At 37.4% G+C, this 288,358-nt stretch overlaps 1 protein-coding gene across 2 annotated transcripts; it reads left to right on the forward strand.

The window, feature by feature from the left end:
• The first annotated feature begins 20,937 nt into the window (after window positions 1–20,937).
• Window positions 20,938–198,180, forward strand: LOC131039425 (tryptophan synthase alpha chain). Of its 2 annotated transcripts, none has more exons than XM_057972187.2 (9): window positions 20,938–21,438; window positions 35,576–35,722; window positions 35,809–35,874; window positions 36,289–36,400; window positions 84,651–84,727; window positions 115,682–115,759; window positions 120,369–120,446; window positions 165,379–165,438; window positions 197,700–198,180. In XM_057972187.2, exons 1-9 carry the CDS (start codon window positions 21,214–21,216, stop codon window positions 197,832–197,834), a joined length of 978 nt encoding a protein of 325 aa, XP_057828170.2. In that variant the 5' UTR covers window positions 20,938–21,213; the 3' UTR covers window positions 197,835–198,180. The 2 variants fall into 2 exon arrangements, with proteins under 2 accessions (XP_057828170.2, XP_057828172.2); XM_057972189.2 differs by having other exon boundaries at window positions 20,939–21,438; window positions 36,292–36,400.
• Window positions 198,181–288,358: the final 90,178 nt, after the last annotated feature.

Here is a 288,358-nt window from a genome sequence, read left to right on the forward strand (position 1 = left end):
CTTTTCATTATTTAATTGCATAAAAATAAATAATTATTTTTAATTTGTAATTCTTATTTAATTTAAACATAATAATTTATCAAATTTAATATGATATTAAACACTCTTTCTAAACAACCCACAACATTGCCTCATTAAAACATTTAATTTCTCCTTCATCCCAACCTATCTATACTTCCTTTTGATTAGTATCTTCATACTAGTATTATCTTTGTAAACATTTTCCCCTTCAAATATCTCAAGTGTTATAACTATTATAACCTCTTATATTTATATGTCTACTATCTATGATAATAAAATCCAAAATAGATTAGTAGCAATATACATTTTTAAAATTCCCTCAATTATCTTGTCCTAATGTCTAACTTCCTTCCCTATTCATATCTTGTTTATCCTTTTCTTGTCCACTTTCCATTTACATTATAATTAGCTTTTCTTATTTTTTCAATGATAAGTAAGTAGTTATTTTTCATACCCATGTTATATTGATCACATGAATGTTCTCAATCTTTTCATTATATCTAACTTTCAATTTTCTAAGGATTAACCCGGTACACTGTAGAAACCAAGGGTTAGATGTAACATAATCTTTAACTTCCTCTTTTCTCTTGACCAAGCTCGTAAGAGTATTTTTACTGTAGACCTAAACAACAAATGAAATAGGGTATTTTGTGCTCCCATTCAAGGCTTTTCACCCATTGAACCAATGATCCTATAATCAAGGTTCCCTTACTTCACAATTTATCTAAGAGGACGAGGATCAAATGCTTTAGTTTGATTGTCCCTCCTACCATTACTTGGTATTATTAATAGTCAAATATGACATTTACAGTATATATATATATATATATATATATATATATATATATATATATATATATATATATATATATATATATATATATATATATTGTTGCATTTGTTGAAATGTTAATTAGTATACAACATTTGGACACCAAAGATCATAAAGTCTTCATCTATACACTATAGTGTACAACCTCCACATAGCACAATTCAAATATAGTTGTTAATGTGCTATTCACCAAATATTTTATAATTATAGCCACATTAATGTTGCACTAAGAGAAGTCCTCATGTCACACAACAATGATCTAAAGTGGCCCAAACTTTGCATGTACTATGATAGAGTTTATAATAGACATAAAAAGTACAACTCGTGCATCTAATAGTAAAACTATTGGATGCTTGCACCATATAAACGCTATAGGACTTCTACGATTTGTAAAATAATCACTAATATATACCTACTCCCTAACAAAATGACATTAAACAACCAAATATTTGATCCTCACATAGCAAGAAGGTTATCTACCAAAAAAATTGTAATTTATCATAGTCCAACACTATATTAGTTATAAAATTAATAAAAAAATTCAATAACTATAACAAAAATTACTATTTCAACTACAAATCAAGAGGCAAGTACTCGCCACTATGTGGCACTTGTTAGTTCTTGTTGTTAGGCTAGTACTATTGCAATCTGTTGCACTCATTTTTGTTAACTCGTGATTATTCAATTGCTTTTCCATCAATTAGAACAAATAATATTTTCTTTTGATATATTTTTTTATTTTTAAAAAGTTAAGATGCAAGATTTTTAAATTTCTAAATTACAAAAGTTGTTTTTCTTCAATTTGATTGGCTCAAATAATTTGCATCTTATTACTATTTGTGTTTAGCTATACTATTGCAATGAATTTCATCTTTTTCCCATTATTAAAAAAGTTATTTTTGAACTAATTACAATTAATATTTTTATTTTATTTTAATATTTTTTATTTTTCTAAAGTATACATGCAAAAATTTTAATTTATAAATTGTCAAAATTATTTCTTTTTACATTAATTGCTAATAAATCTATATAATATAATAATAAATCTATTATTAAAAATTATATATATATTTTAATTTAATAAGTATTAATTGAGATTAAGATTATTATTATTAATTTTAAAGTTATAATTTAAATAAATGATTATAACTTAATTTATAATTTTTAATTATATTATAATGTTAATCTTATTTCTTATTAGTTCTTGCCCATGACAGGAATACTTATGCATCCACCATGTTCTTAAATAGCTATTAGTCATTGTCCTTGGTAACCAATCAGTGTTTAAAAATTTTCAAACTAAAATAAATTTTTGTTTTTTCAAAAGTTGACATGCACAATTTTTAACAAAAAATATTTGAAAACATGATTTATTTCTCATCTAATTGGTCTACATTAATTTCAGTAGGCATTAAATTTTATTGTTATCAACAAAAAATATAGAATTTCCCTATAATTATTACTACTGACATCATTGCTCTGATAAAGTAATATTAGTTTGCTGCCTACCAATAATAAATATTCCGAATAAAATACTGATGTAAGAACATACAAAATTCCTTGTTAAAAGATGAAATGACACAAACTACTCACGTGCCTACCTTTTTGATATTGATCCCTAAATCTGTTCGCTCTCCATTTATTTTGCCCTTGTTTTTTTCTTGGATTTTTACCACATTGTTATTTTTCTTTATCATTGTCTCATAAGACCATTTGCATAATAAAAACTCTTGGTTGATTCGTTTAATGTGAATTTATTATCAGGTTATTTTCATGACAAGTTAAATACTTTTCTAAACTCATTTAACTTAATCTTCGATGATCCTTACAAGTTCAAAATCTTATTCACTTTCAAATTATCTTGACATGTTTTCACCATTAACAATGACATGTCATAAGATTTTAAATAAGTTTGTATAGTTTGTAGGCGCCACACCCCTTAAAAGTTTGGATCTTAATTTATGGTTAATTTAATCACTCTTAAAAAATTGGTAGAAATAAAATGGTATACAACAAATGCTAAAAGATTTATATTTATGTAGTAATTTTTATAATTTACATTAAATTAAATAATATAATTTAATTATGAAATAAGTTGTTTGGAAGATGTTAAGGAGATTTTATTATAGATATCTAGATAAGTTTATTAAATAGTAAGCAATATATAATTATTTTAGATAATATAATTGAGATACATAGTATATAATAAAATTGATAAAGAGGTTAAAAAATAATAATTTCATGTGATTAAAAAGATTTTTTTAAACTTATCATGTGATCTAATATTAAATTCTACTATTTATCTTGGAATTTTGAAACTTTGTTAGTTGATATTATTATTATTATTATTACTTTTGAATCAATCAAAAAATATATATCTTGTTTTCATATTTAATGTTAAGATAAAATAGTATATTTAAATAATAATACACTAAAGATATGTATGCTTTGACTTTTTATAATTGTGTTAAAGTTACTATGACCTTTAAACCTAGAATTTAATATTATATTCTTTATTTGTACATAATAATTATTTTATTGTACAATAATTAAGCTAATAGTAGTGCATTAAAGATGAAAACAACAAAAAGAGTAATGATATATATGCATGCATGCATGTATGTATGTATGAACTAACTTAATATTAAAAAAATGTTAAATTTTTTAATGTAAAATTTATTTATATGTCAAAATATTTTATTTATTAGTAAATTATAATATTGATTTGTATGTCAAATTTGGATGTTGACAAATATTCTATACTAATAAAAGGTAAGGTCATATATTATATCATGGGTTTTACTAAGCAAGAGATTTAAAATGAACAGATTGTGCCTAAACTCATGACATTGGTGTTACACTATCAAATGTCTTTAAAAAAGTCAAACATTGCTGAATTACAACATTAGTGTTCTTATAACAACTATTGCATCAACGTCAATGTAAAAAATAAATAAATTTACTTGCATATAATTGTATACATTAACAAGTCAAACTTGTTTGTAAAATTGAAAATGCTTCAAAATTAATGTATTATTTTATTGTACATGAAGTTCAAATTTAATACAATATGTCTACAATTCATGATATTGATATTGCCACATAATTGAATAACAAGATTAGTGTTCCTATAACATCATATATACTTGTTAATTATAAAATCATTATAATTATGATAAGGATTAAAATTAGGTTTATAATAAGAGACATGTTAGAATAAGGGTTAAAGTTAAGCTTAAAATAAGGTCTAAATTATTTCTAAATTAAGATTAAAGTTAGGCTTAGATTTAGATTTTGAACTAAGATTAGAATCAAGGAAAAATTAAGATCAGGGTTGTATTTAATGTTAGATTTAGAGTTAGAATTAGATTAAAAATTTGAATTAAGGTACATATTATGTTAAGGTTAGAATTAGGGTTATTGTTTTTTATAATAAAAGCAGCCAAAAACGAGGGGGCTGACCCATGGGTACAATTAGGAGATCAATGGGAGGACCATTGTCCGCAAACAATCAGCACAGAAGCAGCCTTTTACCTCTATCAAAAACAAAAACCATCATACGAGAGTTTATCAGCAATAAAATATTACCAGTCAGCGTATACTTCCAGTGCCACGCAGGGCTATAAGCATTAAAATAAAAACATAAGCTGAAACTAGACCTATCTAGCTTACTACACTGCATAGACAAAAAATTCCTCCACATGCAGATAGTTAATTCTTTTTCCCACGGCTCTTCTTCGGGAGTAGCTTCTTTGCCCATTCCTTAGTGAGGAACTTGAACAGGCCTTTAAAGTCCTCGTCCTCCTTGGCTTTTCCTTTGTCTGCGCTATCCTGCAAAAGGCATAGAGTAGTGGCCGAGAATCTCATGACATTCGGAGCGAATTTAGACACATCATGCATCTTGGACTCCATTGCCTCCAGTCTGCTAGTAATCACCTGCATGGTGTCAGAGAGGGCTTCTATCTTTTTCCTGAGCTCTACCAGGTTGGGGTCTTCTTCCTTCACACTGCTGGCCTCTTCAACAACCATCATTTTCTCAATCCTAAAGGTCGGGGATGGGTAATTGGCAGGCTCCGGGCTCAAAGAGGCGGTCGGACTATCAGAAACATGGGTTGAGCTCACAGAAAGGGGGGAATATTTGAGCTGGGCCTGGGGGGTTTTATCAGTCGGAATGGAGTTGCCCGTGTTGTGCGAGGAGGAGGGGTCTCTTAGGGATTTATTAGAGGGTTTAGAGGCCAATCTGGTAGAGCGGCGAGGCGTGTTGGCATCTTCGGTAAAGTCCGGGTCTGAATCAATTTCTTGGATTTTAACTTTTTTAGGGGTTCTGACCTCCTCCAGGGAGTGATTCTTGGTTTTCTTATTGGAGGAGCTAGGTTCCATGCCACGGGGGCTTGAATCATTAATGGCCAGAGGTTGGGTCGAGGGGCCGACATTCTACACAGAAATGGAACGGGGCGAGCAGAGGGCGAGGTGGAAGTTGAATAAGCAGATCATAAGGCCCTGGTGTAGGATAGGAAAGTCTTTTCCTTTCTTTTTGGCTTCAGCTATATCTTTAACGTTAGCATCCATCGAGTGCAACAAAAAGAATGGAATGGAAATGAGGTCTTTGTTCCTCAAATGGTTCAGGAAGGGGAGGTGGTAATAGTAATAAATGCCATACCTGCCTTCGAGCGTAAAGTACTTCATCACAATGTAGCAAACTTCATCCCAAGGGTGCGGGAGTTCCTCTCTGTTAAAGCCTCCGACCCACTTGACAAGATTCTCGTCATGGCGAAAAAACTGGTTCAAGCTGGTAGAGTTCGCAATGCAGCTCTTTTTTTTCCATTTTCTGCCCTCCAGAGAGAGGCTCGTAGCCTGGGCTATGACCTCTTTGTTAATTTCAAAGGAGATTCCTCCCACAGTCACCCTTCTGTCCTCCCAGGAGGACACGAATTGTTTAGAGAGTCTCTCATCGTTGCCCTTCATGTTCTCCATAAATTTGTCAATGCCTCCTTCGGTGCACATGAACCAGGCCGCAGGTTTGGCTTTGAACTCCTCAACTTTGTTGGGTTCCAGCCTGAGCCTGTCCCCATCATTTTAGAATCCTCCAGCTTCACAGTTTGAAAATAACAGAAAACCAGAACGCAAAGCCGAAGCAAACTCAAGACGAAATGGTTAGGAAAAATGTGCCAGACTTGGGTTAAACAGTTGTAATAATCATAGTGATTATTAACCTTTAAGGTCTCGTAGATATCACTAGCTTGAAATCTACTTGGAGCATGTGAGCTATCACTCTGGCCAATGTGAGTTGATAGCTCGTTGCTCGGGCCAATGTGAGTTGACAGCTCCTCAGCGTCGCCTTTGCCATTGCCAGTTGGCACCATCCGAGTCATAAATGAATGGTAATCATTCCCGATGTTAGTCCTTTCTTTATAAATTCGTCCCCTGTGGTAGTGATGACTCCACATATCTCTGCTACATGTCCTTTTTTGGTAGAAATTGGTGGGATCTCCGCGCCAATTTGAAAAAATAAACATATTTTCCTTCATCATTGGGCGAAAGGGTTAGTCCTTTCCTGGCATAAGGCTTTTTCCTTATCCAGGATTTCCTTAACTATTATTGGCAGCGTATTGGGGTTCCTCCAGCATCGTAAGCCCATCTGCAGCCTTCCTTCAGCCGCCATGGAATCCGCCACTCTATTTCCTTCTCTGAAGATGTGGTCTATGGTGAAGTCCTCCATTTTGACCAACAACTGCCTAATATCCCTCAGAATGGGTTCCACTTTCCATCCAGCTGAAGCCTTCCCTTTGATAGAGTCAATAATAACTTTAGAGTCTCCTTCAATTTCCAGATGCTTTATTCCTATGTCGTTAGCCATTTTCAGCCCCCAGAGGAGGGCCATTCCCTCAATTTGGGTGACTGAGCTTTCACTGAGGTTGCCAGCATAGGCTGCAATCATGTCCCCTAGATGATCCCTAATGACTCCACCACCAGCCTGACTGTTGCATTGAGCAGAGCCATCAAAATTCAATTTAAACTAGTGAATTTTGGAGGGAGACCACCTAGTCATCTGTCTCTTTTTCTTGGTGCTGTTGTTGAAACGGTCGAATCCAGGGGGGAGCTTCCAACCTCGAGTGATCTTCTTATCTGTCTCATCAGGAGGATAAGGCGGGATTTTCCATTTTGTAGCTTCTAGATTCTCTGATATCAACTTGAAGTAGGTGAGGGCAACGGAATCCGGAGGGGTCTCAGTGTCTTTGAAAATTCTATTGTTTCTCTCCTTCCACAAAGCCCAGCAGATGTGAGGAGGAATTTATTTCCAAAGTTGAATGATGAGGGGATGATGGGAAGGGGGGGTCCAATCAAACACAAAGTTTTTTATATTCTTGTGGAAGACCCAATACATACCACATTTCTGAAGCGTGACAGACCAAATGTGAGTCGCAAAGGGACAAAGAATAAAAAGGTGCTCAATAGATTCCTCATCCTTTTTACATAAGCTGCATCTATTGGGGAGATGGAATCCCCTCTTTTTCAAATTATCAAGCGCGAGGGTTTTGCCATGCATGAGGGACCACCAAAAGAAATTAATTTTGGGAATTAACTGAGGGTTCCAGACTTTCTTCCAAGCTTCCGCATCCGTAGTGGGTTTTAGGAGCTGATAGTATGCAGATTTGACTGAGAACTGGCCTGATTGAGTCTCTTTCCAGATGAAGCTGTCTTCGTTTGTGGTCATGGGAATTCTAGTTTTCAGTAATAAAAGTTGCAATTCCTGAGCCAGGGGGACCAGGTTCGGTTGATTGTTGCAAATGGGGACTAAGTCCTTCCAACCACTTCCTGTGATCAAATAATCCACAGAATAATCCCCCAAGGTAGCCTTGAAATGGTTCCTAATTTGATGGAAGTGAGTGTTGATTAACAGTCTGTCCTCAGTCCAAAAGTTCTCCCAGAATCTCACCTTTTTGCCATCTCCAAGCTGCCACTTAAGACCATCTTTGATCATCATTCTGTTTTTTAGGATGTTGTTCCATAATTTGGAACCTTGGGGGAGGTCAAAAGAGTTGAGATTATAAAAGAAATGCTCCCAGTCCAAATACTTAGCTTTGATGATGTTGCACCAGTCCGCCTCCCCTTTAGCCAAGGTCCATCCCACCTTGGCAATTAGCGCCTTATTGAGGGCATTAATCTTTCGTATACCCAAACCTCCTAGAGATTTGGGTAGACACATAGTATCCCAGTTGACCAGAGCTAGGCGTTTCTTTTCCTCTAAGCCAGTCCATAAAAATTTTATTTGAATTTTTTCAAGTTTCTCACCCATGGTCCCTGATATTTTGAACATGGAGAGGAAGTAGACCGGAATTCCCTGTAGGGAGGCTGCGAGGAGCTGGAGCTTCCCTGCGCTACTGAGAAATTTCCCTTTCCATCCCGCAAGCTTTTTCTGCATTCTTTCCAAGATAGAGTTCCAAAAGGTGGGGGTGACTTCCTTGATGGTGAGAGGGAGTCCCAGGTAGGTCCCTGGGAGAGTAGTCATTTTGCATCCAAGGATGGAGAGGATTCTGAGTTGGAGGTCATTTGGAGTGTTGAAGAAGTAGAGATTACTCTTCTCGTAGTTGATGCATTGTCTCGACGCCTTGGCATAGTCCTCCAGAAGGGTCTTCCAGCCTTTAGCCTCCATGATAGAAGTTCTGCCAAAAAGGAAAGTGTCATCCACGAACTACTGGATATTAGTAGGGGGGAGCGTGGAGGCCGCTTTGAATCCTTGGAGCCTACCATTGGTGACTAGATGAGTCACATTTCTGTTTAGGACTTCAGCTATCATGATAAAAATATAAGAGGATAAGGGGTCACCCTGCCAGATACCCTTCTCAGCTTTGAAGCCTCCCCTAGGAGTCCCATTTATCAGGACTAAGAATTGGACCCCGGTAACACATTCACGAATCATACTCACCATTTTTTTATTGAATCCAAGTTTTAGGAGCACTTTGAAAAGAAATTCCCAATTAACCTTGTCATAAGCTTTTGATATATCAAGTTTAAAGGCCATACCTAGTAATTTGCTCCTATCCATGGAATGGATTATCTCATGAGTAGTAATGGCGGCATCCAGAATTTGTCATCCCGGGACGAAGCCTTTCTGAGACGAACTGATAAATTTTTCCAGGAAAGCTTTGATTCTGTTTACAAGAACCTTAGAGAGGATCTTGTAGATAGTGTTGCAGAGGCTTATGGGTTGATACTCCTTCAGGCAGCTGGGAGTGGTGGTCTTGGGGATGAGGACAATGAAAGTGTTGTTGATCTTTTTAAGCAATCTCCCCGTTTTGAAGAAATCTTGGACAACTTTAGTAACATCATAGCTAACAATATCCCAATAGTCCTGGAAGAAGGTCGGGGGGAAACCATCCTGGCCCAGTGTTTTATAAGCTCCCATCGCAAAGGCCACCCTGTGAACTTCCTTAGAAGAGATGGGGGACAGGAGTTGCCGGTTGTCGTCTTCCTCAATGGCCATCGACAATTTACTAATGAGGCAGTCCTGGAGCGGCGAGGCCGTTCCACTGTCCGCATATAGACTGCTGAAAAAGTCCACCACGTTCTGTCCAATCAGAGAGTCATCAGAAATCTCCTAGCCAGTTTCATCCTTAATACTTTTGATGTAGTTCCTCCTCTTGTGGTTAGAAGTCGATCTATGGAAGAAGGCAGTATTTTTGTCCCCTTCGTTCAACCACTAGATCCTAGATCTTTGTTTCCAATACACTTCCTCCTTGGCAAGGATATTTTCCAACTTTTGCGACAATCTTCCTCCTCCTTCAAAATGGGGTCTGGGGGGTTACCAGTAGCCATTAGAATTTGAAGTTGTTCCAGTCTGGATCCCAAGTCCTTTTTTCTTTTAAAGATGTCACCAAAGGTGTTCCTGTTCCACCCTTTGACTTCCCTGTTGATTCTTTTTAGTTTCTCCATTATTCTGAACATGGCAGTCCCTTGGATTGGGGTGGACCACCAGCCTCTAACCAAGTCCCTGAACTCAGGATGGGAGGCCCACATGATTTCATAGCGGAAGGGGGGGGGGACCCTGGTAGGGTCTATCTTTCCAGTGGAGAAGAAGGGGGTTGTGGTCAGACACCGTCCTTGGGAGGGATTTTAGGAAGGAACTCGTTACCAAATCCCAATTGGTGGAGATCAGGAATCTATCCAGTCTGACTTGGATGAGGTTTTTGCCTTTCCTGTTATTCGACCAAGTGAAAGGGGCACCCTGAAGGTCAATATCCACTAGGTTTGAAGCATTGATGAAGGTGGCAAGGTCGCTCATGCTGTCAGAGAAATCCTCCAGGCCACCACACTTCTCAGAAGGGTAGAGAAGGGAATTGAAATCCCCAGCAAGCATCATCCTATCCTTCTGATTAGTCATATTGATCTTAGAAATTTCCTCTCGCAGGTTTTGTCTTCCCGCTCTAGAGTTGGGGGCATAGATGTTGAACATCTGCCAGCAGAGATCACCATAGTGGAGAGAAACCGCTAGGAAATATTGGGAGCTAGCAAATAGCTTGCCTTTTATTTTCATGGGATTCCACGGGGTAGCAATACCTCCAGACGCACCCAAGGCGTCAACATACAGGTAGTCTGCTCTAGGCCATAGTTTACCAGCAATTGCAGCGAAGGTTTGGGAAGGCATCTTAACTTCTTGAATCAGATAGATGCTGATTTTCATCTCAAGAATGAGTTGTTATTATGGCGAACTGCTTCTAGGGGTTGTTCAGACCCCTTATGTTTCAAGAGAGGAACTTCATTTCTTACTTTTGCTAAGCCCGTCCAGGGTCAGTTGTCTGCCCTTTGCAATGTCCCTTGCCATCACCTTGTGTCTCAGGACTCTTACTGTAGGTCTCCCAACTTTGCTTTTGTTTCCCCCCACATCAGCTTTCTTGGCTTTGACTTTCTTCTTCTGGGTTATTCATTCTTCGCTATCCGTCCACGGAGAACATGGGGGGGATACTTTCAACGGAGTTGCCAGTGAGTTTCCAGAGAACTCCTCTCCATCCCTAGTTGTAGGGGAGGAAGGGGTTGGAGTGGTGGGTAAGGAACTTCCAATCTTGAGAGGTTTAACCACAACTGGGGAGGGGTCTGGGAGGGCTTGGGGTGGGGGGGAGGCAGAAGGGAGAGGGATGGGGGACATGGTGAGGGAGACTGCCTATGGAATTTCCCCTCTTACAGGGTGTAGTTAGGGTTTTTGACTGGGTCCACTGGGGCTTTTAAGATCTCAAGGCTCTTGTCAGTGTGTTGTAAAACTTCAGGAATAACATTCTCAGTAGTCTGCTCAGGAGGGGTCGAGGAAGACGGTTCACCAGGGTTGATGGGTTCAGCCCAGATGGCTTTATTCTTAATCTTGGGTTCTGCTACCACAGGGGCTTTACAATCCGTATAGGAATGCCCCTAAGTGTTACACTTCTGGCAGTACAGAGTAGCATTTTCTTACACAATGGCCTGGGTCCATTTTCCCCATTTGGACTTTAGGGAGATAAAGTTCGGTAGGGCTTTGTTAATCGTAACATTGACACAAAAGTGAGCATACACCAACCTGGACTTGTTGAGAGTGACCGAGTCCACTGCAACAAAGTAACTAAACGAGTTTCCTATCCATCAGAAGATTTGTTCATCCCAAAATTCCAGAGGGAGTCTGGGTAGCCTAACCCACACTGGGGCCATGTGGTTTAGTTTTGCAGAGGGGTCAAAACCAGGTTTCCATTTAGCCATGGTTAAGAAGTGCTTTCCATAAGCCCAGGACCCCGACAGGACATAAATCAGATCCTCCTCGGTAATAAATTTGAATAGAAAGAGTCCCCCCAGCATGGCTGACACCTCCAGGCTTCCTTTAGGTTTCCAGTGAGATTTTGCCCAATGCCTGACCATGTCGATAGAAGGTCGGAAGGAGAAGAAGCGACCAACTATTGCTAGCTGAAGGGAGGTGGCAATTCTGTCCATTAGGTTGTCTGGGAGTTTGATTTCCGTTCCGTCTTCCGTTTGGGAGAAGGAGGCCACAACATCAAGAGGGAGTGAATTTGTTGACCCAAGGAGGGCGTTCTTCTAGCTAGACTTGGGATTCACCTCCCCAGTATCCTTATCCTTCTGACCGGCAGAAGTTTTCGGTCCGGGATGGGGCATATTCCTTTCCTCCTCTTTCAATCCAGAATCAGTCAGACTTGGGGGAGTGGAAAGGGTGTGGAAACTGTCATTTTCTTCCGTATGGTCCACAAAACATGGGGACCCCGCAACCGTCCCAGAGGCATGTGCATCGACCATGGAATCGAGCATTGGGTCCAGCAGGGGAGGGGGGGCCTCCCCAGGGGGGGCGGACATCCAAGCACACAGAATCTCAAAACGGGCGGGAGAGTTGCAGAGCAAAAATTCAAGGCGTCTTTTAGGGTTATTGTTAAGGTTTGGATTTGTTATAGATATTATTGTAAGTTTATACCTATATTAAGATTGTGAGCACTCTCCATTATATTATTACAAGAATATATTATCTCAAACTATTATCCAGCCTAACTCTAAACAAAAAAACTTATTATTATTTCAATACTAAAAAGGCAAGTACTGACCACTATGTGGCACTTGTTGAGTTTTAAAATCTTTTCTCCATATCTAATCGACTAGTTAATGTTTCTTAGTGACTTGCTCAATATTAATGACTATGTTTTACCAAAAACATGCAATGTGTGACTGTCAATTGCCACCACTGAGACATTAGGCTAGAACACTTCAATATCTTCACTAATCTCAAAATACATGGCTTCTGATGATGGTCTATAATTCATGTGAGATCAAAGATATATTTATGCACAATTACAATCCTCCACAACTCATATAAACCACTATATAGATCATACAAATTGGTTTACTTTGTTTTGATTCAACTAGTCAGACATTGTACAACTTGATTTAAAGTCCACACAAATTTCAACTATTTCGAATGCCATATAAATTGGTTGCTCACCGCAATCTGATCATAGGTCATTATAATTAGATTTTTAAATGGATTTTTCATCAAAATTGTATTCAAGCGTTGCTTTGCCTATCCACCTCTTCATTCCTTCTGTGTGTTCAATCTCAATGTCATCACATTTGGCATGTAGACTCACACCAGTAGTAACCATGAAAATATCCGATTGAAAATATTAGTGTTCTAGGACCAAATTGAGTTTGTGGAATTTGGTTTTACACCTGCCAAATGCGTTTGTTTGAGAGTTTCTAAGACCTTATTGAAAAGGTGTGACTAGTGAAGCCACCCCTCCTCCTATATTTAAGGAGGTTCTCTCTCATTTGAGAGTTGTGTGAATTTGGAGATTTGTGGTGAGTTACATCACTATGCACAAGAGGTATTATTGGCTATGTGGAAGTATTGGAGGAGTATCCCTAGGTTCATGTCTATTTTATGATAGACTATATTTGTAAGTGTTTTGATTAAATCATGCTTTATGGGTTTTTTTGCCCGAAAGGGTTTTCCCCATGTATATCTTGTGTAATGTGTACATTTATGCATGTATGTTTTACATTTCATTTACTTTATGATCTTGTTTATGATGATTAGTATCCTAAGATCCTAATTTCTAACACATCACCACTCAACCTTACCCTCTACATTGATTGCATCAACCATGATGTACAATCAATCTCAAGGATCGAGAACAAGATCTTGAAAATCTTGAATAACACATTCCCCTGCCTCATCATTAAATGAGGTTGACCATTTGGAAAGGATATCTTCCACTTCATTCCTTGATTGCACTACATGCAAGATTTAGAAATCCTCAAAGGTAGAAATAATTTTCTTGGCAATGGAGATATGTTTATTTAAATGCATGCATTGATTTTGCCTTTTTTAATAGCATTTATTATAATTAAAGAGTCTCCTTCAAGCTAGATTTTTGACAACCCCAACTATTTGCCCACTTTTAGAGCTTGAATAGTTGCCTTGGCTTCAACTTTATTATTTGTACCATTTGGTAGTTTAGATGCACCAAAAGCATGTATATTGGCCTCCCAATCCTAAGCCACCCATTCTACTCGTGATGGGCATGGGTTGCCCTTTAACACACCATCAAATTTTATTTTGTACCAGTCTTCCAACAACATAGACCAGTCCACCATCTTTCCCTTCCCACGTCTCGAGTGAACTCAAGTAGGCCCATTAACAAGTTGATATTTGATATCCGACCATGCTTGCTGGATCCAACTATCCTTCTTCGTGAAATGAATTTTCCTCTACTCACATTGTGAGGCCACCACACTTGCCAATTCACCTATAGATAAGTCAACTCTCTCACATAATCTATGAATGGGTTCACTTTTCTCTTGGAAAATCTTCTTATTCCTCTCTTTCCAAATATCCCATATAATTACTAATGGACATACCTGCCAAACACTATAAAAAGTCATTTTCCTACCTTCTTTATACCATCCTTGAAATAACTACTTCAAAATCTCTGTAAAGGGACATTGCCATCCCAATTTCTGAGTCACCCACCTCCAACATTGATTTGCTACCTCATAATGCTATAATAGGTGGTCAACATTTTCTTCTTCATGTTCACACATTACACACTTAGAGGGACCATTGAATCCAATCCTTTTCAACCATTCACCAGTTAATATCCTCCCTCTAATGGCCAACCATGCGAAAGCTTCTGCTTTTGGGAGGTAATTTTTACCTTAACATAGGCGTGTTGCACTACAATTATATAGTCTAGAAGCTAATATCCTAATTTCACTAAGTAGTTTCCATCCTTTTCTCCACACCAAACAACTTTATCTTCAATCAATATTTTCCTATCCTTGAATGTGCCTTGCACTGTTACTTTTTGTTCCTCATTTGAACCCAATCCTTCCATAGAATTCCACCTCCATATCATTATTTCTTATATGATCTCTCTCTCCATATAATTGACCTCTTGTAACCCACTTTTGTTTCAAGACTTTCTGCAAATACTCCAGTCTTCCGTTTTCCCCTAACATTTGGAAGTTGACCCAAAAATCCTCCCAAAACTTTGTAGATTCTCCATTGTCCAACTGCCAAATTAAATGATCTATGATCATTGACCTACAAGACACAATAAAGTTCTATATCATCAATCCCTTTGGAGGGTTCTAAAATGTGAAAATTATTTCATTTGCATTATTACCAAGATACTTTTCTTTTAAAATTTCCACCCATGATTAATTTGGGTTAGAGTACATACTCCAAATCAATTTTACTCCCATTGCTCCATTCATAATTTGCTAGTTTTGCCAACCAGCCCCTCGAACCTTCTTTGGATCTCAAATCTTTTCCCATGCTAAAAGAGGGATTTTTTCTTGATCCCTCGCTCTATTTTGAAATAATTTTCACATCTTTTGCTTGACCACTTTGATGACTTTATGTAGAATCTTTAGGCACATCGTTGATTAGATAGGAATAGTAGAAATTATTGTCTTAAGCATCATAAATCTACCTGCAGAAGAAAGCCATTTTCCTTTCCAACCATCCATTATATTCAAACAACCATCTACAAGGTCTTCCCAAAATTTTATTTTGATGGATCCACCAAAGAGGGGGATCCCAAGACACTTACCCGAGAGACAACCCATCTTCATTTCGAGAATCTTTGAATTCTCCCTTTGTCTGTGAGCGACTATATTAAAAAAGAAAATTTCAGACTTTCTCACATTGTCTAGATATTATGTTGTATTTGTTAATCATCACCTTCATAATTAGAGCCTTTCGTAGAGATGCTTCTTCCAAGAGAAGGGTATCATCTACAAATTAGAGGTGGGAAATCGAGTTCAGGCCCTGAGGAACTTTAATTCCTTTCCACACTTCGTGTAGTCTCTTTATTGATATAAACCTCCCTATAAACTCCGCCATGATTATGAAAAGGAAAGGGGAAATAGGGCCTCCCTATCCCATTCCTTTAGATGAATCAAAAAATCCTTGCGGGTTGCCATTAACAAGGACCAAAAACCTCAGAGTCCAAATGCAACTTTTTATCTAGCCCACCCATTCAGAGCAATAGCCAAACTTTTCCAACACTTTCAAAAGAAAATTCCTACTCACTTCATCATAAGCCTTCTTGATGTCAAGTTTGACCATCATTCATTCAGTACCATCCAAAAACATCGAGTGGAGGGGCTTCATGGTCAACAATAATTCCTTCCATAATGGACCTTTTTGGAGAGAAGCCACTTTGCTCATCTGAGATCACCAATTTAAGGGTTCTCTTTAGCCTATTGGCAATGACTTTAGAAACTATCTTATAAATTGTATTACACAACGATATTGGTTTGAAATGATCAAAGGTAACTGCTTCATCCTTTTATGAAACCAAGACAATAAAAGTATTATTCAAATCTTTTAAAATAAAACCACCTCTTCTAGAAACTTTCACCAAAGTCCATATATCATTTGCAAAGATCTCCTAGAATTTTTGGAAGAAAATTACAGGAAATCCATCATGACCCAAGGCTTTTTCTCCACCCATTAAAAATAAAGCCATTTTATCCTCTTCCAAATTGACTAGCTCCATAAGCATCTTATTTTGATCTTCAAAAATATATTTTAGGATCACCTCCCATATATCATCCTCAAACCTACTATCAACATTCCCCTTGTCCAACAAATTACAAAAGTACCTCACAACCTCATTGTTAATGTCTTCCTATTCTCTTACTACTTGTCTTGCATCGTTTTTAATTGAAAAGATTTTACTACTCAATCTCCTTGCCTTAATCGAGTTATGGAAGAACTTTGTGTTGCTATCTCCCTCTTTCAGCCAAGTATCTTTGGATTTCTATCACTAGTAAATCTCCTCCCTAGAAAGAATCTCTAAATAATCTTGATTCAACCTCTTTTCTTCAAGAAAATCAAATTCCTCCATGCCATCGTGGATCACTTTTGAATGAAGACTCTCCAATTTCTCCTTTAATAATTTTTTCTTAGAAAAGAGATTTTTAAACCACTCCCTATTCCATTTCTTAAGGCATCCTTTTAAATATTGTGATTTCTTGAAAAAGATAAATGCCATGTTATCATACCTTATTAGCCCCAAGCTCCACCAATTGACAATAAACTCCTTGAAGCCATCAACTCACATGCACATTTTTTCAAACTTAAAAGGGCATCTAGTAGGAGCCATATCTTCATGAATTGTCAAACTAATAGGGTAATGATCTGAACTAGAAATTGGAAGAATCTTAGCCTCAAAGACCCATTACAGATCCGCCCAGCTGCCAGCGACAAAGAATCGATCTAATTTTTTTGCAAGATTCAAAAAACCTTGCCTACGATTGGTCTAAGTATAGTCTCCTACTTTGAATTACATTTCCAATGGTCCATTATCATTTACAAAGTGATTGAAGTCTTTTTGAGTAGTACCAAGCCAATCAACCCCACCCTTTTTATCAGAGGGGAGAAGGGTGGCATTGAAGTTCCCTCCCAATATATATAATGCTTCTTCATCATCCCAGATCAATTTTGACAGTTGTTGCCATTAAAATTTCTTGCTAGTAGTGCTTGTAGGTCCATATATGTTTAAAAGAAAAAAATATTTATTAAGTGATTTTGAGAAAACTCTTACCATTTGCCAATATTTCTTCTGCTTCACCAATTAAGAAAGAATAGTCGAGTCATTCCATATCCCCCAAACCACTAGAAGCACCCTTTGCTTCCACGAAAATCTCGTTCCACACATACATTTTTTTCTCAAAAGTATCAATATCATTCCCCTTTAGTTTTGTCTCTTGTAATATAACTACATCTTGGCATGACCGATAAAGGCTCCTCTTAATCAATCATCATTTATCAGGGGCATTGTAGCATCTGACATTCCACGAGAGGACCTTCATTGCTCTTGAGAAAAGGTGTAGCCTTTTCTTGGTCTTAGTTTGCTTTGTCCTTTTGCACTCCCAACCATTTCTAGCTGCATCTTAATGGTATTTGACCATTTCCCTCTTTTCTCTCCTATCTTGGCTTTGTCCACATCAGTCTTTGATTAAATCAACAAATGCTTTTCTAAAATCCCTTCCTCTGCCTGAAGACCCAATAAATCTTCCTCCTGATTCTTTTTCAAATATTCAAGATTATCTATGCATCCTTTTGGTGGAGAGCTAGAAACCCTTTCTTCCTCCAAAGAGCTCTCCAAATTTCTAATAGGATAAATTTGAATATCTTTGAAGTGAATATCATTCATTGATTCATTAATTCTTTGCCTCTCAATATCCAATATTATACTGCAATGAATTCTGTCTTTTTCTCACTCCCCTTGATAGGGGCTACCCCTTCGATTAATTTCAATCTTTTGTTGGCAGTCACCCACCTCTTCTCAATCTAAAGTTTCTTCAATTCTTGGAACATTCATCTAATCCTCCAACATTTCCTTGCCTCTACTACTAAATGAGATTTTGTCCAATGATCCTTTCTGAGTAACAAAAAGGCCTAGAGTGTTACATCACTATATTGAAGAGGAACAAAAGATTTGGGCTCCTTGATGCATCTCCAAGGCAACCCCCCATTCATCGACCCTTTTTCTTGCCTTCAAAATACCCTCCTTTTGCATCCAAAAATCATTGGGAATGCATTTTGTTGGTCTCTCAACTGACCCCGAATCGCTAGGAGATGTGACCTTGTTCAAGAGGTTTACAACTGGGGATCTTTTTACCTCAACGTTTTCATTTGAATCTCTTTCCATTTGAGAAAACACATCACCTTTGATAGATGCCCATGCCTCCCCCAGCTCAAACAAGGTATCTATTGCTTTCTTTTGTGCTTTAGGCCCTACATCTTTCCTCCTCTCATGATTTTTAAACCCTAATTGTTTTGTTAATTAAGTTCCAACACACATTTCTTGGCATTTATATTGGAGCTGATCCTATTCCAACTCTTTACCCTTTTTATCAACAATGCGGTCCTTTGTCTAATGCCTTGTTCTTTTGCATTTCTTACAATTCTTTACAACTTCTTCACCCTCAATTTATTGTACCCAAGCTCCTTCCGACGTACAAATTTCAATAGCCTTTGACAAAGGCAGATGAGGCCTCCAATAGATACAAATGCTAGAATAGATACTAAACTCCTTTTTTTTCCACCGCTTCATCTGCACATATAAACCTCCCTAACTTGTTCCCAATCATTTTTAGAGTTTCAGGGTTCAAATATTCATTTAGAAGATTGTATAATCTAATCCAAATGGGTATTTCTTCCATTGTATCTTTCAATTGATCAATGTTTGGGGACTATTCTCTAATATACAAGCCCATTCCCCTCATCATGAAAGGTCCACTGTTGAGAAGCCACGCCTTTTCAAAAGCTTTCCCACACACCACCAAGTAGAACCCATTTGGGAGTGTGTTTAGGAAAAATAATTTCCCCATTGTTCATCACACCACTTACAAACTTTGCTATATGTAGGTCACTCCCTCACCCATTTCATAAAGAAAGCCTTTTCTCTTAACATTTCTACAACTTCCTTCCATTCTTTGTTTTCTACATGCAAAGACAGAGTACAAGACTAGGATGTTTCAATACTAACCTTCTTCGTCTTTTTCATTTCGCTATGCCCTTTGACCCTCCCAAATCTGTGTTCAATGTCCTTAAAGTTTCCTGACTATTGATGTTGAATCCTTGAAAAACCATTGTTTCTCTGCACATCATTCCGCTCAATCAAATGTTGGGAACACTTTTCAAGGAGCCTCATGGACTTTCCATGAGATCCATCCTCTCAAGCCTTTCTTGGAGAGTGCCAAGCTTTATTCATGTAGCTTGGCCTTCGACCTTGAGCCTGCCCATCTCGACCACCATTTTTCCTACGAAATGTAAAATTAAATTGAAATTAAAGGGAAGTAAAGTTAACTTGAATTGGAAGGGCAATTGAAATTTATTTGAAATGCGATTAAATAAAATTGGAAATTCATTTAATCAAGAGGACTTTGTTAGCTAATTAAAAATTTGATTTAATCATGAGAAGATAGAGTTCAAATTTAATTAAATAATAAAAATTATTTAATTAAAGTGACGTGATGAAATAATTAATTAAATAATAAAATTATTTAATTAATGTTTGAGGAAAATTAGATAATAGATTACTTAAAAATGATCTAATTATGAGAAAAGGGGGAAATTTCAAAGTTTGAATTTGAATCAAAAGAATGCAGTTAAATTAGAAGAATGATGCTAAATTAATTAAACAATAAAATTATTTAATTAAAGAGGAAAAATTCGTAAACTCAACGCTTGCATGCATGGTACAATTTTTAGTGTTTATAACATCACAACTCTTATTATTGCAGTCAAATTATTATTACCTTAAATATTATTCGAGATTTTAAGGAAATACGTCTCTTGCAATTGATTAGTAGAATTAGGTGTTCCCTAACTCATAAAGAATAACATAAGGGGACATTACAAGTGGTATCATAGCATTGTCTTTTATGATTATATTGCATTGTTCCTTAAACAAGACATTACAAGATATTCATAGAGTATTGAGAATGAGATATTTAGAGCTTACATAGAGTTAACCTGGAATGTAACCAACACAACCAATGCAAACCCAAATGCAATATTCCTTAAAGCACTATATTCAAATACAATAAGCTTGCTTTTGGTTTGAGATTTCCTTTTGACCAATTGTGGGTATCTTCCATTTGCTTCACATTGAGCCAAAACACTTTATCTTGAAAGATTAATGTATTTGTAGACTTTGTAATAATAGACTTAAATTACAAGAACATTTTGCATATAAAGTTCAAAGTATTATGAGGTCTATAATAGGTTCTACTATCTCTTTAGAGAAAGTCAACTCTTTATAAGATTTTATTTTTTTATGAAAATCAAATACATGTTATTCATAAAAAAACAAACCAACACAAAATTTCCATTCTTATGAATCTACAATACTTTTTATTTTAATATTCATCTTTTAATTTCTTTCTTCAACCTGAATTTAGAAAACAAACAAACCTATTATAGATTACAATTTTATCTTTCCCTTTCTCTACAGTAAAAAAATAATTTTAAAAATTCATTAATTACTAAACAGTAATATACAGATTTCAAACTTTAAATTTGAAAATCAACAAACTAGATGTAATAACCCACGATTCTCCCCACTAATAAAATGAGTCAAAGAAACTGCAGGGTTCGCAACCAAAAATCGAACAAATGCTGAGCAAATCTATGATACAAATGAAAATCTCGAGTCAGACAAGAAGCTGGCAGCGAGAAGAGTGAAGAATCTCAAATCCTCTTAACAGTTGAGGTCTCCCTCTCCTTTGACACAATATTTTTAAGATTAAAATATTTCTCGTCCCGCACGTTATATGAGGAGGAGCTTAGCAACCGGGGAATTTGCAAGGGTTTAGTGATGACAATGGAGATGATGTTGGTGGGAGAAAAATGGGCTCAGGCTACTTCCAGAGTGGGGTCGGGCTCTTGTTCACTGCGGCGAATACCCAAATCTTTCATTTCAAGAAAGGGAAACATAAATCTCATTTGCAGGGCGGTAGCAGCGGGGGATTCCACGGTAGCTATCCAAAGCCAAAGCCTCTCTATTTCTCAAACATTTGCCAATCTCAAGAGCCGGGGAAAGGTATATTTTATTATTTATCACTATTTGTTAGCTTTGAAGATTAACTTTCTCTTTGTTCTATTGCTTCACAAGACCTGGTTGAATGCTCCTGTCGACACTCATTGTATCAACTGATGTTTACTCGAGTGAAGCACTGAAACTGAAGCCAGAGAGATTATGTTTTTTCTAGTTGATTGGCAAAATTGATTTTTAGTGACAATGCATTTCAGAATGCTACAAGTTCACTATTACTGGTTTTGTCTATAAATAATAAAGTAGGTTTAGTGGATCTTACACAGTGTGGTTGGATGGGCCAGATTTAATCAGCTTTTTTAATCGATTATTTAATAACGTTTTGTTAGTTACGGGCGTCACATTCTCAACTTTCTAACTTTGGCAATTTCAGAACCAGCTAACAAGGTTAAATAGATTTACAGTAACAAGGTTAAGTGGATGCAAATAGATTTACAATAACAAGGTTAAGTGGATGCAAATTCCATTTAACTGGGCATTGACATGTCAACGTGTCTAAGTTGTGTGCAGTTAGTGAATAGAACATGGCATGGACATCTTATTCAGTTTAACTGAGATGCAATTACTGAAATTGAGTGAACTGGAATTCTCCTTAGTTAGTCTAGCAGTTAACTTTCAGTTAGTGCAGCTCCAGCAAATCGGGCCAAATGTCCATGTGATCCATAAAAGGATATAGTTCATTGTTGAGTTCAACTACTGTTTGGATTGGATAGACACGGTTTTGGCTTCATAGTGTTAATTTTAAACGAGCAGAGAAAACATATAAAGAACAAATAAACTAAAACAGAAACAAACAAAAAATAAACACATAACACAGGAGATTACGTGGTTCACCATTAAAGGCTACATCCACTTGAAAGTAGGGAACTATCTTGCAGTAACCAATATACAATACACCATACCTGGACTGTACACATCCATTTATACAATCATATGCAGCTATCAAATGAAGAGTTGTGAGAAGGCGAATGGTCATCTGACCGTTGGACTTCACATTCCCAACAATCTCCCACCTGAAGTCCAACCAGCACAGCCATGCATTGTGACATTCCCTGCATTTCCACTTCTAATCTCACATTGCAAACCATCGAAGATCTTAATTTTGCCAAAGACTGTTCAAGGAAACTTTGAATGAGTCTTCTCCAAATTCTCTCATAGTCAATAAAATCTAATATTTGAACATATTCTCTTACTACTTTACCAGGCACAAATTCACCCATTAATTCACAATCAGAAATAAATTCACCTCTTAGTCCCAGATTTTCTGTTATGTCTTCCAGGAGATTAGCTTCACCTACAATGCTCTCGGTCACTCCCAATATAGTAACATCTGACTCAAATTCACTTCTAATAACAAGATCATGAATCTGCCTACCGTGCTCTAGACTAGCACAGGTGCTTAAAATACCAACAAAAGTAACATTGTTCATTTCAATGACACCTTCTTCCCATGCCCATTCTGTGCGTATTCTCCTACCATTACATTTCGTTTAGGCATTTTGTCAAAAAACTGTTGAGCATCCTCTACACACCAGTATTTGGCATACACATCAACAAGAGCACTTTCTACAAAAACATCCGACATGAATCCAATATTAATAGTAAAAAAATGGATTCTATTCCCCTGTTCCAAATCCATTCTCACCCGCATACGATGCCCCTGTCGTTGTAGCACTTGAATTGCCTTGTCTTTTGCCCCTCCACCAGGACATTGACGGATTGATCCCATAATGGGATGCTCTGTACTTACCAAATGACTCCTCATACCATTTTGATTTCGCCCCAATTTTTGTAAAACTTTGATTTCTCTCAAATCCACAATGTCGTGTAGGACAACGTCAACAGCAAGGGGAGCCAAAAGGGTAGAATGCTGACTTACAACCTTACTGTTCAGAGAAGTGCTAGCATATTTCACCAAAGAGTCACGGTCCGTCAATTTGATAGGAATAGCCATGGCTGTCAAAACCTTAACGGCCTTTTCAAGTTCAACTCGCCATGTTTCATACAGCACGTTCCTTGCATCGTCCTCAACCATCTCTATTTTTACATCTTCCATCGATCAAGTGTGGCAAAGGGCCTTTGCTCTATTTTGGGAAACCTTGCCGGTTCCATGCTTGAACCTCTTCTCCCAACACACCATCATTTTTCTGTCGAGTCTAAATTGCCAAGAAATTCTTCAATGACTGAATCGGCTTCATCATCTGAAACTGCAAATTCAGTTAGACCCATTAAAACATATTTGAAGTATGGAGAGGCAAGAACGTAAAACCATTATCCAGTGCCCAAACTTCATCTTCTTCCATCTCAGCTCAATCTAACCAAGCTCTAATATCAATTGTTAATTTTAAACGAGCAGAAAAAACATATAAAGAACAACTAAACTAAAACGGAAACAATTAGAAAATAAACAACACATCAGATTACGTGGTTCACCATTAAAGGCTACATCCATGGGAAAGCAGGGAACTATCTTGTTTTAACCAATATCCAATACACCATACATGGACTGTACACATCCATTTATACAATCATATACAGCTATCAAATGAAGAGTCACGAGAAGGTGAATGGTAATGTGATTGTTGGACTTCACATTTCCAACACATAGATGTGGTTGTGTTTCAAGACCAAAAAGAGCACTTTGTTGGCAGTTGAATATTTTTACATATTCATGCTCCTCTAGAAAAGTTGTGCACTTTAAAAAAATGGTACATAGTTTTTGAGTCTGTATACAGAAGCATGGGATGTAGTATTACTATGGACACTTTCCAACTTTTGTAAGCATGCATATCATTTCATGGAAATGTTGTCATTGTAGCTTGTAATTTGGTCCACTTGTTGTATGGTATAGAAGGGGAACTAGCATTACTTGTTGCGTGTAGCAAGTAGGGTGAACGGAACAGGGCATTCCTCAAGAGGAAGCTTCAAATAGCATGAGCTTGGGAATCCACTTCTAGCAAGGAAAAGAGCATCACATTGATGGATCGTATGACCACTGATATCGCATTTTGCACAAATTATCATTACAACTTTAGCATGTGTATAGTTGTACTATGAGGATTCATATGATCTCGGTTGTTGTAGCATGCCTAGTAGCACTTCAAAAAGGTTCTGAATATTTATCATAATATATGGCCTTCATTGTAAGATTTGTTTTGGTGGAAAGGAAAATCATGCATGACAACTAGTTACATGAATGTAAGGAAACTATCATAGTAAATTGCTATGATACTATTTCCAATCCATAGCAAGGGCACCAATTTTTGATGGATACAGGTTTCAAAGTGTGATAGATCACCACCATCGAAACCTTGAAGCACCTTAATGTAGAGCATCGATGTATAGGGAGATACAAGGGAGTCTTGTTATAGACACATGTGCATAGTACTTTCAGAGGTAGAGGGAGAAATTCTTCTATATTTCAAGGGTAAGATTTTGTGGGACCAAAAGCCTTCAAAATATGGGTGTGTGATTTGTAAATGGATATAATTTATCACCAAGTTTAGCTGTTTGAGTTCAATGACTATTTGGAGTGAATGAACATTGGCCTCATAGATGTGGTTGTCTTTCAGGATCAAAAAGTCGTGTATTTAAATGTTAGCCTGTTTTGAGTCTGTATGCAAAAATTATAGATGGTAGAAGATAAAAGGCCAAATGAACAATGAAATGGGAGTCATAAAATCAAAGGGGTGGTTTAGCAATCTTAGGTCTAAATTAAGTGGTGGTCTATAAACTGCTAGGGTGATTTTGAAACTACCAAATTACATAAAGGGGCAGTTTTGTCATGTCAACAGGAACTAGAGTCTGAACAATCAGAAATTTGAATCTAGAGACTTGTAAGCACAAGAAGGATCCTTCAACATCTATTTAAGAAATGTATGGGGTTGGATTGGATCATCTGGAATCATTCCATAGTAAATGCACCATCAATTGGAGGATTAGGAACACTCTACCAAGGACCATAGTTGAACTACTTGCCAAGGCCCGAAAAAAAGAACTTGGGGAAAACTCGGCAACTTATTGCTTAAATTTAATTAGAAATGCATTTTTTTTGCAAAATTCAATGAGGAGATGCATCCAATGAGTCAATAAACGAGTACACAAAAGAAACAAGCTGAGTCTAGATATATTTGATTGATTTAAATGCAAGTTGGGTACAAAATGGCATCCTCTTGTGGAATGTTGATGGCTGATAGACTGAAACAAAAAGAAATAGCAAATCGTTTTTGTAAAACTAAAAGTTAATACTACATCAAAACATTTTACATCTTCCTCTTCACAGCTCTAGTGAAAACCAGGGGAGAGATAGATCTAGAGGGTCTAGTCCTAGGAATCCGATGTGGCTCGTCCACCTCACCAAAATGAGGTTGCGAGTAGCACCCTTCCTAGGGGTCTGAGGGTGAGAGAGTGAGGGGTAGAGAGATAGGTTTGTTGAATTTCCGGGCTGTGCTTGTTCACCGCAGGCAAACATCAGATTGTTGCCTTCCCAACCATAGACGATAAGGTCTTATTGTCACCCCCAAGCACAAGTTCGCTTACTGTGAATTTCATATATTCATTGTGTGTGAAAGACTACAAGACAATTCAATATATATGAGGTAAGACTACCTAAAAGACCTCAAGTCCGCCTTACTGATTTGACGCCAAGAATAGGGTCAGTCCTATTTAATTACAAGTTACTTATTTAGGGCCAGACCAATACCTTTGTATTAAACATATAAGCTGCGCATTTTATAATTGCTAAGGCCGAAAGGCCAATTAGCAATTCCAAGACTAGGTCGGCCCTCGCTAGGGATCCGACCTAGCTACATGTCAACACTCCCTCTTAGCTAGGGAGGATACTTCCAAATAAGCAAGTCACATCATGGCTTCTCTCATGAAAACCAAATGATGTTCTACATCATGAAATGATATGCATCATGTAATCCACATCTATGATATTCATCAAGCATACCTGAATCAGAAAAATACATCATGGACTTCTTCCATGCTATCCATCTTGCATTGCCCGCAGAGGATGGATCCAAAATCTTACTATGCACACCTGCAAAAAATGAGTATACATACAAATATATAAATACACATCATGGACTTCTTCCATGATATCCATCTTGCATTGCCCGTAGAGGATGGATCCACCTTGAATTGCTCGCAGAGGGTGGAAGAGATCTTTCAACCTTCTCCCTGAGAAGGATAACTACCATCTTGCATTGCCCGCAGAGGATGGCTCCACCTTGCATTGCCCACAGAGGGTGGAAGAGGATTTTCACCTCAATCTTCTCTTTAGAGAAGAATACAACACCACCTTGCATTGCCCGCAGAGGTGGAAGATACAACTAAATGTTTCACTGGGATTGATACTCCCTCTCAACCAAAGCTGTTTTTTCCACAACACCAAGAGTATCTCCGAAATATTCAAACTTCACTCTAACAAGAGGCATGTTCATCTGTGCTGATGTGTACCATATCTTGAATGAGTCTCCACATGCTTTGACCTGTCATAAAACACTGGATTGACAGACATCTTCATACAACTCTGATTGTCACAATGAATGACTGTGGGTTCCCAAGGTTGTCCAAACAAATCAGCAAGAAGTTTATGAAGCCACACTGCTTCTCTAGCGGCAACACTTGCTGCAATATACTCAGCTTCAGCAGTACTCAATGCAACTGAGTACTGTTTTCTGCAAGCCCAAGAGATCACTGTGGATCCCAAACTGAAACAAAATTCCTGAAGTGCTCTTCCTGACTGTGACACTTCCTACCCAATCCGAATTAGAGTAACCTTCCAAGGTGATGATAGTATTGAGTGAATACTTCAGCCCATAACCAACAGTGCCTTGCAAATGTCTCTCAGATTGGAATAAATTTTAGTGTCTCAGACCAGCAATCAGACTTTCAGTATTTAATTTCAGAATAACATTAAGTAAATGATAAGCAAGTAAACAAAAGAAAGAAAACAAGTGCACAAGAGACCAACTCAATTACCTTGGGAAAACCTCCAAAACTGCACACTTGAATGAATCAGATCTGCCCCTTTTAATACACCAGGTCTGCACTTCTATATTCACCAGGTCTGCTCTTTCATTACAACTGACTCTGCACTTTCAAGTTTGCTTCAGGTCTGCAAGAATGAGTCTCTCAGGTCTGCACTTTAATGCACCATCTAACAGCAATAAGGAGCACCAAAATTCGCTATATCTTCCTTGGATAAATTCGCCAAGTTCATTGATTATTTTCGCACACCAAGAGGCAGATGAATTTCGCTAAGAGCATGAATGAATGATTGTGTTTAAACTTGCCAAATAGCCTTTATTTATATGGTGCATATACCCTTTTAAGTCGGCTTATTTGAATATATATTTTGACGCCAATTTGATTTGAGTGTGGCGTGTTCATTATAGGGCTGGCCCTATTTAGGAACACGCTATCTTCTTTGGCGTGAAGGCTCCAGCTCTACACGTTACCCTTTGGCAAAAGGGCCCAGTCCTTTAGGGATTCGGATGTTGCCTTAGGCAATCCGAATCCCCCTTTTTCTTAGCCTAGTTACAAACAACACTCCCTCTTAACTAGTGAAGAAAATGAATACATAATCAGAACCTTTAGAGTTCCATCTAGCACACAAGCGTAGAATTACATCTTCCACCTAGCACACAAGCATAGGATGGTTCTAGCACACAAGCATAGAAAGTGTAATATACAAGTGGGTCTTTACATAATTACAATTTTCCATCTAGCACACAAGCATAGAATGGAACCTTCCATTCTTGCACACAAGCGAAGAATGGACATTGGCTGAGAGCACTCACTGCATAACAGGTGTCAGGTCTGGTGTTAACTAGATACATCAAGGATCCAATCAACTGTCTGTACTCAAATGGATCTGCTAAATCAGAGTTAGCCGCAAACATACTCAACCTTTCAAGTTAGTTTCCATAGGAGTAGTCATAGATTTGCAATCCATCATTCTAAATCTTTTCAAAAAATTAATTGATTTAGTTAGATCTTTGTCATACTTCTAATCCTAGAAGGAAATGCATTAGACCTAGTTCCTTCATTTCAAATTCTGCTGCTAATTCTTACAAAATCCTAAGCTTACCGAATATTGTCAATTCTTCCATCTAGAATTTACTGAGGATTGTAGGGAATGTAGGACTCCCTCTTAATCCTTGAAATGAGATACATAATATAAGAATCCTATTAGGGAAAACAATCATAGGATTTTCATAAATCAGAAGAATGCTAAATTTCCTTTTCCTTTACTTTTACTTTCTACGAAGGGATCCATAGCATAATGACATATCGTCAGTCATCTCTTTAAGTAAGGAAATGAGCTGATAACTTGTATAGGCTCTCATGCCTATTCCAATCTCCCTCTGAAGCATAATAGTTTAAGACTTATTGACATCACAATTAGAATCAAACATGATGAACATGATACAAGCATATATAAAACTTCTCTTTTACCCGCGTCCTTAAGTTGTTTCATGAATCTCTGGTGGCTGAGCGGCCTTTGGATCTTGCCCTCTACCTTCAGCTTAGTGACGATGCTCAAAATGTTGGCATAACAACCAAAGTTGTTGATGGTCAAACAATGTGCATGACAGTGAATTTTCTGAATAGCCTACACCCCTTGACCCTGAGAATTACCTCAAAACATGAAGCTGAAATGTCAATACTGAAATCATATATGATTTAACAAAATTTATTCAACCATATGAATACTTATCTCTTTCTAGGTTGGTCTTCTACCAACGTTCTGCTCCGTATTGGAGCTTCCAGCCATACTGAAGTATCTAGCGAAGATGGCTGTGTGGCCTTCGGCCCTCGCCATTGCTCATCGTCTATCTCCATCTTGGTGGTGTCAACATGCCAAGCCACCAAACACTTTCACTGTAATCGACAAACGATCAAGAATGTCGACTATGCATTGTGATCATATTCTGCGATTGCCAATTTCTTATATTGCGACCCATTCAAATGCCAATACAACGAACTCCTTTCGTGGCTATTGCGCATACAAACACCGTGAATATGACGAGGCAAATACTGCGGACATACCCCTGTGATCATACACGGATACACCCTACGATCAATGAGATCACCGTGAGTAACCTGCGGTCACCACCTTCTGTGATCTCAGTGTATCGAGATGAGTCTCCATACGCCCCCTCGATGCACTGTGATTATTGATATCACCTTACGGTAGATGCGGCCTCCATGTGTGAATATGCCTGCTACGATCACCAATGCGACCTTGATGCCTCCACGACTCCTGGCAAACACAATAACTCCATCACGACCCAAATCTGGTTCGAGCTTCCACCTTGTCGCGATTAAATGATCAGCTTAGTGATAAAAATGTGAATATTCTCATGGTGATCACGATGCGGATTATAAACATGTCCGTGGACACCTCCCTGTTGCGCAACTATAACCATCCATGGCTCACACACAATGCATACACTTTTGCGATTCATTTTGAACATGGCGAATACAAAACTTGAAATGCGATCATGATTATGCGATAATGTGAGCACACTGCGGATGCAAATGCGAATACACCGCGAACATCACTAACACGGTCACTGCGATGATCCCGCGATGATTTGGATATACCCCAATGTCCATTGCGAATACTTCGTGAATACTCTGCAACGAACACGGGGCTGCGAAGCCACGACCACCATGCGGATAATGCAAATGCAATCCATAGCGACTGTGAGTACCTTGCGACTGTGATCACTAAGCTCGAAATGTGATTTACCCTTGACTATACAGTGATTGCCAAGCGAACATTGAGATTGTCACACTGCAACTGCAACTCTCTCAGGCCGCATCCGACTAAATCTGCAATTTAGGAAAGTCGTAGCTCTGATACCATGTTGAATTTCCGGGCTGTGCTTGTTCACCACAGGTAAACATCAGATTGTTGCCTTCCCAACCATAGACGATAAGGTCTTATCGTCACCCCCAAGCACAAGTTCGCTTACTGCGAATTTCATATATTCATTGTGTGTGAAAGACTACAAGACAATTCAATATATATGAGGTAAGACTACCTAAAAGACCTCAAGTCCGCCTTACTGATTTGACGCCAAGAATAGGGTCAGTCCTATTTAATTACAAGTTACTTATTTAGGGCCATACCAATACCTTTGTATTAAACAGATAAGCTGCGCATTTTATGGAGAATTGCTAAGGCCGAAAGGCCAATTAGCAATTCCAAGATTAGGTCGGTCCTCGCTAGGGATCCGACCTAGCTACATGTCAACAAGGTCTAGATCTTGGGGGAGAGAGGAGAGAGTGAGATGGAGAGTGGTAGAGAGAGGGGATAGAGGAGGAGTGATAGGGACATAGATAGGTCTAAAATTTGGGGTAGATAAAGTGAGTGAGATAGAGAGATCGAGAGAATGCTGATAGGAGCCTACTTATTACTGAAATTTGACTAAGTCTAAAAATTTAAAAGATTTTCTAAAACCTAGAATTTGCATTATAACTCCCAGAGATCTGAAACCACTCTCAAACATCCTGTCAATATATACATGAAATATAACTTAAAGTATAAGTCACATTTCAATATGTCTTATACTTAAATGTTATATTTCATGTATATATTCTGATGAAGAGAATGAGATTGACTTGAAAAAAAAAATTAGATAATTTTCTGACGTGTTTGGGCCTCAAATTTTTATGCAGCCGAGTTTTTGTTAGAGACTCGCTGATTTTTTTGTGAAAAACTCACCAAAAACTCGGCGAGTTTTTCCCAAAAACTCAATGAGTTAATGGTGTAAATACTCGCCGAGCAAAAACACTTACGAGTTTTTCAAAACTCGCCGAGTATTCCATAGATTACACAACTTCTGTGGTTGAAGTATTTGAAGGTAGAGACTACCAAGAAGACAGGAATGGAGTGAGTTTCTCACACTTGTAATTGTTTTTATTCCAAGGAATTGCTTGAAAGATGTGCAATTGCCACTTCCAGTTGGTTTTCCTCATCTAGATGTTTCTAGGATAAAAACTTGTTTCTCTATGGTGTTGATTATTTCTGGATTATCTTTGCATTTTGATTGCATAGTTTAACACTAGAATGGGTAGAATTCCACTATTTGAATGGAAAATCAGGTAACATTGTATGTATTATAATTTTTTGACTGCTAATTAGCACAAGCATAGTTTTCTAGTCAACTATGTTTTGACACATGAACAATTTATAATGACAATGATATACAAGAAAGGAGATGGCTACCAGAGGGATTCTCATTATGAGATGTTTGTTATAGAGTGGATTAACAGAATGGAAGAGATGAGATGTCTTTGAGACTTGTATTGATATTATTGAATTTGAGAAATGAGTGATAAACTTTATAGAAATAAGTAGGTGTGTAGTAAGAAGAACCCTAGCAAGATTGATCATTACAAGGACATACCTGATAATATGGACTGAGGTAGTACCGATATGGACTGGACTTCCAAAACAGCTGCAAAATTTTTGAAAGAGAATTTTTTTACAAGGTTTGGATTCCCAAGAAGTATCATAACTGACCAAGGGAAACATTTTGTGAATTAAATAATTGAAGAATTGATGAAGTTCGTCTTGATACATCAAAATAGGATTGGGGCTCTCATTTGGATTATTCAGAGAAGTGCACATAACAGGATGCTATTGAAATGAATAGAGAAGTTCTTCTAGGGATTGATTGAGGATGAAAACTCTCATCCAATTACTAGTTTCGGTGGTGAAGATTCCTCCCTTGCTGGTTAGAGTGATTTCATAGAGGAATCGCCTTTCGTTTCTCAGCTCTTGCAGTTTTGGGGTTTCAAGAAGATGAAAATATTTAGGGTTTTTTGATTGTTAATTTTCTGGGTTTGTACTAGGTTAATGTGTAGAGATTTTGTTGGTTTACTTGAAGGAGGTTTGCAAAGTATTCTTGTTGGGCCATACTTTGTGTCTCCAGGCGATGCCCTAGTTGTTAGTTCCTCATATTTGGTGTTGAACAAAGTTGAAACAGGAGTAGATTTCATTGGAGATCTGAGCATATTGTTCCCAAGGGCAAGGCATACTCGTTAGTGAAGAAAATACAGATGTTGAAGGCTGGAAATTATTTCCTTGGCAGGCCGTACATAATATGCCTAGCTGGGCGTCAGATTCCAGGGCTGATTCACTGAGTATTTAAAGGTTATTTTTTGCTGGTAAGTCACTTAAATTTTATAGAAAGGGATTTAAAACAGTTTGGGGGTATTTATTGGTGAATTTGGCTGTGATGTTGGTGCCGTACAGCTCAATCCATCTGCTGATTTGACTAATGTTGGCCATGTTCAGACCTGCAACTCATTTTGACATGGCTATGATGCATTGGGAAAGATAGTTGAAGTGCCTTCAGAAGTATAGTTGCCTATATCAGAGTTGGGTGTGTTGATCATTGAGTGGGTGGGCTAATTGGGTGATTTTCTTTGCTGTTTGCCTGTGACAGCAAGTTATTTGTCCACTCTCCAACCTGCAACAGTCATTCTTAACCCTGATTTGTGGTTACTACGCATTGTTTGGTAAGTTTGGAGCATATCCATTAGTCTTCCATCAATATTTGACACAGCTGGGTGGTCTGGAGACATTTGCAGGTGTTCAGTGTGTGTTGAATGGCTTGAATGAGTGTTGTACAGGTCAAGGAGGTGGTTGCCAGTGTTATTACTGACCCACTGTATGGTCAGAAAATACAAATCAGATCCATCCACTTGCATATTATTGTTTCAGACCCTTGTGGTTCATCCTTTGGCATCAATATCAAGATATTTCAAGTTGTATTTCTTATACTATCCATGTTATAATGAATCATCTATTTGAAAGTGTATACATCAAGGAAAATTGTATTAGCAGTCATTTGCATGTTGAACAATGACATATCAGACTTATGACAGTAGCAAAATATCAAATACATGTTTATGTTGCTAAGCTTATATTCCAATTTTTTAATAAAAAATAGGGGTATTCTTTACATAAATTTGGGTAGCATGTCCAACCTATGCAATTAGAAAGTAAATTATAGATATATCCTTTTTGATTAAGGTGATATGATTACAGTTTAATGTGATTATTGTTGATAGGTCTAAATGTCAATTTAGGATAGATGTGCTATGTAGGACCAACATGGAAAGCTTCAAACTTCAAAGATGTGGGACAAATCTGAGTCAAGATTTGAGATTGTAAGGCCGTCTCCTTATCTAATATTACGGCTACCTAAGCCTTCTGTGGGTGGGGTGTAAAAGGAAAGAGAAACAAAAACAAAGAAGACAAAAGAAAGGCTTACACCAATTAGATGACCTCTTTTCAATCAAAGCAGAGCTTAACAACACATAATGTACAAGTTGACAAATAACATTAGAAAAACTATCTCGTTTTAGACAACCCCTACACATTGATAGGTTAGAACTTCCAGAGCAACTTCTTTTATTAACACTTTTAAGAATCATGAACAACTACACATAATGCTATATAAATAATTGTAGACACATACCTAGAGCTTCCCTTGTATAATTACAATAGAAGTGAGACAAAGTTCATACATTAGGCTCAAAGCCCAGCTATATCTAAAAGATTCCAAATCTTAGGGTGGAATGTAGGCCCATATTTATAACACAATGACGCATTCCACAAGTGACATTTTTCCCCAAAAGTTTGAATTTCATATGTAGGATTGGCGGGATTAAGGATGCTTGCCCTATAAGTTTGGTGACTTCAGAATGGCTTTGCTGGTGGTTGAGATGCTTCAGAAAGAGTAGGAGGTGCTTGGACTAATGAATTTTGCTGCTAAGTACTTCATTGGTTTTCTTTGGGTAGGTGAATTTCCCATCTTAAGCATGGAGAGGATGGGCTGTTGGAATTGAATATCAAAATGTACCTGTGGGGGGAGGATTTTCAATCTCATGATTTGTGTTACCTTGCTCGATTCATTCCTTGATGTAATCCTTGAAGATATTGTGGAAGATTTGCAGGCATGAAAAGTAGGTTGTTGGGAGGTATTGTAGCAGGGAAATTTCGAAGAATGATTGTGTTTGATAGTTTGCTGGATGAAGCTTATGCTTTTAGATAGGACGACTTGCGCTGTCTTGAGGAAAGACTATTACTTCCTTTTCTAAACAATATTGGCAACCTACCACGTGGCATTTGATTGGAAGCCTAGTGGCTGAACATAAAGAGCAAAAGAAAAGGTGGGCTCTATCATTAGTATGCATATTATTGTCAATAGTTTGAATAAGAGAGGGCTTTTTGGATCCTGTGGCCTAATGGCAGGATTTGATAGCAAAAGGTCTTTCATTGCATTGTAAAGCCCCAAACACTGCTAGATTAGATTCACTATGGTGTCATCCAATGATGTGCTCTTGTTGAATCTTAGGAAGTGTTTAGCATTGTTTGGTCAACCACAAAACTCAATTGAAGGGGAATCTGATCTGCTTAAGCTTTGAGCTATGATTATGATTTACTTAAGGTAGAAGGATTTTGCTGCCGTAGTGAAGAATTCACTAAATTAACCCGACTAATTATGTTTTGAAATGAAGTTTGACCACACATTAATTGTTGAAATATGATCTTAGTGATGTCCACTCAAAATGAAGCAAATAATTCTGACATCAGAGCTATTGTTCAATTATGTAGTTTTTAGTCTTTTGAGAATACATCATGTATGTTTATTTTTCAATAATGCACTTAAGTTAGGTGTTCATTTGAATGCCAGCAACATAATGAATGCTAGTATGATGAAACAAACACACACACACAAAACTTGTAGCATATTTAGGGCTAATTATAGTTTATTTAGTTGTTAGTGGTTATCACCATAGGCATAGCGTCTATTGATAACCTTTTATTAGTATTGATCTGAACACCATGCAAGTACTCAAATAATCTTCGTGTGGCAATTCATTGCTCTCTTGTACGTTCATATCAGATTTACATTAGCATTGTATATCTGCTGTTAGTATGAATGCTGAAAACATCTTATAAATTTAAAACAACATGTTAAGACTTGATGTTTGTTATCACACGTTTGAACTGTTTTAAATGTTACCTGATAAGCAGAAGTTTGATATGGTACATATTTTGAGGTTCTGACCACAATGATGCATCCAGGTGGCTTTTATTCCTTATATAACTGCAGGGGATCCTGATTTGTTTACAACAGCCAAAGCACTGAAAATGTTGGATTCTTGTGGTGCTGATATAATAGAGCTGGGAGTGCCATACTCTGACCCTCTTGCTGATGGCCCCGTCATTCAGGTTCTCATGCCCTTTCTTTTGTCATTGTCTTAGCTTTTGTGAACCCTTTTCAGGTTGGATGAGGGTGTGATTTTTTATTGTTGTAGGCAGCTGCTACAAGAGCTCTGCAAAAGGGCACCAATTTTGATGCAGTTATTTCCATGCTCAGAGAGGTATAACTCCTTGAAATTTTTTGGATGTGAGCTTGGTATGCAGTCTTTGTGTACATATTATTATCATTTCTTGAGTTGACACGGAATATATTTGTTCTTTCTATATTAGTTTTATAATTAGGTATATATTCTTCAGTGCATATGTATGGCAATTTTCAGCTTGTTCTCATTAACATAGGATGAATACTATTTCAAATATATGTTATAATCTACGTCGTTTGCTTTTTGAAGCAGCACATTTTCATTTTTGAGAATAGGGGTTTTACTTGCTGTTAAGAGTTATTAGCGTGTCTTGTTAGGTTTTCATAGGGTCATTGATCAGTAATTCTTAGTTGAAGATGGTTATAGAGTTTTATTATGGGATCAGTGTGCAAATTATTTTTTAAATTTAACTCTGAAATGTTATTGATGTAGCAGGTGATTCCCCATTTGGCTTCCCCACTTGTGTTATTTACTTATTACAATCCAATACTGAAACACGGCCTTGAAAACTTCATGCACATCATCAGTTCTATAGGGATTCGTGGTATGTTCTATGTACCATTTTCTTTTTTGGAAATTGCTTGTAAACATGATAGTTTATTAGGTTTTTCTCAATTTCTACTAGAATGAATTTTGTTTTGTTATTGAGCTTATGTGTTGTGTTGGGTGGTCCTATTTTCTGATGTCAAGTCTATTTGCAAAGACAAGGTTTTAGGTTTTATTATTTGGTTGCCATTTTAATAATAGCTTAGTTACCGGGTTCACCGGTTTTGGGCTCCAAACGCGAACTGGGTCTGCGTGGGTCTGGGTCCGCGTTGGGTTCGCCTTGGGTCTGGCCAGGGTTCGCCCAGCGAACCCAGGGCGAACCCACAGTCAAAATGGTGAACCCTAGCCGGACCCGGGCGAACCCAGGTGCGGACCCAGGCAAACCCACTGGGCTGGGTCAGTCAAGTCACCAAAAAGTGACTTTTTTATATTAAAAATCTAATTTTTTTTTGCCTTTTTGAGGCCAAAAACCCTAATCCGCATTTGGCATCGATCAATGATGAAGTAGCATACTATTAAATGTATTTAGATTTGTAATTTTGTATATTTCTTTAAATTTTTGTTTTATATATATATATATATATATTTGTACGGACGAACCCGAAAGGCAAAAAAAAATTTCCCCGAACCTGAACCAGTAACTTAGAATAATAGGCTTGCTTTTCAGCTTACACTCTATTTATAATATTAATAAAACAAGTTAGTGGCTTTGTGATTGATTGTTCTAACGATTTCTATGCTTCTAAATTTTTACCATCTTTAAAGTTTCCTTAGTAGGTGACTTTGCTATCTTCCATTATTCCATAGAATGCAAAAAATATTATTAGGAAACATAAACTGCAGTACAAATTTTATTTTTATCTGCAAAGTACATTCTTAAACACAAAAATAAAATATAATAAGGCTCATAACCAATGGAATTTTTTAATTGCAATAGATATGTATGTGTGCAAATGTAACCGTTTTCTAAATCTAAGTCTCTGAGGAACTATATATCACTATATTTCAGAGGTTATTTATTAGATAATCCTATACTTAATTAATCTGAAAACTAAATTCACAAGCATCAACAGTTTTGCAGGATTAAGCATTTATTTATAGAAGATTGTGAAAGAATGCCCTTGTGGAATATTGAGTACTGTAAGATGAGAATAAATTTTCTTGTGTAAATATTTCTATCTATATCTTTGTAAGAAATCATATTGGTGTATGTGTTCCTATATGAACAATTTGAAAGAAAAAAGAATGGTCAATTTGGATTTCATATTGTCATGATTGTTATGAATTGAACATCTTATACGCTTTTACAGGTATATTTTTAACTATATGAGTCTTTCGTGATTGCTATGTACCCTTTAGTTCTTCCAAGAAAAAAGTTGCCGTTCTTGGTGGGAAGAGATATTCTAAGTTTTTATTTATTGGCATGGATTGGTTTGTAAAAGTTTCTGGATTATTTTTATTGCAAGGAAGAATGAGATTTTGTGTTTGTAGATGACTGATATTGGTCAATGAACTATTGAATATCAACACACAATATTACATTAATGTAAACATTAAAAGTGTCTTACGACTCATTTCTTTGGTACCAGGGGTTTTCATTTCCTACTTAGGTTTTTGTAGTTTTTCCGCTATTTGTTGTTATGAGTTGAATATATATTATTGTGAATCATGTAATCTTTTTGATTCATTGTTTGGCTTATGTTATGTCATAGTCAGTTTTAGATATCTCTTAACATATGCATAGATTACTAGGTTGAGCTGGTGAGTCATGCAGTCTTTATCTAGTGAACAAAATCATTTTTTTAGTGAATGATATTTTTGTACATGACTAATATCATTCTGCACGGTGACCCAGAGCCTAAATTTAATGGCCATATTGCTGTATTTAGGCATTTTTACTGTAAAGACAACCAAAATTTAAAAAAGACTGTATATATATTTACTTTATATATAATTTTATTTGTACTGATGTATGTCATAGTATTTCAAGGGAATCTTCAAATAGATAACCATCATAAAGCAATTGCTTGACACTCAGGGTTAACTGTAAAATTTAGGCCCTTTAATATTATGTTCCCCTTGTAATATTCTATTTATACTCGAGAGATCCAGTGACATTTGTTTTTTTCATCTCAATTTGTTTTTATTTTATCAAGCATATTACACTGCCAAAATTTGGGGAGATCTAGAGGACCAAATCTTTTTTAGGTGGAACTCGCAGCCATTCTCACACCAATCATTATCTTTATGAATATTATTATTGGATGCATAATTTCAATTGCCTTTTTTATATAGCTTCTGTAGTGTAAACCTTCACTTTATCAATGCAAATGTCATCTTTAGGTTTGAAAGAATGTTCCACTAAAGCCAATTTCTCAATCCTATCATATTCAATATTCCTGTCATGTTAATTAATTCTTGTCTAATTTGATGTATTTGTTTCACAAATTTATGGTCCTGCACGGACATTTTTATCATGTGTATCCTTTGCTTTGCTTGGGATTACATTTGTTATTAATTGATCTCAACTTGTTCTCCAGGAAGTTGTTAAGTAAGACAGTTGTTTTAATGCCTTTCATTTCCAGACGTCTCAATATCTTATCAATTGTGTTTCTAATGTAAGGTAAAAAGTTGTTTCGTTTATGTTGAAATTTATCTTTTTTCATATGCATTTGTTTGTCGATGTGTGTCAGTTATATTTTGAATGCTTTGCTTGTTTGTTTGTTTTCGTAGTTATTATCCTTAGAACTGTTTTCAAGTATGCCCTTTCTTTATAGAAATGGTCTGATGTCAGTTTTTACAGTACATCAGCTGTTTTTTTGGGTGATGATGGGAATTTGCTTGTAGGCACACATCTGTGTATTTTCTTTTGAACAGACTTGGTGGATAAAAGTTTTACCTTCTTTCCTTCTTAGAAAACAAGAAGAAATGCAATTGATCCATTAACCTCCAATTATGAATTTTATATGTTTTTAAATATTATTGAGATGAGAAGAAGTCTAAAATGTTGTCTTCTCCAAGATGCCAATATTGATTTGCATTTTTGTGATCTCACTGTGACATGGCTAATGATTGCATGAGCTTGCATCAATTGGGACCTTGGTAAAGTAACAACATCAAATCTAATAGCCATTCTTAATTTTCTACCTTTTTATCCTTGATGAACTTGACAAAAAGTTGGACCTTTATGTTCAAAGAGGCATGTCTTACCAATGTTTTCAATTTTTCAACAAGGAAAGCAGCGTACTACTATAAAGGGGAAACACAGCAGGCAAGGAATGATCAACTAGGTCGTTAACACAATTAATGATTTTTTATGGGAACTGCACATTGTTTTAGTGTGTTATAACTTTTATCACTTTTCTAAAAGCATGGTTGGATAGTTGTTATGTTTAGCTCATGATGGAGGCAAAGTTGCTCATTGAAGGACAGAGAAAGGAAAAGGGCAATATAAAAATGCTTATGGTATAATTATGTTTTCTATTAAAATACAAAAAAGCTTCAGTATTGATAACAATACTACGTTGAGCTTTCTGGAATCCTGCATAATGATTGGAAACTCAAAATAAACCTTCAATGATGGAGATCATCCTTAACTAATTGAAAAATAATTATAAATGGAGTAAATTAAATATTAAGGATATGTTGGGATGATAATAATGATAAGTGCCTTGATTGGGAAGAGAAACTTTAACATATGGGATCACATGTGAATCGTAAGCTTCAATTAACAAGTGCAATAGTATGTAGCTTTATCTGTGGTTCTGTGGCTTCATCTTGTTATTCTTGTAGACTTGTTGAAAATAATTTTGAAGGGTAAATGTACCTTTTTTTGGAAAGATTGGATGGAAAGCAAGAACAATTGTTGAATTCATGTAAAGAATTGAAGCTTTTGTTGATAATTTAGTTCTCTGAGATTCCCATGCATATCCATGTCTGCATATCAAGCATTAAGGGTTCACATGTACTGGGTGTGGTATCATCTAAATTAAGTGCTTTTCCTTTACATACATGCTTACAATAGATGAAACTTCCACTGAGATATTGTTCAATGTCTATCTCTAGATGTTCTTGGTCTCACTTCATACAATGAAGACAAAAGTGATGGCTGACATGTGACTTCCTCTTATTCCACTCTGTAACACTAACTTTAAGATTGACTTTATCCCTTAATAAACTTTACTCTCATACTCACGTTCACCTTGTTGCTTGGTGCCATAATATCATAGATCTTTTTTATTTAGTAATATCTAGTCCTAACAGAGTTCCATGATCTCCCTAGAGAAGAATTTGATGTTTTCAAGAGAAGATGAAACTTGCAATTATCAATGTCTATCCAGGAAGAAACAAAGTTGTGGATCAGCATCCTCGGAAAACTTAGAAACACATAGTTACCAGAGTAAAAGGTGAGCCATGAGGCTTGATACAATGATAAATATTGTGGAACTCAAGATTAGTTAGATGTGAATTCTTGGCCTTGGGAATAAATCTGTTTGGACGCAATATCTAATAGTATCAATAGAAGGTAATTATCAATGTTTATGCTCCTAATTGGATTTGAAAAGGGTGTGCTGGTGTAGAAATTAGAAGGTATGCAAACATAGGAATGGAGGGACTAAGCTATAACAAGGCCGGTTTGGATGTGTATGTATAGAATTTAATATGTCAATATATATGTGTGTGTGTGTGTGTGTGTGTGTGTATACATATACATTTTTTATATGTAATTTATGATTTTTATTAATTAGAAAATAAGCAGCACATTTTAGAAAATAAGCAGCACATTTGAGAACATAGGAAATATCAGATCCAAACCACAAGCCTACTACAATGGCTATCAAAAAAAGCCATCATTGTCCCCAGCTCCTTCATACATATTACAAAGCACCATTTCTACGTATTACAACCACCATATCTATAGACCATAAACCAAAATGGTCTCCAAGACTAAACTATCCCTTTGAACAATACCAGACCCTGTTTCAATTTTTTCATACAAATACAAAAATTACAGATACTTTAAAAATGTGGGCAGAGACACCCACTCCCGAACCCCTATTTAAATATTAACATTAAAATATCAAAAAACTAATAGAGCTGCAAAATTGTGGACAAAGCCACGCAAAAAACCCAACCCAACCGACCACTTGAGACTACTTGGGTCCTTGTTGCCGAGACTTCCCAGGCCCATTGTTCCAATAGTCTTCTGGGCTAAAACTTGGACCTTCACCACTTTGTTTTCTTTTCTCCTCCCTGAGCCGACGCCCTTCAATCTCCTTTTCTTGAACAAATTCCTTTAGCCCTTCATAGTTGATAAGGCCCTCCTCCCGCCGCTTGTCTTCATTCATCCCATCCTTCCAAAGAAAGAAGGGTTTGAATTCTTCCGTCTCCTCTCCAATGGAGATACCCTCGCTCACCTGCAGTCATAGATCCTTCCCTAGAGCAGCCCTCGCCAACAGAGATTTCAGTCCAAAGAGGTAAATTTCCAGGACATACGCCCACAATACCCACTCCACCTTTTCCTTGGTGCCCAATTCCAATCCCCAAGCCGCCACCATGGACACCACATCCACATTTGTTCGGAACCTAAATTCCAACTTCCTATAATCCTCCTCTAGTAACAAGTCCAAAATCTATCACTCCCATATGAGCTTCGGCGTACTATTCTCCCCATGCGACAACTTAGTGCCTTGAAAATTTTCCCAAATCTCCCTCCCTTGCATTCCATTTAATGATGCCCCCACATTTGACATGTCCGCCATTGTATTGCCCTCTCGCATAATATTAGATATCTGAATATTTTTGAATTCATTTAATTCTTTGGATAATATTTCTATTAACTTATTTAGTTTCCATGATGATGCTTCTTTTTTAATGATGGCGTTGACAATGATCAACAAATCTTCCTCAAGGTGCAAATTTGACACCTTCAATCTTTTGGCCATCCGCACATTGCATAAAGCTGCTTGGGCCTCTGCTTCATTATTGGTCTCCTCTGGAAGCCATCTTGCACCAAGGGCCAGAATGTACCTCTTCCAGTTATGTGCAACACATCCCTCACTAGAAAGACCCGAATTCCACTTTGACGCACTGTCAAAATTTATTTTTATCCATCCTTGATCCGGTTTAAGCCATTTCACTTTACTTCTATCTTGTTCTGTTAGATCAACCTGAGAAAGCCCATTAAAGGGCCTATATATATATGAGGGTGCCCATACGCTATGATACTTTATGAAACATGATAATTAAACAATGGGTTTAGATGTGTATATAGTTATACCACATCCAATAGACATATCAGATGAGTTGACTTGGCACATATCCAAAGTATGCTGACCTAAATAAGTCACTTAGCCTAAAATTCATAAAATAAAGTATTGGAAGGTCCTAGACAAGATTGCAAACATCAACATCTACCTTTAAGTTTGACTAGGGAGCTGGATAATTGAGATTATTTTGTATTGTCTGAAATATCCCTAGCCAATTTTTTTAAAATTTTTGATCAGCTTAATTACAACAACTATATGAGTGATCAATTAGTTCTGAGAAAAAGTATTTGATTTGCTGAAGCAACCCTAACCAGAATGGCACCGTGTGGATGAGCATTGGTCAGAGGATCTTAGTTGCTTATGCAAAGAACTCTAACCAGTATGGCGCCGGGATGGCGAGCATTGGTCAGAGGGTCCCTGAAATCTAGAACTGGAAGGAACTCAACGCCAAGTATGTGCTACCCACTCCAGACGGATAGGGGCTACCATATGACGGAGTGAAACTTAAATGCTTGAATTTAATTGATTGCAGAAACTGAAAAGACACTCGACATCCAGGATGTGCTTTCAATCCCAACAGGGAGAGGAGCTACCATAGGATGGAGGTAGATAAGATAAGTTTGGTTAGCTTGACAATTACAACCAAGATCACAGTTCAAGACTGCCAGTACTACTGGTCAGATTACAATCAAAAGAAATTCTTTCACAACTCCCCTTTTAGAAGAGAGTTTCTGATTCAACATAAATCTGCACATTCAACCGCGAACCCATGGATCATTGCCAACAGCTCATTTCTTCCTCGTACAATCTTCTTTCCTCCGGAAACTAGTTGCAAAATGCCTTGGTGACGTGGAAACCTGCGAAAGACTCAAACAACACTGCAAAACCCTCACAATGAAGAGTGGCACGATTTCCAATGCATTTAAAATGGTACGGCTGGCTGCAAAATACGATTTGTCATTAAAAATAAATGCATGAACCAAACTTGCCGAAACCCTAGGAAATGCAACGCCTAGGTGAGGCAAATGCAAAGAACTAATACCCACAATGCAATTTTTTTGTATTTTCTGGTTGTGAACAAAACATGAAATTAGTCGCGGGAATTCTAGATGCAGAAAACTGAATGAACTATAAGCCTAAATGATTACAATGAAAACTCTGATGATAAACTACGGCTAAATGCAATTACATAGAGAATATAATCACCCTAGTTGCTATCTTTCAAGCAAGAAGAGATGCCTATGCTAGAAGGCTTCCATTCCTTGAAGCATGTCCAGAGCCAGACGGCTGCCCAAATACAAATTCCACCAAAAGATCCCTTCAATCCTCCCAAGACTCCAATAAATAGCTTCACTTGCCTCCTCAAAACCCTAATTCGATTTCCAAGGCAAACCCTAATCCCCTCCTCAACATGGCGCCATCACACCTAGCCAAAAAGTCAATGAAATAATATAAAAATATCACCTTGGTAAGTTTCGCCATGTTTTGACTTTGGCCAAGGATAAAATATTAATTAAATCCTCCATGAGGGCGCCACCCATAAAGTCCCCCTTTTAAGTGATGTTTTTAAGTTGTTGGACTAGGCCAAGGGGGGATAAGCAACTTTATAATTATAATGATTATTTAATTAAAATAAAGTTACTTGACCACACAACTCCAAAATCTGAAGCTAGAACCTGACCATGCTCCTGGAGTTAACTGAACAGGATGTAGAGATTGCCCGATGCCACGCGAGCCCTGCCAAAAATAGAACTTACTAAAAATAGTAAATTCTGAAAACTGCTCCAAAAACTGAGATGAAGACATCGTTGCGAAGCCCTCTGAACCATCAGAAAAAGCCGACGATGAACCCATCCAAAAAGACCTCCTCAAAAATAGGAAACCCTAATTTTACCCTCCGACTGGCCTCCGAGCTTCCTAGAAAGAGACCAACGGTTGTAGAAAGGATCAGGTTTGAGAAGGGGACATTACATTGTCTCCCCTTGAAGGAGACTGTTAAATGGTGATCAAAGATTGAAGATGAAGAAAGAAGCTCTTGGTAAACTTCTTAGTGAAAATGTCTACCAATTGTGCCTTTGAGGACACTTGCCGGAATGATGTTTATCTTCTTTTTGGGAAATTCCACTAGCAACAAGTTGTGGCTTACACTTATTAATAGAACCATATACTGTAGAATTTGACTTGGAGACCCATTTACAACGAGCAATTTTTACTCTGTTGGGATGAAGAACAAGCTCCCTAGTATTGTTTTTCACGAGAGCCTCATAATTGAATTTCATAGCATCCTCTCAATGTGGATTCCGTTGGGCTTGTTTGTAGGAGGTGGGATTGCTGAGCTTAGCAATAAATGCTTGAAGAAAGTCAGAAAAGTCTTGGGTGATCTTTATCCCCAAGAAATAATGAAGTCTTGCATTGGACATCTCAAAGAGGCATGAAGCCTAGCCTTCATGTTCTAGATAAGGGATGTCATGTCTCCAAATATAATCATGTCATAAATGAGGGATCTCATCTCTCCTAATAGAGGAGATAGAGATTGTAATCAATCTCCTTTGCACCATACAAAGCCTTTTGAAATGAAGAACTGTTGTATCTTTTCATACCTTGCACCATTGGCTTGCTTAAATTGATAGAGTGATCTTCGATGCAAAGTCTCAAGTGGATGATCAGATGCTTTTTGAAAAACAAGAGGCTGTTCCATGTAGATCTTTTCTTGCAAATCTCCATGAAGAAATGTGTTCTTAATATCTATTTAATAAATCTTCCACTTTAAGGAGGCTACTGAAGAGAGAAGCATCAAACTCTTATCAATGAGTGCAATTGGAGCAAATGTCTCACTCTAGGCGATCTGGTCGTTGTACAGTAGATCATTAATGGTATTACTTGCAATATTTCGAAGAGAGCATGTTGGATTATGAAAATAAGTTGCCTTTGACCAAAAATTTGACTAGATTATTTTAGAATGAGGTTGGCCCAAAATATGGACATTCAAAGAACATACCCCAGATGAATTTTCTTGAGCTTTCAGAAAGTGCAAAGTGATAAGATAAAGTCCAGATATTGTGGCTTGAAGAGAATTTTTTCGAAAAACCTTAAGGCACAATAACTTGATAAAAACAATCATTGAAAGCTGAAATTTGGATTGAAGCTGCCTTATGTTGATCCCGAATTGCCTTGAAAAAATCATGAAAATTTGAAATGATTTGCAAGATATGCACGTTTCTTAGAAATTAAGGTCTTTGGAAAAACTCTTTAAATTGACATGCATTCAAAGAAAATCCAACCTGGCTTTGATACCATGTAGAACTTAGGAAGTATGCACCCATGGAAATGAAAACACTAAGCTTTAAAAAGACAAGAACAATTTGTAAAAGGAAACAAAAATATATGATGGTGCCCATAGGCTATAACACTTTCTAAAACCTATGATAAAACAGTGGTTTGGATTGTATATATACACATCCAATATACATACCAAAGAAGGCCAACCTGGAATATCCAACAGATCTTAGATAAGATTACAAACTCCAACAATTGCAAGGACATTCATGTACTTGGGATTTGATCAAGATATTCTCCTTAGGGAGGTCTAATTAATGGCAGCCTTTCCTTGCATCCATTTCCCCAATTCTCCTTGTCGACCCAAAGCAACACATAATACGTTTAAATAATATGCAACATCATTCTAGATGTTATCCAAACATTAAGATTTAAGACAAGACTTTTGCAAAAATAGAACATACTACAAGCAAATTTTTATGACAACCACTGTTTTCCCCCAAAGGAACCTTCTCTCTCCCTAAAAGGGAGTCGTGTTATCATTGAAAAACCAATTTAAAGTTTGGTCTCCTCAGCACACTGCCTTTTTGCATTTGGGTTGGTTCTTTGCATTCTTTTACTTCTTGGTTTGAAACTATTGCAATGTTTCAAAAACCCTAGTAATGACGTAATTATTGTATTTGCCAAGAATTGGAACTATAGTAATGACTTGCCAGTGCTCTAATGCCAAAAAAAATAAAAAAATAGCTGCTTCTTTCCAAGCAATGCCACTTGTTATTCTTGTCCATACCCTCCTCATGTTCCTTGTTCATCAATAAAATATACTCCTCTTCCACTTGGACTTTCATGTTTTGCTTCTTAGATTGGGAAAGCTGGCTTTGAAGATTGTGAGAAGTATCTGTTTGTAATGTTCCACCCCTGAACTTTTTGAAAGTGTCTTTTGCAGATTGTTTAAATTAAGTAGTTTGTTGTTGTTTACTTTTTCAGTTTGCATACAGTTAAGCTAATCAACAAATAGCATGATCAAAACAAAGAAATAGCAGAGCTGTTCATGTTAGGACTTCAATTAAACTTCAAAGGATGAATTCATACATTACAAATCAGTTTTCTAATCAGTATGGCAGACCTGGTCCAATCTTCAAAACACAAATAGAATGCTCAGAATCATTCCCAACGTACAACCAGCAACACAAGTGTCAAGAGCAATTGGTTTGAATGAACTTCTGGTCTTCAAATGCCTTGGAAACTGCTCCAGATCTTTCTAATTTTCACCAGCAATAATTAATGCCCAAGAGAGAAGGAATTCAACCAACAATATGCAGGTTTCTTCAGATCTGTCATAACCATCAAAGAATGAAAGAATTCGGCAGAAATAAGAATGAATATCAATCAAGTCAAATCTGAAAAACAAAAAGGAAAATTAAGATACAAAGGTAGAAATATTATCTTCAGCAATAAAATATTGTGAGATAAGTTAAAGAATATAAATAGATTATAAATATATAGATGCATAGATATACCTTGCAGAAATTAAGTAATTGCTCAGAGTAACCTAATTGCATTTACTTTTAAGAATAACATAACAGATTCATATATCTAATTGGATTTGAATTTATTAGAAATGGCTTGCAAATAGGAAGGATGACCTGGCCTTTTGAGTTCATGAGAGGTGAAGGATTGACCATTCCCTTATCAAGTACGTGTTGTGACCATTTCACAACATCACCCCATCAAAATGGGGACCCCCTCTTTGCTTCGAGCTTTTGAGTCTTGTAGCATTCCATCTCTTGCAAATTTGAGTGAATAAGGTTAATTTGTGGTCATCAACCTGATTGATCAAAGCCTATGGTGGCGAAAGATTGAATGGAAGAGGTCCAGTGATGTCAATTTGAACAAAAAAGGCGAGGAGGTTTGATAGGTGAATCCCTTGGATGAAATTTCACTAAGTATAGAGAGATTTCCTTTGCCATCCAAGAGGGTTGATTGCACCTTCATTGGGAAGCGAGTCGCATGGGCAAAATTTGGCTAAGTATAGAAAAATTTCCTTCGCCCTCTTAGAGGAGCGACCTGACTTCCTTTTCCCTCTTAGAGGAGCGGTCTGACTTCCTTTGCCCTCTTAGAGGAGCGACCTCACTTCCTTTGCTACTTGAGAGGAGCGACATGACTTCCTTTGCCTTCTAAGAGGTCCGAGATGTCTTTGCTCTTCATGAATTATGGTTTAGTGCCTTTGTTGAGTAACGATTTTGATCTTCTAACCAGCAATCAGGCCTAGTAGACATTTTTTGGTTTAGTGCCTTTGTTGAGTAATGATTTTGATCTTCTAACCAGTGATCAGGCCTAGTAGACATTTTTTTCTTATCATCCTAAGAGGTTTGATGTATATGCAAGGCGTTCTTTGAAGGAGAGTTGATAAGCTTAGGCGAATGGAGGAAGAAACCTTAAGCATTTCTTATGCTTCACCTTGAATACCACCTTGCCTTTTCTCATTGACATGGGATAAACAAGTGAAGGGATCAAGTTGATGGATAAGTTGATGGAGATGGCGATTTTATCTCACTTCCATTGCCCCCTTGGAGGAGCGGCATCATTTCCTTTGCTCTCTTGAAGGAGCGACATCACTTCCATTGCCCTTTAGGAGGAGCGGGCATATTTCCTTTGCTCCCTTGAAGGAGCGACATTACTTCCGTTGCCCCCTTGGAGGAGCGAACTTCCTTCCTTTGCTCATTAAAATGTCCAAATTCCTATTGATGATCACACCAAGCAGCGGCATGAATAAATATTCTGGCGCCAAGGATCCAAAATTAAAAAGAAAATGTTTAAATTGCAACTAAGTCGGCCCCCTTGAAAGTGATATTAATTTTATTTAAAGCCTTAAGAAGTCGGCCTATAACTGAAAAGACACACCTATTCCCTTGCATACCTATAAATGCCAAGTCAAATTTAATCATTTGATCACCAAAACAAAGCAAATTCCCTCTCTAAAAGAAGCAGAAAAGCGAATTTAATCTTAAGAGCAGCGAATTTCATCATTAGTGCAGCGAATTTAGTGATAAGTTCTATGAATTAAATCAGGTGTAAAGAAAATTTGTTCACCTCCCTTTAGCATCAGCGAGCTTCCTAAGCATTATCAGTCACATCTCTTGATTAGGTGCATCAATTCAGGGTTAGAATCGTCCAGATCAGAGGTAAGTATGATGTGCAGATTCGTAAAAAGTTATATGCAGGTCTGATTTGTGTTAAAATTTTGATCATTTTTATTAAAATTAGACCCTCTTGATGTCATAAATTTAGAAGGAAATTGCAGATAGCATACTGAAAATAAGGAATTAATGATAATTAAACATATTTTCAGATTTGCTTAAGCTTGGGGTAGATCTCAGTCAATGTTATAACCATTTATTGTCATTTCTAAGGTCGCATAGGCATTGAATCAGTAGTTTAGGTGCTCTTCACACATAACCCTAACTTAGACAACTCTCTTAGGTGAAGAATGGCAGTGCGAAAGAGTAGTGGAGCTGGCACACGTCAGGCCCTCATCAAAGAAGATTCAAGGGGTGAAGTGCTGGAGACGAAGATCACTTCCTATTGGAGCAACGTGGGAGATACCAATCTTGGTAAGTTTGACGTCAAGAAATTCCGAAGCTCGCTATACACAAGCAAGCCTACAACAACAACCAAGAAGATGATCAAAAGTGGAATCATCAAGGCGTCTGATTTTCCTCCTGCCGTTCAATGTTATGAATTGATAGTCGAATGCGCCAAGCACTATGATTCCCATACAAGGACTATAGTGGCACCTGATGGAAGGACACTTGCCTATCTGTTGGAAGCGGCTATTAGTGAAGCTTTCCACCTACCTGAGCCAAAAGATATGCTTTATAGAAGTATGAAAGGAGCTAAGGCATTCTATGATGATGACATAGAGACATGTTTAGGAATCATCAATAAGTATTGGTTATTGAAGACTAGACCCGACAAGAGCAGGATACCCGACAGACTACATAGAGTGGATTTCAAGGATGAATTCAGGGACTTGATCACCTTACTCAACCGAATCATAGGTGCTCCTCAAGCATTCTACTTTGAGAATTGGATGTTCTTCTTCACAGAAACAGTCACCCATGGGAAGGGTACAATCAATTGGGCAAGGATTATCAGCAATAGCCTAGATGTACAATTGAGTAGGCTCATCTGCCCTAAGACATTCTATATGAGCTCCTATATCATATATTCTTTTGCCAAAAACTATGAGTATGCTGGATTGGTGTATAGAGGTGTAGTTGGAAGAGGACCTACAGAAATAAGAGCTTGTGAATCATACACGCAGTTACACCATCCGACTAAGAAACATTATAGAAGAGTCAATGATGCCTTCATGCATATCACAAGAATCCTCCAAGGTGGAATTCATCAAAGGTTATCCTCGGAAGCACATAAATTGGTCACGCAATATGGTGCCTGGTTCATTCAGTTCCCAAAGTTTACATACAGAAGGATTCAAGGATGCCCTTCCCTTGCTTACATGTTACCACGCTATCCGACAGATAGGGTATTGTTACTTGAAGTGATAAGGCAGTTGGTGGCATATGTCAAGGCGCAAAGGCACAAATACAGGGTCGACATTGCTTTCCCCATTTCACTTGGAGATGCTATAGAAGTTTGCCCCTCTCTACAAGCAACTGATAATGTCGAAGAAGAATTGTCTCTCTACTCACTCACACCATTTGTTCCTATAGATAACTTTGATCCTTATGACAACATGAGGAGAGTTGTTGGGAAGAAACACAAACATATATGGCAATTGGGAAGAAACACAAACATATATGGCGATTGGAGGACTTTTGGATGAATGCTCAAGATGATTTTGAAGTGAGAAGAAAGATGCACTCCAGGCTACCCATTGATTTCATTCGGAGATGTAAAGTCTTTGGTGTTGCTGATCAAGCGCAAGATAGCGGCAAATGTCTCCAACCAACCTACGAAAAAGAGAAAGACAAGGAAGTAAAGATCAATTGGGTCGAGATGGAAGTCACAGATTTGAAAGACTTGATGAAGCAAGTCTTGGCCTATACACACAAGTGGGTAGATGTCTAGGATCAAAAGTTGAAAGAACAAAATGTGCAATGAACATTTGACTTAGAAAGAAGAGTAGAACTGTCAGAAGATAATGAAGAAGATGCAAGTGCAAGTGGAAGCATCACTTGATCAGCCCATTCCAAAGGTTCCAAGAGAAAAGAAAATCATGGAGAAAGATAATCATCATGAGGTGAATGAATCCATGGAATCAACAGTTTAGAATGACAGAAGTGAAAGGCGAGACAAAGGAAAGCCATCACAAGATCAAGAAGATCCCGTTCCCCATATTCAAGTGAGTGATGAAGATGAAGGAGAAGATAGCGATGAGACAACTTTGCCTCCTAGAGATGATCAATTGCCCGAAGAAACACAAGTAGGAGAAGGAAGATCATCTATCCTTGCATGGCTTAAAGAGAGGCTTGCCAAAGAAGTAATAGCAGTGGATGAAGAACCATTGAGTGACTTGGATAGTCTCCTGAGCCGAACTCAAGAGATCACTGAAAGGAAGAAGGCAACAAAGATGTCTAAGGTGATAAGGGATGATACAGGTTCTTGAATGATGCAAATCGCCACTCCAATGCTTGATAAATTTGAAGGTGATATCACAACAGAAGAATATGATGTGGAAACTATTGATTTGGGTCCACCTACTACCGAGCAAGCCTTGGATGATATGGATGATTAAGTGAAAACCATAGTTTTAATACTCGGACTCGCCACAGACTCGGGAAACCAAAAATTGGACTCGGACTCGGACTCGTGAAAGACTCGCGAAAGGACTCGGCAAAAAATAAAACCATAGTTTTACAAAAAAAACATAAATAAATTAATGCATTTAGAGAACATAAGAGCCATAATTGAAACATTACACATGTCATATGATCTCCAAACACTCTATTTGAAATTTCATCATTCATACTCATAGTTTCAAACTCTAATATGTATCATAGTAGCATAAGTTTATAAATGTTTACAAAATTACATATAATGATATTTCCAAATGTGAAAAACAACAATGAACAAACTAGAGAGAAGACTACATCTTCCTCTTGGCACTTCTCCTAATATAGCTCAATTTTTCAAACCTTGAGCTCAATTTAATCTTGTTTCCTCTCCTCCTTCAAACCCTACAAACCTGTTTTGACCAAGAAACAAACCCAAATGAATGAAAAAAGTTAAAAGAAAACACTTTATTAGCTTGCTGGAAAGGTGTTTTCTAGGTCGTGCGAGTCCGGTCAAAAGACTTGCGAGTCCGAGCAAAAGACTCGCACGAGTCCATTTGAAAGACTCGCGAGTCCTTGGGAAGGACTTGCTAGGACTCGGCTCGCGAGTCCTTGGCGAGTCGACTCAGACCGCCAAAGGACTCGCGAGTTCGTGGCGAGTCCACAAGTTTTAAAACTATGGTGAAAACAGTTCACGGCATGCTCAGAATGGAAGTAGAAAAGAATAAGAAACTGGAAAGAGAAGTTTGTGCATGGAGAACTTAATTCCAGCAATTCAAGGAGCCATTGAGGCAACATGATCCATCGGTTACACCACCTCCACTGCTTCCTTCAGAATCAATGGATCGTATGGAGAAAATAAGGAATTCAACACAACTAATGGATTCTTGGGTAGATAAATTCTTCGAGAAGGCTCATATATTTATAAGAGATATAATGAAGATACTAGATAGAGCTATAAAAGTTCTTGAAAGAACTCAAGCTCTCGTGGCTGCATTCGACACTTTTGCCTACACTAGAGACATCACTATTCTTGTCTTGCAAGTATTGAGGAAGATGCTTAAGCAGATCTTGGTGAAGGAAGGGATATTGAAAGATGGACAATCACCTAGCTTTTTGCAATGGGGGAGCTTGCTTCGCATAAGAAAGATTATCTTTGAGGATATCAATAATGGATGCAATCAGGTTGATGAAGCAATCCACTTGATTCATAACAAGGTTGTAGAAGTGCTGCAAATTATTCTTGAAAAGGAGATAGAGGCTGGAATGAACATAGATATCAGTGAGTTGGAAGAAAGAATAAAAGTCATTTTCCATAGAATCGATGGGTTGATCACAGAAAAATAGCTAGATGATATACATGCACTCGTGGTGCTGATTAGTAAAACAAGGGATTTCAAACTTGGATGGGATACTACTTTCGCCTCGGCCTTTGGAGAAGTTATCTATCTAGAAGAGCATTTGAAGAATATTGTAGCAGCCCCAATAACTGAAATTGAATGCATGACGACCAGGTTCATTGAATTTGCTAGAAGAGAGAAAGAAAAAGGGAACAAAATTATAGACAACAACCTCTTGTGATCGTATGTGGTGATTCATTTTCTTATTGGAGGATTCTTCCTCATTATTTGTGCCATGTTCTCATTGTCTGATGTTTTTTTGATAATGTTTATCTAGATAGGTTTTGATTGTATTAAACCCTAATTAGGGTTTAGGTGGCGAAATCTTGGCCCTTGATCTTCATTCAATCTAGGCCATTCGTCATATTTGGGAGTACTATATGAACCCCACTAATTTTCATTTGTAGGATAAGAGGAGAGACTTGGATTAATAAGGACATTGAATTGTGGTGTTTTCTATTCAATCCTTGAAGCATTTGCATGATTGTTCATCTTCTCAAATCAAGTTTTAAAATTAGTCAAGTATTTAAGTTGGATGATAGAATGTTGTACATGATTTATGGTGAAACTCCTAATCCATACCACTGGCAATTTGTTGATTGCAAATTCGCCTTGTGTGGTCAACTGGAAACCTTGAAAGTGGTTTAGTTCAATTGTTATTCAATCATTGATATGCATTGAATTAATGGTGTCTATATTTGGTAATGATTTGAGAATCATCTAAATCCCTTAGAAGATTGCATTAGCCTTTGCATAGATGTTCTTGCATGTCGAAGCATAGACTAATAGAGTTTCACTAGAAGTCATCCTTCATCCTTGCATTTGTAGGTGTAGTTTAGCATCTCTCAACCCTTAACCTTTTTGCACTTTCTTTATCAAACCGGTAAAAGTAGTAGTAAGTAGAAGAGCTTTATTGCACATCATTCAAAAGCATTCCTTGAAGTTTAGACATTTGTCTATTGCTTAAGAAGTACGTAAGGCCCCTTGGAGTAACAACAATCACAACGACCAACTGTGCTTATCCACAAGTTGTGACCCAACATTAGAAACCTCAGAGTCTTCCAATTGATCACATAGTTTAGCATTTGGGAAGATTTTGCTCAAGAGAGGATGTAAAGTCCCTGCTAGTTAGAGATCACTATCCTGCAACACAGATTGTTAGAATACAACAAATATATATATATATATATATATATATATATATATATATATATATATATATATATATATATATATATATATATATATATATATATCTAATCTAATTAGCAATTTAACTTAAATTACTTAATTAACACTAATCACAATTCTTATCTAATAAAAAGGATACGAATGTCGTATGGAAATATGTCCTTAGGCGGCTGTGAGGCTCGCCTTCTTGGAACCCATCTTGGTTCCAAGCCATCCAAGAAATCGAAGGTTAATTCGATTCCTGTCTTGGATGTAACTTCTTACACCCAAGCCATCCAGGAAATCGAAGGTTAATTCGATTCCTGTCTTGGATGTAGCTTCTTACACCCAAGCCATCCAAGAAATCGAAGGTTAATTCGATTCCTCTCTTGGATGTTACTTCTTACACCCAAGCCATCCAATTTGATCAATTCCTTGCCTTGGATGATGCATCCCATCATCCAAGTCTACCAGAGAGGACCGGCCAGATCCGTCTCTTCTTGGATGAATTTTGTCAACCAAGCCATACATATATGCATATAGATATTCAGTATATACTGCCTACCAGGGATTATCATAATCCCTCCATTAGGCTAAGGGAATTTCCTCCCTATAGCCTCCATCATACAATCACATTTATATTACATTTTACAATTTATTATTATTTTCCATTCCATAATCTACATTTACATGTTCCTAAATTAACATGTATTCCATAACATATATTCAGAAAACATCCATTATCATATACTCACATTTATTTATTAACGTATATTCCTAACTATTCGTTAATATATTTTCACATATTCATTAACATATGTTTACATATTCCTTAACATCTAAAAACCCTTCATTAACATATATATTGAAAATATCCATTACTCATATTCATTACATATATATCAAATATGCTTTAATTATATTCATTAACATATATATATTAAAATATTCATTCATTAACATATATATTAAATTATTCATTTAATTATATTTATTAACATATATATATTAAAATATTCATTCATTAACATATATATTAAAATATGCATTTAATTATATTCATTAACATATATAGTAAAACATTCATTCATTGCTTACCTGTTCGTAACCCGCAGTTCCTATCTCTTCCCTTGCTGTTCGCAGACTGATCTTTTTCCACGAACACCTTCCAATCTCCTTCCAACCAGACTGCCAAAGGCAATGATCGCTCAAGAGAGCAGATCTGTTAGGATACCAATAAAAGACAAGACCCGATCCCTCCCATTTCTGATTGAGTATGGATTAATTAAATATCTCATAAAGTAGATCGGTGGCATTACTTCACTTGGAATAGACATATCCTTTCTTTGTTCGTGGCTCCTCATGAATGTTAATCGCATTCCTTTATGTGTTTCTAAGTCATTAATCGGATGAGGATTTGTTAAGACCTTAACTCTAAAATTCCATCGGATCCTCCTTAGTCTTAAATTAATTTAAATTGATCATTAAATTAATTTAGTGGATTAATATTTAGGTGTGGGGATATTACAGATATTATTGTTTCATTAATGATTGTTTTATTAATATCATTAATTTATTAATATGTAATATTCCTTCATAATATTTTCAAATGATTATAATATAATATTAATTTATTTGATTTGAATATTTCAAGAATATTAGTATTTTATTTAAATAAATATTAATTAAATAATAATATTTAATAAATAAATAAATAGTTAATAATTCCAAATAATCATTCATTGGTAATTATTAAAATAATTAATAATAATTTCTTCATTTAGGGTCTCTCTCTTTCTCTCCGTATATATATATCGATCCAGGAGGGGACACGACAGAGGATAAGATACTTTTGGGTATTTTATTTTGTGTTTGATTGTGCCTAAAAAACACATCAACAGTATGCCACCCCAATATGCAGCACTTGTGGGCCAAGAGGCATATAAGTGCTCCTGGGCTTGGTAATGAAGGCAATCTTCATGCTTCTTATCAAGCATGCCACCTTGAGATGATTGGATTGAAGATCCTACCATTCTTGTGGGCTGGTTGGCAAATGAGTGCTCTTGGGCTTGATCGAGGACGATGGTGCACCTCCAAAGTGGATTGGGGGATGGAGTGGACCGAGATTTTGTCATATTTGTGGGCCAGGAGTCAAATGAGTGCTCCTAGGCTTGAGGGACTTTCATTATGCCACCTCGAGATGCGGTGCTCGTGGGCTGGAGGTGTATGAGTGCTCTTGGGCTTGAGGGTCTTCCTAAGTATTCTACCCTGAGATGGATGGACAAGGATCCACCCATGCTCTTGCTATGCAAGGACAACCATCCTTGAGATTGGTTTGCAAACATATCTAAGAAATTCCTAATATGGTTATTTGTTACTATAGGAATGTGCATTGGAATAATTTTTAATTCTATTAATGTATTTTGAATTAAATATGAATATTGTTTATATGAATGCATATGTTATCATAAAATATTGATATTTATGTTAATGCTTTTATAATATGTTCTTATTTCTTAATGATTATTAATATTGTTGTAGGACCTAAAGCAGGACTAACTTAAATGGTGTATTATATTTGACTATATTTTTATTAAAGTTATGCATATAAATGAATAATTCTTGGAAATTTCTATTCTAGGGAAAAAATCAGGAAGATCCCAAGAAGGGACATTATAGGTGGGTGTTCCTAGAGTTAATTTTTTACCAGATTTAACTACAACTGATTATATTACACAATGAACAAACTGTAGTACAATGCAGATGTATTCTTTGACCCCAAATTTTGTTACTGGATTGCTATAACCTCTATTAGGTTGATATGGGTATGCAGGACAAGATTAACCAAGATAAAAATTAGTAAGGCTCACTAAAGATATTTCTTTGGATATAACATTGAGTCATGAAGTGTATATGTACCTACTTCCTAATCCTACACTATTGGTGAATGATTTTCTTCATTTTAAAGTGCTTCGAGGGTCAAACACTTTCAAGATCGATGCCTTATAATGGGATAAAGAGTCAATAATATCCATAAGAGACAACACACAAAAATGACATTAGAGATACAATATTTAATAATTGGGATAATCCCTCTCCAAACTTTCAAAAATCCATATGCAATAAGAAAGAGACCATTAGAAATGCCAATCTGCAATGCATTAGAGTGCTGCGACACTTATCAAGTTCTTATTACATTCACACCATAAAATTTGGTGAGAGAAATGCCTAAGCTAGGAAGAACTTGTCACTCTTCTTGACTTAGAAATCTTCTTGAAGATCTACAATTGGCCAAGTAGACATCCAATTGAAAACATCTACTACAAACTAGTTACTTTGTGATTTGCAAAGTGGGTTGCTCTAACGGCGATTAGACATGTAGAAATTGATATCCTAGATCTTGCTTGACATTGTAGTTGCATCAAAATGGAGAAATGACTGATCTTTGTTGTGGAAAATGAACTGATATATATAGCGCTGTATTTGGTCGAACGATCCTCAGGAAATTGGCTTAGGATCATATGCCATTAATGTTCCACGTGGAACAATCTAGGATTTCATGAAATCCACTAAAATGGCAGCGTGGAGTTAATGTGATAATTATTCATGTCAGAAATACAACTATCTAATTAATGAAGGCATGGTGCTTTAGTCCTCCACTATTTGAAATTTGTGAACTCGAGATAGACAACTATTTTAGGCGAGAAAAGACCTTGGGAGTAGTTATGGCATGAAATCTGGTTATTAGTGGTGACCTTAGATGTGCAAGTAGGTAGGTGGGGGTGAATAGTGTAAAATGTGGGAGCTTTGGAGTTTCAGGGGTTGGGGTTTGAGGATTCCTCGTAACCAATATTATTGTCAAGGTGTTGGGGATTGGGAGTAGGCCATGCTTCATACCAAGTGTAGGTGTAATGGTAGGAAATAGGATTCACAAATTTATGCATGCAAACTAGGAATTAAACCTATTTCTAACAATTACATTTGGAAGGAGAATGGATTCAATTGGCTGAATCTCAAATCTGATTGAAACGGATTGAGCGCAAGGTGAATTTAGTTCTCCTTGGGGTTAAGTTGAAAATGAGCTATGGAAATTATGTAAATTGAATGCAAGAACTAGGGTTGATGATGCAAAATTGACAATTTCAGAACAAATATGCAAGCATGAAGCATAGATTTGGAAATGGGAAGCAGAGACGAAATTGTGGTTGAAATTGGGCTTTGTGAATCTAGGACAATGATGCTAGCCATCCCTGTCCAAGACTGTTAGATGCAGATAAATGGAATATTTTCGGAATCAGGATGTCGCTTTGAGTATCTCTTTGAAAATTTGTCGGTAAAGTGTTGGACACTGTTCGCCGATTGCTAGTCTCCAAGGTTTTTTGGTTCTTTAAAATCAGGTCTTGTGCATCTTAGTTTGCTCTTCTTAGATCTATAATTGTTGTCTTCAAATCCTATCACCTGCAAACACAAGAGGGAAAAATGTTGTTGGGTTGATAGGGGTTTTCCTAGGTCAAAACTTGGGGTTGGAATTAACCCTATGATGAATTGAAATGAAATTGAAAGTGTGCCCTGAAAAGGGTAGAGGCTAGATCTAAAATTGAAATGCTGAATTGGAAATGTTATACCTTTATGAATCATGCTTTGAAGTCTTCATGAAAAGGTTGATGTTGTCATGTAGGAATTCATGGATGTCTTCATAAGAACTGAGCATGGATACCATCTTGAATGCTTGAAATCAGAATACTTGACCTCTCCTTCATTGCTCTAATGATGCTTGATTACTTGCTCACTTGAAGTTGCTTGATAGGAATTGAACTCGAAATTGAGGGATGATTTGAGAGATGTTTTAAATGGGGATAAGAATTCCTTTTGTACCTCACCTCGTGATATGTGTTTGAAATAATGAAGAATGCCAACATGAGAAATATATTCCTGCCTAAATTTTTCCAACTGTTAGAGGGTCCAAAATTGGGCCCTTTTGGTTTGGACAAGAGTGCTAGGCAACCCTTTCTAGGAGTACAAGGGTGCCTAGGTGCCTTTGTCTAGTCCATCAGGGTTGAAGAAATGACTAGAATGCAAAGAAAGAAATTAGGATTGAGGATATGATGTTGGTGTGAGCAGAATCACGCAGGATCAGGGCATAGAAGGCAAAAATGGCAAAGTGAGGCCCAAGTGAAAATAAAAAGTATAATTTTTTTTCAAAAAATCGGGAAAAAATCGGATTTACAAAAAAAGGTAAAAAATTGCAGAAAAACAATCAAAAACTACTTTTTTTTGATATTTTAGGGCATTTCCATAGCATAGAGATATTGTAGGCAAATAAAATAGACACTTGAACACATGAATTGCAGGAAATAGATTTTCTATGTTTATATTCATATCATTGATTACATTGCACAAAATATACCACACCATAAATAATATCTAGATGGTGATAGATGTCAAAATGTCAATTACAATATAGTTTGACTTTGAACAAAGTCAACCTGTAAACTAAGTACAAAATTCCAAAATATCAAATGTAGGCAATGACATGTAGAGAACAGGAGACCCTGATGATGAAGCTCCTGGGTGAGAGCCTATCCTAGCTCGTTCAACCCATTCAGGATCCCAGTTGGCTTCCCTCATTAGATTAAAATCTTCAGTTTGAAGCGGAGCATCATCATCAAGATCATCATCATCATCATCATCATCATCATCATCATCAGCAGCAGCAGCAATCAACTCACACTTTGGATATATCTCATCGAGGTCAATTGGCAAGCCTTCCTCAATAGTTCCTGATTTTGCCCATGTAGAAATTAGTGTTTGCCTTACAAGTGAAAAACACAATGAATAGTGAATACAGTTTTAAAAACTGCAACTATATAGTAATATTCTCACCTTGAGCTTTCCTTATCTTCAAGCGGAGGTTGTGGTGAACAAATACCAAGTCATTCATCCGTTGTTGTGATAGGCGGTTGCATTTCTTGGAATGTATGTGTTAAAAAACACTCCAATTACGCTCACAAGCTAATGAGCTGCATGGTTGGCTCAAAATGCGCACTGCCATCCACCTTAAATTTGGTATTTCGTCTCCAAAAGAAGCCCACCATGCAGCTGAAAAACACATTTTATGGAGATGATATTGTAAGACTAAGAATATCTTATAATCTTAACAAACTTAATGAGCATGTTGGCAAAATAAAGAGATTGTCAAAAGTTTATAGAGTCTACCTGGTTGAATGGTCTGCTTTGTATAGCAGCCCTAGAAGAGAGAAAACCCTTAGCATGCTTGTACACTTCCAACTCTATCGTAGCCACATCAAATTTTTCCAAGTTAGGAAACATTTTTTCCATGCACTTGAAGAAGCCTTGTTTGATCTCAGCATCAATTTCCATGAAGTCAGTCTTATAGAATAACAAAGGATTGAGCAAGTATCCCGCAACAAGGAGAGGAGTGTGCATTTGTCCATCCCATCTCCTATCAATTATGTCCCACAATGGCATAGACCTATCCCTGTTATTTTCCAGCTTACTCCCTATCACCTCCTTGGCCCTATCCATGGCCTCATACAGATATCCCATGGGGGGTTTTTCCCCATCCACTAGTCTCAAGACTTTTACTAAAGGCTCTGAAAATTCTACAATTTGTTCAATCGATTCCCAAAAGGTGGTAGAATACATATACTCTGCCACTGCTATGCCATTTTCTTGAGTCGTGAAGCCAGACTCCATCCACTCAGTTGGAACAAACATTCGCCTCAAATTACCTTTTTGTTCACATAATGTTTGTAATGCAAGGAAATATGTTGCAAATCTTGTCACCCTTGGTCGAACTAGCTCCTTGCCTCATGTGAAAGAGCGCATTATAGCCAAAACCCTCGTGTGATTATAAACAAATTTGGTAACCTTGTGAGCCTCCTGAAATGCCGCCTTAATGCATTCAATTTTTCCAATGTCCTCTAGGGTTAGATCAAGGCAATGTGCTGCACATGGTGTAAAAAACATGGAAGGGTATTTATCTGTCAGAAGTCTCCCTGTAGCAACACAAGCAACATCATTGCCTGTGATAAATTGAACCACATTTTGTGGCCCTACATCCGTAACAACCATGTCATACATCTCAAACAATGCATTTGTGGATTTCATCATATTAGCTGCATCCACAGATTTCAAAAAAATAGTGCCAATCTCACAAGAGACAAGGAAGTTAATGAGAGTTCGGTTCCTTCTATCTGTCCAACCATCTGACATGATGCTGCAACCAGTTCTAGCCCACTGTAAGCGATGTGTTTAACAACATCTTGAACATCCTCTACTGCATCTTTCAGCATACCAACCCTCAATGACTCATAAGATGGGGCTTGAATCCCAGGTCCTATAGCTGCAATAGCATCTACCATGGGTTGCCAATATGAATTTTTGGAAGCATGGAATGCTGTGTGAGAGGAGTACCAATAATTACCAATTGCCTTCTTTGCTTGTTCAGCGACAGTTTTCCTCCATCTTGTACTCTCCAAAGTGGTTTGTGATCCTAGTGTAGTACAAGGTTGGAAGAAAGTATTAATGTTTCCTCCACCTGTGTTTGGTCCACGTGCTATAAAATTAGGTGTTGACTCACATTCCCTGAAACTCCCATCTTCGCCATCCTCCTCACCCAAATGGTTCCTCCTGGGATCTGTAGAACTAGAACCTAGTTCAACCCCAATTCTTGCCTTTTTAACCTTACTCTCAGCAATCCCGTCAAGAGATTGCTTTGCTTGATACAAGACATCTGCAGGGCATATTTTGCATATCTCGGTGTTATTTCCTCTTTCTTTTGACAAATGCCATTTGAAACGATAAATTCCACTACTGATATCCTCTAGACACCAATTGCACTTGACCTTCGTGCTACCTGGAACTGCTGTGCAGTGTGTCCACACAAAGTCTTTTTGACATGGCATTGTGATCAAGAATTAGTTCTGCAAAGACATTACACTCAGTCTTTCAACATTTCAATAGATAGTTTTAAAGGTACGAGTTTTTATGACTGCAATCAAATGTTTTGAGTGGACCAAAAAGACATTTGTGAAGGCTTTTATACTGCATAAAAAAGGAAAGTTTCAAATACTTATGTTTCTTGTAAGCATATTGTTAGTCATTATCGAACAAGTGCAAATTTTGCAAACAAATCAGAACTTGTGATGCAGAAATCTAGTCCCTGAACTAAAAGAAATCTAGATAACCAAAACATCATTAAAGTAGGGTGGATTGACGAGAATCTTATTCTCTGGTTGAGGGTTATATTTCAGACCCTACTCTTGGTGTATCAAACACTTGAAGGAAGGCATTAGTGCTATAAGGCTGGGTGTGAGTTCATTTAATGGACAGCTAAGGCAGCTAAAATCCCTCATATCAGGTCACCTTCTATTCCTCTTGCTGGGTGTGACCATTTCCTTCCTGCAGAGACATATTGCTCAGTTCATAAGTATAGAAATTCTCTTGTTGCTGATCGACTAATGATATATGATTGGTCTGTGGATTTTCAAGAATATCTTACGCATTTTCTGATCAAACAGAGTTTGCGAAGGGTGCATAGTGGCTGCAAGAGTTCTAAAATCATTTCTCCAGCCTGAGTGTGAATTTGTAAGCACAAACTCAGTCCTAGCTCGTGTGATTGTTAAGCACTGTTCTCTGATTTTGTTGTAATCACTGTCCATTTGGCATAAAAGTCTGTATCTACTAAGGACAGCCTACTATTATTTTTCCTAAGTTATCTAGAGAATTCAATTTCCTCTACCCACTATCATCTAACATTTTGACTTTGAGGATAAAGATTATATAATTATCTAAAACGGATTAGAAGTCCTAATAAATTGCATCAAATCTCAGTAAGAACACATTTGTTAAATAGTCTATCAGGCTGTGAGTAAGATTCTTGGTTTGTATAAATCTAAATGTCTGAATATTTTCACCTACAAAGTTTAATACTGCACTGATGTCTTGTGAAACCCAGTAACAAACTCCCTAAGAAAACGAATAAGCTTTAAAGTCATAAGTAAATTGAAAGGGCGTACAACAACTAAAAATTATGGAATTTAAACAACTAAAACAAAAAGTTAAAGCACACAACAAATACACTACCAAGCTTCACCTGTTCTCGAATGCATTCTACCTTAAAATAGAATATTAACAAAAGCTTAACTTCTTCCATCCAATCAGATGACAAAAGATGTATTTAGAAGAAACAAATGGATGCACAGAAAATATACCCTAGATGCGTTATTGTGTTTACAATTAGCTTGATAGATAACTTTTAATCATCCATTCTACAATTATAGAGTTTTCTTCTCAAAATACTTATTGTTTAGACGTAAGTACTAGTTACAACAGCTAAGCATTTAAATAGCAAAGAGATATATAATTATAAAGGAGGAATTTCAGATGATGCAGTTGCAAATGTCCAAGCCGACAGTTTATATATTCCGAACTGTAAGTAAAGAGATATTGACTCCTTAAATATCTCCTTACTAACAGTTCGGAATAACTGTAAATATAGAGAAACCTTAAATATTCCTACTCGGCAAACAACTATCTTGGCAAAAAATTATAACCAGTGTAGAAAAATTATTCGATTGATATGCATTCTGTAATGATTTTAATAAACAAAAATTCCCACGCAAAAAAAAAACCCGTCAATCGCTGCTCCTGCGTCGCGACACTTGCAGATGCTCCCGCGACGAATTGCAGATGCTCCCGCGTCAAATTGGTGATTTCAAAGAAGTTTCCCGTTGGCTTTAAAGAAAAATATCGCAATATTTCGCGCCATTCAGGGTTTTTTTTTTCTCGCTATTTTTTCGCTTTTTTTTTCCACGATTAATTGGGTTTTAAACGCGATTTTTTGGCGATTTTCAACGAAAAAATCGTTGACTCCGACTCCTGATTAATCAAGTATAATCGCGAATTTTTCGCGATGTTTGCGTCTTTGTGAAATTGTATGAGGATACAATTTAGGACGCTACAACAAGTAAATAAGGGCATCCCCGACTCATTGACTCCAAGAGGATACATAAAGGAAATAGTTGGGGAATCGGAGGTAATCGAGAATACATGCATGAAGGCATGGAAATAAGAAGTCTACACCAATAATCTTGATGAGATGCATAGTGAAAATTGTTGGGAATTGAGGTTTGAGAATGCCATGAAAATGTGTTAGAACATAATGTTATTAGGGATCACATCCTATTAATATTTATATATAATGTTCTAATATAAGGTTATAAAATCTTATGTATCATATGCTTTATAAGCATATCCCATTTGAAATAATTATAATCTAATAACTATTAGATTATTGATTATTTATGAGTGGGGTCTATTGAAAAGGTGTGACTAGTGAAGCCACCCTTCCTCCTATGTTTAAGGAGGTTCTCTCTCATTTGGGAGTGGTGAGAATTTGGAGCTTTATGGTGAGTTGTATCACTATGCATATGAGGTATTATTGGCCATGTGGAAGTATTGGAGGAGTGTCCCCAGGTTCGAGTCTATTTTATGATACACTATATTTGTAAGTGTTTTAATAAAATGATGCTTTATGGGGTTTTTTACCCGAAAGGGTTTTCCCCATGTATATGTTGTGTAATGTGTACATTTATGCATGTATGATTCTCATTTCATTTATTTTATGATCTTGTTTATAATGATTAGTATCCTAAGATCCTAATTTCTTACATGGTATCAGAGCAGTTTAGGCTAGTACTAATCATTTTTACAAGTTATACTAGAAGACATATAAAACTTGATGGAAAAATTATTTATGCTAAATCAACACACGTGCAAGGCCATTTGTGCTATATATTTAGTGTGCCTTCTCTATTGATTTAAAATCAATTTATCAAGGTCAAGTAAGGAAATTCTAACTATTCCTTTTTATAATTGTGATATTTTCAATAATATTTCATTTTTTTAGCTTTGGTTTGTGAGGGTCAAATATTTGATTATTAAGTGAAGTATAACAGATATATTTTTAATAACATTAAATTTCATAATCTTATTAACTCAAAATTAGTCCATTATAAGAGAAGTACATAGTCACAAAACCCTTTTTAGTACCAATTGTATAGAAAGTTGTGCTTTAGTTACTAGATCAAGTCCTTTAGAAAGTTGGATGTTGTTTCTCTTTAGAGAGATATGTGAGATTAGCAATTATTTAAAAAATAGCCTGATATGAGGCTTATAAACTTGAGGTGTTTAACCTTAAAATTGAATTCATGAAGTCTTTTATGAAATTTGATGTCTTTATAAAAGTCAAAAAACTTGTTTTTCAACTTATCAAAGGAAAATAAAATTCATAGCTCTTGAACATGACATTTCAATCAAACACCATTTTACTTGTAATTTGATCATAATTGATAAAAGATAATGACATTTTCTTTTATGAAATAATATGAAAAATACATTACAACATTCAATCAACATTTTAATTTATCCATATATTTAAGTTTGTTAAGTATAAACTTAATCAAACCATTATTTAAATAGGAGTTGTTAAATGAAATCTTCAAAGAAATTGAATCACTTATTGAAGCCTTCATCTATGTCGAATTTCTTATCTTCATGTAATTCTTCATACAAGTTTGTCTACTTATATTATTGAAGGAAATAGCACTTATCCTTATAAAAGTCAAAAAGGGCTTTCTTTGCAACCGATTGAAGGTAAATGAGTCGCAACCTTTACTAATTCATTTTTGTCAGGTGGCTATCTTCCCAACCGACATCTCCTTTCTCACACTCCCTATATAGGGAAATCAAATTCATTTATTTTGTATCTATCCAACTATCATCATAGTCAATGAGATATAATCTATTTGAGGAATTCTTTCAAACAGTTCGCTTACCTTCTGCATAACGTTGACAAATGTGGATTTAACATTTGCACTAATGAAGCATTTCCATAAATATATTTTAGTCAAACCATGCGATTAGATGTCATTGAAGAATTATGTCAAACACTTTAATTGCCCTACAAATTCAAACCTATATTTATATCAGTCGACTTCCACTAATTAATGCTTGCCTCTGTCGAAGTCTTCTGTCCGAGAAACACCCCGACCATGCTCTCTATGTCCTCCTTCACGCTACCATTTTCCCGAAGGCTATTATTGTTTATGGTGAATGACTATCTCTTACAGTTTTATGATAATCCTAGAAGCACCAAGCAATGCACACATATACTGGGTAGGAAACTTCATTTATTTGTCAATCTGCATGAGTATGGATTTACACTTTTTTGATAGTACAATGTGTAGTGTTAAAAAAGGTTATTGCATAGATATTCTTATCCATGCACACTTATTTCAAATTTTGTGCTCTTCCACGCTTTGTCGCTCAAGAATCTTATCGAGCCACCATTAACTAATATAAAAAAGTTCTACATTTTGGGTGCTAATAACCTTTATTAAGCCTTTGTTCATCCTGTTTCAAGAGAAACACATTCCTTTCAGATCGAATGGTAACACTGTCTATATAAAAAATCAGAGTTATGGAAAAGTTGTTGCCTATGAAAATACAAATAAAGTTGAAATAATTCAATGATTTATGCCTCGACCATGTCGTAATCAAGAACAATTCGTGTTAAGATGGCAGGGTATGTCTCATTTTGAATCCTTCCCCAATTGTATGCCTCTCTGTTAGTAGCCTAAGTGGTTCAGGTGGTAGCATAGGGAACATCAATATACAATGTACAACACCAGAGCATAGTAATTCATTAGCATGGAACCAATAACACACAACACAGTGTACCAAGATAGATTCATGTAACACAGATGTATATCATATTTCTCTCCAATCCCATGTCTCCAAAATGTGCTACAAGTTTACAATATAAAGAGTGCATGGTTGGTTAGGCCACCAACCGTCAGGCAACTAACTACCCGCAGATATAACTTAATACTATTGTTTTCTCTTAAAGCATTAAAAAGCCTTATTTACTAATTAACTGGCTTACATCATCCCACCCCAGAACTTGTTCGCCTTCCAGACGAACACCATAGCAAAATAACAAGAAATATCTACTTAGAGGGACAAGAGGACGTCCCTGTTCTCGTAGTGGTCCGTTCTCGGAGTATCTTCAGGTCCTTCTCAGCAAGAAGTTGCTTCTCTCAAGTGGCTTTCAGAAGCCTGAGTGCATCCATTCGGTCCTTCTCAGAGGTAGCCAACTTCTGTTCTAATTCACGTCGCGTGGTTCTCTCTTGAACCATTTCTTGCTCCATAGCCTGAATCGTTTCTTTCAGCTCACTCTCTCGCTGTACGGCTAAGGTATGGACTCCGTCCATTCTGTTCACTTTCCAGGTCATCCTTTGGAGCTGTAAGAATGTAGTGCGGAAAGTCTGTTCTATGGAAGTGAGAGCTCTCATTACTTCCTGATTACCTCCTGTGTGCCCACTAAGGATCTGTGGTACTCCCCATTTTGCTACTATCTCCGGAGTTTCCGTGTTGGGCCAACCTTGGTTCCTAATTTTCTCTGAGAACTCCCTCTTGCAGCCTTCTGTCATAAACGCCAGTAGTGCTTCCGTTGCTCTTACTATAGCAGGCATATTAGATCCTCGAGAATGGTCTATCATCCTCTCCGTGGCTGCCCTCATTGCTTCCAACTCGGAAAGAAAATGCTGCGCAACCGGTTCCCACTCTTGGATCCCCTTTGCTGGTGAGGACGTACTGTGCCCTTTCCCGATTTCTTCAATCCTCAGGCTATCCTCTTGCTGATCAGTCCCCAGCGATGGTGAAGGAGGTGGAACCTCTATGTCCATCTGGAATCTCGCTAGCAGGCTGTCTGCTTCTGTCTCCATGTCTGTTTCCTCAGTCCCCTTTCCTTTGTCTCCCTCTGGCTCTTCACAGTGTATTCCCCCTTCGGTATTTCCTACCTCCATGGTTGCAAGTGGATCAGTTATTGGTGCTACTACTAATGCAACAGCTCTAGCCGCTTCTACGCCCCTGGTTGTGCTTATATGGAGGGTGTGGGCCCCAGCGTGTCCCCTCAAGTCTACTAACTGAGATGGGGTCCTTGTGACCCCAGTTACCAATTGTGTCGTGATGGGAATCTGTGCTGGTTCGAAAAGTACCTTTTTCCTTACTCCCCATCCTGGTACGGCTGGTATGCCCCCCATACGGCTTTCTGTCCCTACTTGCCGCAACCCTCCTACGTGTCCTCCCTCCTGTTCCATGCTCATTGGCTCCATCCTGAATTCTCCTTCATCTTCTTCTGAAGATGATATGTATGTTTCTTCTTCCCCTGACCCTACCTCTTCCTCAGAATTGTTGTCTTCTTCTCCTCCATCTTCTATGCTCCCTGCCAGTTCTTGCCTTAATTTTTTCCTCGGTGTTGTCTCTGTGGTTACTGTAAAAGTGTCCAGGTGTAGCCAATAATGCATGGCTGGCTTGTAGGGCTCCACTCGACTTGAGGCCACAAAACCTCCTCTATTTTCCAACGCCACTTGAGTTCTCAATGCTTCCAAGAAGAGGGCAATGAGGTGATGGGGCACGTATAGGGTCTTGTGTTTGAGGAGCATGGCTTCCTTCACCCGGCTAGAAAGGACGTGGCCCTAGTTATAAATTTTGCCATTACTCAATCTGTGCATGAGGCGTAGCATCCATATTGCAACATCGGATGCTCGGCTTGCTGCTGTTAGCTTACTCTTTATGATATCCAGGACGCATCTTCATTCTGGTGAGGTGAGATAAGATTTCTTCAGGCCCCTTCTATTGCTATTCTGCCATCAACTGTTCCATTGCTCTTCTGTGAGTGCATCGCCGCAGATGTGTTCCAGGAGCCACTTCTTTTCTTTTGTAGGCATTCTTGCTGACGGTTTCATAGCTGAATCGCCGCTACTGGGAATGCTGAAGACCTTGTTGAATTCTTTGGGTGCATAAGAAATGACCACTGTCTGTCCCAAATAGTCAATTACTGATCTATGCCTGTCCTGCTCATACCCATGGACCATGGCACGCAATATAGGCTCAAATTCTTTTAGGTTGAAGATGGGCATGAAAATGATTTTATCAACTTCTGCTTTCTTCAATGAACTCTTTAGGGGGTGGTCCTCCTCATTGTTTTCCCACCACTTCCTGCACTTGCTTCCAAGCACTCCTTCAAACGTGATATTCTCTACATTCACCTGTTTCGATGCCCTCTCTTGGCTTTTCTTGCTGGTTCCTGGCATGGCCATTGCTTGCTTGTTAGAAGTACTAGCTTTGTAATTTATATCCTAACTTCCCCTTCTAGGGTTGCCGTGACTCCCTTTCACCATCTTGTGCATGTATGGTGCTGTACCCGAGGGCTGTGGGCCTATGCTCTGTGGCTGAGGCTGAGGCTGAGGTTTTGTGTATTTTAGGTGCCGCGTGATCGGTAGCCTATTTCCCGGGGGCTGCGTACGTCGTAGCCGAATTCCGCGACCCCTCCGTCTGCTGATTGTGTACGTTGGTGGTTGCGTGCTTTTCTCCCTGCGTGCCGCCCCCTTTGCGCTGCTGCTCTATGTTGTGCCGCTGGTGTTGTGTCCCCGTCCCACGCCACAGCTCCCTTCCGCGCTGCGTACGCTTACCTTCACACTGCGTACGCCCTCCTCCACACTGCGTATGCTTGCCTCCCCTCTGTGTACGCCCTCCTCAATGCTACGTACACTGGCCTCCACTCCTTGTACGCCCTCCTCCCTGCTACGTACACACACCTCCCCGTTGCGTATGCTCTCCCTCCTGCTGCGTACGCTCTTCCTTCTGCTGCGTACGCTCCCCTTCACTTCGCTGCGTGCTCTCTCCTCCTCGCTATGTACTCTCTCTTCCACCTCGCGTACACCCACCCCGCGTACGCCCACTGTGCGTGCAATGTGTCTCTCGTGCGTGGCCTTCGTTGCTCTGCTTCCTGCCCACGTCCTTTTCCCCTTCCTTCCCTTGGTTGTGCGTACGGTGGTATGAGTGATGTGCCTTTTCTCCTTGCTTTCCTTCTTATGTTTTTCTCTTGCTATCATTTTTAATGTTTTGGTTTTATTTTTTGATATTTTGCCTTGGTCTTTTATTTTTAAATATTTTTGCCTTGCGTTTTTTCTTATTCTTTTTCTCTCTCCGTCCTCTTCTCTCTTTATTTTTTCTTTGTTCCACTTTATTTCTATTTGGAAATTGGCTATTTTATTTTTTTCAATCACCATCATTTTGTCCTTGTGGCCCCCAATGGGTTCCACCATTTTAATGGCCACCATATTAATGGCTATGGACTCCCTTTCTTTGTAGATTTTTAGTTTTGATCCATTTACTGGATCTTTGATGGGGCTGTCATCCAGGTTGGACAATTTAATAGCTCCATTTTTTCCCACCTCCCTTACTTTGTATGGCCCTAGCCATCGAAGTCGAAATTTACCTGGTCGGAGTTCATTCCGGCCATTGTACTTGAGTACCAGCTGTCCTGGCAAGAACTTCATCCGCCTTAGATGTTTATCATGCCAAGCTTTTCTTCTGTTCTGAGCCACTTCTATGGCCCATTGTGCCATTAGGCGGCGCTCATCTAATTTTTGCAAGGTCATAAGTCGTTCCTTTAGGCTTTCCTCATCCCCCCATTTGTTCTGCACTGCTATCCGCAAGGTTGGCACAGTGTATTCTACTGGCATCACTGCCTCTTGTCCATACATAAGTTGAAAGGGAGTGTGTGTGGTTGTCGCTCTGTACGTTGTCCGGTAGGCCCACAATACTGCTGATAATCGCTCTTCCCAATCTCCTTGCTCTACTCCACACGTCTTGTAGAGAATAGATACCAGTACTTTGTTGGTGGACTCCACTTGGCCATTCGCCCTGAGATAGTACGGACTAGACAATGTGTGGAAAATCTTGAATTCTGTTGTCATATTGCGTATCACTTGATTGACAAAGTGTACCCCCCTATCACTCGTGAGTTGCGGGGGTATCCCGAACCGGGTCACAATGTGTTCATAGAGAAACTTGGCGGTGCTCAAGGCTGTGTTGTCGGGTAAAGCTCTAGCCTCGACCCACTTAGTGAGGTATTCTGTAGCCACCACAGTGTAGTGGCATCTATGCACCTTGCTCGTCCTCAGAGGTCCTACGAAATCCAGTCCCGATATTTCGAACAATTCCTGTGGTTGGGACGGGAACAGGGGCATGAAGTCTCGTTTGAGTGGCTTACCTGCCCTTTGGCATGTGTCGCAGCTAGTCACCCATTCCCTCGCATCTGCATAAAGTGTAGGCCACCAGAGCCCTGCTAGCAAAATTTTCCGTGTCGTGGTATCCGGCCCCATATGTCCTCCCGCTAGTCCTTCGTGAGATTCTCTTAGGACTCCAGGAATTTCTTCCTCTATGACACATCTTCGCAGGATACCGTCCGGCCCTAGTTTATATAGGAGCCCTTGGATCAATTGAAACGTGGTACTTTTTAGTGTGAGCTTCCTTCTCTCGCTTGGGCTCATGTCGCCTGGAAATGTTGCTGTAGAAAGATACTGCCCGAGTTTCTCGTACCAGGAAGGTAACACGACTATCTTGAATAAATGGCCATCGGGGAAATCTTCGCTCACTCCTCCTTCCCCTGGCTCCTCGGATTTTATTCTAGACAGGTGATCAGCCATTACATGACTTTTCCCTGGTTGCACCACGACATTGAAAGTGAATTCCTGAAGCAAGATCAACCATCGGCTTACCCGTCCTTGAATAACCGGTTTGTTCACCAGGTACATGAGTGCTTGGTGATCCACGAAAAATGTGAATGGTGTGGCTAAATGATAATGGCGGAACTTTTGTACTGCATATACCATTCCCAAGGCTTCCCTTTCCGTTGTGCTATAATTTCTTTCTGCCTTTGACAGTAACCTACTAGCAAAATATATTGGGTGGTCTAAGCCTAAGGATCCAGGTTGCGTTAAGATGGCTCCAATTGCAAAGTTAGAAGCGTCCACATGTACATGAAATTTTTTCTCCCAATTTGGGTATGCCAAAATAGGTGCACTTACCAATCTGGTTTTGAGTTCTTGGAAGGCTTCGTTCTGCTCCTTGTCCCATACAAATGGTTCCCCTTTCCTTGTTAGGCGTTCAAGTGGAAGGGACACTCCTGCAAATCCTTTAATGAACCGTCGGTAGTACCCAACATGGCCAAGGAAGGATTTGATCCCTGTAACATCTGTTGGGCTATCCATGTCGAGAATAACTCTGATCTTATCTGGGTCTGTTTTTAACCCTGCCTTACAGACTATGTGGCCAAGTAATCTCCCCTGTGGCACTAGGAATCTACATTTCTTGGGATTGAGTGCAAGTCTTGCTCGTCGACACCGGTCCATGCATTCCCCCAGTATCCTCAAATGGTTTTCCTTATCACTATATACTGACCAGTCGTCCAGAAAGGCCTTGAAGTTCCCAGTGGCCATTTTGTCAAAGATGTGGAGTATGATCCTCTGGAAAGTGGCTGGGGCGTTGCATAGCCCAAATGGCATACGGTTGTACGCAAAAACTCCATCTTCCACAATAAATGTGGTTTTGAGTTTGTCCTCCTCCGCGATGCTGATCTGGTTATAGCTGGAAAAGCCGTCCATGAAGGAGTAAATCTCATGCCCTGCTACCTCTTCGAGGATACTATCAGTAAACGGTATCGGAAACGGGTCCTTAATGGTTACAGCATTTAAGCTTCTGAAGTCCATGCAAATGCGGATCTGGTTTCCTTCCTTTTTCAGGGAAATAACAATGGGGGAAACCCATTCACTAGTTTGCACTCGGAAAATGATCCCAGTGTCTAGCATTTTTTCTATTTCTTCTTGTACCTTGGCCGCATAGTTCTTATTCATGTGATAGGGGCGTTTCCACATAGGCCTTGCCCCCTCCATCAAAGGTATTCGATGTATGCATAGTTTGGGGGGTACTCCCTTCAGATCTTTATAAGTCCAGGCGAACACACTTTATACTCCAAGAATATCTTAAATGCCACCGCCTTTAGTACAGGGTCCCAATCATCTCCAACCATTATTACTCTTGGGTCCTTTTCATCTCCCAGGTTGGTGCTCTGAACCTTTGGTTCCTCGTATTGTACCACTTCTTTCTCAAATTGGTGTGCCAGTGTGCTGTCTACTTCTGCCCCTCCTTCCTCGTATTCCGCAAAATGTGGCGGGTAGGTGTCATCGTTTCCTAACTCGAGGATTTCCAATACATTGCACTCTGGCTGGAAGATCTCATAGTCTTCCATCTGCCAGTGGAATAGTCCACTGAGAGAACTCGTTTCATCTTTTGAGCAATTACCGAGGCGAAGCACCCCTTCTCCATTCGGCTCTATCTCGCCTTTTTCCCTCACGGTATCCTCCTCCGAGTCAGAATTTGAGGCCATTTCTTGACTCACCTACTGGTTCCGCAGGTCAATGACATATTTGTTTCCCTCACTTTCAATGGAAAGGGTATTTTTCTTCCAGTTGTGGTTTGCTTTGGCCGTGACAAGCCATCCTCTTCCCAAAAGTGCATCATATCCCTTCCGCTCCAATGATATGACCATGAAATCTAGAAAGAAGTGTTGTGTCCCGATAGTTACCTTTTGGCCCATAAGCGTGCCCAATGGTTTGATGCCATGTTGATCGGCTCCTACGAGGTGGAAGGCAGGCGGCCAGAGTGTCGGCTTCCCCAAGGTTTTCCATGTCTCTTTAGGTAGCACATTTACAGCAGACCCACCGTCTACGATGGTGTTAGTAAGCCTGAACCCGAGAATCTCCATTTCTACTATGGCTGGTGTCCTGCCTACCCCTACTGTCATCAACATAGGGTCATTAGTCTCCTTTGAGTGGTTCCTTTCTTCCATTTCCTCCTTGTGGTTTGACGTCTTCCCCTCCTTCCTGGTCTCCTCCACTTGGTTTATAGCTATCCGTAGTTGCGGTAGTGTTTGCAACTGATCCACTACGTGGACCGGCACGGTGGTTTGCAGTAGCTGTTTCATTATGGTTGTTTCGGAGTCGGTTCGTAGGGTGTTGGTGGTTTTGTGGGATGCTGGCTTTCTCCATTCCTCACTCATTTCCCTTTCTACTTCCCTCTGTGCCTCCTTTAGTCTTCCCTTCTCTGTGCCTGGGTCAGGGTATATTAGTTTCCTTGTATGAGATCGGGTAATGGCTAGTACTTCTGGGCACAGTACGTCTGGTTCTGGCCGTACTACTTCCAACATGTTCACGCCTTTCTGCCTTGGACATCCCGTATCTTCGTGATTGCCCGGCCCACACCATTTGCAGAGTAGCCCTCCTTGCCCAACACCACTCTGGCAGTCGCGTGCAAAATGGCCCCATTCGTTACATCGTCGACATTGTATCATTGGTGTTCCTTTTGCATCGTATTGGATGCGACCCCGTGGTGTATTATTATTACTGTTGTTGTTACTCCCCCTCCGATTGTTCCTATAGCCACCTGGTGACACATCTGAGTTTGTGTTCTTGGTGGGTGGTGTTGCCTTTTCTTGAGTATATAGTACCTGGGCACTCCTTGCCTTCAAGTTGTAGGGGCATTCCTTAATAGCATGCCCCAGCACTTGGCAGATGTCACAAAAAGCTTTCTTTGGACAATTGGTTTTTGTGTGTCCCTCCAGCTTGCACTCTGTGCACCAGAGGTCTCTGCCCTCCCTACTTTCTTCCTTTTGCGTCTGCATTTCCCGCATCATCCGTCTCATATCCTTCTAGAGTGCTTGTATCGTACATGACTCCTCCTCGCTTTCCTGATCACTACTATCTTCATCGCTTGTGCGCTTCTTGCCCTTTGATGTCTTGTTCTCGCTTTCAATATCCATGGCTCTATTGTATGCCTCCATGAAAGTAGATGGGGGTACTACCTTCATCTTTTTCCACAGTGATGGTTGCAGACCCTCAATAAACCATCGCTTCTTTAACCCGTCGGCGGGGGTATTATCCATTTTGCCAATTAATTCTTTTAGTTTGCGGTAGTAGGACCGTACCGTCTCACTCTTGCTGTGTTTGGTGTTGTATATTTCTGCGACGATCTCATCATCGTCCCGCAGTAGCCGAAACTCCTCCTCAAATGCCTTAGCAAGTCTTTTCCAGGTATCCTTCGAAGTGGTGGGTAGGTCCGTGTACCAATCAATGGCAATACCACGGAGGGTGGTTGGAAATGCTTTCAGCCAGTTATCCTCATCATCCTCGCCATTGGCCTGCCATATGGTGACACAAGTTTTATAGTGGCGGGCGGGATCCTCCGATCCTAGTCCATTGAATCTGGGGAGTTTCTGTTTTTCGGAGTTATGTGCCATCTTCCTCGTACTCCCTGAGTTATCCTGGGAATTGTTGAATGACTTGGTTGGCGCGGTTGTTTGTTCCCAATTCTCACTACTGCCTAGTGCCTCTGGGCTATTGTGACTCCTGTCCCACGCTTGTGTATGTTGTCGAGAACCTTCTGCCAGGCTCCCTCTTTCTTCCACTATCTTGTAGAGTTTCAGGCGCCTCTCGATTTGCTCTTGGATACATAGGGATCTTCTTACTATGTCTTCTTGGTTCCCTTCTTGTTCCTCCGAGGCTTCTCGGCTTCGATCTTTGTTGAGTGTATTTGGCATTAATTATTGGAATTGCGGTGGTTTCGTCGTTGTGTGTAGTTCCTCTGCTCTTCTTCCCTTTGATTCCGTTTTTGATACTGTTGGAGCACTTGCTGCTTGCGTTGCTCCCTTCGTGTGTTCTCTCGTTCCTCTTCACGTTCCACGAGTACACGTGCCAACAACCTTGGAAGGCTACCCAGGAGATCATGTACCGCCTGGTTCATGTTGAGTTCCGCCCGTACCGTATCAGCCGAGACAGTGCTCAGTTCCGCTTCTTGTTGTACGTACCGGTCCACGGAAACGTCCCACGCGTGAATCAGGTCCTGTGTCAACTGATCCTCCCTGGTTACTTCCGTGTTATCTTCTATGTCACTGTCTGTCACTAGGATATTTTGGTCGAATGGACGACCCATTATACTTCCATCCCGCCAGCTTTCCCTCCTCAGACCTTCAGATTCGATTTAGGCAACGACGCCAAAATGTTAGTAGCCTAAGTGGTTCAAGTGGTAGCATAGGGAACATCAATATATAATGTACAACACCAGAGCATGGTAATTCATTAGCATGGAACCAATAACACACAACACAGTGTACCAAGATAGATTCGTGTAACATAGATGTATATCATATTTCTCTCCAATTCCATGTCTCCAAAATGTGCTACAAGTTTACAATATAAAGAGTGTGCGGTTGGTTAGGCCACCAACCGTCAGGCAACTAACTTCCCGCAGATATAACTTAATACTATTGTTTTCTCTTAAAGCATTAAAAAGCCTTATTTACTAATTAACTGGCTTACACTCTCTAACGTGACCATATTGCTATTTTAATATTTTGAATAAATCACCACTGTTGAAGCAATAGAAATGATTCCTAAGACTAGGGAGCTAAAGACAACCAACCCATCCATAAACAACAAAACTTTTGATCATTACCTTCCTAAAATATTAGATAAGATCAATTTATTGGTTGAGTAATATCTAGTTTAAAATGTGTATTAGACCTTTGGCTGGCAAGGGATCATTTTTCTACAACTGTTTTTTGGAGAAGCACGAGGACAAGGGTGGCAATAATGACCACAGTGGCCATGTGGCAATGGATAGCATGGATGGGTAATATATTGAGATCATTCTTGCACTCTCACCATGTCAAAATAATTTCTCATCTTTGATAGCTAGTCATGTACCTCCTTAATGAGAAGTGACAATATTTTTCATTTCAAAATTTTATAAATCTTTTTATAGTTTTTTAACTTCATGTTCAATAAAATATTGGTCTACACTCCTAATCATGATATATGAACATGTGAGGTTACTTGGTAATTTTAATTGGAGCATGATCTTAGATAGCACCTACAAGAGAATGTTTACAATATGGATTATATAAACATAGTTGGTAATAAACATTAAGTTCCAACTTCATGCTATTAAATATAATTGTAAATTATTTTCAAGGAACTAGTATTCTTGTGTGTGCAAGCCTTAAGAAGTATCTATTTCTATATAGTAAATATGAAATTCTTGCAATATGTGGGTAAAAGGCACTTTAATCACATCGATTTTGCCCCATGAATCTAGAGAAAATTGCACTATTGATGACGATCACATACCTAATAAGGCAAGGCTTATGGTCAATATATGGGAAATAAGAAGAGGCCCAATTGCATGAGAAAGTCTCTAAATCTTACAATTTAAAAATCCATGAAATATTCTTCCAAAGGAAAAAGTTAAGACTTAAGCTTTTCCCCATTTTACTATTGGAGTGTGAAAGTTTCTGAAAATTTGTAACCACATTAAATAAAAAGATAGCATGATATCTCATTAATTGTTAATTGACTATAAGATTAAACATGATGAGGGGTAAAATATTTACCTATATTTCACATTTTTTTTATAATATCATGTATTGAAAAAACCCTCTAATACTTCTTGAGTTTAATGGACCTTGTTATAATGGGTGGCTATCGCCCTTATAAACTATCTGAGGAGCAAACCTAGAAAGGAAAGCTCACCCATTGCCTAATTTTTTTATGGATCATTACTATATGTAGTAGTATGTCTATTTTTTAAACAAGACAACTAATTATTCATTCTTATTCTCATAAAATATATGTTGATCTCCTTGCTACGAATTATTGGACTATATTTTACATTTAAGAGGAATATTATATGATCTTTGGTAAATGACAAAAGAATAATATTATGTTCTCTCTTTGCACCAAAAATGAAGCTGATTGCTATGTTACTAACTATATTGTTTCTTCTATGGCGAGCTTATGCCTTCAAAACATATGGTGCAAGTGCTATTACATGGATGGTGCAATACTTTAATAAGAAGACTATCTTCTATGTGTCTTTGAATCAAATGGGCAAAACATGAATGTAGCTCTTAAAGAATCAATATGGCCTTGAAGATTTATGGAAGATTTCCATTTGGATACATATGAAAGTACCGTATTACTTGAAGTTACTTTACTCTTTCTAGAGAATATCATTTCTAAACATCAAAATGAACATTGAAGATCATGGGCACCTCACTCAAGTGAAAGCATTCTATAATAAAGGCACCTTGAAGATCATGGGCACCTCACTCAAGTGAAATCATTCTATAATAAAGACACTTTGAAGATTATGGGCACATGCTATATATTGAAAATTTAGCCATCACTTTGAAATCCTCTATGCAGTGATTGGCTTTAGGTGATGCCATTAAGGGGGAGTGTACATGACACCACCTAGTGGCTAAATCCTAGATGTAAGATCTAATAGGCATAAGACCTTTAGGCATTATATGCTCCAAATTCAAATAATGCTTGGCCTTAGGTGATGCCATTGAGGGGGAGTGTGCATGTCAATGACACCACCTAGTGGCTAAATCCTAGTTTTTAAATCCTACGGGTAGGCATATGTCCTAATAGGTATGAAATAAGACCTATATAGGAATTAGTAAGTCCTTTAAGCTTGTAGATAGGCATATGTAAGTCCTTTTTTATTTCAAATACTGCAGGTAGGCATTAGTAAGTCCTATAGGCACATTTGTGTTTAAGTCCTACGGGCATATTGTAAATTCTTCTCCTTGTAAATCTTCCACTTGTGAAAGCATTGTGTTAAGTCCTATGGGCACTATGTAATGAACCTAGGGAGAGGCTAATTTGAGGAGACCGCGGCTCCAATATAATTTTTGTAGACCTCATAGCATCATTTTTAAAACATCGGGATCATAAATTATGACAAGATGACTTTCATGTAGTCCGGAATGCATGATCTTCATGTTGGCATATATTTGTGTCCCTATTTATCACTGTCAAAGAAGACCTACATTACTGGAGTACTTCATTTTTTCTTTTATAGAAATTGACATGTGATCCCCTATTAACATTAAAGGGGAGCGCTAGAACATAATGTTATTAGGGATCACATCCTTATAATATTTATATATAATGTTCTAATATAAGGTTATAAAATCTTATATATTATATGCTTATAAAACATATTCCATTTGAAATAATTATAATCTAATAACTATTAGATTATTGATTATTTATGAGTGGGGGCTATTGAAAAGGTGTGACTAGTGAAGCCACCCTTCCTCCTATATTTAAGGAGGTTCTCTCTCATTTGGGAGTGGTGAGAATTTGGAGCTTTATGGTGAGTTGTATCACTATGCATATGAGGTATTATTGGCCATGTGGAAGTATTGGAGGAGTGTCCCCAAGTTCGAGTCTATTTTATGATAGACTATATTTGTAAGTGTTTTAATAAAATGATGCTTTATGGGCTTTTTTACCCGAAAGGGTTTTCCCCATGTATATCTTGTGTAATGTGTACATTTATGCATGTATGTGTAATGTCCCCTTCCTTGTGATGATGCATTCAATGGTCCATTGGCCTATTCCGGAGACCCGTAGGCTATGTGGCTATGTGGAAAGGTTAATTAGGGTTTCCATGTTCTTTGGAGTTCCGACCAAGTTTGTCAGGGGTGGAATGTGAACTTACTATTTTTAGTAAGTTGGGGTTTGGCTGTCGGGATGGTGCAGAGTTGCTAAGCTCGCCAAGCTCTTTCTCTGGTTGCGAAGATCACGATTTTCAGAGCATTATTTCATGACTTACTATTTTTAGTAAGTGGCAGTTTGGGCATTCTATTTTTGGCAGTCCTGGATTTGGTCCTGATCCAACACAGTTCAGTGATCCTCATTGCTCAACCTCGTCCGGATTTTGTTGATAATCAGTATTGGAGCTATAAGAAATTTAATTAAATATTATTCCTTATCCAAAGGTTATTATTTAATTATTTAATTATTTAATTATTTAATTATTTAATTATTTAATTATTGATTGATGTTATGGGGAATTGTGCAAAATATGATATTTTTCCTAACTCATGCCTGGGCGAATTATTTGAAGATTAAAAGGAGACTTTATTTTTTATACTTCAAACTTTTATTATGCCAAAATTGCGGTCCTCTCTCCTAGGTGCGAATTTTGACTTGGGAAGTGGGTGCCATTTTTGGGTCCACCACATGAAATGAAATGCAGTTTGAATGAGAGAATTTGGAGGCAATTTCATTTGAATTCCAGACTTGAAAAGCCATATAAATAGGAGTTTGGCTCCTCATTTGTTTACCCAGAGAAAATATATTGTTATGCTGTCGGAATGACTCTAGACTTCTTCGAGGGTGAATACCTCTTAGATCTTTCTTTCCAATTTCGAGTGTGAGACATCACTCGTAGCTGTGGTTCGAAGTTGTGAGCTATTTGGTGATTTTTGGGTGTGTTGGTGAAGAGTTGTGTGCTGCTGCGTTTTTTTGGTGTTGCTGGTGTGTGTTGGCTGGAAGTGTATTTTGTTCATAGCTATCTGCGTGTTGGGTGCATTGTTCTGGGTGAAGGCTCGTTGGAAGTGTATCGGAGAGACAATCATTCTCCTACATTGGTGTGTCATTTGGAGAACTCTCCAATTTACAGTTGCAAATCGAAATATTCAGCCAAAATGCCATTCCCAGAATTGCCTTGGGTTGCGTGCATCACCTTTTCTGCTCTCCAGTTGCATTTTCAAGGTATTGAACTGATCGCTTATGTTATACTCATCATTTGTATTTGGTTTGGCATGATTTCATTCAGTTTTGAGAAAGTTATGAGCATTTTAGTGGATTTTGGGGTGGCTGGTTCTGCGTTTCATTGTCTCTGATTTCAGAACAGCAAGTGGTGTTCTGTGGTGAGAATTTGTTATTGAATACTTGAGATATGTACTTAATTCTATCTTCTCTCACATCTCTATCTTTGTAAGATTGCTACAGTAGTATTGACCAATCATTTTAAGTTGCATTTCCCACTGAACAAGTGGAAGAGGATGGCTTAGCCGCCTTCATGTTTTGTAATTCAGCTTTGTCCTCCCACTGAGCAAGTGGTTGAGTGATATTGTCCTCCCGCTGAAATATGCAGTTGAGTGATAGTTTTATGTAAAAGCCCTCCCGCTTCATAAGCGGTAGAGTGATTTGGTTCTGTTATGCTCTTGTTACCTTGGCTGGTTGACCACCAAGTTCTTGTTCTTCATCCCACTGAAAAGTGGAAGGGGCTAGCTTGCCGCCCAGTATTGTACTTGCATTGTAATTTCCAGCGGATTAGTGAGCTAACGAATCCCTTATCACCATATGCTCTCACCTTCTCACATTGGGCTCTTGGTGATCAGAAAGTAGAAGGGTTACTTTCAGTAGTATTGGGATTATATTTCCTAACTTTAACGGGTGCATTGTAATATTTGTTGTGCTCAAAAACCAAAAAAATTAGTGGGAATATTACAGCATGATTCTCATTTGATTTATTTTATGATCTTGTTTATAATGATTAGTATCCTAAGATCCTAATTTCTAACAAAAAGGTACCTTGAGTAAGGGATGGTTGAAACTTTGGCTTCGAAAGGTAATTTAGTTTAAGGATCAAGATTCAAGATTTGAAGGTAACACATGTTGGTAAGGAAAAGTGCAAAACACTAACAAAGGCAAGGGAAAAGGAAGATGGTGAAAACTGTTGGGAATTGAGATTTGAGAATACCATGAAAAAGGTACCTTGAGTAAGGGATGGTTGAAACTTTGGCTTTGAAAGGTAATTTATTTTAAGAACCAGGATTCAAGATTTCAAGGTAAAACATGTTGGTATGGAAAAGTGCAAAACACTAACAAAGGCAAGGGAAAAAATGCTAGGGAGGATGACTTTTGAATCTCGATAGGAAAGGGGATAGCTGCTTGGAGTAGGGGATGGTTGGAACTCTAGCTCTGAAAGGTAACTTAGTATAAGAATAGTGTAGTTGGGCTCAAAGAGAAAGCATGTTGGTATAGAAAAGTGTGAAACATCGACAAGGCAAGGGAAAACAGAGGTGAAGGGAAAGAGATGACTTCAAAATCCCAATAGGAAAGGTGAGCAGAGGTGGGGATACAGATGAAAAGTATGATTGGATGAGAAAGTTTGATATCTCGATATGAATAAAGGAAAAGGCAAAATTGGGAGGAAATGCATACCAAGAAAGGGAAATAAAAAAATTTGACATCGGCATAGTCCTTAGAAAGTTGAACATAAAGCACTTCACACAAAACTTTCTGGAACTTTTTCAACTCCCAGCACATGATAGGCACATGGGGGATGACAAAGAACAACACTTACAAAAATTTGACAAATGGAGATCCATACAAAGATTCTTTAGATTGGTTATATGTGATGTGTAAATGAGGCCTAAGTGCACAAAGGAGCTCGAGCAAAATTTGGCACTATTAGATTGAGTCCCAACAACATGGACTTCACAAGGTTCTTCACAACATTTATTACAAATATAGTTGGGATAAACAAATAATATATACTAGACATATTAATTGCATTGATCATAATATATTTAAGATGAATGTAAACGAGCATCCACCGATGCAAGTTGTTATGTGACTTTTTCCCCAAGAGAAGAGAAGGTTATGAAATAACGTTTTATAATTGAAAGGGAGATATATAAGTAAATGATATTGTGATCCTTTTGTTAAATAGAGATTAGTAAAGAATATTTATAAAAAGCGCCTCTTAAAAAGGGAGGAATAAATGTTGTTATCAAATAATTATTGTAGTCCGCATAAAATGCCTATCGTTATGTTTGATAATATTTGTTATCTGCCAATGTATTAATGTTTGTATTAAGTGGGTTGTCACTCTCGGGTAGTTAATGTTTCGGTTGGTTGACGGTTGTTTACCTCTCGGCAACCATGGGGTCCTTTAAATATGTTGTGTACTGCCAAGGAAGGTAGTACAATATAGTTAGGTGAATTGTAATCCTTGGCCGACCATCTTTGGTCGTCTTCTCTGTAATAATTGCATGTGTGAATAAAAATATATTTTACTGTTGTGTTTGGTATGCATTGTCATGTACATTATTATTTCATGTATTTAATTTGTCAGATATACCAGCAAACAATTATTAAAAGGCAAGCTTTGTGAAAGGGTGTGTTAGTTTAGAAACCACCACTTAAAAGGTTATATAAAGCATTCATGTGAGACTCGGAAAGGGGATGGAGATTAGTCAAGGAAGAAGAAGGTGGTTTGGTGGGGTATGGGCATGGGAGAAAGGGTACTTAGAGTGTGTCCCATAGATGAAAAATGTGATGGTTATTCACGTAAATCATTGGTATTCGTGTGCCAAAACCGGTGGTGGGCATGCAAACTCACAGTGATTTTTTGCAGAAAACTCATCTAAAATGCATGATTTTTTTCTCAAAAATCTGTGAAAAACTTGTCCAAATGAAGATAAAAACAAAATCATGTTGAGTAGTAAATGTTTTAAAGTGGTTTGGGTAATTTTGTGGCATGATTTACAAACGCAAAGCAACTAAGTAAGACAAGCACTCTACACAAATGACACAAACACGTGTACAACCTTATTTGAAAATGTCATGCTCGTTCCTACATGGCTAAATGCAACCAAAGATTACGCTTGGAAAGATTTATAATTTTTAATGATACTGAAACTTGAAATTAATATGTATTCAGAGGTTGAACTTGTTTTTTTGGTCTATGATATGTATTAAACTCAAATTTTGATTTATATATGGTGGAAATTGGTAATATATTGTACAAATTCAGTATATGTGTGTTTTCAAAGAATATTTTAAAAAATTATGTATTTTCAAATGTTCGATAAATTTGTCGAGTTATTACCTAGTTTTTCCCTGAGTTTTTGCTGAGTCTCGAGTTTTTAAAATATTTGGGCCTGCCAAGTTATTGCCAAGTTCAATTTTTTCAACTATGATGTGTCCAACTCAGGGTACAGAGTACATCTGGGATTTTTCTGGCCAGGGCTGATGCTTGGGAAGCATGTGTGTTGGTTTTGGATAAGAATTGGTTCCTCCTGGATGTGCCTTATTTATGAGGGCCATGACCACTTAATTCTTCCTAGGGTGAGAATGACCATTCCAAGTGCTTTGATTCATATAAGTATTGGAAACCCTTGATACTAAAATATATTGGGAATATTATATATATAATTTTGATGTTAATTTGATTAAATCATATGGATGTGCTACTCAAATTACTATGTTAATTATTTTTTTTAGAATTCTTACCAAATTATCACATGTATAGTTTACATTGGTTATTTTACATTAGTTTCACATCTGTTTTAATAACTTTACATCTTGTAAATTGCCTTAATTCTAATATCCAAACTATTAAATCCTCTGCAAGTACGTAAGCAATTCTGGGAGAAAAGTGGCTTTACACAAGTAGGGTATCAAGTAAGATGGTATATATGTGTTCATCTGTATCAAATTACTATGCTAATCAGAAGTGAATATTCCTTGTAGGTCTTGTTGTCCCAGATGTTCCATTGGAAGAGACACAGACACTACGAGACAGTTGTGCATCAAATAAAATTGAACTTGTAAGTCTGGTACTTCAGTTATTAATATTCTGGCTGGGTTTAAGTGTTATCCATCACCATATTTTTTTGTATAAAGCTTTATGAACAATAATAAAGGTCCGAGAAATTTTGATTCAAAGGGTGTGTATATGTAGATTTGATTTCCAGGACTTTTGCAAGGACGCTGGAAATTGTGTCACAATTACTTTCTAACTCCTGAATTCTAAAAACAATTTTTGAGGGTTCATGTTTTTTTTTCATATCAGGAAAATATTGTATGATTTGAATTGCATATACTGAATACCTGGTATGCTGAGGAATGGCTGTGCAGAGGTATCTCAAGGTTTGGAGTTAAGGTGGTATTAATTTCCGAATATGTTCATCTGGATACAGGGTGCAGGAAAATCTAAAGGTTCTCAAGTGGACTTACAGATTAATAGATGCATAGATTGTGTTTTGCATACACAGTTGGAAATATGGACAAATCCAACACAATTGGAGCATATTTGCTGTTCCATACTTTGGTTCTAGTGTCTTTGAGTTCCTAAAGATTGAGTTTAAGTTGTTGGTTTGTGTACAGGGTTGAGTATGGGCCCAGAGTTCTTTGTTCACTGGTATTGCCACTGTTTTCCAATGGCTAGGTATGGCTGGGTCTGGCCATATAATAACCATATATAATATAAAAAAAAAATTGGAAAGAAATAAAAATAAAAATATATGAGGTGCCCCATGACTTACCCCAAAATTTTTAATACTAACTGTTTGGGAAAGAAAAGAAGAGGGAGCCACATGAGCAAATTGGAGCAAATTGGAGCAAAAAGGTGGAATCAACTGCAGAAAAGAAAATGAAGGATTCAAATAAAGATCAAAGGAATTTTGCAACCTGCATCGTGAAGTACATATATCTAATGAAAAGACAGGGAGATGGAGGGAGAAAAATCCGCAACAAAAAATAAGTGGTATCTGCATGGTAGAAGCTGAAACAAAAGAGAAAATAAGGTCAGAAGCAGGGGAAGAAGGCTTAGGTAAAATTAAATAAGAATTCAAAATAGAAGCATTGATATCTCTAGAAGCCATAGTGCAGATTTGAATGAATACCCTAAAGCCAAGTATCTTAAGAAATACTATTGCATCATCCAAAAAGAGGTGTTTGTGGAAATTGCAGGAATGGCTTTGGGATTTCAAAAGAGAGCATTGCCTTTGGGGCTAACAAGATATCACTTGGCAAAAGACTTGTTGCTTGAAGAATTAAAGGAACCCTAGTAGATAAACAGGGAAAAAATATTGGTATCAAAAACAAAAGATTGGAAGCAAGAATGGAAGAATTAGTAGATATGATGCTTATAGGCCATTTTTTTGGCATTTGGCTAACAAGAAAACAAATAGAAAGATGGATTAAAGAAAATTGGGGTGAATGTCTATGTACAAAATTCCCACCAAACGGTGTCGGAATATGATTTAGCAAGATAACTCTGTACATGGAGGCCCATGGAAGTTAGATGCCACAGGATTATTCATAAAAAGATGGTTTCCAAATTTTGATCCCATAACATAAGCGAAAATGGAGATCCTAGTTTAGATTAGACTTTATAATCTCCTAGATGAATATTGGGGTGTAGAAACGCTAAAGGAAATATGAGATAGTTTTGGACAGTGCTTCTTCTTAGATAGAAATTTTGATTATTGATTCAAGAATTAAGGCAAGGATCTGCATTTCTAATTCCAAGTAGGTATTGAAATTCAATTTGTTGGAAATAATGCATGGCGTTTGGAGACAAGAATTGAAGAGAAAATTGAAAAGAAATATTGCATGGTTTGAAGTTGTAGGAATCACCTTAAGAAGGATTGTTGTAGCTTGCCTCCTCCCAAGAAAACAAGGAAATAGGTTGGAAAATTACAACTACAAGAAGACAAAGCAATCAACAAGACAAGCACAGTTGGTTAAAGCTTGGGGAGCAGCCCCCCACCCTGCCGACAACTTGCCTTTAGTCTAATATGCCCCAAACAATTCCAAATTCACAATATATCGACCATGTCTTCGAAGCAGTGACGGCAATGATATAAAACCATGGCTAGGTTCCTCATAGCCAGAAGGAGTGCCGAGGGATTGAAATGATCACAAATTTGTCAAAGGCCATCGCTCCATATGAGGGAAAGGTGACCCCTAGAAGAAGACAATAGAAAAGATATAGAATGTTAGAATATAGGATAAGAAGAGGAGTTGGATAGGTGGGAGATCTCAGATTTGAGAAAGAGGATGAATTGATTAGTGTGGAACAATGATACATCAAACAAACAACCTCAAGAATTAGGAGAGTCAAAATTGCTATATCCAAAAGGAAGGTTAGAAAATGAACAAGAAAAAGCACGAAGAACTGCAAAGTAGTGAACATCCAACTCTTCACAATTACAGTCTATTGTGTAGGACCAAGGCTGCACAAATCAAGCAAGAGTGAAAGTCATCTCATGATAAGGGGGCTAAACTCCACCTCAATAAGGCGCTTCTTCAAGCTTCGTCCTGGAAACATAAGAGCAAATATTGCTAGAAGACCAAGTTGAAGAAAGAGGAAGCATGGAATTTCCTAAACGATCGTTGTAGCTGGAATGGGCTATTTGTGGAAGTGGTATGGGCTTCAAGAGGATTGATGATTCTCTGGTCTTCCAACTCTCTATCAGTTCACAAAAAAATTCAGAGAATTGATAGGTCAACAAAGTGTCAAGCCTCCTATCAAAGTGGAATGTTTTCAAATTTAATGTTGTTAAGTTTAGTCAAATTCTGTGATCGATATAGTTTCAATCAAAATTCAGAGTTCTAACTCCAACAATCTAATTCTAATGATTATTGTTTCAGATATTCCTTATGCTGATCAAGAGGATAGAAGAGATGAAGATATAATCTGAAATTAAATTCAAACTGCTGTAGTGTGAATGAAGGGAAGGATGCACAACACTTATCGATTGCTGTATTGTTTTTCCTCCTCACCGTATGAATGTTATATATGTGAATAAGAGGGTACATAATGAAGATATATGTCTTCCCATGTGGGAAGACACATCTCTTCCCTACGTACCACTCATGATAACACAACACTTAACAAACGCTAAGATCAGATCGCTTGCTTGACTGATCGTAAGGAATGCGATTTACCATGAATCGCTAATCAGAGCCTTTGTTAACTCGTTAACATGAAATGGTGCGATTGGTGGCAAATACCATAACTCATATTTGATTTATCTATCATTTAATTTTAATGTATATAATAATAGATAATCTATTATTATATATGTTAACATTCAAATTTCATGTAATCAATTATCATGCATCGGAATTATGAAATTGTACGACTAACGCTACAAGAATTAACACTCCCTCTTAGCTAGGGAGGAAAAATTTCATGTTAGAGAAAACATCACAATTCATCCATTGATTGTGAAAGGAAGAGATATCACACCATAGTGATATTCAGAGATATGGTTCAACAATGAGTATCAAGTCTCATGATACTCACCATAACTCATAGTTATCAAATAAGGTATGTGCACTGGCATCAAGTCAAATGATGTCTACCATACTGATAACGATTCATGGCATGTCCATGAATATTATGTCCATAATACTCACCATGAAGATCTCTATCATAATTATGGTTTATTTAATGATATCAACCAACTGATATCTACCATAATGTCTCAGAGATATATACTATCATGACATGTCCACATATATCAAGTCACATGATATCCATCAAGATAGATAAATTGATAATTGTAAAATCGACACGTTACAGTATCAATTTGATACAAGTGTTCATTATTGAAAAGTCGTCACCCTTCAATAATGTTCACAGGGGGCCCATGAAGTCATGGAGTCACACACATGACAAATAGAAGAGTTTACACATTAAACATCTTAAATATATTAGTATATCAGAATAAATGAGACTATCTCTCAAAATTAAATTACATTTTCAACCATACCAAGTTTATCTCTAAAGTGTTCAATCTTGATCCTGGAGAGAGGCTTGGTAAGAATGTCTGCAATCTGATCACCTGAACTAATATAATCCAGTCGGATCACATTCCTTTCCACCATATCTCGAACATAGTGATAAGGAATCTCAATGTGTTTAGACCTATCATGAAATATCGGATTCATTGAAAGCTTGATGCAACTCTGATTGTCGCAATAGATGACACTAGGGTTTAAGGGCTGACCAAACAGTTCTACAAGCAATTTCCGGAGCCATACTGCTTCTCTTGCTCCCATAGAGGTTGCAATGTATTCAGCTTCTGTAGAACTTTGAGCAACTGAAGACTGTTTTCTACATCTCCATGAGATCATTGCTGATCCTAAACTGAAGCAACATCTTGATGTGCTTTTCCTGTCAACTACACTTTCAGCCCAATCAGAATCAGTGAATCCATGTAGGTCAAGGTTTACATGTTTATATTTCAGACCAAAACCAATAGTTCCTCGGAGATATCTCAGAAAATGCTTTGCAGCAACAAGATGTATTTCCCTAGGTTCACAAATGAACTGATTTAGTGTATTAATAACATAACATATATCAGGTCTTGTGTTTACCAAATACATCGGAGATCCAATAATATGTCTGTAGAGGGTAGGATCTGCAAACTCTAATTCTGCAGCTGCTTCCTTTAGCTTGTGCAGATTTGTCTCCATAGGTGTGGTCATGGATCTACAATCCATCATTCCAAATCTCTTGAGTATATCAATGGTGTATTTTCCTTGGTTAAGGATTATACTATCTGCTTGCTGCCAAACTTCCAATCCAAGGAAGTAGTGAAGAATTCCTAAATCCTTCATATCAAACTCAGAGGCTAATTCTTTCTTACACCGAGAAATACGATTATCCTCTCCTGAGATTAGTAGATCATCAACATAAAGAATAAGAATTAATAATTCACCATTGATTACCTTGTAGTAGAGATTTAGATCTGCTTCATTCTTGGAAAACCCTAATCCGAAGAGATAGTGATCAATTCTTTCATACCATGCTCTAGGGGCCTGTTTCAGTCCATATAGGGCTTTCTTTAATCTGTAGACATGTGATTCAGCCTTATGAATCACAAAACCTTCACGTTGCTGCAAATAAACTTCTTCTTCAATCTTACCATTCAGAAAAGCAGTCTTAACATCCATTTGATGGACTTTCCATCCTTTAGATGCTGCAATAGCCAAAACTGCTCGGACAGAAGTGTATCTGGCAACAGGAGCAAATGTTGCTTCATAGTCAATACCTTCTTTCTGTGAGAAACCTCTGGCAACAAACCTTGCTTTGTGCTTCTCAATGCTGCCATTTGCTGCATGTTTGATTTTGAAGAGCCATTTAGAAGATACCACAGATTTTCCTTTAGGCCTAGGCACAATATCCCAAACATCATGTTTCAGAATTGACTGATACTCTTCTAACATAGCATCTTTCCAAATTTGATGCTTGATAGCATCTTTCCAAACTTGATGCTTGAGAGCATCTCCAACACATGAAGGTTTTGCATCAATGATCTCACTCATCAAGGCAACATAATTGGAAAATGTGTTAGGTCTCTTACTTTCTCTGAAGGTCCCCTTTGGAGCAGCATAATTTTCAGCTTCTTGAAGCATCTTTCTAGCCTAAAGTGGTCTCTTCCTATTTTCGGGATAAGTTTCTTCTAAAGTTAAGTCTTGAACTTCATGCTCAACGTTTTCAGGGGTCTCCCTCTGAATCTCAGGGGTGGGATGCTCATCCATGCTTGTAGGAGGATCTTGGTGTTCTAATTCATTAGAGCTTTTGGACCTCTGGAATGCTATGTCTTCTTCAAAGATGACATCTCTGCTTAGTTCAATTTGCCTTTGTCCAGGTATGTATACTTTGTAAGCCTTAGATGTTTCACTGTACCCAACAAATACCCCTTTCTTTCCAGAAGGTTCTAGCTTTGATCTCTTTTCTTTGGGAACATGAATATAGACTGGGCACCCAAAGATCCGGAGATGACTTATGTCAGGTTTGTGATCAGTAAAGGCTTCTTCAGGAGTTTTATTATCAAGAAGAGAATGAGGACATCTATTTTGAATGTACACAACTGTCCTAGATGCTTTAGCCCAAAATGAGGTTTCTATATTTTGGTCAAACAACATAGCCCTAGCAGCTTCTACCATAGTCCTATTCTTTCTTTCAGCTACCCCATTTTGTTGTGGGTTATAAGGTACAGTTAACTCCCTCTTAATCCCAACATTTATACAATAATCTTTAAACATATCAGAAGGGTATTCCCCCCCATTGTCTGTTCTTAAGGTTATGATTTTCTTACCTGTCATGTTTTCTGCAAGAGCTTTGAATTCCTTAAATTTAGAAAGGATTTCTTCAGACTCTTTGTACCTCAGAAAATATATCCAGGTCTTCCTAGAATAATCATCTACAGATATTACATAATATAAAAATCCCCCAAAGGAGGGTACATACATGGGTCCACATAAATCAGAATGAACTAATTCTAATATAGTTTTGGATTTACTATTGCTAGAATTGAAAGACCCTTTAGTATTCTTTCCCAAGGCACACCCCTCGCAGGCTCCTTTAGAACTGTGACTTAGCTTGGGTAAGCCAATCACCATCTTCTCTATCTTAGGTAGGGCATGGAAATGAAGGTGCCCTAATCTTCTGTGCCAAAGTTCATTCGAATCTGGAGTCTCATGAATCAAGGCTTGAGATGGAGTGGTGCAAAGTCTGTAGAGGCTCCCTTGTCTTACTCCAATGGTGTGGGCTTTCTTGATGGTGGATTTCTTTGGCCAAGCAAGTACCTTTCCTTCCACAAAGGTTAATTTGTAACTCTTATCTTCAAGTGCATAAACTAAAACAAGCTTTCTCTTTATACCAGGTACAAATAGAACTCCAGTCAGCTGTAGGGATATGCTTGACTTTAGGTTGATATTGTAGGTTCCTATTCCCATAACTGGATAATTTGAGTCATCACCAATTGTCACCTCTTCATTTGAATTTTCCACAAGTGTATCTAGGTGCTCACGAAATCCAGTGATGTGTCGAGATGCTCTGCTGTCAATCACCCATGTGTTGGAACTGGAGGCGACTTCACTAGAGAGGGCTGAGTAGAAGACTAGTTTCTTGGAATCACTCCCTTTCTTAACTTCTACCATTGAAGCATGTTGCTTGATCATGTCTTGACACTTCATTGCATAGTGCCCATATTGGTCACATCTGAAACATTGTACTTCAGAAATGTCTCTCTTCTTCTTTGAAGACCCCTTTCCATTTGAGCCTTTGTCCCTCTTTCTATTAAAGTTCTTCTTTCCTTTCTTGCGGGAATTAGAATTTAGAACTTGAATGTCCTCATTACCATTGTTTTGTTTTACTCCTCTTGTGACAAGCCGAGATTCCTCTTGAATGCAATCGGTTTTCAATCTATCAAACTTAGGAAATTTAGAACGAGCTCTGATTCCTTGAATGAACGATTCCCATAACGTAGGAAGTCCATTTAGGGCCATCATAGCAAGTTCTTTGTTGTCTACTAGATGTCCAACAGTGGATAGTTGATCCCTAAGCTCAGTGATCCTCAAGAAATAGGATGCAACTGTCTCTCCTTTATTCATCTTTATATGGTGTAGTTGATTCTTCATGGTGAGAGCCCTGCTAGTGTTGTTGATTTCATAAATATCAGCTAGGGCTTTGAACATCTGAAACGCCATCTCATATTTAGAAATAACTGGTACAATGTGATCTCTCACTGAATCCACAATTATCTTAAGAGCCTTTTCACTGTCCTTGCTCCACTGAATTTTCTCCGTATCATCAGAGGGTTCAAGAATTTCACTTTTGACATGGGAGTCAATTTTATTTTCTTTCAAAACAAGCATGATCCTGAATTTCCAAGATACAAAATTGGATGCTCCATCTAGTCGATCTTCAAACCTAATTGCGGTTGCCATTAGGATTATAGGAATGTGATCTCCTAAGAGCCGGGTGAAAGTCTATATTATTGTTACAGAATTTAATGTGATCTTCCTTAACTTAGCTTTGATACCATGTTAAGTTTAGTCAAATTCTGTGATCAATATAGTTTCAATCAAGATTCAGAGTTCTAACTCCAACAATCTAATTCTAATGATTATTGTTTCAGGTATTCCTTATGCTGATCAAGAGGATAGAAGAGATGAAGATATAATCTGAAATTAAATTCAAACTGCTGTAGTGTGAAGGGAAGGATGCACAACACTTATCGATTGCTGTATTGTTTTTCCTCCTCACCGTATGAATGTTATATATTTGAATATGAGGGTACGCAGTGAAGAGATATGTCTTCCCTCGTGGGAAGACACATCTCTTCTCTACGTACCACTCATGATAACACAACACTTAACAAACACTAAGATCAGATCGCTTGCTTGATTGATCGTAAGGAATGCGATTTACCATGAATTGCTAATCACAACCTTTGTTAACTCGTTAACATGAAATGGTGCGATCGGTGGCAAATACCATAACTCATATTTGATTTAGCTATCATTTAATGTTAGCGTATATAATAATATGATATATATGTTAACATTCGGATTTCATGTAATCAATTATCATGCATCAGAATTATGAAATTGTACGACCGACGCTACAAGAATTAACAAATGTTTATGGCCTCACTAGACCAATTTAGAAAGTAGGAAAATGGAATCAAATTGTGGAAAACTTGAGAAAGATGGAAAATGATGTGATCTGATGGGAGGGGATTTTAATGCAATCTTAAGCAGCAAAGGTAAGAGGGAGAGTTATTCATCTAACTGGATCATAGATAGATTTCACAAAGTTTGTAAATGACATTGGTTTGATAGGTGTGGTTCCTAAACATGGATTGTACACTTGAAGTAATAGTATGCTGACCTTCACCTATATAGTAGAGAGATTCGATAGATTTTTATTCAACGATAATGGCTTCAATTAGAAAACATCATGAAGCAGAAATTATAACTATGCTGGGTTCATATGACCATCCCATATCTCTTCACATCATAGAGGACTGCCCACTTAATGACAACCTCTTGAAAATTGAAAAAAGCGGTTTCGAGAGGCAAATTTTGTTGAAAATATCATGTCATTGGAATGAAGCAAAAGTACAATGTGGAATAAAAATATTTTAATTTGCAAAAAAATTGGTATTCATTAAAGGTCACATCAAACAATAGAACAATAAAACTCTAAGGAACATCTTTGATGAAAAAGCAAGTGTAGAGGAGCAATTGGAGGTGCTGATTGAGAAAGTATTGAAAGATAGGATGCATCAAGAGGATTACATAAAAGAAAAATCACTGTTGGCTCAACATGAAGAGCTTCTTGCTTAAAAATAAATATTTTGGAGATTAAAATTGAGGGAAATGTGGTTAGAAGAAAATTGTGGAATAAGTAGTTGACTTTTCTCAAAAATTGTTGTGTTGCAATGCAAGAATAGATCTTCATAACCAAGAAGAGTTGGTAAGAAACAAACATACAGTTATGCATCAATAATGAGATGAACAAAGGTTTAATGAGTGGCATTGCAAAGTATGAAGTTAAGATGGCACTATTATAGTTACATTTAGATGAAGCCCTAGGCTTGAATGGATTGTCTATAGGGTTCTTTAGGGATTTTGGAATTTTGCGGATGAAGACATCTCAAAGGTTGTAGAGGACTCGCGAAAATCTAGGAAAATTTTGAAAGACTTCAGCACTACTTTTGTAGCTATTACACCAAAATGCCAAGCCCTATTATTTTTCGTGAGTATAGACTAATTTCCTTGTGCGATACAATTTATAAAATCCTATGCTCCACCAAGTTTCGGGGATGGGGAACGACGGGACATGTTTATAGTATGCTGGTACTTATGTGCCATTTTTTAGGGGACAATAGGGGATGGCTATTAAATTTAAGGGAAAATTTTAAAGATATAGAGAAAATATAGAGAAATTTCAAATATTCATAACATAAATTTGATAAAGCATTCATCATAGACATTGTAGAAACTTAATACATAAAATTAGACTTGAATTGAGATTTCACATGAGAATTGACGAACAAATTAACAAAATTCAAATGCTTTCATTGTCAATGTGCATACGATTTCACATGAGAATCGACAAACAAATTAACAAAATTCAAATGCTTTCGTTGTCAATGTGCATACATTTTTTGAAATCTAAATCCTCTCTTTAATCTTGTAAATTTTGGGCTATTTTTAATGTGGTTTGGAGAAGTATTGGATGGCCATTCTTGTGTGGGGATAGAATTGGGCAGTATCATGTGGGGTTTTCTTGGATCATATTTTAAACTCTTAAGCATCGGTCATGTTTAATTGTATACCATGTTTATTACATTATACATCATAATCGTTCCATATCTCTGTGGAGATTATGAGCCACAATAATTTAAAACTTGGTCACTGTTATGGTGTCCTTTATCAACATTATGCAGCAACCTATTGGACTTTTTTAATGGGTGAAGTAGGGAGTAAGGGTCCCTCACCCATTATATTAAACTTTCCAATATTTTTGTGTAACATTTTCATAAAGTCTGTTTTTCCAAGATACAGAGTTGGTAAAAGATTAACAAAACCAACCTATTAAGCTATCCAAAAAGAACATTCAATAGCAGACTGAAAGTTGAAACAAAAGCATGAAAAAGCATTACAGTGGAGGGACTATCCAGATCCAGAAGGCTTGCTTCCAGAATAACCAGCTCCACTAGCTGCTGCTCTATTTGATTGAACCCCCTCTTCCACTCCAGCCACATGCAGCAGAAGACAAATGATGCCACAAGGCTTGTTGGTTTATTCTTTCTCTGCATAAGGTGATATAGCTGCAGTTGATTGTCTCAAATAGGAGAAGTGGGTAAATTGTCTTGACTAAGAGCTACAATGGAAAAATCACAAAGTTGCTCCCCCTGAGCTACGAGAACATTAAATCTTTGTTCAAGTTCTTGAAAGGAAGCCACAAAAACTGATCTTCTAAACCCTACTCACATGACATGTAATAATAGAATTGGATTCTCTTAAAATGTAAATGAAAATGTGTAATATATGTCCCTGACTTTTGAAAATTTCGCGAGTATTTGGAAACTTAGTGTTTGCTGATTGCTGGAAATACACTTTTGATGAGATTTCTAATCTTGAACAGCAGGTCGACCAGCAACATAAGTTTGCTCCAAACCACCAAAATGCATAAAATCTACCTCCAACTCATTCCAAACTTCTTCCAGCTGCTAGGACTCTCCTCCAAACTCTAACACCTTAGAAGGAAGGGAAGCAAACACCAAAAAATGCATGTTAATAACCTCCAGAAATCAAATGTGCCACGGTGGGAAGTGGCACCTAGGCCTAGAGGGGTGATTTGGATTTGAAATTCATATCTTCTCAAAATATAGCAAATGACATGTTAAATTTAGTCGCCTAGATGCTAGGAAAATAAATCTTCAATACCCAAGACTATATAAAATTCACCTAGTGAGTTATGAGCCAAAACATGAATTCTTGTATCTTTGAACAAAGAAAATGAAGATCAACACTCAGAAAATGCATTCAAACACATCCAAACTTGAGCAACACTCCCAAAATGATCCCACCACACCAAAAACTTGAAATCCACATCAAAATACTTTGAAAACCTTCATTATTATCTAAGTTACCGGGTTTGGCTATATAGGCCCCTGTATTGCCTAAATATGGTTCGGCTACGTGGTTCGGATTCGGTTCGATTGTGGGTTCGCTCAGGGTTCCTCCGTTTGCTTTTGTTGCATTAGGGTTTCGAACAATTCCGCAACTGTTGTAGCGTTTCACTCTGCTTGGCTGCAATAGTATTCAAATTCATTAGTGGCCTATATTATTTCATTTGCAGCGATCGAAGGCATTTGATGAGGTCTTATGACTCTTAACCAGTTTGGTCGAGTGGCCTATATTATTTCATTTGCAACGGCGGAAGGCATTTTCCTTTGCCGCAACCTCTATTCATTGTTGTTAGAAGCCCATTCATACTTGTAGGCTTCAAATACTATAAATGTTTTTGTATGCAATCATTCTCGGTCAAATGTAAGTAATCCTATAATATATAATAACTATTAATATATAATATATAATAGAATATATTATTACAATATATATAGTTTTTGTACTAAAGAACCAAAACTCCTTTTCAAAATTTTGTCGTACTAGCGAACCGGGTTCTCAAACCCGAACCGGTGCCTAATCCTGAACCGACAACTTAGACTATTATCAAACCCATATCATCAACTGCAAGCCCAAATCATTGAAAATTAAATCTGAATACGCCAACCAGCTAGGGTGGATATTTCACCACCAAAAGCAACACCATTGAAGAGGGTTTTCGTCTTCAACCAGCAACAAGAAAACTTTTCGAGTTCATTCCAACATGATCTCCTTAAGTTGTCAATTTCAGAATGTTGAAATGAGAGCCACAACTCATATTTATAGTGTGGAGGGAAGAATTAGGGCAACCAATTTGAATTAGAATGATACTCTCCTAATTTAGGGAAGGCTCCCCCTATCTACAAACTAAACTAATTTAATATGGATGGGACAACAGTCTTTCATCTTCTTTCAAGAAAAACTATACTCTTTTCTCTTCACAAAAAAGTAATAGCAATTGGAAATGAATAACCACAAATATAGAAATGAGACTTTTTTGTATGATTTTTGGAACATAAAGGGAAGCAAAGTTTCCATGAAAGCACAAAGACCTCCGTCACTTCCCCGGGACGAGAAAACAGAAAGAAAGCTCAAAGTCTTCAACTATCTATATTCTCCTATCAACCTTTTTAGATGATTTTCTGCTAACCAAACACAATATGTAGCAGCTCAAAGTCTAACTACATGATGCACTTCACCTTATATGCACAAGTCTTAAAAATAGAAGCATCATAAAGTCTACAAGCTATCTTCCCTCTTGAGCTTTCAACACTAGCTTCAAATATGATAAGTAGCCCAAAGTCTGCAAGACCAAATCTGAAAACCAAACATATAACTCTAAATACAATTAGCAACTCAAAGGCTGCAAGATTGAATTTAAATCTCTCTTGAACAATAGAACAAAAATCACAATCAACTCCAAAAAATGTCGTCACATAACAACTTGAATTGGCACAAAGTCTCAACACAACTTGCCTCTTTTATTCAAAGCAATTTGATTCACATCTAAGCTCAAAGTCTTAGAGTGCACATACAAACTGATAGAATTTTGTTGCACTGCCAAAAGATAAAAATTACAATAGATCCCCTCAAGTATTTATAGGAGAGGAGCCTTGAGAAAAAGGTGGGAGGATCCTAACTAACTTGAGAAGTTCTCTCAACCACCATGACTTATTCCAACTACAGTCCTAATTGAACTCAACTTGTAGTTGCTTTACATGTAATTACAAAAGTGCAAGTGATGAGTTAACTTGCAATTACAAAGTTATCTTTTTACATGTAACTTGTCAAAACAAAATTACAAATGCATAATTAAAACTATTCTATGTGTCCAAAGACACGACTCTAACTGCTTCATCCTTTGTTTGTGATGATCTTCATGCTGCTTCAGGATGCTAGAACTTGAAGTATTCTGGATAAGTGAAGACATCTTGAACTGGAATGGGAACTTGCATCCTTAATGATCTTTGTGTCCTTGGCCAACGAATTTCAACCTTATCTTCTTGCTTGGGGTAGTACTGGCTTTTTAGGAGGGAAAGGGCTGCCTTCGTCTTTTCATGTCATGACCATCTCTGTCTTGAAAGCATTCTATGCTTTCAGCCATGAATTGCTGTTGTATCTCTCTTTGTATCATCCTCCAATCTTGAAATCTGCTTGCAAAATAAGGCCCATGCCTTAATCCATTGATTTGGTAGGTCGTTTGTGCAAACCGGATTGAGAAGGGAAAGTATAAATTGATACCAAATTGGGCTCACAAGTGAATTTCGGGTTTTGGAAGCTGTATTACATATGTGGAAAAAACAAGAGTATTAACTTGCAATTGTGGAGAACAAACGTGCAACTTCATATGTGTAATGGGTAAACACAAGTTTGCACTTGTAATTGGACCTTTAAGACTCATTTTCAAGTGTTTTTTTGAGTGCATTTTGGACCAATTTCAGGTTCTGGATGGTTGATTGCAAGTATGGAAATGGGAAAGACATAATTGCAATCGGGTTTTTAAATTTCGATTGCAAGTGGGTAATCTTCATAATAATTCTCAATATTGCAATTTTGGAAAAAGAAAGTTAACCCTTTTCAACCAAAGGGGAAAACTATAATGTCCCTACTAGTTAGAGATCATTATCCTGCAAAACAGATTGTTAGAATACAACATATAAATATATAAATAAACCATTTTAAAATTTGCAATCTATTTTTAATAGTTAATTAACATAATCATAATTTTTATCTAATAAAAAGGATACGGACGCCATATGGCGATATATTCTTAGGCTGCCCTGAAGCTCGCCTTCTTGGAACCCATCTTGGTTCCAAGCCCTCCAGGAAGTCGAAGGTGAACTTCGACTCCTGTCTTGGATGTAATTTCTTACATCCAAGCCATCCAGGAACCAAGGTTTTAATTTGATTCCTGTCTTGAGTGTAATTTCTTACACCCAAGCCATCCAGGAAATCGAAGGTTAATTTGATTCCTGTTTTGGATGTAATTTCTTACATCCAAGCCATCCAGGAACCAAGGTTTTAATTTGATTCCTGTCTTGAGTGTAATTTCTTACACCCAAGCCATCCAAGGCAGACCATAAGTCAATTCCTTGCCTTGGGTGATGTTCCTCATCACCCAAGTCCATTAGAGGGGACCGGCCAGATCCGACTCTTCTTGGATGAACATGTCAACCAAGCCATTCATATATGCATATAGATCATCAGTATATATATATATATATATATATATACTGCCAACCAGGGATTCGTGTATCCCTCCATTAGGCATCGGGGAGTTTCCCCCCCTATGCCTTCATTATTTAATCCTATTTATATTGTATTTGCCAATTTATTATTATCTCCATTTCGTATTTCACATTATTAATATATATTCTTAACAATGTATTTGTTAACATATATTTTAAATATACCTAACTATCAACATATTGTTATTAATCTCCTTAATTAAATCTATATTAACATGTTCATTCCCTAACATGTTAATCTGTATCTTGTATTCATTAAATAAGTAAATAACATTACATGCTAATTACCTACATTCCTTGTTATTAACACATTACTTATATTCATTAATTAAATACTGCAAATTGTCATAGCTTACTAACCCTATATTCTATTTACATATATTAACATATTAATAACCTTACATGAAAAGCATACCACACATACCTGTTCATACGCAGCCACTCTCTCTTCTTCCTTTCCCACCCGCTTGCTACCCCTTCCTTTTCCTTTCCCCCGTATTTATTAGTCTCCCGTGAGGGGTTATACCCCTTCATGGTGCCCTTCCGTATGGCACCTCTTGTGCGGAGGTGATCGGGTGTGGGGGGAATTAAATATGTAATTGTTTATTATTTGTTTTGTTTATTATGTATTATTTTATTATTATTTTTATTTTATTATTATTTTTATTTTATTTTTATTATTATTATTTTTTTATTATTTTTTTTTAATTTTTATTTATTACAAAGATCTATTTAAATAGTTCTCTTTTGTCCTATTAAATATCTGATTGATATTTACTATATGTTTAAATATATTTTATTAGTTTAATCATTAATTTATTTATTTAATTAATCTATAAATATATTTATGCAAACACTTTTACATTATGTGATACCTTTAGGGGTTATCACAGTCCCTCGGTCTCAATTTTGCTTGTCCTCAAGCATCTTAAGATCTTCCTCTTTTTCCCAAGTGGCATCCTCATGGGGAAGATTCTTCCATTTAATCAGGTGTTCGGTAATGGTCCGGTTCCTTAGTGCCTTCTTCCGTGTATCCAGAATGACCTCAGGGTACAAGGTGAGTTTCCCTTCATCATCTAAGGGTGGTAGTTCATTGCACGAAATCAAGTGTTGTCCGAGAACCTTTTTGAGGCGGGAGACGTGGAACACATTATGTATTTTACTGTCTTTTGGAAGTTCTATTTCATAAGCTACTTCCCCAATCCTTTGAGTTACTTTATAGGGTCCGTAGAATCGGGGTTTTAATTTTTCAGCCCCATTCTTCTTGAGGGAAGATTGCTTGTATGGTTGTAGTCTTAAAAACACCAGATCTCCAACCTCAAACGTCCTTTCTGTACGCTTTCTGTCTGCATAGATCTTTTGTTGATTTTGGGCTTGTTGTAGATTCTCTTTCAAGGTCTTCATGATATCCTTACTCTGTTGAACAAAATCTTGTGCTCTTGGTACTTTACTTTCCTGGTTTATTAGTTCTCCAAAGCTTGTGGCCTCATAGCCGTACAAGGCTTGGAAGGGGCTTATCCTGATTGACATGTGGTGTGTCATGTTGTAACAATGTTCTCCTAGGTGTAACCATTTTACCCATGCCGCTTGTTGCCCTGTAACATAATTCCTTAGGTAGCCTTCTATCCACTTGTTTACTATTTCGGTTTGCCCGTCTGTTTGGGGATGGTAACTGATACTAGGGGTCAAGATTGTTCCTGCCATTCTGAAGAGTTCCTGCCAGAATTGGCTAATAAACTTGCTATCTCTGTCGCTGACAATATTCAGAGGCAGTCCATGGAGTCTGAAAATTTCCCTGAAGAACAAATCGACTATTTGATAGGCTTTGTATTCAGTGGAGACTGCCAGGAAATGGGCATACTTCGTGAGTCTGTCTACCACCACAAAAATGCTGTCTTTCCCTTGTGTTTTTGGTAACCCTGTTATGAAGTCCATCAAAATGCTCTCCCACTTCTGATTGGGAATAGGTAATGGTTGAAGCAATCCAGCTGGGTAAGTGAGTTCGATTTTATTTCTTTGACAAGTTAGACACTCTTGTCCGTATGTCTGGACATCTCTTTTTTGGTCTTTCCATGCATACTTTTCTCTTATGTGTTTATAGGTTTTATAGTATCCTTGATGACCTGCCAGGGGATTATCTTGGAATTCTTTTAGGAGCTTGTGCTTGAATTTGGTTTGAGGGGTCAAGTATACCCTTCCTTTGTACAAGATGAGGCCTCCCCTAACTTTAAAGTCTTCATTGGGAAGGTTTCCCTCCAAGATTTCCTTGGTTTGCGGATCTTGGTTATATTCCTTTAGGATTTCCTCCTTGCAGTCCTTCGAGAGGCTGGTAAGGGCATTGAGGTGTGCCCTTCGGGATAATGCATCCGCTGCCCTGTTATTCACCCCTTTAACATATTCTATATCAAAGTCATAGGCTTGTATTTTGCTCACCCATTTTTGTTGCCTGTCATTTAGGTCCCTTTGGCTCAAGAAGAAGCGTAGACTGTTATGATTGGTTTTCACACCAAACTTCCCACAGACGAGGTATTGGCGAAATTTGGCCAAGGCATGCATTATGGCTAGCATTTCTTTATCATAGATGGAATAGAGTCTTTCTGCTTGGGTAAGTTTGCGGCTCTCAAAGGCTATGGGGTGTTTCTTTTGCATGAGGACTGCCCCAATTCCCTCCCCCGATGCATCACATTGCAGTTCAAAAGGTATAGAGAAGTCAGGAATGGCTAATACTGGGCACGAGCTCATGGTTATTTTCAATTGTCCAAAGGTTTGTTGGGCTTGGTCATTCCATGTGAAAGCTCCTTTCTTGGTTAGGTCGGTGAGGGGTGCTGCTATTTTGGAAAATCCTTTTACAAAATGTCTATAGTAGCTGCATAGTCCCACAAACCCTCTTAGTTGTGTTAATGTTCTAGGGGTAGGCCATTCCTTGATGGCCTTAATTTTTTCCTCATCCACGCTTACCCCTGCCTCATTAATTTTGTGTCCTAGGTAGATGATTTCCCTCATCCCAAACTCGCATTTGGAGGCTTTAGCATATAAGGATTCAGATTCAAGGATATTCAATACCTCCTCAATGTGCAGGAGATGTTCTTCCCAAGTCTTGCTGTAAATGAGTATATCATCAAAGAATATTAGAAGGGATTTCCGTAATTGTTGCTTGAATGTATGATTCATGCATGACTGAAAGGTGGCCGGGGCGTGTGAGGCCGAATGGTAGAACCAAAAACTCGAAATGTCCATAGTGACATCTGAATGCTGTTTTGGGTACATCCCCCTCTCTCATCCTAATTTGATGATATCCCGACCTCAGATCGATTTTAAGAAGAAAATCGCGACATTTCAAGAAACACGTGTTTGCTGTTTGAAGGTAATCTGCAAAACGTCTTCCAAATGGTATGAAAGGAGTTGAAAGATGCATGGAAATAGCAAGGAAACCTAATCGCCTTCTTCCTCCTTGAATCTCTCCACAAAAATTGTTGGAAATTTTCAACAAAATCCACCTCTATAGCTGGTCGGGTTGTTGAGGAAGGGCAACAAGTTTAAAATTGCAAAGAACATATGAAATCGGGTTTCTAAAACCCATTTGCAAGTTTAAAAATGTCACTTTTCATGCATTAAGGCAAAATCAGGTTTGTGAGAGAAAATAACAAGTTTAAAATACTTGTAAAAGGGAAATAAAACTCCCTTTACAAGTTTTAAACAACTCAACAAAAGACTAGTAAAGGGAAAATAAAATTCCTGTTACAAGTCACAAAAACAACTTAAAAATAAAACTTGTAATAGGGAAATAAAATCCCTATTACAACTTAAAGTGACTTTAAAGCTTGTAATGGAGGAGAAAAACCCCTACCATAACTTAGAATCAGTCAAGTGAAACTTTTTTTAAAAGAATTACAAGTTTTATTTTGACTTTACAACTTAAAGTTCACTTGTAATATGCTCAAAAAGTTCCTACAATGACTAAGAAGACAAAAAGCAACAAGGGGGAAATAAAAAGTAAGTTACAAGTTTAAAAATTACATAAAGTGCACTTGTAATTGACTTAAAATTTCCCTACAACTCTAAAACAAGAGAAAAATAAAACTTGCAACTTAAGGAAAATTTTCCCACCTGCAGTTAGGGAAAAAAACCCGAAATTGAAGGAAAAACATAGCAAACGAACTCGAAAAGCGATGAAATTTGAAACGTGGATCGAGGATTAAGTCAGTCCAAGGGCGAAGCAAATTTTTTTTACCTCGGGAAGCGTGTCTTAGATTTTTTTTTTCTCCATTTTTTGACAAAAAATTCTATGTAATTGTCCATATTTTTGAAAACAAAAATGAGGACAATAATCTTTTAATAAACATTTTAATTTCTCCTCTCACATTCGTGTCCACTTTTTAAGGGCCATAAAATATGCTTTTTACAGCTTAAGTTTTAACTCCCTTCCTTAGGCGTAGCTTTTGGGGTCGCTTTAGAATACTGTATCACTTTAGTTATAAAGTTACCTTTTAAAACACTTAAGTGAAAAAGTAAAATATTATTCATTCAACCCTAGAAACTCACCAAGGCATTGAAATTGAAAATACTTCATGTTGAAGCTAAGAGGAAACAAAGGTTGAGACCAAGTGCCCAAAATGGCACTTACTAAAAATAACATATAATAAAAATAGAAACATTGCTGAAACACACGAAAATCACTTGCTTGAGGTCCCCACAGGACACTAAGTCCCCTAACCAACTCCACTTAGCCTACGGGAACTCGAGAATAGGGTAATGGAAAGCCAAACTAACTAGGTGGAAGAAGGGGACATTACAAAATGGAAACCAACATGGAGGTAATCTTTGAGTTAATTGTACTACACATGTCCATTTCCAAACTATTGAGCCTGAAACCTCTAAAACGGTCATTTCCCCCTCCATAGCAGAGAGGAAAAATACAAGGATTCCCCCACCCCTTCAAACAAAAATCAAAACATTGTTGGGCCATAAGGGACGACTAGCCTTCCCTGAGACAACCAAGGGATGCATGACCATCCCTTGGCCATCTTGGGACATCCTTGTTTTTTGGCACTAATTGGTGATAGGGGGTTTTTCAAGGTGTTCTTGAGTTGTCAAAACGTTTTGGGATGGGGATGAGGCTAAAAATACAGGGAGACGTCCTTGGGAAGCACTGATAAAATCATGTCAAGGTAATGGCAGATAGATTGAAGGCCTTGCTCCCAAATATCATATGAGGACAAATCGACTTCATCCTAGGAAGAACTATTGTAGATGGTATAATAATATTGGAAGACACCATCCCCTTAATAGAAAAATACAAGCTAAAGAGTATGATTTCTAAATTGGACGTAAGCACACCATATAACAAAGTCAATTGGAGATTCTTAATGGAAGAATTGAGATTCAATGTACATTGAAGGGAATAGATCCTTAGTTGTATACTAGGGAAAGATTCTCCATTTTTGTCAATAGTTACTTGCATGGGATTTTTGAGCGCACAACAGCACTATGAATGGAGGGTCCATTGTCCCCATTTCTCTTTATTATTCTAGTAGAGGCATGGGAGGATTAGTAAAAATAGTAGTAGAAATGGTGAATGGAAAGGGATTAGGGTGGCAAGGGGTTTGGACTCCATCATTCATTTACTATTCTTGCTTTTAACAATGCTATTTCTCTTGGCTACTGAAGAAGAAGATGGCAGTATCAAGAAGACTCTCAATAAATATGCTCTACTGATTTGAGGTAAATTATCATTGAAAACAAATTGAACATCTTCTATACAAAGTCCACAAATTAGAAAGATATTGTAGAAAAGTTGGGTTTGAAATAAGCTCCCTCACTTGCAAAAATCTTAGAGCTACTTTACTCAAAGGGGCAAGGAGATCAAGGGATTGGACATAAATTGTGGACTCTTGCAAACTAAAAGTCGAATATGGGAAAGGGATATGGTTATTTCTATTTGGATGCGTCACTATGCTCAAGGTGTTCACAATTGGCATCCCAATATACTTAATGTTGTAGTTGCAAACTTGGAAGAATATTAGGGTTTTATAAGGCATAATGAATAATTATAATGGCAGGGTCAAGAGGAGAAAAATGGGATCCCTCTAATTGGTTGGAGGTAGATGTGCACACCAAAATTTAATGGCAGCATTGGAATGCATTCTAAGGAAATACAAAACAAAGCAATCAAGACAAATTTGGTGTCAAAGATGTATAACAATCCTCATGCCAAATGGTGTAGACTGTGGTTAAAGAAATACATGGACCTAGACTATCCATTTTGCATCCTCACTGTGGGGGATCCTCCAAGAGGATCATGCATATGGAATATCATGATAGCTTGCAAGGCCATTATCATGGATCGCATATCATGGGAAATTAGAGAAGATAGACATGTAGACTTCTAGGAGGATTTGTTGTATGGTTACCCACCTCTTTTTGAGTGAGAGGACCTTGAGGTGGTCAAATACATGCTAATATAGGTATGGAGGGATAAAGTAAGGGATTATTTAAGACCTTCATTATATAATGATTCTGAATAGAAAATTACTCAATATTGATGGAATAGGTACCACTTGGTCTCAAAGTTTAATGTAGCAATTGAATGGAAGAAACGTCTTCATTAATGGTAAGGATAGACTCATTTGAGTGTAATGCCCCTTTATTTGGGTTCTCTTCCATTGTAGTTGGTGTTGACTTTTTGGGTTGATGTCAGCTCAATTAGAGGGGTAATTTGATATCACCAATGAATTCAGATGCATTAGCGAAGTTGTATGACGCTTTCAAATGTTATTTCCGGCTTCTGGTTTGGTTTGTAAGATTTTCAGAGGGTGTTTATTTTTATAAGTCACCTGGTTGGCTCCGTTTATCGTCTTTCATCATCAGGATCACTCCTATGCAACCAATTTTTGATTTCGATGCATTTCAACCATTGTCACTAATTGGGTGTAATTTAGAGTTATATTTAATTAATTTCACTAATGTTGCCATTTTAATTAAAATAATTTATCAGGCACCTTAGTATTATAGCTCATTGGAAAGAAAACAAAAATATCTAAATGTTGAGTCACAAAATAGTGACTTGCCAGAAGTGTTTTAAAAGTATAGTAAATCACTTTTTGGTGTTATAAAGCTTATTAAATTAATTAAGTGATTTTATAATGGAGTTTGTGGAAAGTTCCCAAAAATCTTATAAATAAGAGGTTTGAGAGCTCTTCTGGTATGTTGAAGATTATTCGTTTCTTTGATTGAGACCCTTGTGGTTCTGGAGATTGGACTTGGTTCATCTCAGCCATCGTGAGGATGAAAACGTCTTAGAGAAGATTGTCTTTGGTGGTGAAAGATCTACCCTAGCTAATGATTTGGTAGAGTCACTTAGATTTCATAGTGGATTTCAACAATTGAAGGTTTTGGGAAAATTTGGGAAGTCTTTGTACAAGGACAAACTTGACATATGTTTCAGGTAACAAGTTATTGAGCATTAATTGATATCTTTCTTGTTGGGCGATTTGATACTTGTTCATTGGATGATTTAATACTTTCTGGAGAGACTAGCTGGACATGGCGTGGATATTACTAGCTGAGTCATGATTCACATTATGTAATGTCCCCACTTTGAAATACAATTTAATGATAAATGATAATAATAAAATAAAAATAAAAATATAAAATAATATAATTAAATATAATTAAATTTTAATTAAGTTAATGAATGATCAAAAGCATGAAATGAAAAGTTGCGACTCCCTCAAACATGAGATATAAAAGGGAGAAGAGAACCTCATTTGAGGGGGATAATATGGGAATCAGAAGTGTAGATCTGATTTAAATAAGAAGTGCAGATCTGATTGTGAAAGGTTCTGTTTCAAAGGGTACTACTGGTGAAAGGGTGTGTCTTTTGCCAAAGGGCATACATGTTGAAGGGGTGTGACCTCTCCCTCATTTGAGGATATAGAAAGGAGAAAGTCTCAATTGAGGAGGACGTCCAAGGGAGATCAATTTGGAGAATAATTTATTATTCTCAAAGGGCAGCAATGAAGAGTGATGACTCATTTCTTATGAAGAGGTGTGACTTCCCACAAATGAAGATATAAAGAAGAGATTAATTCAATTGAGAAGGGGGAATTGGAGGAATCATTCATAAGATCAAAGAAGACAAGAAAGTCAATGGATCAATATCTAATATCAGAATTAATAAGGGCGAAAATTAACAAACTTTGATATTTACAAGGGCAGGATTTAGGGAATTCCCAAAAGGGGACATTATACTTTAGAGAAATTATGAGCCTGCACATTGTGTATGCCACGAGTTTATGGGGTAAAAACATTGTCGAATAATGGAATATGCCAAATGCAGAAGGACGTGGTCACCACTAAGATATTATTCTTGGTCATCTTTCAATCTTATCTCATTTACATAAGCTGCAGCTGTCTCATCTGGTCGAATATGGGTTTGGATTGTTTGCTAGGTTTAAGAATATCAGTGCCCCAGGCATGGGGTTTATTTCATTGCTGGGGCATGAAGTTTCCTGAGGTTTTGTGCTGACTGCAGCTGTTGTTGAATAATTGCTGGTCGATTTATCATTTGTTGAAGGCAAGTAAGAGCTGCATGTTCTGGGATTCCTTTTTGGAGTTTCCAGAATTATTTACCTCTTTTCATATGCTTTTTGTTTCCTTGGCTGGGTGTGGACTCCATCCTGAGCTGAGTGAATAAATTAATGGATGAATGAATAGGCATTTGCTGGTTATGGGAGATTGTGTTCTCCTTTAGGCGTGTGGATTCTATTTATGCTAGGATGTCCATTTTTTGGCAGTTCTGATGAGGAGATATTGCTTTTAGTGTGGGTTTCCTTGCCATTATAATATCACCCCTGCAATTTCTCACAGGTCAGATTTATGTATGAAATCACTAGTTTATTTCTGCCATCCATTTCAGTCCATAGAAGTCATTAGATTAAGTTATTTGTGACACAAATTGGGTGAATATTTGTGTACTCAAAGTGCTGTTATTACTTACTGTTGTAATGAAGGTCACAATTCTGTGTCGTGATTTATTTTTTATCAGCAATATGATACATTTAATGACATGTATTTGAATACTCTTATCTGCTGTATCCTGATGTTGCAATATAAGTGAATGAAAATCCTCAAATCTGAAACACACATATTGCAAATCAAATACCATTATACACAACAATGTGCAAACTGTTTGACAAAATAACTCAGTGTGAAAAGGTAAAAAGAATGGGCAAGGATCAGGGGTAGCATCTTACAGTGGTATCAGAACACAGAATTTCCTGCCAGCTTGCTGGGTATCTCCAAGGTTTGATTTTTAGATTGAAGAATGGCATCAAAAGACAAAAAATGGCTAGCCAAATTACTCTTTAAAACAGGTAGTAAACTCAGTGATCAATATCAACCAAGGGATGCTATTTTCACACTATGGAATGATTAAAAGGATGTTTTATTATTGTGGAGCGGTCATCCTCTGAGTTGTGGCATTAACTCTAGTTCCTACAGTGACTTCCTTAAGCCAGTACAGGTGGTTGAGACACACAGACAATGAGATAAGACTGATGGTTACTTCATGTTTGAGCAGATTACAAGAATTTTTTAGCAGCTCAATAACCTTATGATGACAACATAATGAAAGGGGTACTTCAACTGTTGGTGGATAGTTTTCAGGATCTTGGTAATATCCAAAGTCCTCACTTTTCTAGAAGGGTTACCATACTTAAAATATTCTAAAAATCAGATTGAGTAACCTTATGCTGGATTTGGGATTGCATGTTTACAGCATGTCTTATCGTTTCTTAGCTACAGTCAGGAAAGAACATGATGATGATGTTATTGTAGCAATGCAAACTATTATGGTTTTGACTGCTAATGAGCGTGATGATGTGCGCGAGTCTCTGTTTTCTATCCTATCGACTAACAGGGAAAAAGGGAAACATGGATTCCTATCTGCTAAACAGAGATTAGCTGGAAGTGTGTTTAATTGGTGTATTAAGAAGCTGAAACTTTTCTTGGATATTGAGGAGACTATTGCAGAAAAAAAAGATGGAGAGAGTGCCTTGAAGCATGAGAAATTTGTAACAGAGCTTCAGGATGATTCTTTGGTCATGCATGCAACTACATGGATGAGGTTGTGCATGAAGGAAAGGACAAAATAACAGCCTTGGATCCTAATTTGGATTTATCTGGTGATGACTCTAAGTCTACTGACTTCCTTGTTGATTCTTGTGGAGCAGATGATTGTGTTGAGTTCATTAATGTTCTTTCAGATGTTGGGCATGGAGAAAGCAAAAAATATGATGTCTTCAAATTAGTTTCTGATGGATCCTTATCTCATTCTAGTGAATACAACACAAGTGGCTTTTGGTTTGACTTCCAAACCAAGCTTATGGAGAGGGATGTTTATGATGATTTCAATACTACCAAATGGAGGTGTGACTTATTTAGAGAGACAACCACTTTTGAGGAGTACAATGAACACACTTTTTCTGAACAAAGCAATCAGCCCTTTAGCACTTCGGATCCGGCCGTATTGGCACCTAAGTATGATGAGGATCCTGTTTGGGATGAATTTCCTTTTGACTATGATGCCCTTCGAACTCAATCTCATTATGTATGGAGCATGGTGTTGAATTTGTTGATAATCTTGAAACCAAATCAGATCTACCTTTGCATGGAGCTGATTCTAAGCAAAGGCTGCGTGAGATTGTTGATTTAGATCCACATCCTATAGTTGAGCATCTTCATCAAGTTGATAATAGAGAGGTACAAGTGATTTGGGACAGCCATGGAGACTTTGATGATATGTATGTAAGTTTTGATTTTGGCATGCAACATAATAGCAGTTGACCATCTTGCGTGTTCATGGTTGGGAAAATCAATTCTTGGTGTCTGCTGAAAATGAAGTGCAAGTTTTAACTAGACTAGATAGCACACATAGGCATGTGGAAAACATAATTCAAACTGCACCAAGAGGTCAAAATGAGCTTAATATTCCTTTTGCTGATCTGCAAACAATAAGGAACACTATGGAAGAAGTTAAAACAGCCTTCTTGCGAATGATCCGTGACAAAGATATGGCTACCAAGATTGCAGATGAGGCCTTAGATTTATACAAGTAAACAAAGGCTAAGGTTGTTGAGCTTACATTTGAGCTTAGAACAACTAAGGATTCCTTGAAGGATGTTTAAATGACCCTACAAGAAACAGAAAATCAGATTGTTGTTACTAATCAATTTAGGGAGCAGAAGAACAAAGAAAGGATCGAGGAGATCGAGAAAGTGATTAAGGAATTTGACAGGATACAAAACATCTATGATCTAATCCATTGTCCCAAGAAATAAAAAACTAGGAGTTTGGACCAACAGAGGGATTGGTTTGAGTTTGGAGTTGAGGATAATCTTCAGTTTGTTGACAATCCCTTGTTTGAGGTGGATCCTGATTTGACTTATGATAATCCACTCTTTGAGTTGGATGATGGAACTCTTTTAGATTCCAGTGATGAGATTGGACTTGATCACAGGATTTGGGATCTAGGTGCAGTTTTTGGTAGCGAGGTGCTATCTAAAGATTGGAGTTGTGAGAAAAATTTCAGAGATGTTATTGCTGTCCACTTTCCAATCAGCTTACACATAATTTTTGTTTCCTGGCATGCAAATGAACTAGTTAGTTCTTTCAGACCAACAATTGAGTACTCTATGGTTGAGAATGATTGGTAGAGATGATCAATCGTAGGAGATGACTCTTCAACTATTTCCATAGTCATATCTCCTATGTATTTAGTGAGATTTCAGATTGCTTACCATTGCCCTTGCTCTTCCATGTTGTTCATGGTGATTTCAGTCTATTGGTAGATAGATTTTGAGCTCTTACAAGCTATAGTGCCGTTGGTTGTGGGAGATCTTTTGGGTATAGTTTAGTTAATTTCCACTTCCACTTAAGAGAGTATTGGTCATTGCAGTCGTTTCTTGATGTTTGTATTGATGAATCCAGGGGATGCTATGATTGTTTGTATTGCTTCTGGATTTGATTGTGTAAGTGGAAATCTATAGAGGCAATAGAGATAGCTTCTTGGATTGTGGAAATCTACTAACATTGATGCGACAATGATTGCAGTGTGTTGGAGTACTTGGGGTTCTCCCTTCGACACTTGGAGATTAAGCGTTGATGATATGATTTCAGCTGGTGACCGAAGAGCCATTCCCTGATTACCTAATTTTTGAGTTGGTTTGGCTGACATCTTCTATACTGGAAGACTAAAAGCGAGCTACCATTTTATGACCGCAGAGAATGAGCAACCTTCACACAACTTTTGAACCTCCTTGAAAGCTCATTTAGCACACCCATGTGATGGCCCAACCTAAATGCTGTGGTGGTGCGGATTCCCTTTGGGCATGTACCCAGGGCTGGGACCCACCCACGATCGAGCAGCCACGTGTCCACGAGGGGGCTGGCCTGCACTGGCACTCTAGTGGGACGAAAACCCCACTCTTAACGCCACTAGGCGCCATTCACCACTAGTCCGCGCTTTTGGTGTAATGGTGGCCTTGCTTGGTATCAGAGTCGAGGTCTCAAGGTCAAGCCCCGCAGAGCGTGGTGGGTTGTGATTTCCCAGCCTAAATGCTTCAGTGGTGCGGATTCTCGCTGGGCGTGTACCCAGGGCTGGGAGCCACCCATGATCGAGCAGCCATGTGTCCACGAGGGGGCTGGCCTGCATTGGCACTTTGGTGGGATGGAAACCCCACTCTTAACGCCATTGGGCGCCATTCACCACTAGTCCGGGCTTTTGGTGTAGTGGTGGCCTTGCTCTGAGAGATCCCCAACTCAATTCTAACCAAATCTGATCCAAGCCAACTGTTTGTTTTGCTGATAAAGTCTTTGGCCAGCGTATGTTAAATGGGGGTTTGACTGATTTCTTTGTTTTGTTTGGGTTTTTGAGAGTTTTTGAACAATGTTTTGAATGCTAAGTGAAAGAAATAGCTGATACAATATAGAATAATGCATATCACATTAAGAAGGCAATTAAGATAACTTAGACCGATGTACATACCTTTAACTGAGCATAAAAGTCTGAAACAAATTTCCCGCAGACAAAATATAAGAAATCAGCTCTAATATTAGCTACAACTCCAAATACACCCTAGGGTTTGATACCCTTATTTCCAAAATGGAGTGGTTGGCTAAGAATAAGCTAGAAAAGACCGGTGATGACCTCTAGAAGGCCTGCCCAACAATTAAATGATGGAAACCTGCCCTCAAACTGATAAATCTGCACTAAAATCCTCAATGAAGGCTGCCAAATGCACACTGAAGCTAAATACTGATGTAACCTGTCACCAGGAGAGATGGGTTTTCATCGAAATCTCTAAATTCTTCTAGAAGTTTGCGTTCCTGGAAGCTCCAAGCTGCTGAAACCCTCAAGCAAGCTGCTGATTAGAAAATTGGAAGCATAAGAATGAATCCAAATGATATGCAAAATGTCTTTTTATCTATTTTGGGGTTACTATTTGGCCTTAAAATCATAAAATATCCTTGAGGGTGTAATTTCTCATTGTGAACTTGGCCCCCTTTTAAAAACAATTTAAGTTACTAGGATGGGGGGCACTTTTCACTATTCCTCTTATGTTTCTCTGTTACCATTCACTTTTTACTATTCTCTTAAGGCCAACTTTAATATTTCAATTTTAATCATGGATTCGACCCTAGAACTCCAATATGATAGGCTTGTAAAGCTCCCCGCTGAGCTCCATAACCCCCGGTTGGGTCCCCTCTCCATTCCACTGGCCTACGGGAACCCAAGGATAGGCCAATCCTTGCTCAACTGCCTATCACCTCGGAAGGGGACATTACAACCCATCTATAATAGATGGTAAGAATTAGTTCCTAGCACATTAAACTCCTCAAACTGCCAATAGTGAATGAGTCTTCAAGTCTATTTTTGCTCAGAAAATGTAATGGGAAGTCAACACCCCTTTGTGCTAGAGGAGGGGCGATTTACCAAAGGCACCACAACAGCTTCAAACTCTTAATTATCAGTCCCAATCACTTGCAAACCCTATTAAGAGGCTAGACACCACTCATCAAGGTGAATCTCTTCTAGAAACCCCAATCACTTGCCTCAAAATGTGTCACGGTAGCCCTTAGTATAGTACGGCCAACCAAGAAATGGATTGACTTAGTCAAAATAAATTATATCTGTAGAACACAATTTCAAACATGTCCTAGATTGGTCACTTCGACTGAGAGGAACAAACCTAGGAAAGATTTGTGGATTCATGAGCAATATCAATGCATTTTCTTCAAACTAGTTGTTTAGCCATCCCTGGGCAACAAAATCAGCCAGATAAATCTGCTTGCAAACTCGTGCCAAAAGCCAACAAAGATCACTGCATTCAAATTAGGAAGCGATCTCAAAAATTGAAATCAAAACACCTTGTAAATCCTCATTTCTAGAAACCCTGAAATTCCAAAATCTCATGAAAATCTGTGTTTCCTGTGTTAAAATACTAAACCAGCTAGGATTGATCTTTTACTATAGAAACCAGTGGATATTGACGAGGGTTTTTGTCCTTAATCAACCTTGGAAGAACTTCTTTGTTCACTCCAATAGCATCTCGGTATGTGTGCAACTCTAAATAAAGAAAAAGAGAGCCAAAACCGTTTATATAGAGTTGGAGAGAATTGGGGCAATTTATAATTTAGAATTGTTTCATTTTCCCTTGAGAAGGCCCCTTTAACATTTTAAAATAACTTAAGTCCCCTTTTTCCGTTTCCGTAGGCGTCCAATTTTGGGACATAACATCACTTTATAAAATTAAACACTAAAGTGAATATTAAAATTTTACTGTATAACTTGGTGCAAATAATTAAATAATCCAAACTACCTCGTGTAAAGCGCTGCCAGGACATCGAAAATTAAAACTGAACACACCAAGAAGGAGCTGATGTTAGGTGCCAAAATGGGCACTTACTAAGAATAGTAATGTCTTCCAAGAATTGTGGAGAACGACCCAAAATGCCCAAGATGCTATAGAGAGCATCACCGCAAACCTCAAAGCCACTTGAACTCCAAACCTCCATTGGATGCGAAGAAAACCCTAAACTGAGATCTCGAAGAATGTTGGAACTCTACCTGCTCAGCTTGTTACTTTTGGAAAACTCTGAACACTAGCCAACACACAAAAAAATATGGTGTAAAAATGGGGACATTACACTTCTTTTATATTTAGTGTATATTGTAATAAATAAAGATACCATCTAAGATGAGCTATTATACGCAAACACCATATATTGTGGGAGAATGAGTCTATATTAGTTGTGTAGTGAAATATATTATGACTAGCTTCTTAATTCTGACATCTCTAAGATAGATAATTCATAGGTAATTTGGTGCTGTAAATCCTTTGGGAGGAATATTGTTTGCATTGCTATTTTAAAGTCCTTAATTATTTAACATTGACAATTAATTTGATTTCTTGTCAATGATATGCACAGGTTTCAAACATGCTTACTGATGATATGTGATGGGAATATCCTGCCTTTAAATACTATTTGCTGATATTATCTTCAATGAAATCTTAATCATCAAATTTAATGGATTGTAGTAGTAATCAGCTGCTTCCGGAGTAGATTGTAGATGATCATCTTGATGGGTTCCAATGTGGAATGCTTTTATCCTTGAATGATTTAATGACTGCAGATATTTATCCTCCAAGCATTTGTGTTTTACTTTGGAGTTTAGTTACTTTCATGTTGAATGGTGTTTACTGAGGAGTTACTTGCTTTGACTTTTGCAGTAAGTTACTGTATTTTTTATGACTAATTTCTGCTTATATTTGGCACTCACATTATTTGGATGGTTCTGTAGTAACTGACGCAGTTTATACAATTTGAGCAAGGATTGAGTCATAATGTATGAAGTTAACATTCTTAATTTTATCTTTTCTGACCATTTAATAACATGTTTCTTTGCAACTACACGATGAAAAATCCTGCTAGTGTAAATTTCTTTGGATATATGACAATTGTTTCTTGTTGGTTGGATTTGTCAAGGTGCTCCTAACAACTCCAACAACTCCAACAGAGAGGATGAAAAAAATTGTTGATGTATCAGAAGGCTTCGTGTATCTTGTAAGTTTGTTTTTCTTGTGTATTAGTTACTTGTCTGATCTATTGCTTCTTTTACCTTAGTATGTTTCTATTGTAACTGGTTGTACTATTGCGTTCCATTATCTGACTTTGTTCATCTGTGGACATTAATATAATTTCTTTCTCTCATTCTCTGAAATCCAATCATGGATATTCTGTTCATAATTCTGTACAGAAAAGACCAGATTATTCTGTCATAGGCCTTGCTCACATCTATTTTGATTTTGTCTCTTCATCTTTCTGATTATTTACCGAGTTTTTTTTTTCACAAGTAATCAATTATTATTGATTACATTCAGAATTTGCGTCCCCTTAACAAAGCTGTGTTACTCATGAAAAATAATTGTTGAAAGAGTAATTTTGAGTTTGTTGCCCATATCTTTGAAATTGTCTTGCATAATGCATTACATAAAGCAACTTTACGGAAACCATCATGAACTAAGATTTCTCCTTTTTGGAAAGGTAGTAAAGAAGTTACCATTAAGCTTTTTCATAACGAGTTTGCCAGCCTCTTTACAAAGCATCATTTCTTCTGTTCATCTCTAGCTGATTTTCTATAATCCTTGTTTGATTCAATATTCTTGGATTGTAATCTCTGGTGGATTTAAACTTTTTCTTTTTTAGACATTTTAATACATTATAAATCTGTGTATCTGTGTGGAACTTTTTGAGTACCCTTTTGCATTTTGTTTTTGTAGTATTGCATGTCTTTTCTGATTTTAATCAAGGTCCTCATGCCGTTGAATGACATACCCGTTGATGTCTTTTTATGCACTTCATACACAGAATAAAATACCAAGATATCTTATCCTCTCTTGAACAAAATCTCCCTGAACTTAAGTGATCACTTGAGGTGACTCCAAGGTTCCAACTTTGAGGCCTTGACGTGTGGATAAGCTCAATGGTTGATGTGATATTGTTGGAATCACAAGGGCGACTTACGTTGTACATGAACTCTTGCTTGAATGCGGCTGGAACTTGAGATCTAATTGACTTGAAAAAATATTAAAAGGATAAGGGTTTAGAGAGACTAATCTATTCCTAGAATGTAAGAGACTATTAATGACTTAGTGACACTCTACTAGACTTTGCTTTGCCATGGAAAGAACAACTCCACAAAGCTAGTGAGATCTTCTAAGGTAATCTTATGATGTTCAAATCACCACCAACAACATAGACACCATCAATGGGTGAATAGCAATCGAAGTTGAGCTTATATAAAGAGTTCGGTCGAGCATGCAAAGTATTTAACAATCAGCAAAATACAAGTAGTATGAACATTCAAATTTCACCATTAATCATCCACAATAACTTCCATCCATCTAATCAACATAAAACAAATGAGAAGTAGAGACCATTCAAAATATTGAATCAACACATGAAATTCACCATATCTTCAATGAAAATAATATCCTTCTTGCAACAATCTCCTTTTCTCTTACTGTACTCTAGCTATCTGCCATCAACTATTCTATTAACTATTGTCTATTGATTAACTACTAACCTTTACAAATGAGGAGAGTAAGCCTTTTATAGACCTTGCTTTACAAATGAATGGCCTGGATCAAATTGAAATCAATGGCCAAGATTGAAAGATAGAAACCCTAATTAGGGTTTGTTCCACCCATTACATAATATTTAGTGCTTGACTAACAATAAAATTACAATAAATAGGACACATGTCCTTCCTCTAATGTTGACCAATGAATGATGAGGTTAGGTACATCGAACTTAGTGCCTCCACATGTGGTAGTTATCCTCGTTGGATGAGTCAAGTGCTTTGAATCTGGATGCTTTGACTTGGAATGATGTGATTGGGTTGAAGATGACTTCAACACAACCTCAACATACTCCTTGTAACTCATCACAAGTGTTTGTGATTCGGGCAATATCTCTTGATACTCAACATTTCCAAGCTCGTGATATGATGATGGTGGGAGATATTCCCAAATTGCATTGTCCTCTTTGACCTGATCACTTTTGCATTCTCTTTCTCTTGTGTGGGAACTCCCTCCTTATGACGTCTAGATATTGTTCTTGCATTACTCTCTGTCTTGAATCTGCTATCTTAGGTTACTTCCTTATCCTAACGAGTATTCTTGTATTTGCAAAGGAAATTCAAGATAGTCATTTGTTCCTTCCTTGATGTGCTGTAGAGCCTCTCATCCTTAATGCTGATTCTTCCCTTTCCATGCTGATGAATCTTGGGAGTGTTCTTCATTAAGAGCAATCAGCTTCCTTGCTTAGCTCGATATCTTCCATTGTGAAGTTCTCTCTCTTGCATCATTCAATCCTCCTGGCCCTGCTGAAGTGTTGTGGAGAGCTTTCATTCTTTGTTGCAATGTTTCCTTGAAATGCTTGCAGCTAGTTCCTTCATCCTATTTCCTTAGTTGCCTGCAAAACAAAGAATGAAAGCATCAAACAGCTATTATATAGACATATTTCACACATTTTCCAAACTTTCTAATCTGATATGCATTCCTAATGGGGTGAAATGATGTTCTAATTTCTGATCTCATGTCTGATTATGTAATGCCTTAAGGTCTGATCTGATTTGAATTTCTGATTTTACCCTGATCCGTCTTTGGTTGTGGATCTTGACCAGTCAAGGAAGACTGTTGTGGATTTTAGCATGCAAAGAAAGGATCGTTCCTTGGCTAGGGTTTTGGGGCAATGAGGGAAGTATACTAAGGATGTCCGGGGATTTTGGGAGCAAGTGAAATTTGGCTAGGAAGTCCGTGGATTTTGAGGGGAAGTGGAATTTTGCAAGGAAATTTGGGGTTTGGGAGATATGAAGGAAGTGTTTCATTATGGTTGTGGATTTGAGGGTGAAGTGGAAGTGGAAGGATGGAAGGCTGTGGATTTGGGGGTGAAGTGGGAGTGGAAGGTCGTAGATTTGAGTTTGAAGTGGAAGTGGAAGGATGGAAGACCGTGGATTTGAGGGTGCCAAGGAAAAGTTCCTTACTTCCACCTTGAGTTGATCACTTCCTTGCCTAAGTTGATTTCGCCAAGTTTGGGTAAGTTGTTCGTGGGTTTGACTTGGTGTATTTGTTCTCTTCCATCATTACTTAGTGCTTGATTGGTCTTCATCAATCGCCTCATCTTAGATCGATCATCTCCTCTTTGATCGTTTGTCATCTCCATGTTCTATTCTAAGGCAGTAGACCTGTTCACTCGACTGCCTATCACACCATAAACTCATCCCTTGACCCGACCTAGAGGTTGCATTGTGAAGCATCACCTAAAGACTACCTTGACTATATTTGTTGTTTGAAAATTTTGTACACCTGGGGAGGCATGCAAAATTGTGGTTTCAGCCACAACGTGTGAGGTAAAAACTCTCCTAATTCGAAGGCTCCCCCTTTCGTACTATTAGAAATTAATTATAACATATAAACACTAATCTAACTTGTGTGGGACAACATCGTTTTCTATTTTCTTCGAAAAGAAACTGGAACTAGAGTAAAACATATAGAAACTTGAGAAATTCCAACAACTACAAAGATGTTTATATAAAAGGAAGCAAAGTTTCCATGAAAGCAAAAAGTCTTGTCACTTCGCCCATAGGCCCATATCATGTTATTGAACTAATGGCATTCTATTCTTAGTCTTTTGTCTGCCATTTCCAGGTGATTATGAAATTTAAAAAAATTAATCTTCTTATATGACGATGATGATTATAAATGTTGATATATGTATAAACTATAAATACATGCTTTCACTGACATCCATTTGAATACATTAAAAATGTTATTTTTTCTATCTTTTTACATTTTTGCATTTTATATTCTATTAAGTTGCATATTTGTTTTACGATTATATTTTTCTTAATTTGAAATTATAGATAAATACATAATTTTCTTGCCATATGCAAATTCCTGGCGGTTAACTGTTTTTTGAAAATGACTTACTGGTACCTGTGCTTGTCTCTCGTACCAGTCCCTGTCTCCTTGTAAGTACGGTCTTTTGTCTTTGTATACTGCAGTGATTCTAAACTTTTAAATTGAGGTTTGAATAAGCTTTCTGTTTAATCTTATATTGTCTAAATGATGCTTAATTTTTTTGTTTGGCATTATATTGATGCTTGAGTAAGTTGGCTGCCCGAAAACTACATTTTCCTAACTGATATGTTATAATAGCGTGAGAGACCTAAAAGTTACGGGACAATTTAGATGGGATTGCGCAAAACTCAAAACATTAATCCATGTTCTTCATTTGTATAATTAGTTTGCATCTCTGTTCACTTACTTCTTGCTACATGGTTCCTTTGAGAATATAAACTCTTCCAACTCGTAGACAAAGCTAGCATATGCAAAATACAGGTGTTACATCTAAATGAGAACAAATATAACTGATTCAACATTTAGGTGAGCACTAAAGTTGTAAAAATACCTCTTTCAACTTGTAAAATGGGTAGCATTTGCAAAAGAGAGGTAATATACTAAAATATAATACACAACTTATAATTGATAATTTGATTCAAATATTACATTTCTTCTCTGAAAGAACTAAAATTGCTTTTTATGTTAATGTTTTACTAGAACACAATTTTATTAGACAATTTCACCTAACTGTGATCATCTGTTTGTAGGTAAGCATAACTGGTGTGACTGGTGCCCGTGCTTCCGTTGCATCACGTGTGGAATTTCTTCTTCATGACATAAAACAGGTTTTTGCTTTGTTTTTTTTTTCCAGCAATGTATTTGTTGTTTAGAATCTTAATTGTTTGATTGACTTGTCATCAACTAGATCAAGTGTCTTTTCAGTGATGAACAACACAACTGTAATATTGTCTGAAACATTGCAAGGGTTTTCTCAAGGGTTAGGAATTAGTTCAACAGCAGCCATGCTTGCCATTGGCAAATGTCAATTATTAATAATCGTTTCTGAGGAAAAGAGGTTAATTGGCCTATAGACAGTGGCTATCCCGAACATCGTATTTTTGATATGTTGAGTAAGAATTATTCTATGGTATATTATAGAGAGAGGAAATAGATTTTTATATACAAAAGATTTGGCAGGGAAATATCTCGTGTGTTTGAGATATTTCCATTGGCTACTGATTGCAATTATGTTTTGTGTAATAGGGCTTCATAATAAATCTAGATATTCTTACCATTTTGCAAATTACTTGTATCGCGGGATCTTGATAGACAAGATAAACCTTTTCTAGCTGTAGTACTAAGTTACAGGTCTTGGTAATGGTTTGTGGGTTTGGTTCACGGGTTCGACCAAATCATTTTTTGGGTTGGGTTTGTTTTGGGTTTGCCCATACAAAAATATATAAAATTCAGAAATATGTACATATTTGCAGCAGTAATTAAGTTCAAAATGTATCATATATTGTATAATAAACAAAACCACAAAAAATAATAAATATTACAATGTCAATTAGTCAAACTTGAATGTCATTGTATGCATTAAAATTGAAAAATAATAATGTCTAGTGTCAACAGTCAGCCATCATTGATCAAGCGTCATCATCATTATCCATATTAGATGATGGAGGTATTGGTATTTAGAATAAGCACAAACAGTGCTATTGGTGTTGGCACTCACACTAGCACTAGCACTAGCACTAGCACTAGCACTCTCATGCTTGCTAGCTGGCTGATCGTCAACATCGTGTCGCAAAGCGGGAAGTGGAAGCATGCAAGTCAATATGCTCTAGCTCGATATGTGTCCCCTTCTTTGAAGCCACTTCTTTTGTGTGAAAGGAGCTGCAACTTTGGATGTGTTGGTTAACATATATGCTAACTTGTAAGATTGATTTAATTTGGACACGCCCAATGGGATATGGTGACAAACTGTACACAACAGTTGGAGAGATCTCTGATGGTATGGTGATCTTCCTTTGTATTTGAGGGGCAGCTCCCTTGTATGATTTAATTGGGGATTTTTCAGGTATGCTTTTAACTAAAAAGAAGTAAAAACACACTCCCAAACACTTGCATACAGATTTCCATCGATTCTTGCCAATTCCAAGCAGCTTTGAAGCAGATTTGAGGTGGTTTTTGAAGAAAAATCAAATTCCCAGGTAGTTTTTCTGATTTTTTTCCCTATGTTTTTCTAAAACATTCTATTTATTTTTTGTTGCATCTAGATAGATAAAGTTAAGATAAAATTATTAATGTCTAACAAGTGACCAAAAACGGGTCAAAGGGAGTGGAGATTACAAACAAGGAGGGCTACCACCAACAGGGACACCAAACGGTGACCACAGAGAAACAAAAAGCAACAGTAGGACAAAAAAACCAAAAACAGCCGGAGTCGAGGAGAACGAGAGAAGCAAGGAGGCGAGAAGGTCTAACAGGGGACACAGGGGCCCCATCAAGCCAACTCCTAAGAAGCCAGATTTGTGGAGAAGAACCTCAAGACTGAAGGGTAATATGTAGGATGATGTCAGTGGGAAACCTGAGTACGACTGGAGGAAGGAGGCCGATGAGTGTGCTCTCTGTGGGGCTTCACAAACCTGGGAAGACTGGGAGAGGAATCCAATTGTTTTGGTGCCACGCGTAGTGTGAGGTCCAGAGAAGAGAGAGGTGATGAGCTAGAAAAACTGAGGGTGCGAGGGGCGCTGTAACTAATGATCTCAGAGTGTTATGGCCTCCTGTAAATAGAGAGCAAGGCATCTCTGGTCCATGAACTTGAAGAAAATAGAGAGACTCTAGGTCTCCCTAAAAAGATAGTAGAACCGCCCTTTGACCTCATAGTAAATAGAACAACGAAAGATAAAGTGTTCCTCAGTCTTGGTTTCACAGATGTTGCAAAGCTAGCAAACTCTATCCCTTCTGTCCAACTGGTGATCAGTCTCAACTCGGAGCCGATGAGATCCCACCTTGAAAGATCCAAGGGGGATCCAGAGGAAGTCGGACCAATGGCGGGAGATATAAGAGGGACGAACAATGAGCCCGCCCGACAACTCAAGAAAGTGCTCTGCATAGAAGGTGATCTTGGGGTGGAGGCTCCCATGGGGGTTGACCCAGGTGGTATGAATGAATTGTCTGTAGATGAATAGAATATCATTCCTAAGTAGTCAAAAATGATTTAGAGTCATTGGAACAAGATTTAACACTATTTTTGACAAGTTTTGTTGAATTTATCCCTATTTTTTTGAAGAATCTCTAGATTTTCAAAAAATATCAAACCCTAATAGTTTTTCTTAATTTTTAAACTTTGAATGATGTCTATAATTATTTAAACTAATTTAGATAGTTTGCTAAATTGTGTAAATAAAAGATTAACTTTGTCTTTTCACTTTGTATGTGTAGGTTAATAGCAGAGTTCCGAGACTCGCGGTGAGTCACGCGAGTCGCGCGAGTCTGCGGGCCGGGTGACCTCTGCCAGGTCACGGCGACCCTGACCCGGGCCCGGACGAGTCACAGGGTGTGACTCGCCTGACTCGCCGAGTCAGCGAGTCACCCTCTGACTCGCCGAGTCCGAGGGTCGTGACCTGGCCGGCGCTGCTTGCAAAAAGTGGACGCAAAATTAAAAAAAACACAACACAATTTTATTATGTTTTGTGCCATTTGCATTTATTATGAGGGCATGGATAGGGCCAAGGAGGCCATTAGATCCATATATGCTGGAGTTGAGGATAAGTATAGGCCCATTTGGGACATAATTGATAGAAGATGGCATAACCAACTTCATAGGCCCATCCATGCAGCAACTTATTACCTCAATCCATCATTTCGTTTCCGTGCTGATTTCAAAGCGGATGAGGAGGTTCTTAGCGGGCTATATTCAGTAGTACAACGGATGGTCACTGATACCACAGCTACACTTCTTGAGATGGATGCATTTAATAATGCATCAGGGGCAATCTTTGCCAGCCAATTGTGTAAAGAAGGTCGGACAAAATTGCAGCCAGGTAGAAAATTCTAAAGTTTATGACATGCATTTTAATTTTTCATTTTATAATCTACCTTTAAAGTTGGAAATGAGACTAATGTTTTTTTCTTTTCCTTATCTCAGATAGATGGTGGCAAATGTTTGGGCCTTCAACCCCAAACCTTCAAAAAATTGCCATCCGCATATTGAGCCAGCCGTGCAGCGCTTCTGGATGTGAGCGCAACTGGAGCATGTTTGAGCACATCCACTCGAAGAGGCGAAATAGATTGTCTGTGGAGAGGTTGAATGATCTAGTCTTTGTTCATTACAACCTCCGTCTCAGGACCAGACAGATTTTGGACGATGACTCCTCTCCGATCACTCTAGAGGAAGTCGACCCCGAGTCCGATTGGCTCACTGAGTCCACCGATCCAGTCTTCACTGATGAGGACCTTGAGTGGGTTGACCAGGCAGACAGAGAGGCTGAGGCTGCGGCTATGGCAGAGGAGGAGGATAGAGCACGATCAGGCACAACACCTATGGCTACTCAGACTGGCACATCACAGGCAGAGACTATGGCTACTCAGTCATCCAGGACCTACCTTAGACGCCTTTGTAGGAGGCAGATAGACGAGGCTGAGCCAGAGCCTGAGCCATAGACTTGTTTTTTTTTACACTTTACAGTTAGATATATGTTTGGGAACATTTGTAGTCATGGATTTTATATTATACATTGGACAACATTTATAACTCTATATATCTATGTTTTCTAATTCCTTCAGCTACAATTTACATTTCTACGCATGTGATGGATGTATGTTTATGTATGTGATCAAATTAGCTTCTATTTGATGATGTTATAGTGTCTTTAAGCTTAATTCAATAATGGGTGTATGAAACAAGTTTTAAATAGTTAAAAATCTCTAAATTTCAAGGGTTTTCTTATTTTGCCGAGTCGTTGCCGAGTCATTGCCGAGTCCGAGCCGAGTCATGAGTCGAGTCAGCCTTGCTGAGTCAGAGCCGAGTCCGAGTCTAGGAACTATGGTTAATAGTTAACCATTAATTCAATGTGGCAAATTCAGGGGATAGCTGGCCATTGGAACCATGGCCATCTGAATATATAGGCACCCGTCCTAAAGGTGCTCGAGATAGGGCTTGGAGGTATGCCTATGAAGGACTGGACGATGGGTCGGTGATTTGCATTAAATGTGAGAAAATATTTCATGGAGGCATAAATCGCCTCAAATACCACCTTGTAGGCATCAAGAAGCATGATTCTAGGGTATGTCATGGGGCCATGGAAGAAATAAAAAGAGACATCAATGCCATACCTTCAGCTAGGGAAGAGAAAAAATTGCAAAAGGAGAGGGCTAGTGTTGGAACCCTAATTTCTGGCAAAGTTTAGTGTTTCCTAAAATATAAATCCTTCAAATAGTCACTTCGCGAGACTGTGTTAACATGTCATCATCAAGTCTTTGTATTTGATTAACCAAGAGAAAAGCTCTTTACCGAAGTTTTCTTTGCTGACACCAAACTTTTCCAATCTATGGATATTAGTTTGAGAAGAATGGTTTATTTAATCACTAGATGAGGTTATTATTGTCACAAGTTCATTAATGAAAGACATAAATAGCAAGAAAGCCAGAATCATTGATAGTACTTTGTTGGATAAAACCAAGAGATACTTAGAAAAGAGCAATTGTTGATAAAAACCCTAAAGATACATCAACTGTAAAGTCATGCTATATGTGGGGTAAATGCGGCTCCCATAAGGGTAGATGCCAACATATAGCTTCAAAAGAGAACAATAAAATATTCTTTGCAAGGAAGTCTTTTTTCAGCAAGATATATCATGTTTTTCAATGATGGAAGAATCATGTCGGGGTAACGAGCAAAGCCGACAAAGTAAAATTGGATCTCCTCGAAAAGCCATGTTACACCGATAAACTTCTGCATCGGTGTAACTACCCTCAAAGTCTTACCGAAACATGTGTATCAGCATAACATCGTAAGCCTGCCAAGCTACAAAGAGTCTTGTCGAAAGCTGGGGTTGCATCGAAAAGAGAGATGTTGGAAAAATATGCTTGGAGTTTCACTGAAGCTTGATTTCGGTATGGTCGTGGATGCCTAACAAGGACGAAATTAAAAACAAGGTATTGGTAAAGCGTTTCATCCATGTTACCAAAAGAGTCAGTTTGGTATAGTAATGAAAGTCTATCAAGATCAAATGAAGTCTTGCCGTAAGAGGATGTTATATCGAAACAAGCAATTTCAGAGAAGATTGAAAAGCACCTGTTCTCATTTTATGACACCCTTGGTCTATTAGTGAGAACCAATCAGAGATATGTTCTATGGACCAGCATTGCCTCAGTTGATCAAAGAGAAAGCAAGGGAATCATGAAGTGTGAAGTGTTGTCTTGTCAGAAGGAAGTTACCAAGTTCCTAAGTCCTCAACCCCAGAACTCCGGATGCCCTAGGTTCCCAAGTTCCTAAGTCCTCAACCCTGGAACTCCGTAATCCTGAGGTTCCCAAGTTCCTAAGTCCTCAACCGCGGAACTTCGGAACCCCCAGGTTCCCAAGTTCCTTAGTCCTCAACCCCGGAACTCCAGAATCCCCAGGTTCCCAAGTTCCTATGTCCACAACCCCCAGGTTCCCAAGTTCCTTAGTCCTCAACCTCGAAACTCCAGAACGTCGAGGTTCCCAAGTCTTCTTCCACGGAGCTCCGGGACCCCAGGTTTCCCAAGTCTTCCGACTTTCTTTCGGCTTGCAAAACTTCTAGATGGCGTGATCAACACTCAAAGCTCTTAATGCTCCAACAACTCTTGCGACTTATACACCTTCTTTCGTGGAGCTACAGGGGCGTATTTAATGGCTTTTGCAGGATTTCCATCAAGTGGAGTACAAGGCCATGCTTATTTATGGCTACTTGTTGACCTTGATGTCATATTTGCATGCTTTGACTTTGGAATGTTAGGCAATCCACCTTCTAGAAGTCCCTTTCTTCTTGGGATTGCGTTGTCAGGGTATGGCCGGGTTGCTTGCGTGTACACAATTTCAGGTGCATGCACTTCCCTGCATTCCCTGACTGACATTTCCCTGCACACCCAAGGGTCAAGGCTTCTCTTCCTTGACCAATGGTCTCTCCTCTGCGACCAATTTTCTATATAAAGGCTGTTAAGCCTCATTGTAAAGGGTTCTCTCCTTGTTGGCTTGAGCTATTCTATGCTCTTTCACTTCGTTTAAAGACTTGCATTTATTTTGCATTTCTGCAACTGTAAGTTTGGCCATTGGCCTTATAATGAATAGAAATCATCATTCTTGCCTTACTTCAACTTATGTATGTTGTGTATGTGTTCTTTCCTTCATTGTAAGTGTATGTTTGTGGCTTTCTTTCACATATATGGTTTGTTAAATTGTTTCTGGGTGTGACTTGTGGGAAACCCTCCCCCCTCTTGACATTCAACAAGTTCTAACCTCCATATGTGCGTTGAGGTCATTCATGCAACTGAAGTTTGTGCATCTCCTGGGTATTTCAGTTGATTCTTTGTGCTATTTCGGGTGGGGAGAGAAACATCTCTTATCTTGGTGCATCACCTCCTTTCATTTTAAGCATTTCTCTCTTCCCTTTTCCTCTACAAGCTATTAGGATAGGTTTAGGAGTAAGATTTGGAGTGTTTAGTTGGTTCAACACCTGCACTTGGATTGAGAAGGAAGCCGACCTTCTCCGGAGATTCAACCCCCTTGCGCAAGGTCCCACACTTCGGGGTTGTTTCCATGTTTCACAAGGTTGCTGAGTTTATAGCTCAGCAAGGGTGCAAACTTTTGTGACAACAGGACCATATATGACATGATGGCAGGATTGATAACTCATAGATTTAATGAAATGAAAGTTTATGCTAATGACTACTGGAGTACCTATGCAGGAACTTTTAGAGCTTTGCAGGAACATGACATACTCGCAAAGAGAATAAAAGATATAGTCCACAAAGTGCAAGATCTTGAATCATCCAAGCTGCCTAAAGCTATTAGAAGGATGTGGTCTAAACATCGGGAGTATCATGAAGAGCTTGAGGATAATATGAGTCAATTGGACAAAGAGCATAGAGAAAGCCTTGCTACCATACTGAATAGTGAAGATGGTTCACTCATGCCCCGAGAATAGTGGAGGGAATTGCTATCAAAGAACTCCCACGAGCATTGGATGAAATCAACGATGAAGATCACGTCCTTGACAACATGAAGATAATCCTGAATCGGCTCTATAGAAAGGAATATGTTATGAGACATTTTGTCTCAAATATTAATACTTATAAGGAGCAAAAATACATAGACCACCTAGGGGCAGTTAATTTGTTCTTGTTAAATTGTTAAAAAACTTGTTTAGTTAGTTACACTTTGTAACTAAGTTATGTTTCGTTTTCGAAAAGACATGATGTTTCAAGTTTGTTTGATCTTTCCACATAAAAGGAAGATCATTTGTTTCATGAAGGGGATATAGAAAAAAAAAAACTCTTTAATACTCATGCAATCAATCAATCAGTTGGCTTTTGTCTTTTATATGGTGTACTGAATATTGTGGATTCCTGTTCTAATCATCTTGTTGCTTTGATTAAAGTGATCAAAGATTGTTTAGATATTCCTTATGCATAGTGGTTATTTGGTTATTTTCAGTCTGCTATATCAAGGATTATGTAGATTGATCAAGGAAGTTTATGCATACTTGAATAATTATTGTATTTGCTTCTTTCAAGGAAAGATTAAATGCATATGTGATAATCATTGTAACCAAATTAAATCACAAAGTATAAAGAAAACGAACAATTGACAGTTTCACGTCAGGTGTGAAAGTAAAAATTGTCCAATAAGAGGAAATTAGAGGGTGAATTCACTCGACTCTGCACCCATTAATTGATAAGGCACTGATCACAATTATATATTTAGGATTTAATCAACTGTTTGTTTTCTTTTATTGAAGTAGAAGTAGGAATTGAGAGACAAGGTCATTTTAACTTTCATGCCAGTTAAAGAGTGATCTAAGGAAGGAACATTGTAACATAATAAAGAAGATCTTGGGTGAAAACAAAATAGCGTTGGTCGCGAAATTGAGGCTTGCACTTTGGGCAGATAGGATCACAATCAAGAAGGCTACGAGCAAGTCTCCGTTTGAATTAGTTTATGGAATACAAGCAAGCATGCCCATGCACAATCTCTTGCCTATACATAAATTTATAGTCGAGGAAGGCCTACATGTCCCTGGACCAATGGAAGAAAGAATGGAACAACTTGCAAAACTAGATGAAGTAAGACTAGAAGCACAAAGGCAAAAATATCAAGGAACATTAAAAGGCAAAATATTTGTTTGATAAAATAGCCAAGGATAGGAAGTTCCATGAGGGTGAATTAGTACTCATGTGGAATGCCAGGGCTCAGGACAAAGGGAAACATGCCAAATTTGAGGCATTGTGGATTGGTCTGTTTGTCATCATTGGAAGAAATGGAGCCGATTTAAATTTTTTACAAAATATGGATGGAGAATATATGGAACTGCCAGCACATGGACAGTTCCTGAAGAGATTTTTCTCTTAATCATTTTGCATGTGCAGTAGTTTAGGTTTCATTCTCGTGTCTTATACCATTCCTTTTAATACTGAATTTTCTAGTCCCTATCGCAGAGAAAATTGGATTCTTGCTATGCCCACAGGGGGCATACATCTCCAGACAGAGCCACTGTTGGAACCCTAATTTTTGGCAAAGTTTAGTGTTTCCTAAAATATAAATCCTTGAAATAGTCACTTCCCGAGATTGTGTGCACATGCAATCATCAAGTTTTTGTATTTGATTAACCAAGAGAAAAGCTCTTTACGGAAGTTTTCTTTGCTGACACCAAACTTTTCCAATCTATAGATATTGGTTTGAGAAGAATGGTTTATTTAGTCACTAGATGAGGTTATTATTTTCACAAGTTCATTAATGAAAGACATAAATAGCAAGAAAGCCTGAATCACTGATAGTACTTTGTTGGATCAAAACAAGAGATACTTAGAAACGAGCAATTGTTCATAAAAACCCTAAAGATATATCAACTGTAAAGTCATGCTATATGTGGGGTAAATGCGGCTCACATAAGGGTAGAGCCCATCATATAGCTTCAAAAGAGAACACTGAAATATTCTTTGCAAGAAAGTCTTTTTTCAACAAGACATATGATGTCTTTCAATGATTGGAGAATCAAGTTGGGATAACGAGCAAAGCCGGCAAAGTAAAATTGGATCTCCTCGAAAAGCCATGTTACACCGATAAACTTCTGCATCGATGTAACTACCCTCAAAGTCTTACTGAAACATGTATCGACATAACACCGTAAGTCTGCCAAGCTAGAAAGAGTCTTGCCGAAAGTTGGGAACATGTCGGAAAAATATGCTTGGAGTTTCACCGAAGCTTGATTTCGGTATGGTCGTGGATGCCTAACAATGACGTAAATAAAAACAAGGTATCGGTAAAGCGTTTCATCTGTGTTACTGAAAGAGTCATTTTCAGTATAGTAATGAAAGTCTATCAAGATCAAATGAAGTCTTGCCGAAACAGGATGTTATACCGAAACAAGTAATATTAGAGAAGATTGAAAATGACCATATATGACATGATGGCAGGATTGATAACTCATAGATTTTATGAAATGATAGTATATGCTAATGACTACTGGAGTACCTATGCAAGAACTATTAGACCTTTGCAGGAACATGCTAGACTCGCAGAGAGAATAAAAGATATAGTCGACAAAGTGCAAGATCCTGAATCATCCAAGCTGCCTAAAGATATTAGAAGGATGTGGTCTAAACATCGAGAGTATCACAAAGAGCTTGAGGATGATGTGAGTCGACTGGACACAGAGGATAGAGAAAGCCTCCCTACCATACTGAATAGTGAAGATGGTTCACTCATGCCCCAAGAACAGTGGAGGGAATCGCTCTCAAAGGAATTTCCACGAGCATTGGATGAAATCAACGATGAAGATCACATCCTTGACAACATGAAGATCATCCTGAATCAGCTCTATAGAAAGGAGTATGTTATGAGACATTTTGTCTCAAATATTAGTACTTATAAGGAGCAAAAATACATAGACCACCTAGGGGCAATTAATTTGTTCTCGTTAAATCGTTAAAAAACTTGTTTAGATAGTTAGACTTTGTAACTAAGTTATGTTTCATTTTTGAAAAGACATGATGTTTGAAGTTTGTTTGACCTTTCCATATAAAAGGAAGATCATTTGTTTCATGAAGGGGATATAGAAAAAAACTCTTTAATACTTATGCAATCAATCAATCAGTTGGCTTTTGTCTTTTATATGGTGTACTGAATATTGTGGATTCTTGCTCTATTCAACTTTTTGTTTTGATTAAAGTGATCAAAGATTGTTCAGATATTCCTTATGCATGGTGGTTATTTGGTTATTTCAGTCTGCTATATCAAGGATTGTGTGGATTGATCAAGGAAGTTTTTGCATACATGAATAATTATTGTATTTGCTTCTTTCAAGGAAAGATTAAATGCATATGTGATAATCATTGTAACCAAATTAAATCACAAAGTATAAAGGAAACAAACAATTGATAGCTTCACAATAGGTGTGAAAGTAAAAATTGTCCAATAAGAAGAAACTAGAGGGTGAATTCACTCGACTCTGCACCCAGTAATTGATAAGGCACTGATCACAATTACATATTCAGGATTTAATCAACTATTTGTTTTCTTTTATTGAAGTGAGAGTAGGAATTGAGAGACAAGGTCATTTTAACTTTCATGCCAGTTAAAGAGTGATCTAAGGAAGGAACATTGTAAGGTAATCTGCCTAAATATCATTGGCTGATTGTATAATATATATATATATATATATATATATATATATATATATATATATATATATATAGAAAAGTTGGTGATAAGGTATACCCGCCTTGGTTTGGCAGAACCATAAGAGAAGGGAATTGAGATTAAGTTGATCGTTCGGTTAGTTGGCCAAAATTAATTACCTAACTTGATCATAGATCTTGGCACCCTCTTAGAGTTAGGCAACTTGCAATTTTGAGCTTTAACACAACTGAATCTCAAGGTGCTTTGGTTGACATTGGAGAAGAAGAAGAAGCACTTCAGGGCATAGTGTGTTCTCGTCGTGGCCCACAAATCTTGAAACTCAACACCACCTCGGCCACCACTTGTTCTTCTTCTAGTAGAGCACCTGCTGCATCACAGTCTATAGGTAATTATTTTGTGCCCAGGAACACACCCGGACCACAACCATCATTATAGGCAACTGGATGGAATAGGGAGGCACTTCAGAAAACAAACATTGCATGTTCTGATTTTGGGTACTTCAACAACATCGCATTCAATGTGGGAAACAATCCTTATTGGCTAAAGTTGGTTACCACAATGACAGTTGCACGAAAAGGGTACGAGGCCCCTTCTCGCAAGGATTTGGGTGGGAGGTTAGTAAATAGTCCACTTGATTTCATTTTTAAATGTTTTTCTTGTTTATTAAATCAAAATTTTGTACTAAGACCTAATTTCACTTTGTTCTTGTAGGTTGCTCACAAATGTAGTTGATTGGGCAAAAGAAGTGGTGTAGGACCAAAGAAAAGAATGGAGAAAATATGGCTGCACCATTCTTTCTGATGGGTGGACAAATGGCAAAAACCGCACCATTATTAATTTTTTGGTTGCTTGCAAGGACAATGTGGTATTCTTGAAATCGGTTAATGCCTCCAGCAAGGTGAAAAATGAATAAACATTGGCTGTAATGTTGGAGCACATTGTCATGGAGGTGGGAGTAGAGAATGTGGTGCAATAATCACAGATAATGCGGCAGCATATGTGGCAACATGTAGAATCCTCCAAGATAGGCACTCCACTCTTTTTTGGACACCTTGTGCAACACATGTCCTTGACCTTCTTTTGGAGGACATTGGGAAACTTGATTGGGTGACTCCAGTTGTGGAAGATGCAAGGAGGATCACAAAATATATTTACAATCACCCTTGGGTTCTTCATTTGATGAGAGAGCACACCCAAGTGAGAGATTTGGTGAGAGCCGGTGTCACAAGGTTTGCAACGATTTTCTTGACATTGCAAAGCATTCTTGGTGTATTGACTTCTTTGAAACAAATGTTTGTGAGTCGAGCATGGCTAGTCTCACCTTATTCAAAGAAGCCTGAAGGAGAGGATGTTGCATGCAGAGTCTTCGACAACCGTTTTGCACAAAAGGTTGCAGAGATTGTGAAGGTAACTTCAAAACTTGAATTTTTAATCATTCTTGATTCAAGTCTCTCATTATAAATTTGTAACTTCATTAATTAATCAATTTGTAATTTTTATTTTTCAATTGTAGGTGTCAGAGCCCTTGGTTAGAGTTCTTCGCTTGGTAGATGGGGATCAAACCCTAATGGGGTATATTTATGGGGCCATGGATAGGGCCAAGGAGTCTATCAAAAATTACTACAAGGGGGATAGACTCAAATTTGATCCCATTTGTGAAATTATTGGTAAGAGGTGGAACAATGAGGTCCACCAACCCATTCATGCAGCAGGGGACTTCCTCAACCCTTGTTTTAAGTTCGGGGATTCTTACTCAAATCCTAAAGGAGAGGTCATGGAGGGGCTCACTACATGCAATCAAAGGATGATAGCTGAGGTTGAGGTGGATGATGGCTGAAGTTGAGGTGACAGATCTCGTTGTGGCCGAACTCCAAAATTATGCGGAAGCAATGGGTAAACTATTCTCTTTAGAGTTGGCCAGGAGAGGAAGAACCACTCAAACCCTAGGTATAACATTTGCCTTTTGGATTTTCGTGTAAAGTAATTGATAAATTGATAAAATATGTTTTCACTTTTCACATTGCTTTTTAACTTTTCAATATATAATTTTTAGATGCTTGGTGGCAAAGTTGGGGTGGAAATACCCTAAATCTCAAAAAATTTCACCCTTAGAATTTATGTTAGCCTTGTAGTTCATCCAATTGTAAGCGCAATTGGAGCTTGTTTGAGGCCATCCACACGAAGAAGAGGAGCAAGTTAGCTGAAAAACGCCTCAATGACCTTGTCTTTGTGCAATATAATCTTCAGTTGTGCATAAGGAAGGTAGAGGAAGCAGCAGCTGGTCCAATTGATTTGTATGATATAGATCCTTACAGTGATTGGATATCTCAGGAGCAGCTTGTTGATGTGTTTTTTAGGCACACTTGAACACAGAACAAAATACCCACAAGTATCTTATCCTCTCTTGAATAAAGTGCTCACAAATTCTAAACTATGTGATCAAGTGGAAGACTCCCAAGGTTCCTAATGTTGGGTCACGACTTGTGGATAAGCACAGTTGGCCGTTGTGATTGCTGTTAATCAAATGTGACTTACGTTGAATAGTTGAATGCTTGAGTTGCTGGAACTTAGATTCTAACTACTTGCTTAGAGAATTAAAAAAAGAGAAAAAGAGATAGGGTTCAAGAGGACTGTGCTACTCCTAAGAATGCAAGAGACGATGAATGATTGACTAAAATTCAACTGAGCTCCGCTTTGCCATCAAAGAACAACTCCACAAAGCTAGTGCGATCTTCTAAGGAGAGCAAAATGATGTTCAAATTACTACCAACGACATAGACACCATCAAGACGATGCATATCAATGAGACAAGTAACAATTGAAGTTAAGCTTATTAAGAATTCCAGTTGACCACACAAGGCACGGTTACAATCAGTAAATTGCTAGTGGTATGGATATGTGAATTTCATCTTTAATCATTCACAATTTCTTTCATTCATCTAATTATTCATCATCTAACATGAAGATCCAACAAGAAACCATGCACTTGTAAAGAAACAACACATTCCACCATAACTTTAATGAAAATGAAGTTTATTTACAACTTTGGCAACAATTTCTGGCTTCTCGCCCTACTCTACTCTAGCTGCTATCTACTGTTCACTATTCACTATTTTTTTGCTATTAACCTTTACAAATGAGAAGTTTGAGCCTTATATAGAGAGCTCATTACAATTCAAAGGCTCAGATCGATTTGAGATCAATGGCCGAGATTACAAGATGAAAACCCTAATTATGGTTTGTTACAACAAACTTTTCTTAGGCAATGAAATAATTACAACATTTGGACACATGTTCTCTCTTGAATATTTGACCAATAGATAGTGGGGGTAGGTACATTGGAGTTTGTGTCCCCATGGGTAAGTTTGGTGCATTGAACTCGGACATGCTAATGTGGAAGCTTCCGATTGGTGGAGTGGTGACTAGTATGCCACCTCAATTTGCTTGTTCTTGATACGGCATCATGAATGAATATTGATGTCTTGGGTAATATCTCTTGATACTCAACATCTCAAGCTTCAGCAGTGATGATGATGGTTGATCTTTCCTTATTCATGGTCTTCAACCTCATGTTGTGGAATCCTTGGTTTGGTGAAATTCGCATGATGCTTTGTCCTTTTGATTGAGGTTATGATGATCTTTACACAAAGCAATGTTGCCATAGTATTATTGTTGCATCTTTTACCTTTCTCCTTCTCCTTTATACTAGCAATGCTTCTTGCAATATTGATCCTCTTCCGGTTCTGTCATGTTGAAGCATCAATCCTGATGTTATGAGTCCTCCAACGAGCTCGTCTTTCCTCTTGATGTCAATTATGTGCAACCGTGCTTTGAATTGATTTGCTTGTGATTTGGTTTTCTCTAAAGTCATCTTCTATCTGCTTACTAGGGCTGACTTTGATATGATGCAGGTCTGATTTTTTTCTTATTGCTGGATTAAATCATCTTTGAGTCCCATTCGTTTTGTTTTGATCTTTGATCTTGATTGCTGGAGTTGTCCCTCCCCTTCCTAGCTTTCAATCCTTATAGCAAACCTGAAAAGAAAAGGAAGAATCTTAGACTATGATGGTGAATAAAGTAAACTGAATGCACAATAATGCACAAATTTTGCTTCATGAAACCCTTCAAGATCTGGAAATAACTCATAAATTCTGGAAGTGTTCCTCATTGTATTGTTGAATCTCCTTTTGTATGACTTGATGTCTTTTCAAATTTCAAGTTGTGAATTTTTCTCCCTCTTCATGTATCACTCCTTGCATTAGTTCCTGATCTTTGACTTTTACACCTGATCTAATTCGGTGCACTTATGATCCAAATTTGCTGCCCTGCCCCTTTTGGAGAAGAAATTCGTTTGGAATGGTGATCAAATGGCTAATCTTGAATTGATATTTATAAGCCTTCAAGGAATAGGTGTGTCTTCTCAGCTTTTAGGCCGACCTCATAAGGCTTTAAATGCAATTGGTATTATCTCTTAAGGCCAATTTGATTGCAATTGAACATTTCCTTTTTAAACCCAAACTCTGGCACCAAAATGTATTTACTCATGTTGCTGGACATAAGAGTTAGGAAGTTCGCTCCTAAGGAGCAAAGGAAGTGCACTTTGCTCCAAAGATGGAGCAAAGGAAGTGCAGTTCGCTCCTAAGATGGGGTAATGGAAGTCTAGTTCGCTGCAATTAGGGAGCTATGGAAGTGTGGTTCGCTCCAATCAGGGAGCAATGAAAGTGCACTAAATTCGCCACTCAGCTAGCTCTTAGCCACTGTTTCATCGATTTGCCCTCCTTTCATCAACTTATGTCTTGGGGTTTTGCTCCCCATGCGTGGAAATGCATCAAATTATCTTCGATGAGTGCCTTGGAAGCCATTTTGCTCCAAAGAGGGAGCAAAGGAAGTTGCTTAAAAGTTCAGATTTGCAGTATCATTCCATCAATTGGATCCTTTCAATGGGCAAAGGTAAGATTGTATGCAAGGTGAAGGCATTAGAAATGCTCTCCAATCAGTTGAAATTCATCAAATCACCTTCTATTATGCAAAGGGAGTTTCTTCGCTCCTAAGAAGGGGCAAAGGAAGTCAAATTCATTCCTATGAAGGAGCAAAGGAAGTGAAATTCGCTCCTAAGGATGAGCAATGCAAGTCGCTCCTAAGGATGAGCAATGGAAGTTGTTTGAAATCGCTAAAATTATCATTCCTATTGATTTGCTTAGTGTGATCATAAGGAGGAATTTGGTCAACTTAATGGGCAAACTAAGAAGTTCGCTCCTCTCCAGTAGCAAAGGAAATTCGCTCCAATACATGAGCATAGGAAGTCTCTCCTAGACTAGAGCAAAGGAAATTGCTCGTTTGGATAGGCAATGGAAGTTGCATCAAAAGTTCACTTCAAGAGCTAGGCAATGGAAGTGTAGTTTGCTTCAAAACATGAGCAATGGAAGTCACATCAAACTCAACCCAATTCATTTCATGCGACCTACCTCTTGATGAGGTGCAATCAACCCTTTTTGATGGCAAAGGAAGAAATTCACTCCAATGTCTAGGCAATGGAAATCGCTCCTGTCAGAGAGCAATGGAAATTTTCCCATACTTAGACAAATTTTGCCCTACGCGACCTGCCTTTCAACAAAGTGCAATTAACCCTCTTGACTTGACACCTCATCTCACATCGCTTCATTTCACATCTCACAGGAAAGGCAAAGGAATGCAATCAATGCCAAGGAAGGGCAAAGGAAGTTACTGTTAATGCCTTAGTCATTCATTTCATTCCTAGCCTTGCAAGCAAAGGATGAGTCATCCATTCCAAAAGCCTTGATAACTAGCTGTCTTCACTCCATCCAAATGAGAGAGACATAACTTCTTTTCCTCCTAGCCTCTTGACCAACTATACTTCTTCAATGCTAATGCTAATATCAAAATTCTCTACAACTACTAGCGGCTAAGGTAAGACAAGCTAACCGAGAAAGCGAAAAAGTGGGGGTCCCCATTTGCAATAGGGCCATGTGTGAAAACGTCACAACACAGCCTCCATTGTTTATAGAAGATGACATCAATTATTTGGAGAGGCAGGCTATGGAGGAGGAGGGGGGTGGATTTGCTTTCACACTGGATGACATTGAGGAGGATGAGGAGTCATTGCCAGTGCCAGGAGAAGCTAGAGGTAGAGGTACATCCAGGATGGAGGACGAGCCACAACTTGAGCTAGACATATCGAGTGAGGAGCCACACTCATGCGCAGTTTAGACTTCTAGGACTAGACCCTCTAGTTCTACCTCTCCCCTAGTTTTTACTAGAGCTGGGAAGAGGAAGATGTAATTGTAATGATGTATTTACTTTTAGTTATACAAAAACTATTTACTATTTTGCTTCCAGCCATCAGCATTCCTCATGAGGATGCGATTTTGTACCCACTTTGCGTTTAAATATATCTAGACTCAGCTTGTTTCTTTTGTGTTCTTTCTTATTGACTCATTGGATGCATCTTGTCATTGAATTTTGCAAAAAAAATGCATTTCTAATTAAATTTAAGCAATTTTTTAAGTTCCCGAGTTTTTTGCCGAGTACTGGCCTATTTTTTCCTGAGTTTTTTTTTCAGGCCTTGGCGACTTTTTTGTTTTGGCAAGTAGTTCAACTATGAGATGAGCAATTATCTCTTCCCGACATATAAACAGGTACGAAAGTGATTGCACATTGAACATACAAATAACATATAACCACTTAGAACATAGGTTTCTGTATCGAACTCAGATGCAGCCAGATATACCAAAGAGATATCAAAGAAAAGTTACAACTTGACATAAGAAACCTACAATCAAATAGGGGACAAAATAGACACAAACTTCTGCAATGTCCCTTCAATTCTTCAATAAGAGCTCAAAGTCTCCCTTTTATCTCTGTATAAAAAGTTGTTTTGGAAAGATGACTATTGTTGTTACAGAGCAGCAGAAAATATAAAATTTCCCTTGCCCAAAGCTCTCTCAAGAGAAGCTGGAAAAGATCCCTTTACTTTGCAAAATATTGAATTTATAGCCCAGCCCTCTTCCCATAACCAATTCTTGAAAATAAGCTGCAAATGATAAAATGAATCTTTTCATTTTACCATAAATATATCATTTAACTTATTAAGTGAAAATACCATGACCATGAACCTTATAGCAAAATCATATACTTCAACTTGAAATTGGCAGGCAAATGGTCATCGAGGCATTGTGTTGAATAGCTTGTTAGTCTTATGCTAGCCATCTACATTTGCCCTAAAGTTTCTAAAACCATTTTCATCAATCCACTTTGTGCATAGCATTTGCTGGGAAATTTCTAGAACCATTTCAACAAATCATCACCTTCCATGAGCTGATCTTTCCTTGAGAAATTCTGCTGAAAAATTTGAGCTTTCTTCATGATTCCACATTTCGCATGCCTATTTACCAAAGCAATTTCAATTACAACATTTGAGAAAGTTCGTCTCTTTCCTTCATGCATCTGCTGGATGCCAATATGCTGTTTGAAGCTCCTGGCAACATTTTCAGCCAAAAATGAAATATGCTGTTTGAAAACCTTGAAGGCTGCCAACAACTGTTATTTTAGCCATAAAGTTCACGAACGTGATAATATGCTGATGAAGGTGGTTTTTAAATTTTAAAAATTGTTGGTCAAAGGCAATTACAAAGTCAATAAATTTTTATATCTTTTAAAGATTTCAATTTAATGCTTTTTCAGTGGGAAGAATACTTCTCGAACTGCTTGAAGCACTGAAACTTTATTGCTTGGTCATTATTGTAATCGACGATTTCCTTCATTGGTGAACTTAAAGGTTTGCAAACTCTAGATATTGTTTAAACAATGGACTGACTCTTCCCTTTTGGTGAGGGGAAAAGTTAGCGAAGATGAATTTTCGTTGAAAGGGAAAAATGAAGACAAAACTTAGCCAATGATATAGAGAACAAAGATTTTTTGGCTGAGGGGGAGGGTAGTGAACTTTAGGTTCTATCAAAAAGGAGTTTGCTGAAAGCCCGCCTTGTCGAAAATGGAAACAAAAGACTTAAAAGCTTTTGATAAAGACACTTTGGGGCTTAAAATGATTTCACATGGTGGACAATACCCATGGAAAAGTTTGAAATAGGCCACATTCAAAAATGTGGCCTACAGAAAGCACATATACCAAACACTTTGCCTTTTTTGAGTTTAGTGAATTGCATTATATTGAGTGGATGAAGGATCATGTGCTCTAATTCCTCTTAGATGCAATTGAACTAGCAACCTATGAAAACAAAATTAAAGAGTTATGAGTTATAAAATTAAAAAAATTAAATTAAACCTAAAAGTTAAAAGCTTTTTTTTTTAATATAACTCGTGATAAAATTTTGATCGCATGGGTTTGTAGGTGTGTGCATGATTGGCCATAGAAATACCACCAACTATGAGCATCAACCTTATACTTGTCCCGAAGAGCATCAATACTAAAGTCGCTTGAGTGTACAAAATCCATGAATTGAATCCTTACTGCATATTGGATGTTTGGATTAATGAAGAGTTTGTGAAGTGCTGTCTTGTACCCCTGATTGAATTCAACATCTCTATATGGGGCAATTCTTGTTGAAATAGAAAGGGGTTCAACACTATAATATTCGCGACTCAATGCATAGACAAGAAAATGTAGTAGAGTCGTCATTTTGTTCCATCTCTTTTCAATGATTTTGTGTAGTTGTTTAAAATTGTTTCTTCAAGATCTTGCTCTTTTGCATTTATGATGGCTTTCATCTTTTCAATCATTGGGTGGATGCCATTGTATATCTCACCCAAAGAAGGCCTTTCCATGTTGGTATAATGAATCATGCTCCACATGGGTTTAGTTATATTGAGGAGATATTCAACACGATCCCACCAAATGTCATCTAGGATCATTTGCTTAATCTCTGCTACCCATGTAGTGCTAGATTGCCTCCATAGAGACCAATTTGGGTTGATGACCATGTTAGAAAACTGTAATGTCCCCTTTTAAGACTTACCATAATTTAATACTGAGACATCAATTTCAAATTAAAGTGAGAATGATAATATATTAATAAACATAAAATTAAAAAAACAAAACACATTTCATTAAAATATTGAATTTAAAAGAGTAGTACTTATCTTGGCACTCTCCCAAGCAAAATTCTTCAGCATGTTGTTGACTCCTCTTAAACATTTTGTAACCCTTTGGTTCAAATCACAAACAAAAATACCCAGATTCCTTGTAAAGCTTAAGTGGTGTTGAAATTGAAAAACACAAACAATATCTCCAAATATTACAAGTGGGCCCCATTCCCTATAGTGGAGCTGCTGCTAAAACACACAACAAAAGTTGTGAAATCTTCAACCTTTTCTACAAATACTATTGGAAGATTCTTTTATTATAATATTCTGAATAATTATTGGGTGGGCCCACAAAGCACTTTGGCAAGCTCCTTGTAATATTAATTAACTTAAATTTCTGTTGAAGTCTTTTTCCTTAAATTCTGATTTCTCTGTCAGATCCAAGACACCCCACGTGGAATTCCTTCCTTTATAATTTGCTTCCACATCACAAGATAATTATAAATGATGTTGAATTAATATATGTTTTCTGAGTGCATCTGATTATGTATTTGACATATATATATCTGCTGTCTTTGAATAACTTTTCAATGAATATGAGATCGGAATATTTTATCTACTAGCCTGCAGAACTGATTGAACTCCTATTCCTTTTTCCCACGCGTTATGCCTTAAATACCATCGGGGGGGGGGGGGTTGGGGCGGACCCAGCCATGGGTCGTGACTGCTGAGGGAGGAGTGAACGGGGGTGACTGTTGGAGTCACCGCACCGTGGCCCACCCGACTCTCCTTCCGGCGCCTTTCAAGTTATATGCATCGCATCACATACAATGTGATTGCTGGGTGCAACATATTCCGTAGAGTTTAGCGCTTACCTAAAAGGGGTATCGATGCATTATAAATATTTTATTTATGTATATTGATATGGGGTTTATTTTAATGTTATCGTATAGTGATGAGATCTCATTACTTTAATAATAATGTTTTATAATGCATTAAGTTTTTTTTATATTGTATATTTATATTGGTTTCTGGATATCAAGCTTGTTTTCTTATTAATTAGTTTAAATCTTTAATTTAAACTTATGCAATTGTTTATTGATTTTAATTGTCTCCATGTCCGGCTAATGCAGAAACAATTCTGAAATGGCCAACCCATCAATAGTGTAAAATGGCTATCTTAATTTATTTTATTATTATTATTTATTTATATTACTTATATTATTATAATTTGATAAATATGAATTTAATATTAAGCAATAAAAATTATATAAAATCTTATTTGTTATTAGTAAATAATGATCATATATAACATAAATAATAATCATAACAAATAATAATAAACATTAATAATTATTAATTAGAGGAAAATTGTGAAGTCTCATAAATGAGACGATTTTCCAATATTATTAAATGTTAATTAATAAATGTTTTAATTATCGTATTTATTTAGTCACAATAATCCAATGTCCAAAGAGGGGTTATGACAAAAACTGCCTCACAAACCATCAAAAGCCGTCTCAAGTCAATTGTGTTGGAGATAAAAGGAGTTGAAGCAACCTATTTGAAAATCAAACTTAAAAATTAAAATTTACAAAAATCAAATAACAAAGTTTATTAAAGAAACATTTTAAATTTACCTTCAACAACTCCAATTTTAGGATATTTTGAATATGCCTTGTGACATATGGTGGTTGGTGATGAACATTTGGATCTTTTTGGCCTTAGCATACACCTATTTGATACCTATTTGATCCAATTAATTTTGATGCTAATTTTTTGTAGTATAAGGTTGAGAGAGGGAATAACATAAGGTTTCCAAAACATGTGTGAATAATGTTCCTCAACCATTAACCTAGCCGCTTTGCATTTTTTGCAATTCTTTGTTATAACTTACACAACATTTCGAGGGCCCACTTCCTTAACATCTATAATGAGAATGTTAGCAGTAAATGGACCATGCTTCACCTCCCTTCACAATCCACTACTATCAAAAACAATGCCTCTTTAGGGGACATTGCAATAACATTGATCATTGGCCGATTTCTTACATCTTTCTGTGCATTGAGAATTATGGACACTTGTACCCTTTTTGAAGCCTCAATATTTACTTTCACCGCTTGTTGCCAATATGGTTAGGAAACAACATTGAATGCCAATCTATTTTCATAGAGACATTTTATTATTTGTTGATTGGCAATTTCTCAAGACTTGTTTTGAAATGACATTTCAAATGTTCCTTTTGATTTCTTAAGTGTTAAGGCCATGGGTTGTTCTTAATGTGTGAACAAAAATGGGTGACTCTTTGTAGATTGAAGATTAGAAAATGGTGGAATGAGCTTCATTCCTTGAGAGCTTCCATTCAACAAAGAATGATCTGTTTTACGACTTGTTGATTGATCTTCGTTTTCTCTCAATAATATATGCGATGGTTTGTCCTTCTGAAATGTATACATCATTTTTTTCCTGGTAAAGCCTTAATGCCTAGTCTAGGGATGTGGCACAAATGGCCTTTTACTCAATTGCATAAGCTTGAATATCTAAAATTAGACCCATTACAAATCCAAACATAACTCCCACCACCTAGAAGTTGCTATATCATTTCAACATATTTCCAAAGGGGAGAGTTTGGATTTGTTTTGAATGTGTACTGCCTTCTTGTGGTCTTGATGACAATTAATGGATGATGGTTGGACTATGTTACTCATTATCTCCATTGCCTTTCTTCTATATGATAATGTTATAGAGGTGATGCCAATATGGGTTTATATATGATTGATGAATAAGAGATCTTCATGAGTTTCTGCGTTAATTATAGTGATCGCTGTTGACAAATCATTATCTAATAAACTTCTTTAATTATCTCCAAGGACATATATCGTCTCTTATTGTCTTTAGGTCTTTAATGGGGACATTACAGTCAGGTCTTGACGTGCCCTTGGAGAGACTTAGTTGTTTGATGTGATTTGCTGGAATCACAAGGGGGACTTACGTTGAATCTTGAATGCTTGAAATGTTGGAACGTAGAAATTAATTTAATAAAAAAAAGGAAAAAAGGATAGGTTTGAGGAAGCCATTGTAATCCTAGGAATGTAAGAGCAATGGACAATCTTTGATGAAAGTCGAGTACACTTTGCTTTGCCATGCAAAGCAACAACTCCACAATACTTAGTGCAATCTCCTAAGGATAGCTTGCGATTTTCAAATCACCACTACAAGCATAGACACCATCAAGATGAAGCGTATAAATCATGGAATAGCAATTGAAGTTAAGCTCGGCTAAGATGGATCTAGTTGACTACACAATGCACTTTACAATCAAGAAGGTGTTAGTATTATCGATTTACGAATTTCATCATTTATTATACACAAAGTTCTTCCATCCATCTAAACAACATGGAAATTAAAGAAGTAGAGAACACGCAAATTGTTGAATCAACGTATGAATTTGTTTGCTATCTAACTTCTATTTGCTACTGATCTACTAACTATCAACCTTTACAAATGAAAAAGTGGAGACTTATATAGTGCTCTCATTACAATGAAGGGGTAGGATCAAATCCTCCTCAATGGCTAAGATTGAAAGATAGAAACCCTAATTAGGGTTTGTTACACCCATTAAAACTCTTTTAATGCTTGATCAATGACAAAATTACATTTGAAATGGACACATGTCCTTCATTGAAGATGACGACAGTAGGTACATTGAACTTTGTGCCCACATGCGGTAGTTATCTCTTTGATGGATGAGTTAGGTGCATTGAATTTGGACGCCGTATCTTAGAATGATATGGTTGGCTATGTGATGATTGGGCGCCACCTCAACTTGCTTGATCTATGTAAATCATCACAAGTTTGTGATTGTAATGCTTCGTGATCATCTCGCTTTTCATCTTATTGTTTGGGAATTCCACCTTAGTGTTGTATTTGGTGTAGACCTTGTGATGCTTATGCTTGATCCTTTCTTCTTGCCTTGAATGTATTGACCTTCATTGTATAATGTTGTCTTCTTCATGCGGTGAAAATCCTTTATTCCAAGGTTGGAGTTTTCTGGTGCTCTCCTTAACCACTTCTCCTTGCCTTGTAGTGCTTTGTGCTTGACGATCCCATCAGCTGCCTTGTATGAGGCTAGGACTTGAAGTGTTGCAATGTCTTCCTTGGACCCTTGTCTTGGCTTAGGTGGTGAAATCTTGTTGTTGTATGTGAGCTGATGTTCATTCCATGCCTTGAAGTCTTGATCCTGTTCCCATTCCTTTGCGTGTTCATACCCCTTGCATGAAACTTGGAGACAAACATAATTTGAATCAAGACATTGCAAAAAGTACTAAATCAAGCTTCCTACTACCTTATGTAAATCTGGAAATGAATTTTCTGATCATGGAAACATCTGATTTTGAGTCTGATTTCTCTCCTTTTGATTAATTCTCATCAATTTAAGTCTGATTTTGTGTCTCATGCTTGATTTAGGTTTGATTTCTCACTTTTATATGCCTGGTTTGATGGGTTTCAGGTCTGAGACAGGTGTGATTTGCATTGATTTCAAGTGGCAAAGGAAGTGCTTATGCCTTAGGTCGCACTTTTGAGTGCTGATTGGAAGCGATCAATGCTTAGGTTGCGCTTTGGAGGATTCATTGGAAATGGTCATTCGTTAGTTCGTGCTTTGAAGGCCTCATTGGAAGTCAAAATCCTTGGGTTGCGCTTTTGAGGCTTCATTGGAAGTGATCTTGAAAGATTGATTAGCTTGCTACACATTCCTCTTCTTGACTTGCTATTGATTGAGCATGCAACATCTTCTTGACAACACACTTAGCAAGATCATGATATATCTTCAAGCAATGAAATGCACAAGGCTTAGTTCGCTGATTTGAATGGCAACTGGAAATGATTGCAAAATGGTAACTTCACTATCTTGGTTCCTTTGTTCTGAGCCTCTTGATGGTGATTTGAACTCTATCCTATCCTTCCTTCTAAAAGTCGACTCTCTAAAACAATTTGCCTTAGCCAAATTTCAGCACTTCATCCCTGATTCAGCGAGTTGATGATGATCAAATGGAATGATCATCAAGAAAACGTTCATTTCACAAGCCTTGAGAACTAACTGACCTCAGTTCGTTCCAATGAGAGAGACTTGATTTGATTACTTCCTGGCCACCTAAGACATCACACCTCCTACAAATGAAAGGCTAATAGCGAAATACTAACTACCAACATAGAAAGTGAAAAAGTGGGGGTTCCCATTTGCAATGGGGTGATATGTGAAATCATCACAACATCTAGCACCACCTCAAATAAATGTTCCGGAACATTTCAAAGTCAAAGACTTAATCCACACTTAGAACCTCTAGAAAATTTAACCTAACCTATCAAGAGACTAGGAAACATAATTCCAAATCGGATCAGGGCACTTAGTCTTTGATTACCCATGTGTGTGCAAATGTATTCATTCCGGCTCTCAAGAACAATGTGACTACTAGAATCTATCGTGAATAGCTATGTAGTTATCCAAACTTCAAAATCATCCTGGATATAGCCTTGCTGCTAGAGAGTGTCTTTAGCCTCGAAGAGGTTATTGCTGTAATCTCACAAATATTGCTCCATTGCTAGTTGGGCGTCCATAGCCGCGATGGAGTTACTCGCATGTTCCCAAAGCCCAGCACTTTAATATTTCATTTTCACTTATTTTCTTTTGTTCTAATTTTCTCTTTTTCTCATCTTTTCTCATGTATTTTCCACACTTTGTCTCGTAAGCAATGAAGCTCACTTGGGTCTAAGAATTATAGTGGCGCTGAAGTTGGATTTAAAATATTTCACTAGCCACGACTTCTCCTAATAAACCACCATGACTTAGAGCAATTTGATTAAGCGTGTAAAATATAGTAATCAAAAGATGTAGGTATCAAGACACAATAAGCGATTCTCTTCCAAATCAAGTACAAGTCCTAACCAAATGATGAAGCTAGGGAGGAACAACCTCAGATTCTAAAACACTTCATGGATAGATATCTATGAAATGGACTGAACATAAGATCCAAAATGAGCCATCGTGTGCCTAATCAGCACATTCACCTGTCTCACAAGCAAAGAGGCCCACTTCGGACACCTAGGCTAAGCAAAACAACTGATCCTAAAGCAACCTAAGTTACTTGTGCCACTGAAGAATCTTGAGCCAAATGATTGAAGGCAAATTAAGAACCTTGCTCAACAAAAACCTCTAAACTTAACATGCGGGAAGAAAACCTACTCCTATATACAAGACTCCTAGAGCGGACACGACTCAAGGAAGCGACGTATATAAATGAGTTCGCATGACTTCTTAGGATATTTAGCAGGACCATGGCAACAGTGACGGTTCGAAGTTGAGCAAACTCATCCTTGAACTCAAAAAGGTAAGCTTTCACGAGTGAAGTCTCATACTGGGGCAAAACTTGGTGAAGGAGCACTAGGACATGTGTCTACTTCATTTTGGCATGTGTCTACATCATCTTGATTCATGGTTATGTTGGAATAGAATGTGTGTGTGTGTGTTTGAAGGCCTATTGATTAGGCCTAGGCAATGTAATAAGTTGTGAGGCTCCAAGGTGTGTCAACTTGGTCAAAGGCCTTGTATGGGCATTTTATAGGTATTTTTGATGTTTAGGGGTCTGCAATGTGTAGTATGTTCATTCTTGACCTTTGGTGTGAAGGCAAGACCAACTTGTAAAAAGTTGTCAAAAATTGCGAAGTTGCAATTGTTGTCTTAAGCAACTTTTCTTGCAACATTTTGAAATATGGTTACTCCAACGGTTGGTTGGTTGCTTGTATGCGTTGGAGGTAGTTGGAGGAGTTCCTTGGCGTGATATAAGCCTAGAGGAACGATGCCTACTGGTGACAAATGATTTTGAATGAAAGTCTTGTCTTCTAACAAAATGGTTACTGAGGTTTTCTGCATTATCCTTGTGTTTCTTGTTCTTGCATGATTCCTTGTGAATGGTGGGCATGAGTTAAGAATTTGGCAAGTTGTAACAGAGGTCCACAGATCATTTGGAGTTGGTTTGAGGTCTTGAAACATTCAGGTTTGGGAGAAAGAGGATTTTCCATTCCACTGGCCTGGTAAAACCCTCAAACCAAGGGTTTGGATGCAAACAATGGCACAAATCAACATCTCTCAATGGGATCGATCTGAAACCTGGGAATATGTTGATTTGACATGTATATTAGATGTTCCTGGTGGTTGTGAAGACAAGAAGTCTCATTTGACTTCCCTAAGATGATGCCCTAGGCTTGACATCGGTCATGTGGCAAGCTTGTGCAGTAGGAAAAGAAGGTAGAAACCCTGAACAACATATTGGTGGATGGTGAAACCAGGCATGAGAAGGACCCTTGGGTAGGTGCAAACCCTTGACAAGTGTCATTCTTTCACTCCTTTATGATTGGTGAAGCCTTTGAGAGCTTTAACCCCAATACTGACTAGAAGAGGCAAAATAGGGTTAGTAGGGTTTGATCATCCATACTCAAAACCCAGATGCAAAAGTTTGGAATCTTGTAAATGCCCAAAAGGGTATCCAAATATCAAATTTATTCAAGGGGTTGTTCAGGTAGATTGTGAGACAAAGCAAGAAAACTCCGAATGGAGGGCTAATTGCTTGTAGCCCTATTTCCTACGTCTAATAGAGGAAACGTTACAAAAGGCTAATAAACACCCATCTGAGGGGTCAAGATCTATGCAAATGCCATATAACACATGTGTAAACATTCACATAGGCCAAATTCCACCTTGTGAGTAAAGATCCTGTTGCTTGGGGTGTGGGTTTGTTAGGTGTCTTTGGTTGAAGGGTTGGAACCTAAGGGGTAGGAGACTCCTTGTCAATTGTGAGTTGTCCTGAGTGAAGAGATCCTTGGGAAGGATCTAAGGCAGGCTCTAGTAACCTTGAGAAGGTTAAGGACATTGGTCCATTGGGTGACACCAAGTGGAGACCCTTATTGAGCAAAAACCCAAAGAAAGTGATACAACATCCCCATCCCTCTGCATCATATTGGTATCAGAGCTTACCAAGGGTGGAATAGTGTATGTCAGAGTCAAAATTTGGAGAAGAGGCTGCTACAATGCCTCCTAAGGCAATGAACCCAGAGGCCATCAAGAAGATGGTAGAAGAGTTGCTTGAAGAGAAACTCAAAGAGACCGGACAGTCTAAGGGAATTGACAGAATTTGTGATGATGAATCAGAAGAAGAGAGTGAACAACAGGAGGCCATCCCTCAGAATATGGCACCTAATCAAAAGATGCTTTTAGATGCACTGAAATCGGTAAATAGGGATAATGTGGAAAGTCTGCCTATCTGTAGCGGTAGCCTGAATGGAGAAGAGGTGCTTGAATGGATAGAAGCACTCATTAATCATTTTGAGTACAAAGAGGTCCTAGAGGAGAATAGAGTGAGTTTGGCAAAGTCTAGACTCAAGGGGCCTGCCTTGTTGTGGTGGATAGTGCTGCAAGAAGAAAGAGTGAACATAGGGAAGAAGAAGATATCCTCTTGGGAGAAGATGAAGAACAAAATCAAAGACCAATTCCTACCAATAGACTATGAGGTTCAGATGTACAAGAACTTGCAAAACCTTAGACAGAGGGAGTTGGATGTGAATGCATATACTGACGAATTTCACAAGCTAAGTCTTAGGTCCAAGAAGCATGAAGAAGAGGCGGAGAAGGTGGCTAGATACTTGAATGGGTTAAGGCAAAAACATCCAAGATGAGATCAGCATCATGGCTCCGGACACTATGCACAAATGCTTCCAATTGGCATTAAGGGTGGAAGATAAGATAAGATGGAGAGGACAACAAAATAATAGAGGAAGAGGTTGTAGAAATTTCAGAGGTAGAGGTGGCTTTGGAGGAAGGAATACTCCTTTTAAAAATGGTGACTCTAATCAGTAAGAGTCCAATGGAGAGTTCAATAATAAGAATGGAGGCTTTAGGGGAGGAAGAAGACCTTTTGGTAGGGGTAGGGAAGGAAACCAAGGCAGAGGACCTAGTGTTTTCACTGGTAAATGTTACAATTGCAACCAAGTGGGTCACACTATGAGTAGATGCCCGGAGAAAGCTTTTAGCTCACATGGACCGGAAAGAAGAACTCAACTTGTGCAAGAAGATGATGGACAAAGTGTCAACTCACCCATGGGAAGTGCAGGTCCCACCTTGGATGGAGAAAGCCTTATGCTAAGGAGAACGTTGTTGAAGGTACCCCAAGGCAAAGAGCCCCCACAAAGAAAGTCACTCTTCAAAACTACTTGTAAGTCTCATGGTAAGGTTTGCAAAGTGATTGTTGATTCTGGTTCCACAGAGAATATTGTTGCTTTAGAGATGGTAGATGTAATGTCCTTGCTAGTTAGAGATTACTGGCCTGCAAAATAGATTGTTAGAATACAACATATAAATAAATATATATATATATAATCCATCTTTAACTTTGCAATTTAACTTTTATATTTAATTAACACGATCATAAGTTTCATCTAATAAAAAGGATATGAATGCCATACGAAAGTATGTCCTTAGGCGGCTGTGAAGCTCGCCTTCTTGGAACCCCTTGGTTCCAAGCCCTTCAGGAAATCGAAGTTGAGTTTGAATCCTGTCTTGGGTGTAACCTCTTACACCCAAGCCATCCAAGGAAGACCCTTGTCTATTCCTTGCCTTGGGTGATGCCTCCATCATCCAAGTCCTTAGAGGGGACCGGCCAGATCCGTCTCTTCTTGGTTGAGTTTAATCAACCAAGCCATACATATGCATATCAATTTTCAGTACATGTACTGCCCTAGGGATTATCACAATCCCTCCCTTAGACTACGGGAGTTTCCTCCTTATAGCCTCCAATATGTGATTTCCCTTATAATACATTGATAATTTAATGCTACTTCATTTCACAATTCACATATATTCCTAATGTGTTCCTTATATATATATTCAATATACCTTACCATCATTAACCTATGTATTACATTCTTATTAATTTCATTTACCACATTATCTTTACATATTCATGCCTTAGGGTGTGGATTAATACATTAATTCCTTGTATTCATTAATATATATAAAATGAACAACATCTACCTATTAATTACCTATGTTCAATTATATACGTATATCCTAGTGAGCATTTACCTATTCATTAATTATATTCATTATAAAATAAATAACATTTTCTTACCTCTTACCACTCGCAGAAGTTCTGCTCCGTCCTTACCTCTGCGCCCTCCTTCCTTTTTTCCTTTGACCCCTGCATTTAACTGGGTTAAATACCCGTGGAGGGGAGCAGTTGTGTCCCTCCACGGGCACCCTCTCGTGGGAAAGGTGGTGACAGCTCGCAGCCTAAGCTGCGGCTACCATCACACCATTTCCCTTCCGAAGGAAGGGGTGTGATGGTAGATGCAGCCTGGGTTGTGGTTCTTGTTCCACCGCTTCCCGAGGGGGGGGGGGGTGGGGGGTCGCTCTTAATATAAAATAAATACTTTATTTAAAATGCATTGATCTCCCTTTTTTAATATTTTAATAATCATTTTATTTATTAAGTGAATTAATCCTATTTAATATTAATAATCACTTAATTTATTAAATGAATTAATCCTATTTAATATATTTAATAATCACTTAATTTATTAAATGAATTAATCCTATTTAGTATATTTAATAATCACCTTGATTATTATGAAATATCAATATACTTTAAACCTATTAATTATATTAAATTAATTGAATATCAATGTTAACAGTCAATTCTCTTCTAATGATTTGTTAGTATTGTTTCCTTAATGGTGTTTAACATTATTACCTTATTTAATAATTGATTTTGTCTTTTATTTAAGAAAAAAGGCCTTACATCATGTGGTGCGGTGGGGATATCACATTAGAGAAGTTAAAACTGAAAAGGTTGCCTCATGTGAGTCCTTATAGAGTATCCTGGCTTAATAAGGGACAACATGTAGTAGTAGATGAGAAAACTTGGGTAGATTTTGAAATGGGGGACTATAAGGATATGATCTTGTGTGATATCCTTCCTATGGATGCTTGTCACTTATTGTTAGGTCGCCCTTGACAGTATGATGTCAAAGTACAACATGATGGTGAGAAAAATGTGTATGTCATTACCAAAAATGGTAGACAGTTTAGGATGGATCCTTTACCTGATCAAAAGGAAGAGAAGATAGTTAGTCCACATGTCATGTTGCTTAGTGGAAAGGATTTTTTGGAAGTCCTCAAACAAGAAGAGACCCAAGGCTATGCTTTAGTTTTACACCCAAGAGATGAGTCCAAGCAAGGAAATGGTGAGAAATGAGAGATTCCTAGGGAAGTGCAAGCCATGTTGGATAGATACAAGGGAGTTGTGGCCAAAGACATGCCTGATAACTTACCTCCCATCAGAGAAATCAGTCATCAAATTGATTTGATTCCCGGTGTGACCTTGCCTAATAAAGCTGCCTACAAGATGAGTCCTAGTCAGAATGAGGAGATAGCAAGTCAAGTGCAAGACCTTTTGGATAAGGGGTTGATTAGGAAGAGTTTGAGCCCATGTGCTGTACCTACTGTGTTGGCACCAAAAAAAGATGGAACATGGAGGATGTGCACTGATTCTAGAGCCATCAACAAGATCGCAATTAGATACCGGTTTCCTATGCCTAGGATTGAAGACCTCATGGACTATCTTGGAGGGTCATGATACTTTTCAAAGATTGATTTGAAGTCAGGTTACCATCAGATCAAAATCAGACCTGGAGATGAGTGGAAGACAACCTTTAAAACCAATGAGGGTTTATATGAATGGATGGTGATGCCATTTGGCCTCATAAATGCACGTAGTACCTTTATGCGCCTTATGAATGAGGTACTGACAGAATTTATTGGAAAGTTCGTTATTGTATATCTTGATGACATTTTGGTGTTTAGCAAGTCCAAGAGGAGCATTTGTATCAGGTTTTGAGGAAGCTTCATGAGGAGAAATTGGTAATCAATCTTGATAAGTGTGAATTCATGAAAATTGAGTTGGTGTATCTTGGCTTTGTAGTTTCAAATGGATGTCTGAAAATGGATCTTTCTAAAGTTGATGCTGTTATACATTGGCCTACACCTAGGACAGTAGGTGATGTTAGGAGTTTTCATGGATTGGCTACTTTTTATAGGAAGTTCATCAAGGGCTTTAGTCATATTTGTGCTCCCATCCTTAACACTATAAAAGGAGGAATCAAATGCAGGTTTGAATGGACAGAGCAAGCAGCCCAAAGCTTTGAGATTTTGAAGAGGAAGGTTGCAGAACTTCCCACCTTGAGACTCCCTAGTTTTGATCAACTTTTTACAGTTGAATGTGATGCAAGCAAGCAAGCAATAGGTGTAGTCCTTAGTCAAGAAGGACATCCGGTGGCATTCTTTTCAGAGAAGTTGAATGAGGCTAAACAAAGGTATTCAACCTATGATTTGGAGCTTTATGCTATGATGCAAGCACTCAAAAAGTGGCGCCATTACCTTCTTCCAAAAGAGTTTATCGTTTATACTGATAACCATGCATTGAGTTTTCTAAATGGGCAAGAGAAGTTGAACCAAAAGCACATCAAGTGGGTTGAACAACTCCAACCTTACACCTTTACTATCAAGCAAAAGAAGGGTGTGACTAATAGGGTTGCAGATGCTTTGAGCAGGAGAACCCTCATTCTTCAAGAAATTCAGTTGCAAAGTGTTGGTGTTGATTCTCTTAAGACCATGTACAAGGAGGATCATGATTTCAAGGATGCATATGATGTATGTACTAAGTTTGCTGACTCTTTTCATGTTGAGTTTTCTGATTTTATGTTGCAAGATGGATTGCTCTTCAAGGGGCATCAATTATGCATTCCCCAATGTTCTATGTTGGAGAATATCATTACAGAGAAACACAATGGCAGTCTTGGGGGTCATTTTGGTTTGGACAAAACCTTAGAGCAGGTATCAAGGTTTTATTTTTGGCCCAAGATGCAGGCAGAGGTAAGAAGATTTGTGGAGCATTGTCCTATTTGTCAGAGGGCAAAAGGTGTTTCAACCAACGCTGGTTTGTATCAGCCTTTACCGATTCCTACTAGGCCTTGGGAAAGCCTTAGTATGGATTTTGTACTTGGATTGCCCAAAACTCCTAGGGGGTTTGATAGTGTCTTTGTAGTTGTTGATGGGTTCGGCAAGATGGCTCATTTTGTGCCATGTAAATGCACAAATGATCCATCACATATTGTAGGTCTGTTTTTCAAAGAAGTTGTAAGGATACATGGATTACCTCTCAATATTGTCACTGATAGAGACTCCAAGTTTTTTGGTCATTTTTGGAGGACTCTATGGAAGAAGTTGGGCACCAATCTGTCATTTTCATCAGCATACCACCCTCAGACTGATGGCCAAACTGAGGTGGTTAACAGGTCCCTTGGCAATCTCCTTAGATGCCTTACCAAGCAACATGGACAAAGTTGGGATTTAGTGATTGGAAAAGCTGAATATGCATACAATGATTCAGTCAATAGGAACACATGGAGAAGTCCATTTGAGGTTGTGTATGGCCTACATCCCAGAGGGATAATTGAGCTTAGAGATCTTGGAGGCAAAGACAAACGGAGTGCCCAAGGAGAAGATTTTGCTGTCACCAAGAAGGAGATTCATGAACAAGTTAAGGATTCACTTCAACAAAGTGCTGATAAATATAAACTCAGAGCAGATGTCAAAAGGAGAGATTTTCAGTTCAAAGTAGGGGATTTAGTGATGGCTTACCTAAGGAAAGAAAGGTTACCCAAAGGCCAACCTTCTAAACTACTCATGAAGAAGATAGGTCCCCTCCGGGTGTTTCATAAGTTTGGGAACAATGCATATGAAGTTGAACTTTCAGCAGACTTGGGAATATCTCCCATCTTCAATGTATGTGATTTGACAGCCTTCAAAGGATCCTTGATAGATGCAACACCTGATTCATCTCTTGAGGAAGAGGATGTAGAATGGATGAATGATCTACCGCCTGGCAAGCCATTGGAGTTGGAGTGCATTCTTGACTCCAAGGTGATCAAACAAACAAGGGAAGGCGTGTACAAAGACTATCTGATCAAATGGAAGGGGCTTCCTGAATCTGAAGCTACTTGGATGAGTGAAAGTGATATCCTCAAGCATGGAACTACAATCAACCGGTTGGCAACTCAAGGGACTTTAGTTTTCCTGTCCAGGGGAGTATGGTGCAAGAGCACTAGGACATGTGTCTACTTCATTTTGGCATGTGTCTACATCATCTTGATTCATGGTTATGTTGGAATAGAATATGTGTGTGTGTGTTTGAAGGCCTATTGATTAGGCCTAGGCAATGTAATAAGCTGTGAGGCTCCAAGGTGTGTCAACTTGGTCAAAGGCCTTGTATGGGCATTTTATAGGTATTTTTGATGTTTAGGGGTCTGCAATGTGTAGTATGTTCAGTCTTGACCTTTGGTGTGAAGGCAAGACCAACTTGTAAAAAGTTGTCAAAAGTTGCAAAGTTGCAATTGTTGTCTTAAGCAACTTTTCTTGCAACATTTTGAAATATGGTTACTCCTTCGGTTGGTTGGTTGCTTGTATGCGTTGGAGGCAGTTGGAGGAGTTCCTTGGCGCGATATAAGCCTAGAGGAACGATGCCTATTGGTGAGAGATGATTTTGAATGAAACTCTTGTCTTCTAACAAAACGGTTACTGAGATTTTCTGTATTTTCCTTGTGTTTCCTGTTCTTGCATGATTCCTTGTGAATGGTGGGCATGAGTTAAGCATTTGACAAGTTGTAACAGAGGTTCACAGATCATTTGGAGTTGGTCTGAGGTCTTGAAACATTCGGGTTTAGGAGAAAGAGGATTTTCCATTCCATTGGCCTAGTAAAACCCTCAAACCAAGGGTTTGGATGCAAACAGTGGCACAAATCAACATCTCTCAATGGGATCGATCTGAAACCTGGGAATATGTTGATTTGGCATGTATATTAGATGTTCTTGGTGGTTGTGAAGACATGAGGTGTCATTTGACTTTCCTAAGATGGTGCCCTAGGCTTGACATCGGTCATGTGGCAAGTCTGTGTAGTAGGAAAAGAAGGTAGAAACCCTGAACAATAGATTGGTGGATGGTTAAACCAGGCATGAGAAGGACCCTTGGGTAGGTGCAGACCCTTGACAAGTGTCATTCTTTCACTCCTTTATGACCGGTGAAGCCTTTGAGAGCTTTAACCCCAATATCGACTAGAAGAGGCAAAATAGAGTCAGTAGGGTTTGACCATCCGTACTCAAAACCTAGATGCAGAAGTTTGGAATCTTGTAGAATGCCTAAAAGGGTATCCAAATATCAAATTTATTCAAGGGGTTGTTCAAGTATATTGTGAGACAAAACAAGAAAACTCAGAATTGAGGGCTAATTGCTTGTAGCCCTATTTCCTAGGTCTAATAGAGGAAACGTTACAAAAGGCTAATAAACACCCATCTGAGGGGTCAAGATCTATGCAAATGCCATATAACACGTGTAAACATTCACATCAGCCAAATTCCACCTTGTGAGTAAAGATCCTGTTGCTTGGGGTGTGGGGTTGTTAGGTCTCTTTGGTTGAAGGGTTGGAACCTAAGGGGTAGGAGACTCCTTGTCAATTGTTAGTTGTTTAGAGTGAAGAGATCTTTGGGAAGGATCTACGGCAGGCTCTAGTAACCTTGAGAAGGTTAAGGACATTGGTCCATTGGGTGACACCAAGTGGAGACCCTTATTGAGCAAAAACCCAAAGAAAGTGATAGAAACGCTTTAAAACTCTACTAAAAATGATTAGTTAGGCTAATTCATTAAGTCCATGGCCAATCCAAATGCAAGTTATTTTCGCAAAAACCCCATAATCAAAATAATAATAACTTTCAAGGCGAGGATTAAGGAAAGCGACAACTTGACGCTGTTCGTGCTCAAATGGAAACTCTTGTTCGAATGGAACTGCTTGATTGTTATTCATCGGTGCATCGTAGGAAGAGGGACCGTCAGCTGCCTTGGGAGGTCGCCCTTGGTGATGTATCATTCCGCTTGCATCCTTGACATGCAAATTCTCACTGGCTAGTTCTTCTGGAATCCCAGGACTGAATGTAGTGCAACCTCGAATTGCTCTTTACTCCTCACTTTTGTGGTAATAACAGGCTCAATATGTTGCATAAACCATGCATCTTTGTGACGCTTCATAAGCATATCTTCAAAAATTAGAGCTTCCTTAAGTGATTGATCTTAAAAAATCTCTTCTAGTGGTTTTTGATATACAATCTCAAGTGATAGCGCCCCTTCGAACTGTTTATCATTTTCTGGCCTCATTAGTTCAATAATGCTTGAAATGTCTTTCTTCAGGATGACTTGAAGCTCATCATTTGACTCTTCTTCTTGTAGCAGTGATGAATGCTCACCAAGGACAATTTCCTCTTGAATGGGTGGTGAATGCTCAGCAAGGACAATTTCCTCTTGAGTGGGTGGTGAATGCTCATTTCCTTGTGCTTTGAATGGTGAAGCGTCAAGTGAATCATGGAGATCCTCCAAGTCATTTATGCTTTCTATTATATTTTCGCTTTCAATTGCTTGAACATCTTCACACGAATCCATGTTTTGTAGAACTTCATGACTTAGGGCCTCCACACATTGGCCTTCGCTTTCTATCATCTTGGTGGCTTGAATGTCTTCCACTGCTTCTTCAATTTCCTTAGATATAGGGTATGCAAAACTATCACTCACTATAACAGATTGATCATCAAGTTGAACCATGCTACCATCTGGAGACTCTTCCAACAATGCTTCGGGAGGTTGGAGTTGATGATGAATCATGCCACTCGCAGCGACTCGTTTGTTTTGGAACAACGTTGGCAATGACTCCTGTTGTGCTTCTATGAGATCTTTTAGCGCCCCCTGGAATTGTTCCTCATACATGGGCTCACTCGTGATAACTTTTAATTCTTTATTCAACATCTCGATATGATCATCGCCCTCTCCAAGGATGCGAAACTTCTTGTAATTCATTTTGAAGAATATCCTTTTGTAGCATGAGTGGGGATTCATCTAGGAATTCCTTTTCTTGCAATGGATTTGAATCATTGTCTTCCTTGATTGTTGGACTGACATTTTGATCATTATTTGTCACTACCTTATCAACTTGATCATTCTCAATTGTTTCCTCAACCTACATTCCAATGTACTCTTCTTTAGGTGCAAGGCATGGAGAGCTATGTACTGCAATACATTGATCGTTAGGTGGACTTGTGTCATCGACTTGCAACTGGCTTCCCTCACTATCAGGTGTTGTAGCAATGCCTTGTTCTTGTGTTCTTCTATACTTGTTAGTTGCAAGGTAAACACTCCAAGATCTATGCTTGATATACTCGTCCCAAGATAGGGTCGATAGTTCGAACTGGCATCTGGCTTGATTGATAATTTCTTGGCATAGGGAGCAAGTGAATTTGGAGTGTGGTGCTTTGTGAATCCTACACCATGATGGTAGCAATATTTTTTCTAAGTGTAGTTTACCTTTCAGAGAAAGCTGATTTTATACTATCCCTATGAATCGTGAAAGAGGATCACTGCTCATCGGGGCACTGAAATTGCCTGATTCCGCCTTTGGCTTTGGGCCATCCGAAAAGAAGATCATTCCTTGTACTGCCAATTCCATCCTTGACAAGAATGTCAAGCAATGCATTTCATCATGTTTATTCATTTTATGGATTCTACACTGCCCAGGCGATGCAAACCCGGACAAATGGCATGGATGTAGTTGCGCATTCAGTGTCCACCAAAGTTGAAGGATATGAACTTCCTTCTCATCTTGGCGACGCTGTTGCTCCATTGAGAAACCCTTTCTTTTTGAATTTTCTGATTTTTTGGTTTTTCACATTGTTTGGATTTTTTGGAATAAAGAGATCCAGCAAATCGCAAATTTAGCTTGAAAGCTCAACTGGTTCCAACTGTGTGAAGTACTTCTTTCTTTTGCAAGTCCAATTGATAGTCCAACATTCTTTCTTTCCACTGAATTCACCTGTTCAAGAGTTCGCATTCATGCTTTTGCTGTCAGCTAATTTTGTTGAGCGCGAAGGAAAGTAAAAGGCTTGAGATTGCTCCCGCAAATATGAATTGATAAAATCTGGAGTTCAACTGTTCAGGTATTCACAATGATCGGGCCCTCCTTCTAGCACCAATTCTGTTGAGCACAGAGGGGGGTAAAAAACTTGAGATAATTTCTTCAAATGCGATGTGACTTGACAAGATCCGACATTCAAATGCTCAACCCTCCTTCTAGCGCCAATTCTGTTGATGGTGTTTTTACGCACTATGCAACACATAATAAAATACTAAGTATTCTATCCTCTCTTGAACAAAATCCTCTCAAGTGCTAAACTTCGTGATCAAATGTGATAACTCCAAGCTTTCGAATGTCAGGTCTTGATGTGCTCCTGGATAGACTTAGTTGTTTGATGTGATTTGCTGCAATCACAAGGGGGACTGGCGTTGAATCTTGAATGCTTGAAATGCTGGAACGTAGAAACTAACTTAAAAAAAAAAGGAAAAAAGGATAGGGATTAGGAAGCTACTCTAATCCTAAGAATGTAAGAGCAATGGACAATCTTTGATGAAACTCAACTAGACTTTGTCTTTGCCATGCAAAGTAACACTCCACAAAGCTTAGTGCAATCTCCTAGGGATAGCTTATGATTTTCAAATCACCACTACAAGAATAGACAACTTCAAGATGAAGCATACCAATGATGGAATAGCAATTGAAGTTAAGCTTGACTTAGATGGATGTAGTCGACTATGCAAGGCATTTTACAATCAGCAAGGTGTTAGTGGTATGGATATACAAATTTTACCATTGATCATACACAAAGTTCTTCCATTCATCTAAAGAACATGGAAATTTGATGCAGTAGAGGGAAGACAAACACTTCACCATATCAATTCAAGTGGTTTCAATCCACTCTCCAAGTAACAAATCCTCATCTTTCTTATCATCCACTATTCTACCTTGTAGGCCTTGTAGCCCTCTAAATAAGGACAGTCCTAAATAAATTTTGACTCGGACCCTTTCCTCACAAATTGATACCAGATTTAGATACCCTTTATTGAGTTTGTAAACATACTCCAAGATTAGTATAGGGTCTCTTGAAATGGATTAGTCAAAAACTTGGTTTTCTCTCTGCAAATAGGCCTAATTAGGCCACTTTTTCAAAGCAACCACCCACAAAACTCTTCACCAATTGCTACAACCTGCTCAGATCTTCTCGACAAGCCTAAAATAGCCCAAATCAACAATTTTTTGTATGGGAAACACCCACTAAATCACCAAGTTACAAAACCTTTGCCTTAGGCCTTCCTAGGCTTGCACAATAGGTTTTATGGAAGTACTATATCCAACCCCTTACATATTTTCCCAACACCTCAAACATCTTCAAATAGGTCTGCACTACCCCTTCAATCATTCATATGGTTACTCCCACTGTTGTTTTTGCCAATCCCAACTTCGAAGCCTCTTATTTGCTTACAAAACAAGCCAAAACCGCCTAGGGCATCATCATATTGCCCCCAAACCTCATCCAACATGCCTACAACCTTTGAAATCATCAATTAAACCCTTTAAACTCTTAAACTACCAATTTGCAAGAGTTTTCAATGGTGAAAAGAGGACATATCACATATTTTGCATACAAACCCCAAAAACCCTATGTTCAGGTTACTTTTTAGAAATTGGCTTAGTTGACCCCTTAAAAGGCATATAAAAATTATTGATAAAATGAAAGTTTGTCCACAACATCAAGCTCTTTCCATCCATCCAAGTCTCAGGTCCGTACATGGCCACACTAACACATTTTCTGACTGCAAATTCTGGAAAACATTTTCAGAACTGGCTGCCTTCACCAAAATGGGTATAACTTACGCAATTCTTAATGAGAAGTGCTCAAACCAAAGCCAAAAGAAGCTTAACTCATCCCTATACCAATTCCAATTCATAAACTTGTATAATCATTTCATACCAGGTGATATAAGAGTTTGGAGCAGGGAAAAGACAGTGAAAAACACAAAAACCAGTAAGTTATTTCATTAATTTCTTCTCTCCATGCTTCCGACCTCCCATTGGTCGATGAAATACAAGTATTTAAAGATCTCCCAACTTCCCAAACCGACCACAACTAATTTTTAAACTTCCTAAGCAAATATGACCCTTCATCTTCCTTATTTTTACAATTTTGACAACATAAATGACAACTTTTACAAAATTGTTTGCAACTTTTTCTTATATGACCAATATGACCTCAAAACATAACAAAATGGTCTGAAAAGAACCTTATTACATTTGCAAAGACTCAAAACACCTAAAACCTATTAAAAGACCAAAATAGCCCATATTAGCCAAGTAAGCTTGGTGCCCCTGCACCAAAATTAAATGAAAAGTAGAGACCATGCAAATTGTTGATCGACATATGAATATCACCCAAAGTTCCCAGACTCGGACTCGGCTCTGACTCGGCAAGGCTGACTCGACTCGTGACTCGGCTCGGACTCGGCAAAATAAGAAAACCCTTGAAATTTAGAGATTTTTAATGATTTAAAACTTGTTTCATACACTCATTATTGAATTAAGCTTAAAGACACTATAACATCATCAAATAGAAGCTAATTTGATCACATACATAAACATACATCCATCACATGCGTAGAAATGTAAATTGTAGTTGAAGGAATTAGAAAACATAGATATATAGAGTTATAAATGTTGTCCAATATATATAAAATCCATGACTTCAAATTTTCCCAAACATATATGTAACTCTAAAGTGTAAACAAAAACAAGTCTATGGCTCAGGCTCTGGCTCAGCCTTGTCTATCTGCCTCCTAGAAAGGTGTCTAAGGTAGGTCCTGGATGACTGAGTAGCCATAGTCTCTGCTTGTGATGTGCCAGTCTGAGTAGCCATAGGTGTTGTGCCTGATCGTGCTCTATCCTCCTCCTCTGCCATAGCCACAGCCTCAGCCTTTCTGTCTGCCTGGTCAACCCACTCAAGGTCCTCATTAGTGAAGACTGGATCGGTGCACTCAATGAGCCAATCGGATTGTAGTGGTTGCCCCAATGCGATTTGTGCAAGCTTTTTACCTCTTCCTCTCAGCTGGTTGCAAAACTATGGCTTCCTATTTTTCCAATGTTCCACAGGCGTTGGGGACGAGGGGTTGGTTTCCAGGAAGGGGGGACCAAGGGCCTAAGTTTGGGGACGGCAGGGGGACGGCGACGGGGGGGGTGGCGGGGTGGTGGTGCTGATATAGCTATACATATACATATAGTACTTGAAAAACTAGTTTTGAAAAGATGTATGACACTATTACAGTATAAGAATTACATTGTCAAGTGAGACTATAGGAAATTTGAAATACTAAATCTAAATACCAATTACCAAGATTTCTAAGTTGTGTTGTTATATGGAGCCTAATCAGACTCGTAGGTTAGATTTTCCCTACTTCTATCGGCGCGGTTTCCCCCTATATTTTTCAACGGGGGTTTGGGGGCAGCGCCCCCACGTTGGGGTCAAGGGGCATCGCCCCTTGCGCGTTCCTTGTCGCGATACAGGGCGGGGTCGAGGGGCAGCGCCCCGCGAGGCCAAAAAATCATTAAAAAATGTTATGTTTTTTTTACTGCACTGTTTTAAGTGACTCTGGCCGGGTCATGACCCTCAGACTCGGCGAGTCAGGGAGTGACTCGCTGACTCGGCGAGTCACGCCCCCTGACTCGTCCGAGCCCGGGTCAGGGTCACCGTGACCCGGCAGGGGTCACCCGGCCCGTTGACTCGCGTGACTCGCTGCGAGTCACGGAACTCTGATATCACCATATCTTCCTTGAAATTTACATGCTTCTTATAACAAAGTCTTGGCAACAATCTTTGGCTTCTCCTACTCTACTCTAACTATTTGCTTGCTATCTAACTTTTATTTGCTACTGATCTACTAACTATTAACCTTTACAAATGAAAGAGTGGAGCCATATATACTGCTGTCATTACAATGAAGGGCCAGGATCAAATTGTCATCAATGGCCAGGATCAAATTGTCATCAATGGCCAAGATTGAAAGGGAGAAACCGTAATTAGGGTTTGTTAGACCCATTACAAAGCATTTAATGCTTAACCAATGACAAAATTACATTTGAAATGTACACATGTCCTTCACTGAATTTTCAACCAATAGATGGTGACAGTAGGTACATTGAACTTTGTGCACACATGTGGTAGCTATCTCTTTGATGGATGAGTTAGGTGCACTGATTCTAGACACCTTATCTTAGGATGATATAATTGGCTAAGTGATGACTGGGTGCCACCTCAGCTTGCTTGATCTTTGTAACTCATCACAAGTGTGTGATTGTAATTCTTCATTATCATCTCACTTTTCATCCTCTTGTTTGGGAATTCCACCTTAGTGTTGTATTTGGTGTAGACCTTGTGATGCTTATGCTTGATCCTTCCTTGTTGCCTTGAATGCATTGATCTTTATTGTATAATGTTGTCTTCTTCATGTGGTGAAAATCCTTTATTCCAAGCTCGGAGTTTTCTCGTCCTCTCCTTGATCTCTTCTCTCTGCCTTGTAGTGCTTTGTGCTTGACGATCTCATCAGCTGCCTTGTATGATGCTGATATTTGAAGTGTCGCAATGTCTTCCTTGGATCCTTGTCATTGTTTAGGTGGTGAAATCGTGATGTTGTATGTGAGCTGATTTTCCTTCCACACCTTGAAGTCTTGATCTTCTTCACATTCTTTTGCATGTTCACCCCCTTGCATCAAACTTGGAGACAAACATAATTTGAATCAAGACATTGCAAAAAGTACTTAATCAAGCTTCCTACTACCTTATCTAAATCTGTAAATGAATTTTCTAATCATGGAAACATCTGATTTTGAGTCTGGTTTCTCTCCTTTTGACATAATTCTCATCAATTTGAGTCTGATTTTGTGTCTCAGGCCTGGTTTAGGTTTGATCTCTCACTTTTATATGCCTGATTTGATAGTTTTCAGGTCTGAGACAGGCCTGATTTGCATTGGTTTCAAGTGGCAAAGGAAGTGCTTATGCCTTAGGTCGTACTTTTGAGTGCTGACTGGAAGTGATCAATGCTTAGGTAGCGCTTTGGAGGTTTCATTGGAAATGGTCATTCCTTAGTTTGTGCTTTGAAGGTCTCATTGGTAGTGAAAATCCGTAGGTCGTGCTTTTGATGCTTCATTGGAAGCAATCTTGAAAGATTGATCAGCTTGCTACACATTCCTCTTCTTGACTTGCCATCGATTAAGCTTGCAACATCTTCTTGACAACACACTTAGGAAGATCACGATCTCTCTTCAATCAATTAAAAGCACATGGCTTAGTTCACTGATTTGAATGGCCACTGGAAATGATCGCAAATGGTAGCTTTGCTATCTTGATTCCTTTGTTTTGAGCCTCTTGATGATGATTTGAACTCTAGCCTATCCTTCTTTCCAAATGTTGACTCTCTAAAATAATTTGGCTTAGCCAAATTTCAGCACTTCATCCCTGATTCAGCAAGTTAATGATGATGATCAAATGGAATGATCATCAAGAAAACGTTGATTTCACAAGCCTTGAGAACTAATTGAGCTCATTTCGTTTCAAAGAGAGAGACTTGAGTTGATTACCTCCTGGGCACCTAAGACATCGCACCTCCTACAAGTGAAATGCTAATAGCAAAAGACGAAAACTACCAACCTAGAAAGTGAAAAAGTTGGGGTCCCCATTTACAATGGGGCGATGTGTGAAAACATCACAACATCTAGTGCTACCTCGAATAAATTTTCTTGAACATTTCAAAGACAAAGCGTCAATCCACACTTAGATCCTCCGGAAAATTCAACGCAACCTATCAAGAGACTAGGAAACATACTTAGAAGAAGAAGAATCCCGAAGTGGATCAAGGCACTTAGTCTTTGATTACCCATGTGCGTGCAAATGTATTCATTCTTGCTCACAAGAACAATGTGACTGCTAGAATCCATCGTGAATAGCTACATAGTTATCCAAACTTCAAAAGCATATGTTAAGGTTCTATAATACATATGTACATGTTTTATCCATGTTTTCATATGAATATTTTTAATTTCACTATATATTTAAATTTTCCCTATTTTTATATAGCTGTCCCCTAGCTGTGTCCAAAATTGGCCAAAAAAATCACCATTGTGGAAACGCGTACCCCCGTCCCCTGTTGTCCCCGTCTTGGAAATTCTGAATAACATAGATAAAGACATGTAATTAATCTAATATTCAGGTGGAACAGCTTGCGTTACCTATTTGTTAATAGGCTATTCTGATTTTCTGATTGAGAACAAGAATCTATTGACTAATCTTCTTATTATCTAAGATTGGAAAGGGCTTCAGCGTTTTCCCTTTCTGATTTCTTTTCTCTCTGATATTTTAAAAAGGTATTTTTTAATTGTATGACATTTTGGGTTATTGATAGTGATGTGTGGTATGCCACCTTTGTTGTACATTGGTGCCTATGATTGTAATAGATACTTGTGTAGGTGCTACATGATGTATCTGAATTGATTATTCACAATAACTGCAAAGTTACATTCATGGATTACGTGGTAGTCATTGGTTTCTTGATTTGATTATGTTGTATGAATCTTTCCTACCGTGTCTTGGATAAAATAAGTGCTTTAGGTTAGAATGTTTGTCATTTCATGGGTAAATAGTTTTTGATAGTGTTAGTATGTTTAAGAAATTTAATCTTTTAGCTACATACGTCAGTAGTGTTGTCTAGCGTTTACTTGTTGTCTCAGACAATTTTAATCATTAAGTCAATGTGTTACAGGTTACAAATAAACCTGTGGCAGTTGGATTTGGTGTTTCCACGCCAGAGCATGTGGCACAGGTATGTTTTCCATTTACAATTTATTTACAACTATTTTAGATTTCGAGTCTTAGTAACTAACAAATCGGTACACTGTAATTTGCATATCGCATTCAAATAATTTCTTGAATTCCAAAATTGCGCATTTGTTAAGAGGAAGTATCTTGAATGTTTTAACAGCTTGAAAAATTGATAAACAAATCAAAGGCCTTATGACTCATCAATAGTGGTTGAAGACAGTCAATATTGACCATAATAATTTGTAAGAAATTGTTCCATATAATTAGGAAAGTAAGAACATAAATTTGTGAATAAGAATCCAATGCAATTAACTTGAACAAACTGTTAAATAGTAGCATTGAAAGAATTAAGTGTTTTGACAAGCTTGCAATTGAAGCTACGAGCGCATTGACATTATAAAAGATATATATATAAGCTGAATAGCTTTTTAGGCTTTCAATGCATTCCCCATAAATCAAATAAGATAGGGAGTGTGTAAAGTCCTCCAAATCTAAACATTTTTTTTGTTTTTCTTTGTAAAAATGTGGAAGTAGGTGTTGGCAATGGAAGACTTGCAACATTATCTCACTCATCCCTAGTTATCCCATGTGTACTAGTTTAGCATTATTCATGTTTGGTTCTGCAGGGTTAAGGCACCATGTTTATTCATCCAACTTATGGTTCCGTGATCTTAAGGCAAGTTTTTATTTATATCTTTGTTTTGTTCATAACTTAGCATGTCATATTGACTGTATTTAACAGCTTAGTGATCATGGTATTACAAGATATATCAAACATTCCAAATGGGATATCTTCCCTTTTCTCAACTCAAATAATATATCTCCAAATTCTGGCACTTCCAACAACTTGAATACCTTTGATTCTCAACTGTAAGATTGACATGTTTTAATATCTTCAAACTCTGTCCCTTCCAATCTCTTTCAATTCTCAATTTTGATGATTCTCTGTTGTCTGATCATCTGCCGTTTATTTAAATAAAACGTCATCTTTTTGTGAGCCCCTATCCAAACTACAGGCCTCCATATTGTCCCTATCCAAGTCAGCAAATAACTATAACAATTACAATATTTTTATAATCGTGTTAACTCCTTAAGTTTCAGGCTACAGCAATTCAAAATTCAGGAGCAAGAAGATTTTTAGTTTTTTATACAGCAGTCTTTTTGCTATGCAATGAAGAATCTAAACTGAACTACTCCTTAAATCAGACTTACATTTCATAATGCTATTACAGCGCCTTTAAACCACAAATGGTTTGCAACTGATAAATCATACATGTATTATTGTATAGATGGCAATTCCAACCTAATCACAGATGCCAAATCTGTACAATGAAACTGTACCCAATGCTGTCAAAACAAGTTACAATACTTTACAACTTCCATTTCTAGATCACAGGATAGGTATAACATTGTAACATATAATAAGTTCTTTTCACGAATATAAATCTACCAAAGCATGCAAACCAACTCCAGGAGACCTCGTGACAGGTAAAAGTAATGGGTAAGATGACCCCAAACATGGTTGCCACACTCCACTACCAACCTATTGGCTAGAAAACTGAACGAGGGTATCTTCTCAATCCAGTAAAAGAGCAGAGACAAGCATCACAGACATACCACAAGACCAACAATCACAATTGCAGACCCAAGGTACATGGTACACAGTTTACAATAGAATGCCATTCTGTAAAGTTCTACCCCTGTTTGCCCAAATTTTTTGTTTGCACTCTTAATGTGCACATAATTGTCAATGGTTTTAGTCTTCTGATAATGCTTATTGCAGAGTTAATAAGCTTGCTGTTAATGTTTGTTTCTTTGCTGATTTGTTTTCTGATTGTAGTGCAGAGATTACACATAACAAAATTTTCTATTGATACACAAACATTGGAAAACTGAGCATATATTAAAGATATTAACTCGTAACTGAATAACAACTCAATGAGATACAATTAAGTGATAAAATTCAGATCTGCCCTGTTTGCTCTGCAATACAAGAAGATGACATAGCAGAGATGTTAATCTTGATAAATGAAGTTCATACCTCCAAACATAACTCAGATAATTGGTAACTCTTCTTGCCATGTAGACCCCAACCAAGAACCTCACACGAATTCCCAAATCTACTATTCAATGCCTTAGCACTAAATGCAATTTCCAGCAGTCAACTTGGTATAGAAATAAATCCACTATGTCTCACAAATTTGCCCAGCTAAAGGAGCAAGTAACTCTTTGATTGCAGATATAAACTGTGCACTGAACAAGGAATGTGCAGCAAGTAAAAATTAGTTGAAGCATGTAAAGCACTCTCCAAAGGTCAATATGACTTCAGAACTCCCTGGAAAGTTAATAAGTCTGATTACAGCAGTTGAGCACAAAACGGTATTATTTTCCTTAAATTGCCTAGGAAAAACATCCCAGCTAGATTCCTTAATATTAACACCTAGCAAGAAATAAATAGTTCAATAAACTTATGCCTATTAATCACTCGATTCTACCTTCAGTGATTTTGTATTACTTGCCTCGGATTGTTCTCTTTGTCTCTAGAACATGGAATTGGTAGCAGTCAAAAAATCATGGCGAGTTGTCAATAGAGAGGTAATTCCCTTCTATTTTGTCTTCACTCCTTTTTTGTCTTCTAGCGCTGAGTTCCCACAAGTCTATAATTTGCCTTAAAAGCTGCGATTACCTTTCCTTTCCACATTGGTTTTTCCCTGCAATCTGTCTCTGAATATTTGATTTGTCTTATTCATTAGCACCATATAACCACGTCTGACCTGGTTATATGATTTGACCAATTTAGAGGCATCTGACTGTAGAGTTCCCTGCTCACGCCTTCACTTGCTCTTCTCAATGCCACTCCTAGGTAATGTGAAACAATATGCCAAGTTGCCAACAATATAATAGAGAAAGATATCATCTTTAAATCATCACTCGGGAATAATAAACGGCGTCCTAGTTACTAGTATCGATAAAGCTTCAAAAATTTAAACTCCCACAAACTCCAAATAAAACCAGTATCGATCATAGAAAGGGGACCCGGACTCGGCGAGGCCGACTCAACTCGGGACTCAGACTCGGCAAAGTTATTGTGTCGGCAAAACCCTCAATTGAAAACATATTGTAAGTTGTTTTTTTTTAAACTTAAAATGTCATTGCCACCGGCCAAGTCTGGGCGAGTCTGGGCAAGTCTGGCCGAGACCAGTCGAGTCTGGACCCCAGACTGTAATATCCCTGGCCAATTCTGATATAAATTTCAGACTTCTTGACCCTTGAAGAATTTCATTAAACACTTGGCATAGGACTGATATAATACTTCAGACTTACTTTAGGATGTATTAACTTCAATTGGCAAAGATATTATGGCTTGCAAGCTACTAGATCCACAAGACAACCTCCTAGAGTGAATATGCAATTGTTTTTGTATTTTCTTGATGCAAATACATGAATTTCATGCAACAATAGCACTCCTACAGCAGACTGGTATTATCACATACAATTGGCATGCATCTAGAAAAAATGAAGTAACAACACAAGAATTATATGCAACCTTATTCCTCATTTTTCAATACCATAGACTGATTACAAGAAGTCTAAACAATGACCAATACTCTTGGCTTCAAGTGAATATGACTCAGAATTTCTGAGTACGAATGGCAGCCATAACTCATGAATACAATCTGAAAATTCAATGGAAACTAAATGCCAAGAACCTGAAATGAAGCGCCTTGGAGTGCTGATGAAGAAGTAGGCAATCTCCAAACTCTTATGCTCCCTTTGTGCCAAATTGACCTCTCTTACAAAATCGCCCGTCTGATATAAAAATCTGATAACAATTATGTATCAGCACAAAGGTCTTCTTCAAACCCCTAAGAGTGATCGCTGTCCTCTCCCAAGTGTAGCGTGTCATCAATTGTCAAGTTCGATGCTCAAATGGGAAGATATGTGCAAAATCGTGGGAGTAGGAGGTATGGTTCGATCTGCTTTCAGACTGGTATATCAGCTGCAACTTCACTTCAATTCTCCTCCAAAACCCTCTAATATGAATCGCCTTATGTCTTCAATAAAAATCGATGCCCATATATGCCAAATGAAAGAGCTGAAGTCACCACAACCCAATAGCTGAAGACTCAACAAAATCATACACCATAAACTGATATAAAAACTCCAATTAGCTCAATATGAAGAACTGAATGTTCCTCACTCTCAAGGCAATCCTTCGGAGGATCTTTCACCTCCTCAGTTATGCAGATCGAAGGGAGGTATCGTTCCCTAAGACCAAATCTGCGGACAACCCTTGGCTCCACAACCACAATATGAGAGAAGATAACAAATAACCGATGCTCAACCATGAATTTCCCTCTTCTATTAATTCTTTTCATAACCCATCATAAGATTCCTTCTAGAAGATTCGGGTAGGTACTCTTTATTATTATTTTATTACACATGTTATTTTAATTGCACTTTAAAAATATTATTTCCTTATTATTAAAGTGCACACGTCTCATGATACGTGTTATCCCCCTTATTTCGCGAAAAAAAACCATGTAGAAATAAAATGTGAAGCCACAAATTTCCGCCAAGTCGACTGTCTAATCAACTCCTTTGCTTATGGGGGTCAATTATAGGCCAACCTCGTGAATTCCCACGTGCTAAGGAGAAGGGGACATTACACAGACTTGGCCTAGTTCGAGTCCGAGCCCCCTGAACTTGCCGAGTCCAAGCGATTTTGGGCGATTTTCGTTTCTTTGGTATCGATAAAGCTTCAAAACTTTAAACTCCCACGAACTCCAAATAAAACTTCAAGCAAGGCATGTAACACCAAGAATTTGCAATCTAACTAGATAACCTACATTTTTGTGTCTGAAAGAGACTTCACAAAATAGACAATTCAATTTTTGAATGCATTGTAAAATACCTGAATGATATCTCAAACAATATTAGCTAGGGTAGATCTTTCACCATCAGAGCTAATCTTCTCCTAGAGGGTTTTCGTCCTCAAGAAGGCTGAGATGAACTATGTCCAATTTCCTGAACCATGCAGGTTTTTTAGATAGAGAAAGAAAATAATCTTCAACATACTCCAAAAGAGTTCCAAAATACCTTTAAATAAACTCCAAGTTCAACACTCTAATTTGGGTTGTGCAATCTTTTAATTTAATTTTAAATTCACCTTATGTCTCCTTAGGAACCCAAATGAAAGTCACTTGATTAATATTTTATCAACACCTTATAACTCCCTAGGAGCCAATAAAGTCCCTTTAATTAAATTAAATGTTTGATAAAAATTTAATGTAACTCTAGTATTTTAATGTTATTTAAAAAATAACTTCTCAAACAACTTATGTCGCCAAGATATCTTCAAATTAAACAATCACCGACTATCAAAAAATAGTGACTCTGCCAATGCCCTAATCGGTGCCTATAATGACACTATAATTAGTAAGTATATATAAATTTTCCGAATACCCTTCAGATAGTGTCAAAGAAATCCATTAAATCCTTTGAGCTCACTGACAACATCGAATACTCCTTTGAATTGGCTGAGACAAACTGTGAAAGTCAGCACTAGTTACAAGAAAACCTGAAAAGGGGACATTACACATTCAACTTACTACTGTGCATTCTCAACAAGTTGTCATTTAAACTATGTCAACTTGCATGCAGTTCATGGTTGTTCACAAGGTTTTACAATCAAACAAGAAGTGATATAGGCATTATACCTTCTATGTGCACCTCCAGACACATCCATGATGACATTAAGTCAATCTCTTGTAAAGGGTAACAACATAATCGAAATTGACATTTAACAACATCATCACTAGATAGTAATCAACTATAACATCTGTTGTCTGAACCGTGTAGTTGGCATAAAATGCCTATTGTTATGTTGATAATATTGGTTATCCGACAATGTATTAATTATTTGTATTAAGTGGGTTGTCACTCTTGAGTAGTTATGTGTCCGTTGGTTGATGACTGTGTTCCTCTCGACAACCATTGGGTCCTTTAAATATGTTGTGTACCTCCAAAGAAGGTATTAGGATAGAGTTGGATCAATTGTAATCCTAGGCCGACCATCTTTGGTTTTCTTCTTTGTAATAATTTTATGTGCGAATAAAGATATATCTTACTCATGTGTCTGGTATGCATTGTCAGATGTAGTATTACTTCCCTATTTAATTATGAGATATAGCTGAAACATTTGGCGTTGTTGTCTTAAAACAAATTTGGTTAGCTTTATATGATTTATGCCCCTGGATCCAAATAAAGGCGACAAGAGGCCACAGGGTGGTCAAGACCAAGTGATCAGGCGATCTTTAAGGATTGTAGAACAAAGAGAACGAAGAAGAAGTTTACGAGAAAAAATTGAGGAAATTTCAGTTGGATAATTAGTCAACCCAGTCATATAGCCAACGTTAGACAAGGAGTACGAAGAGGGAAATCTTGAACTCACAGACGTATTCCGCCGACTATACACCTTAGGAGAACCAAGAGTTGGAGGATTTGAACCGCCAACCCTTAGACGGAGGGAGCACAGGAACGAGTTAGAGCTTGAAAATACTTGGAGTGTTGGGGATGCTAGAGGTGGGCGTGTACAAGACACATGCATGGCCGAGAGTGCTGGGAAAGCACCGGAACATAGTGGTTGAAACAGTCCACCCAAGTCTTGCACACAAGGGAATAAGCAAGCGCGAAAGATGGTGACTCCTCCAACAAGTCCAAATGTGGATCGACAAAAACTGCCGAAGTTCACGGGGAATGGGTTTGAGGATCCTAAACGCCACGACAAGACGTGTGTGATGGTATGGCTAGCAAGTTGTCAAGATGACGAAGACTATTGGTTGAGGTCATTTCTGGCCACGTTATGAGGAATTGCCATTAACGGGTATACAAATTTGGCAAATATACACAAGGAATCATGGGGCAGTTGAGGAAGGCACTCGAGGAGGAATTCAAATTACTAAGGGATGACAACGAGATTGTGGCATAAATGTACAATACCAAGCAGGGCAAAAATGAGAATGTATGAGCTTACAATCGTAGGCTCAAGGAGTTGTTGAGTAAGATGGGGAATCAGCCAGTCGATGGGTTGAAGAAGAGTTGGTTCATCGAGGGATTGATCCCCTCCCTGTGCATGAAGATGAAAATAGTGCCTTTGTTCTCGTACGCTGATTTTACAATTGGGCGATGGACATCGAGAGTGAAAACAAAACATCCTCCCGAGGGAAGAGGAAGATTGACGATGACTAGAGCACCGAAGGTAGCAGCGATGAAGAATCTAAAATGGTTTAGGCTTTTTGACAGGATATGTTGAGAATGATGAAAGAATTGAAGGCTGAGAAAGGAACCAATAAAGAAAGTAATGAACCGTGGTGTATTAAGTGCAAAATTGAGGGGCACCCAAAAGTTAATTTTCCTAAAAAGATGTTTGGGAGATTTGCTAGATGATGGGTCATTCAATAAAGGAGTGTCCATATAATTTGAAGACTAGAAGTACACAAGTACTCTTCACACAGGGAGAGTCTAGCCCATCAAAACCATAGAATGTATCGCCAATCAGTTATGGAAATCAACGAGGGTGAATTCGAATGAAGTACGACTCTAGAGGACATCCCATAATACAGTGCCAACAATGTAGTGAATGGGGAAACTTTGCAAGAGACTGTTAGAATAATAAAGACAACATACAATCATTGTGCAAATGGTGTGGACCGGGGAATCATGAAGATATCGACAACATGAAGCAAAAGGGTATTAATATGCTAGACGTGTCACAACAAGATGAGGCAGTTCTGGCAATCACGAGAGCAAAAATGAAGAAGGCGGTGTAGCTGGACCCTTGTACGGAGAAGGAATGACTTCGAGAAGCCAGAGAAGAAGTCGAACAAGTGGTGATGAAGGAACTATTAACTTCCAATGGAACTGCAAGTACTTCAGTATGGGAATCAGAGAACATAGTTTGGTAGGTGCTACAGTGAACCATACCCATGAAGGTGACAAACCTTCTTCAAACTATGCTGCAACTGGGAGTGGCAATTACCAACACGGGCAGTGATGACATAGTTAGCCAAAAACAATGTAAGCCACAAGAAGAATTGATAGGGAAACCATTACATGAAGGGAATGAAACCAATAATCCTATGTTGATGATAGTGAGCATCAAGAGGAAGTCGATAGTTGTCGAGATGGAAATAATGGGCAAGATGTTAACAAACACCATCGTCGATAGAAGCTCGGGAGTAAACCAACTACCAAAAGATACTTGGAAATGCCTTGGAAGACTAATGTTGTGGCAGCCAACCTTCCACTTGGTAGGTGCCACTAGCATGACATCGAGTCGTTGGGAACATTGATGGCACAAAAAGTAATAATTGGGACGCAACAATTTTTCTTGGACTTCATTGTCATCCCGTTGCAGTAGGTGTACGATGCACTCCTTGGGAGGGGATGGTTGATTATTGCCAAGGCGAATCATAATTGGAAGCGGAACACACTCTCGATCGAGAGTAACGAGAGGAAGTACGTCATCGACCTGAGGAACCAGGCGGTGAATGAAGAACTGACATCCTTCGACTCAAAGTTCAAAGGTGAAGATTTTTGGATGGGGAAGGACAAAAAACAATGGAACCTAATGACAAAGGGGTACTCGAACTGGAAGATTGCTTTGGAGACGACACGAGTTCTTTTAATGGACTATTGCACTTGCAAATGGAGGACTACGAGGTATTCTCGCAAACATGTAATTTTATTGAAGCTACAACTCTTGGTGAAGAGGAAATGATGAAAGTTTGCAGAGTTGTGGATAATACATCTGATAATATGAAGATTAAAATATGTAATATGGAGCATTTGAGGGATTACGAAGGCAAATCCATTTCGTCAGAAATTTAGAGGAAAAGAAAGAGGGAATCAAGAGAGATGGAAAAGGGAGAGGTCATTGTTTAATTCACACTTTCGGCAAAGTTATGTCTGTTTTTGGCAGAAGTAGTGGAAGGCATCCTTGACAACTGTACGAAACTTACTTCAAACCCTCTGAAGTTGTTTTGAAAACAAATGCATTCCTTCACCAGCCCATAAAAAGCAGTGGTGGTAGAAGCATTATTACACCTCGTACGGCCTGAGGTTCTTGGCATATGGTAGAGATAACAACCAACCCGAACGACCTTTTCTCTTACCGTATGACGTGCAACCTTATCACCCCCTATTGCATACAACATTTTTTGTACGACATTTTGTCTCTTGGCCCCATGTACGATGGCTTGAGAACATTTCGTCCCTTGGCCCCATGTACGACAACTTGAGCGCACACATCAACATGTACTTTTGTTGTACGACGTATGACTCTCTTCACAACGATCTTTTGGTTGCTCGTATGGCATACTGAAATGTTGAACTATGTATTGGAACTCATCTTCACTATACGATGCATGGACTACATGACAATATTTGTCTTCATTGTACGGTGTATGGACAGCACGATAGAATTCATTTTTTGCCATACAGTGTATAGACTCTCCCAATCGACAGATGGACCTCGACACCATCCCTGCCGTACGACATACGACATAGACTACTCGTTCAATATTCTTCAACTTTATCGTATAACGTACAGATTAGATGCCTCATACTATACTCTTCATCTTTGTCATACGATGTACAAAAGCCCTTGGTGGCACGCCCATTAATTTTGTTGTACAGTGTACAAAGGATAATTTTGGTTTTGCTGTACGATGTTTGGCAATTCCGCATCAAGCGGCCCATACGGGTAAGGGGTTTGGTACATTGTGTGAGTCAATTGGTAGCAATTACGACATCATAAGGTCAGACCTCTAGGGCTTCCACAGATTCCACATCATAATTTTGACACAAAATCCCTATTTTCTGGCTTCTTCAACATTATTCTTGGCATCTTTAAAAATCAGAAATATGATGTGCACCATGGAGTTTCATGTGGTTCTGAAGGTCTTAATTTGGTGTTGGCGGTAGGGGCCCATTACCCTCTGCCATCCCTGCCCCAAAGTTTGTCCTCATAGTCAAATCAATGTGATCATGCAACCTATCAAATTTCATTACAAGACTAATCAAAATCAGTTAGAGGACCACTTTTTGTCATATACATTCACAATACAGACTAGGGTTTGCAATACCCTTAAAATGACCATGACCTCTAACCATGGAAAAAAAAGGGTTTTTTGTTTTAGCATTGCTAGCAGAGTCATATTGACAAGTGTCTCAGCATTACCCAGATTACTCAATACAACAGCCATTGAACCTAAGCTATTCTTTATGTAACAAGAATATTTTCAATAGTAAAACAGGGAGGAGTTTGCACTGACCCGTGAATGCTCAACTCTCAATCAACTAACCGAAAACTTATGGCCTCTCTCTCGAAGTAATAACCAGAAAGACAATACCAAAAGGCCTTCCAAGACCAGCAAAAATATCATGAAAAACTGTCCTATAAGAATTATGAAAATAAATGAATTCCATAACTCCTCTCTCCATAAAACTCTCCCTACTGACTGCTCCACTATCAGAGCACTTAACCGAACTGAAAGAGAAAAAATGGACATGCCTTTGATCTACTAGAAGTCCATCAGAGCTTCACTATAGGCTAGCGGCCATGCCCATCAAAATGATTTCCAAACAAAAATAATAAAATCAATACTGTATTTGCGCCCTAACTTTTTTACTAACTCATGATTCTGGTGCAAGTTAAGTGTGGTTAGGGCTGCACCACCAAGCATCATTTAATTCATCTTATTCCAAGAGACAAACCATAAAGGGTTATGCCGAAAGATTTAATTTCAAGCTTTTAAGTTCCTCATGGTGCAGCCCATGGTGGCTACAACAAAATTCAAACATTTATTTGATTCACCTTTTAACCTCTTTAGTATGACTTTATCTTTGAATGATCATGCCAAAATATAACAAGTGAAGATGATTAGGTCCCTCTTCAAAAATCCCAACCTACATGAACCAAATACCAAAAATTTTGGGCAGAAATATAGAAACATAAAAAGATTTTACACACAATAATAGGCTTCCATTTCATTGTCTTATTCAAATAAGAGATACATACATATATAGGAGTTGTATTTTCCAATGTTCCACAGCTGTTGGGAATGGGGGGACGAGGGGATGGGTTTCCGGGACAAAGGGCCTAAGTTTGGGGACGACTAGGGGGAGGAGGGGGGGGGTTGGGGTTGGTGGTGGTGATATACATATAGTACTTTGAAAAACTAGATGTGAAAAGATGTATAACAGTATAAGAATTACATTTCAAATGAAACTATGGAAAATTAGTAAAATTTGAAATACTAAATACGAAGATTTCTTGAATGCTAAATAAAATTGTCAAATTGGAGATTTCTATTATATCGAAAATATGAATATCTGATATCATAAAGATGATTACATCATTACAATGAGTAGCAATAGCATTACAATTACTAGGATGATATCAAAATAAGACTTAAGTACAAATATCAAAATGTCAAAATTTAGTGAAGGGAGGTTTCTAATCATCTGCAACTCCTCATCATTGGAACTGTTGGACTCCTCATGGTCAAGATCCCTCAAACAAACACGCACCAACCCTTCATCTGAAGTGGTAGCATCCTCATCAACCTGCGATGGCTCCTCTGGCTCTACATCCCCATTGTGTTGCTGGACTCTCTTTGTACACAAGTGTCTTGCAGTCAATGAGACGCAAAGCACTATTTACAACCACAAGCTTCTTTACTCGTTTAGAGGTAAGTCTGTTCCTCTTAAGAGAGTGGATGAAGCTATATGTAGATCAGTTCCTCTCAGCAGTTGAAGAACTAGAAACCTGGGATAGCATACAGATTACTAGAGTGGTAGTCAAAGATGTCTGTCTATGACAATTCCACCACAAAAGTGGGTCCTCCTATGCCATAGTTTCTATATCTATCTTATCTACATTTGAATACCCCCTAAGAGTGGCAAATTTTGTCCACTTAGTGTGAATTATGCCGGCATCTCTAGAATCATACATCCTCTCTATGCACCTAAATGACCCTGCCTTCACCTCATCATCCTGATTCGGTGTAACTGTATTGGGCCTAGCCTTATACCACTTACGATTCAAGGCATAGGCAGTCATATGCAAGGTAGTGTTGATCTTGTCCCATCTACGCTAAATGATTGGCTGAATGTGCTCATTGTAGACTGGTAAAGTTGGGTCCTTCACTCACACATCAGCCCTCATCTAGTCAAGTATAGAATCAATGAACTCATACACCTCTCCAAGGTTAGGTGCATCCCCATCCCCATATCTGATGAACTGGAAAACTGGAGCAATGATGGAGACTATGTATTTTGCATCAATCCAAAACACATCACTTTTCACTATCTCCTTCACCCTTTTCCCTTGCTCTATCTTGGCCTTGACCCACGTATTTCGCTTTGCTGTTATAACCATGAGTTGCAGTGCCTCTTGCAACTCAATCATTGTCTCCAAGAGGATGAAATAGGATGCATGTCTGGTCTCAACACATGGGTTGCACCTGTCAGTACTTGGACCATATTTTGTGGCCCAACCTCCTCAATAGCCTCCTCGAGGACCTCAAACTGAAAATCAGCATCTTTGCAATGCCCTGCACAATCAACTGCTCTGAGAAAGTATGGGCCCTCTGCATATGTAACCATGATGTTGATGAGTGAACAATGGCTAATGTCTGTCCACCCATCCATAATTATGTTGTATCCAGAGGCCACCCAACGTGCCTTAATCTTCTCCATCAAAACATTGATCTTGGAATAGTTCTTATCCAAGATCGTGGTCCTCAATTTGGTCTCACCTAGTGGCACATATGATGGTCCTCCCTTCGCCACCATCGACATCTCCTTATAATAAAGAGACCGAGCTACATGAAATGGGATGCCATTGGCAAAGGTGAACTTGCCAATGGCATCATCTATATCATCCTTCAACTGCACATTGAACAAATCAGCAATGGGGTTACTTTGCAACTTGCATTTCACTGTCCCCTTAACCTCTCCTTATTGGGCCATGGCACTAGAAGTGGAAGTGGATGAAGGTCTAGACATCACTCCTCTCGTCTGCAATGTATGAGAAGAAGTATGTTGCACTTGTTGGCTTTGCTGAAGTGTTGCCCTACTAGACAAAGTAGTAGGGATTGCAATTGCACTGTCATTAGGAACGCCCCAAAGCTTGTTGATCTCAATATCAAAGTTTTAAAATACTTTGACTGACTTCATTTCATTGAAAACCAATATTTATACAATGACAAAGAAGACAACCCGTGTAACATCCAATAATGACGGGTTCAACAAATAATTAACAAATTCCTAAATAAGCTATCAGGCAACAACAGACTTCAAACAAACTAATAGTCATCAAAACAATCTATCTACGCGGACACAATGATGGATTATCCAACATTCCTCCCTTATTACATCATTTCTTTAAAGTACTAATAACAAAATCCTGGAAACTTTCAAACTTCACACGTGCAAGAGGCTTGGTGAAGATATCAACATGTTGTTCCTGTGTTGAGCAGAATTGAAGTTGAATGTTGTTTTGTTGAACATGTTCTCGTATGAAGTGACAGTTAACTTCAATATGCTTGGTCCGTTTTGAAACACTGGATTACGAACAAGCTTGAGAACACTTAGATTATCACAATAGAGGAGAGTAGGCTGATTTTGAGGTAAGCCCAATCCTTCCAATATGCGACGTAGCCAAACTGCTTCACAAACTGCGGCACTTGCTGCACGATATTCTGCCTCTGTTGAGGAACGAGCAACTGTACCTTGCTTCTTACTTCCCCAAGAAATAGGTCCTGAATCGAGGAAGAAAACAAATCCAGATGTGGATTTCCTATCATCAACTGAACCTGCATAGTCTGCATCTGCGTACTTGTAATGTCCCTACTAGTTAGAGATCATTGTCCTACAAAACAGATAGTTAGAACACAAAAAATATAGTCATATTTAATCTCATTTGCAATTAAAGTTCAATTACTTAATTACACTAATCTCAATTCTTAAAAAGGATACGTGTGCAGCACTGGGACATGTCCTTAGGCGGTTGTGAAGCTCGCCTTCTTGGAACCCATCTTGGTTCCAAGTCATCCAGGAAATCGAAGGTTAATTCGATTCCTGTCTTGGATGTAATTTCTTACACCCAAGCCATCCAGGAAATCGAAGGTTAATTCGATTCCTGTCTTGGATGTAACTTCTTACACCCAAGCCATCCAGGAAATCGAAGGTTAATTCGATTCCTGTCTTGGGTGTAACTTCTTACACCCAAGCCATCTAGGAAATCGAAGGTTAATTCGATTCCTGTCTTGGGTGTAACTTCTTATACCCAAGCCATCCAGGAAATCGAAGGTTAATTCGATTCCTGTCTTGGGTGTAATTTCTTACACCCAAGCCATCCAAGGAAGACCATATGTGAATTCCTTGCCTTGGATGATGCATCCCATCATCCAAGTCCTCAGAGGGGACCGGCCAGATCCGTCTCTTCTTGGATGAACTTAGTCAACCAAGCCATATATATGCATATAGATATTCAGTATATATACTACCCTAGGGATTATCATAATCCCTCCTTTAGACTAAGGGAGTTTCCCCCCTATAGCCTCCATCATGTAATCATATTTATAATACATTTTTGCATTATACTACTATTTTCCATTCCACAATCCACATTTACATATTCCTGATTTACATGTATTTCCTAACATATATTCATAAAAATGTTCATTATCCAATATTCACATTTATTTCTTAACATATATTCCTACTATTCATTGATATGTATTAATTACTTATGTTCATACATATTCATTAACATCTAAGAACCTTACTTAACATATGTATTCAGATGTTCATTATTTATATTCATTAGTATATATATTAAACTATTCATTATATTCATTAATATATATATTAAAATATTATTACTTATATCTATTTACACCTACATTCTGTACATCTTACCCTACTAAACAATTAATCTTGTTCTGATTCATTTATAAATCATTTACGTATTTATTAATTACTAGTTATATGAATTATTACTAATCTCTAAAAGTATTGTATTAATAGTAATTATGATATTAATATTTATTATTATCAATATCCATATTTACAATATTTATATTATTCCTTATTCTGATATATATATATATATATATATAACTTATTATATAAATTATTAACGTCCCACTACCTAAAAACATTAGTTGTTATAATTTTGGTTGTAGGAGCTTAACACCACCACTGCCTAATGTAATTAGTTATTATAATTCTGTCTGTAAGAGCAGACAGACCTGACATGTGTCAGATCTGGTCTGCCACAATAAAGAAATTAAATGACTGTCATACGTATTGCAGTCTACCTAAATCTTATTATTAAATTTTGCATAATATCATTTTAAACTTCATATATCAGCCTATGTATTAAGCACCTCCTTTTTTTCCCTTTCTATATTTCTTTTTCCTCCTTATATCTTTGCAATTAGATTGGATGCCTCCAAGAGACATGTCCGATGTCTCTTCCTAAACTCATCTTGTATTGCTCCAAAATTAATCGATTGTAATTGCTTAATCAGTCATCAATATCCTTATTGATATTAACATGATCGCTTGTGTTATTCATTGGAAACTATACCGTAGCGGTGTCTTAAGAGGAAAATATTCAATGAACTTCCTTAGAGAAGAATCGGCTCCTTAATCTTTGATGTCATTTATGCCATCCGTATTAACCTTCCATGATGCCCATAAATAATAAATGGTATGCTTGCATCCTATCTGAAATGTATAAACTATTGATTGTTTATACTTCAAGTCTTAATCGAGTCTTTGACCAATGATTGGGCTAGTGAAAATATCGTATATCCAAAACTAGACGATTCTTCCTTTGACGATCAAGGTAAACTTATGTGGTAGAATCATTACGACACTTGAATGATGTGATAGTATTTCATTAAAACATTTTATGAATATCATTGATTAACAAATATTAATTAATTAATAATAATTGTTATATTTATTTTATTATATCATTTGTATATAATGAATAAATTAAAATATTAAATTAATAAACAATTAACAATATTTTAATTGCTATATTTAGGTCATATTTCTTGGCTAGGAAAAATGTGATGATTAAGGATGGGGCATGGCATAGAAAGAATACACCTCCATTTGTGCTCTTTGTAATGTGCACCTTCATAAGTAATATTTAATTAATGAATTTTAATTAATCAGTCATTAGTATTATTATATTAATTAATAATAATAATTTCTTCATTTAGGGTCTCTCTCTTTCTCTCCTTATATATATAACGATCCAGGAGGGGACATGACAATCCGCCCTTCTCAAAATTGCTTGTCCTCAAGCAATTGACAATTTTCTCAAACTGAGTTATCTCCCAATATGAATCAAAAACACGGAGCATACACATAAAAAACATGAAGCATAGACATGGATAATTTCAAACACGAAGCATACACGTGAATACACGCATCGTCATATTTTTCTTATTGACTAGAGTGATTCATCTTTACCCTACGGGATGGTAGGATCATAGCTCTGATACCACTGTAATGTCCCTACTAGTTAGAGATCATTGTCCTACAAAACAGATTGTTAGAACACAAAAAATATATACATATTTAATCTCATTTGCAATTAAATTTCAATTACTTAATTACACTAATCTCAATTCTCAAAAAGGATATGTGTGCAGCACTAGGACATGTCCTTAGGCGGTTGTGAAGCTCGCCTTCTTGGAACCCATCTTCGTTCCAAGCCCTCCAGGAAATCGAAGGTTAATTCGATTCCTGTCTTGGATGTAATTTCTTACACCCAAGCCAACCAGGAAATCAAAGGTTAGTTGGATTCCTATCTTGGATGTAACTTCTTACACCCAAGCCATCCAGGAAATCGAAGGTTAATTCGATTCCTGTCTTGGGTGTAACTTCTTATATTCTAGACCATGATCCATTGTACCATGTATGTACCTCAAGACCCTTTTTGCTGCTAGCCAATGAGATGTCTTTGGTTCTTGCATGAATCATGAAAGATAATTAACAGCAAAACTGATATCTGATCTAGTATATGTCAGGTAAATCAAACCTCCAATCATTTGTCGATAGAGAGTTGCATTCACCTGAGAAGATGTATCATATGTGGATAGCTGCAAACCTGATTCCATAGTTGTAGACATGGGTTTGGAATCCATCATTCTCAATTTCTCAAGCAGGGTCTTGGCATATTTTCTCTGTGACACAAAGATATGGTGATGTGTTTGCCATACCTCTAGGCCAAGACAATAATGCAGTAGCCCGAGATCTCTCATATCAAAAGCCTCTTGAGATCATTTTCGGTTGACTCAACCATTTCTTCTGAGCTACTCGTGATGACTAAGTCATCAACATATACATTAATGATCACAATAACCCCCCCTTGATCCTTGAGGTAGACATTTGGATCATATGGATGCCTAGTGAAACCATGTTTTAACAAATGCTCATCAATTTTGATATACTAGGCTCTAGGAGCTTGTTTGAGACCATATAGAGACTTAATAAGCTTGCACACCTTTTCCTCTTTACTAGGTGCAACATATCCCTTTGGTTGGGTCATGTAGACCTCTTCTTTAAGGTCTCCATTAAGAAAGGCACTTTTTACATCCATTTGGTACAATTTCCATCCAAATTGGGCAGCTAAAGCAAAAATCATTCTAATGGTTTTTATTTTTGTAGTGGGAGCAAATGTTTCCTCATAGTCTATACCTTCTTTCTGGGCATAGGCCTTGGCTACAAGTCTAGCCTTATGTTTATCTATACTACCATATGCTTTATACTTAGTTTTAAAAATCCATTTACAACCAATTGCTTTCTTACCAGGTGGTAGATCAACAAGCTCCCAAGCATTGTTTTTCATTAGAGATTGATACTCTGCATTCATAGCCTCTTTCCAAAGCTTTGATTCTAGTGCTACCTGAACATTAGATGGCTCAAAATTTTCAACAAGTGAAGTCATTAGTGCAAAGTTTACCTCATTGCGAGCCATACTGCGAGTCCTCGAACCTGATGTTGAAGTATCTGGGACTCCATCCAACTTTGCATCTCGAATGGTACTAGTATACCACTTCGGTAAGGGTTTTGTGACACTAGTGGGTGTTAATTTACTGTCAACATGCCCATCATCTTTCCCATCCTTGTTGAATATAGGAGCACTATCAGGAGTAGGCAATGACGTGGGAGGAGAAATTGACTCACTCTTATGAAATATTACATCCCTACTAATGTATATTTTCCTTGTGTTAGGATCCATAAGGCGATATGCCTTAGACTCACTACTATAACCAAGAAGAATACATTTCATGGATTTTTCATCAAGCTTCTTTCTTTTTTGTTTAGGAATGTGCATATAAGCAGTGCATCCAAACACACGAAGATGTGAAATAAAAGGTTTTACCCCTGTCCATGCTTCTTCTGAGTGATGCCATCAAGGGATTGAGTTGGAGCACGATTTAGAAGATAAATTGCAATGTGTACAGCTTCAGTCCAATATTCATGCTCTAGTTGCGAATCTTTCAACATACTGCAAGCAAAAGAGGGGGTCCTGTTGTGACCTTTTTCACACATCGCCCCATTGCAAATGGGGACCCTCTCTTTTCCTGCTTTCTAGGATTTTGTTAGTGTCCTGTGACCTTTTGCTGCAGTTTCACCAAGCCTTGTCCAGTTCAGAGCGTTTCAGGCCCTGACGATTGAAAGTTAGTTTTTGCAAGTTATGTGATTCCGAAGTGTGAACACCACCAGAGTGCTTAGAGAGGCCAAAGGACGAAGATCGCAATTGATTTGGATGAATTTGGACAACTTTCTATTTTTAGAAAGTTTGTTTTTTTGCTTTTTCCTATTTTTTAGGAAGTTTCGTTTTTGGCATTTTCAGCCCGATCCCCGGTATGGCTATTTTTAGAAAGTTTTTCCTATTTTTTAGGGATGTATTCTTTTTGCTTTTTCGGGATGCAAACCTAGGGTTTACACTTGTACCACTGACTAGCTTCGATCGGAACTCGAAAATTCCAAGTTCTGACCTAAAAAAGCTAAATCCCTAGATTTTAGGCTTTTTGCTTTTTCGGGGTGCAAACCTAGGGTTTACACTTGTACCACTGACTAGCTTCGATCGGAACTCGAAAATTCCAAGTTTTGACCTAAAAAAGCTAAATCCCTAGATTTTAGGCTTTTTGCTTTTTCGGGATGCAAACCTAGGGTTTACACTTGTACCACTGACCAGCTTCAACCGAAACTCGAAAATTCCAAGTTTTGACCTAAAAAAGCTAAATCCCTAGATTTTAGGCTTTTTTGCTTTTTCGGGATGCAAACCTAGGGTTTACACTTGTACCACTGACCAACTTCGATCGGAACTTGAAAATTCCAAGTTTTGACCTAAAAAGCTAAGTTCCTATATTTTAGGGGGTCATGGCACCTTCAAAGGATAATCAGCTCAAAAAATCATCTTGATCCTCAAATGTCTTGAAATTTGGCTAAGTCTGGAATGTCATCCTGATCCTGAAATTTGACTAAGTCTGGAAAATTGGAGAATCCTCCAAAAACTAGATTTTGCATTATTAGTCCTAGAGGCCCGAAACCACTCTCAAACATCCTGACAATATATATGAAATATAACTTAAAGTATAAGTGGTATATTTCATATATAGTCCGCCCTCTTGAGAGCCTCCAAAAGTCTGCCTTGAAGAGTAAAGGTCTAGAAGTCCGCCCATGGTGGAGATGTCTAAAAGTCCGCCATGTTGGGGACACCACCAAAGTCCGCCCAAGATGAGACACCACCAAAGTCCGCCCAAGGTGGAAAGCGCCTCAAAGTCCGCCCAAGGTGGAGAGCGCCTCAAAGTCCACCCAAGCATGTGGGAGCACTCTTCAAAGTCCGCCCAAGCATGTGGAGAGCGCCTCAAAGTCCGCCCAAGCATGTGGAGAGCGCCTCAAAGTCCGCCCAAGGTGGGAGCACTCTTTAAAGTCCGCCCAAGCATGCCAAGTGATGGGGAAGCCTTGTCCAAAGTCCGCCCAAGAAGAGAGGTCATGTGGGAGCTAACTTCAAAGTCCGCCATGCCTTAGGAGAGTCATGAGGAGGGACCTTCAAAGTCCGCCCGATGCCTTAGTCAAATTTACACCTTGATGGAGGCCATGAAGGAACACTCACCAAAGTCCGCCCAAGAAGAGAGGTCATGTGGGAGCTAACTTCAAAGTCCGCCCCATGCCTTAGTCAAATTTACACCTTGATGGAGGCCATGAAGGAACACTCACCAAAGTCCGCCCAAGAAGAGAGGTCATGTGGGAGCTAACTTCAAAGTCCGCCCCATGCCTTAGTCAAATTTACACCTTGATGGAGGCCATGAAGGAACACTCACCAAAGTCCGCCAAGGCTAGAGAGGTCATGGGGGAGCTAACACCAAAGTCCGCCCAAGGTGGAGAGCCCTCCAAAGTCCACCCAAGGGGAGGTTGCTTGAAGTTCGCTTAGGGGATGGGTTTGAAGTCCGCCAAGGTGGGAGCCTAGCCTAAAGTCCGCCAAGGTGGAGAGCCCTCCAAAGTCCGCCAAGGTTGGGAGGCTAAGGAGGAGGAGTGATAGAAGTCCGCCCAAGTTGGAGCCGCCACCAAAGTCCGCCCAAGATGAAGGTCATGTAGGAGCTCTCTCCCAAGTCCGCCAAAGTAAGAGAGCAAGGTAGGAGGTGCCAAGTTTAAAGTCCGCCAAGGGTAAAGAGAGCTAAGAGGAGGGACCTTTAAAGTCCACCCCATGCCTTAGCCAAAATTCCGCCTTGATGGAGAGCCATGAGGAGAGACCTTCAAAGTCCGCCCCATGCCTTAGCCAAAATTTCACCATGTAGGAGCAAAGGCTAAAGTCCGCCCCATGCCTTAGCCAAAAATTTCGCCTTGAAGAGAGCCATGAGGAAAGGTCTCCAAAGTCCGCCATACCTTGGAGAAGATGGAGATGAATTTCAAAAGTCCACCTACGCATTGAAAGTCAAACAAAATCAACAAGATGCCAATGATGTCACAAAATCCACTGAGATTTCAAAATTAAATCCAAAATGAAGAAAATCTCTAAAGATTATTAAAAATCCTCGAAATAAATCCAAAATAGAAAGTTTACAAAAGGAGAATATTGGAAGATTGATAAGGATTACGAACTTAAATCCAAAATGGAAAGTTTTTTTTAAAGAGAATATTGGAAGATTAATAAATATTTCGAACTTATAGCCAAATTGGAAACTTTTGGAAGATATTTTCTTCGAATTTGGAAACATGACAACACTTTCCAAAAGAATGAAGTTAAAATTGGAAACATGATTTGGAAGATTTTAAGGGTTTCTGATTGAGGATTTAACTTTATTTACAAATACTTCGTTGTAAACTTCATTTCTACACCAAGAAGTTCGAAAATATTAAGGAGAGCATAGTAAAATACTTTCAGTTTGGAGTTCATCTGGAGAAAGTTTTGGATATTGCTGGAAGTTGGATAAACTTTTTTGACAAAAGTTTCACAGATTTTTGGAGAAAGACAACCAGTATAAGGACAAATTATTGAATCTCTCCTGAATTTTTGAGTATTTTTGAAGGTGAAATTAAATTCATGATGCAGATTTATGTATTTTCTGAGTTTTTCCAGAGTTTGAGAAATGATTTTTAGTGAATTTGTTCGAATTTCTAAGGGAGAAAAATCATTTTTTTGGCTAAGTACAAGAAATTTTCGGAGTTATAACACTTGGTGTTGGATTGTGATCACAGTTATCTTGAAGGTTGGAGAATTTACATGTGAAAATCCGATTCTCATGGCTAAGTATGAAAATGAAGTGAAATTTTCCAAACACTTAGCCGTTCGCATCCTCGATTTTCTTCAATCCAAGTTAGATTTCTAACTTTTCTTCTTTGGTTTTACAGGTCGCAGGAGGAAATAGAAGCGAGATCATCATAGAGATCGCAGTTGGAGTTTCAAGCCAAACGAAAGATTGAGGACAAGTTCACAGGCAAGGGTCATCCGAGCATGAAGATAGCCAAAATTTGGCTAAGTATGGGAAATGTTTCACAAAGAAAATTCCAATTTCCTCAATCATGATGAAGGCATGTTAGGGTATCGAGAAGAAGGACATGATCATAGCGAATGCCTGAATAGCTTGATCCCATCAATTCATATTTGCAAGGGGTTACCCAGAGCTTTTTAACCCTCCTCCCACACAACATAAATTGGCAGCTGAAGGCAAGATCGTCACAGAAAACACAAATGGAGTTTCGAGCCAAATTCAGAATTGAAGACAGGACCACGAGCAAGGTTCGTCCGAGTATAGAGAGGGCCAAAATTTGGCTAAGTATGAGAAAAACTTCACGAGGGGATTTGTTCTCCAAATTCGAGGCACTTGAAAGAATCTCAAGGCATCAGGAAAGAAAAGTTCTCAGACTTGGTGAAAATATGGAAAAGTTAGATAAACTTCCAACTTCTTGAAGAATTTCATCTTCTGAAGGAATTAAAAAAAAAAAGAGACAAGCTCCCAAGTAGAATCAAATGGTGACAAGAAGGAATCAAATTTCCATACTTAGACGATTTCTTGACACAAATTGGAGAATTCAAGAAAGACATCCAACACGTTGAGGTGGCGCCTCATCATTTTCCAACCAATCAGATCGCTCCAAGTCAGCATGTCCAGGTTCGATGAACATGACTTATCAAGAAGCTTCTAGAAGGGCACACTTCACAATGCAACAACCTTCTATTTTCATTAATGGTTCATATTTAGCAAGAAGGACAAGTGTCCCAAATGTAATTGGTCGAGGGTAGTGTTGACGTGTATTTTGTACACTATCAAACACAGAATAAAATACCTAAGGGTACCTTATCCTCTCTTGAGTAAAGCCTCTGATTGCTGAAGATGTCGCGAAAAAGGATCAATCAGGATGACTCCAAGGTTCTTCGTTGTAGGATCTCTATGTGTGGATAAGCTCTTTGTGGTATGATGTGATTTGCTAGAATCACAAGGGGACTTACACTTGATGATTGAACGTCTGATTTGCTTTGAATATTGCTGGAACACAGGATTTTACTAGCTTTGATTTGAAAAAAGGGAAAAAAAAGATGAGGGCGAGGAAAGGATCTAATTCTAATACTAAGAATGATCTTTGATGAAATTCTAACTAAGTCTTGTTTTGACATCTCAGGACCATCTCCACAAGGTTAGTGCGATCTTCGAAGGAAAGCTTTATGATGTTCAAATCATCATTGCAGGCATAGACACCATCAGGCTGATGCATATCAATGAAGAAGCGACAATTGAAGTTAAGCTTAAGCTGAATGATTCCAGTTGACTACACAAGGCAAGTCTGCAATCAACAAACTGCTAGTAGTATGGATATACGAATTTCACCATCAATCAAGCACATTTCTTCCACTCATCTAATAACACGAAATCAAATATGAGAAGTATAGAGACCATGCAAATTGTCGAATCGACCCATAAATTTCACCATTTCTTCAATGAAGTTACAAGTCTTTTACAACAACATCTTGGCAACAATATTTGTCTTCTCTCTCTACTCTACTCTAATTGCTATTCTATCAACTAGCTAATCACCTTCTAACTACTCTCTATTCACTAACTCCTTTCTAACTGCTTCTTATTGCCTTTACAAATGAAGGGTCGGGGCTTATATAGTGCCCACAATACAATTCGATGGCTAAGATCAATTTGAGATCAATGGCCAAGATTCAATAATGAAAACCCTAATTAGGGTTTGTTACAGCTACTACATAACATTTAATGCTTGACCAATGAAATAATTGTATTAATTGGACACATGTCTTCTCTAGAAAATTCAACCAATGGATAGCTGGGGTAGGTACATCGAAGTTTGTGCCACCTCCCATGAGTTAGGTACATTGAATCTGGACACGCTGAGGTGGACCACACTGACTAGAGAAATGATGATTAGGATGCCAACTCGTCAGACACTTGGTTGATACTCAATTTGGTAATGTTGAGAAGTTAGCTTTAATTAACTCTTCTGGAATTATCTGCTTCTTCAACGAACCCTTTGCTTTGACTTCTTGTGTCTCTGATTTGCAGGATGATGATGTATCTCGCCTTGGAATGCTGGACTGGAAGAGGTCGCCCTTATCCTGATGATGCTGGATCGAAGAAGGTCGTCCTTGTCGATGCTAGGCTGGGGGAGGTCGTCCTTGATCTGGCTTGATTTTCCAACTCCGGGATCTCCATTTGATGCCTACACAACATTTCACAATTAGTATTATATCTTGAAGCGTAGAAATATAAAGTAGAAAGGAAGATTTAAGATTTTAATTAGGAAACTTCATGATAAATCTTGAGTTATCATTTCCTAATTAACTACATCAAACTTAGAATTTTCAAAACAAAGCTCCAAATTCAAATCTTCAATATTGGTGTCAAGGTGATTTCGCCATACCTCCACTTGAGTACTAATTCTAAGAAATGATGCAAAAATAGGTGAATTCGCTAGGCAAAATGTAGATCAAAGTTCTTCCTTTAGCAAAATGCGCCCTCCTTTAGTCTTCACAAGCATTAACTCCACCACCTCTAGTCTTCAATACTTAAGATAAATTCGCTCAAAATAGACCAGCTTTCGCACTTCCTCTTGCTCTCAAAATTCGCACTTGAAGTAATGAGTGAATGATTTGAATGATGAAAGAACACACCCCCAATATATAGAGCGCTCACCACCCTACTCCTCTTAGGCCGACTTGGCAAAATAGGCCAAAAAAATAAATAAAATTGCAAAAAGGAGAGGCCGACTTGATAAAATAAATGAAAATAAGCCCCCAAGCGCTCCATTTTTAATTTTAGTTTCACAAAAATTAATTTTAAATGCCTTTATAATAAAAATTCGATTTTCTAAGGCTCAAAATTAATTTATTAAATACCAATGCGCCTTTTATTAAATGCCAATTTAATTTAATTTTTCCAAATATTTTGAATTTAGCAATTTGGCATCTAATGCAATTTTAGAGGATAACAACGTTGAAATAAGGTAAAAATAAAGGATGCCAATAACTTCGCCCTGGACCCTTGGAGAGGGACAGGAGTGCTTTTTGCATTTTAGGCTAGGATTATTAAATTTTGAAGTCAAATCTTTGTTCACCATGCTTTAGAAGACCCTTCCCATCTTGCACAACCTTGCCTAAGCGTAGTCTTGGAGGGAAGTTGTTGATTTTGTAAAAATCGCCTTGGTCCTTCAGTAAGGTACAGGAGCGCTCTTGAGTCTTTTGCACAAATTCTTAATCACTTCAACCTTCAAATTACCCCCAAGGCGTAGAACATCATTCTCCACTTCCTTTTGAGTCTTGGAAACAAAAAGTTATCTCGAAATGTAAGGAAAGTGGGCACACTTAGAAATTTCGCCCTAGACCCTTGGAGAGGGACAAGAGCGAATTTGCAAATTGTCATCAAAATTTGTAATCCTTGCATCTCAATTCCACTTCAAGGTATTTTAAACATCATTTCAAACTTGCGCCTTGGCCTAGATTTGTCCAAACTTGGAGAGAAGGGCTGGATATTAGGTTTTTCGCCCTGGTCCCTCAGTGAGGGACATGAGCGATTTTGTAATTTCAAGCTTATCCGTCCTTTGCTAGCCCTCCAAATTATCTTCAACGGGTGAAACACACCTTCTTCCATTCATTTCAATCACAAAACTTGTTTTGTCCTTGCAAGAAAATTGCACTTTTAGAAAATCGCTCTGGACCTTCAGTGAGGGACAGGGGCGAAATTATCTTTGTTGCCCAAAGTTCAACAATTTTCAAACTTTCAAACTTTCAAACGCATCCAGTAACGTCCAATCTTCTCTTCGGGAAACCCTACACAAAACAAGTTAGCCAAAATTAGCGAGAAATAAACTTGAACAACATTTTCGCCCTGGACCCTCAGCAAGGGACAGGAGCGAAATTCGCTCTGGACCTCCTGAGAGGGTCAGGAGCGAAATTCGCTCTGGATCCTTAGCAAGGGTCAGGAGCGAAATTCGACTTTTTGAACTCTCCGACAGGATAATTTTATGGAATATAACATTTAAGTATACAGTATACTTTAAGTTATATTCCATATATACTTTCAGGATGTTTGAGAGTGGTTTCAGACCTCCAGGAGCTATATTGCAAAATCTAGTTTTTTGAGGTTTTTCAGTTTCCAGACTTAGTCAAATTTCAGGATCAGGACTTCCAGACTTAGCCAATTTTCAGGATCAGGACTTTCAGACTTGGCCAAATTTCAAGATCAGGACATCACACAAGCCGGACTTGCTATCCACGTGATCCCCTTGGCGACACTCAAAATGCAAAGGCTGACTAACAAAACCCTAAAAGACCTAGAAACAAACCCTAGAAAGCAAAAAAGCAGGGGTCCCCATTTGCAATGGGGCGATGTGTGAAAACATCACAACATTCGATGAACATGACTTATCAAGAAGCTTCTAGAAGGGCACACTTCACAATGCAACAACCTTCTATTTTCATTAATGGTTCATATTTAGCAAGAAGGACAAGTGTCCCAAATGTAATTGGTCGAGGGTAGTTAGTTTTGGGAAACCCTAATTAGGGTTTATAGCTTTCAATCTGGGCCCTTGATCACTGTTTGATCTCGGCCGTTCATTTATTCTTGAAAACTATATAAGGCTACCTCCTCTCATTTGGAGAGGGTGAGGTTTTTGATGTGTTGTTGCTTAAGGTCATTTCCAGATAATATATTGCATGTGCGCTGCTTTGTAATCTCTATTATTTGAATGATTTGCATGGTTTCAGTTGCCTCAACACTTAGTTAGAATTAATTTAGATTTGCTTTCATTGTTGTTAATTTGAATGAAGGATTTGATAAGTGTCAATTGATGGTGTATTTCCGCTCATACTTTTGGTAAATGGATGATTTCCATTCTACTGTGCAAAGTTAGTCTGAGCCCATACCCTGTGCATCCCAACATCTCGATCATAAGCACAACCCATTGAAGATTGCACCGGCCTTGTGTAGTTGTCCCTAGTGTGGCGAAGCAAGGTTTGGTTTCTCGAAAGCACCCAATTGTTACCGTCTCCGAAATTCGTAGGATTAGATTAGCCTTCCTAAACCCTATCTCTTTTTCCCTTTCTTTTGAAAGTCTAAATCCCAGAAAATCCCCCAAAAAAGAAGAGCCAAAATTGCTAAATCCATCTAAGTCCAGCAGTTCAAGAATACTTGTCAAATGTAAGTCCCCCTTGAAAATTTCAGCATACACTACCCAAGAAGCTATTCCACTAAAGTCGCTTGTTCGCACATATAGACCTTGAAATCAGTAGTGATTTTTCAGGAGAAGATAGAATACCTTCGGGTATCCTATCCTAATGTTTGGTAGATGATAAAACAGACACCAACAGGTCCCCATTTGTAATGGGGCGATGTGTGAAATGGTCACAACAGGTTGTGCACCAAGAATGCTAGGAGGAACACAAATTGGAACTGTGGCTGTCCAAACTACTTAATCCATGTATTTGTGATCGAATAGAGGAAGACCCTCCATATCTCCCCGAGTATTTGATCCGATAGAATTATGACATGTGAGTGAGGCTCCCATTGCCTTTGCTATCCTTTCTGTCTTTTCTTTTGTCTGCTTGTATGCTGAATGGAGAGCTCTTACCTCATTGTAAACCTCCAGAGTTGCTTTAATGCATGGCATAAGATCTTGGCAAGGTGATATTTCAAATAGTTTATACCTCCTCTCATATCCATAGTACAATGAATGCAAATAACCATTCCCTTTTTTGGACGTTCTCACCAATGTTTTCAGCAATGGTCCTTAGGTTTTCCACCTCTCTTGTTGCAGATACCGTTTTCTTTTTAGAAAAATAAAAATAATAATAAACAACTTTATATATAACATAAAATCAGAATTAATTGTGATACGTATATTGTAGTTGTGTATCCCACAAGTCATAAGTTCAAAACAATCATTTTAAAAAATTTTACTCTCTGTGTGTGGTACATGATAGTTAATTTTAATTAAAAGATGACTGTCATGACACTCATTTTTTAATTGTGAAATGACTATGATGGACTGGAGATGGTCATTAAGTTTTTTGAAAATGACTTTCATGGGCAGACTAAAGCATTCAACAAAGTGCTGAAGAAAATATCACTAAAAGCAACAACGTAAATGGAGATGATCGGAAGGAATGGAAACTGATAGTAGCTTGGGCTTAGAGGACCAAGTATAGAGCAATAGAACAAACACCGTTCCATTTGGCTGATGGACTTGAGGGTTATGATGCTGATGGGACACATTTTTACTAGCAATTGGATAGCGATTGCACTAGATTCAAAGAGTGAGTCTTTGAGGAGCAGACTGGAAGATTTGATTTGTCTGAATGAGCTGAGGTTGATCTGATGGTGGAAACAAGAAGTTCAGAAGTAGTATTAAAGAGCAAGGTATGCCAAAAATTTGATGCTGAAGGCGTTTTATGTATTAAAGAGCAAGGTATGCCAAAAATTTGATGCTGAAGGCGTTTTATGTAGGACTGCAAATTTCACAGTATAAAATAGGATAGGGTGTATGTAAGAAAGTTGTGAATTTGAAGCAAGGTCTGTGTGTCATCCCTGACATCATAAACAGAGGTGCAATCAATCTGCAAGAGTTGTCAAGACAGGTGCAAGAAACATTTGTAAAAGGTCGTCCAATAAAGCCCAACCATTGCTGAAGTTTGTAGCAAACATGATAATAAGTGTGCAAGTGAGCTCACAAGTAGGACTAGGAGCATAGGAGAGATAAGTTGTACATGGCAAGGATAAGTGTAGTTGAGTAGAGCAGTTGACTGTCAGAGTAGCCATGAAAAGGGAAGACATACTATCTCATTTGTGAAGGTAAGTTGGTACTTGTTTCCAAAGCATTGTTATGAGATGAAAAATAGCATATTGAATCGAAGTGTAGAAAAGATAAAGCTTTCTCACATTTGCAAGTAGTAAAGCTAGATGCAGAAAAAAACACTGAAAACATTTAGGATGCTAAAATTACTAGTTTTTGCCTTTGTAATTCTTACACATCCAGGGGGAAAGATCACACCTGCATATGAGCATTCTTGAGCAAATTGGAATGAGTTTATAGTGGATTCAAAGAGCGAATTTGAGTAATTTAGGGTTTTGAAGTTATTTATTTTTCCCTTTTTTCTATACATGTAAAATCTTTCTAGCATGTTTAAACATGCAAATTTTAAAATTTTAAATGCATGAAATTCGATTTACATTAATTTCTTTGCTGATTTACTTTTTTGTGAATGAAATTGAGCCTTTTTTGTTGATTTTCCCCTAAACATATGGTTTATGCTGTACAATAAAAAATGCTATTTTAGGTAAATTAATTAATGCTACTGCTATTCAATTACTATATTACATTTGAAATGTATTTACATTATTTTTTTTAAAGGAGTTCAAATTGTTGTATTTGTTTTAAAATGCTACTTATTTTATGTTTAAAAATATTGTAGGTTAGCATACAATTGTATATATCATTGCATTAGACTTAGAATTAGCAAGTGGAAGCTAATTTCAGTGGAAGCCATGACTTCACCTAGAAATATGCTGCAATGGAACTGGTATTGGGGAGTGTGATTTGTATCTTGTACACAAAAATGCTTAATGGGGGCATCGATCATTGTAAATACCATATGGTAGGCATTCTTAACTATGATTGTCCCAACCCATGTGAAAATGCCATAGAAGAGGCTTAATGAGAAACGCAAGTAGTCTTTGCATTTTTGGATGAGAAGAAACTAGAGGGGGCAAGAGCATGAGCAGCCATAGTAGCACCCGTTAATCTCAACATGGCAAAGGAAACAAAAGCACATATGGCAGATATTGTGGGCTCTAGTCATGGCCCACACATATGTGGGTATCCATTTCATGTAGCTTGAGTAAATCCTAGTCACATGTCTTTTTTGTGCCCAAAAACCTATTTGGGATATGACCTCAATTGCAAGGTACGGGGTGGAACAAGGAGATGCACATGGAAGGAAATATGGTGTGTGCAAATTTTGTTTATTACAATCTTCCCCTTTAGTGTGGCAAATAGTTCTTATTGGGATTATTTGGCAGTTGCAGGGAAAGGGTACGGGACACCCTCATCGAAAGATTTAAGTGGGGTGTTGCTCTAGGATGCTGTTGTAGATGCAAAGATGAATGTGGAAGATCAAAAGAAGCAGTGACAAAAGTTTGGCTGTACCATTTTTTCAAATTAATGATGAATGGAAGGAATTGCACCATAATCTGTTTTTGGGTGGCTTCAAATGTTGAGCTGGTTTGCTTGAAGTCAATGATGCCATAATAGAATAAAGAGTGCAAAAACTTTGAGCCTAATGTTGGAGAAGATTGTCTTAGAGGTGGGAATAGATACTTTGGTACAAGATGTCATTGATAGTGCAATGACATAAATGGTGGCTAGGAGATTGCTTGAAGATTGGCATTTGTCACTCTTTTGGACCCTGTGCACAATCCATTGCCTTGACCCTATTTTGGAGGACAGAGGCAAAATTTATTGGGTGAGATCAATTGTTGAAAATATAAGTAGCATCACAAAATATATTTATAGTCACCTTGGGTTCTCAACTTGATAAGAGATCACACCAAGGGGAAGGAGCTTGTGTGAGCGGGTGTCACAAGGTTTGCGACTAACTTTCTAATGTTGCAAAACATTTGTTGTTCTTTGATATCCTTGAAGTAGATATTTCGAAGTCGAGCATGGTTAGATTCAACATATTTAAATAAAGTTGATGGAGTGAGTATTGTAAAGATAGGGCAACCAGTGGTGGATCAGTCAGTCACAAGCAAACTGAAGCTTTCGAAGGGAATTGTGCAATCAGAGGAGCAATATGAATTTTTGGTGAAGACTATTTTGAAATACTATGTGAATAGAATCTTCTGTATTGTGCCTTGAATGTTTTATTTGATAAATAGTGTTCAGAGGCAAAGCTTTTTTGAAGGAGTCAGTTTATGATATATCTCATCTTCCAAATTTTTTGGCAAACATGGTTAGTAAGATTTGAATCAGCTAATATGTAATTCCCTCTATGTAATCTTCATATTTCTATTAATACATTATAGGCTATATTGCCTTTTGCCTAAAAAAGGAAGATAGTTTTCGATGATGCATTTGCAAAAAGAGTTGTGAAGATCATCAAGGTAACTTCAAATTGCAATTTAAATTTGAAATTGAATATTTTATTTTAATTTTTAAAAGTATTGCTTGCTTATAGCTTTTGAATATCTAATTGGTAGGTTCTTGGTGGGAAGATTGGGGTAGAAATATCCCAAATCTTCAAGCTAGCCCTCTAAATTTTGTCTTACATTTGTAGAGCTTTGAGCTGTGAGCGTAATTGGAGATTTTTTGATGTCATTCACATGGAGTGCAAAAGGTTGACTCAAGCATGCCTCAATGGCCTAGTTTTTGTGCAATACAATCTTACCTTAACACAAGAAAGGTGGAGGACAAATCATAGGAGTTTATTGATTTTGATAAAATTGATCCCTATAGTGACTAGACTACACAAGATGAGTTGGAGCCATTTATAAAAGACGAGATTGTTGATTTTGAGAAATAGGCTATAGAGGGTGTAGATGTAATAGAGGCAGGAGACACTAGATTGGATGGCATCATTATAGATGATGTTGATCATGAGGTAGAGGAGGATTCATTGCCATTGACTATGTGGACTATGCTCCAATAAGATAGAATTTTTTTTGGTGTTCACAATCCGAATGTGGACTATGCTCCAATTTATTGCTAGAACAACATGGTGGTCTTTTCCATCCTTCCTTTTCTTCTTTTACTTTTTGGCTAATTACTTATGTGCTACATCAATGCTTTTGTTTTACATTTTTGAATTATTTGTAATTTGATTTACAAATTCGTTCATGCATCAAGGTAAAATTTTATTGAGAAAGAGGAGTATCTATCAAAACAAAAAAGAAAAACGAGGCACATTTAAATGCAATTGGTAGGCATAGTTAGGTGAGATTACTGAACTAGATGCCAGGTTGATGCATTCAATTTTTAAAAATAGTGAGGTGTTTGCTAATATTATTCTGGAATAGGAATGAATAGTAGTTAATTTGCCCCTTAGCTTGTGGTTTTAAACATATCATTGGGCAACAGTGTTGGTGAAAACTTGTCTAATGGGTCACATTAAGATCAAATTTTGCTTCCCTTTTCATGTTACAGATTGCAAGATGGGGAGCAGATGGAGTAATTGTAGGGAGTGCAATGGTGAAGCTACTCGCAGAAGCAAATTCACCAGAAGAAGGACTCAAACAACTTGAGGCCCTAACTCGAAATCTTAAGGCTGCCTTACCTTAGCATGTATGTCAGGCAAAAGTATTTTGCCTAGCTTCATGAGATACATGCTTCAGGGTTTTCTAACATCTGGTTCATTGCATACATGGTGCTTTAAAATAGGATGGTTGTATGATTTTAGAGATTGTTTGTTTATTGAAAAAATAAAATTTTGGAGATAAACCTCACCATTCCATTTTTTTTTCACACATGCTTTATTGTTTTAATTCTTCCCTCTTTGATAAAATCATAAATCTGATTCATTGCATACGTGGTATTTCAAAATGGGATGGTTGTAAATTTTAAAAATTTGTTTATCAAAACAAGAAAATACTGGAGGTAAATCTCACCTTTCCATTTTTTCCTTGTAGATGCTTTGTTGTTCCTCATTGATAAGTTGGTTATTTAGGCATCATTTAAATATTTCTTGTAATAACAAAGGAATGAGTTCATTATAAAGCGAGGCCGTGACTATCTGTTTCTGGCTAACAGTGAAACATTTTTAAATCACTATAATGCATCTGAAGAAACGGTGTCGTACCCTTGATACTTAAGATATCCTTGGTCCCAACTTTTGACCAATTGACCAGTCTGTAAGTTGTAAAAAGTCTTGCAGTCTAATTTTTTGTTGTACTAGGATCAATGTAGCTAGTCAAAACACTTAAATCATCTCATTATAACCAAGGAAGTTCCAATAGATTCAGAACAGCTCTGAAGTAAGAGTTAAAATACTCTTATTCTTGAGTTTTCATATCTTTTTGATGATATTGTCTTTTGCATAGCTTCCTTAGTATATCAGAACAAACTGACTACTAGAAAGTGTTTTTATTTACTTTGGCTTTCACGGTTCCAAGAAATTTTTTGTTCATATCCTTTGTCTTTGTTGCTTAATGCTTTTTAAAAAATGGATCTAAAAAGGAGCCTAATAGCCATTTACAACTGGTGCATAAATAGACCCAAAGATCATGGATGATATGTTGCTCGATACAGCTGGTTTTACAGTAATGTCTTAAAAATTAATGAAGGATTTTTTTCCGTTGCAAAATAATCAAAATTTCTTGAATCATCCCGACATAGAGTTTTGATCTATATATTTTATCTTAGTTGTATTGAAGATGTCACAAGAGTGCATATTTATTATTACGAGAGTTTTATTTCATAGATTAGGTCGTACAACTTAACAAGGCTTGCAAAAATAATGAACAATGTGACTGTTTTGATCATTTTGTTTAAAACATAATGATTTTATTAAATGATTGTATGTGCGATTATGTGGATGCACTTCATTCCTTAAAATAGAAAAAAAATGAAGTAAATAAAGTTTATTCTTTCAATTGCCTTTAAATATCCATTTAGATCTGTTGAAGTAGTAGATGAATTATCTTCTTCATTTTACCATAAAAGCTATTACAAAAAAACAAAACTAATTGGCTTTTTATATAGAGGAAGGGTAGTAGTTGCTGTTATTACTAACTTCAGACACTTTAAGCTTCTAAATGGTACATCGGATTTTAATGTTTTTTAGGTTGTCTTTGTATGTGACTTAAGTGCTTAGAGCTCTTGTTTTGGCTGCTGGGTAGTTACAACGAAAGTTGTGGGATTCGTTATGTACTCAAGGGTCAAAAAGTGGTCATTTTGAGTTGATGTCCCATATGTATTCCCTATTGTCCCATTAACCATTCCTTTGAACACCACAAATTTGCACAATTGATCCAATGCTTACGCACAAATGTCCCGATAATCATGCACTATTGGTATCAATAAAGTTGCACAAATGATCTAATTATTAACTTTTTTTCTAGCTATTGGATATACCAATGGATGGCTATCGGTCCATTAGATGATTTTCTTTCAATTATCGAAATCCAATGAACTATAATTGGAACATGGGTGGTAACTGGGCCACTTCCCTATGGTAATTTTATGTACACCATTCTCTTGGAAATTCCTTAAGCAATTGTTGTTTGTACATGGTGATTTTAGAAGAGGACTATTAAAGAATTCTATTCATCATTGGCTACTAGAACATTTCAAACTATTTAACATGATATAATATAACACTATGTTCTTGACTCCCTTTGGGAACTTGGACTGACAACTATGCTAAAGCTATGGTGGCCTACACTGGGTTGAAATTTGCTAATTCCAAAGGTTTCTCTAAACTATGGCTAGAGGGGAACTCTATGAATATCATACAAAGCCTTAAGAATAACTCAAAACCTAGTTGGTCTATTGAGTCTTTGATTATGGATGCTTGTAATAATATAAGCTTCTTTGTTGAATGCCATATTTCTCATATATACTGTGAAGGTAATATGATCGCGGACTTCTTCACCAATGTGGATATGCCTAGTAATTCAAGTGTCATATGGGATGCTAACGACCTTCTCCCCTAGGAGGTTTCTACGTTAATTCAAAATGATTTTCAATAGCGTTGGATGTGATGTGCCTTTAAGTCATGATGTGTATTTATGCTACATGTTTTTTTGTGTATTCTCTTCTTCTGGCATTGGTGTTGTTGGGTGTTAATAGTGGCTATTTGTGGGTGGCGCATCTTTGTTCAAAATTGGTCCTAGATTCTTCTTTGTTTGTTGTTGTGTTGGACAATGGGCAGGGATTCGAACTGAGATGAGTCGACGTCGTGTGAGGGATTTAAGAGGAACCATGTTATTTGGAAAATTATCAAAAGGGCTAGTCTACCCACTTATATTCAATGGCTACATGGTTGTGATCCTATGACCTCAAAGAAGCTTGTTCAAGGTTGGAAAAATTGAATCCTCATTGCTTTTGGTAAGGAGTTTTTTTAATTACCGAGGAGTTGATTTCCCATGTTACTAGGCCTTTTATGGATGGAGTTAAAGTTTTTATAGGTTATAAGGGCACAAAGGTTGCAATCACCTAGTTTCTTAAAGGTAAGGATACAGACAAATTGGTGAAGCAGATGTCTGAAGGATATGATAGAACTTATATTAAGCCCATTTGGGTTGATGTTGTTGAGATTATTATGTGATACATCACTGTTGATGGCAAGTACCTCACCATCTATAGTTTCCATTTCACTTTGTTGAATCATTTCGAGTCTAAGCTCTTGGTTTCTTTTCTTTTTTTGTTGGATCCCTCAAGAAAGAAATTAATTATCATAGGAAAACCCTAAGTTTTTTATCCTTCATGAGGGGCTCATTTTGTTGGTGATATAATATTTTAAAGAAACCTCCCCCAAAATCCCTAAGAGGGTGCTTAAGAAAGCTAAGAAACAGAGAAGGTCAATGTAGTTTCTCATTACTTTGACATGCCTATTGTCATGAAGGATATTGCATTTGAGGAGACGAAGAATGATGATTATGTGGATAAAGGAACGAAGTCTGAGGAGGATTGCTTTGTGTGCATGATTTCTTTCCCCCCTCCTAAGGCTAATTGGTAAGAAGAAGATTCCTTCTAAGAGGAGGGTGTGGTCTTGTTCTTCTTGGATTGAAGGGTCAAATACACGTGAGGAGTAGGATGCTGATAATGTCTTCCATGATGCCAAATAGGTTAAGAAGGTGAATATTGGGGATAAGCTTCAGAAATAGATGTCTAAAGGAAAACCTAAGGAGTTTGATAATTGGATTGAGTCTTGTTGCCTCAGTTAGTTGAGGAGATGGTAGGGTTCCATGGAAAACTTAGTTGACAACATACATTCTTCAAATAGTTTTCCTAAGGGGTAGGGGAATGTGCAATTTGGTATTCTTGAGGAGTTTTCTTTTCTTCTTGCCAATATGGAGGAGGTTAGTGATTTTTTATGGTATGGTGTGTGAGGGTATTGGTGGGTGATTCAAAATTGCCAAATGGTTCTTTTATGAAATTAATTAGATCAAAATTAGGATTACAACCTTGAATATGAAGATTGCAAACAATGCAGATGGGAATGTGAGGAACTCTCTCCCATCTAGTGAGTTGAAAGAGATTCAAGCCTAAATGAATGCTATGGAAAATGAAGTTTTTTCAGTTGAAGTTTGATTACGCCAATAGATTTAAAAGTTTCAAGGATAAGCTCCAAGAGGTAAATAACAATCTTAATACTATCTACAAGATCAACCATTGTTCTATCCAAAATAGTGTAGAAGGGTTAAGGATTTTAAACAACAAATTGTAGGAGCTTAGAGAAGACCAAATGGTAGACATTTTCATAACTGAGTCTCGAGATGAAGGCTGGAGGAAGAAAGGTAAGGGCATTAAGTCAACCATTAGTGATGAACTTGGCCCTCCGAGTTCCTATGCTAGAACCAATAAATACTTCTAGGAGGAAAATGAACTATTGAACTTTGCCAATCTGTAGAAGAAGTTTATGTATTAGGGAATGGAAGTTGCTTGCGTTTTAAAGAATATGCATTAAGTTTGTCTGTTGTATATGTTTTTTGTTGTTCCTAGGCTTTTTGTTAGCTATTGGATTGCTATTGGTTAGTTGTTTTTTTATCTTTAATAGCATTTTGTAAAAGGGTTTCTAGTCCCTTCAAAACTTGTTTACCCCTTTAATAAAAAGCACTATGTTCTTGATAACATTTGACTAGAAATATTAACATCTATATGGTTTATTGTGTATTTCATAGACTTGATCTCAAAGAGTACTAGAGAAACCCAAATTTTTTGATTCAATAAATAATTGACAAAAAATTGATAACTTTGGCAAAAGGTGTTCCGATCACTGATATATTGATAAAATAAGTAGCTTTACAATATGATCATCACCCTTAGAAGTAAGTAGTTGAAGCACGAGGTGCCACGATAGCAAAACAAAGATATAATCGAGCCTAACAAGAACTGAGTAGGAACTATATTGGCATAGGGAAACTTGTATACATAAAGTACAAAAAAGAGACTTGTTGACTGCCAAAATCCACATACTAAAACACCATATCTTAAGAACGAACTGGACCATCAAAGCAAAGGATGTTAAAGAAAACCAAGGCCAGAAAAGACCTATAAGTAAAGTGGGAGGAGTTAGATGTTAACATCACTATTACCAAATTAGCCGCGATGCCGTCTGCCACCCTAAGGCCGTTTGCATCTGTAGCTGCCACTGCCGCTGCCCTAGGGACGTTCGCTGTAGAGAAGCCGTGTACCCTTAGGTCGGCTGGGGATTCTGTCCAGTCCCCTGGTTCCCCTGGTGCGGCTGGTGAGACTTTGCTTGGTGCTGTGAATGGGAGCACTGTGGGGGTTTCTTCTATGGATGGTGATATGGTGCATCCAGTGCCCTCTGCTGTTGATTGGGGTATCCGTGGCTTGGGGCCTGTGGCTATTTTTGTTTGCAAACCTCTGGTTTTCAAGGTGTCTGCTGATACTGATATGGAGATCATCCACACTTCCTCTGTGTTTGAAGCTCATGGTTTGATTTGCAGGTTTCGGGGTTTTTGGCCAAGCCTTCCTCAACTGCACACTTGGATTTCCGAAAGCTGGGAATCGATCATAAAAGGTTCAGTTAACATTTTTCCTTCAGCCAAGGGTTTTTTCATTGTTAAATTTGAATATGTAGAGGACAGATTGAAAATCTTAGGGATTAATCCTTTCAGCTAGGTGGACAAATATGTTTTGATGGTTAAACCTTAGTTCTCAGGCTTTAACCCATCTATTGATTCATTTAATGAGATTCCTATTTGGGTTAGGCTCCCTAACCTTCCCCTTCATCTATGGACGGACTCTCTGCTAGAGGAAGTGGGGGAGGCTTTAGGCGAATTCCTAATGATTGATAAGGAATCTTACCAAATTTATCACTCTACTTATGCTCGCATTTTGGTTAACATTGATGTCTCTAAAGGGCTTCCAGCTGAGTTAGAGATTGAATCTTCCTTGGGATCTTGGGTCCAACCACTCGACTTTGAAGGTATCCCCTTTAGATGACGAAAGTGCTTCCAGACTGGACATGTTGCTGCAGGGTGTGAAACAGAAAAAAAGAAAAAAAGATATGCTTCTTGGTGGAAGGGTGCATCCTCTGAACACTATTTTGTTAAAAAGAAAAGCTTCTCCCAGGTGGTGGCACATGTTCCTCAGACTGAGGGTACGCCTCTTGTTTCTGGTGTTGCCTTGCCTCAGGAATGTGTGGATGCCTGCGGTGGCATCCCGAGTGATCGTTTGAAAAATGATGGATCTTCCTCTTCGATGGATGACCCTCCCGCATCTTAGATTGTGGCTGCTGTCTCTGCCTCTCTGGATGTTGGCTTTGTTCCTCTTGATGAGGGGAGGTCCTCTAATCTGGACCCATCCTCTTGGCAAAAGGCTGCTGCTAGGGTTGAGGAGGGATGGATTACTGTTAAAAGTAAAAAATCTAAATTGTCCCAGTCCTCTTTTGATATGATCCTTCGATCCCATAAGGGTAGGTCAAATTCTTGATCCTTCCTGGTTAGGTTAGGGCTGTTGGATTTTTGCTGCCTATAGGTTTTTGGTGGGGGTTAATGTTGTTCCCCTTCTTTTGATTGGCTGGGCCAAATCTCTTTTGTGTTGTTTCTTTGAGTGGTCTTTCAAGTTTATCTTTCGGTTCGGGTTGCAGGTCCTTCTAAAACCTGTCTTGTAAAGGGTTTCTGGTCCCTTAAAAACTTGTTTTTCCTTAATAAAAAACATCACTATTACTATGACTAGTGATATTCTGAGGCATGGAGCATATACTACCACTAGAACTTGGAGCATTCCACGGTGTCAGGGATATAATTGGAGCCACCGTTACGTGCATTGAGTGATTGAGAAAAAGATGCAATGTTGAGAATTTGACATCTTCTAGAATCTATTTAGATAGTCTTAGATGTTGAAAATATCATTAAAACCATTAGACAAAAGACCCAAGCGAATGGCAAAGAGAAAATCCACACAAGTTGAGTTAGACGACAAATCTAACTTTGTCATTAATCCACCTATCGGAGTCTCGCTCTGGTTTCAAATAAATTAAAAAACTTAACAACTTGGAAAGCACTAAAAATTAAAATTTCTTAAAAAACCACTTTTTTTTTCATGATTCAATAACAAAATGTATTAAATTAAAACTTGACATGTCAAAAGAGAAAGGGCATGGTTTTATAGCAAAAAAACACGTGGAAAATGTGCTTTAACTAGTATTTTACTTGAGTTGGTGTTTTTACCCACGTTTTCTTATGCGTATAAAAACTTGTAGAGCAAAAGGAAAACATAATACTCGACAATTTAGAGAGTACTCACAGAGTTTGCAAACTATGGTTTATTGGGTGGAACTTAGAGAGTACTCACAGAGTGTGCATCAAGCAATCCATTCTTATTGGTGTAATCTTGTAGGGAATGCCATGACAAATTTTAGCTTCTTGACAAATGAGAAACCATAGGTGGAAGGAGTATGTTTACATTTCTTAAGACACAAAGTTAGTTTGTGATACTTAATGGCCATCTTGAGGTCTTACTAGAAATGGATGTTCATATATATTTTAAAAAATGAGAGCAATTTTAAAAGGAAGTTGAACATGTTAGGAATGAAAATAGCAATTAATCTAGATAGCATTTGACTATTGCTACTAAAAATTAAGTTCTAGTAAATTCTTCAAATTTTTTGTTTAATTTTATTTTTGATTTTTTTGTTAAGAAAATTACTACCAAGGGGTAGCTCCCATTATATTAAATGGGAAAAATTTAGTTACATATCTATTTCATTACATTTTTGCCCTCTATTTTGGTTTGTAGGTATAAATTGTTATCAAGCTTGTGGCAAGTTGAATCATCCTATCTTACTCTACATCATTGAAGAGCCCTTGGTTTGATATAGCAAAGTTGAGAAAGGGTTGGAGATTCTTTTTGTTCAAGCATAGGTCTGTGGCTTCAACCAGATTGTTGCTCTTTATCTTCCCATATACCGTTGTATTGTAGATAAGTATCATGTTCAAAGATTTGTCAAATGTAAAGAATGTATTGTGTAGATAAGTATCTTCCCATATTCCGTTGTATTGTGATAGCTTCATTGACATAGTCCTCTCTCAACAAAGTTTGGGCCATTACTTACCGATCATATTCATTTTTGCGGTCCTCATTTCTTAGAAACTTTTATCTTTCATAATTTATTGTATCTTTCAAAGAGTTATGCTTGATGCATATTGTTTTTCTTTCTATGATGCTAGAATATCAACACCATGATAATTTTTACTTTAGCCTTCCTTTAATTAAGAGGCATGCCTTTATAAGACAATAATTTCTCATGATATGGATGTGTAATGCCCGCCAAGAAACCCTAGAGAATTAAGCCAACTAACAACCTAACTAAACATCTTAGAGATAATTTTTTTTTAAAGAGATACAACATCACATTACTTAGAGGAAATGCATACATTTAAACTAACATGATTATATATCATTAATGCACAAGCAGAAATAAACTCATATTAACTCAATTACATTCTCTAAGGTTTTTCATTGTCATTACTGATAAAGCAACAACTATAAAGATACATGAACATTCCCCACTCAATCTATTGACCTATCATTAAACATAGCATAATACAACGCCCATTTAAATCACAGAAAGATAACCATGAGATGTAACATATCTAACACTTATAAGATACTACATTTTAATCACCAATATCAAGTGTTCCTATGCTATTAAATCTTGCTAACATAATGAATCTATCCATTCCTAAAATATAGCCGGTACCAACATCGCAATGATTAAACATATGATAACATCATTACATTACATCTTATGCACGATTTACATTACATATTACACCAATCTTTTCAGTAAGAATGTTTCAATACAATGATGACATGAATGATACTCAAATACAAAGTACATAGATGAATCTTTACATATATTAGAGATTACATTTGCGTCGTAAATCCATAGCATTGGAATTGAAGAGAAGAGGAACCATCCACCATGCTCACGAACAAACCACCAGATATCCCAATGGAAGAAGACATCAACCACCCGTCCATGTGGAACCAAAAAGGTCCACCCCCTCTGCTCCGGAGAATGACATAAGGCCCCACACACATTTCAAGACCTAGGCTAACACCTATACATCCAAGGGAACATAAACATTCACAAAGACGAAAACATATTAAAAGACTAAAACATCACAAGACATAGGCTCAACCATAAAGCACAAACTTACTAGAGGCTTCCACACAACACAAAGGTTAAGGTCCTAGGATACTCATAGGGAAGAGTGTCATCACATGCTATCAACAAGGGTGTCCCTGGTAGCTTCTCTCTAGACCTCGGCACCCAAATGACACCCATGCGGAACCGATTCATCCTTTCGTGAAGACAAGGAAGTACGATCATGCCAATAGGCCTTTCCAAACTCATCCTGAGTTTGCACTAGCACTCTAGGCCATGAGCGGGGCAACATACTTATCTTGTTAATGTGAGAACTACCCAACCTCTATATTCATTAATTAAGATTATCACTTGATTATGGAAACTTCCAATGAGATTCCCTGATAGCCACTTAGGGTCCTTGCACCCACTTGGAAGCCACTCCCCCTAATATGCTCCTAAAACCTAGGGTCTTACAATGGATCAAAACATACTCGACATCATGAAACATCATAGAATCATAAAACATTGGTTCCATAACATAATTTGAACCATAACATACTTTCTGATCAAAACATCATTCCCTTATTCGATTGCTATGAAAGCATCATCATCAATGTTGAACCAATGACCTAAAATGAATGAAGACATGCAATTGAAAGGAAACACATGAATCCATCACAAACAATCATTCAACCTTTGGAAAAGCATAACAAAGAGTTACAAACACAAAACCAAGCCTCTACTCCGACCTACAGTGACAAAAATCCCAAAAACTTAATCTAAGAAGAAAAACTATGAAATAGTACATATGATTAATGAAATGGCGCATATGACATGTCCTTCTGTTTTAGCACTTTTGCACTCCGTTTTAGCGCTTTTGCAATAGAATCAGGACTATGACCTTGGGTTGACTTTCGGCTCAAATCTTGACATTCAAATGACTAAAAATGAAAAATCTAACATAAACCCATTTGAGATGGGTGAGTTTCCTACTCAAAAAAGTAATTATATAGACCCTATGGACAAAACTCAAATTACAAGACAACAAACACCCAAAACAACCCTTTAAAAGAGTGAAATGAAAGCACCTGAATCAACCATTTAACATAAAAACAAGCTTGTAACCAAATCATTTCCAAATTTTTTGAAACATCATACAAACATAAAATAAACACTTCTTTCATTTTCTAAAAGAAAAAATACATAAAACAAGAGAAAATCAAGAAAACTCCAACCTAGAAGAAGAAGAATAGGACTATGAAGATGAAGATGAACAAACTCCACATGAACACCAATTCAATGAACCAAAAAGCCTCCAAAATGAAATTCCAAACACAATCCAAGTCTTCGAAAATAATTCCATAAAAACCCCTTAAATCTTCACGAATACCCTTCTCAAATCCTCATCAAAGTTCACTCCCATCACGTGCATATCGAAACCCTTCTCAACAATCCACATTTTTGAAAAACCACCACCAGAATTCCGTAAAACAACTCTCTATACATTCCAATTCACACTCGTATACAGAAAACACCACCTTCCTCTTGCATTGAGGACCAAAATAGCAACCTAGGTTCGAACAAGAGACCACTCCAAAACAACAAACAAAATGAAATAGTAATTAAAATCAATTACCGAATAACATCTCCCACATTAAATATAAAACATAATAAATTATTTCCACATATAATATAAATGCTAATAATAAATATATGAGACCCACATAATTAATCATTCACACTTATGACTATATACTATAATTTTTTTATTATTTACCATAGCTACATAAAAAACCAAACCATCAATAAAATAAAATACAATATTCATAAAAACACACAAAACCTAACAAGATGATTCTAGCCAAGAACATTGGAACTTGCATAGGAGATTGACTAGGGTTAAGATGTGGTAGGGCCTTTGTGTCACCTATGATCAACTGCCATTGGGATTAAAGGCATGCTCAAACCTATGAGACCAGGTGGATTCAATGCCTAGTACCTGCATCCTACATATCACCAAACGTCTATACACAACATATATATAAACATAAGATACACAAGCAGGTGAAAGAGAATTGCAACATCATGCCTCGCTCATAAATGAGTGACGTGACATCATTTGTTTGACATCCACAATAGTAAGACATCATAGCAAAAATACAACATGATAAATGACATCAACATCATCCACATCTAATGTGATCACAAAATAAGGGTTAGGTCAACATAATTAATAAATATAAACCACATCTACTAGATAAAGAATAAACACAAGTTAACCAAACATAAACCCTAATATCATCATAATTCCTGAGTATAATATCATCATAAGCCCTGAGTATAATATCATCCAACATAGTACACATAATGTATCAAATGCCATCATAAAGTATCTCAACATAAAGAGTCTAACAACAAGAAAAGAGTATCAGAAACATAAACAAGTCTATAGGTATCTATCATGAGCATCATAAAGGAGTGTATCATGGAAGGGCACTACAAGATGGCTGGGTGTTTGGTGATAGGGTAATGAATGAATGTTTTCAATAATGCCCATGGATCCAAGTAATTTATGGGATTCAAGGATAAAGACAATGGTGCTTTGCACATTCACTTATAATATTTGTTGTCCTAAATATGCTTAATAGCTCTTTCCTTTGCAATTTTGGGTCTTATATCATGGATCTTGGTAAAAAAGTCTACTACTAGCGCTACTCTTTCCTCCAAAATGAGGCCGTCAAGGAGAAATTTTTTAATATATTGGTGTATGATCTTAGATATTATTGTAAATTGAGCACTCCATGATATAGTGTCATTACATTTACTCTAACCCCAAAATGCAAAAATAACATATTCTATTTGTTCAATTCTTTTTGGGGCATTGTCCACCTTCAAATCTTGCACCCAAGATGATAGGAACTAGTCCTTGTTGAGCTATGTTGACATCTTCACTTTCTGTTTTGTTTTTGTTCCCAAATATACTTTTTGATTAGTGATAAATATAAAATTATAAAAAATGCATTATCAACAACATTTTGGTCATTTGCTTTAAATTTTAACTTATGTAATTGAAGAGACAAGGAGGTGCTAAGAATGTTATATGTATTTAGTAATTGAACTTGTAATGGATGATTGTGTTCATGTTACAACTAATAGTTAGTCAACTAATTTAATATATTGGTTTTAAAGCAAGTGTAGGTGTTAGTTATAACCAACAAACATTAAGGTATAAGTATGAAATTCTTTGAGAATGTAGGTGTAATGACTAGCCTCAGTTACTACTATTTTTTTTCAATTCATAGCTACTAGTTTAATCAATGAAGCATCCTCCATCTAATATGGAAGACTGAAATTCATAACTTTTCTAACAATCGTCATGGTGATGAGTAACACCAACACTCATATTCTTACACTAGAAAGTGGCAAGGTCTTGATTAGGGTCATCCCTAGACCCATACCTAAACCTTGAGGGTTGACTTGTGATAACTTTGCTCACGTATCCCTTTCAAGTATGAGAGGCTTCGTAGTTCATACATTCATGATAGAGAAATTTTATTCTCTGCACTCATATGAGATTTGGTCTTACTTTCAAATCATGACTTTCAAATTAATTTTATTATAATAGAATAGTAATTATATATTCTAATCATGTGTTGATTCTATACCAATCATTAGTGCACAACTAGACAAAACTAGATGGGGTTTATATATCATTCCGGCATCGCATATTTACGAAGTGATTGACGCAAGCAATAGTTCTATATAAAGCAATTAGTTCATACACACATCACAACTACAATAGTGATTAGGTTTCACATACAAGTACAATAGTATCAAGTGCATACACTTCACAAGTACACTAGTGATTAGTTTATGCACTTGTCACATTCACATTATGAATAAATTAACATCACATGTTCACATAAAGATCAATTGGTATAATGGTAGTGGATGCAACCTACTACATGCATCGTTCCACTATTTGGTTCATTAACACAAAAGCTATAAAGTAGATCCCCTCTAGAAAAGAAATGTCAGTACATCCAATAGTACACAATTGGTCCCCTGTTTTTCAATCCACCACCACCTATAATAATGTAATGTTCCCTTCCTAAACACTTTCAACATGGTGAGCATTAACATATTTGTGAGTTCCCATAGGCTATGATTTAGGATTAGGGGACTCTTGGTGATAGTTTGATCCAACTTCTCTAAAGATGACATGTGTTGCATTGAGCTCAATAAGTTGATATTTGTATACCATCATTTTCTAGAATGGATTTGGACAATTTGTGTATACTATTTTTAGGTGACATGCTAGACATCAACTTGGCTAGTTGGGAATATTTCTATTTTGGGATGTCAACTAAAGTAGGTGATGGTGATACCTCAGCTTTTAATGAGGCCTAGAGGCATTTATTTATAAAACTATTAATTTAAATTTAAACATTATTTAATATATTAAATATTTGTCTAAATGGGTGCCCAAGGTGAAAACTAAAAGTGCCTTTGCAAATATTAAATAAAAATGACTTTATGGAAGTGGGCACCGAAGTGGAAGTTATAAGGTGTTCTAAAATTAAATTAAAAAGGTGAAATTCTAAAGGGGGTATGGGCTTTTAGGAGGCTTTGGTTTTGAGCTTATTTCTCAGAATGCTTGGATTGATATTTTGAGAATATATTTGGTTGGTTGAACTTGTTCATCTAGTGGCTTTGTGAGGACAAAAACTCTTGCAAAGGAGATTCTCTTCGGTAGTGAAGGATCTAACCTAGAAAATTTATTGGTGATTTCATTCAAGAATCATGTTGAAACTAATTTTTATCTTCTAAAAAAGATATTTGTATCTTGCGTTACATTATTCAATTTTATCCAAAAAAAAAATAGTATATAATATAAAATATTATATCTTTAACTTCACTTAGAGAGTGTATTTAGCTTGTATTCCCAGATTGCATCTTTTGTTGAGAAGGAAAACCCTTAAAGGAGATTTGAGACAGTTTGGAGAGTTCATTTGATATATTTCTCTACTCCTTTTATTGTGCATACCATTTTTGGATAGCCGCCTAGGCTTGGAGAGGATGTGGGAGCTTGGGCGCTTGGTCTTTGGTGAGGTTTATTGTTAGGAGGCATTTAGGGCCTTGGAATCATATTACATCCTTTTTATGCACTATGAAGAAGATTTCTGATAGAGGCATCCAAGTTTGAAGCTCTAGTTTGCTTATTTTAAAGTGCAAATTCATTAATGTACTTTCCTATTTAATGGGTATGTTGGAAAAGGCTTTGTAATGTATTTTGATTATCTGGGTAGTTCATAATTTCATGAAATATTGTATTTTCAATTTCGAAAATAAATCTAAAATATTTTGGGTTGTGGGTATTTACTAAAGATTGTAATTTGATAAGTTATTATTGTTTACTTGTTTGTTGTAAATAATATTATTGTAATACCCTTCTCTCATCTCCATCTAGTTTGCATAAACAAATTCAAACAAACAAAAAAACAAAAACAAAGGTGTATATTACACATGAGAATAAAGCATTGCATACTACTTGATGCCATCATTGACAAGGACATAAATATTGTAATGGTGTTGAAATTGCAAACTAAACTATTAACTTGCAATCCAACATAATAGCAATAAAGTATAAATTCTCCAATGCAAACATAAAATCAAATATGAAGTAAAAACACTTGCAATGAAGAATTTTTTACTCTATCGCTCTCTTATCAACCAATATTATTTTGTTCAATATTTTGCTCTCAGATTTAGAAGCACAAATGTACAAGAAAGATGTAACAACCCACCATAATTAATTCAACAAAATTGAGTATTCTTTTTTTTTGTGAGTTTAATTTAATCATTATGTTTTATTCAATTGCATACTTTGGGCATCCATCCATTAGGATTAGGCATTCATCCATCCGAGATGAGCATCTAACCATATGGGTTAGGCAATTGTACATACGAGACATAAGATTTCATCTATCCAATACAGGATAGGCATCTACCCATACGGGGTAGGCATCTATCCAAACGGGATAGGAGATGCTCTGGCCAAAGACTTAGACTCATCGGGACCATTCGGGTCCTGAGCCACTCACTAAGTACTACACTCTTTTAACAGAAGTGCACCGAGGTCTCCGTCCTTAGGAGTAATTAATAACATAATACAAGCTTGAATTCCGCCTCGAAATTTGGCTTAAAGCCTCGGGAAGTCAAGCGAATCCATACGGGATTCCTTCCGAGTATGCATTGAATTACTTTTTTTTTTCCAATTTAATTATCTTATCTTTCAAATAGGATTCTTACTCAACATTTCTATACCAAGCCTAGACCCAACCCATGAACACCTGAGTACGAGGGACAACTCCGTCCCAAGACTGCCTACATACCCACTTCGGCACGGGATCAAGGCGTAAAGTATGTAGTTCTATTTTCTATTCTATGGTTTGATGTAAACTGATTTGTGGGTATGCAACCCTTTCTACAGTCAATGTCCCAAACAGTTTCTCTGCGGTTGCTACCCATGATGGTAGCACTTAAACAAAGGCTCAAGATAGCCTATTGTTTGTGGCCTAACAACTACATCCTAACACCTATCATGAGCGTCACCCTTGGCCAAATTGTCAATCACCAATACCCTTTCAAGATTAAAATCAATTTCATAAAAGCATTTTACTTAACCAACCCTAAAAGGGGTTTACTATGGTTTCTCTCAACGGATGAAAAATCATTTAAAAATTATCTTATTAGATTATCGATCCAAGGGGGATTACCCGCCCCTTGGAATTTAACTTCCAAGTGTCCCTTATTACTCCCCAACGATTTATAGGGACGATGCCACATACGTCGTTGATGTAGCTTTATTAGGTGTTAAGTGCAGTAGTTCAACACGACGACATTACCCGTAAGCGTGACCCAGAGGCACTGTATATACTGAACGCTACCTGGTTTTGGTTTTCAAACTTCCTTTATTTAGTTTTCTAACTACGAAACATCATGCTTGTAAAAAAATACTAATTGAACACGTAAAATTTAAATATTGCAAAGCTCAATTAATTGAAATAACTACTTGATGAATTACATGGAATAAAAACCATAATTAACGTTATTTATTATTCAAAACCTTGGATTATAACTTTGCATAATAACAATTAGGAATACTTGCATAATAATAATTAAACATGAAACTTGCATGCAGATGGAAACACCAATAACTGTAATCAATGTGAAGCAATTTGCATGAGGCGGAGGCAGTGTAAGTTACATACGAGAATGTCGCTTATAAAGCCACTAATCCCAAAATAAAATTTTAGCTTCAAATCATTTAATGGGGATTAATTGCTAAGTGGATCAAAAGGTTCTAATACAAAATTTGATATAATTAATTACAATTTATAATTTGTTGAAACTAAAATCTAAATAAAAATTTATCCAAGTTCAAAAGTTTAATAACTAATACTATACATATAAAAAAAAAGAATTTAATTATTTAAAACTTTATACATATATAAAAAAAAGAATCTAACGAACCATTAGTCAAAGTTTGCATTGGCATTAATAAAGGGATAAGTGGGAGGGGGACCCCACGGTCCCCTCCACTACCCTGCGGCCACTGCCGCCGCAGTGACTGCAGGCTAGTGGAGGGTACCGTAACGGTACCACTCCCCCTGTGGAGTGTTAACTCCGCCTATGGCCCAATACCTCGTGCAGAGTGCTGGGTACCGCACGCCCAACAATAAACACTTTTAAATTATAATTACTATATATATATATATATATATATATGATTTCCAGTTTTAATTTATTTAACAAGAGAGTAGAGTTTAACCAGCATACAAAATAAAAGCAATAAGGATTTATATATAAGAGTAATTAACATAGAGAGTTTATTCAGAGGGATTTATTCCTTAGTTTCAGCTATTATCTAGAGAGAAGTGGATTCCCAACACAAAAATAATTAATGGAACCAAATGATAAGCAACACGGAGGATTATTCTCAGCGAATCTATCCCTCCACTTCAACTAATTTTTTTTTCCAGAGAAAATAGATATAACCAGATAAAGGAAATCAAATGAAAATATCACAGAGGAAATAATCACAGCGAAAATCTATCCTTTCATTTCAACTAATTTTTACAGACAAGATAATGGAAAATATATATAGAATCAAATGAGAAACATAGAGAAATATTCACAGCAAGATCTATGAGATTCAGATGTTTTTATTCGAAAATCAGAGAGATGAATTAGAGGGAGAAAATCTAGTTCTTCAACAAGAAATTGAAATAAAATGATCTAATCTAATTTTATTTTAACAAGAAACTGAAATAAATTGATCTACACTAATTCTTCAACAAGAACTGAAATAGATTGATCAAATCTAATTCTTCAACAAGAAATAGAAATAAATCGATCTAATCTAATTTTTTTTCAACAAGAAACTAAAATAAATTGATCTAATCTAATTCTTCAACAAGAACTGAAATAGATTGATCAAATCTAATTCTTCAACAAGAAACTGAAATAAATTGACCAAATTTAATTCTTCAGCAAAAAACTGAATAAATTGATCTAATCTAATTTGCAACAAGAATAAGATGCATGATTCAAAATAAAATAAACTAAATAAGAAGAACCCAGATACTTGCAATTGATGTAGAATCCCCTATGAATCCTTCAATTAGCCTCCCTTGATCCTTCAAACCTGAAAGAAATCCTCCAAAGCAATCTTAACTATTTTCAAAAGAATGAAATATGACTACAAAAAGAATTTCTTGAGAGAAGAATTTCTCTATGGACTAACCAACTCCTATCTTTGAAAACTTGCATATCATTTATAAGAAAAATCCCTATATTCCACTATCTATAATTTTAATTAAAAAAAGAGATTCTTTCCCAATTTTGGATTTCATGCAAATTGATTAGACTTAGTGGGAGGAGTTACATGCAAGGTGGTGGAGAATCCTCTAGAAGCTTCTTATTCTTCCTACAACATGTGCCATAATTGGATGAGGAAAACTAAATAAATAATTAGGAAAAATGTATATTTTCCATGTGTGTGTGTGTGTTTTATTATTTTATCCCTTTATAATATTCATTCATTCATTTAAATAGTTTATCAAAAAAATATAATAGAGTTTGTACTTTAAACCCAAAGGTGATAAGGGAGGGTTGTGACATTCGCCCTTCTTTAATTTGTGCATCGTCCCGATGCACTTATTGAATGCATCCAAGAATCTATAGTTTATGATTAAAACAAAAAAGGAAACAACTACTGCATCTCCTTAGTATCTTCCCACGTGGCATTCTTTTCATCATACTAGTCCCATTACACTTTGCACTGATCAACCTCTCTATTGCGCAACTGGCACTGGCGCCTCTCCAAGATTTTGAATGGCTCTATCATTATTCCTCCCACTTCCTGGACCTGTAAAGCATCCCAATTCAAAACGTGTTTCTCATCAGGTACATACTTCTTAAGAAGAGATACATGGAAGACATCATGGATTCGGCTCAACTGGGGAGGTAAGGCCAACCGGTATGCAACTGGATTAATCCTTCCCAATATTTCAAAAGGTCCAACATAACGAGGTGCAATCTTAGTCTTCTTCCCAAATCTTATGGAACTCTTGTGTGGCCTAACCCTTAGGAAGACTTTCTCTCCCACCTCAAACTCCCTTGGTGTCCTATTTTTGTCTGCATAACTTTTCTGCCTATCCGAGGCTTCCTTCAATCTTTGCCTAATTTCCTTAGTTTTCTTTTCCATCTCCTTCAACATATCTGGTCCAACAATTACTCTATCTTCAAGACTATCCCAACTCAAAGCTGTTTGACATGGTCTACCATACAAAGCTTCGAAAGGTGCCATTCCCAAAGAGGTTTGATATGTATTATTGTAAGAAAACTCTACCAAAGGTAGGTACTCTTCCCATTTCCTCTGTTGGTCCATGCAATACATGCGAAGTAGGTCTTCCATAATCTGATTTGTCCTTTCTATTTGATCGTCGGTCTCAAGATGGTATGCAGTGCTAAAATTTAGTTGAGTTCCTAGAGTTGATTGAAGATTGGTCCAAAATCTTGAAGTGAATCTAGCATCTCTATCTGATATGATTTTCTCTGGTATTCCATGCAACCTAAATATTTCCTTAACAAAGCTCCTAGCCAAGGTAGGTGCATCATCTGTCAGATTCCCTGGTATAAAGTGTGCCACCTTAGTGAGTTTGTCTATTACCACCATTATTGCATCATGACTATAAGGTGACATGGGTAACCCTTGTACAAAATCCATGCTAATAACTTGCCACTTGTGTTGAGGTACATCGTGCAATTGTAACAATCCAGCTGGATGTCTATGTTCTGCCTTTACTCTTTGACACTCCAAACATTTAGCCACATACTTGACAATGTCATTCTTCATCCCTTGCCAAAAGTATAACTTCTTTAGATCTGCATAAAGTTTGTTTACTCCTGGGTGCCCTGAATAAGGAGCGTTGTGAGCCTCCGACAAGACTACTTCCCTTAAGTTCCCTGAATTAGGAATATAGATCCTGTTATTGTATCTGAGCAAACCATCTTCATCTAAAGTATACCCTTCGATCTTAGGATTGGTTGGATCATATTCTAAAGTCAATTTGACTTGATCATACCAAGGGTCATGTCCTTGTTCATCCATTACTTGCCTTTTGAAAGAAGTTTTGAATGTCGCTATAGTCATCAAGTGTCTTCTCCTACTTAAGGCATCTGCCACCCTATTTTCCTTCCCCTTAATATATTCAATTTCAAAATCATATTCACTTAGAAAATCTAACCACCTTCTTTGTCTGGCATTTAAGTGGGGTTGGGTAAAGATGTACTTTAGTCCTTGGTTATCTGACTTCAATTCAAAGGGCTTCCCTAGCAAGAAGTGTCTCCATTTTTGTAGGGCATGCACAATCGTTGCCAACTCTAAGTCGTGGGGTGTATAATTGACTTCATGAGTCTTTAGCTTTCTGGATTCGTAAGCTACGACCCCTTCATCTTGGACAAGTACTCCTCCTAACCCTTCAATAGAAGCATCAGTTATGATTGTGAAGTGTCCATTCGGATCTGGTACCTTTAGAATGGGTACTGAAGTTAGTTTCCTTTTCAAAATTTGGAATGCCTTATCACTTTGTTCTGTCCATACAAACCTTTTACCCTTCCTTTGTAATGAGGTGATGGGGTTTGCTATCTTAGAAAATCCTTCCACAAACCTCCTATAGTAACCTGCTAGCCCCATAAAGCTTCTTACTTCTGAAACGTTTTTAGGGATTGGCCATTCTACTATTGCCTTTATTTTATCTGGATCAACTGCTATTCCTTCCCTTGATATTATGTGCCCAAGGTAGTGAATCTTTTCCTCAAAGAAGGCACATTTGGACAATTTCCCATATAAATTATGGTCTCTCAACCTTTGCAAAACAATTTGTAGTTGTACTAAATGTTCCTCCTCATTTCTAGAGTAAATCAATATGTCATCCAGAAATACCAAAACAAATTTATCCAAGTAGTCATGTAGTACACTATTCATTAGGTTCATAAATGCAGCTGGGGCGTTGGTTACACCAAAAGGAACTACTGTGAATTCAAAATGTCCATATCTGGTCCTGAAGGCTGTTTTCGGAATGTCTTCCTCCTTAATTCTGAGTTGATGGTACCCTGACCGGAGGTCTATCTTTGAGAAAACTGCTGCTCCTTTCATTTGGTCAAAAAGATCCTCTATGCGAGGTAAGGGATACCTATTCTTTATTGTGACCTTGTTCAACATCCTATAGTCGATGCATAGCCTTAAAGTTCCATCCTTCTTCTTAACAAATAAGACTGATGCTCCCCATGGTGATACACTTGGCCTTATTAATCCCTTAGCTAAGAGTTCCTCTAATTGCATTTTGAGCTCTTGTAATTCAGTTGTGTTCATTCAGTAAGGTGCCCTTGATACTGGTTCAACTCCTGGTAGTACTTCGATAGAAAAGTCAAACTTCCTCTTAGGGGGTAAGCTGGGTAACTCTTCTGGAAAAACATCCTTGAATTCCTTTATGAAGGGGGTATTTTCAAAGGTGGGTGTATTTTCCTCTTTTCCTTCATCAATTTCAACCATATAGATTAAGCCTCCTCTTCTCCTTTCCTTCTTTAATTGCATGGCTGAGATGGTTTCTATATTAATGGGTTTAAACTTTCCTTGGATTTTGACCTTTTTCCCCCCATCATCCAAACATTCAACAACTTTGTTATAGCAATCTACATTAGCTTGATGGTCTATTAACCAACTCATTCCAATAATTATATCATATAATCCTAAGGGTGCCACATAGAGATCTACCCTTGTTTCAAACTCAGGAAATTGTACCCTTGCCCTCGGCAAACACTTAGTTACTTCCCTAGTTGCCTTATCCCCATATTGAACCGTCCATGATGACTCCATTTGATTAACTTTTAATGCATATTTGCTTACTAATTCAGGTGAGATGAAACATTCATATGATCCAGTGTCAATTAGAATTGAAATTGGTTGTTCAAATAGTGTACCTATAGTTTCCACGGGAACATTCTGGTATTTTCCTCTTCGGTTCCTAACTGCTGCATGAATCCTTTGTTGGGGCCCTTGTTGGGGTTGATTGTCCCTAATTTGTCCTTGCATCCTGGGGCACTCTCTAGCAAAATGGTTTCCCCCACACATGAAGCATCCACGTGGAGGACCCCTCCTACCTTGATTTCTAGGGGGATCATTCCTTGTTTCATTGGCCCTGGGTGGATAAGTTATCCTGTTCTGCTGGTCATTCCTGTTATAGTTGCCTCTGTTATTATTGCCCTTGTTATTATTATTATTATTTCCATTCCTCTGATATTGATTAGGAGGTGGTCTTCTTTCGGAAGAATTATTCCTCTGACCCTTGTTGAAATTAGTGTTTCCATTGAATTCCTGCTTCCTTTTAAATGAGTGGTTCCCATTATAGCTCCGCCCTGCTAGTGTTTGAATCTTCCTCTCTTGCCTTAGGGACTTTTCAAGTACTTCATTCATGTTTCTGGGTCCATGCATGTCAACCTCTGCCCCTATGTTGGTATTTAGCCCCAAAATGAACTTCCTTGCTTGGCCTTCTTCATCTTTCTGGTACATAGGTACATATTTAAGCAACTTGGCGAACTTATCCCAATATTGTTGAACGGATAGGGGCCCTTGACGTAGATTATGGAATTCTATCACCTTCTCATCAAAGAACAATTGAGGGAGCCACCTATGTCGGAAGTGGTGAACAAATTGATCCCATGTGCCCGTATCCCTGCTATACCCATTCTGTTCCTTGGTGTTGGTCCACCAACTGGCTGCCTCCCCTGTGAGTTGATAGGAACCCCATAAGGCCTTGGTTGTTTTGCTAGAATCCCTTAGCTCAAAATACTTTTCCATTTCATTTAGCCAATTCTCAGCCCCTTCACCAATTTGCCTCCCATCGAACTTAGGAGGGGTGATTTTCTTTAAGTCCTTGGAGAGTTCCAATATGTTATTTTCCTTTCTATTACCCACCATATTCCCTTGATTGCTACCAGGGTTTCCATTTTTGGTACCACTTCTATTTTCAAAGTCATTCTACCTTTCCCTAAGTTCCTGCATTGATTGTTCCAGGAAGTTGATTTTATCTCTTTGTTCGGTTAGAAGGTTGATTATAGCTTGGACCCCATCTTCGTTATTTCTTGGATTGTGTCGATCCTCTTCATGGTCTTCCTCATGGTTTTCTTCATGGTTTTCCTCATGGCTTTCCTCATGGTTTTCTTCCCTTTGACTCCTAGTACGTCTTCCATTACCCCTTCCTCTTCCTCTTCCTCTTCCTCTTGCCATTCTAGGTTTTTACCTGAAAGTTAAATTATGTAGTTAGTTCTTGATTTAGGATTTTAAAATTTAATTTCTACCATTGCAAAAAATTCCCTCATTTGAATAATTTGAAGTGAGCACAAGGCCTAGATTTGAACCTTTGCTCTGATACCACATGTAACAACCCACCATAATTAATTCAACAAAATTGAGTATTCTTTTTTTTTTGGTGAGTTTAATTTAATCATTATGTTTTATTCAATTGCATACTCTGGGCGTCCATCCATTAGGATTAGGCATTCATCCATCCGGGATGAGCATCTAACCATACGGGTTAGGCAATTGTCCATACGTGACATAAGATTTCATCTATCCAATACGGGATAGGCATCTACCCATACGGGGTAGACATCTATCCAAACGGGATAGGAGATGCTCTGGCCAGAGACTTAGACTCATCGGGACCATTCGGGTCCTGAGCCACTCATTAAGTACTACACTCTTTTAACAGAAGTGCACCAAGGTCGCCGTCCTTAGGAGTAATTAATAACATAATACAAGCTTGAATTCTGCCTTGGAATTTGGCTTAAAGCCTTGGGAAGTCAAGCGAATCCATACGGGATTCCTTCCGAGTATGCATTGAATTACTTTTTTCTTTCCAATTTAATTATCTTATCTTTCAAATAGGATTCTTACTCAACCTTTCTATACCAAGCCTAGACCCCACCCACGAATGCCTGAGTACGAGGGACAACTCCATCCCAAGACTGCCTACATACCCGCTTCGGCACGGGATCAAGGTGTAAAGTATGTAGTTCTATTTTCTATTCTATGGTTTGATGTAAACTGATTTGTGGGTACGCAACCCTTTCTAGGGTCAATGTCCCAGACAGTTTCTCTGCAGTTGCTACCCACGATGGTAGCACTTAAACAAAGGCTCGAGATGGCCTATTGTTTGTGGCCTAACAACTACATCCTAACACCTATCATGAGCGTCACCCTTGGCCAAATTGTCAATCACCAATACCCTTTCAAGATTAAAATCAATTTCATAAACGCATTTTACTTAACCAACCCTAAAAGGGGTTTACTATGGTTTCTCTCAACGGATGAAAAATCATTTAAAAATTATCTTATTAGATTATCGATCCAAGGGGGATTACTCGCCCCTTGGAATTTAACTTCCAAAGTGTCCCTTATTACTCCCCGACGATTTATAGGGACGATGCTACAGATGTCATTGATGTAGCTTTATTAGGCATTAAGTGCAGTAGTTCAACACGATGACATTACCCGTAAGCATGACCCAGAGGCACTGTATATACCGAACGATACTTGGTTTTGGTTTTCAAACTTCCTTTATTTAGTTTTCTAATTACGAAACATCATGCTTGTAAACAATTACTAATTGAACGCGTAAAATTTAAATATTGCAAAGCTCAATTAATTGAAATAACTACTTGATGAATTACATGGAATAAAAACCATAATTAACATTATTTATTATTCAAAACCTTGGAGTATAACTTTGCATAATAACAATTAGGAATACTTGCATAATAATAATTAAATGTGAAACTTGCATGGAGATGGAAACACCAATAAATGTAATCAATGTGAAGAAATTTGCATGAGGCGGAGGCAGTGTAAGTTACATGCGAGAATGTCACTTATAAAGCCACTAATCCCAAAATAAAATTTTAGCTTCAAATCATTTAATGGGGATTAATTGCTAAGTGGATCAAAAGGTTCTAATACAAAATTTGATATAATTAATTACAATTTATAATTTGTTGAAACTAAAATCTAAATAAAAATTTATCTAAGTTCAAAATTTTAATAACTAATACTATACATATAAAAAAAAAGAATTTAATTATTTAAAACTTTATACATATTAAAAAAAAAGAATCTAACGAACCATTAGTCAAAGTTTGCATTGGCATTAATAAAGGGATAAGTGGGAGGGGGACCCCACAGTCCCCTGCACTACCCTGCGGCCACTGCCGCAGCAGTGACCGCAGGCTAGTGGAGGGTACTGTAACGGTACCACTCCCCCTGTGGAGTATTAACTCCGCCTGCGGCCCAATACCTCGTGCAGAGTGCTGGGTACCACATGCCCAACAATAAACACTTTTACATTATAATTACTATATATATATATATTTGTAGATATGATCTCCAGTTTTAATTTAAACAAAAATTTATAATTACTATATATATATATATATGATTTCCAGTTTTAATTTATTTAACAAGAGAGTAGAGTTTAACCAGCATACAAAATGAAAGAAATAAGGATTTATATATAAGAGTAATTAACACAGAGAGTTTATTCAGAGGGATTTATTCCTTAGTTTTAGCTATTATCTAGAGAGAAGTGGATTCCCAACACAAAAATAATTAATGGAACCAAATGATAAGCAACACAGAGGATTATTTTGAGCGAATCTATCCCTCCACTTCAACTAATTTTTTTTTCCAGAGAAAATAGATATAACCAGATAAAGGAAATCAAATGAAAATATCACAGAGGAAATAATCACAGCGAAAATCTATCCTTTCATTTCAACTAATTTTTACAGACAAGATAATGGAAAATATGTATAGAATCAAATGAGAAACACAGAGAAATATTCACAGCGAGATCTATGAGATTCAGATGTTTTTATTCGATAATCAGAGAGATGAATTAGAGGGAGAAAATCTAGTTCTTCAACAAGAAACTAAAATAAAATGATCTAATCTAATTTTATTTTAACAAGAAACTGAAATAAATTGATCTAAACTAATTCTTCAACAAGAACTGAAATAGATTGATCAAATCTAATTCTTCAACAAGAAACTGAAATAAATCGATCTAATCTAATTTATTTTCAACAAGAAACTAAAATAAATTGATCTAATCTAATTCTTCAACAAGAACTGAAATAGATTGATCAAATCTAATTCTAAAACAAGAAACTGAAATAAATTGACCAAATCTAATTCTTCAACAAAAAACTGAATAAATTGATCTAATCTAATTTGTAGCAAGAATAAGATGCATGATTCAAAATAAAATAAACTAAATAAGAAGAACCTGGATACTTGCAATTGATGTAGAATCCCCTATGAATCCTTCAATTAGCCTCCCTTGATCCTTCAAACCTGAAAGAAATCCTCCAAAGCAATCTTAACTATTTTCAAAAGAATGAAATATGACTACAAAAAGAATTTCTTGAGAGAAGAATTTCTCTATGGACTAACCAACTCCTATCTTTGAAAACTTGCATATCATTTATAAGAAAAATCCCTATATTCCACTATCTATAATTTTAATTAAAAAAAGAGATTCTTTCCCAATTTTGGATTTCATGCAAATTGATTAGACTTAGTGGGAGGAGTTACATGCAAGGTGGTGGAGAATCCTCTAGAAGCTTCTTATTCTTCCTACAACATGTGCCATAATTGGATGAGGAAAACTAAATAAATAATTAAGAAAAATGTATATTTTCCATGTGTGTGTGTGTTTTATTATTTTATCCCTTTATAATATTCATTCATTCATTTAAATAGTTTATCAAAAAAATATAATAGAGTTTGTACTTTAAACCCAAAGGTGATAAGGGAGGGTTTTGACAAAAGATATGGTGAATGGAGAAAATCAATCAATGAAAAAATTATGTCATAAGGAGACAATCAAAATGACTATAATCAAAATGTGTGAGAGGGGAAAATAACTTTTATAGGTGTCTTCAGAGGGAAAAAATGTTGTAGGGAGAATGTGGGACAAAGAAAGGTAGGTGGAAAGAATTTATCCCACATCCTCCAAGTGGGTGTGATTGGTGGGGGTAAAAAAGAATAAATAGGATGAGACTATGAAAGGGGGAAGGTTAGGAATTTATGAAATGGTAAAGATTAAATGGAGAAAAAGAATTTAGTAAATGAATCAATTAAATAAAAGATAATATCTATTTAATCAATAGAGGAATTAGGATGATTAGATGAGAATAATTTTTTTTTATGTGTCTACATTTTGCCCCTCTTTGAGAAAATAGAGCCTGTCACATTGTTTCAAGAAAAAAATGATTAACGAATATGTGCCCTTGGGATATCTTGGTAAGAATGATTATAAATATGATATGCCCCCTCAAGAGATTGATCGAACAAATTTTGTTAATATTGATCTCTCGATAGATCATGGGAAAAGGTTTGAATTTTGATATTGCGCAAGTGATTAAGCTGAGATGTATATGTGATGAAAATGCACAATTGATAAGCGTAACTAAACAATTTGTGGAAATGATTAGTATAGCCAGGTTGATAAGTTGATTAAGTTGGTTGAGCTGATTAAGCTGAGTAAGTTTGATACTAGCGCAAGATAAGTTGGTACAATGATTGACAAGTTGATTGATTTAATATTGGATTAAGAGACATGTATCAGTTGGATAAAGCAATTGATTGATCACTAAAACAAGAAGGATGAAGAAGGATGATGAAGGGAAGATGAAAGAAAGAAAATAATGATAGAAAATGATGAAAAAGAGATGAAATGATGAAATAAATGAAGGAAATAAAATGACAGAAGAGAGGAGGTGATGAAGGAACATAAGAAGTGATGAAATAAATAAAGACTTGAAAATAAAGAAATGAAGAATTGATAAGAGAGATGAAAAGGATGAAGATGTGAAATAGGAATTGATGAAAAAGGAAGTGATGAAAGATGAAGTGATGAAAACTCTTGATAAGTGATGAAGATGTGAAATAGGAATTGATGAAAAAGGAAGTGATGAAAGATGAAGTGATGGAAACTATTGTACTTTTTAAGTCCTTATATCATCATTGAGCTTATTATGGTAAAATGATGAACTCATCTGGATATGGATTAGACCCAAATGAATCATACCAGTTGCATATAGGAAGACACATCAGACAGCTAAGGAATGCCCCAATTCAAATGAGACCCATATGTCCTTGATGATCTTAGACAATCATGTCCTAAGACGAGTCATCATATTACTAAGGAACAATCCACGAGCACCAAATAAGTGAACATGCCCCATCCTCGCCTTTCTAGTCAAAGACATCTTGGAGATAAATTCTCTAGTCAAAGACATCCTGGAAAAGCTAAAAGACATGTCACCAAAGATAAAATAAGAAACAATCATACAAGAATGATTCTTAACTTTGTCCATTATTTTGTCCATTTCTTACTTCTATTTTTCAACATCATGCCTCATGCAAGAATGATTATTGTCACAATTAGGTGCAGAGAGATTGATAAGATTGTTGTTAGGCTTGTTCGATTGTGGTCTCACCATGCCATGATTCTATTAAAGTCCAAAATTGCATGTTTGTCTAAAGTCTTTGTGTCTTCACAATGCTTATGAAATGTTTTTAGATTTTTAAGATGTTTTTTCATTTTTATTAATTTATTAGGATTTTTGAAAATATTTTAATTTTTTTGGATTTTCAGTATTTTTAAGATTGTTTCAGTCTTTTTATGATTTTTTAGGGTTTTTGTTTTAATACAACCTTTATGATTTTTGAGATTTTTTCAAGAGTTTTTATGATTTTTCTAGGACTTTTTAATGATTTTGAGATTTTTTAAATGTTTGCCCATAGTGGCTAGCAAGGTAAAAGGGATTTTGAGTGGATGAATGAACAAATGGGATATAAATAGATAACTGAATTATGGTGGAGACCTATGTGATGTTCAAGGACTATCTCACAATAGGATAACATGTTAATCCAAGCAAAGAGATAGGATATAGAAATGTAAGGAAATGATATGTGTAACAAATGTCATATGGTCTAAAGAAATGGCCATGTCAAGAGGTTTTTTGAAAACATGTTTTGCATTTTATGCCCTTAGTTTTGATCAAGATTAGGGGATAGATTTGGATAGGAAGAAGATATGATAAGCAAGATCAAAGTTGGTAGTGAAGGATAGAAGTAAGAAATGGTAAAAATAAAGGATAGGAGTTGAAAGGTGTGGATCAAGTGCAATAGATAGGACACACGAAGCTTGGAAAGATCCTTAACTTTGTCAAGATCAAAGATGACAAAGGGGATATGGATGTAGATAAAGATAATGGATATGAGGGACAAATGATACTAGAGGATATGGCAGAGGTATGATATGATAAGATAACATAAAAAAAAATGCCCCCATGTATGGAATGCGAGAAGATCATGGATTACGCATGACACTCGTTTTTCAGGTTTTCATCATGGTTCTTGCCCAAGGCACCTTTTTGCTAGGTTTTTACCAGCGGATGAATGATTTCTCTTTTTTTTTTTTATTTCTTTATTTCTTTCATTTTTTTCTGTACAAGACGTCTATTTGCCAAGTTTTCATCAAGGCGATATATATTTTTTGTTTTGTTTTAGCAGATAGGAGATAGAGGAAGGACTCAAACATCTTGTTGATTGGATGGTACCCTTGAAAAATATGTTAGAATAGACCATGGCCATTGGAAGTATCCTTAAAGATGTTGGTAGGGTAATGAATGAGATGGATGATTGGATCGAACTAGGGTAAGTATTTATGCAAAGATTGGATAGGAAGGAAAGAAAGATGGGAAATATACATTGGATAATGGATGGGATGTTAGAAGACTTGTGCATGCGTTAATGGGAATGCTGACAAGATCAAAATTGGCACACACCTTGAAGGGTTGTAGTACCCCTACCCTAATCCGACCCTTTTTGACCTCGTTGACCAAGGTTGACTTTTCAATGGTTTATGTGGATGGTTGATTTATTATGATTGTGATGTTTTATTCCAATATGATGCTTTAGAGTGTGATTGATGAATATGATTATGCATTATTGCTCATTGAGAAGTAGATATTGATTAGGCATTATTTCTTTAAATAAGCAGTTGTTAACTCTACTTACGCATTGTATTTAATAAATGATGAACTGTTAATTTTATTCATGTGTTACTAACGATGAACTTGTAGACACCTAAAATTAATTAAACCAATATTTAATTAATTTAAGCCTGTCAACATAATTAATTAATTTAATTGTGTTATCCTTATTCCTCTTAGAATTAATTAAATCCAATTTAATTAATCCTGTCACTATAGTCCAATGTTATTTCCTCATTCCTCCAAAGTCATCTCAATCATTAATTCTTCTAAATCCCTTTTGGTTAATTAATTCTAATTAATTAACCTAATCATGTGATTCCTACAAATCACTTTTCCTAATTCCCACTTAGCCTAATCAATTCTTCTAGAATCTCTCTTAATCCCACTCATCATTATTTCATAATTTTATATTCCCCAGTCATGTCACATCAACATTAAGCCTCTCAACTTCCTCTGCTCTGAAAATTTCCCGCCTCTGCTTGCGTTTGAATCTGAACCATCTATATGACCACCCCCTCTGGGGAGGTCCCTTCCTCCCTGCAACCAGACCCCCCCCCAATACCACGGTCGATTCACATGCTGCTAGTTCCGCTGCTGGGACCCCACTGTCTGCGGGTCATACAGAAAAGATCGCCAAGATTGATATTCCTTCCTGCTCTTCATCTTTGGTACTGATTGGCCTGAATGATGGAGACAAAGGATTGAATAACCCAAAAGAAAATAAGAAGAATATACCCCTCCCCGGGCTGGAATTTGCTATTAGACAAAAGAATGCGAAGATTGGTAAGAAAGATTCCAAATCCAACTAGAAAAATGCCCTTCTTGGGTCCACTAATACGACTTTGGAAGCGGTTTTGGTTAACTTTACCCAAATTGGCGAAAGAACGAAGATCAAGCTCTCAGATAGTCTCATGGATAAAATTGCTTCATCTCTTCACCTGGCGATAGTTGGACGATTCTTCTCCTTCAGGCCATCTATTGACATGATTAGGAGATGGGCTAAATCAAGATGGAAACTAAAGGGCACTATTGACATCTCGGCAATGCCAAGAGGTCTCTTCCTTTTCAAGTTCACTGCAAAGGAAGACTTGATCATTGTCCTCTTAGGCTTCTGGGCATATGGGAAGCATTTTCTAACTCTGGCTAAATGGAAGCTTAATTTTGACCCTTCAGCTGAACTCAACCGCATGGCTCCTGTTTGGGTTAGACTTCCTGGACTACCACTGGAATTCTGAGATGAACAGATCTTCCGCTGGATTGGAAACTCATTTGGCAGCTATGTTACAGAAAATTCGATCACTCTTGCTAAATCCAGGCTGGTTTATGCCCATTTTTGTGTCAATGTTGCGATTAACAAAGCTCTCCCCAATTTTGTTTTTCTTAACTCGAAGTGGGGAAAATGGTCTCAAGCCATTGTTTATGAAAATGCTACCCTTTTTTGTCAGAATTGTCCTAAACAAGGGCACACATATGCTGAGTGTAAGACCCAAGCGTCTGTAGAACCCAAGCTAAAAGAAAAGGCTATCGTTGATGAACCCATTAGCCCAAGTGCTCCCTCTTCATCAGCCCCCTCTGGACTACCTAATGCAAGTGAAATCCTTGATGATTACCCCCACACTGACAAGATCCTTGAGATCTTAAAAACCTTGGTTGATCCAGTGAAGATAGCTAGCCCACTTGTACCTCTGGAAGAGGGTGAAATCCCCACAGTGACAAGCCTTCGACTATCCTCTGGTCCCTCTCCACCCCGCTCCTTGGCTATGAGTAATGACTACCTCTCCCCCATGTCGCTAGCTATTTCTATCCCCACAACCCCGCAATCCTCCAACCTTGATGGAGCTATGACCCCCTTGGGTGTGACAAAGTTGTTAATCACAAACCCTCCTTGTTTCCCTACCAAGGCAGAGACGTCTATTGAAATAGATAAATTCCCCATACCGACTCCTCTTGTGAAGTTATCACCACCCAGATCTCCTCCGATGGACAATGAGGAATGGATGACCCAGAAGAAGAAACCCAAGGCTAAGAAAGTAGATGTGGGGGGTACTAAAAATAAAGTCAGAAGACCATCAGAGAGGGTGCTGAGACATAAAGTTATGGAAAAGGATATTGCAAGGGGCAGATGACTGACCCTTGATGGAATCAACAAAAATAAGAAATGAAGTTCCTCTCCTGGAACATAAGGGGTCTTAATAGTCCCCAAAAGCAATTTTCTATAAAATAGTATATCTTGGAAATGAAACTTGATATTTGTCTTCTTCAAGAGGTTAAAATGTCCTACCAAACTTTTGCAACCATTACTGGTAAAATTTGGCCGAGGGCTTCCTTTTTGTATGTGGATGCTTTAGGGGCGTTTGAGGGGAATTGCTACCCTCTGGGACCCCTTCAAAGTCCAAGGAAAGATTTATGTTAGCACTCAGAACTTCCTAGCGGTTACTTTTTAATATGGTGAGCACTACTGGCACCTGTTCAATACATATGCCCCCAATTCCAAAGTGGGAAGGCGTCTGGTGTGGGAGGAAATCTCTGAACTCATCCTGGCAGACCAGAAGTCTCGGTACATGCTGGTAGGAGACTTTAATACCCCCCTCTACCCCTCTGAGAAATGTGGAGGACTAGTGGATTTTACAAATAGCATGGGAGATCTCGCTAACCTAATTAATGTCACTAGCCCCTTTGATCTTTATCTTCAAGGTGTCCCCTACACTTGGTCGAATAATAGGAAAGGGAATCATCTAGTTCAAGTCAGAATAGATAGATTTGTTGTCTCTACCAACTGGGATATTGGTCACAACTCCTACCTTAAGACTCTCCCAAGGACAACTTCTGATCATATCCCCCTCTTGCTCCATTAGAAGAATAAACCCTACATGGGTCCCCCCCTTTCTGCTATGAGATTATGTGGTCCTCCCACCCGGATTTCAGAGACCTGGTCAAGGGATGGTGGGCTACCCTGATCCAAGGGATTGCATTCAGAATTGCTGAGAAACTAAAACTTATCTGCAGGGAAGTCAAAGGTTGGAATAAGGCAACTTTTGGTGACATCTTCAAGAAGAAAAAGGAGTTGTGCTCCAGATGAACAATTCTAGAGCAATATGGCTGCAGGTGACTCCCCTCACTCTCTGCTGGTTGAGGAAGTCGAATGTCATAAGAATTGGAAGGAAATCCTTTCTAAGGAGGAAATCTACTAGAAACAAAGATCCAGAATTCAGTGGTTGAAAGAGGGGGACAGAAACTAAACCTTCTTCCACCACTCAACGAGCATCCATAAAAGGAGAAACTTTATCAAATGTCTAAAAGATGTCTCGGATCAGGAGATCACTAGAGAATTCCTAATCAGCCAAAATGCCATTGACTTCTTCATCCGTATGTATATTGAGTCTGGAAGAAATAATGTGTCTCTCTAGGACAGACTTTTGAGTAAGCTCCTTAATGCCATTGGGGAGGATGATAACTGTCAGTTCGTTGCTCCTATCTCCTCGGAGGAGGTCCGCTTGGCAGTCTTTGCGATGGGTGCCTTCAAGACCCCAGGCCCAGATGGCTTCCCCTCGACGTTCTTCCAGGATTATTGGGACATTGTTAGTTATGATGTTACTAAAGCGGTGAAGGACTTCTTCAAGATTGGAAAATTACTGAAAAAATTGAATAACACCTACATCGTTCTTGTCCCCAAGTCTTCAAACCCCTGCTGTATGAAGGACTTTCGGCCCATAAGCATCTACAATTCTATCTACAAAATAATATCTAAGGTCTTCGTGTTTAGAATTAATCCCCTTCTAGCAAAGTTTATTAGTGCATCCCAAAAAGGTTTTGTCCCTAGTCATCATATTCTAGATGCTGCCATTGCCACCCATGAAATAATCCACTCAATGGATAGGAGCAGAATCCTAGGTATGGCTTTCAAGTTTGACATTGAAAAATCTTATGATAAAGTCAGCTGGTACTTACTTTTTAAAACTCTCTCAGAACTGGGCTTCAACTAGAAGGTTGTTGACATGATTCGGGAATGTGTTTCTATGATCCAGTTCCTGGTCTTGATCAACGGGACCCCTAGAGGCTGCTTTAAAGTTGAAAAAGGTATTCAACAAGGAGACCCTTTTTCCCCTTATCTCTTCATCATGATTGTTGAAGTCTTGAGTAGGAATGTGGTTGATTTAATGATCAATGGTGGATTGTAGGGATTCAAAGCTGCTTCTACTATTCCCCCCTCAGTGATCCAACAATTTGTCGATGATACTATTCTGTTTGGTATATCCTCAGTTATTGAGGCCAAACTATGGAAGAATTTACTAGAGGATTATGCCTATGCCTCAGGGAAATGTATCAAATGTGATAAGAGTAAACTCTTCTTCTTCAACACCTCTGGCAACTTTCAACTTAAAATTCTCTCTATACTGGGATGTAAGTCCGTTGTTCTTTTGGGGACTTACCTGGGTCTCCTCCTCACTGTTAAAGAGGTTACCCCTACTTTCTGGAATACTATCCTAGAATGAATACAAAAGAAACTTGCGGGTTGGAAAGGGAAATTCCTTAGTAGTGTGGGTAAGCTTCAACTCCTTGCAGCTTCCCTCCAAGGAATACTGGTGTACTTCCTTTCATTGTTCAAATTATCTAGTGTTATGGGGGAAAAGCTTGAGAGGATCCAGAGAACCTTTCTCTGGACGGGCATGGAGGAAAAGAAACACCTCTCTTTGGTAAATTGGGACACTGTTTGCTTACCCAAATCTATGGGAGGACTTGGGATTAGAAAGATAAATGCCTTGGACAAGGCGCTAATTGCAAAAGTGGGATGGACACTAGCTAAAGGCGAGGTGGACTGGTGTAACATTATCAAGGCCAAGTATTTGGAAAGGGAGCAATTCTATTGTAATTTGAGTGCTGGTGACCTTCCTCATGGGTCTAAACTATGGAATAATATCTTGAAAATTAGACAGATTATCAGAGAAGGACTGAAATGGCAAGAAGATTAGGTTTTGGGAAGACTCTTGGGTAAAGGACAAACCTTTGGTGTATTCTCGATTCCACCAATTAATGTATCCCCTAAAGGAGCACTTAGGGGAGTACATTGCTGATTACATAGAGCCGGGAAGAGGAAGATGGAAGAACATAGCCCAAATTTTTTCTAATCGACCTAGCCTATTACCCTCTGCTCTAGAGCTGCAAGACCTTATGCTGGAATGCAAAATTCCCTTAGCTCCCCAGGAGGACAGATTCATTTGGAATGGGACCCAGTCAGGGGCTTTCTCGATCAAGTCTTCTTACAGACAGCTCCTGAGACCCACTTGCGATATTGAGTGTTGGAGGAAGATATAGAATTCTCAACTGATCCCAAAAGTTAACTTCTTCTAGTGGTCCCTAATGCATGGAAAAATCCCGACTCAGGACAATCTTAAAAGGAGGGGTTTCCAACTTTCTAATAGATTCCTTTTATGTAAAACTGAAGAGGAAACTATTGACCATCTTTTCATCCACTACCCCTTTCTGGGACACTTGTGGGCCATTACCCTTGAAAAATGTGGTATGCAATGGGTTCTTCAGGATAGTGTTAATTAGTTTGTCACTGGATGGACTCGCCTCTCCCATCATCCACTGATTCTCCAATTATGGAGGTAGATCCCACCCCATATTTGTTGGGGTGTCTTGAAAGAAAGAAATAATAGAATCTTCAGAGATGTCGAATCCCCCCCAGATAAAGTCTTTTACAATTGCTTCAAAATGATTTTGGATAATATATCTGTGACAAAGTGGAAAAACCCCCCTAATCATCCAAATCCGATGGACAAAAAAATTTCTGAACTATGGAAGCTCCCCTTAGAATTTGAAGTTTTCAACAATAGTAAAACGATAAACAGGAAAAAGACCAAATGGTTAGCCCCAAACCCTGATTGGTACAAATTGAACTTTGATGGGTCTGCCCAAAATGCCTACCAAGGTGGAGGTGGATTCATCCGTGACCTTCAGGGGAGTACTGTTGCTGCCTATGTGGGCAACCTAAAGAACCATACTGTCACTCAATCCGAGGGAATGGCTCTCCAATGGGTCTGAGATTTGCTAATACTATTAGCATTAAACATCTAGAAATTGAAGGTGACTTGCAGATCATTGTGGAAGCGGTTAGGGGTAGATCTGCGACTGGGTGGAAAGTGGATCCTATTTTGAGGGATGCTAGAATGCTTATGACTAACCTTGATGGTTTCACCATCCGCCACATCTTCAGAGAAGGGAATGCTGCTGCTGACTCTATGGCTATGGTGGAAGGCTACAAAATGACTTATGATACTGGAGGAACCTCGATTTACTGCCAATGATCACCAAGGAGATCTTGGAGACCGAAAAAACAAAGTCTAATGATGAACCCATATAACTATCACCAGATGTAGAGAGCCAAATTTTGAATTTTGAATTTGGAGGGGAAACCCGCCCATCATGGTTTAGGATTGCCACGTAGCTACTTTTGGCCTTGTCATCAGCTACGAAGAGGGTTTAATAATGATGATAATTATTATTATAGTATTGATATTGGGAATGGTAATTTCCTAATTATCAATTGGACTGATATTATTGGCGGCGATAAAGGTGACAGCTGGGATCAGCCAAATCACATTGGTTGGATTGAGGGTTCTCACGAGTGTAATAGATTTTGTGAAAGCAAAATCTGTTTAGGCACAACTTGTAATAATCACACTGTTTATTGTATGATTTTATCCTAGAGTTGGCTAAGTTTTTTTCATGACTCTACCTCTACTCTGGTTCGGCTTTGTTTCTTTGATATTTTGTTTCTTGTTCGCTTTGCTAAGCTGGAAGAAACAACTATGGGGGCTGACTGGATAAGACTAGAACCTAACAAAACAGACAAATTTAAAGCGAAGCCAGTGGTGTGGTTTGTCTGTGCGGAGGTCGGGATTGATAAATTTATGGAAATTATGAGAGGAAATGACGAGAGATTATCAAAGAAGTTTGTGGCTTCCTGGGAGGATAGAAGGGTTACCATGGGGGGTATTTCCTTTGAAATCAATAAAGAAGTGATCGCTCAAGCGACGGATCTGTCCATGGAGGGGAGGAAATGGAAGAAACAAAGCCGCATTTTAGATACTACCAGCCTGAACCTGTTTTTCTATGAAGGGGAGAACCCTGTGAAGAGGGTGGGCGACTTCAACCGGGAGGAGCTTCCACTACCGTGGGATGAGTTCTGCTATATCATGATGCAATACTTCACTCTGGAAGGATGGTATGGGATCTTTGACTACTATCACCTCCCTTTCCCTAACCATCTTAGAAATAAAGACCTTATCTCGATTCCTTTTTGCTGGACTCTAATGTTAAAGATATTGCCAAGGCCAAGAAAAAAGGAAAAGTCTTTCCCATTCTGCACCAAGGTCTCATCCTTCACCTCTACAATTTCCACCTGACCCTTTGCCAACCTCGCACAATCTCTGTCGAGAATGTGGCTGAAAACTATCCCCTAGCCATTGCCACAGATAAACCCAATACAAGCCCTCCCCAGCTGCCTGGAATTGGCTCTTGTAGCAAGAAGAACAAAAAGTGCCACCTCGAGGAGGCTAGAACCCCAAAGAAAGTTAGAATTCAGGAGATTGATTATGATGTGGAGATTACCAATGAGGCCAACACCCCTCACCGTTCTATGAGATTTGCCTCCAAACCCCCTGAGAAATCCTTAAGAGACCCCTCCTCATCCCATGAAATTGGGAATTCCATCCCCTCTGAAAATGTGGCCCCGGTTCACTCTACCTTGACCCCCAACTCTATTAGCTCCACCCACGCTTCTGAGAGCCCAAAAAATTCTGAGTCTGGAGGCCGGCCCCAAATCCCAGACAAACTCCGCCTCCCCAACCCTCAGGTTTGATAAGATGATGGTGGTGGAGAAAGTGAGCAGTATAAAGGAGGAAGAGGACAACAACTTGGTGGAGTTGGGTAAGAAAGTGGAGGGTTTGTTTGATAATTTGTAGGAAATCACCAACAAAATGGATGCCATGGAAAACAAGCTACAGTACATCTCCTGTTTTGCTTTGAACGATATGCATTGCTTGACGACCACTTTGTGTCTTTTGCAAGAAAATACTACTAAAGGAAAAGACAAGGAGGATGATGACTATAGGGACCTCTTCAAATTCCTCACGAAGGAATGGGCTAGGAAGCTCCTCCCCAAGAGGAGCCATGGAAAAAAGAATTAGTTTGCTCCTATGTCTCGGACCTCTGGTTTTTTGCTCGGCCCTAGTAGCCTCTGGGCTTATAGTTTAAATTTCAGTTTATGTTTGAACTTATCTACCTATTCCCCTATGTGGCAAATGTTTAAAATGTTTATTAAGACATATATATGGTGAACATGCGTAGAATGATAATTGTTTTTGATAGAGGAAGGTTGAGGGGGCTATAATTTTGCTTCTGCTCTGCTGACAGTTGGCTTGCCACTATCTCTTGGTTTGTACCTGGGTCAGCCCCCTTGTTTTGACTGCTTTTAATATCAAAAACATTGTGCCTCTCAAAGAAATTCAAAATTCTTTGAATCCCTCCATCATGTCACATCAACATTGAGCCTCTCAAAGAAATTGAAATTTCTTTGAATCCCTCCATGCATCCTCTATTTTGGAATTTTTCATTCCTCATTTTGAAATTCAAATTTCCTTTCCCCCATCTTCTCAAGGAATTTTATATTCTTGTTTATTTTCCCAAGGCACCCTTGATCCATGCCTTCCATCTTAAATCAATCTCATCCCTCCATAACCAAATCAATCTTGGCCCTTAATTGGCCTCCTCCAATCTATAAATTGGAGTCTCATCTCCTCACAAAAGGATCCACTTCCTCTATAGCATTCTCATGCTTCCCTTTTCTCTTCTATCTTCCTCCTATCATGCCATCATAATGTCCCCCTAATACTTCATCCAAATCAAATCTTCAATCCTCATCCAACGATAATCCTTCAATTCATCAAATCCAAATCCTATTCCAATCCCTCTTATTGAACAAAGGAGAGCAATCCACATCCAAATCAAGAATATAGCACATCAAGTGGAGCATCAAAGGGTGCATCTTCCACTTCATCAAGCTCAATCTGAGGGAGAGGTGAAAGACAAGGTATAAAGTTGGTTGTTTGCATTCGTATTATGTCATTGTTTGCTTTATTTGCATTCTAACCTCCTTTTGTCCTTTCATTCTTCTTCTATTTTTTTCCCCTCTTCATTCTGGCATGCCCGATGGGACCCACGTCCCTTAATTTAACATTTTTATGAGTTTTTTTGTGATTTTAGATCGTAGATTATTGCTTCAATGCATCCGTCTGCACAACAGCACACTCGCCTCACTAGTTCAACACGTCCGCTATCAAATAGCATGAGCGATTTAAAATTTGAATTTTCTGGCACCTTTTGTATAGTTTTTGGTCAATCAATGCGTCCGCTCGCGAATCAGTGCATCCGACTTCAAATCAATGCGTGCGTTTGGTAAAAAATCTGATTTTTTAACATTAAAACTGTCAAATAGTGTGTGTCCAGGCAAAACAATGCCTACGCTTGCGCCAAAACGCGTGGTTTGAGTAAAAAAATCATTTAAAAATCTTAATCAACACCTACGCATTGAATCAACGCGTGTGTTTAGGTAAAAAACTAGTTTTAGTAAAACATGCATAACATTTCGGTCAGGTGTTGGATTTCAAAAATTCAAAATGCGTTGGGAAGGGGATTCAGAGATATAAAATGGGTTGTCTTTATGCTTTTCATATATTTCTTCAAAAATTATTTTAGCACGTGTAAATTCAACCCTTGTTTTTGGACTTTAGATTTTCATAATTTTAGCATATAAAATCGGTTTTTATCAAACTGTTTTCTGAAATTATTTAGAAAGCCATAAGAAAAATGATTTTTCAATCGTTTTTGGGCTAATCATCTTGTATTTTCAGCTTCTTTTCTTTCTAATGCCCAAGATCGATTATAACAAAAACTACTAATCTATCATTCTTGCAGGTTGCCTAAGGAGATACAAGAAAACATCATGTTTTTCTTTTAACCATTTTATTAGGAACTTAGATCTAATTAGGGGTAAAAGAACAACTTGTTTGATAAAAGTGTAGAGGTAGGAGAGTATGCTCTTGTCTACATAGACAATCAGAAATCTAGACCCTCAAATCTTTTCTAGTTTGTTGTGTGCTTTCCTTTAATGGGCCTGGCCTCTCGATTTTATTAGGCATTGGTGAGAGGGGAACGACCCAAGTGAGTATGGATAAAACCAAGCATTCCAAATCACTATAATAAATAGGCCTTTCGAGATGAAAATCTCAGAGGACGGAGCTATTTGAGAGTTCATTCTCATATCGAGCACTTTGTAAGGCCCCTTGAGGTCTCAATCACGCTTGCGTGACTACATCTTGCTTGGTACTTTGTAGGGCTATAAGCCTCAATCGTTCTTGCGTGACTATAAGGACTAGTCTTTGAACATAAATTCATACTTAAAGCTCTAGGATTAGAAGCCATCTGGTTCACCTCCGAAAGGTGGATAATCTTTGTGCAAGGGATATAGTAGCTCCCCCAAGAGACTTGACATTTTGTGCCCCCATTAGCATTTGGAGTTAGCTAATATGGCATTGGGAATCCATTGCGTGACACCCAACGACCATATTTTGATTAGCTATTGGGTGTGTACCTGAGTCAACAAGAAAAGGTTTTTCTCCTCATCCAACTTCCTAGGATAGCACAGTGTGTTTGGATTCTCTATGTGCGTGAATGGCCAACGTGTATACATTGCTTGATGTCTCTTGCCAAGTCCATCATTCCCCCAGCCAATCAATCCTCCCTCTTTACAAATCCCATCTTGTCATAATCAAATCTTTAATCTATTTTTATCTATCCAAGAAATTCTCCAATCCCCAATCCACTCTCATCCATTCCAACAATCATCCTTCCTCAACCAATATTTTTGTCCAAATCATTCATCTGAATTTGGGTAGCCTCCCCCTTTATTCTTCCTATTATCTATCCATTCTTCCATAATCATTCTCCCTCTAATCCAATCAAATCTCCAAAATTGCAATCAATCAAAATCAGTCCATCTTTCTAATCTGGTTATCCAATCCCTCATCAATCAATCATCCAATTCAATCCAATCTAATCCAATCGAATTCAATCCAACTCAATCTAATTCAATCCAATCCAATCCAATCCAATCCAACCCAATCCAATCAAGGCCTAATCCAAGGACCAATCTAATCAAATCAAGTCCTAATCCAATGACCAATCCAATCAAATAAAGTCCAATCCAAATCAAATCCAATCAAAATCCAATCAAATTTGACCCATCATCATTCGAAGCCAAGTCCTAATCCTCATATTCATCCAATTCCCATCTAATCCTTCATTCTAAACATGGCTACCCTAAAATTCAAAGCTTGGTATGAGAAGATGCTCATGGAAGTTCACGAACCACCTCAACTTTCCTACCAAGTCAATCTCATAATCTCTGATCCACCTATCATACGTTCATCCATCTCACCTCAACACATTTCACCTAATCCCAATCCATATCATATCTCTTATCCTTCCTCTACCTTTGACAAGGGAAATCCATCATATTCCCCATCCACATCTCCATATTATCCCTCATCCACATTTATACCTTTATCTCTCCTCCCACCTACATCCCAATCCCCATCCTTTTACAACATATTCATTACCTCTACTCCCCATTCAAATCCTTTACTCCATAGTCCTCCAAGCATTAATCCTAATTACCCAATACATTATCCTAATCCTCCATCCAATCCTCATCCTCCATCCAATTCCCATCCTCCATCTAATCCTAATCCTCCAAAATCCGTATTCTCCACGTCTTCCAAATCCATCATCCATAATCTTATCCAAGACATGCTAGCAAAGGAGACAAAATCTCTACCTTGAAGAAAATTTGCCAAATCTCCTCAAGTCCTTCATCCACCTCAATCACCTCCACCTCAAAGAAAATACCAGTCCCCCGCACTTCATGATACCCCCATTCCTCCATCTACTCATATCACACCATCCCCACAACTCCAAATATGCCAAGAGCTTGTTCCAATGCATGCTAGCATATATTGCTCTTCACCTCAAGATCAAATCATCCCTCCATCTCATGATTCCTCTCCATCTCAAAATCCATGTCTACCCTCCACACAATCTAATGATCCCATCCCCTCCACTTCCCCTCATGATCATATGATTTCTCTATCAAACCTTCTCCCTCCATTGCATGATCTTCTTCCATCTCATGATCCAATCACCCCTCCCACTCCATGTCATGATACCCTCCCTAGTCAAGATCAAAGAATCCCTTCATCTCCATGTCATGATCCTAATCCATCTCAAACTCCTAATCCTCCACATAATCCCAATCCTCCGCATAATCCCAATCCCCCACATGAACCTAATCCTCCTCTAGATCCCATCACTCCCATCCAAGATATTGTCTTCAAGCGTCTACAACTCCTTCCACATCTCATCCTCCTCAAAATGGACTCACATCTTGTTTCCAAAATAATAAGGGTCCTCATGATAACACTCAAGATGTTGGTACATCCTCTATTCCTCCTAAATCCAAATGTCCTTCATGCAAATCAAAATATTTCCATCCCTCATCTTCCACATCCATTTTGGGACCCTATGTTCCAAAGCTAAATCCTCCATTCCTTCCATCCATTTTGGTCCCTTACATCCCTCCATCCACTATCCCTAAGAGAGATCAACAACAACATACATCCTTGAATGCCTTACAACATTATCCCTCCACCATCCCATCCATAAAATACATCAACCCTTCATCCTCATACACCCATCCCATTGCTATTGGAAGCAATTTGGATGCCCAATATAAAAAGCATAAAGCTCAAAATCCACAAAAATCAAAGGATCAACATGTGCCCTCAAAATGACATTCTCCAAAGAAAAATATGATCCCAAAGAAAGAAAAATAAAAAACTATGCGGATCCCCAAACTACTCAAAGAAGCAATGCATCTCAAAGTAAAATCAAAATTGGCATCCAAAATTGCTAATACAAAAGCTCCATCTATTCATAAGTCCTCCAATCCTCCATCTAACACTCCTCCATCTTCAAAATCTATTTTGGGTCCTTATGTCCCAAAATCCACCATCCCAACTCCATCATCCCCTTCTTCTATTTTGGGTCTTCATGTCCCAAAATCCACACTTTATCCTCCATCTAATTCAAAATCCTCTCCCCCACTACTCCACCACCCTTTAAGATGTGTGCCAATGTTGATATTCCACAATTTTTCAAAACCCCATCCATTATCCACCATCCATTTTTCACAATCCCATTCCGTTAGTCCAATCCTTTGCAAATCTTTATTTTCCATCCCCTATCCATTTCATCTCCCCAATTATGGTTACCAACATATATGAGAATACCTCCAGTTCAAAGAAGCACTAAGGGATACTATCCATAGAACTAGATGCTTGAGTCCATCCTTCCTCCTTCATGCATCCACTATCTTCCATATCCACTTATCTTCATATTTATCAATCCAAAAAAAAAAGTAAAAAAAAAGGCAAAAAAAATTAGAAAAAGTAAAGAAAAATCATTTCATCCAATGGTGAAAACCACTTCTTGTGGTGCCTTGGGTAAGTACCATGATGAAAACTTGGCAAACAAGCGTCATGTATAATTCCCTCATCCTCTTTCACTCTACACTTGGGGGCAAGATTCATCCATGCAATCGGCCCATCCATCCGCATCCTATCTAAATTCATTATCCTTTCCTATCTTTGATCTTGAATATCCTATCTATATCCTCCATCTCATATCCCTCATCCTATCAAAATGAATCCTCCATTCTTATCTTTGGTCTAGATCATATAGAGGCAAAATAATGTATATGCATGCATGCTTTGGAAAACACAAGCCTTAAATCCTCTACCGTCCATACCCATTACATATTATCCTTCAAACTCATACATCTTTATCCACCATCCTTACATCCTTAATTCCACTACCTCTATTGTGGGGAATTTCACTCCTTTGCAACATAGTCCTTGGATATCCATCATCTTACACTCCATCCTTTATTCCTCAATTTCCTATCCATATCCATCCACTTGAACCATCTATCCAAACAATATCTTTGTCCATTCATCCATCCATTCTCTTACTAATCCTTGGTTCTTCCTTGTCATTGGTTCCGGTCCATCTATCCTATATCCACCAATCCACCCCATCCTATCCAATTATATTTTTAATCCAATCCTATCTCATCCAATCATATTCTCCACCTCTTCCAATTCAATCATTAATCCCATCCCCAATCCAATCCTACTCAAGCATCCATCGCCTTTTTCATCCTATCTAATAATTTATCCTTCTTCCATCTTATCCAATCCGTCAAACTGAGCTTTCCCATTTACCTGAGATTACACTAACTTGTGCCTAATCCAAATACCCATCCATACTATGCTAATCAAATCCAAGCAACAATCCTCTCATCTGCAAACCTCGCACATCCAGCTTGTCTTTTGTCATCCATCAATCTATCCACACCCTACCCATTGGGATGAATCCTTCCCATGTCTGGTAGTTTATCCAAATCCATCACCTACCCATCGGGATGTATCCTTCCCTAGTCTGATAGTTTATCCAAATCTGTGTCCTACTCTTGGCAAGAGATGTTAGTTGGTCATGTGCGTGTTGTTTGCATGGTTGATCTCTCTGCTTTGATTTTTATCTTTTGTCCCATGACCATACTTTTGATTTTAGTTAATGTAGCGTAGAAATTAGGAATCATCACAAGATAAGTAGATCAATCAAAACACAAAACATGATAACATAATCAAAAGAACACTCATTGAAATGAACCTAATTCCAAAGCACATTCAATAGAGGCACAAAAACAAAGCATTTAAAAGAAAATGTCATGCAAACCATATAACAATTCGGATGCTTCTTCCATGCGGCTCCATTGTTGTTCTTTCCTCTTCAATGGGTTTGTGGATCTCACCTACAAGTGCTCTCACAATTGAAAGCAAAAAGCTCAAGAGTACTAGAAACGAAAGTTCGGTAGTTTGATAGAAATTCGGGGTTCATGAAGGATTCGAAGGATTAAGGATTCGAAGGGGTTATTAGCTTTGATTCAAGAAAATCATCCAATTTATAGAAGAATTGGATAAGTGACAAGATTGGCATGATGCAATTCAAATGGAAATTGCAAATCAATATGACAAAATATGACAAATTATGCACTTTCCATGCACAATTTGATTGATTGACAATTTGATGACAAATTATGACACATTCTATGTCAAAATTGATTGATTAATCAATTATGACAATTTTATGACAAATTGAAATGCCACTCCCATAGAATTAGGAGATGAATTAGGAGGGAAAAGGAATTAGAAATTTGAAAAATAGGAAATTGAAATTGATGACAAATTAGGAAATTGGAATTAGAAATTGATGAAAAATAGGATTTAAGAATTAGTGAATTAATTAATAATTTTTCATTTATTAATCAATTCACAAAGAAGAATAATTAGCCAATTAAATAAAGATTTAATTGTAATGAGAAGACTTAGGATAAATAAGTAATTTATTTAATCCTAAAGGAAGAAATGACAAATTAGGTTAAATGAATAAATCATAAAACCCTAGAAGACGAATTAGAAATGCGAAAATGACAATTAGGTCTTGATTGAAGATAATTAATGTCGATCATGATTTTGAATTGATAAATGACCAATGCGACAAAATGATTGAGAAAATGCGCCAATTGACGAGGAACAATGACAAATTGATCCAAATTGACATAATTGAGACAGACAACGATCGATGACAAATCGGTCGCAAAATGACAAAATTGACAAGTGGACAAGGATCGACAACAAAATGGATTGCAAGATGACAAGATTAGACATGACCACGATCGATGACAAATCGATCGCAAGATGACAAGATTGAAGGATTGATGATAAATTGACAAGATTGAAAAGAGAACAAAACCCTAATTAGGATTGACGATGTCCAAAATGATAAGATTGATGATAAGATTGATAAGAGAACAATGATTGATGACAAATGAATACGCACATTGATGCGACAGAGTAAAATCAATCAAAATCATGACTGGATAATGTTGTCGACAAGACCAAATTTGAGGATGAGGTGATTGAAGAATGTAGAAGAATGACTCGATGTTCACAAATGATAAAGACCAAGTGCGTGACATAGGAGAAATGTTAATGCGACGCAAAAACCTAAAATGAGGCAATGCGCATATGTTAAAGTATGACCTCGCAAGCGTTGACCATTTTTAAGTGTCTACAGATAGTTTATCCAAATCTGTGTCCTACTCTTGGCAAGAGATGTTAGTTGGTCATGTGCGTGTTGTTTGCATGGTTGATCTCTCTGCTTTGATTTTTATCTTGTGTTCCATGACCATACTTGCTCATGGTTTCCTTGATCATCCTATATCTTGGTATGTCTTGGCTGGTGTATAATGGGGCATAGTTTTCATGGTATAGTGTGTTTGAAGGTTTTCCTTGTACGATTTGACAACCTTGCATTAGTGTTTATCAACACTTGCATGGTCGTGTGCAAGAGATTCTTGTTTGTCTGAGAGTGAATCCACGCCTCAGATCTTCATATCATCTTGGTTCTTATAATCAGTGGTGTAGACTATGTTGGCTTGATGATGATTGTAATGTATTCATCATATGTTGTCATTGATGAAACACTCTCACACACACACACATATGATTATATTGTCTATTGGTGTAACTTCAATTGTTTTCACTGTCAACTGGTATACTTAGTGGTTAATCTCTAACCTGTAATTTGTGATAACCGGTATGTGCATAAGAGACAACATGTGGTTATACTAAGTCGACATCAAGATGAATATCAAGATGGAGATCAAGCAAAGATTCAAGGATAACGGCTCATTTGTTTTACTCAAATCGGTATTTGATTATTCCAACCGGTATTTGGTAATTTTGTGATGAGTTACCGCAAATCATGATGAGTTACTAGCATCGACTACTTGGTCGTAATTTTTGTGATGAGTTATGATCACTTGTCCAGATACATTACACCTAGGAAATTGTGTTATGATTTCTTAAGGCCGACATGAAATCATAAGGTCTATATATTGACATCGCAATGAATTATTTAGTACAAGTGAACGTGTTATGTTATGCGTGAAGTTCAAAAGAGTTAAGTTGTAGAGTATGCAAAAGAGAAGTGTTGAATATATTTAGAAGAATCTGATCAAACAAGTATTGTGCTACTTAGACAAATCAAGCCAATCCTATTGTTTTCTAACCATTACAACAGAATCAAATCCCCTAACCAGGTAAGCTCTAACAAGATTCAATGTATAAATCCTCTAACAAGGTGATCCATTAGTTTGGATTCAGAAATCCTCCAACGAGGTTACTCCTAACAGGGTACTACCTTTAATAGGGTATAAGCTTCTAATCAAGCTTTGGGATCTCTAACAAGATTCTCTCCTAGCAGAGCACTTTGTAGACCTTAACCAGTTAGTTATCTATTACTGCAGATAGTTAACTTGTGAGTTCCATCTCACCGTGGTTTTTACCTATTTGGGTTTTCCATGTACAAACACTTGTTGTATGGTGGATTCTTTACTTTTTGTGGATGTTGTTATATCATTTTGTATTGCATGCATTGTGTTTAAAAGTTTTGTTAAGTTCATCTACCGGTTAGTGTTTGAAGTAGTTTTTTTTTGGTGTTACTGATTCACCCCCCCCTCTCAGTGCTTTTCAAGTATATCAATTAGTATCAGAGCCTAACTTCTTTGAAGCCTAATCACTTAGAAGGGAGCCTTGAAACCACCATGGGGGACATGAGCTACTTCAAGATGGCTAGAGAGCTAGAAGCTAGCAGAAATGAGCTTGAAACCCTTAGGGTCAAACTGAAAGCTTCACAAGTCAAAATGAGAGAGCTAATTGAACAATTGTTAGAGATATTTGATAATAGTTCTTCAGATGAAGCCAATATTTATGCTTTAGTAGAGGAAGTTGAAAAGTTAAACAATGAGAAACTGAATCTAAGGAGAAAGCTAGAAGGTCTCACTATCCGCATGAGTCAGGAACTAGAAGCTAGAAAAAATGCTGAAGATCTTATCAAGGAAAGAGATCAAGAGATTGCAAAGATCAAGTGGGAAAATGTCACTATGTATGAGCATTTGGTTTCTGAAAGAGAAGAAAAGGAGAACCTTCAACTAGATCTTGAACTTGCATCATCTCTGAGAGAGAATCTGTTAAAGCATAATGAAGATCTCACCAAACAACTTACTAAAGCCAATGAGAAATTGGAGAAGTTCAACAGAAGTTCTACCATGCTGGAAGAACAAATTCAATCACAAAGGATGAAGGGTGATATCTCTGGACTTGGTTTTCACACATCTGAAAAAGGCGAATCCTTTGGTACAAAGAGAAACATTCCTAAGAACAAGTCTGCTCCTAAGATCAATAAGCCTACCAGTAAGAAGATCTTTAAACCTATTTGTTTTGTTTGCCATAAACCTGGTCACATTGCAAATGTTTGTAGAGACAAACCTAACATAAATGCTAGGTATGTGTCCAATAAATTTGAAGGTCATTGCTTCACATGTGGAATGTATGGACATAGATCTATTGAGTGCAGATATGGAGCAAACAATCTGTACCACACATGCATCATAGACCAAATGGTGACCGAATGAGGAATTTTGACAACTGAGTAAATCTGAACTGGCAAAGACCCTACAACAACTGGTTTAGTCCATTTGAGATGGAAAAGGTAACAAATGTTATTTGCACTATTTGTAATAACTTTGGTCATGTGGCTATGAACTGCAGAAGAAGAACAAGAAGAGGAAATGTGGGATCTTGGAGATCATCTTGTATAGCTTGTTATCACTATAACAAACCAGGGCACTTAGCAAAATTCTGTAGATCCAGAAATAGCAAACCTGACAATTCTTCTAAGGATCAGAAAGGAAAGCAGTAAGTTAATGTTGAAGAAACCAGAGAGGAAATGAATCAGATTTGGAAGAAGAAAAGTGATGACTCACCTGGAGAAGAAACTATTCCTTCACCTAGTGAAGAGAACCCTACACCGGTGACTTAAGCCTTTTTAAATATGGCTAAGGGGAGCTTAATGGTTAAATTACCTCCAGACCCCTTGAGAAAAATGAGCGGTAAAAGAATTTTGAAGCATGAAATTTTGGTAACTTTTTGTCAATATGTTATCAACCGATTTTCTCCTTGAGCAGTGAAATTAGGGTTTGTAACCCTAACAGGTTAGCATTTAATGCAGTAGGTAAAAAGGATAAAAGCGATTATTACTTTGTCATTTTTACCCTAACACATTTGAGAAAGAAATTGGAGTGCTTGCTGAGATGAGAAAGATTATTTGCTGTTAATTGCCGAATTGCTTTGTGATTTGTGTAATCAAGCTGAATTGAAGGTTGCAGAAAGTCGAACTGGTGTGCACTTGGGAATTTCAATTGGTAAACGGGGCAACGTGTGCGAAACAAGGTATTTCTTTGAACATTCTACTTCGAATCTTGTTCATCTAGAATGGTATCAACTTCAAAGACTGTAGAAAGGTTAATGATTACTTCTGAGCCTATGGAAGCTGTAGAGATAGAACAAATTGTGTCATATAATGCATTGTCACAAGTTTCAAGTGGAGTTTTGGTTAAAGTTGATTTATCTAGTTATATTGACTGCAAGATAGAAGATCTAGAATCTCTGTACATTTAGACATAGTTGAAATCACTTTGTGATGAGAACGAAAATATTGAAACAAAGTATGCTAGGGTTTTCAAAAACGGTTTTCATAATGCCGCTTACTTTCTTGAAGATTTCGAGGAAGAACATATCAGAATCATTTTGAGTTGAGATCATGGAGAGAAAATGTATTTAGAGATAACTCACACAATAACTAAGGAAGCCATTTAGGTTGTAATTGGTTATTTCTCAATTGGTGAAGTACCTGTTCTAAGATGAATTTTAAAAGATAGGTATTCTCTTTAACCGGTTCTACTTCTGATGGGCGTGCCTTTTCTGTTAACAATATTAAAGACCCTGCAGTGAAACTAGTAGCAATGGTGATAGGATACCAAGTATTTTACTCTAGTAGACTTAATAGTGTTCCATATACAACAATTCATACAGCTCACAAAATGATTGTTGATAATGCAAATTATGATCTCTGTGAAGCTATCAGGAGTCAATTGTTTCTAAATTTGCTATCTATTAAAAGGGACAACAGTCAAAAGTTCAAATATGGTCAGCTATTAGTTGGGTTATTCTTCTATTTCCAGAACTTTCTATTGGGAACTAGAGACATTGAATGGTCAAAAGACCTACCAATCACTGCACAAATGAAGAACAACATTAAGGTTTTAAAGAATACTTTCCCCGCAGCCATGAATACATATTTTAATGAATTTCATAAAAAGATGACCATGAGAATGATATTACCAAAAGATGTGGTAAGGCACTTTGCAAAAGACATAGTCTTTACTGTTACCACTGACTTTTGCTTGATGCAAGCAATTGAGCCTAGAGAAGAAGGGATGGAAGACATGAGTTATGAGGTGAACTATGATCTACTGGTTGGTTATGCTAATACCCTATTAGCATCGCCTAAAGAAAAAAAGAAGGAAAAATTTGACATTGTGGTAGTCCAAGTTGCACCAGCAGAAACCAGTACCACTCTTGTTACTAATGTGAAAGGAAGGAAAAAGAAGTCTGATGAAGCACCTCTAGTGATAAAGACTACAAGGGTGACTTGGAGTATCCAATCCGAAAAGGAACCGACACCTAAAGTATATACAAAGAAGGAGAATGCACCAAAGAAGAGAAATTGAAAACTTATTCTCCAACCAGAATCTGAGGGTTTAGATACTGAAGAAGAACCTAAGAAGATAAAAGAAACCGACAGAGTTGCGAAATCGGTAAAAATAGTTAAGGAAGTGCCAAAGGCAATTGTGCCTATTGATATAACATCTTACAAGCTTGAAACCCATTTTGAAAGAACAATGAAGACACTAGGGAGGAATAGGTTTGACAATGTCAAAGAGCATTTTGATTCCTTCACTAAAAATGAGAAAGAGCAAGTCATTCAATAGGTAATCACACATTTGTGTCATTATAGTAGATATCCACATGAACTGGAAAAGGATATCTCAAATTCTTTGTACACTATTCTTTTGGATAAATGGGAGGAAGCTATAAAATTAGAAAAATAAATCATTGATGAGATATTTGTACAATATTTTCTGAACTTTCTAAAGATGATATTAGTGCCTTAGTCGCTCGATACAAATCTCAATTATGTTCAAAGCAAGAAGACTGAAGTTACTCAGTGGAAAGAAGGCAATTATTGAAACTGAGACCCATTGAATAGCCCGTGAAATCAAAAGAATGGAAGAACTCATCCAATCCTCTATGAATGAGGATAATGTTGTAGATGATGTTAATCGACCGAAAATGGATGAAGAAGAGATTATTCAAGCTGATGAGGTATATCCTATCAATAAAAAAGATGACTCCATTATTCATGTTGTTGATGATGTTCATGATACAGTTGATCTATCTAGAGACAACACTGCACCAGATATGGAGCCTCCTGCAATTACTGATGTACAGGTTACCATAGTTGAGAAACTGACAACTCAACTAAAAGTGGACAATCCACCGGAAACAAAACAAATGGAGAAAACCCAATCTCCACCAGTCATTGAAGATACTCAGAAGGAGTCTACTGAAAAAGTTGTCACTCAGTCCTCTAAAAAGGAAACGGAGAAGAATCAAGAGAAAGCAATCATTAAGGTTGTATCCTCTGAACTAGCAAAGCAAAAAGAACTTGATGAAGATGATGATGATTCTTTAATTATTTTAGGACCTATTGATATGACCAACATGAGCGCATCGGAAATGATGAAGATTGCAAGTGTCATGCAATCGAGAGATCATAAGAAGAGACTGAAAAAGCAAAGGGTTGAAACTGAAACAATTCAGACTGTAGTAGATATTTTATCTAGTCTACTACCAGAAACATCAACAACACATCTACCTACACCTATTAGCAAACTTGGTTAGTTAGTTGCAGATGCACTTGATTAAATCAAGTCACTAGAAGATGCTGCTCAACTCTATGCTGAAAAGAGTCACAAGAAGAAGTATGGAGAAAAATTGGCAAAGGATATTGATAGTGGAAAAATGTCTCTGTCGCACAACAAAGATTTGTTGAGCAATGCTATTGAAATGGGAGGAAAGTATCTTGCTTCCACCTCTAATGTTTCTTTCTTGTATTCTAACATTTCAAAAAGGCGTACAGAAATAGAGCAAGAGCTGGAAAGGATATGCAAGGCATATGTCCCGCTTCAGGACTCTATATTTTCCTTTCGCAAATCTGTAGATGATTTGCATAACAGTATGGATATCTATGATAATAAGAAGGCAAAGAGACTCCGGTCTCTCAAGGAACTCAAGAGTCTGCTCACATCACAAGTAGAGATATTACAAAGAGCCTACTCAAATGCAGAAGCTTTTTTAGTAACTCTTGAAACTTGCATACTGGACTCAATGGAAGAATTACATTCACAACTAATGTCTACATTCGAGTATACTAAGAACATGTTGGAGTCATGGACGATTGCTTTGTCACAATTGAAGAAGAGCTACAATGTTATTTTCATGAGAATTGCTTATGCCTGAACTTTGATTCAAGTTTTTCAGTTTGTATATGCTAAACACTTTGATACAAATTTTCTATATATATATATATATATACATTTCTTTTTCAATTTGGCATTGTTGTCAAAGGGAGAGTAGAAATATGTATGTGTGTTTTTGAAAATTTTGTATAATGTATGCATTAAGGGGGAGCATGAGTATATGTGTAAATTTGTTGTGTATGCACACTTAGCGGTATTACTGTAATTTTTTTTTGTGTTGCCATCAATGCCAAAGGGGGAGATTGTTGGCTTGATGATGATTGCAATGTATTCATCATATGTTGTCATTGATGAAACACTCACACACACACACATATGATTATATTGTCGACTGGTGTAACTTCAATTGTTTACACTGTCAATCGGTATACTTAGTGGTTAATTGAGCTAACCGATACTTTGTGATAACTGCTATGTACATAAGAGACAACCTATGGTTATACTAAGTCGACATCAAGATGAAGATAAAGATGGAGATCAAGTGAAGATTCAAGGATAACGGTTCATTTGTTTTACTCAAACCAGTATTTGATTGTTCCAACTGATATTCGGTAATTTTGTGATGAGTTACCACAGATCATGATGAGTTACTAGCACCAACTGCTTGGCAATAATTTTTGTGATGAGTTATGATCACTTATCTAGATATACCGCACCTAGGAAATTGTGTTATGATTTATTAAGGCCAACATGAAATCATAAGGTCTATATATTGACATTGCAATGAATTATTTAGTACAAGTGAAAGTGTTATGTTATGTGTGAAGGTCAAAAGAGCTAAGTTGCAAAGTATGCAGAAGATCAGTGCTGAATATGTTTAGAAGGATTTGATCAAGCAAGTATTGTGCTACTCAGATAGATCAAACCAATCCTGTTGTTTTCTAACCATTACAACAGAATCAAATCCCCTAACCGGGTAAGCTCTAACAAGGTTCAATGTATAAATCCTCTAACAAGGTGATCCATTAGTTTGGATTCAGAAATTGTCCACCGAGGTTACTCCTAATAGGGTATTACCTTTAATAGGGTATAAGCTTCTAATCAAGCTTTGGGATCTCTAACAAGATTCACTCCTAACATAGCACTTTGTAGACCTTAACCGGTCAGTCATCTATTACTGCAGATAGTTAACTTGTGAGTTCCATCTCACCATGGTTTTTACCTATTTGGGTTTTTCACACAGAAACACTTATGTTATGGTGGATGCTTTACTTTTTGTGGATGTTGTTATATCATTTTGGATTGTAGGCATTGTGTTTAAAAGTTATGTTAAGTTCATCTACCGGTTAGTGTTTGAAGTAGTTTTATTTTTGGTGTTACTGATTCATCCCCCCCTCTTAGTGCTTTTCAAGTCCATCAGACTATCCATGGCAATATCAAATCTAGGTTTGCTCTCGATATCTGCTCAACAAGAAATCCTATCCACTCATTTCATTTCATTCATCCATCTCATTCCATTCAGAGACTCCAATTTATCTGTCTGTCTTCATCTTCCTCATATCCTCATCTAGTCCTCTAATCCATTCCGAGAGCACACTTGTGTTCTTCAAACTCACATGTCCTCTTGAGGGGGCATACCACTACTTCCTCGTCATCCTTCCTCCTTGTCATTCTTCCTCATCTCATGACTGGGGCATCATGCTACTTATCCTTATCCTTTTCATCCACTATGTTTTATTCGTCTTTAATAAAACATCACTTCATGATGCTATATCAAAGAGGGGCAAAATGTAGACACCTCAATTTAATTAAACCAATATTTAATTAATTTAAGTCTCTCAACATAATTAATTAATTCAATTATGTTAACCTTATTCCTCTTAGAATTAATTAAATCCAATTTAATTAATCCTATCACTATAGAAATTAATTATTTCTTTATTCCTCCAAAGTCATCTCAATCATTAATTCTTCTAAATCCTTTTTCGTTAATTAATTTTAATTAATTAACCTAATCATGTGATTCCTACAAATCACTTTTCCTAATTCCCAGTTAGCCTAATTAATTCTTCTATAATCTCTCTTAATCTCACTTATTATTTCACAATTTAATATTCCCCACTCATGTCACATCAACATTGAGCCTCTCAAAGAAATTCAATTTTCTTTGAATCCCTCCATCATGTCACATCAACATTGAGCCTCTCAAAGAAATTGAAATTTTCTTTGAATCCCTCCATGCATCCTCTATTTTGGAATTTTTAATACTTCATTTTGAAATTCAAATTTCCTTTCCCCCCTCTTCCCAAGGAATTTTATATTCTTGTTTATTTTCCCAAGGCACCCTTGATCTATGCCTTCCATCTTAAATCAATCTCATCCCTCCATAACCAAATAAATCTTGGCCCTTCATTGGCCTCCTCCAATCTATAAATTGGAGTCTCATCTCCTCACAAAAGGATCCACATCCTCTATAGCATTCTCATGCTACCCTTTTCTCTTTTATCTTCCTCCTATCATGCCATCATAATGTCCCCCTAATACTTCATCCAAATCAAATCCTCAATTCTCATCCATCAATAATCCTTCAATCCATCAATCCATGAATCCAAATCCTATTCCAATCCCTCTTGTTGAACAAAGGAGAGCAATCCACATCAAAATCAACAAAAGAGCACATCAAGTGGAGCATCAAATGGTGCATCTTCCACTTCATCAAGCTCAATCTGAGGGAGAGGTGAAAAAAAAGGTATAAAGTTGGTTGTTTGCATTTGTATTGTGTCATTGTTTGATTTATTTGCATTCTAACCTCCTTTTGTCTCTTCATTCTTCTTCCGTCTTTTTCCCCTCTTCAAGACTAACACATTTACTTTACGTGTGAGTTGCTCTATGTATATGTCGTCATGTTTGTGTGGAAAGTGTATGGGGTGCGAGGAGATGATTTCCCGTCACTCATTTCGGTGAGACACGGAAAGTCATGATTCTCCTTCACTGGTGTGTTTACCATGTTTGTGTATGTATATGTATGCGTGGTTCATTGATGCAGGATTTGTAGGTACAAGGTACCGACTCCATCTGACTCCACAGGTCTGACTATACCTAATTAACCCAATGGAAGTGGAGGAGATGGTTGTAAGGCCCTAATGTCATCCCTAGCCTTGCTCGATTGTGAGCGCCGTCAATCCTTTTTCAACCTTGTCGGATCGCCAAGTAGGCCACTTTTTCGACGTTGGTATCTGGGTCATGTTCTTATCTTGTTTAAGTTGAGTGTTGTGTGTTATGCATTTTGTGTATTTAATTATTATCTTCTTGTGTTGGTTAATGAGTAATTAATTATTAATACCATATGATTATTAATAATTAACGTGTCGTGTTTATTAAATTGAAATTAAAAATAAAGTAGGTTTAGATCATTTTTGTGGTTAATTAGATAATCGATTATTCTTAATTGATTAGTTAAAGTGATTTTTGAATTATTAGTGGAAACTATTTTATGTTTTGAGTTTTTGTTTTAAAAAAAGGTAATTTTTCCTTATTAGTTATTAAATTATTTATTGGGTTTTGGTGTTTTTAATAGAATAATAGAATTTTTAAGTTTTTAATGCAAATATTTTAAATGAAAATTATAAATGTTTTAAAAATTAAATTAGATTTTCAATTTTTATAAAAAGTGAATTTGTGCCCTAAAATAGATTTTTGGGTGAAATGGCTTTATAATTTGGAAATTTTTCAAAATAGGGATTGGTTTTTGATTCTGAGAAATTTTTCCTCTCTGTCAGTGATTGGTGTTTTGGGTGAAGGCTCTGGCAATTTGGGAGGATGGGGAGCTCTTCTAATTTCTTTCTAGGAAGGCTATGGAAGGTTGGAGTTTTAAAACCTCTGCTTGTTTATTTGCGTTTATTTATCCTCTCTGTTTGGGAAGAAAGAAGAGATGGGAAATCTAGTTTTCATGTTATATGATGTTCTTTCTTGTCTTATTTTGTGTTGTGTTTAGGGAATTTGGAAATGGGGTTTTAGTTTTTCCCAATTTTGATAGAAGAAGAAATGGGGGTTTGTTGATTATCCAGCTTGTGTGTGAGTTCATTTAAAAAAAAAGATTGTGGTTTGAAGGACAGATAGAAAGAAAGATTTTAAATTTTATGAACTCCAGGAAGACAATTCAATTGGATGATTTTTTTGTTTTAATATAGCTCTTTGTTTGATTTTAAAAAAAAAATCTATTTGTAATCACAGAGAGAAAAAAAGAGTTTTTTAAAAACAATTATTAAAAAAAATACCTTTGCTGAAATTTGACAGAGGAGAGAATTTAAAAAAAAAATTATAAAAGAATGAAGTTTTCGTTGGGGGGGGCGTGGAGCCCAAAATCCACGATGTGGGGAGAGGGCACCATAGCTGTGGTGCCTCTCAACCCACCGTGGTGGGGAGAGGGTACCACTGCTATGGTGTCCCGTCACCACAACCGTGGGGGGGAGACTCTCCACGGCAGGTGGAGGCTCCTCACCCCACGCAATGGGGGGAAGTTCTCCACTATCGTGGAGGCTCTTCCTCCACATTGTGGGGAGAATGCGCAGAGCACTCTGTTGTTGTTTTTTAATTCGCCAATTAAAAATTATTTCAGTCGTGTGGATTTCGATAGTTAGTAAATGTGATTTAAATTTTTATATTTATGTATGTATGTATCTATATATATGTGTGTGCGTAAATTTGTAATTTTAAATTGATAATGAGGTTAATGGGATATTGATTTTTTTTAAAATGGTTTTCAGATTTCAAATTTATTATATATATGTGTGTGTGTGTGTGTGTGTGTATGTGTGTGTGTGTGTATAATATGTATTTTGGAATTAGTAATATGATTTAAATATTAAGATTGATTCGATACAATCGTAATTGATTTGTGAAAATAAAGGCTATATGAATAGTCATCAATTAAGTTTAGTCGATATGATTTTTAATTGAAAAGGTTTATTTTGATTTAAATAATGAATTTAATTTTTTAAATGTATTTAATTGTTATTTTTATTAATTAGAAATTTGGAGGCAAACGAAAATTGTTTATAGCCCAAATGGCTTTAGTTGGAAAAGATTTATATTTGTTTTAAATGATGGCTTATTTAGTCTATGAGTTGCATTTATAGGGTGTGTGATTTTTAAATTAGATATTGTGCAAGTCTATTTGGGTGTAGGTATACTTAGACTTTTTTTTTATGTGTTATTCCCTATTGTGGATTTTTTTTATCATGAAAGAATCAACTATTGAAAGAGTTGCACTTAGATAACATTATCTTTTAATTATATTTTGAGTGATTGTTATGATTCCTTAACATGGATGTGTTTAGAGTGCAAGTGTACCCTTTTGAGGATTTACTCTGATTGATGGATTTTGGTGTTGATTTGAAAGAGTCATTCTTGTGCTATGTGGTATGTTGTTGAATGCAAGTCTATTGTGCAATTTGATTTGGTTGAGTTTTGATTATGGTTATACTTGTTGTATTTTAGTTGTGGTCTTGTCTTATAAATGGACCAGTTGTTCGTTTCACACCTCTAGTTGGTTTAACCTTGGTAGAAGGTTTGTATAATAAATTTGTTCTTTAATTTTATTTTTTGAACTCATTGTGCTAGTTGGTTTTTGTGTTTTGCCTTGGGGTTCTTTGGAGGTTGTGTAGTGTCATAAGAAAGAGTGGCTTCTAAGTGGGGGTCGGGGCCCAAAGTGGCTACCATGATAACCCCGTGAAAGTTGATTAATAAGTGATAACTTAATTAATAAACTGGGGTTGGGTTTCAAACATTAATCAAGATTAATTGTGCCCTGCTCATGGTTGAGTGCTAGTATAGACTCAGGATGCAATGGGAAGACCTGGAATGGCATAACAATTACCTTGTCTTCATGAAAGGTTTGTTGGGTCCACATGAGTCATGGATGGGGGTCAGGGGTTCGGGAGAGGCTACCAGTATAACCCAGAATGGGGGCGGGGGCCTATGGAGGCCTACGAGGATAACCCATACCAGCTATGTGATGACACTCTTCCCTTATGTTCATTAGTGTGTAGTCATGTGTTGGCTTTACTTGGAGAACTCTTGTGAGAGTCACATTTGTATGCTTATGTCTTATGTGAGTACCTGATGTACATGTTAGACCATGTGAAGCTTTATTGTGGTGTTCTTGAGGACCTTATTACTATCTCCTAGCATGGAAGGGTGGTTCCTTTTTGGGCCACATGGTTGGGTGGTAGTGCCACTTTCCATTGGGTATTTGGTTTGTTCCTTCTTGCGAGGGATTAGCTTCGCAGGTTCTCCAGATGTCTCTCTTGGTTTCATTTCATTTCGTTTTACCAGTTGGATCCTTCTTATTCTTCTTGGATCATATTTTTATCTTTTGGACCTTTATGTGGTCGATTATATCATATGTCATTTGTATTCCTTCACGACAGTTGTAATTTGATGTAATCATTATGTATTATTATGAGACTTGATGTATTAAGTGCAAATATAATATTACGTTATCCTTGCAATGTAAAAATAATGTACTATGCTGAGATTTAGATGTTATGATTTCAATCTTTAATAAAGTTCATTAGTGCAATGTAATTGAATGTTTAATCATAAATGAAGTATAGTACTATTATTGTTATCTTGTGCAAAGAATGAAACAATCTTTGATTATTGTAATTAAGTTCTAAATGGTTATATATATTTCTTAAGTGGATTAATTGATCTTAAGTAAGAATTAGTTTAATTAATTAATTCACGTTGGGAAACCCTTTAGGAGTTTGAATTAAGTCTTCCACATGTGCAACTTCTATTGCAATGTTTATCTTTTACATTTATATGTTATGTATTATTTAAAAAAATAAAAATATTTTGCACTCTTTTCGAGTGTCTGTAGTTATATCCTTTAGGGTTTCTTGGCGGGGCATTACATTTGGTATTAGAGCCAAGGTGTAGTGCCCCTCCCGGATCAAACTCTGTTTGACCTAGTTTGACCATGGTTGACCTTATTAATAGCTCGCATAGATGGTTGAAACACTATGTTAAGATGCTTTGATGCAATATGGCAAACTATGTTAGATGGGTGATTTACTGAATGTTGATCTCCTTGTGGATAATTAGATGTAATTTGCCTATGCTTCGTATATCTGTTAAGGGTTTGGGGTCCTACCTCGAACCTATCATAAGAATATATTTCATTTCTATTATAGACTTATCTTTCGAGATAGAACCTTGATACATTATGTTCCTGAGACTATTTGATATATGATCTTCATGAAAAGCAGTGGATACGATGTATTCCATATTATGCTTGATTTCAATACTTATACTTGATGATGTTCTAATCTTTTGGTGCATGCTTATTTGGTGATGGTTTTATATGATTTCATTGGCATTGCAATGAGTATTTGATCACATGTGAATTGTTGGGAAAAGTATTTGAACTATGTTATGGAATCATTTTACCTTGCAGTGCATATTTTGATGCTATGTGTTTGATGTGTATTTCCTTGCGTGTATATATATATGCATACTATTTTGGATCTACTGATGTGTGAATTGAGATGTGTTGGATATTAATCCATGTGACCATGGAAATACATGATAGATCTAGGGCCAAACCTATGTGCAATTGTGAAGCCAAGGTTTGTCTATTTGGAGAAATAACACCCAGTTTGTAATGTGTTTATTTTTGTATAAATGAATGCATGTGTGTGTGTTCAATTTGTTAAATAGTTAATTTATTTCTCCTTGAAAGGACATGCCCAATATATTTTGATGTGTTGTATTTTATGGTGTCACTTGACACTTGTAATGTGATGTGAGTTGGCATGTGACATGTCCTTGAGAGGTAAATGTGAGAACCAATGTATTTTCAAATCTCATTTAGTTTTTCCAAAAGACAACTTGGTTAGGGAGCCCTTAGAATGGTCAAATCAAATTTGACCCGTAGGAAAACTTTAGGTGGGTTTTTGAGGGGTCAAACTAACTCCTATATTCGAGGTTAAGTCATTTTTGAAGGCCCACTTAATATACCTATGTGTAAGAGGCATTTTTGAGCATAGAACCACTCACATGTGATTTCCAAGTCACTTCAAAAGTGACATTTTCTTGATGCACGAAAATCATCTTTTAGAAGATTGAGTTTGGGAAAGACATCCTTCTATTCTTGGGTTTGTATGCACTTCTTCCACCTTACGCCTACCTTTTCAGTTTCCTCTTTTAGTAAGTTTGTAAGAAAATTGGGTAGATCAACCAATGATCTTTGACCATCTTCTTCTAAGGAGATCGGAAAATGTGAGAAGAGTCCTACTTAGGATGGGAAGAATTATAAATTAGATTCATTACCCACTCTCCAATCTTGGAGATCAAGAGTTTTGAAGGATTTGAATTTTTAGAAGAAAAAATTAGCTAAGGGAAGGAAGCTTGTAGCTAGTGGGATGTTTTATTTGCTTGGGTTGGAAGCTTTTTATCAAATCTTCATCACCACATTCCATTTGCAGGAGTTGAGGTTGGTGCATGTCACCTTAAAATTTAAATGTGTTTTCTTGTTGTTTTATGTCTAAATTGACAAGTTTGTAAGTATATTTGTGTGTGATTCATGAGTTTGAGTTATTGTGATTTGGATGTGTTGTTGCATAATTTGTATGCATTTCATATGGCTATATGTTTATGGGAGTTAAGACCACACTCACCCTTGGGAGGGTAGAGTAGTCTTGGGGTGAAGGGAGTTTACCAATCTTAGGCTGTAGAGCTTTCTTCGGGGAAGAGAGGGAAACTTGGATCTGGGATCCTTTCTGCAAAATGTTTTTATTTCTATAAATTTGGGGGCCATAAGGAGGGATTGACATGTTTTCCTTTGGGGGTCATAAGGGGTTTTGATTTGGGTCATGAGAGAGTGAGAGAGAGAGAGAGAGAGAGAGAGAGAGAGAGAGAGAGAGAGAGAGAGAGAGAGAGAGAGAGAGAGAGAGAGAGAGAGAGAGAGAGAGATTGTTGTTTATGATTAAATTTAATGGTTAATGTTATGGAGGTATTTGTTGCTCATTTATATGGAAGATCTCCCCTTTGATTTGGTCCACCTTCAACCCTATATTTCAAGTCATATTTGACTTTGTGCAAGTTTGGGAAGATGGGAGTTTTGTGTTGAATCTCTATGTTGTTGAAATCTGTTCTTTTTTATGTGTAAGTATGGATGTAACCTGTTTGGTACCTAGATCTCCCTAGCTCGAGGGTGGCCTCTTGTATGACTAGGCTAGGAGGTGAGCCTCCATGGTCACAATCAAATAGTTCTTTTATTGTAGGTCTGCATATTGGTTGTAGAAGATGGAAGGAAAAAAAAAGGGTTACCTATGTGGCTGATTGAAGAGCGTTATCAAGTTGCATCCTCATGATGGTTCCAGATTATGCTACTTTTTATGTGATTAGTGAAATAGAAAAAGGATTGTAAAAGGGAAAAGAAACCTATGTATTTCACTTTCCCACTATTGAGTTTTCAAAAAAAAAGTATGTGAAAAGGGTGCATTTGTTCCATTAAGTTTATTTACTTAGAAGAAAAGAAAGAGAGACAAGTAATGTGTAGTTAATCTGTTGTAAATCTTTATTTGATAGAAATACAAAGCTGAAAAAAGATATACCTTATAAATGGTATTGAATTGTTAAATTTTAGATTTAAGGTAATGATAAAATCAATGAAACCATGAAATTTCCTAAACTAGTATTGCATTATATACATTTTGTTTTAAGCTCATAGTTAGTTTTAATCCCTAGATGATTATTTAGAGTGTCTAATTGAAAGAGAACAAAATTTCTAAATTTGTATCTTCCACTAAAGCCTGATAATCTTTATTTAAGTCCGATTCTAAACTTAGATAATGTTCTGCATTTTAAGATATAGAAGATTATTCTTACAAAAATAAAAGAAGAATTTCATTCTATTTTCTGCTTTTACATTTATAACAATGTAGAAAAATAGCTTGCTTTGGAAAAAGATATAGAAGTTAGATTTAATCTAAGATTAAGAGAAATGCTAATACAATAAAAGGAAAAGAATCTTTATAATCTCCTGTTTTACATTCTATGATATTTAGTCAGAAACTTAAATAAAAGAACATTAGATTTCAACAAAACATTAGGATCGAAAGGAAATTTTGTGAGAACTTAGTTTTCAAGCTCTCTGTTTTATTTTTCTTTGGGGTTTTAAAGGAGGAAGGATCTCCATAGAAGGGTGTCCTCATCTCTTTCACACTTCCATTTTATAACTCTTTATTTAATCATACATTGAATCAACATTAAACCCCCCCCAAAAAAGAGATCTAAAGAACCTACAACTATTAAAAAGATAGATTAAACCCGCAACTTGCTATTCAAAAGAAACAAATTGTTAAAGATCATCCAACTAACTAGATATATACTTGAGTATAAATTAAAATGCTCAAATATATATATATATATATATATATATATATATATATATATATATATATATATATATATATATATATATATATATATATATATATATATATATATATATATATATATATATATATATATATATATATATATATATATATATATATATATGCACATTAAAATTAACTTAACAAAAGAGACTGATATTTTAAACACCAAAACAGTCTGTGCATATATATATATATATATATATATATATATATATATATATATATATATATATATATATATATATAATGTTTTTACAAAGGCAAAAAGGGGGAGAGATGGGAGGAGTTGATGGCTCCACCCCACCCTTGTGGGGAGTGGCACCACCAAGTGGGTCACAGCCCACTCTGGGGAGCAGCGTGTAGAGCCCCTCCCCGATCAAGCTCTGGTTAACTTAGTTGACCATGGTTGACTGTATTAATAAATTTTATAATTCAAAAGGATGGGCTATGTTAGATGGATAGATTAGTGGAAAAAAAAATTAAACCAGGTTATGGAATCATTTTACCATGCGGTGCACATTTTGATGTGTTATGGATTTAGATCCTATATGATCCATTGATTTGATAATCTTGATATGACGTATGTCAGCTATCTCAGAATTTGCAGTACTTCCTTTTGATATTTGAAATTATGGATGCATGCCCTATAAATGATTTAATTCCATGTTTATGATGATGATGCCATTTAGTAGACTATTGTATGTGGATGTTATCAGATAATTGGATACTTGATTTTAATTTTATGCGATGAATGAATTGTATTCCTTTTGATAATATTATATGTGATTTTTGGAATTACTAATGTGCAACTGAGATGTGCAGGAAAATTATTCCATGTGACCATGGAAATTATCCGGAGAATCAAGCCTAGGCCTATGTGCGATTGTGAAGCCAGGGGTTGTCTATTTAGAGAGACAACCCCTCATTCATAAATGTGTTTTAATTTGTAAATGTTATGCTTGGATGAGTGTTTAATTTGGAAATTGTTTGATTTATAAATTTCAAAAAAAAGGGACATTTGCCATGTGTGTTTTAATGATGTGTAATTCTTTTTGTAGTGTCACTTGACACATGTGTTGTAAGATGAGTTGGCATTGTCATGTCTCTTTTTGAGGAAATTTATATTACCAATGCATATATTTTCAATTATCCTAAAATGGTCCAAAGTAAACCTTGGATAGGGAGCCATTAGAAGGGTCAACTCAGGGTTGACCTGTAGGTAAACTTTGGGTGAACTTTCAAGGGGTTAAACCAACTCCTAGAGTCAGTTTAGGAACATTTTTAGTGGGCCCTATGATGTACCTATGGATGAAGGCCAAATTTAGCCATGTGTCTACTCCCTAGGACTTGTTTAACCTCCCCAAAAATTGAGTTTCCCAAGTTGGCCAAATTTTATCTTTAGAAGAGCCTTCCTAGGTTAGATAACCCACTTCATGAGTGTCATTTCTCTTCACCATTCCATTTCCCCTTTTTGAGGTGCCTTAGTTAGGGAGTGTGTAAGGTATTGGGAAGACCAACCAATGGGAATCCTTCACCCTTCCCAAGTGGGTTGGAAAGAGTGAGGAGTGTCTTCATAGGGAATAGTTTGGGAGGGAGAAGTTTGATCACCCACTCTCCATTTTTGGAGACTTATAAGTTTTTGAAGAATCTTTGCAAGTTTTTGGGAAGATTTTGGCTAAGTTTTGAAGGAGAAAAAGTTGTGGATTTGGGAAGCTCTCCTACAAATTTTCTTACCCTTTGGGCAGATTTAAGGTTTGTTGAACTCCTATCTCATGTATGTTGATGTTATGGAAAAGATTGTTGTTGCTTTGTTATCTTTTGTTGTTTTTCCTTGTTGTTTTTTTATATATGTGTAGGAAAAAGTTGAGTCCTTCCATACATGAATTTGGTTAAGTTTTTAGTTTATTGTTTTTGGGAGTTTTCAAGGCCAAACTCACCCTTGGGAGGGTAGAGTGGCCTTGGGGTGAAGGGTTGTTTGACAACCTTTGAGTGAGAGGCTCTCTTTGGAAGAGAGTGAATCTCAAGGGATTTTGTGACCCTTGCTGCATAGTATTATGTTTATGCAATGACGGTCATAAGGGGAGTTGTTGGCTTGTATGCCTTGGGGGTCATAAGGAATTGTAGGGACAAGTTTGGAACTTGTGGACGTGTTATATTTGCAGCCTTGTTATGGCATTATGTTCATTATTTGTAGAATTCTCCTCAAGGTACATAGTCCATGTTCACCCCATTTGAAAAGTCACATATGTGACATTGTGAAATCCTTAGGTTGGGAGTGTCTTTGTTGTTATGAGTTTTTGCATGTATGTGTTTGTATGTGTGTTTCCCGTCTAGCCTTGATTCTCCTAGCTCGGGGGTGGCTTCTAGTAAGCCTAGGTTGGGAGGTGAGCCTCCATGGTCACAATCTCAAGCTTTTTATTGCAGGTATTGCTTGGTAAAAGATTGGAGGAAAAGGCTTGGAATGATCCTATTTCTTATTATATTTAATTGCAAAAAGAGCATGTATTTGGCAAGCCCTCATTTAGTAGAAATGAGAGGCTTGATTTTGTTATTTACCTATTTGTATAAAAGGAATCATGATGTAATAAATGCATATATCTTGACTAGTTTATTCAAACAAATAAAGAGAAGAGAAAGCCTTTCGAGTTATTTCATTGTTTTTATTATTGCTTGAAAAGATGGAAGAACTCTGTATATGTTTTATTTAGTTAATAGAGGGTGAATATATTGGAAATGAAAGAGAAAACTAGTTATATAATTAAGTAGTTTCATTTTGGCTATTTATGTTAATCTGCAAAAAAATATATAAAAAAATACTATTTATGCCTACAGTTTTGGAAAGGAAATGTAGAAAGAAAAATACTTTTAAATGTAGTTTTATTTCAATCTTCCTAAAGTTTGTATCTGGTTATTTTTACTTATCAAATGAATGTGGGAAAAATAATGTAGTTGTTAAATAATTTACTTTTGTTATTTGTACTTATTTCTACATTTGTGTAACAGAAAGTAAAAGTGCAGATTTAGAAATATAAATACATTTAAATAAATATATTTGCATGTAGGATCAATTAATCTAAAAATCTACTATTTTGCATCTATCAACTATGCTATTATAAGAAAATTAAATAAAACATGTGCTGCATCTAAGACAAAAAAAAAGATTTCATATACATTTATATCAGAATTTTCATACACTTCATATTCTGATTAAAAAGATAGATTATTTAAACCTGTACAATTATATTTGTTAAATTTTCTATTTTGGTTAAACAATACATATTATTTAAATTTGAATAGATGTATTGTTGCATGATCCTATATATATATATATATATATATATATATACAAATATACATATATTTGAATAAAATTCTGATATAGATATTCCTTTTGACTGCATATATATATATATATATATATTTTAAGTTGAAATTAAAAAAAATATTAAAAAAATAGGGAAAACTGTGCCTTATGGCCTAGCCGAGCCACTGTGGTTAACCACAGTGGACGACACGGGGCTGCCACTATGGGTAACCACAGTGGTCGGCACGGGGCCGCCATTGTCGGTAACCACAGTGGATGGCTCACGACTGCTACTATGGGTATCCGCAGTGGTGTCGAGAGCCTCCTGCGCCATGCCTTCTCACCTTTCGTCCTCTGCCATGGCCTTCAGTGATGCCTCCGCCTCCCTGCACCTGCACAGACACACACACAAAAGAAAAAGAAACCCTAAGCCAATTTCGGGTAAGGGTAAAGACAAATAAAAAGAAAAGAAAGAAGAATGTGAGTGTTATAATTAGAAATGAAAAATAAAACAAACCCTAGTTAGGGTTGTAAAAAGATAATATTAGTAAAATAAATAATAAAGAGAGGCAATGCCATTTCAACTTTTGAAATGAGAGAATCCCTTTTCGTAATGGTTAGCAAGTTAATTCCCCTTTATATGGGGGTAATTCTTGCTTTATATGTAATCTTATGGTTTGGGCCATTAAATATGAGTTTATATATATATGCTAATTAACATATATATATATATATATATATATATATATATATATATATATATATATATATATATATATATATATATATATATATATATATATATATATATATATATGTAGATGTTTTTAAGTTATATTTCTTTTGTAAATTTTAGTATTGGAAACTGTATACACATAAAATTGGTTATGAGCAATTAAATAAATGTTTTATATTTATTTAATAATTATTCTTCTATTTCATAGTTAATTTGAAAAGATTAATTTATTTAATTCATTTTCATGTCTTTCTATTAATTATTATTTTATTAATTAATTAATTTATCCTATTCCTCTAATTAATTAAATATCTAATATTTAATTATCTTCTCCAAACAATTAAATATCTAATATTTAATAGTTATTCTCCTATCCTATAGTCTCAAATATTAAATGATTTCTTAAATTATTTAATCTTTCTTATCCAACTCACCCTTCATCTCTAGGGAAATCACGAATCCCTATCTATTCAACAAATCTAACAAACTAACTTTGTCTTGAGTTCTCTTAGACCAGCAGCGGCAATGGGAGTGGGAGAAGGTGGCGGCAATGGGCGAACTCAAATTTCAAAATCTCTGCAAGGCAGGAACTCTGGTTCCAATGGTGGGAGCGGCCAGATCAATGCTGCTGGTCCCATAGGCGATAAGGATAAGCCTTCGGACATCCCAGAGGCTGTTGTTGACTTGCAGTCTGATGGTATTCTGCCAGAGGAGACAACGGGTTCATCTGGGCTTTTGTGGGAAGGGTCCAATGGGGGGCCCATTCTATGTGATGACTCCTTTGATAGCAGAAAGGAAAAAAGGAAATGGTCTTCCCTATTTGGAACTAGACCACCTGGTAAATCTTCCCTACCTCCTGTCAAGAATATCTCTGACCCTTCTGGTGGTAAGTTCGCTATCTCTATCCCTGACCAGGTTCTGGACCATAATATAAACAGTATGCCAAACTCCTTGGTAGGGAAATTTATGGGTTCACGTCCTAATATTGAAGTTGTTAGGGCTTTTGTCAAACGAAAATGGGTCCTCAAGGGAAATGTTGAAGTCTCGACTTTACCTAAAGGCCTTATGTCTTTTTCTTTTTCATGTGAAGAAGATAAGGTTAAGATTATGTGCGGAAGCCCCTGGATGGTAGGAAAGACAACATTGGTCCTTTGAAAATGGCATCCGAACCTGATGTTGGCATTATAACAGACAAGGAGAGATTGTTGGCATTTCAATAAGGATATTGAGAAGGTTGTTGATGATTATGGATATAACTGATTAAGGATGTTTACTGTCTTAATATTATTATTTTTTCATTGATGTCAAGAAATTGATTTTCTAATTCAGTATGATGTTGCCATATCTTAAGAAGTATGATTTGATGAGTATAAAGTTGTTGGTAAAAGACACAGAAAGAATGTGATGAATAAGGGGAGAAATAAGTTATTCAATGGACAACTATTACCGAGTTAGACAATGATGAGATTATGATGTTTAGATTGTTTTGATATCATACATATGTTATTTATTGTAAGGTTAATACTATACTATGTTACCGAGCAAAGAACCTAGTCGGTAAACTCTAAGGAATCTAGTCGGTAAACCCTAAGGTTATCGCTATCAGTTAATGAAGGCAAAATGTCTACTGAGTAATAACAGAATGCATTGAATGATTAAAATAATTATTTAATGAAGGAAGATGATGAGCTGGCTATGATTAAATGATTGGTATGCCATGAATGAAGTTTGTTAAAGAATCTATGGCAAAGGAAAATTGACAGGAAGATCTACAGCTTAGATTGAACCGCAATACCCTAGCACAAGTTCCAAGAAATGTATGCAAGTTCCAAGGCGAGGTAAAACGTTTTCAGATCGAAGGATACATTGAACCTGGTCAAGTTTGAAGATCTAATGGCTATGATTGATCATGGGAAATATGATCAAGGAGATTAAGCAGTTGGCAAATTGTTTATAAATAAGGAACTGTTGATAAACAATGCATGCGAGCAAGTGTATGCACAAGGATGCTACATAGTGATTGCCGGGCATAGAAGCTTGAAGACCTGTTTGAATAACAGAGTATAGAGCCCAACAGATGGACAAGATAAGTCCTATATTGTATTGAGAAAATAAGAATATGCTTTAGCATTTTAGATGTGAAGTTGCAGATAGATTTTTATTACTTTTATTTTGTGAAGTGACAGAAAATCTCTTAACCGAGTGGACTTAACAGTCTTATTTGTAAAACCCTCTAGCAAGGTGACATTCTGATTGAGTGTTTGAAATCCTTTAACAAGGTCACCTCTACCAAGGTGAAGATCCTAACAGATCTGAGGGAAATCCCTTAAACGAGTCACATCTAGCAATGTGTTTGTAATCTTTAATAGGATTTGCTTTTAACCGAGCATACTCTAGAAGAGTATATTTCTTAGTGGGTCCAAAATCCCACAGTGGTTTTTCCCAATTTGGGTTTCCACGTTAAATCTGGTGTTATGAGGATTATGATGTTTATATGCTTTTGAGTTTGCATGTTTAGCAGTTTTGGTTATATTACTGAAGTATATGTTACCAAGGTTGAATCTGATGTTTTCATGGAAGATTAAGTTTGTATGATTCACCCCCCCTCTCATCTTATTAGCTTGGCATCTGTACTTAACATTAAGTATTATAACTATCACCTGAATATGAACGATTCTCTCTTGGTGCAAGTTCCAGTCTGGATAAAGCTTCCAGGCTTGCCTCTTGAATATTGGGCAGAAAGTATCTTCTCTGGAATTGCAAGCTCCTTTGGCGAGCTACTCTCTATAGACCCAATCACTACTTCAAAAAGGAGACTGACTCATGCTAGGTTCTATGTAGGAGTAGCCCCTGATGCAAATATGCTGGAATAGATAGACCTAGTTTCAAAGTTGGGAACTTGGAAACAACACATTGAATATGAATCTATCCCTTTTGCCTATTTCCACTGTAAAAAAGTAGGTCACTGGGCAAAATCCTGCCCAAACAAGCCGATGGTAGAACCTAAGCAGCCTAAACCCCAAATTGAAAACCAAAAGCTGCCAGAGAAAATGGTGTGGCAAGTTAAAAACCCAAAGAATAAGGAAGATAAATCCAATCATTTTAATCCTTTGGGGGAAAAGAAGGAAGTGACATCAAATTCTATCTCTAGCCCCTCAACCCAGGAAGCAGTGAGAAACAAATCAACCAAAGCCAGCCCCATGGGTACTACCCAAAAAGAGGAAATGAAAGATCAGACTGAATCTTCAAATGAGTTAGCTAAAGTGGTTGTTGACACTTATGAAGGCAAGGAACTGGAAGCAAAAGATTCCCAACATGAGGAAGGGGAGATCCCTGACCCCCAAGAAGAAAGGATTGATTCTTCACTAGCCTCGCCAAGTTTTGAAATTCAAGAAGCCCAAAAATGTGCAATTTTGGGTATGAACCTATTGGACTCAGAATAGAGTTCAAAAATAGTGAACAATGTTTCAATTGATTCCAGAACTCCTAATTGGGGTAATGAAGAAGAAATCTCCAAAATCCTCAGCAACCCGGAAGAGGCTCCTATGATAGAAGCTGAATGGAAGCAACCAAAATATAGGAATAAGAAAGGATCTAATCCCGCAACTTCCCTTCTAAGGAAATCTAGTAGAATAACTCAAGTTGATGTGGGGTACATCTCCTCTTCCCTAGGGCAACCCTCTAACCATAAAGTCAAAGATAAGGAGGCCAGCAAGAACATTGCAGATGGAACCCAAAAGACTCTTAAGGAGTTGGGAATCGGTAAGTAGTTATGAAGATTATCTCCTGGAATATTAGGGGACTCAATAATCCCCCTAAACATGATATCATTAGAAATATGATAAGAGATAGTAATCCTGATATTTTTCTAATTCAAGAAACCAAAATGAGTAGAGAAAAAGTTGAATCTTTGAAGTTCTTTAAAAATGGTAATATTAGTGGTGGTAGCTCCGAAGGTGCTTTAGGAGGTATTGCTACCATCTGGAACCTCAATACTGTTAAAGGTCATGTTATTATTCAGGACAATAATTTATCTTGTATCAAATTTGAGCATTTAAAAGATGGTACTTCATGGGTTCTCACTAATATTTATGCTCCAAATACTTTGAAGGCTAGAAACTCTTTTTGGAAAAAAATTACATAGGCTAGGGACAGCTTCAAAAATATTAGTTGGGTGGTTATGGGAGACTTCAATACTCCTTTGAGAGAGGAGGAAAAATTTGGAGGAAGTCCTCCTCAACTGGAAAGTAGGATGGCCCTCATGGATTTTATTAATTCTCAGGCTCTCAATGACTTGGAAATACAGGGATGCACTTACACTTGGACTAACAAAAGAACTGGCAATGATCTTATCCAAGTGCATCTTGATAAAACCCTCATCTTTGATGATTGGTATAGTCATTACTTCTATTCTTTGACGGCCCACATTTGGGTTGGTTTTGATCATTTCCCTATCACCTTCATTGCTAAATCAATCAATAGAAGGAGAAGCTTTCCCTTTAGATTTGAAAAAATGTGGACCCTCCACATCGAAATCAAAAGAAATATTAAGAAATGGTGGAGCATTCAAGTTGAGGGAACGACTATGTTTAAAGTTGTCAAAAAGCTCAAAAGTGTGAAGGACAACATAAGACTCTGGAACAAAACTAGCTTTGGGAATATTTTTGAGGCTAAGAGAAAAGTTTAGGAAGACCTTAAAAAAATACAGGATCAAATCCAGAAGGATGGTTTCAGTACTATGTCTATTGCTGATGAAAATGAGACTCTCAAAAAATACCATGATATCATTGCCAAAGAGGAAACATTTCGGAAGCAGAGATTGAGATGCATTTGGCTTAAGGAAGGAGATAGGAACACAAGATTCTTCCATATGTCGACGATTAAGCATAAAGAAATTAATAGGGTTAACAAGCTAGTGGTGGATAACGAGGAGTTGGTCAAGGAGGATGAAATAAGGAATGAAGCTAAAAGGTATTTCTCGAACCTCCTCAAGAGGGATCACAACCTGGATACTGAAGCCCAATCCTCCTTTCTTCAGAACATTCCTTGTCTCATTGATGATCAAAAGATTGCCTTTCTCTCTTCCATTCCCTCTAACTTGGAAATCAAAAATGCTATTTTCGCCTTTGACGATAACAAAGCACCTAGCCCAGATGGCTTCCCAATGTTTTTTTTCCAAGAATTTTGGGAGATTGTTGGAAAAGATGTATCCAATGGAGTTAAGGAATTTTTTGGGGCTAGAAAACTCTTGAAAGAAATCAATGGCACTTTTATTTCTCTCATACCCAAAACTCAAGGTGCTAATTCTTTGGACAAATTTAGACCTATTAGCCTCTGCAATTATTTTTACAAGATAATTTCCAAGGTTCTTACCTCTAGAATCTTGTTTGTCCTTCCTGCCTTAATTAAACACCTACAAAATGGTTTTGTTCCTGGAAGACAAATTCTTGACTCCATTATTACAGTCCATGAGAACATTCATTCTCTTGTTAGAGAAAAGAAACATGGTTTCATCCTAAAGCTTGATCTCTCCAAAGCCTATGACAGGGTTGACTAGTCTTTACTTCAGAAAGTCCTCACTTCTTTTGGTTTTTCCTCTAGAGTTGTTAACCTCCTCTCTCAGCTTACCACCTCTGCTACTTTCGTTGTTCTTGTCAATGGTTCTCCCTCAACTTTTTTCCAAGCTTCTAGAGGTTTAAGGCAAGGGGATCCTATCTCCCCCATCCTCTTCATCATTATGGCATAATTCTTTGGAAGGACTATGGAAAAAATGGTGTTGCAAGGCTCCTTTAAGGGCCTCCAACCATCTTCTGTTGACCTTATCTGTTCCCACCAGCAGTTTGTTGATGATACTATTATTATGGGAGAATTAAGTATTTTAGAAGCTAAAGTCTTGAAGAGCATCCTATGTAAATTTGCCTCTGCTTCTGGTTAGCTTATCAATTGGGCTAAAAGTGAAGTTTTTTTATTAATACTCCTGAGAGAAGACAACAGAGGATCAGCAGAATCCTGGAGTGTAGGATTGCTGATCTTCCTGCTACCTACCTTGGTATCCCCATGGGCATTGCACCTCCTGATCCCTTCTAGAGTTCTCTTGTGGACAAATTTCATAAAAAACTTGCAGGTTGGAAAGGAGCCCTCTTAAGTCAAGCTAGCAAGCTCCAACTCCTTAAGGCTACTCTTCAAAGTATTACGATTTATGCTCTAAGTCTTTTTAGAATTCCAATTAAGTATGCTGATGCAATTGAGAAAATTCAAAGAAGATTCCTATGGTCTGGGGTTGAGGATAAGCAAAGAATGTCTTTGGTGGCTTGGGACTAGGTCTGTAGGCCAAAAAGAAAAGGTGGGCTAGGCCTCAAAAGGATTCGTACCCTAAATGAAGCTCTCCTATCCAAACAAGTCTGGAGAATGATTCATTCAGACTCTGAATGGTGTAAAATTTGGTGAAGTAAGTACTCTCTTCTGTCCTCCTCTCTCTCCTCTTTTATCCAGTCGGACCTTAGTATTAATGGATCCCACATATGGAATCACGCCTCTAAATGTAAAGAAGATATAGCCAAAGGAGTGATCTGGAAACTAGGAAATGGTAGGAAAGTTAAATTCTAGGAGGATCCTTGGCTTTTTAATAAACCCTTGAATGATATCAATGAATGGGAACCCTATGCTCCCTCTTGTATTAGAACTTTTGGCTCCTTAGTTGCTGAGTACTGGGTTGGTAATGAATGGTAGAACATTGAAAGCATCCACCCTAGCCTTTCTAAGCTCAATATCCATCTGTCTGTGGTATGGCTAAATAAAGAAGAAGACTCCTTGATTTGGAAACATGATCCTAAAGGTACTTTATCTGTTTCCTCTATGTATTGTGTCCTTCCCCCCCCCTCTCAATCAACCCTTACTGGTCTAAAGCCTGGATTAAGGGTCTCACCCCCAAAATTAATCTTTTCTTTTGGACCAGCCTCCAAAATAAGATTCTGACCCTTGACAACCTCAAAGGCAGAGGCTTTGCCGTCCCTAATAGATGTGTGTTGTGCCTTCAAGAGGAAGAGTCTGTGGACCACCTTGCTCTCCACTATTCCTTCTCAACCTCTGTTTGGGAAATTTTTCTCAAGAGTTTTAGTATGGCCTGGGTGTTTCCGAATAACATCAGTGACCTGTTCTCCTCTTGGAATATTAAATGGACTAACTCTTATTTTGAGATGTTTGTGGCAGCTCTCTCTTCCTCACATCTTGTGGGGACTATGGAAAGAAAGAAATAATTGAATCTTCAGGGATGTCTCCCTTAATCAAGATATTGTGTTCTAGAAAATTCAATGGTCGATTTAGGAAAATATAAGGATCATTGAGGGTCCTTGTTACTCGAACAACTCACTGGAATCAAACATCTTGAGGGTATGGAATATGAAGATTACTGATGGTCCTAATAACCACAATAAAAGGCTTGAAGCTAAATGGCAAACCCCTCCTCAAGGTTGGTTCAAAGTTAATTTTGACAGTGCTGCCAAAGGTAACCCTGGTCCTTCAGGTTGTGGAGCTGTACTGAGAGATGACAGAGGAATTTGCAAGGAAATGGTTGCTATCCCTATTGGAACCCAAACCAACCATAAATTTGAAGCAATGGTAGCTCTTCAAGGCATTCTCCTAGCTAAAAAGTGGAATTGCCCCTATCTATGGATTGAAGGGGATTCAAATAATATTATAAAGTGTCTTAAGGGGACTTCAAAACCTTCATGGTTGATTCACAACATAATCACCTCTGCTATTGATCTTATTAGCACCTTTAAAAATTGCCATATATCCCACATCTACCGGGAGGCCAACGTCTCTGCTGACAGGGCTGCCAATGCAGCGGTTAAAAGTGAGGAAATTACCACGTGGATGGGTGAACATGGACTCCCTGAAGACGTTAGACAAATCATTAGTAATGAGAGATATAGAAGCACTCCAAATATTCTTGATGGACAGGATAATTATGAAAAGTACTAATGTGAGTACTTCAAGTTACTATAATAATGAGAATATCACTCATTCTAACATCAGTGCCATTAACTCTCATGCTTTTTGGGTAACTATTATAGTTTCAAAAATCTCTCTGGTTTATCTGCTCTGCAAGCTTCAAAATTTGACTATGGGCAGTGACAACATGGGTGGAAACATGAGGAAATATGAACCAAGTAGTTGTAAAGAATGGAAACAGAAGGAAGAGGTTTGGGGTATACTGCATCAGGGTGGTCTCTCAAACTTCATGGAGAGACTCCATGGTCGAGATGGTATGGTTACCAATCTTTTCTGGAAGAACTGGAAGAAGGGCATGTTCAAAATGGGTGATCAAATGGTTGAAATTGATGAAGACTTAATTGCTCAAGATACGAGCCTCACAAGGGAAGGCTGCAACTTCTATAGAGATAGGAAGGTTAGCAAGGAAGCTATTGAAAGGTACCCAGAAATGGAGAAAGAGAAAAAATGACTGGTAAAGTTGAGAAAAACCTACTACCCACCCAGGGCTTTTGCCAAACCCTGGAGGGAAATCCTCTTTGTTTTAATGCATTATATCACTCTAGATGGTAGGTTTATGATAGTTTATGGTTATCACTTTGTTCTGTTAAACTACTTTCGGCACAATGATAAGGTTAATTTCCCTTATTTCCTACTTTTCTCGATGAATGCATCCCTCAAGGCCTATAAGGAGAATCCTCTAGGTGATTCTACTATGCACCAAGGCCTAATGGTCCTAATTTATGACCATTTAAAAGCCAACCAAATAGCTCACATGCAGCCCTCCATAGACTCTGAGGAAGAGATGTTCTATTCTTCCTTTTCTAAGGAGGAGGAATCCGACAGTGACTCTTCAACTGACATAGAGGATAGCACTGATATCTCAGAGTATGAAAGTGGGAAGAATAGGAAATACAGTAAAACAAGACCCTCTTCCTCTAAGGGCAAAAAGCCAAAAAGCAGACCCTTGATCAACATCTCTTCGGAAGAGGAGTACTCGGATGACTCTAAAAAGGAGAACCCTAAAGGGTTACCGAAGAAGAAAACAAAAGACCATACCCAGACCAGGAAAAAGCACAAGAAGAATGTGGAAATCATCAAAGCAATAGCAAATTGGACTAGCTCAATCACAAAACCAGATTGCAGTGACAAATCCTAATTACATTCAATGAAAACATGAAGACAAGACATTCAAAATGAAATCTAAGCAAACCAAATGCAGATGTCTCCTTCATGTGGCTCCATTGTCCTTCTTTCTCCTTCAAATTGCTTTTTTTTTGTGCATCTCACCTACTAGTGCATAAGCATGATGTGAAAGCAAGTAGACAAGATGAGATGACAACATAAGGATACTAGAAGCATGATTGATTCGACCAGGGACCTTGATTGAAGAAATTCATCCAATTTATAGACAAATTGGAGAAAAGACAAGATTAGCATGAAATTGATATTAGAGGCAATTGATTTCAAAATGGCAAAATTGAGTTCAAGGAAGAAGGTTATGACACCTTCTATGTCATGAATTATGACATATTGCCAATGCAAAGGTTAGAGGACTAAAAGCCTATGACATCTTGCTATGCCAATAGTATGACGCATGAGAAATTCATGCTTCCACCGAAGCACAAAAATAGGGAGAGACTAGAGAGAAATTAATTAGGTGGAAATTGAATTTGACAAATTAGAAAATAGGTGGAAATTAGGAATTAGGAAAATTAGAAATGAGGAAATTAGAAAATTAGAAACTGATGAAATTAGAAAATTAGGTGAATTAATTAACAATTTTTCATTCATTAATTAATTCACAAAAAGAGAGGGAATTAATTAGCCAATTAAATAAATATTTAATTGTGACAAGAAGACTTAGGATAAATAAATAAATTATTTAACCTAGAGGAAAAATGACAAACAAGATTAAATGAATAAATCATAAAACCTTAGAAGATGAATTAGAAATGCAAGGATGACAATTAAGTCCTGACAAAAGATAGTTGATGTAGGGTCGATCATGATTCTGATTGGCAAAGGACCAATGTTGATAAATGATTGAGATTGGTTGACAAATTGATCAAGATTGACAAGGAGATCAAATTGATAGGCACCAATTGATGAGGAACAATGACTAATCGATCCAAATTGACATGATTGAAAAGGACAAGGATCAATGACGAATCGATCGCAAAATGACGAGATTGACAAGTTGATAATCGCAAATGATTACTAACAAGCTAAAGATGATTGACAGATTGACAAGAGGACAAGGATCGACCAAAATCATGACTGAAGATTGCTATCGACAAGACCTAATTCGAAAGCGATAAAAATGAGGAATGTCAAAGAAGGACTCGATGCTTGCAAATGATAAAGACCAAGTGTGCAACATAGAAGAAATGTTAATGCGACGCAAGAACCCTAAAATAAGGCAATGCGCAAATGTTAAAGTATGACTCCGCAAGCGTTGACCATTTTTAGATGTCTACATTTTGCCCCTCTTTGAGACAATGCGATTCTAAGCATTGTTTCAAAGAACAATAATGAAAATGCCCCAGACAATAACAATGACATATGCATGCCCCCTCAAGGAATTGGCCGGAAAAATCCAGAAAAGAGGCCAAGTGATCGATAAGAATGATAAAAGATGATAGGTTCGAATGGATCAAAAATCGAAGGTCGGATGCACAAAGGACAAGCAGTGGAAGGCGCAACTGCCAAGATTGACAAAAGAAATATTAGTAAGAAGAAATTAGACAAAGGACAGTTAGAGATGAAGGAAAACTTGCTTTCACAAATGCACATAAGTAGGTGAGAACCTTTATTTAATGTAGCAAAGCGGATGCAGAGCATCATGGCATTGAAGGCTAGAGCTGAAATGCAACCTCTATTGCAAAAGACAGACACATCGCACACAAGGAATGAGTGAATCATCCTAGGGTGCATACATCAAGGGTCGAGGTATGTGCGGCGTTCACAAAGTGAACGTACTTATCACAGACACCCAATGATATAGTTGCCCCAGTTTGTGACAAACATTCGACAAACAACAAACACAACAAAAAACAAAAGGGACCATGAACCATCCCAGTCACTCTAAATCACTCAGTGACATCATCGAGCAACATAGGGACATGATCGAAGCCAAAGATAAATCAGTAAAAAGATAAGACTCACAATTTTGACCAAGTCAAACAAACATCTTGATCTTCATTGTCAAAAGTTGAAAGTGTTGATAGGATGATCATGCTGTCTGGTTTCAGAACATGTGGTACCCTGTCTAAGACAGGACACAGTCTGGTTTCGAGTATACCACACCCTGTATAAGACCCATGATAGTAGTGACAAGGTCAAATGATATTGATTTTGACGTTCAATTCAGAAGACAATTGTAATCAGTTTGAATGTCTGGTTTGATTGAAAAAGTTCATCTGTTTATGCATGATTTCATTAAAGCACAGTGTGTGATTGCGTGTCGTTGGAGGGATGCTCAGCGATCTGTCTTATGCACCAAGAGGATCATTTATTGACAAAATGCAAAATGCCAAAGAAATTGTTTTTGGATTTTGATGTTTCTTTAGGACATTAGTTGATTTTTTAAAGATTTTTTCAGGACATTATTTGATTTTTATGATTATTTCAGGACATTATTTGATTTTTTGGGATTTTTTCAGGACATTTTAGCTGAAAATGAACACATGATTTTTTTGATGTTTTTGAATGTTTTCAGGATTTTTTTCAATTATTTCAAGACATTTTTCAATTTTTATGATTTTTTCAGGACATTTTTCAATTTTTATGATTTTTTTCAGGACATTTTTCAATTTTTATGATTTTTTCAGGACATTTTTCATTTTTTTGATTTTTTTCAGGACATTTTTCAATTTTTATGATTTTGCCCCCAGTGTCTAGCAAGGCAAGGAATATGATAGGTGAATAAATAGGCTTGCTAAAATGTTGGTGGATAGAGGGAAGACAAAGGCCTTTTATCATGGAGACAATATGGATGCAATTTTCAAGGGCTATTGCGTGATGGGACAAGAGACTGGATATGACAATGTAAAGTAGTGACATGGCATGAGGGACATGTCAAGAGGTTTTTGAAACCGTGTTTAAATTTTGCGTCCTTATGTCAGACCAAGATCAAGGAACAAAAAAAAAGAGTGTATGGATAGTGATAAGATATGGATAGGATAAGCAAGACCAAGAATGGATAAGGGACATGGACTGAAGGTTGGGGTAGGCTAAGGGATAGTGGCAGAAAGTTGCAATAAGCTAGGGAATATGGATGAAAGGTTATAATAAGAAAATGGATAAAGACCAAAAGCTATGATGGACTAAAAGCTGCAAACAAGATGCGTGATGCTCATGAAGATCCTCAGCCTTATCAAGATCAAAGGTGGAAAGAGGAAATGGACATGAGGGACAATAGGATATGAAGGGTAATGACAGGGGTTTGATAGGATAGTGAAGGGAAATAAGATATGAAGGAGGAAACCTGCTCCCAAGTACGGTATGCAAGAAGTTCATAGATTACGCATGATGCCTGTTTGCCAGGTTTTCATCACGGTACTTGCACAAGGTGCCTGTTTGCCAGGTTTTCACCAGTGGACGAATTATTTTTGCTTTACTTTTTCTTTCTTTTGTCTTTTTTTTTTCACTTTTTTTTTTGTATTTTGACTTTTTCAATAGAAGATGGACACATGATAGGGGATGGAAGAAGGACTCAAGCATCTTTTTGTTTGGATAGTAGCCTTGAAAAAAATGGACCATGACCTTTAAAAGTATGCTCAAAGACGTTGGTAGAATAAGGACATGGAAAAAGAGATGAAATTAAGGCAAGGATTTATGCAAAGGATTGGACCAGAGGGATGGAAGGATGGAAAATATGCATTGGATAATAGATAGGGTATTGGAAGAATTGGGCTTGAGCAGATGGAAATGAAGGCAAGATCAACATTGGCACACACCTTGAGGGGTGAGGGACTGATGGAGGAAGAGTGGGTTTTGGATATGGAGATTTTGATGAAGGAATAGCTAGGGATTTGTAGACAAAAGGGCCCAAAACGGATGAAGAAGGTGATGGAGGAATAGATTTGAGAGATTTGGATGGAGGAATAGCTTGGGATTTTGGAACATAAGGGCCCAAAATGGATGAAGAAGGTGATGGAGGAACAAATTTGAGAGGGTTGGATGGAGGAATAGCAACTTTGGATGCCAAGTTGGATTGTTCTTTTTGTGCTTCAAGAAGCTGCTTAGGAACCCACATTGTTTTGGATTTTTCATGCTTTTGTGGTTCCTTGGAGTGCATTTCTTGCAGAAGGGATTTAGGAATATATATTTTGACTTTGCTTTATTTTGCTCAGTGGGCCTTTGTGGCCTTTTGGATATTTCTTTTTCTTTATAGATCATATTGTTCTTTGTTTTGACATGTCGATTAGATTGGACATGTTGATCCTTGAATACATGTGGATTTTTAGACTTATGACTTTTATGCTTGGCATCCAAATTGCTTGGAGGAGGAAAGGAATGCATGGATGGATATGAATGAAATGGAGTTCTTTTGGATTGATGAAATTTACTCAAGGATGTGTGCCTTTGCTGAGCTTGCATAGAGGATGAAGGGATATAAGGACCTAAGATGGATGGAAAGTATGATGGGGAAGGTGTATGTTTGGATTTTGAAGGGATGTTGGATTTAGTAAGGGTACCCATGTCTTGAGGAATTTCACTGAGGCCATGACCCTTAATATTTTCTTTAACATGAAGGGATTCTTGCTTATGGAGATCTACTCCTTTGCCTTTATGAATATCTTGACTTGTAGGATACTCTTTTCTTTGGGAAGAAGACGCGAGTCCATTATGAGGTGGATATGATATGAGAGAAATAATGAGATCTTGAAGTGGATCGGATTGCACCAAAGTGGAAGAACCCATTATGCATGTCGAGGGTTCATGAACATCTTGCACTGACACGTTAAAATCATGAGGGGGATTAGGATCATGAGAGGGACTAGGATTATGTAGTGGAAATGGTTCAATGACAGGCTCTTCAAGAGATGGAATGGGAGAAATAATGGGATCATCAAAAGAAATGCGATCTTGGAGTGTATATGGAGTATTAAGACAAGGAGATGGAGGAACAAGTGGATCTTGTGGAGGATTTGAAGGAATGATAGGGTCTTGTGTTGGAAATGAATTTGGAAGGATACTTTGATCTTGACAAGGAGGAAGATCATTGGATTCCTCTTTAAAATTGCTTTGCTCTTGACTTTCAATGGGATCATCAGAAAGGATGGAAGGGATATCTTGATCTTGCTCGGGGAATGGAGTGTCAATAGGACTTTGGATAGGATGGACAAGAAGAGGGGAATCATCGTGAGTGTTTGGGAACATGGGGTCCTGGTCAACAATTGGATGGGATGAGAAGGTTTTAGGATCTTGATCTTGATCTTTTTTAAGACATGTTTCTTCATGCTCTAAATTATCCTCTTGACATGGGGTTGGACTTTGGATATGCATGGGGGATTTTGACAAGGGATCAATGTTTTGGCATGAAGGAAATGCACTTTGAACATTTGTGATGGATTCTGACAAGGAATCAATGCTTGAACATGAGGAAGAGGGACTTCGAATGGAGTCCTCTAAAACAGGTAATGGCAATAAAGTGCATGGTGGCATTGGGTCTTGTATTTTTGAAACATGACAAGGATGTGCATCATGAATTGGATTATCTTGGCAATCAATTATGGATAGCCCTTGGATAATTGCATCCTTGGGTGTATTATTTGATGAGGACAATATGGAAGGTTCTTGTGAAACTTCTAGAGGTGTAGGGATAGATGCCACTAGAGAGTCAATTTGTTTGTGGGTGGATGAGGCATTGCTAGACATAATTGTATTATCTTGATCTTCCTCAAAGAACTCACTTGGTAGTTTCCTTAAGATCATTGCAATAAAGCCACCTTTCTTTTGAGGTTTTGACATAGTTGTATCTAGAATTTGAACTTGTTTGGAAAGGAGTCGGTTCTGGTCTGATGTCATGTTTTGATATTGGACTTGGTTCAATTGTTCTGACATGTTTGAAACTTGGGTTGGTGTGTGTTGCAACCTTTGTTTTTGAATGTTTGGTTGTGGTTGTTGACATTGATATGTTGATTGAACTTGTTGATATTCCACCATTGGTTGAACTATTTGTGGACATTGTATAGTTGGTTGGACATATTGTTGAAATTGGACCATTGGTTGTGTTGGTTGTATATGTTGAACAATTGGTTGAACCATTGGTTGTATTGGTTGAAAATCTGATTGAAAGTAAACACCTTCTTGTTCTTGTTGTGGAGGCACATAATGTTGAAATTTATGTTGTCTCTTTTCTTGAAATTGTTTCATCATCTCTATTTGGGAGAGGAGAGCTGGAATGTCTGATCGTTCAAGAAGAGATCTTACATCAATTGGGTCAATCTTTGGATTTTGACCTAGAAATTTTTGAAACATTTTGGACATTTGTGATCTATTCTTCTCAATGTTTTTCACTCTTTGTTCCAATATCTCCTCTTCTTGAGCTAGTTTCTCCTATAGTTTTTGTATTTGTAGACTTGTTTCATCATAAAAAGTTTGACCGATATTGCCTTGTTGTTGGGTTGGATATAATTGTGATTGCCTTGGATTAAAATTCGATTGCATTGTCGGTTGATACGTCAAACTTTGTTGCATCATTGGTGCTTGAAACCTTGTTTCAATAGACATGTCACTATGCAATGCAATATTTTTTTGGAATTTTCAAGGATGATATATGATATGCAACTAAATGCAAACTAAATAAATGAAAATGTAATCTATGGCAAGAATGCAACCTATGTTTTTGGTTGTTTTTCAAAATTTTGACAAACTTTTTGGAATGCAAATCTAAAAAAGAGACCCTTAGGAAATTGAAATGATGTCTAGACCTCAAAGGACAAAAGGACCAAGTGACAAAAGGACAAAACAATGTCTCCCCTATATGCTTGGATACTAAGCTAGGTTTGACCAAATGACATTGATGACAAAAAGAGAAAAGGTTTGATAAGGTCTAGACCTCCTAACAATGACTTAGGGTTTATCAAAGATTTGGATTACTCAAGTATGACAAAACCTAGTTTTGACACTATATGCTAAGGGACAATTACTATGCAAATGACCCTAATATGATATGATAATGACCTAAGCTTAATAAAGGGACCTAGGGTATGCAAATGTGACCTAATGTTATGAGGACAAGGATGCAAATGCAAATGTATGACAATGCCAACCTAAGACAAAACCTAAGGTTGAATTATGAAATGGTATTACTCTAATGCAAGATGACACATGCAAATGGATGACCCTTATTGATATGCAAAGGAGTATGACCTAGGTGAAACTTAACCTTGGTAGTTGACAATGAATTTTCAAAATGCAAACCTAAATCTAAGTGACATGAATGTTGAGACAAGATTTTGAAAAATATTTGACAACCATGTTTGAAGGTGTTTGAACTTTGAAATATTCTTGTGTTTAACCTTGTTTTGAATCAATTTGTCTTGTTTTTGAAATGAGACACAACTCAACTTTTGACAAGTAAAGAACACAAGATATTTTAACTTAGACTCAAGACAATCATGCTCATTCACACATTTCTTATGGATGGCAAGGGCAGCAGGTACTTGAGAGGTAGACTCGTTATGAGATTCAAGGAGAATACATAGATACTTGACCCCACAGGCTCCCCTCCATGGCACTCACTTCTCAGGGCAGCCAAGCATTAGTGCCCATGGAAATATCCCCATGGCAAAATTAGTATCTCTTCCAAGTATCCGAACTCGTCCTTCTCAAGAAACTAGAAGGATTTTTGGCCTCTAAATACAAGGTGTTTAGTAAGGATTTCTGTTAAGCGTTACTCCTTGGTGTCATGCAAGCGTGATTGAGACATTAAGCCCACCAAGATACCAAACAAATGTAGTCGCGCAAGCATGATTTAGACCATGAGGTCCTACTTAGATGTTGATATGAGAAAGAGTTCAAGGGTCATCACTTCCCAAGTAACTGCAATTCCCACGTAACCCTTCCTTCAAAGATTTCACCCATCAGGTATTTATTTATAGTGAGTTAGAATGCCAGGGTACTCTGGCTGTGCTCACTTTGGGTCATTCCCTTCTCATGATTGTCACTTGCTTACAAAAGAAAGCAAATGGTCAGGAAGGCAGGCCCTCTAAAGGTAACAAACAATCCGAGCCATGAGAATGGTATCGAAGATCTGGATTTCTGATCACCCTAAGAAGGATGAGAGCATACTCTCCTACTCCAATGTCAAACTCAACAATCAAAGCAAACACATGTTCATTCCATCCTACTTAGCATTCATACTAGGTGCCTAATTATGAATTACAAACACAAAGTTTAGTTGGAGTATAAGGCAACCTGCAAAATCACCAAGTTAAAAGTTTAATTTGTTTAGTCTTTGACTAGCGAACCTGCATAAAATGTGTTAGTAGTTTCATTTTTTTGTCTTTGTCATGCGTAATGCCAAGGTGCTGCACAGAGAATCAGTACCAAAGAAAAACCAAAAAGCAGAAACAAAATGCAAAACAAAGCAATTTGCAAGTAAAAACACTTCTTTTTACCTTGGTTTTTGGCCTCACACAGGCGCAGAATGTCTCACACAGGCGCAGAATGCAGTAACATAGGTGCTGAATGTAGTAACACAGGCACAGATCCCTTTGACATAGGCGCAAAAGTCCTTGACATAGGCACAGATTGCTTGACATAGGCACAGATTGCTCCTACACAGGCGTAGAAGTTCTCAGAAAGCCCTGCATTACCCTGTTTCTTGGGTTTTTAACCTGCAAATCATCTCAAAAGCACTCAAAAGCATGGTTAGGGGGTTAGTTCACGTCGGGTTCACCAATTAATGTATGATAGGAAATGTGGAAATCATCAAAGCAATAGCAAATTGGACTAGCTCAATCACAAAACCAGATTGCAGTGACAAATCCTAATTACATTCAATGAAAACATGAAGACAAGACATTCAAAATGAAATCTAAGCAAACCAAATGTAGATGTCTCCTTCATGTGGCTCCATTGTCCTTCTTTCTCCTTCAAATTGCTTTTGTTTTGTGGATCTCACCTACTAGTGCATAAGCATGATGTGAAAGCAAGTAGACAAGACTAGACGACAACATAAGGATACTAGAAGCGTGATTGATTTGACCAGGGACCTTGATTGAAGAAATTCATCCAATTTATAGACAAATTGGAGAAAAGACAAGATTAGCATAAAATTGATATTAGAGGAATTGATTTCAAAATGGCAAAATTGAGTTCAAGGAAGAAGGTTATGACACCTTCTATGTCATGAATTATGACATATTGCCAATGCAAAGGTTAGAGGACTAAAAGCCTATGACATCTTGCTATGACAATAGTATGATGCATGAGAAATTCATGCTTCCACCGAAGCACAAAAATAGGGAGAGACTAGAGAGAAATTAATTAGGTGGAAATTGAATTTGACAAATTAGAAAATAGGTGGAAATTAGGAATTAGGAAAATTAGAAATGAGGTGGAAATTAGGAATTAGGAAAATTAGAAATGAGGAAATTAGAAAATTAGAAATTGATGAAATTAGAAAATTAGGTGAATTAATTAACAATTTTTCATTCATTAATTAATTCACAAAAAGAGAGGGAATTAATTAGCCAATTAAATAAATATTTAATTGTGACAAGAAGACTTAGGATAAATAAATAAATTATTTAACCTAGAGGAAAAATGACAAACAAGATTAAATGAATAAATCATAAAACCTTAGAAGATGAATTAGAAATGCAAGGACAACAATTAAGTCCTGACAAAAGATAATTGATGTAGGGTCGATCATGATTCTGATTGGCAAAGGACCAATGTTGATAAATGATTGAGATTGGTTGACAAATTGATCAAGATTGACAAGGAGATCAAATTGATAGGTGCCAATTGACGAGGAACAATGACTAATTGATCCAAATTGACATGATTGAAAAGGACAAGGATCGATGACGAATCGATCGCAAAATGATGAGATTGACAAGTTGATAATCGCAAATGATTACTAACAAGCTAAAGATGATTGACAGATTTACAAGAGGACAAGGATCGACCAAAATCATGATTGAAGATTGCTATCGACAAGACCTAATTTGAAAGCGATAAAAATGAGGAATGCTGAAGAAGGACTCAATGCTCGCAAATGATAAAGACCAAGTGCGCAACATAGAAGAAATGTTAATGTGACGCAAGAACCCTAAAATAAGGCAATGCGCAAATGTTAAAGTATGACTCCACAAGCATTGACCATTTTTAGATGTCTACAGAAAGAGGAGACTGGTAAGGACCCGATAGCCGACAAGCAAGCTAAGGCCCTAGAAGCTGATCAGAGGCTGGAAAAGGAGACCATGGAAGAGACTCTTAGGGTAGCTAATACAATTTCCGCCCTCCACATCCCTAAAGAGGAACAGGTTACCCCTGGAAAAGCTGGCCCCCCATTTGGTCCTCCTCCTGAGGGTTTGCATGGTTTCATGGAAACTATGGAGTGGCTCATTAATGGCTACAAGAAAGCTGAGGATGAAAACAAAAAACTCTGTAACATAGTCTTGATCCTGGAAACCATTAATACTGGGGAAGGGAACACTATGGCCGACTATATTGAGGACCTGAAAAAACACCATTGCCAAAGCTGAAGACATCAGAGATGCTTTTAACCCCATATTTGAGAAGATTGAGAAGGATTTGCTGGAAAGGAAGAGCCTTGCTGACACTAACGATAAAACCCTCTTGGATATCGTTACCAAAATTGGTAAAATTGAGGAGTGTCTGAAGAACATTGCTGAACAGAGCCTAAGTATCCTGAAGATCTCAGCTAACAACACCCACATGCTCATCAGCAAACTGGATGAAGAAAAGAAAACCCAGGACATAGACCTGGAAGCTGAAGGAACAGGGGAAGCTCAAGGTCCCAGAACCCACACTAGAGGCAAGAGGAAGGAAAAGAAACTGAACAAGGATTTGGAAGACCTAAAAGTTGTTGGGGCCACCTATTATGAGATGGTGATTAAGGCAGAGGATTTGTTGAAGAAAATTATTGTGTAGTGCCTTCTCTGTTTCTTTGCTGTTTTTTGTTGTTAAGTTGTTCTTTCTGTCTGCTGGTCTTTTGGCTAGTCTTTTTGTATGCGAACTTTAAAGCACTGTTCTTCTTAGTGCTTTTTCTCTATCTATGTTGTAAAGGTTTCGGGTCCTAAAAACCTATTTTTTAATTAATCAGAACTCACCTTTCATCTCCACTTCATCTTCCCTTTGCCAACTCATCCATCATGTGGCTAAGGAAATTAATATTTCTTAAATATTAATTCATCATTTATCTCCAGCTTCCAGAATTCAATGAATATTGTGTACGTACACATATTTCATAACCATTTCCTATATTCTCTCCAACACCCTCTACATCTTAGGAAGGACTTGAGTCCACTTGTCCGCTCATGCCTAAATTTCCTCCAACCATCCCTAGATTCTCTCAGTCAGCAACCCAGTCAAGGTGAGATGAGTGACACTTGTCTTCTCCTTCCCCCTTTCTCTCAACCTTCACCTTTGCTCATAGCCATCCAAATCTATAGATCTGATCATGACCATTGATCTAAGCCACATCATCTCATCCTCTCAAAGTATATAAAATCAAGAGCTTCAATTGAGAGAGAGTTAGACTTCAAGAGACTTCAAGAGACTTCAAGTGCATTTTGCAAGCTAATCATATGCATCTGTGAGTTTTAGTTTTGAAGCAAATAGCAATAGCAATTATCATATATCATTTTAGCATAATCATGTAGTATTTGCATATCATAGTATCAGTTAACTACAAGTTATCAGTCCATTCTTCATATGCCATCTTGGAAGCCATCAGTGCATTGTCTGAGAGCACACCATCTGCAACCAAGAACAGTGGAGTTAGGACACAATGAGACACAAGCCATGAAGGTAATATTAATATTTTATTTCATAGGTATTTCATGCAGTTTCATTGGTTGAGTTTGGATTTCCTGTATGCATTTCCATTTGTATTTTGTGAAACTAACTTATTATAGGTAACATTCTGAGGATGAAATTCAAGTCAACATATTTTGGTGCCCACCATGGGGCCCATAAACCTCGCATATACTTTTAAAAATCTCGCAAATAGTTAAATTAATGCATTTGTAATGCAGATTCACGCATGTGTGAATTTTGACAATGCTTTTGTTATGCAGGTTAGCGCATTTGCCTTCTAGGTTAGCGCATTTGCACTATAGGTTAGCAGATGAGCATTCTAGGTTAGTGCCTTTGTCTTAAAATATGCGCATTTGCATTATAGGTTTGCACATTTGTGCCCTAGGTTAGCGCATATGTCAAAGAAATCGCACTTTTGTATCCACAGAGCAATGCTTTTGTAGTCTAGGTTAGTGCTTTTGATCTGCAGGCTAGTGCTTTTGAGCAAAAAGATAGCGCATATGTTAGCTTTGCGCTTCTGTTTATAAAACTGACAAAATTTTCTTGCAGGTCCGAATGTCCAAGAAATCAAAATTTTCAGATTACTAACATGCATGTGTAGGATGGCATTTAAGGCAAATTTTATGCATTTCATCATCTAGTTAAGTTAAAAGTCTTCATTTGGGAAGTAATATATCATATCTTGTTCATCTAGTTTAACTAAGAGGTTGAATTGACAACATGCAACTTGCATTTTAGTATTTTCTCCAAAATAGTTGCACATAGACTTTTAAAAGGGCTAAAATGAACACCATGCTTGTTGGAGCAACATCTCCAAATAGGACTTAGCCAACAATTGCTTTGAAAAGGCTAAAAAGAACGCTTGTATTCCGTGTCTCGAAAGTGGTAGGTATATGCTCTCCCCTTAATTGGGTGACCAAAAAGCCAAACCCACTCTTTTACGCTTTCTTTACTTTCAAGCAATTAAATCCTTTAGAGGGCCTACCTTCCCGAGCTACCTTGAGGGGGCCAGTGAGAGGGGAATGACCTAAAGTAGAAATGGGCTAATACCAAGTCCTTCCAATCCACTATAAATAAATCGTGTTTGTGACGAAAGTCCCAAACAACATGTGCTAATAAGTTCATACAGACACTATGTTCCCCATAAACCCTATGGAGCATAACCTCTATAGGCTGGGAACCTTCTGTATTTACAGAGTTGAAAGTGCCACATGTATGGCCACATGACCGAAAGCTTTTTCTAAAAACCACTTGTACTAGTTGCCAAAATTCTTCTAGTTGTTGGCCCAGGAGGTTGGACCTCTGAAGTGACTCACATACATACGGTTCTTAGTAGAGATATAATGTTTTCCATGGGGAGTTTTCATGGAAACTGGTGCTTGGCTGCCCCAAATAAGTGAGTGCTGAGGGTGGAGCTAGTGGGGTCAAACATCTAAATATCTGCTTTGAATAACATAGCCTCGGGGGAAACCCCACGTGAGATTCAACAATTATTGTCTCAGCCTGTCATAGGGATTGTACTTGCTTGTGTATTTTATTTATTAGACACTGTGTCTTCTATGTCTGTAACATGTTCCAAATGGTCAAAAATTGAAGAAAATTATCGTCTACAAGTGAGAAAAAATCAAACAAATTACTGAAAAAGTTTGATTGAAAAGGGGAATACAAAAACTTTCCAACACTTGAAACGCCAAATCAAAATCAAAATATCAAAACATCAAATATCAAAATAATTCTTGAAGTAGGTTTTGTTTCTAAACTATCACATATTTTTGAACTAGCTCAAACAACTAGGTCACTAATCCAATAGGTTATACCCAAAAGGTTCTATAAACATCAACATTCAACAAGCTATTGATTCAAACATCTTAAGTGCAAAAATCAACATCCTTGTCAAGTTTCTCATTAGGATAATCAAATCCTCTATCACGAAGCTTGATCAAACTATACTAGGTTCCTAATCTTGGATATATCTTTCCTATTTTGAACCTAGGTTATATCAAAACCAAAATCACACCAACATTGGAATCAAACAAACTTGTGAATTGCCAAATGCTTATATGACTTTTAAGTATCACCTTAAGAAAAGAAAACCCAGTTATAAAGCTACTCAGAAAAGGATAAGATTCTCGTATATCAATTGCAAGATCTTATTGAAACATAGGACATTCCTACACCATTTTTGTCACTACCTACGTGGCTGCAGTACAAAATTTGACAGTGAAATTTTGCAAAGACGTGCTTTTCAACAAAGAGACGCTTTATCCCAAATACCAAACAATAGTGGTAAAATCAACAAGGCATATCTTCCTAAACCAATAATCACCTATTGACTTTGTTCTTTGGAACTTTCAACAAGTTTTGAAATAATCACATGCCAGTTTGGACTAGAACCCAACACGAGCAACTTAGAAAACAACAACAAATGGAGGAAGAAGATACTCCTGTATTCAACACTTTTGGATTTACCATTGTTGACGAAGTAGCAGTAAATAGCACCATTAGAGACCTTGAGAAAGAATTGAAATTTGATAGGCTAATGGAAAAATTGTTAGCAAAACAAAAAGAAAAATATCTCTTGATGTTGGCAAAATGTGGAGCTAAACTACCACAAGACTTTAACATAGAAAGCT

Source organism: Cryptomeria japonica, chromosome 10, assembly GCF_030272615.1.
Source record: "Cryptomeria japonica chromosome 10, Sugi_1.0, whole genome shotgun sequence".
NCBI classification, from domain to species: domain Eukaryota; kingdom Viridiplantae; phylum Streptophyta; class Pinopsida; order Cupressales; family Cupressaceae; genus Cryptomeria; species Cryptomeria japonica.

Bases quoted from the DNA above. Each gene is read 5' to 3' on its own strand.
- LOC131039425 (XM_057972187.2), top strand. From the start codon at position 21,214: ATGACAATGGAGATGATGTTGGTGGGAGAAAAATGGGCTCAGGCTACT. The intron at 35,723-35,808 runs GTTCTCATGCCC...TTATTGTTGTAG, and splicing joins CTGATGGCCCCGTCATTCAG to GCAGCTGCTACAAGAGCTCT. The intron at 36,401-84,650 runs GTATGTTCTATG...TATTCCTTGTAG, and splicing joins CAGTTCTATAGGGATTCGTG to GTCTTGTTGTCCCAGATGTT.